Genomic DNA, 271,867 nt, shown 5'->3' with positions numbered 1-271,867 from the left:
TCATAGCAATACATATCATATGGCTTTAGATTTATAGTCCCTAAACAGGCCAGACTTCCCTTGTCTAGTTTCCCTGGGCGACCGCACGCCATATTACAGTCTCCATACACAGCCTCATATGTTGCAGACACTACACACACCAGCCCCCTCTGACTGGTTCTCGTGGGTGTCCTGCATCGCTGTATCACAGCCTCTTTACTCACACAGCCGTACACAGCCCAGGATATCCTCCGGATAGCAGCCGGGCACCATATCCACCTGTTTGCAATCGTTACACATGCTAGTCCTCTTTCGGGCACAGGACATCCACCTCCGGGCACAGGACTGTCCACATCCAACTCCTTCGGGCCCAGGACATCCACATCTGGGCACAGGACTGTCCACATCCGTCTCTTTCGGGCACAGGACATCCACCTCCAGTCACAGTACTGTCCACATCCAACTCCTTCGGACACAGGACATCCACCTTCGGGCACAGGACTGTCCACATCCGTCTCTTTCGGGCACAGGACTGTCCACATCCGAGACCAGTACCATGGACGACTTGCATCGCTGTGTACGCTGCGGATGCCAGGCTATTCATCTGCTCTGGGCACTGGCTCTGCTGGCCTGTGCCTTCATGCACTCAGCCAGCACTCTGCAGGCCTCTGCTCTGCACACCAGCACACACCAGACTGACACTGATGTGCACCTGACATATCCATACCTATTACTGCGGGGCTTTTAATACACACACAAACCTATGGCCTTCAGTCACATGGAAAACCCGGATCGGAAATCCGTGACTCCTATGCACACCTATGGACTTCATCCGTCTGCATGCACAACCTGGGGAGAACACCCCAGTGTCCCATAGTCCAACAGGTTGACCCCACCTCCCCGCTTTTCCCACCACCTAACCTACTGCCTACACCCAAATCTAGATTCTTATATACAAAATATACAGAAACGAACACTACAATAACCACAAATCACAAAGCCCAAGTTCGGCGCCTGCAGCCCTACATCACTGTATACCGATCAAACAAAGCAAAAATCTACATTGTCAGCAGCAGCCCACCACCAGGAAAGGAGATGATCAGACTAAGGCACACTAAAATAAAAGTCCCTCCAGAGGAGAGCAGCCCTATGTGTGCCCAGTATCCCATACTCCAGAGAGCGCCTTCACCAGGTCACCGAGTATGGTCCTGAACATATCGTCCACTGGGAGGATTTTCCGTTGCATCGATACTAAGCACCGTGCATTCCACGTGTGATACCTAACCACTGCGTTAACTAGAAATAGGGTGCAGCAGTCCCGACCACCAAGGTTTCTGCATGCCCCATAGGCCAATTCCGCATAGAGACCCGCCAGCCAAGACCAGCCAATGGAGGAACCCACCCTGTTGTACACCTCTGTGTTAAAGGGACAATGAAGCAGGAAGTGGTCCATGCTTTCCAGCACGGTACCACAATGCTCCTGAAGACAGTTCCTGTCCTCAGAGCTCCTACACTTCAGATTGTCCTTCACACACAGTTTCCCATGGAAGCAGTGCCAAGCCAAGTCCCAAAACTTCAAGGGGATCCTGATAGAATTCAAAAGTTGCAAACCCACCCCGACTTGAGCAATCCCTGAGTGCCAGAGGCCCCTGGAAATGAGTCAAAAGAACCCTATTGTCAAGGAGTTTTCTTGGCAGAGTCCTGATCTCCCACATTCCCAGACTCCACCAGCAAATTGCATTCAGAACCAAGGTAGCATAAGCAGGGAGATGTCCACGCGGTGTGCGAAGATCCTTCACTTGCCCTCCTGTCTCCCATTCCTGGAGAAAGGCTGAAACCATCCCCTACAGGAGAACACCCATGGAAGAGCCCTCTTTCCAGAGGTTTGCAATATTGATCTTAATGAAGGTATCCACAAGGAATACCACAGGGTTGACCAAACCCAACCCTTTTAGTCTCCTTGTACGGTAACCTCCCTCTTGACCAGGTTCAGTCTATTCCCCATAACAGTTTGAAGAACAAACTGTAGACCCAAGTCCAGAGAGGCTCCAGCAAGATGTACACAAGTTTTGATCAGGATCTCTTCCTCCCAGCCAGAGACTCTCACACCTATCCCAGTTGATCTTGGACCCGGATGGCTCCGAGTAGCGATTTACCTCTGACATCAGCCACCCTGCCTCTTCATGAGAGGAAACAAAAACAGTGACATCATCGGCATATGCCACCACCCTCAGAGTGGCTTCCGGTGATGCCCGGTCCATCCCGATCCCGGCCAACTGTCCATGCTCCACCCTCCTAAGAATTGGGTCAATTGCAAACATGTACAGCAGCGGGCTCAAGGGACAACCCTGGCAACACCGGACCCAACCTCAAAAGAGCTGCCAATCCAACCGTTCACAAGCGGGAAACTCTCTGCCCCACTGTACAAGGTCTTAAGCCAATCAACAAACCCCCCCCCCCCGCATTCCATATCTCAGAATATATCTCAGTAAGGGCAACGCTATCATAAGTCAGCTTGTCTCTGGAACCTCCTCTATCTCGGGGCCTTATGACAGTATTGAAGTCCCCTCCAAAGATGACCTGTCGACTTGTAAAAAGGTAGGGCTTGATCCTTAAAGAGACACTTCCGGTCCCACTTAGATTGGGGACCATAGATGTTAATGAGCCGGAGCTCTTGTCCCTTCATGAGGACATCTAAGATCAGGCACCTCCCCATTTCTAACTCAATAACCCGTTGGCATTCCACCGGTGCGGTAAAAAGGACCGCCACTCCGCTATACGGCTCGGCCGCAAGAGACCAATAGGAGGGCCCGAGTCTCCTCTCCCTCTTAGCTTTAAACATGTCAGCCCTGTTTGACAGCCTGGTCTCTTGCAAAAGAAAATGTCAGCTTCAACCCAGCTGAGAAAATCAAAGGCCGCAAATCAAGCTGTATTTGATTTTATGATGGTAACATTAATGGACGCCAGCGTCAACGGAGTGGGTACTGCCATCATTGATGATTGAGTTAAATGGCTTTCTTCTTCCTACTCCCCTTATCCTCTGCTTCAGAGCAGGAATCCGTTCCCCTCTTTAATGACATAGAGGTGTCCATTCCCACGTGTTTTTGCTTTTTATCATCCTCGTCTCCAGACTATGGGCCAGTCCCTCCCTCTAAGGACCTTACATTCCCAGAAGAAAGAGACTCGGTGCCCCCTGTAAGCCCCGCCGAAGCCAGAACCTCACACATGGCTCCCTCCTCAAATGAAGAGATGTTCTCAAGGGCTTGGAACCGGTAAGGGTACTTTCACACTTCCGTCGGTACGGGGCCGTCGCAAACCGTCGGCCCGAAGTACCGACGGACGTTGTGCTAAATTTAGCACAACGTGGGCAGCGAATGCAGTCTTACGACGCATCCGCTGTCCAGTGTGATGAGCGGGGAGGAGGTGGCAGAGTTCCGGCCGCGCATGCGCTGTCGGAAAAAGCGGAACCGACGGACAAATAAACGTTGCATGGAACGTGTGCCCATCCGTCGTGATCCGTCGCTTAGGGTACCGTCTCACAGTGGCACTTTGGTCGCTACGACGGCACGATCCGTGACGTTCCAGCGATATACATACGATCTCGCTGTGTCTGACACGCTACTGCGATCAGGGACCCCGCTGAGAATCGTACGTCGTAGCAGATCGTTTGAAACTTTCTTTCGTCGCTGGATCACCCGCTGTCATCGCTGGATCGGTGTGTGTGACACCGATCCAGCGATGCGTTCGCTTGTAACCAGGGTAAACATCGGGTTACTAAGCGCAGGGCCGCGCTTAGTAACCCGATGTTTCCCCTGGTTACAATTGTAAATGTAAAAAAAAAAACACTACATACTTACATTCCGGTGCCTGTCGCGTCCCTCGCCGGCGGCTTCCCGCACTGACTGTGAGCGCCGGCCGTAAAGTAAAAGCAGAGCACAGCGGTGACGTCACCGCTGTGCTGTGCTTTACGGCCGGCACTGACACAGTCAGTGCGGGAAGCAGACGGCGAGGGACCTGACGGACATCGGAATGTAAGTATGTAGTGTTTTTTTTTTACATTTACAATGGTAACCAGGGTAAACATCGAGTTACTAAGCGCGGCCCTGCGCTTAGTAACCCGATGTTTACCCTGGTTACCCAGGGACTTCGGCATCGTTGGTCGCTGGAGAGCTGTCTGTGTGACAGCTCTCCAGCGACCACACAACGACTTACCAACGATCACGGCCAGGTCGTATCGCTGGTCGTGATCGTTGGTAAATCGTTTAGTGTAACGGTACCCTTATTCAAGTCTATGGGCAAAAAACGCATCCTGCAAGCACATTTGCAGGATCCGTTTTTTGCCCATAACGACGAATTGCAACGGAGCAAAAAAGACGGAAGTGTGAAAGTACCCTTAGAAAGACCAACCAGAGGGGAGTCAGTTTTTCCTTCCTTAGGTACCTTGGTCAGAGCAGGAGAAGATGTTTTATCTCCATTCTTTCTCTTCTTTTTGGTGCCAAGTTTACGCTTGCACTCTAGCCACTGCCTATTATCCTCATCCATACTTTCATAATGGATCTTCCTGACCTCCTCATCTAACTTATCATCCCTCGGTGCCTCAGCAGCAAGACTGGCGTCCAGGGCAGGGGCCGCCCCAATAGCCCCTGGCTCGCCCAGCACCATATCCTGTCTGCGCTTGTTTAGATGCATCAGCTGGGCAGGCGTCTTTTTATTGCTTTTCCTCCTTGGCCCCTCAGCTCCCTCACCCTTGCTAGCCCCTTCCCCAACAGAATCAGCCTCACGACTTAATCCCATCAGGGTCACAACTGCATTAGCAAAGGAGCGAGGACAACGGCTGAATGGGTGACCTAACTCGCCACAGAGGTGTCAACTAATCGCCACACAAGATGCAGCAAGATGGCCGATATCCCCACACAATGCACATTTCTGCACAGTGCAGTTTGTACTGAAGTGTGTAGGGTCGCCGCACCTGTGACAGAGCTTCGGTTGCCCCTGGAAGAAGACCAGGATATGATCCCTACTCAGGAAGGCAGATGATGGTATGTGGGCAACCGTACCACCTGAACGCTTAAGCTTTACCATAAACGTCCAGGCCCCTGACCAGATAACAAACTCGTCATGGCTTTTCTTTGGCATCTCCACCACCTCTCCATATCTGCCAAGCCACGTCATGATGTTATAACAAGAACGCGACTCATTACAAGTGATCACGGTCACTTTCTTAACTTGGTTTTGGCGAGGCACCCTCTGAATGGCAAAATCGCGCCAGCTGAGCAAATTTTTTGCCAACTCATAATTCGACCAGAAGAGCTCAAGCTCCTCTGGCCGAACAAAGCTGACATCAAACTCGGGCATGGAATAGGGTTGTATCAAGGCATAGATGTCAATCGCCTTGAAGCCCATCCTCAGCAGGAGCTCCACAACCTTTGACCTTGGAGGACATGCATCACTGCCCCTCCACCGTAGACGGACCACATTCCTATGCACACTACCCAGCCCGGCTGTTGAGAGGGACCACACTGTACCCCCCTCTTTGCTCTCGGAAGGCCCCGAGACCATGCCTCTCTATCCAGAAGGATAGATCAACCTCTCGACCCTCTACCATTAGTGATCTCTCCCCCTTTAGAGCCTCCAGGTGACTCCGCTGCAACATGCCGTCCCCAGAGCCCGGAAACAAGGAGGACGCCCTATTTCCTCCATGACAGTGGCATGACGGGTTCTGCCACCAACGGGGGGCAACTTGTACAGTGACCACATCAACAGTATCACTATTACTCCCCTCCCTAACCCCTCACCCTCCACCAAACCAGCAAACACACCACTAGACAAAGTATTTTCCTCATCTATACCCCACCACCACATTCACTCCTGCTGGACCAGTGACAACAGGGGGTGACATTTTGACCTCTGCATCATCAGGCACCAGGGGCTCAGTCTCCTTAACAGAACTGGAGGCGACCTCACCCCTGGTCTTACGTGTGCCCTCCGCATCATCAGTTGGTAATTTCCATTGCTTCACTGTTGATACCAGATGCCGCTGATCTTTCACCACTGTGAGGCACCACTGATCCTTTATAACAGCATCTTGTTGACCTGCGGCACTAACACAGAATAGGATTTTGGTGGGAGGATCGGAACTTCCAGCCCCGACAAACCCCTTACACTACTGCTGCTCTTCAACTAAGTGATCAGCGGCAACAGCATTAAGGGGCACCGAGGCTACCGGAGCTGCCCTCTCCCACTGAGAAGCGCACCACAGTATCATGGGTCTGACCATTCACTCACTGTCCAGCCAATCGGCTGATGCACCTGCTGCTATGTCCCCGCTACAAGCAGAGACGGAGCTCTGCACCTCACTATGTTGCTTTGTAATCTCCCCGAGCCTTTGCACTGGATCCACAGCAGTACCCGGGCTGGGCTGGGCAATGGGGATTATACAGCAAGCTGACCATGTGGGGGGTATAGGGAGGGGGCATATACATAATTTACTAATTTACCACTTCCTGCAGCTTTGGCTTGGTGGTCGTCTTTGCCTTTTTCTTCTGGCCACCAGGTGCCTCCTCCAGTAAATCGTCACCAAGATGGCACCAAGTTCTGAAGGCACACTGGGGACTCCAGGAGCTTAAAGGGAACCTGTCACCCCCAAAATCGAAGATGAGCTAAGCCCACCAGCATCAGGGGCTTATCTACAGCATTCTGTAATGCCGTAGATAAACCCCGATGTATCCTGAAAGATGAGAAAAAGAGGTTAGATTATACTCACCCAGGGGGGGTCCCACTGCGGTCCGGTCCGATGGGCGTCACGGTCCAATATAGTGACCTCCACAGGGCCGGATTGCAAATATAGCGCCCGCCCCAATGCTGGACCCTAAATACAATGCCCACCATGGGACTAGAACCAAATACAGTGCCCACCATGGGACTAGATCCAAATACAGTGTCCACCACGAGACTAGACCCAAATACAGTATCCACCATGGGACTAGACCCAAATACAGTGTCCACCATGGGACTAGACCCAAATACAGTGCCCAGTATGGGACTAGACCCAAATAATGTGCCCACCAGGGGATTTGACCCAAAAACAGTGCCCACCGCAGGACTAGACCCAAATACAGTGTCCAACACGGGACTAGAGACAAATACAGTGCCCAGCATGGGACTAGACCCAAATAATGTGCCCACCAGGGGACTAGACCCAAAAACACTGCCCATCATGGGTCTAGACCCAAATACAGTGTCTAACATGGGAATAGAACCAAATACAGTGCCCACCATGGGACTAGAACCAAGTACAGTTCCCACTATGGGACTAGAACCAAATACAGTGCCCACCATGGGACTAGACCCCAAAAGTGTGCCCACCAGCTGACTAAACCCAAATATAGCGCCCACCAGCTGACTAAACCCAAATATAGTGCCAACCAAAGGAGAAGACCCCAAATACAGTGACGTTCACGGGCCACACAGCAAATACAGAACCCGGCCCAACGTCGAACCACAAATACAGTGCTCACCACTGGACTAGACCCCAAATACAGTGCCAGCTCCTATGTTGAACCTCAAACACTGTGCCCACCACTGGACCACACTCCAAATACAGTACCCACCACAGAACTAGACTACAAATACAATGCGGCACAGGTCAGGACCCCCAAAACAGTGATCACCACAGGACCAGAACCTAGATACAGTGCCTGCCAAAGGGTAGGCTTGCAAATACAGTGCTCAACCTAATGCAGGACCCCAAATATGGTGCCCACGATTCATCTGTCCACCATGAAAATGGAGCAAAGTAGCAGCTTTCCAGTATATGAACACCAATGCTGCACTAGTACAGGCATGCGGAGGCTATAGGTGGATATATAGGAAATACGAGGAAGTGTCCTTTAATATGTAAGAGACTTTACGCTACTCCACTTTCTGCTAGATGAGATGATGCCACCCTGGGACATTATGTGACATCATATCGGAAAAATATGTATTCTCCAGCTATAAGTGGGTTGGACGCGGTCCCCCAAGACAATGGGTAAATGCCAGTTGCTAATAACGGGCATTCTGAGCCCCCAGCTTAAGCCAGGAAACATTATATGGGGGGATTAGAGGCAGCTCAAGACACTCGGAGCAAGACAATGTCAAGCTCTGCTGTCCAGCAATCATATTTGGGAATTGTATTTTGAGCGACTACTTGCTTCTTCACAACTCAGCAAATCTGTTCCTATTAGGTAATTGCTATCTGAGTGACTGCACCAGCTTATAAATTCACTTTTCTTCAAAGTCAGGAAGCATTGTTATTACCTAGTCACAGACAAAAATAACACCCAGAAGACGTCTCCAGAAAAGGGAGAAGAGCTGTCACGTCAACCTCATTTAAGGGAAATGAGATAGAGATCAGACACTTCCATGTCCATTGAAGTAGGCACCTCCTGCGGTGACCAGATCATTACAACAGGGAGATTAGCTATGAAGAATACTAGTCTGAGACCTGTTCGTGCGTAGCCGCAGAATTGCAAGACTGCCGTCGTCTTAAGAATAGTGCTTCCTCCGATCAAAAATTCTTCTTAAGTCATTGTCTTCGGTGTCCAGATATGAATATTGGGGCTTGCATCGATCCGCTATTTATAGCAGATATACAGTGGGGGAAATAAGTATTTGATCCCTTGCTGATTTTGTAAGTTTGCCCACTGACAAAGACATGAACAGTCGGACTATAATTTTAAGGATGGGTAAATTTTAACATTGAGAGATAGAATATCAAAAATAAAGTCCAGAAAATCTCATTGTATAAATTTGCATTTTGCAGTGAGAAATAAGTATTTGATCCCTCTGGCAAACAAGACTTGGCGGCAAAACCCTTGTTGGCAAGCACAGCAGTCAGACGTTTTTTGTAGTTGATGATGAGGTTTGCGCGCACGTCAGGAGGAATTTTGGTCCATCTCGGAGCTTCATCTCACTCCATAAGTTTTCTATGGGATTAAGGTCTGGAGACTGGCTAGACCAGTCCATGATATTAATGTGCTTCTTTTTGAGCCACTCCTTTGTTGCCTTGGCTGTATATTTTGGGTCATTGTCTTGCTAGAAGACCCAGCCACGACCCATTTCTAATGTCCTGACGGAGGGAAGGAGGTTGTCACTCAGGATTTTACGGTACATGGCTCCATCCATTTTCCCATTGATGCAGTGAAGTAGTCCTGTGCCTTTAGCAGAGAAACACCCCTAAACATAATATTTCCACCTCCATGCTTGACAGTGGGGATGGTGTTCTTTGGGTCAAAGGCATTTCTCATCTGTGAGTTGAGTTAATGCCAAATCCCTCAATTTTTGTCTCACCTGACCACAGCACCTTCTCCCAATCACTCACAGAATCATCCAGGTGTTCACTGGTAAACTTCAGACAGGCCTGCGCATGTGCCTTCTTGAGCAGGAGGATCTTGCGGGCACTAGTAGATTTTAAATCTTTACTGCGTAATGTGCTACCAATTGTTTTCTTGGTGAGTGTGGTGCCAGCTGCCTTGAGATCAGTAACAAGTTCCCCACGTGGTTTTACGCTGATCTCTCACCTTCCTCTTGATCAAGGATACCCCACGAGGTGAGATTTTGCATGGTGCCCCAGATTGATGTCTATTGACAGTCATTTTGTATTTCTTCCATTTTCTTACTATTTCACCAACAGTTGTCTCCTTCTCACCCAGCGTCTTACTTATGGTTCTGTAGCCCATTCCAGCTTTGTGCAGGTCTATGATCTTGTCCCTGACATCCTTAGAAAGCTCTTTGGTCTTGCCCATGTTGTAGAATTTAGAGTCTGACTCATTAATTGAGTCTGTGGTCAGGAGCCTTTTATAAAGATGACTATGCACGACTGCTGTCTTTAATGCAGGTAACTAGTTGATTAGGAGCGTCTATCTGGTCAGTAGGAGCCTGAACGTTTAATGGTTGATAGGGGATCAAATACTTATTTCTCACTTCAAACTGCAAATACATTTATATAATTTATACAATGTGATTTTCTGGATTTTATTTTTGATATTCTATCTCTCAATGTTAAAATCAACCGACCCTTAAAATTATAGACTGTTCATGTCTTTGTCAGTGGGCAAACTTACAAAATCAGCAAGGGATCAAACACTTATTTCCCCACTGTATTTTAAATGCCATATCTAAGGAATGAACAGAAATCACTCACTCAAATCACCGTAAGGCCGACAGAACCCCTCCAACTAAATAACGACCGATAGATGATGCTATACATGCCATAATCTCTACCGAAAGGTAAAATCGCGATAGAAAACATGATGATGATGATATGTTCCACCTGGGACCCCCAGAGGTGAAGATATCCTATAAGTTGGGAATCTTATAAAATTCTGAAGGGATGAACACATTCCAAAAACAGCCCCAGCCCGGCTGATATCCGTAACACGGTTCCATTAAATGAAGGAATTGCCAGTTCAGCAGTTGTATTAAGTAATTATAAAGCAATCAGTTAGGAATTGGATGCATTTACAAAACAGAGGAGTTTGCAGTACTAAATGGAAGAATAAATTGTAGTTGCTATTTAAGCAGTTGTTTAGCTATTACTACTGTGGGAAATACTCAGCTGCTGGGGATAAGCCAGTCACATTCACAGTGAATATGATCCCGTCAGGTCGGGGGTTAAACAAACCAGCAACTTGGCAAGTACAGCACTATACACATGTAGCTCAGGTATACAGCCCGGCTCATCCCAGGCGTTGGGTTCTGTATCATACGATTGTTAATATTGACACATTAAACGGTGCAGACGCCGGATTATTAGCAGCTGTTGCTGTTAACGGTCTGAGGAAGCCGCGGTCCGGTCCATCCAAGATGTCCGATGAGTCATAAGCAGCAAATAAAGGAGACGTCTCCTTCACCCTGACTTTGACATAAGAAATCCCTGGGCCTTTTATAGAAGGAAGCTTCATTGTCGACTCCAGAGAATGCGGCAGATGTCCCACAAGAAAGAGGATCCGCAACCTAAAGACACAGCGGAGAATGGACTTCAAAGGGCAAAGGATTACAACCAGATGACACCGCACTCACAAGACCAGACCAGCACCAGACCGGCACACCCACACGTCCGGCTATCAATAGGAGGCAGCCGGAGAAGGGCTGAAAATGTAAAAATGTCATAAAAGAAGACCACAGTACAATGATACTGCCCCTATGTACAAGAATATATCTACTATAATACTGCTCCTATGTACAAGAATATAACTACTATAATACTGCCCCCTATGTACAAGAATATAACTACTATAATACTGCTCCTATGTACAAGAATATAACTACTATAATACTGCTCCTATGTACATGAATATAACTACTATAATACTGCCCCTATGTACAAGAATATAACTACTATAATACTGCTCCTATGTACAAGAATATAACTACTGTAATACTGCTCCTATGTACAAGAATATAACTACTATAATACTGCTCCTATGTACAAGAATATAACTACTATAATACTGCTCCCTATGTACAAGAATATAACTACTATAATACTGCTCCTATGTACAAGAATATAACTACTATAATACTGCTCCCTATGTACAAGAATATAACTACTATAATACTGCTCCTATGTACAAGAATATAACTACTATAATACTGCCCCTATGTACAAGAATATAACTACTATAATACTGCCCCTATGTACAAGAATATAACTACTATAATACTGCTCCTATGTACAAGAATATAACTACTATAAGGCCGGAGACACACTGGTGCGAGAGACGGCCGAGTCTCGCTGGTTAAAAGCAAGCTGTGGCACCTGCATTCCGGAGCTGAGCGTGCAGCTCCATGTATTGCTATGGAGCCGCACGCTCCGCTCCGGAGTGCAGGTGCCACAGCTTGCTTTTAACCAGCGAGACTCGGCCGTCTCTCGCACCAGTGTGTCTCCGGCCTAATACTGCTCCCTATGTACAAGAATATAACTACTATAATACTGCCCCCTATGTACAAGAATATAACTACTATAATACTGCCCCTATGTACAAGAATATAACTACTATAATACTGCTCCCTATGTACAAGAATATAACTACTATAATACTGCTCCTATGTACAAGAATATAACTACTATAATACTGCTCCCTATGTACAAGAATATAACTACTATAATACTGCTCCTATGTACAAGAATATAACTACTATAATACTGCTCCTATGTACAAGAATATAACTACTATAATACTGCTCCTATGTACAAGAATATAACTACTATAATACTGCTCCTATGTACAGGAATATAACTACAATAATACTGCTCCTATGTACAAGAATATAACTACTATAATACTGCTCCCTATGTACAAGAATATAACTACTATAATACTGCCCCTATGTACAAGAATATAACTACTATAATACTGCTCCCTATGTACAAGAATATAACTACTATAATACTGCCCCTATGTACAAGAATATAACTACTATAATACTGCCCCTATGTACAAGAATATAACTACTATAATACTGCTCCTATGTACAAGAATATAACTACTATAATACTGCTCCTATGTACAAGAATATAACTACTATAATACTGCTCCTATGTACAAGAATATAACTACTATAATACTGCTCCTATGTACAAGAATATAACTACTATAATACTGCTCCTATGTACAAGAATATAACTACTATAATACTGCTCCCTATGTACAAGAATATAACTACTATAATACTGCTCCCTATGCACAAGAATATAACTACTATAATACTGCCCCTATGTACAAGAATATAACTACTATAATACTGCTCCCTATGTACAAGAATATAACTACTATAATACTGCCCCTATGTACAAGAATATAACTACTATAATACTGCTCCCTATGTACAAGAATATAACTACTATAATACTGCTCCTATGTACAAGAATATAACTACTATAATACTGCCCCTATGTACAAGAATATAACTACTATAACACTGCCCTCTATGTACAAGTATATAACTGCTATAATACTGCCCCTATGTACAAGAATATAACTACTATAATACTGCCCCTATGTACAGGAATACAACTACTATAATACTGCCTCTATGTACAAGAATATAACCACTATAATACTGCTCCTATGTACAAGAATATAACTACTATAATACTGCTCCTATGTACAAGAATATAACTACTATAATACTGCCCCTATGTACAAGAATATAACTACTATAATACTGCTCCTATGTACAAGAATATAACTACTATAATACTGCTCCCTATGTACAAGAATATAACTACTATAATACTGCCCCTATGTACAGGAATACAACTACTATAATACTGCCTCTATGTACAAGAATATAACTACTATAATACTGCTCCCTATGTACAAGAATATAACTACTATAATACTGCCCCTATGTACAGGAATACAACTACTATAATACTGCCTCTATGTACAAGAATATAACTACTATAATACTGCTTCTATGTACAAGAATATAACTGCTATAATACTGCCCCTATGTACAAGAATATAACTACTATAATACTGCTCCTATGTACAAAAATATAACTACTATAATACTGCTCCTATATACAAGAATATAACTACTATAATACTGCCCCGATGTACAAGAATATAACTACCATAATACTGCCCCCTATGTGCAAGAATATAACTACTATAATACTGCCCCTATGTACAAGAAAATAACTACTATAATACTGCCCCTATGTACAAGAATATAACAATTATAATACTGCCCCTGATGTACAAGAATATAACTACCATAATACTGCCCCTATGTACAAGAATATAACTACTATAATACTGCTCCTATGTACAAGAATATACCTACTATAATACTGCCCCCTATGTACAAGAATATAACTACTATAATACTGCCCCCTATGTACAAGAATATAACTACTATAATACTGCCCCCTATGTACAAGAATATAACTACTATAATACTGCCCCTATGTACAAGAATATAACTACTATAATACTGCCCCTATGTACAAGAATATAACTACTATAATACTGCTCCTGTGTACAAGAATATAATTGGTATAATACTGCCCCTATGTACAAGAATATAACTACTATAATACTGCCCCCTATGTACAAGAATATAACTACTATAATACTGCCCCCTATGTACAGGAATGTAACTACTATAATACTGCCCCTATGTAGAAGAATATAACTACTATAATACTGCCCCTATGTACAAGAATATAACTACTATAATACTGCCCCTATGTACAAGAATATAACTACTATAATACTGCCCCTATGTACAAGAATATAACTACTATAATACTGCCCCTATGTACAAGAATATAACTACTATAATACTTCCCCGATGTACAAGAATATAACTACTATAATACTGCTCCTATGTACAAGAATATAACTACTATAATACTGCTCCTATATACAAGAATATAACTACTATAATACTGCTCCCTATGTACAGGAATGTAACTACTATAATACTGCCCCTATGTACAAGAATATAACTACTATAATACTGCCCTCTATGTACAAGAATATAACTACTATAATACTGCTCCTATGTACAAGAATATAACTACTATAATACTGCCCCTATGTACAAGAATATAACTACTATAATACTGCTCCTATGTACAAGAATATAATTGGTATAATACTGCCCCTATGTACAAGAATATAACTACTATAATACTGCCCCCTATATGCAAGAATATAACTATTATAATACTGCCCCCTATGTACAAGAATATAACTACTATAATACTGCTGCTATGTACAAGAATATAACTACTATAATACTGCTCCTATGCACAAGAATATAACTACTATAATACTGCTCCTATGTACAAGAATATAACTACTATAATACTGCCCCTATGTACAAGAATATAACTACTATAATACTGCCCCTATGTACAAGAATATAACTACTATAATACTGCTCCTATGTACAAGAATATAACTACTATAATACTGCTCCCTATGTACAAGAATATAACTACTATAATACTGCCTCTATGTACAGGAATATAACTACTATAATACTGCCCCTATGTACAAGAATATAACTACTATAATACTGCCCCTATGTACAAGAATATAACTACTATAACACTGCCCTCTATGTACAAGTATATAACTGCTATAATACTGCCCCTATGTACAAGACTATAACTACTATAATACTGCCCCTATGTACAGGAAAACAACTACTATAATACTGCCTCTATGTACAAGAATATAACCACTATAATACTGCTCCTATGTACAAGAATATAACTACTATAATACTGCTCCTATGTACAAGAATATAACTACTATAATACTGCCCCTATGTACAAGAATATAACTACTATAATACTGCTCCTATGTACAAGAATATAACTACTATAATACTGCTCCCTATGTACAAGAATATAACTACTATAATACTGCCCCTATGTACAGGAATACAACTACTATAATACTGCCTCTATGTACAAGAATATAACTACTATAATACTGCTCCCTATGTACAAGAATATAACTACTATAATACTGCCGCTATGTACAGGAATACAACTACTATAATACTGCCTCTATGTACAAGAATATAACTACTATAATACTGCTTCTATGTACAAGAATATAACTGCTATAATACTGCCCCTATGTACAAGAATATAACTACTATAATACTGCTCCTATGTACAAAAATATAACTACTATAATACTGCTCCTATATACAAGAATATAACTACTATAATACTGCCCCGATGTACAAGAATATAACTACCATAATACTGCCCCCTATGTGCAAGAATATAACTACTATAATACTGCCCCTATGTACAAGAAAATAACTACTATAATACTGCCCCTATGTACAAGAATATAACAATTATAATACTGCCCCTGATGTACAAGAATATAACTACCATAATACTGCCCCCTATGTACAAGAATATAACTACTATAATACTGCTCCTATGTACAAGAATATACCTACTATAATACTGCCCCCTATGTACAAGAATATAACTACTATAATACTGCCCCCTATGTACAAGAATTTAACTACTATAATACTGCCCCCTATGTACAAGAATATAACTACTATAATACTGCCCCTATGTACAAGAATATAACTACTATAATACTGCCCCTATGTACAAGAATATAACTACTATAATACTGCTCCTGTGTACAAGAATATAATTGGTATAATACTGCCCCTATGTACAAGAATATAACTACTATAATACTGCCCCCTATGTACAGGAATGTAACTACTATAATACTGCCCCTATGTAGAAGAATATAACTACTATAATACTGCCCCTATGTACAAGAATATAACTACTATAATACTGCCCCTATGTACAAGAATATAACTACTATAATACTGCCCCTATGTACAAGAATAACTACTATAATACTGCCCTCTATGTACAAGAATATAACTACTATAATACTGCTCCTATGTACAAGAATATAACTACTATAATACTGCCCCTATGTACAAGAATATAACTACTATAATACTGCTCCTATGTACAAGAATATAATTGGTATAATACTGCTCCTATGTACAAGAATATAACTACTATAATACTGCTCCTATGTACAAGAATATAACTACTATAATACTGCTCCTATGTACAAGAATATAACTACTATAATACTGCCCCTATGTACAAGAATATAACTACTATAATACTGCTCCTATGTACAAGAATATAATTGGTATAATACTGCTCCTATGTACAAGAATATAACTACTATAATACTGCTGCTATGTACAAGAATATAACTACTATAATACTGCTCCTATGCACAAGAATATAACTACTATAATACTGCTCCTATGTACAAGAATATAACTACTATAATACTGCCCCTATGTACAAGAATATAACTACTATAATACTGCCCCTATGTACAAGAATATAACTACTATAATACTGCTCCTATGTACAAGAATATAACTACTATAATACTGCTCCCTATGTACAAGAATATAACTACTATAATACTGCCTCTATGTACAAGAATATAACTACTATAATACTGCCCCTATGTACAAGAATATAACTACTATAATACTGCCCCTATGTACAAGAATATAACTACTATAATACTGCCCCCTATGTACAAGAATATAACTACTATAATACTGCCCCCTATGTGCAAGAATATAACTACTATAATACTGCTCCTATGTACAAGAATATAACTACTATAATACTACCCCTATGTACAAGAATATAACTACTATAATACTACCCCTATGTACAAGAATATAACTACTATAATACTGCCCCTATGTACAAGAATATAACAATTATAATACTGCCCCCGATGTACAAGAATATAACTACCATAATACTGCCCCCTATGTACAAGAATATAACTACTATAATACTGCCCCTATGTACAGGAATGTAACTACTATAATACTGCCCCTATGTACAAGAATATAACTACTATAATACTGCCCCGATGTACAAGAATATAACAACCATAATACTGCCCCCTATGTGCAAGAATATAACTACTATAATACTGCCCCTATGTACAGGAATGTAACTACTATAATACTGCCCCCTATGTACAAGAATATAACTACCATAATACTGCCCCTATGTACAAGAATATAACTACTATAATACTGCCCCCTATGTGCAAGAATATAACTACTATAATACTGCCCCCTATGTACAAGAATATAACTACTATAATACTGCCCCCTATGTACAAGAATATAACTACTATAATACTGCCCCTATGTACAAGAATATAACTACTATAATACTGCCCCTATGTACAAGAATATAACTATAATACTGCCCCCTATGTACAAGAATATAACTACTATAATACTGCTATGTACAAGAATATAGCTACTATAATACTGCCCCCTATGTGCAAGAATATAACTACTATAATACTGCTCCTATGTACAAGAATATAACTACTATAATACTGCCCCTATGTACAAGAATATAACTACTATAATACTGCTCCTATGTACAAGAATATAACTACTATAATACTGCTCCTATGTACAATATAACTACTATAATACTGCCCCTATATACAAGAATATAACTACTATAATACTGCTCCTATGTTCAAGAATATAACTACTATAATACTGCTCCTATGTTCAAGAATATAACTACTATAATACTGCTCCTATATACAAGAATATAACTACTATAATACTGCCCCTATGTACAAGAATATAACTACTATAATACTGCTCCTATGTACAATATAACTACTATAATACTGCCCCTATGTACAAGAATATAACTACTATAATACTGCCCCCTATGTATAAGAATATAACTACTATAATATTGCCCCCATGTACAAGAATATAACTACTATAATACTGCCCCTATGTACAAGACTATAACTACTATAATACTGCCCCCTATGTATAAGAATATAACTACTATAATACTGCCCCCTATGTACAAGAATATAACTACTATAATACTGCCCCTATGTACAAGAATATAACTACTATAATACTGTCCTCTATGTACAAGAATATAACTACTATACTATGTATAAAAATAAAACCCAGGACAAGTCTGTAGAAAAATCATTTAATCATATTTATAATTTACAATCATTTCTCGTAGCCGCGCATATATGTATAAAATATACAAAATGGAGAGTGTAAACTGGCAGTCGCCACCTTGGAAGGGGAAGATCTAGTCCACAGTAAACATGGAGGACGCGGTGGAGTTATCGCGCGTTCTGGAATCGCGTCATATGTAGAGCTATGGAGCCGGTGATTTCTGAACTTGTCTTGTTCTGTCCATAATAATCTACAAAGCCGCCATCTGGTCCCACGAGGTACATGACAATGGTATGGTCCACCTGCGGGGGAAGAGAGGATACGGTTACATGGTGGGTGGGAACATTTGATCTCATTGATAACAACGCCAAGACGAAAAGTCAGAGCCCCCACATGTAGTCCTGTCACCTCGAGAGATTTAGATGGGAGGCAAAATAAACATGATACTGTTGGTAAATTAAAGCGTTTTTGGTGGCAGCCAGCAGGGGGCAACCTTTGCTTTATACATTGTTGGGGGCATGGGACTATTTAAAGGAACAGTGCACAATTCCGTGCAGTGCTCGCTCTCGAAACGGTAGCTCAGATATCACATTCACTTTAATAGACACTGAGCTACAAAACCACTATGTCACAGTGTATTAATTAGCTGACAATGGGGGTGGCAGGTGTCGGACCCCCACAGATCTAATAGGTGATTTCAGTTGCCAAGCACGCCCCAGACATGGCCGCTCTACTCACAATGTAGTCGCTATCATCGTCCTTTGGTCCTGGGCTGAAGTACACCCGATACGCCTTGGCCACCTGTTCGATCTGCCCCACCGTGCCGGTCAGACCCACCAATTTTGGAGAGAACTCTGCACAGACAAAAAGTTATTGGGGGTGATATTCACCACGACTTCTCCAGGAGAATTAACCTCCATCATACCTTTAATATAACTGGCGACTGCGTCTTTATCGTCCCGTTCCGGATCAATGGTGATGAACACAGGGGTGAGGTTCGGAACTTTTTTAAGGGCTTCTGAAAGTGTAAGATGGGGGAAGGTCACTACTGACGAAATACTCACATACTTTCCCACTGTGCTCTCTCCCTGGGAAAGGTGAAAAAACAACAATATGGCCACCTCCACAAATCTGTCAGGTCGTGTAGGAGTCTGGGTAAGATGGGGGACAAGGAGAGAATCGAAGCAATTTACCGATCTCGTCCACGACCTGCACCATCTTCTCGATCTCTTCGGGGCAGATGTCTGGGCAGTGTGTGAACCCGAAGTACAGCAGGATCCACTGGCCCAGGAAGTGCTGGTCCGTCTTCGGGAGGCCGTTGTGATCGATTAAAGAGAAGGGTCCGCCAAGTAATGGCTTCCCCAGCGACCGGTTCTTTTCTTTCTCAATCTCTGAGTGAAGAAAAAAAATTAAAATATCCAACCACATGTTAAGAGAAGAAAAAAGTTTTGTCTTATAGGGCCGCCTCATGTCTGCCGACAGGCGTGATTGGCTGCCGACTTTTTTGCTTAGCTGTACGTTCCCCAGTACAACAACTGCAAACTCACTTTCCTCTTTCTCCTTCTTAACGTATTTCATGCCGGCCATCAGCGCTCCTCCTACCGCCACAGTGATCGCCAAGGACTTCCAGGACACCGGCTACTGGGACAGAAGACAGGAAGGGTCAGATGGCCACTTTATATGGAAAGGTCTGAAGGCAGGGGCAAAGTACACCGCCATAGAAGAGACGCGGGAAATGAGCATGCGCCCAAGACTCCCAATGGTGAAGGGGCAACAGAAAGACGTCCACCATCTTGTAGCCTTACCCCTGCTTTTGATTCTCTCTTTTTGTATCCTGGGGGGGGTGGGGGAAGGGTACTCAGCAACCGACCAGAACAGGCGCAGCTCCGCCATGTGTTACCCGGAATATAAATCTGTAGAAATCAACAGCAAAAACCTGTTTTGAATGGTGGCAATAAAGCAGGGGTGGGGTGTAGAATATACGATGGGGTCTTTGATGATGGGGTGTAGTGTTGTGGTGGAGGATATATTAACCCTTCCCGACATGCGCCGTACTAGTACTGTTCTGCGGGACCTGTGTTGCCGTAAACAGTAGTACTAGTATGGCGCACTGATCGCACGGCCTCACACTGAGAACTGCAGCGATTGGGTGCGAGAAATAGCTGTATGTGACAGCTGACACCCCGCAGCAACACCCACGATTGGTGCTAGTGGGCATTTAAACCCTCTAATGCCAGTCAGTAGAAGCCCACTCCCTGTGCACTTCCATCAGGACAACGCGATGCGATTGCGTTGTCCTGATCGCGATGTCCTGATGGTCTCCATGGAGACCCCCGGCCCCAAGATGGCTGTGGGGTCCTTCCGGGTCGTGCAAGGAAGGTGGCTTGTGAGCGTCTCCTTCCCTGCCAGTCAGATCCTGATCTGATGCTATGCAGTGCAGAATATCAGAGCAGCGACCTGATGCTACACAGTGATGTCCCCATCCTGAGACAATGTAAAAAAGTTAAAAAAAAAAAAAATTAAAGTGTAAAAATTGTTTTTTTTTTAAATCCCTAAAGAAAAACACATTTGTCCAATAAATACATTTATGTAAATACAAAACAATAAAAGTACACATATTTGGTATCAGTGTGTCCGGAATGGCCTGCCAGTTAACCCCTTCAGTGAACACCGTAAAAAAATAAAATAAATAAAAAACTAGTAAAAAAAAATGCTTTATCATACCGCCAAACAAAAAGAGCAATAAATGCAGTTATAGCTCTCAGAATAAAGCAATGCAAAAACACTTATTTTTTCTATAAAATAATTTTTATTGTGTAAAAGCGCCAAGACATAAAAAAATACATAACTGAGGTATCGCTGTAATCGTACTGACCCGAAGAATAAAACTGCTTTATCAATTTTCCCAAACGTGGAACGGTATAACAAAAAAACCAAAAAGCAATTCCTGAATTGCTGGATTTTGTTCATTCTGTCTCCCAAAAATCAGAATAGAAAGCGATGAAAAAATGTCATGTGCCCGAAAATGGTACCAATAAAAATTTCAGCTCATCCCGCAAAAAAACAAAACATCACATGACTCTGTGGGCCAAAATATGGAAAAATTATAGCTCTCAAATTGTGGTAATACAAAAACTAATTTTCCCAATAAAAAGCATCTTTTACTGCGTGACAGAGCCAAACATAAAAACCCGATATAAATCTGGTATCGCTGTAATCGCACCGACCCGAAGAATAAAGTCGCCTAATCACTTATACCGCATGAGGAACGGTGTAAAAAATAAATAAAACCAATACTTAACATGCTGTTGATTTTTTCATTCAGCCTCCCAAAGATCGCAGTAAGGCTCTGTGCACATTTATCCTGCCCTCTGCGCTGAGCGCTTACACGGGGGTTTCCTTGTAAATCTCTGAAATACGTGATTCAGACAGTACTCCCGTTGGAAGATTCCCTATAATGAGGGAGATGGAGGCACTGTGGACACCAAAGGACCTGCGATCTGGCGGTGTCCGTCTTTTTAGGATTGCATAAAAGTGCAGTCAGTCACAGTTTTGTGGACTTCTGACAAGAAGGACACCTCTGAACAGAGTCCAGATGGAGCCTGATAGTGAATGGATCCCTCAGGGGTTTCATCTGTCAGGTCTCTCAAGAGATTTAGATGGAAACCCCAAAGAAAGTGCTCAGCGTAGAGCGCAGGATAAGTGTGATCCCAAACGTTATGTAAAATGTTCCCAATAAAAGCTTCAACTCAATCCACAAAAAAAAGTCCCCACTCAGGTCTGTCATCTGTTAACGGAAAATATAGGGGGCTTCCACATTACTGGTAGCACAAAGGCTCTGGAAACGCTAAATGGCTATTCTCCCCCCAGAAGAAATTCAGCAAATTCTCCGTTCCCAAATCCAAATTTCCTCCTCCCTTCTGAGCCCCAGTGTGTCTAAACCACATTTAGAGTCCACATGTTTGGGATTTCTGTAGTGATGAGAGCCCGCCTAACTTACGGGTGCGTGTCTTCAGAAGCGTGAGCCGGGCATAATGTATTGGTGACTGCAACGTACTGGTCCCCGCAACAATTGCCAATTAGACACACAATACACAGGGTAAGCCTAGTTAAACCCTATGCTCATCGGGAGATATATACCTTATCGGTCTCTACAACGTACTGGTCACTACAGCGTGCTGGTCACTACAGCATTCTGGTGAGTACAACGTACTGGTGACTACAGCATACTGGTCACTACAGAGGCAGTTTGAAATTTTCACTCAGCAACATCCACTGCTGCTTGTTTCTGGAAAACACCCACTGAGTCAAAATCGTCACTACATCTGTAGATAAATGCCCATAGGGTTGTAATTTCCAAAATGGGGTCACTTGAGGGGGAATTCTGCTTTTCTATGGAATCCGCAAACTCTTCTAGGAAAATCTGCGCTCCAGGGGAAAATCTGCGCTCCAGGAGGCAAATAGTCCTCCGTGCTTCCCGAGTCTCTCCGTATCGCTAAGTAGCACTGTACTGCCACATATGGGGTATTTCTACATTCATCAGAAATTGTGGGACAAAATCTGGTGCCATTTTTACCCATTTCCCTGTGTGAAAATGTAAAATTTGCGGCAAACACCATCTTGGTGGTAAAAATGTAGAATTATTTTTTCTTCACTGCCCAATGGTATAAAAGTTTTTGAGGGGTGCAGGAGGGGGAGGGGTGTATTCTGGGGTGCAGTATACATTGGGAAGATGTGCAGTGTATATTGGGAGAGGGGTGAGGTATATATTGGGAAGATGTGCAGTATATGTTGGGAGAGGGGTGCGGTATATATTGGGGGTGGGTGTGTTCTGGGTGCAGTATATATTGGTGAAGGGGTGTAGGATATATTGGGGGAGGAGAGCGGTATATATATATATATATATATATATATATATATATATTGGGGGAGGAGTGTATTCTAGGTGCAGTATATATTGGGGGAGGGGTGCTGTATATATATATTGGGGGAGGGGTGTATTCTAGGTGCACTATATATTGGGGGAGAGGTGCAGTATATATATATTGGGGAGGGGTGTATTCTGGGTGCAGTATATATTGGGTGAGGGGTGATGTATATATATATATTGGGGAGGGGTGTATTCTAGGTGCAGTATATATTGGGGGAGGGGTGCTGTATATATACATTGGGGAGGGGTGTATTCTAGGTGCAGTATATATTGGGGGAGGGGTGCTGTATATATATATTGGGGAAGGGTGTATTCTGAGTGCAGTATATATTGGGGGAGGGGTGCAGTGTATATATATATTGGGGAGGGGTGTATTCTAGGTGCAGTATATGTTGGGAGAGGGGTGCGGTATATATTGGGGGTGGGTGTGTTCTGGGTGCAGTATATATTGGTGAAGGGGTGTAGGATATATTGGGGGAGGAGAGCGGTATATAAATAAATATATATATATATATATATATATATATATATATATATATATATATATTGGGGGAGGAGTGTATTCTAGGTGCAGTATATATTGGGGGAGGGGTGCTGTATATATATATTGGGGGAGGGGTGTATTCTAGGTGCACTATATATTGGGGGAGAGGTGCAGTATATATATATTGGGGAGGGGTGTATTCTGGGTGCAGTATATATTGGGTGAGGGGTGATGTATATATATATATTGGGGAGGGGTGTATTCTAGGTGCAGTATATATTGGGGGAGGGGTGCTGTATATATATATTGGGGAAGGGTGTATTCTGAGTGCAGTATATATTGGGGGAGGGGTGCAGTGTATATATATATTGGGGAGGGGTGTATTCTAGGTGCAGTATATATTGGGGGAGGGGTGCAGTATATGTATATACAGTGCCTACAAGTAGTATTCAACCCCCTGCAGATTTAGCAGGTTTACACATTTGGAATTAACTTGGCATTGTGACATTTGGACTGTAGATCAGCCTGGAAGTGTGAAATGCACTGCAGCAAAAAAGAATGTTATTTCTTTGTTTATTTATTTTTTTTAATTGTGAAAAACCCCCAGAATTCTGTTTGGTTCCCCTAAAGTATTAAGAAGTAGTTCAGGCACAAAGAACAATGAGCTTCACATGTTTGGATTAATTATCTCTTTATCCAGCCTTTTCTGACTATTTAAGACCCTCCCCAAACTTGTGAACAGCACTCATACATGGTCAACATGGGAACATGGGAAAGACAAAGGAGCATTCCAAGGCCATCAGAGACAAGATCGTGGAGGGTCACAAGGCTGGCAAGGGGTACAAAACCCTTTCCAAGGAGTTGGGCCTACCTGTCTCCACTGTTGGGAGCATCATCCGGAAGTGGAAGGCTTATGGAACTACTGTTAGCCTTCCATGGCCTGGACAGCCTTTGAAAGTTTCCTACCGTGCCGAGGCCAGGCTTGTCCGAAGAGTCAAGGCTAACCCAAGGACAACAAGGAAGGAGCTCCGGGAAGATCTCATGGCAGTGGGGACATTGGTTTCAGTCAATACCATAAGTAACATACTCCACCACAATGGTCTCCGTTCCAGACGAACCCGTAAGGTACCTTTACTTTCAAAGCGTCATGTCAAGGCTCGTCTACAGTTTGCTCATGATCACTTGGAGGACTCTGAGACTGACTGGTTCAAGGTTCCCTGGTCTGATGAGACCAAGATCGAGATCTTTGGTGCCAACCACACACGTGATGTTTGGAGACTGGATGGCACTGCATACGACCCCAAGAATACCATCCCTACAGTCAAGCATGGTGGTGGCAGCATCATGCTGTGGGGCTGTTTGTCAGCCAAGGGGCCTGGCCATCTGGTCCGCATCCATGGGAAGATGGATAGCACGGCCTACCTGGAGATTTTGGCCAAGAACCTCCGCTCCTCCATCAAGGATCTTAAGATGGGTCGTCATTTCATCTTCCAACAAGACAACGACCCAAAGCACACAGCCAAGAAAACCAAGGCCTGGTTCAAGAGGCAAAAAATCAAGGTGTTGCAGTGGCCTAGTCAGTCTCCTGACCTTAACCCAATTGAAAACTTGTGGAAGGAGCTCAAGATTAAAGTCCACATGAGACACCCAAAGAACCTAGATAACTTGGAGAAGATCTACATGGAGGAGTGGGCCAAGATAACTCCAGAGACCTGTGCCGGCCTGATCAGGTCTTATAAAAGACGATTATTAGCTGTAATTGCAAACAAAGGTTATTCCACTAAATATTAAACCTAGGGGTTGAATAATAATTGACCCACACTTTTATGTTTAAAATTTATAAAAATTTAACTGAGCAACAAAACTTTTTGGTTTGTAAGATTTATGCATCTGTTAATAAATCCTGCTCTTGTTTGAAGTTTGAAGGCTCTAACTTATTTGCATCTTATTAAACCTGCTAAATCTGCAGGGGGCTGAATACTACTTGTAGGCACTGTATATATATATATGGGCGAGGGGTGTATTCTGGGTGCAGTATATATTGGGGGAGGGGTCCAATATATATATATTGGGGAAGGGTGTATTCTAGGTGCACTATATATTGGGGGAGGGGTGCTGTATATATATATATACTAGACTGTGGCCCGATTCTAACGCATCGGGTATTCTAGAATATGCATCATGTCCCCGTAGTATATGGACAATGATGATTCCAGAATTCGCGGCAGACTGTGCCCGTCGCTGATTGGTCGAGGCAACCTTTATGACATCATCGTCGCCATGGCAACAATTATGACATCTATGTCGATATTGTGCCCGTCGCTGATTGGTCGAGGCCTGGCGGCCTCGACCAATCAGAGACGCGGGATTTCCAGGACAGACAGACAGACAGACAGACAGACAGAAAGACAGACAGACAGACAGACAGACGGAAAAACCCTTAGACAATTATATATATAGATATATTGGGGGAAGGGTGTATTCTAGGTGCATTATATATTGGGTGAGGGGTGCTGTATGTATATATATAGATATATATATACCGTATTTTCCGGCGTACAAGACGACTTTTTAACCCCTGAAAATCTTCTTAAAAGTCGGGGGTCGTCTTGTACGCCGGGAATCGCCTTGTACGCCGGGTGTATATGGTGGGTGGGGGGGGGAGTGATCCTGATGACGACGAGGGGGCGTCTCACAGAAAAGTGAGTATCCCCCATTACCTTATCATAGCGCTGCAGCGTGGGGTCTCTGTGCTGGGAGCGGCGGCGGCTGCTGTGCTGTGGCGGCTCCTCTTCTGCAGTGTGGGGCCTGTGGGGCGGTGGCGGCGGCGGCGTATCTTCATGCAGTGGGGGCTCCTCCGGCATCTCAGCCTGGAAGCCCCGCCGGCAACTCCATCGGTACAATGCGCTGGCCTCCGGGAAAATGGCCGCTGCTTAGATTCAGATCTCGTTGAGATCTGAATCTGAGCATGCGCAGCCCCCAGCGGCCGGGCCACCGCATCGCACCTATTGAGCTGCCTCCGGGAAAATGGCCACTGCTCAGATTCAGATCTCGTCTCCCGAGATCTCGGGACGAGATCTGAATCTGAGCAGCGGCCATTTTCCCGGAGGCCACCTGACCGCATTGTACCCATGGAGTTGCCGGCGGGGCTTCCAGTCTTTGAGATGCCGGAGGAGCCCCGACTGTATGAAGATACGCCGCCGCCACCGCCCCACAGCACCAGAGGCCCCACACTGCAGAAGAGGAGCCGCCACAGCACAGCACAGCACAGCACAGCACAGCACAGCAGCCGCCGCTCCCAGCACAGAGACCCCACGCTGCAGCGCTATGATAAGGTAATGGGGGATACTCACTTTCCTGTGAGACGCCCCCTCGTCCTCATCAGGATCACTCCCCCCCCCCAAAAGGCACATATTCACCGGCCCTATAAGACGACATAGGGTGTATAAGAAGACCCCCGACTTTTAAGAAGATTTTATTTTTTAACTGGTAAAGTTGGGGGGTCGTCTTATACGCCCAGTCGTCTTATACGCCGGAAAATACGGTATATATATACTAGATTGTGGCCCGATTCTAACGCATCGGGTATTCTAGAATATGCATGTCCCCGTTGTATATGGACAATGATGATTCCAGAATTCGTGGCAGACTGTGCTCGTCGCTGATTGGTTGAGGCAACCTTTATGACATCATCATCGTCATGCTGTGCCCGTCGCTGATTGGTCGAGGCCTGGCGGCAGACTGTGCCCGTCGCTGATTGGTCGAGGCAACCTTACATGACATCATCGTCGCCATGGGAACTATTATGACATCTACGTCGATACTGTGCCCGTCGCTGATTGGTCGAGGCCTGGCGGCCTCGACCAATTAGAGACGTGGGATTTCCATTATGACATCGTTGCCATGCTGTGCCGTCTCTGATTGGTCGAGGCCTGGCGGGATTTCCAGGACAGACAGACAGACAGACAGAAAGACAGACAGACAGACAGACGGAAAAACCCTTAGACAATTAGATATATAGATATATAGATATATATATATATATATATATATATATATATATATATATATTGGGGGAGGGGTGTATTCTGGGTGCAGTATATATTGGGGGAGGGGTCCAATATACGTATATATATGGGGGAGGGGTGTATTCTAGGTGCAGTATATATTGGGGGAGGGGTGCAGTATATGTATATACATATATATATGGGGGAGGGATGTATTCTGGGTGCAGTATATATTGGGGGAGGGGTGCTGTATATATATATTGGGGGAGGGGTGTATTCTGGGTGCACTATATATTGGGGGAGGGGTGCTGTATATATATATTGGGGGAAGGGTGTATTCTAGGTGCATTATATATTGGGGGAGGGGTGCTGTATATATATATTGGGGAAAAGGTGTATTCTGAGTGCAGTATATATTGGGGGAGGGGTGCTGTATATATATATATTGGGGGAAGGGTGTATTCTGGGTGCACTATATATTGGGGTAGGGGTGTATTCTAGGTGCACTATATATTGGGGGAGGGGTGTATTCTGAGTGCAGTATATATTGGGGGAGGGGTGTATTCTGGGTGTACTATATATTGGGGGAGGGGTGTATTGTGGGTGCACTATATATTGGGGGAGGGGTGTATTGTGGGTGCACTATATATTGGGGGAGGGGTGTATTCTGGGTGCACTATATATTGGGGGAGGGGTGTATTCTGGGTGCACTATATATTGGGGGAGGGGTGTATTCTGGGTGTAGTATATATTGGGGGAGGGGTGTATTCTGGGTGTACTATATATTGGGGGAGGGGTGTATTCTGGGTGTACTATATATTGGGGGAGGGGTGTATTCTGGGTGCACTATATATTGGGGGAGGGGTGTATTCTGGGTGTAGTATATATTGGGGGAGGGGTGTATTCTGGGTGCACTATATATTGGGGGAGGGGTGTATTCTGGGTGTAGTATATATTGGGGGAGGGGTGTATTCTGGGTGCACTATATATTGGGGGAGGGGTGTATTCTGGGTGCACTATATATTGGGGGAGGGGTGTATTCTGGGTGTAGTATATATTGGGGGAGGGTTGTATTCTGGGTGTACTATATATTGGGGGAGGGGTGTATTCTGGGTGCACTATATATTGGGGGAGGGGTGTATTCTGGGTGTACTATATATTGGGGGAGGGGTGTATTCTGGGTGCACTATATTTTGGGGGAGGGGTGTATTCTGGGTGCAGTATATATTGGGGGAGGGGTGTATTCTGGGTGCACTATATATTGGGGTAGGGGTGTATTCTGGGTGCACTATATATTGGGGGAGGGGTGTATTCTGGGTGCACTATATATTGGGGGAGGGGTGTATTCTGGGTGCACTATATATTGGGGGAGGGGTGCAGTATATATATATTGGGGAGGGGTGTATTCTGGGTGCACTATATATTGGGGGAGGGGTGTATTGTGGGTGCACTATATATTGGGGAGGGGTGTATTCTGGGTGTAGTATATATTGGGGGAGGGGTGTATTCTGGGTGTACTATATATTGGGGGAGGGGTGTATTGTGGGTGCACTATATATTGGGGGAGGGGTGTATTCTGGGTGCACTATATATTGGGGGAGGGGTGTATTGTGGGTGCACTATATATTGGGGGAGGGGTGTATTCTGGGTGCACTATATATTGGGGGAGGGGTGTATTGTGGGTGCACTATATATTGGGGGAGGGGTGTATTCTGGGTGTACTATATATTGGGGGAGGGGTGTATTGTGGGTGCACTATATATTGGGGGAGGGGTGTATTCTGGGTGTACTATATATTGGGGGAGGGGTGTATTCTGGGTGTACTATATATTGGGGGAGGGGTGTATTGTGGGTGCACTATATATTGGGGGAGGGGTGTATTCTGGGTGCACTATATATTGGGGGAGGGGTGTATTCTGGGTGCACTATATATTGGGGGAGGGGTGTATTCTGGGTGTAGTATATATTGGGGAGGGGTGTATTCTAGGTGCACTATACATTGGGGGAGGGGTGTATTCTGGGTGTACTATATATTGGGGGAGGGGTGTATTCTGGGTGTAGTATATATTGGGGGAGGGGTGTATTCTGGGTGTACTATACATTGGGGGAGGGGTGTATTCTGGGTGTACTATACATTGGGGGAGGGGTGTATTCTGGGTGTAGTATATATTGGGGGAGGGGTGTATTCTGGGTGTACTATATATTGGGGGAGGGGTGTATTCTGGGTGTACTATATATTGGGGGAGGGGTGTATTCTGGGTGTACTATATATTGGGGGAGGGGTGTATTCTGGGTGCACTATATATTGGGGGAGGGGTGTATTCTGGGTGTAGTATATATTGGGGGAGGGGTGTATTCTGGGTGTACTATATATTGGGGGAGGGGTGTATTGTGGGTGCACTATATATTGGGGGAGGGGTGTATTCTGGGTGTACTATATATTGGGGGAGGGGTGTATTCTGGGTGCACTATATATTGGGGAGGGGTGTATTGTGGGTGCACTATATATTGGGGGAGGGGTGTATTCTGGGTGTACTATATATTGGGGGAGGGGTGTATTGTGGGTGCACTATATATTGGGGGAGGGGTGTATTCTGGGTGCACTATATATTGGGGGAGGGGTGTATTCTGGGTGCACTATATATTGGGGGAGGGGTGTATTGTGGGTGCACTATATATTGGGGGAGGGGTGTATTCTGGGTGCACTATATATTGGGGGAGGGGTGTATTGTGGGTGTACTATATATTGGGGGAGGGGTGTATTCTGGGTGTACTATATATTGGGGGAGGGGTGTATTCTGGGTGTACTATATATTGGGGGAGGGGTGTATTCTGGGTGTACTATATATTGGGGGAGGGGTGTATTCTGGGTGCACTATATATTGGGGGAGGGGTGTATTCTGGGTGTAGTATATATTGGGGGAGGGGTGTATTCTGGGTGTACTATATATTGGGGGAGGGGTGTATTGTGGGTGCACTATATATTGGGGGAGGGGTGTATTGTGGGTGTAGTATATATTGGGGGAGGGGTGTATTCTGGGTGTACTATATATTGGGGGAGGGGTGTATTCTGGGTGTACTATATATTGGGGGAGGGGTGTATTGTGGGTGCACTATATATTGGGGGAGGGGTGTATTGTGGGTGCACTATATATTGGGGGAGGGGTGTATTCTGGGTGCACTATATATTGGGGGAGGGGTGTATTGTGGGTGCACTATATATTGGGGGAGGGGTGTATTCTGGGTGCACTATATATTGGGGGAGGGGTGTATTGTGGGTGCACTATATATTGGGGGAGGGGTGTATTCTGGGTGTAGTATATATTGGGGAGGGGTGTATTCTGGGTGTAGTATATATTGGGGGAGGGGTGTATTCTGGGTGCACTATATATTGGGGGAGGGGTGTATTCTGGGTGCACTATATATTGGGGGAGGGGTGTATTCTAGGTGCACTATACATTGGGGGAGGGGTGTATTCTGGGTGTACTATATATTGGGGGAGGGGTGTATTCTGGGTGTAGTATATATTGGGGGAGGGGTGTATTCTGGGTGTAGTATATATTGGGGGAGGGGTGTATTCTGGGTGTACTATATATTGGGGGAGGGGTGTATTGTGGGTGCACTATATATTGGGGGAGGGGTGTATTCTGGGTGTACTATATATTGGGGGAGGGGTGTATTGTGGGTGCACTATATATTGGGGGAGGGGTGTATTGTGGGTGCACTATATATTGGGGGAGGGGTGTATTCTGGGTGTAGTATATATTGGGGGAGGGGTGTATTCTGGGTGTACTATATATTGGGGGAGGGGTGTATTCTGGGTGTACTATATATTGGGGGAGGGGTGTATTGTGGGTGCACTATATATTGGGGAGGGGTGTATTCTGGGTGCACTATATATTGGGGGAGGGGTGCAGTATATATATATTGGGGAGGGGTGTATTCTGGGTGCAGTATATATTGGGGGAGGGGTGCAGTATATATATTGGGGAGGGGTGTATTCTGGGTGCACTATATATTGGGGGAGGGGTGCAGTATATATATATTGGGGAGGGGTGTATTCTGGGTGCACTATATATTGGGGGAGGGGTGTATTGTGGGTGTAGTATATATTGGGGGAGGGGTGTATTCTGGGTGTACTATATATTGGGGGAGGGGTGTATTGTGGGTGCACTATATATTGGGGGAGGGGGTGTATTCTGGGTGCACTATATATTGGGGGAGGGGTGTATTCTGGGTGTACTATATATTGGGGGAGGGGTGTATTCTGGGTGCACTATGTATTGGGGGAGGGGTGCAGTATGTATATATATATATATTGGGGGAGGGGTGTATTCTGGGTGCAGTATATATTGGGGGAGGGGTGCACTATATATTGGGGGAGGGGTGTATTCTGGGTGCAGTATATATTGGGGGAGGGGTGTATTCTGGGTGCAGTATATATTGGGGGAGGGGTGCACTATATATTGGGGGAGGGGTGTATTTTGGGTGCACTATGTATTGGGGGAGGGGTGTATTGTGGGTGCACTATATATTGGGGGAGGGGTGTATTCTGGGTGCACTATGTATTGGGGGAGGGGTGCAGTATGTATATATATATATATATTGGGGGAGGGGTGTATTCTGGGTGCAGTATATATTGGGGGAGGGGTGCACTATATATTGGGGGAGGGGTGTATTCTGGGTGCAGTATATATTGGGGGAGGGGTGCACTATATATTGGGGGAGGGGTGTATTCTGGGTGCAGTATATATTGGGGGAGGGGTGCACTATATATTGGGGGAGGGGTGTATTCTGGGTGCAGTATATATTGGGGGAGGGGTGCACTATATATTGGGGGAGGGGTGTATTCTGGGTGTAGTATATATTGGGGGAGGGGTGTATTGTGGGTGCACTATATATTGGGGGAGGGGTGTATTCTGGGTGCAGTATATATTGGGGGAGGGGTGTATTCTGGGTGCACTATATATTGGGGGAGGGGTGTATTCTGGGTGTACTATATATTGGGGGAGGGGTGTATTCTGGTTGTAGTATATATTGGGGGAGGGGTGTATTCTGGGTGTACTATATATTGGGGGAGGGGTGTATTCTGGGTGTAGTATATATTGGGGGAGGGGTGTATTCTGGGTGTACTATATATTGGGGGAGGGGTGTATTCTGGGTGCAGTATATATTGGGGGAGGGGTGCACTATATATTGGGGGAGGGGTGTATTCTGGGTGCAGTATATATTGGGGGAGGGGTGCACTATATATTGGGGGAGGGGTGTATTCTGGGTGTAGTATATATTGGGGGAGGGGTGTATTCTGGGTGTACTATATATTGGGGGAGGGGTGTATTCTGGGTGTACTATATATTGGGGGAGGGGTGTATTCTGGGTGCACTATGTATTGGGGGAGGGGTGCAGTATATATATTGGGGAGGGGTGTATTCTGGGTGCACTATATATTGGGGGAGGGGTGTATTCTGGGTGCACTATATATTGGGGGAGGGGTGCACTATGTATTGGGGGAGGGGTGTATTCTGGGTGCACTATGTATTGGGGGAGGGGTGCAGTATATATATTGGGGAGGGGTGTATTCTGGGTGCACTATATATTGGGGGAGGGGTGTATTGTGGGTGCACTATATATTGGGGGAGGGGTGTACTATATATTGGGGGAGGGGTGTATTCTGGGTGCACTATGTATTGGGGGAGGGGTGCAGTATATATATATTGGGGGAGGGTCAGCACTCACCCTGCAGCAGACCGGGAGACCCCACGTTATTCCTCTCGGGCTCAGCCGCGCACACAGCACCGCACACTGAGCCGCCATGACATCACTGACCTCCAGCCTCAGGGGACCAGCACTTCCGGTGTGCGCTCCTCTCCGTTCCGCCCTGACACAGCTCCTGTCATTATAGTTCCGGGCTCATAACAGCAAGGTGAAAAGTGATATTCTGCGAACTCCAGTAATGAGAGACGAGAGTCAGTGAGTCACCGCGCACATCTGCGATCATCTCCATAGAGCAGGAGAGCCGGGACATGCGGTGATGTCTCCCATACATCCGGCTATTACATAATGCAGCTGAGGAGCCATGGCGTCTGACATATCTGCCCCTCACAGATCTGGAAATAACTGCCCCTCACAGATCTGGAAATAACTGCCCCTCACAGATCTGGAAATAACTGCCCCACGTACTGTAGGGGACTGCGGCACAGAACATAAACAGGGAAATCCTCCTCATACATCTGGGGGCACCTGAAGCAAATACCCCTCATAGATCAGGTATTGGGGGATATGTGAGATAAATACCCCTCATAGATCAGGTATCTGGGGTATGTGAGGTAAATACCCCTCATAGATCAGGTATCGGGCGATATGTGAGGTAAATACCCCTCATAGATCAGGTATTGGGGGATTTGTGAGGTAAATACCCCTCATAGATCAGGTATCGGGGAATATGTGAGGTAAATACCCCTCATAGATCAGGTATTGGGGGATAGGTGAGGTAAAAACCCCTCATAGATCAGGTATCTGGGGGAAAGTGAGGTAAATACCCCTCATAGATCAGGTATCTGGGGTATGTGAGGTAAATACCCCTCATAGATCAGGTATTGGGGGATTTGTGAGGTAAATACCCCTCATAGATCAGGTATCTGGGGTATGTGAGGTAAATACCCCTCATAGATCAGGTATCTGGGGGTATGTGAGGTAAATACCCCTCATAGATCAGGTATTGGGGGATATGTGAGGTAAATACCCCTCATAGATCAGGTATTGGGGAATATGTGAGGTAAATACCCCTCATAGATCAGGTATTGGGGGATTTGTGAGGTAAATACCCCTCATAGATCAGGTATTGGGGGATATGTGAGGTAAATACCCCTCATAGATCAGGTACTGGGGGATATGTGAGGTAAATACCCCTCATAGATCAGGTATTGGGGAATATGTGAGGTAAATACCCCTCATAGATCAGGTATTGGGGAATATGTGAGGTAAATACCCCTCATAGATCAGGTATTGGGGGATAGGTGAGGTAAATACCCCTCATAGATCAGGTATTGGGGGATAGGTGAGGTAAATACCCCTCATAGATCAGGTATCTGGGGGAAAGTGAGGTAAAAACCCCTCATAGATCAGGTATTGGGGGATAGGTGAGGTAAATACCCCTCATAGATCAGGTATTGGGGGATAGGTGAGGTAAATACCCCTCATAGATCAGGTATCTGGGGTATGTGAGGTAAATACCCCTCATAGATCAGGTATTGGGGGATAGGTGAGGTAAATGCCCCTCATAGATCAGGTATCTGGGGGAAAGTGAGGTAAATACCCCTCATAGATCAGGTATTGGGGAATATGTGAGGTAAATACCCCTCATAGATCAGGTATTGGGGGATAGGTGAGGTAAATACCCCTCATAGATCAGGTATTGGGGAATATGTGAGGTAAATACCCCTCATAGATCAGGTATCGGGCGATATGTGAGGTAAATACCCCTCATAGATCAGGTATCGGGGGATATGTGAGGTAAATACCCCTCATAGATCAGGTATCGGGGGGTATGTGAGGTAAATACCCCTCATAGATCAGGTATCTGGGGTATGTGAGGTAAATACCCCTCATAGATCAGGTATCGGGCGATATGTGAGGTAAATACCCCTCATAGATCAGGTATCGGGCGATATGTGAGGTAAATACCCCTCATAGATCAGGTATCGGGCGATATGTGAGGTAAATACCCCTCATAGATCAGGTATCGGGGGATATGTGAGGTAAATACCCCTCATAGATCAGGTCTTGGGGGATTTGTGAGGTAAATACCCCTCATAGATCAGGTATTGGAGGATTTGTGAGGTAAATACCCCTCATAGATCAGGTATCTGGGGTATGTGAGGTAAATACCCCTCATAGATCAGGTATTGGGGGATTTGTGAGGTAAGTACCCCTCATAGATCAGGTATCTGGGGTATGTGAGGTAAATACCCCTCATAGATCAGGTATCTGGGGTATGTGAGGTAAATACCCCTCATAGATCAGGTCTTGGGGGATTTGTGAGGTAAATACCCCTCATAGATCAGGTCTTGGGGGATTTGTGAGGTAAATACCCCTCATAGATCAGGTATTGGGGGATTTGTGAGGTAAATACCCCTCATAGATCAGGTATCTGGGGTATGTGAGGTAAATACCCCTCATAGATCAGGTATTGGGGGATTTGTGAGGTAAGTACCCCTCATAGATCAGGTATCTGGGGTATGTGAGGTAAATACCCCTCATAGATCAGGTATCTGGGGGTATGTGAGGTAAATACCCCTCATAGATCAGGTATCTGGGGTATGTGAGGTAAATACCCCTCATAGATCAGGTATCTGGGGGTATGTGAGGTAAATACCCCTCATAGATCAGGTATCTGGGGTATGTGAGGTAAATACCCCTCATAGATCAGGTATCGGGCGATATGTGAGGTAAATACCCCTCATAGATCAGGTATTGGGGGATTTGTGAGGTAAATACCCCTCATAGATCAGGTATTGGGGGATATGTGAGGTAAATACCCCTCATAGATCAGGTATTGGGGGATATGTGAGGTAAATACCCCTCATAGATCAGGTATCTGGGGTATGTGAGGTAAATACCCCTCATAGATCAGGTATCGGGCGATATGTGAGGTAAATACCCCTCATAGATCAGGTATCGGGCGATATGTGAGGTAAATACCCCTCATAGATCAGGTATTGGGGGATATGTGAGGTAAATACCCCTCATAGATCAGGTATTGGGGGATATGTGAGGCAAATACCCCTCATAGATCAGGTATTGGGGGATATGTGAGGTAAATACCCCTCATAGATCAGGTATTGGGGGATATGTGAGGTAAATACCCCTCATAGATCAGATACTTCAAAAGAGAGCAAGAAATATCGCCTAGTAATATGGCATGCTTCAAAAACAGCACACATCCAATGTAGAGAAACAGAAGCATTTAGCCACGAATATATAAAAAGGATTTCCTTTATTTAAATATATCCTTCAAACAACATATACATTTTTCATTATTAATAAATTAAAAATGGGGTAAAGCTGCACAGAAAAAACCACCGCCAAATATCACAGAGATGACAAGTAAATGACATAGATGCCGAAAGTTATATTCCTAGGAGTAAATATAAATATTGTTCACCTAGTGTTGCACCTATTCCACAGTATGTCCTATAATATGGATTGCACAAATGCACTAGAAGCCTAGATCTTTATTCACTGCCTACATAACCTTTGTAGTATCAAAGTGATAAATATCAGATTTAGGGTTCAAGTGCCCTAAAGAAGTCTGACTTATAAGAGCATGGGAGTGCAAATATAAAGAGTCAATTACCTGCGAGAAGTGGCGGTGACTCAACCCGGACGCGCGTTTCGCCTGTGGCTTCGTCTGCGGGGAAAGTGTGTAGTGGCTTGGAGCGTGAGATTGCTTTAAATAGTGCCGGGTTTATTATGGGCGGCAGCAGCTGAATGGCGGCGCTTCCGCCGGTTACACCGCGTGACGCCGCCACAGATCAGCGTCATGTGATCGCGGGCCGCTTCCCCTCCTGACGCGTCAAGGAGGGGGGCGTGCCCGGGACCAGCTGAGACGCGTCTCCATGGAAACGCCTAAGCAGAGAACCGGCGCAAGCGCACACTGCATACCGGGAGTTGTTATCCCCTCATTAATGGCCTGAAAAGTTTGTGAGAAAGAAACTATACTGTGTCCTATACTGCGTTTCCCTATTGGCCAGAGACATTATATCAATCATTATAGTGCATGAGTGCAATTGTGCAAGAAATATTGATAATATAAATTAAATCATACGGGCTTTAAAAATATTGCATGCATCCCCGACATGATATTAAGGAAAAGCATAAACAATAAAGTGCATAGAAATTGATAATTATTCTGAACAAAAAATAAATATATAATATATCCTCCATAAAAATACAGAAACCTATAAATGTGAATCCCCAACATGATATTAAGAAAGTGCATAAACAATAAAGTGCATGTAATTAGTGAAAAGACAATTATTCCAAATAAAGAATAATTGTCCAGTATATATTTCAAAAAAATATACAAATCCCTGACATAATATTAAAAAAGTGCATAGGCAAAAAGGTGCATATAATTAATTACGAAAATCATTATTCCAAAAAGAGAACAATAAATATCCAATATATATATATAACATAAAAATACAAAAATTTTATTTTTTTTTTTTTTTTTTCTTTAAAAATATATATATATACAAAACATTATAAAAATACCTACTAATTCATATATAGTGATTTAAAAATTCATTATTCAGCCATATACAGGTTATACAAATTAATTACAGCAAGGTTTATTGTATAATTCGGCCTCACAAAGCGGATTTCAGTATGCAGAATAGTAGAATATACTTGTAGAAGATTGAATAGAGCCGCCATCCGATTGAAGCCTTATTAATTCATTCTGCAATAGAATAAGGTTGCTCCATACTAAAAGAATAAAAACATATTATTAAAACCAGACAGAACACAATTTAAAAGCATATACACAAATATTGCCATATATCTACAAAAAAGGGGCAAAGCTATTCTGCATACTGAAATCCGCTTTGTGAGGCCGAATAGGTAATTGTGAGGTAATTGACTCTTTATATTTGCACTCCCATGCTCTTATAAGTCAGACTTCTTTAGGGCACTTGAACCCTAAATCTGATATTTATCACTTTGATACCACAAAGGTTATGTAGGCAGTGAATAAAGATCTAGGCTTCTAGTGCATTTGTGCAATCCATATTATAGGACATACTGTGGAATAGGTGCAACACTAGGTGAACAATATTTATATTTACTCCTAGGAATATAACTTTCGGCATCTATGTCATTTACTTGTCATCTCTGTGATATTTGGCGGTGGTTTTTTCTGTGCAGCTTTACCCCATTTTTAATTTATTAATAATGAAAAATGTATATGTTGTTTGAAGGATATATTTAAATAAAGGAAATCCTTTTTATATATTCGTGGCTAAATGCTTCTGTTTCTCTACATTGGATGTGCCCTCATAGATCAGGTATCTGGGGTATGTGAGGTAAATACCCCTCATAGATCAGGTATCGGGCGATATGTGAGGTAAATACCCCTCATAGATCAGGTATCGGGCGATATGTGAGGTAAATACCCCTCATAGATCAGGTATTGGGGGATAGGTGAGGTAAATACCCCTCATAGATCAGGTATTGGGGGATATGTGAGGTAAATACCCCTCATAGATCAGGTATTGGGGGATATGTGAGGTAAATACCCCTCATAGATCAGGTATTGGGGGATTTGTGAGGTAAATACCCCTCATAGATCAGGTATCTGGGGGAAAGTGAGGTAAAAACCCCTCATAGATCAGGTCTTGGGGGGTATGTGAGGTAAATACCCCTCATAGATCAGGTATTGGGGGATATGTGAGGTAAATACCCCTCATAGATCAGGTATTGGGGGATATGTGAGGTAAATACCCCTCACAGATCAGGTATTGGGGGATATGTGAGGTAAATACCCCTCATAGATCAGGTATCTGGGGTATGTGAGGTAAATACCCCTCATAGATCAGGTATCGGGCGATATGTGAGGTAAATACCCCTCATAGATCAGGTATTGGGGGATAGGTGAGGTAAATACCCCTCATAGATCAGGTATTGGGGGATATGTGAGGTAAATACCCCTCATAGATCAGGTATTGGGGGATATGTGAGGTAAATACCCCTCATAGATCAGGTATTGGGGGATTTGTGAGGTAAATACCCCTCATAGATCAGGTATCTGGGGGAAAGTGAGGTAAAAACCCCTCATAGATCAGGTCTTGGGGGATAGGTGAGGTAAATACCCCTCATAGATCAGGTATTGGGGGGTATGTGAGGTAAATACCCCTCATAGATCAGGTATTGGGGGATATGTGAGGTAAATACCCCTCATAGATCAGGTATTGGGGGATATGTGAGATAAATACCCCTCATAGATCAGGTATCTGGGGGAAAGTGAGGTAAAAACCCCTCATAGATCAGGTCTTAGGGGATATGTGAGGTAAATACCCCTCATAGATCAGGTATTGGAGGATATGTGAGGTAAATACCCCTCATAGATCAGGTATTGGAGGATATGTGAGGTACATACCCCTCATACATCAGGTGTTGGGGGATATGTGAGGTAAATACCCCTCATAGATCAGGTATCTGGGGTATGTGAGGTAAATACCCCTCATAGATCAGGTATCGGGGGATATGTGAGGTAAATACCCCTCATAGATCAGGTCTTGGGGGATATGTGAGGTAAATACCCCTCATAGATCAGGTATTGGAGGATATGTGAGGTAAATACCCCTCATAGATCAGGTATTGGAGGATATGTGAGGTACATACCCCTCATACATCAGGTGTTGGGGGATATGTGAGGTAAATACCCCTCATAGATTAGGTATCTGGGGTATGTGAGGTAAATACCCCTCATAGATCAGGTATCTGGGGTATGTGAGGTAAACACCCTTCATAGATCAGGTATTGGGGGATTTGTGAGGTAAATACCCCTCATAGATCAGGTATTGGGGGATATGTGAGATAAATACCCCTCATAGATTAGGTATTGGGGGATATGTGAGGTAAATACCCTCATAGATCAGGCATCTGGGGCTATGTGAGGTAAATACCCCTCAGATCAGGTATCAGGAGATAGGTAAGGTAAATTACCCTCATAGATCAGGTATCTGGGGGTATGCAAGGTAAATACCCCTCATAAATCAGGTATGTTAAGTAAATACCCCTCATAGATCAGGTATCCTGGAGTATTTGAGGTAAATACCTCTCAAAAATCAGGTATCTGGGGTTATGTGTAGTAATGGGTGCCATAACTCTAAGAAAAGGGGAGGATTTAGCCTCTAAGTGAGGTCACCACAGGGGGAGTGCCTTAGTTTTAGGCTAGGAAATGAGTGAAGCAGCAGTCTTCAGGGGTCTTTTGTCCGGGGTCTAGCTGGCAGGCGGGTGTGATGCATCTGGATATATGCTCGCTCATCCCCCACAGCACACGGTTAGCCATGAAATGATATGACATAACGAAATGTAAGTGTTTTTCAACTTTAATCCCATTTTATTTGTAATTGTATTGTACATACGATAATTGTCTTTATAATATCTTTTTATACTTCTGTAAACACTGCTTACCTTTTTTGGAGTAAAATATAAAATTACTAGCTTGTCTCTCCTTGCTCTTTAATGAACTGTCACATCCTCTGAAGTGAATTACACTACTAATCTGGGTTGGCTCCGGACCCGTTAATAATTAAGAAATCGGATCTTGTGGCAGGGGATTTGTCCTGTGCTCTTGGGAGGCTTTGTAGCGACTTGCGGCGTTGATAATTATTGTTCCCGCCTGAGAGGAAGTAGTTATATCACCCTCGCTGCAGTGTGCCCATTAGCCAGTACAAAGTAAGGCAGCCTTTCTGGTGACTTATAATCCTAGGTGCAGTTCTGTGTCTGACCTGAGGGTAAGGTGGGCGCCAGAGAGCTGCAAGTTTCAAACCGGGACTGGGAATTGGGATATAGATAAATCTCCTTCAGAAAGAACCAGGGGCAACCAAACAACCCCGGTTCATGACAAATTGGTGTGAGTGGTGGGGATGATAAAGGTATCCTCCCCGTGAGCCGTGATACCCCCACAGATCAGGTGTCTGAGGATATGTGAGGTAAATACCCCTCATAGATCAGGTATCGGGGGATATGTGAGGTAAATGCCCCTCATAGATCAGGTATCTGAGGTGTGCGAGTTAAATACCCCTCATAGTCCTTCCTTGTGCAAAATCAGTAACAACTCCAAAATCAGCATGAGAAAAACAAAACACTTTTATTACATACAAAGAATTAGAGCGGAGGGTGTCTGGGAACTGCTGTGGAACTACAAGTCCCAGCATTGCCACCTGAGGAATGTAGAGCATTACTATAAGGTGATCCAAAGCTCACAAGTGTCTGATATGTTGTGGCTATTAGACGTCCGGTCCAGTTATTTGTTCGTAAAACGGAAAAGTTCTGCATCTTCTATTTTGTTCAGACCATTGCATGCTCGTCACCATCATTGGGCTTGTTGTAGACCATTCCACAAGTACTATGCTCCCCTGGCCTCCTACCTCACCGTGTCGTAATACACCCAACAGCAGGACTGGTGTACCATCGTTCACATTCACAAGCAGGGAGAAAGGAGAAGACCTTACTCTGCACATAACACATAACACTGGCCAACAGTGAAAATGTTTCTGAAATGAAAATAGCTGGTTTGTAATAATTTTAGCATCCTAAAAACGAATATGTTACTTAAAAATCATTATTAGCTCTTGTTGCTGAGATACAGGTCATTTAAGATTATTATGCAGGAAAATAGGGAAATTTTGAATTTTCAACAAATGTGTATTGGTAAACCTGATTACAGACCTGTTGAACCAATGTCAGCCATTTTATAAATTGTGTCTGCATAGTTTGTACTAATTGAAGTCTCTTTCTCTTGTTGCAGTAATTTTGTGGAGAGAATTTACACTTTGAAAATGCCTCGTAAATGTGCAAATATTGTTAACAATTTTTGTTACGTGTGTGGTTATGTGACATTTGCCAACCAAAGAAGACCAATTACTCCACTTGTGAAGACTGCTTACCATCATTACTTTGCTTATACGTGGCACTTAAATACGTGGCACTTATACGTGGCACTTAAATACGTGGCACTTATATACGTGGCATTTTGAGACCTATAATTTTTCCACATTTTGGTCCACAGAGTCATGTGAGGTCTTGTTTTTTGCGGGACGAGTTGACGTTTTTATTGGTAACATTTTCGGACACGTGACCATTTTTTATCACTTTTTATTCCGTTTTTTGTGAGGCAGAATAACCAAAAACCAGCTATTCATGAATTTCTTTATACCGTTCTGCGTTTGGTAAAATTGATAAAGCAGTTTTATTCGTCGGGTCAGTACGATTACAGCGATACCTCATTTATATCATTTTTTAATGTTTTGGCGCTTTTATACGATAAAAACTATTTTATAGAAAAAATAATTATTTTGGCATCGCTTTATTCTGAGGACTATAACTTTTTTATTTTTTTGCTGATGATGCTGTATGGCGGCTTGTTTTTTGCGGGACAAGATGACGTTTTCAGCGGTACCATGGTTATTTATATCCATCTTTTTGATCGCGTGTTATTCCACTTTTTGTTCGGCGGTATGGTAATAAAGCGTTGTTTTTTGCCTCGTTTTTTTTTTTTTTTTCTTACGGTGTTTACTGAAGGGGTTAACTAGTGGGACAGTTTTATAGGTTGGGTCGTTACGGACGCGGCGATACTAAATATGTGTACTGTACTGTGCAATTTATACTCTTGTAATGAATTCTTCTCGCTACCTACAGCACATACTTCCATGGCGTGTATCTAAAAAACGAGAGCTAATTAAACAATTCTGTGGGTATATTTGAGTTTCTCGACCCAAAATTAGTAATATTTGCCTATTTTCATCAAAGAAACATAAAAAAAGTTGTTTTTTGTTGGCCTGTGTAATCAGAAGGCTGGCTCGGCCCTTTCATTATCAAGCGTCGGGCCTCACCTCAGGCACCTCTCACGGCTACTTACATGGCTTATACACAGGCAGTGTTAGGCTGTTTCATGCTATACACTTTGTCTAACGCGTTTCTCATTTACACATTGCAGGACAGGAGAGAAGACGACGGTCTCATCCTCCCGTGATGCCACTCCTGGCCACTTCGTATATGAGGACTGTAACTCCTGGAAAACATATGATCACCGGAGTTAAATACGTATCCTGCACCCAGGTATACAGCATCTGACGTTCCGGATAGCCTGTTAATTCACCATGGCTGTGGAAACCCACCTTGTTTTCTGAAATAAAAGTTTTTAAAACCTTTAATTGATTTAATAAGCCATTCGCAGTTTCACTGTACCTTCCATGTGTACTTACACATGCATGGCTTAATCATATGCTATTGGCAGGATCAATCAGGTTGCTGCAAGCGAAAAAGATCTGAGTGTGAGCAAAATGGTGGAGTGTAGGCTACTAGACCTTCTATTGAGTGTACACTGCCCTCTTCACGATAAGCACTGCTGCCCCTATGTTTTAACTGGTGGGAGCTTTAGCACTTGGGGCCCAACAAAGTTTGCCATTGTTTTCTGGAGTGGAGGTATGTGCTATTGATTTTGATTTTTAGGCCATGCGATGTGGCATGAGATGCTTGACATTGTGGAAGACTAGTAATCAGAAGAGGCATTGGGGATATCGCAGGTTGGAGGCAGTTCGCAGTCCTCTAGTCTGGCATCATCGTGGCCACTGTTTCAGGGTCCTGTTTTTTTCTTTGCATTCTCACAGTAAAAAAAACTAGTAACTTGTTTCTCCAGGTCAGTACAATTATAGCTATACCAAATTTTTATATATGGGTGTATTTTGGGGGCACAAAGATGGAGGTGGCTCCTCAGAAGCCATGGTACCTGATCAGCATTCTGTGCACATGTAGTGGCAGCAGTATCTAAGTGTATAAACAGATTAGAGACAAGTGCCATCTGTATAATGCTGCCACATTATAAGTAGCAGATTCACCCTTCACAGGGAAGGGGTCAGTAGGACAGGCTCTGTACTGGATTATCAGCTATTTTGGATTACAGGAATTTCAGCATGAAGACGTTTTCTTACGTTTCTCGTAATATAAACGGGCAGATCTGACAATGTATGATTTAGTTACTATTCAGTATGAGATCGGTTTTAATTTTATATCAGAAATGTACCTAATAGTCCGGCACTTTATAACATCAGTGACAGATCTACAGAGTGCGGACAATTACCAGGATGTTCAGACGTTCTCTGTTGTCACGTTCCTCCATGTAAGCACAATGTCCTGGGAACACTGCTCGTTCTGTTGTTTGGCCAATTCAAGGAAAACCTGTGGACCCAGACAATTATTTTTATAATGGATTTTTTCAGCCATTCCCTATTGTTTGCCTCCAGAACTCTAGTAACATCCAAAGAGTCATTCTGCTGCTTTCCTATCTACTCTCAGGCTGCTGAGTTGTAATACTTTCCTGCTCTCTCTTGTGGTTCAGTGTCTGAACAGAGCATGTTCTGCTTATAATCAGTGCTGGAGTATGGAGGAAGACCGAGTTGACTAGAGGGAGGAGGATAGAAGGGTCTGGGGTAGGAAGGAAGACATCTGGGGAAGGACAGACAAGTCTCGAGGGAGGAGGACAGAGGGGTCTGGAGGGAGGAGGACAGAGGGGTCTAGAGGGAGGAGAACAGATGGGTGTTGGACAGAGGTCTGGAGGGAGGAGGACAGATGGGTGTGGGAAGGAGGAGAAAGGGGTCTGATGGGGAAGGAGAACAAAGGGTTCTGGGGAGCAGAAGGAGGACAGCGGGGTCTGGGGAAGGATGAGGACAGAGGGGTCTGTTAGGAGGACAGAGGGGTCTGTTAGGAGGACAGATGAGTCTGGAGGGAGAAGGACAGAGGGGTCTAGAGGGAAGAGCACAGATGGGTCTGGGACAAAGGACAGAGATCTGTGGGGGAGGACAGGTGGGTTTGCAACAAAGGAAGACTGAGGTCTGGAGGGAGGCCAAACGAGTCTGAGGTGGAAGAAGAACAGAGGGTTCTGGTGGAGAAGAAGGAGGACAGCCTTGTCTGGGGGATGAGGACAGAGGGCTGTAGGGAGGCGGATAATTGAGGGGTCTGGAGGTGAACAGAGGGGTCTGGAGGGAGGGCAGGCTGTCTGCCAGTGGACCCGAAGCCCAAACTGAAAATAATCTGGCACAAGTACAAGGTTCACACTAATAAAGGGAATCTGTAACTTCCAGAAACGCTATTTACCTACAGAGATTGGGGTAATCTGCACGTAAATGACATATAAACCCTGTGTAGCTTTCAACTGAAACAGCGGCTACAGGGAGAATATGAAGTTTTATTTTTCCTGTAACCGCCTACTCAGAATCACTACCTGGCACTTTGATTGACAGCTCCCTGTGCACACACATGCTGCCGAGCAGGCCGTCATTCATTGTGTACTGGAGTGCTTGCAGCCCCACTCACTGTGTAATGGCTGGTGACCAGAATTGCCCTTCAGTGCCCCAGTAACTCAGAGTGAGCAGTTACGGGGAGAACTAAGCTTCATTTCCCTCTGTAGCCAGTGCTCCAGTGATCTGTTCGGCTACACTGGATTTGCATGCTAGTTACCTGCAGATGCCCCGGACACCTGCATGTTAATAGAGGTCATCAGCAGAAACGTTTGCTTCCTGGCTCGTGTACACACTGGCATATTGTGATACCCGTCCATCACAATACTGAACTGGTGTACAGGCAGTACCTGCTCCAGGGTGGGCTGGGAGAAGCTGTACTCCTCAATGTCATGGACGCGCTTCGCTGCAAACAGGAGAAGAGACAATAATCAGAGACTTGAGAAAGTCTGAGTCCCTATGACTACACTTCCTGCTCTTACCTTCCTCCAGCTGAGAGAAAGCCTGAGATAAGGACTGCACATTGTCCATAGGGATCTTGTAGCACAGCAGCGAGGAGAACCTGTGGAGATGACATACACGTTGTCCTCCGCCATGATGTGATCCAGGAGGATGGCGTATGTAGGTCCCGTCATTACCTGTCCTGTCTGTCCGCCTGCGGGAAGATGCGTCTGATCTCCTGGTGAATCTCCTCCACCCGCTGGGAATCCTTCACCTTCATCTCCAGGAGGTAACCTTTACCAAACTTACTCTTCAGCTGCTGGATGGACCCGATGCATCTGGGGATCAGACAGCAGTGTAAAGAATGGGGGACATCCTCTAGCCGTACTAGGGATTGATTTATGGGACTGAGTTGTATTTATCAGTGCACTATTTTGGGGTACATAACTTTTATAAACGCTTTATGGGGAATATAGGAAAAAAAAGCAATTCTGTCAGTTTTTTATAGCAATTACAGGATGCAATAAAATAATAACGTTTTATATTACGGTGGGGACATAAAAGAAATGTGTCTCTTTTTTTGGCAGGGCTCATTCGGGAGGTATAGATCCATCATGGAGTGCTAATTTATCAACTATTCAGACATCTTATATCTTGAAAGGGTCAGTAAGACCCCAATCTAAAAGTGACCATATACAAGTGCTTCCCACAAAAAGTTAATTTATTTCAGTTCTTCAATACAAAAAGTGAAACTCCTATATTATATAGAGTCATTACAAACAGAGGGATCTATTTCACGTGTTTATTTCTCTTAATGATGATTATGGCTAACAGCCAATGAAAAACCAAAAGTCATTATCTCAGTAAATTAGAATAATTAACAAAACACCTGCAAAGGCTTCCTAAAGGTCCCTTAAGGTACCGTCACACTAAGCGACGCTGCAGCGATAGCGACAGCAATGCCGATCGCTGCAGCGTCGCTGTGTGGTCGCTGGAGAGCTGTCACACAGACCGCTCTCCAGCGACCAGCGATGCCGAGGTCCCCGGGTAACCAGGGTAAACATCGGGTTGCTAAGCGCAGGGCCGCGCTTAGTAACCCGATGTTTACCCTGGTTACCAGCGTAAAAGTTAAAAAAACAAACAGTACATGCTCACCTGCGCGTCCCCCAGCCTCTGCATCCTGACGCTGACTGAGCTCCGGCCTTAACAGCACAGCGGTGACGTCACCGCTGTTGCTTTCACTTTCAGTTTAGGGCCGGCGCTTTAGTGTCAGGAAGCAGAGGCTGGGGGACGCGCAGGTGAGCATGTACTGTTTGTTTTTTTAACTTTTACGCTGGTAACCAGGGTAAACATCGGGTTACTAAGCGCGGCCCTGCGCTTAGTAACCCGATGTTTACCCTGGTTACCAGTGTAAAATATCGCTGGTATCGTCGCTTTTGCTGTCAAACACGGCGATACACGGCGACCTAGCGACCAAATAATGTGCAGACCTTCTAGCAGCGACCAGCAATTTCACAGCGGGATCCAGATCGCTGCTGCGTGTCAAATACAGCGATATCGCCATCCAGGTCGCTGCAACGTCACGGATTGCTGGCGATATCGCCTAGTGTGACGGTACCTTTAGTCTGTTTTAGTAGGCTCCACAATCATGGGGAAGATTGCTTATGTGATAGATGTCCAGAAGGCCGTCATTGACACACTCCACAAGGAGGGGAAGCCACAAAAGGTTATTACTAAAGAAGCCGGCTGTTCACAGAGTTCTGTATGCAAGAATATTAATGAAAAGTGGAGTAGAAGGAAAAAGTGTGGTAGAAAAGGTGCTCATGCAACCGGGATAACCGCAGCCTGGAAAGGATTGTTAAGAAAAGGCCATTCAAGAATGTGGGAGAGATTCTCAAGGAGTGGACTGCTGCTGGAGTCATTGCTTCAAGAGCCACCACACACAGACGTATCCAGGACATGGGCTACAAGTGTCACATTCCTCGTGTCAGCCACTCATGACCAAAAGACAATGTCAGAAGCGTCTTACCTGGGCCAAGGGGAAAAAGAACTGGACTGTTGTCAGTGGCCCAAGGTGTTGTGTTCAAATGAAATAAATTTTGCATTTAATTTGGAAATCGAGGTCCCAGAGTCTGGAGGAAGAGTGGAGAGGCCACAATCCAAGCTGCTGGAGGTCTGGTGTGAAGTTTCCACAATCAGTGATGGTTTGGGGAGCCATGTCATCTGCTGGTGGAGGTCCACTGTGCTTTATCAAGACCAAAGTCAGCACAGCCGTCTACCAGGACATTATAGAGCACTTCATGCTTCCCTCTGCTGACAAGCTTTTTGGAGATGGAAATGTCATTCTCCAGCAGGACTTGGCCCCTGTCCACACTGCCAACAGTACCAATACCTGGTGTAAAAACAACAGTATCACTGGGCTTGATTGGCAGCAAACTCGCCTGACCTTAACCCCATAGAGAATCTATATGGTACTGTAAACAGGAAGATGAGACACCAGACCCAACAATGCAGACGAGCTGAATGCTGCTATCAAAGCAACCTGGGCTTCCATAACCCCTCAGCAGTGACACAGGCTGATTGCCTCCATGCCACACCGCATTGATGCAGGAGTTGATGCACAAGAATACCCGACCAAGTACTGAGTGCATTTACTGAACATACATTTCAGTAGGACAACATTTCGGATTTTAAAATCATTTTTAAAGCTGGTGTTATAAAGTATTCTAATTTACTGAGATAATGACTTTTGGTTTTTCATTGGCTGTAAGCCATAATCATCAACATTAACAGAAATAAACACGTAAAATAGATCACTGTGTGTAGTGACTATATAATATATGAGTTTCACTTTTTGTATTGAAGAACTGAAATAAATTCACTTTTTCATGCTATTCTAATTTAGTGAGAAGCACTTGTATTTCACTGGCTGCCAAATATATAAGCCAAAATCACCATTGAGAACCAAGGATGGGGCATGTTTAATCCAGATATGCCCAATCAAGGGAGAGTCAAGACACTGCCACACTTGGGAAAAATCCCCAGTCTTGCTAAATCAGTGGGCTCAGCTGAGATTTATAAGAGCACCCTGTGACCTACTGTGGACCCCGTTATAAGCCGCGGTCACCTGAGCTTCCCAGACACCATAATGGCGACGCGGTCACACACGGCCTCTGCCTCCTCCATGTAGTGCGTGGTCAGGATGGCGCCTCTCTCTTTGTTCCGGAAAGCTGCTCGGAGGGCTCTCCTGTAATAAATAAGAAGCGTCCACCACACGGAGACCGCGCTGGTTCTGCTTATATTCTTGGGTCGGTAGGTGCTGGACTATTGGACCTAGGGAGGTCTATGGGCCGTCCGGACCACTCACCACAGTCTCTGCTGCCCCTTAGGATCCAGACCGGTGGAAGGTTCATCCAGGAGGGCGATGGTCGGGTTACCCAGCATGCTGATGGCAAAGCAAACCTACCGGGCAATGAACAGGAAGATTTATTTCCATACTCCTCACCGCTGGCTGAGGCATGCATGGTACGGAACACGAGACACTGGAATGATGCACAAGATGTCTTCTCTACAGACTGGTGCAGGGACTTGCTTAATGTTATTGCAGTCCCCATGAGCTGTGCATCTTACATTAGTAGGGGCTTTTAGAGCCCCATTTCCATGATCACAGGGGGTTTCCAAGCAGTTGGGCCCCCCTGATTAAAAAAAGTTATGCTGCTGAGGTGCTAACTTTCAGTGTTGGAATTAACCCGTTAAGAGCCCAAGTATTGGTTTGGTCCCCACTAATCCCATGAGCAAACGTAAGATTTTTGGAGGCACTTACTTTTCTGGACACCCCAACAGACAACTTCTCGACAGGTTTATTAAGATGCTCTTTCAGTTCCAAGGCTTCTGACACCCTAAAAGAAGTGTCACAATATCAGTCTACTTTCAGCGTACGTAATCCGTATGCTGAAAGTTATATCATATGTGCAAAAATAGTCTTTTACCGCTTTATGGATTTCTCCACGTCATCTTTCTTCATGCCGCTCACTGCCGCATAGCTCTCCAGATGTTCGCTCACTGTGAGCTTGGGCCACAGAGGACTGGACTGTGGACAGTACCCCAAGGGTGCAGAGGAGATGTCGGCTGCACTACACAGAACAACCTGCAGGGGGCACACATGTATAGATCATGACAGCCATCACCCACAAACAAAATGCTTACATATCCAAAGTAAGTAGCAGCACGTCTCTCCTGTCCTGGATGCCTACCTCTCCGGCTGTTGGCTCCAGTTCACCAGCCAGCATCATAATACAAGTTGTTTTTCCGGCTCCATTGGGCCCCAATAATCCCAGAATTTCACCTGTACACAGAACAGTCACACAAGAATATAACTAACTATGTCGTGTTTGGAGAGATCCTGATGTGCGTAAACAGTAGAAACTGCCGACAAATGACACAATTTTGGAAACTAGACCCCTCAGCGAAATTATCTAAATGTGTGGTGAGCACATTGAAACCCCAGGTTCTTCACAGACATTTATAACATTGAGTTGTGAAAATAAAAAAAAAATCAAATTTTTCCTACAAAAATGTTTTTTAGGCCTAAATTTTGCATTTTCACAAGGGTAACATGAAAACTTACACTTTACAATTTGTTGTGCAATTTCTCCTGAGTACGCCGATACCCCATATGTGGAGGAAAACTACTGTTTAGGTGCAGAGCAGGAGGGTATGTGCACACGTTGCGGTTTTTGACGCTGCGGATCCGCAGCAGTTTTCCATGCGGTGTACAGTACAATGTTAAACTATGGAAAACAAAAACCGCTGTGCACATGCTGCGGAAAAAAACGTGCGGAAACGCTGCGGTTTTTTTCCGCAGCATGTCAATTCTTTGTGGGGAATCCGCAGAGGTTTGACACCTGCTCCATATTAAAAAACCGCAGGTGTAAAACCGCAGCAGAATCCGCGGTAAAACTGCGGTAAATCCGCTGTAAAACCGCAATAAATCCGCAGGAAAAACGCAGTGTTTTTGCCCTGCGGATTTATCAAAATCAGTGCGGATAAATCCGCACACCAGGACGCAACGTGTGCACATACCCTGAAAGGAAAGAGCGCCAATTGACTTTTTGAAAGCAAAATTTGCTGCAATAGTTTATGGGCGCCATGTCACGTTTGTAGAGCCCCTGATGTGCCTAAACAAAGGAAATCCCCCAAAAGTGAGCAGCTCATGCTTCTGGAGACGTCATGGGGGTGCTGATCGGAGGCCTTAGGGGACTCTTCCTCTGTCTGCCTTCTAAATGCTGCGATATCTCCTTTTTATCTGGCATACCACCTTGCTGGGGTGTGAGAAGCTAGTCCCACCCATCTTTTTGACTGCTTGTAAACCCGGCCCTGATACACTCTGAAAGGGAATCTGTTGAATTTTAACCCCTGTAAGATGGCTTCTAGGCAGGTCCTCGAGCGGAGATGTGTATCATCAAGGGTGGTAGCCGTGATGATATAAACAGGCTCCAGCACTATATGTCCGCTCGAGGACCTGCCTAGAAGCCACCTTACAGGGGTTAAAATTCAGCAGATTCCCTTTAAGTGACAATTATCTTTGGTGACACTAATGTGCTGAATTCCAATACCTACTGCTTCCATCTCTAATTTTTGGGCAAGATGGGTTGGATATTCTGATAAATGGTTTCCCGAGGCTTTCCTAGCGTAATAAAACTCTCGGCTCCAGAATAAAACTACTAACCATTTTTAACGAAGAATGAGACGTTTCTCACTCCAACTTGTTTCACACTGTTCTTTTTAAATACATTTCTGGATTTGACCTCATATTCTTGACGTAGGCTGTCGACGAGGATGGCTGGCTTCTAGAGAAATAAATGTAGAAATCTTTTGTAATTCTGACATCTGAACATTTATCCATAACTATTAGGAGAATGGACATTTCACCCTAAGTGTAAAGGATCTGTAATCCTGCACCCTGAAGGCCAGGGAGGCGCAGGATCATCACAAATCAGGGAGGTGCAGGATAGTCACAGACCAGCGAGATGCAGGATCATCACAGACCAGGGAGGTGCAGGATCATCACAGACCAGGGAGGTGCAGGATCGTCCCAGACCAGGGAGGTGCAGGATCGTCCCAGACCAGGGAGGTTCAGGATCGTCACAGACCAGCGAGGTACAGGATCGTCACAGACCAGGGAGGTGCAGGATCGTCACAGACCAGAAGGTTCAGGATAGTCTCAGACCAGGGAGGTGCAGGATTGTCATAAACCAGGGAGGCGCAGGATCGTGACAGAACAGGGAGGCACAGGATTGTCACAAACTAGCAAGGTGCAGAATCATCACAGAGTGTGAACTATTATAAATGCTGATGTTCCTGACTCACTGCCACATGCTCCCATCATGGAGGTCTACATTTTGACCCTTGTGGCTAGTTTCTGACAGACACCATCCAGTGGTATGGACCATAGTGAGCTGGAATACATTCAGATGCTGGTTTATTGTGCCTTTTTTTTACAATTGTATGGTGTAAAACCATAGGTGATATGCAAATTGCCTCTTCTGAGAAAAAGAGGACTTAACTCTATAGCGCCACCTGTTGGAAGTAGCGATCCTACAAGTCACAATCAACCCTTTAACGAGTTGTGCAATATGACTTAGGATAAAAGCCAAATCAGTATCTCAATTCGCAGACACGGTGTTTCGGGCTGTTGGCCCTCGTCAGTGCGAAGCATGAGAACTGATTTGGCTAGGGGAGAGGCTAGGTGAGATGGATTAATGGAATTACACTGTAGTATTACATATTATTATTATTATTATTTATTTATATAGCACCATTGATTCCATGGTGCTGTACATGAGAATCAATCTGTTCTTGCAGCACCGCCTGTTTAGAATTGGCCAGTTTTATTCCATAGCTGCTTAATAGCCAATAGTGATGAGCAAACGTGCTCGGATAAGGTGATATCTGAGCATACTCGTGTGCTAAGAGAGTGTCTTCAGTGTGCTCTAAATATATGTTTGACTCCCCATGGCTGCATGTCTTGCGGCTGTTCAACAGATACAACACATGCAGGGATTGTGTTATGTGCCATATGTGTCCTGTAATTTTCTAATTTTAACCTCCTCCTTGTTTGTTGCAGTCTTCAGTCGTTGGACTTTCTGTTTCTCGGCCAGAACATCTACGTCCCCACCTTTTAGCTCCTCAGGATTTTTTTTCACCATATATTTTCTTTCATCAAATCTGGAGAAATAATAATAGTTATTTATCGTAGACATTGTTGAACATGGGTATTTATTTGAGAGGCATAGTGCAATTCTTTAAAGGGGTTTCCCAAAATGCGATAAAAATCCCATATTTCAAGCTGCAATTCATTATTACTATTTATTATTATAGCGCCATTTATTCCATGGCGCTTTACATGTGAGGAGGGGTATACATAGTAAAAACAGGTACAATAATCTTGAACAATACAAGTCGCAACTGGTACAGGAGGAGAGAGGACCCTGCCCGCGAGGGCTCAGAATCTACAAGGGATGGGTGAGGATACAGTAGGAGAGGATAAAGCTGGTTGTGCAGCGGTTTGGTGGATCGGTGGTTACTGCAGATTGTAGGCTTGTCGGAAGAGGTGGGTCGTCAGGTTCTTTTAGTCGCGTGTCAGTACAGGTTGCAATTTGAAGAAACACTGTTCAAAACACGTGTCTCAACTGTCAGAGGAGCAGCATCATTAAGGAAAAATATACCTGATCTGCTCATGCTCACTCAGTCGAGGGCTGGAGAAAGAGGAACAAACTCCTCGGCTGACAGAACACAATGGGCTGATTTTTGTAGCTTCATTCTGCTCTGGGCTGATTTATAAGATTAATATATTTGTTCATGATAATGCTCCTCTGATAGTTGAGACACACATCTCGAGCAGTGTTTCTTCAGGTAGCAACTCATCCTGACACATGAATAGGACAGGTTGCTGCTCGAAATATGTGATGTCAGCCATTGTTATCACATTTCAGATAACTCCTTTAATGAATTCAGCTCTTCTAAAATTATGTAATGTATATTGTGTTTGTAGCAAGATGAGCAAATGCCCCCGATGCTGGGAGCCAGTGGATGCACCAAGTCACTGTCAGTTTTCTAGGCCTTAATCTTAATATTTACTGTAGTCAGTTATATGTGCTCTCTCTTGGGTTCCAGTTGTTCATCTTTTTGACACTCCAGATGTGAGAAGTAATACATTATTTCCTCCTAACACAAAACTTACTTGAATATTGGATCCATTTTCAGGCATCCTGCTCCATATTTCTTTTCCAAATACCCAAGGACAATCCAAAGCATGATGATTTGAATATACGGCTGCAGCAGAAACACAATGCAGTTAAATAAGGGAAGTCCTATATCCTTCCTGAGGAGCTACGGTCTCCTATAATGGGTCCAAATTATTTGCTAGTTCCCAGTTTATATACAGTTCGGCCATAGTCCCTGGCCCCTGAACTACAGGTTGTAATAGTCTCATTAGCCCCTACACCAGGTGCCCTACAATTCTCTGCTGTGATATAAGATGGTATGTATTCAGCCTTTATACTTGTTGCATCATACCATTGGGTCCATATATGTGGTACACTAGTGCTGAGCCCGTATATGCAGTGCACTGTAGCAGTGGGCCCACATACCCGGTAGACTGGAGCATCTAGTCTTATATGAGGTGTACTTAATTGTCCAATGCCTTTGCAAAACTTGGGTCACTAAACCACTAGACACATTTATAAAATGCACTTTAATTTCAGACTCTTATAAAAGTTGGCCCTGTTCCCCATGCTGCATGTTATGCAGTCCCAGACCTGTATACTAGGAGGTCACTATATGAAGCCTTCTATATTCCCTGCTCCTAATACAATGAGTCCTATAGTCCCTGGATACAGCACGTCATGTAGCCCTACGAGTGCTGTGTTTTTATTTTTTGCATATTTTGGACTACCGGTATTTATCTTCACTTTTAGATTCCATAAATCTGAGCAAGTTCTCTCCTGCGCAATACTTACAATTGTCAGGTTCGTAAAGATGCCGGTCCTTGGCTCATAGTCAATGATGTGATTAGTTTTACCCTGCACAGAAAGGAAAGAAGAAGTTTTATAGGATGACATGTAAGGACATATACTAAGGAGAGATGCTCTAATACATGCCAACAAAGAATGGACATCCTTACTGAGGACAGAAGCTAAGTAGAAATGGTCTACTGCATGCCATCAAAGCATGGACAGCTCTATTGAGAACATGAAACTAAGGAGAGATGGTGTGCTGCCCGCCAACAAAGTATGGAAATCTTTACTCAGGACAAAAAACTGGAGAGATGGTTTATGGCATGTCAACAAAGCATGGACATCTTTACTGAGGACATGAAAATGAGGAGAAATGGTCTATTGCATGTCAGCAAAGTATGGATATCTTTACTGAGGACATGAAACTAAGGAGAAATGGTCTACTGCATGCCATCAAAGCATGGACCTCTCTATTGAGAACATGAAACTAAGGAGAGATGGTGTGCTGCCCGCCAACAAAGTCTGGAAATCTTTACTCAGGACAAAAAACTGGAGAGATGGTCTATGGCACGTCAACAAAGCATGGACATCTTTACTGAGGACATGAAACTGAGGAGAAATAGTCTACTGCATGTCAGCAAAGTATGGACATCTTTACTGAGGACATGAAACTAAGGAGAAATGGTCTACTCCACACCTACAACTCGTGGACATCTTTATTGAGGACATGAAACTAAGAAGAAATGGTCTAATGTATGCCAACAAAGCATGGACATCTTTACCGAGGACATGAAACTAAGGAGAAATGGTCTACTGTATGTCAACAAAGCATGGACATCTTTACTGAGGACATGAAACTAAGGAGAGATGGTCTAATGCATGCCAACAAAGCATGGACATCTTTACTGAGGACATGAAACTAAGGAGAGATGGTCTAATGCATGCCAACAAAGCATGGACAGCTTTACTGAGGACATAGAACGAAGGAGAAATGGTCTAATCCATTCCAGCAAAGCATGGATGTCTTTATTGAGGACATGAAACTAAGGAGAAATGGTCTAATGCACGCCAATAAAGTGTGAAATCTTTACTGAGGACATGAAACTAAGTAGAAATGGTCAACTGCGCACCAATAAACATGGACATCTTTACTGATGACATGAAACTATGGACAGATAGTCTAATACATGCCATCCTCCAGTGGACATCTTTACTGAGCTTCATGTTACTGTTCCAACATCTACAGGGTGCTGGTATATGGCGTTCATCACAGAAGCCCATTTGACTACTACCATTGAGCAAGACGCCTTTATCCTACATCACATATCAGTTTATGGCAGCCTGACCGGGGCACGGGATCAGAATTCCTTTATTCTTACCAAATGCACTAGGAAAGCCAAGAAGTTACTGGGTGGAAGTAATGTCAAGAGGAAGATGTATAACATGACCGAGCTCCTCAGGAAAACTTCAACTAGGAGTGGAAGGATGGAAATCTGCAAGAACATGGCTGCAGTCATTAGATAACAGGAAGCTGTACCTACAAAATCTATTAATTGAGGGTGCTACAGAAGTATGGGAGATCAATAGTTCAGATAAGGAATCGACAATACATATCACAATGTGCACACCTACATAAAATATACATTTATATTATAGGCAAATACTACATAAATATATTATACCAGTATATCAGAAAATCTAAACAATAGTTCAAAATCTTAATTATTCTGGAATACAGGTGTTGATTGTTTTTAATCATGGAACGTCCATCGTTTGTTTACATTCTGTAATAAAATGGATATTATATTACACATATTGTAGAAAAATATAAGAATTTGAGAGTGCTCAGTGGTTGATGCCTTTTAATGGGGAACTGAGAAGATGCTAAGAAATAGAAGCTTTGGAGACTCCTCCGGTTTCTTCATCAGGCGACAGGTGTAACACAAAATATGAAGAGTCAAACATTTATACAAGACAGGAAAGAATTATCAATATGGGAAGGGGAAACACGATTGTGGCAGAAAATATTGATGCAGTCCAAAGATAAGGAGGGTGAAAATATTATTGTCCACTGATTGAGGTCTGGTCCAGGGTTGTGATGACCCCACAAGGTTTGGTCTGGGGATTGTGATTTCTCAACAAAGTCTCGTCTACGGTTGTGATTTCTCAACAACGTCTGGTCTGGGGTTGTGATCACCTTATGAGGTCTGGGTTTGTGATTTCCTCAAAAGGTCCGGTCCGGAGGTTCTTATGCCCCCATGAAGTCTGGTCTGAGGGTTGTAATTCCCCCACATAGTTTGGTCTAGGGTTGTGATGACCATATGAGGTCTGGTCTGGGAGTTGTCATTTCCCCACAAGGTCTGGTCCAGGGTTGTAATACCTCCAGGAGGTACAGTCCGGGGTCTTGATGCCCCCATTAGATCCAGACCAATCCTCATAGGGGCATCATAACCGCGGACCAAACTTCAATCAGTGGACAATAAAACTTTCACCCTCCTTATCTATGGACTGTACCAATATTTCTTGCTACAAATGTTTCTCAACTTCCCAAATAGTTGTGCTTCCCAACACCAGTCTCATAACTGAACTATTCTATCTTGTTGTGAATAATATGTGAATTCTCAGATATTATGTTCTACCTGATGAAGAGACTTAGCAGTTGTATGTATTCCTTGAGCTCAATGGCATGGATTTGACACTGTATGTGTTACACGTGGTTGTATGGCAATGACCTGGTACTGTATAAGTTGCAGGAGGAGATATGACAAGGACTATGCACTGGATGTATTATATGGGGGCTACATTGCATGGATTTTGCACTCTCTTGTCACTGATGGTTCTCAGACAATTGTCTTACACCAGGTGTGCCCTTCTTCTACTGGACATACCAGAAGGTGTGACCTGCACTTACCAGAATAAAGTTGACAGACCAGTGATCACTGTTACACATTCCTTTTTTATTTCTTACAAGAAGAAAGGTGATCACATAGACAAAGAAGACCATGGCAGCACCAAAACCAAGGATGTCCACTATCTGCAAGACAGTGATAACGAGGAGGAAGAAGCGACCACAATATCTACCATATAATGACGTACAATCACCACCCGACATACCAATAGTGCAATATGTTTGACAGACAAAACAATCGAGGAATTCAGGGCAAACAGTATGGCTACCATCACGAAAAGCAGCAGCCAGTACAGAGCCACGTCCACCAAGGCCTGTCCACACCAGTACGCAGACGGGAAGAGGCCGGCGAGCCGCAGCTGAGAACGAGCCTTGATCTGGACACCAAGAGAGAAATGGAAACTGGAAAGTAAGCGAATGTTCACGCGGTGTGGTGCCGAACGTCATATCAGTATATGACATACATGGTAGATGGAGCAGAGTCCACCACAGGGGTTCAACACTTTCATACATTCAGTATGTGCAGTCATAAATGCCACGTATACAGTGATTGCCACCCACCTCATAATCCTGAACACTGCTCATCGCGAAATAGGGGACAAAACCTGACCCAAATGCCATAAAAAGTAAGCTGACAAAGAACAGCGAGTAAGTAAACCGGTCCGAATCCTCCTGAAGAAAAAAAAATCAGAACATAAGCACCTTAAAATTATCTGCTAATTCTAACAGGGCTTGTCCCACGGACAAAGTACTTTTTTTTTAATAGATCTTGGAATAATAAGTTCTATAATTGGATATGTTAAAAAAATAGTCCTGTGATGAGATAATCTTATAAATGTGCCCCTGCAGTGTACTGTGTAATGGCTGTGTCTGACCATGCAGAGCTGCTCCAGTTCATGGTCGGCACATACTATGTCTCCTGGCCAGTGGAAGAAGCAAAAGTCATTCATGATAAGTAAGTATAGAGATGAAACAGCAGAATCTCGCAGCTTATACTTTCTGTGTTAACACATTTATCTTCCTGTTTTATCACAGGTCTGGTGGCACATGACTTGCACAACTGGTGACTTTACAGAGACACTCCTGTGATAAAACAGGCAGGGAAATGTATTACTCCAGAAAATAGCAACTGTGAGCCACTCCTGTGCTGTGTCTGTACACTCAAATATCATACGTGATTTACGCTCCCCCTCCCTCTGGCCAGTAGCTGTGTATGTTCAGACCATGTTCCTGCACAGACGCCACCATTACACAGTAGGGGCACATTTATAATATCTCAGCACAGAAACCATTATATATTTTTGTAAACGTATTTTGTTCGTGGGACAACCCGTTTAAGTTTCCCCTACTTTTGCCACTTACAGCCATGTAATATTGGATAATTTTCTTCAGTTTAATATTGTTGACTCATTTGTTTGCTTTGTTTCCCTTTATCTCCTCTTAGTCATTGTATGCAAATCTGATGTAGTTTTAGGTCAAATTTATTCAGAAAATTTCTGAAAGATTCACAAACTTTCAAGCTCCACTGTAAATATGTCATGTATTTTTTCATGATGTCGAGGAACCACTCATCACTGTCCCTGCCTTACGCCCCTCATCAGCAAGGTACAAACCAATACTAATTCTAACATAGAGTCGGAAATTTGGTCAGCTAGTGATTCGGGGGTATGAGTACAAAGGGTAAGATCACCACCATATGAAGCCCCTATAATCTAGACTTGGCACTCACAGGGTAGACAGGAGTATTCCAGATTTCTATGTTTTGTGTGGATCCGAAGCTCTTCAAGAAGGCATTACTGATAATATTCATCAGCACGGGCAGGCTGTTCTGTATTTGTGGGTTTCCAATGATTGTAAAGCTGTAGCTCTGAGAAAAAGAAAAGAACTTTATAATGAAATTTTGGTTGGGTGGAGAATTTTCTGTATTCTCCTACTTTCCGAATTGTCATCCAAAATCAGCCTCTGGCTTCTGGATTGATTTTACACTGACATTTCATCAGCAAGTCACATTGTTTCCTAATTTTACAAATGATTGTCCAGATAACCAGAATCTTTCCTTTCCATACTTTCAAGCCACTCCTGCCTCACCTGGTTCTGCAGCGACAGCTCGATGGCGCCGTTGTAGCCTGTGGTGTTTCTGTCGTACAGACCGTTCCTGACTTTTACCGAAATGTCTTGCGCCTTTATGCCATTGACGAACTCTTCGATGGACGAGCCTGTCAGAGAGAACGCAGCTGGTTAAGTATGTGTCAGCCATGCTTTAGTGAGGACAGGACTACATGTCTCACGACTGTTCGAAGAGCCGCCGCACATGCAGGTGTGGGGACTCGAATATATTTTTCGAGCTCTCCGTTAGCACACGAGCATTCTCTGAGAACACCTTATCTGAGCACCTTCGCTCATCACCAGAAGTAAGAGAACATATACTCACCTCTCCAATATCCACATTTTCCTACCTGTGTTGTTGTGGACCAGGAGGCTGGTGTAGTACTTGTGCTCCCGATGTCTTGGTCCTCGAAAATAAAGGTCCGGAGTGAGTTTCCAGTTGTACCACCTTTTTGAAGTGGTTGTGGTAAAATAGAGAAGGGAAGCAATGAAAACGGCCAGAAGAAGGACTCTGGAGAAGAAGTACAGAAGAACATCGATGATAAAACATAATCCCAATAATCGACTATCCCAATGGATGATGGCACATTAGGGACTCACATGGATCGAATGTTTATCATGGCTCTCTTCAACTTGAGGAAGCGGATCCGCGCCACCGTCAGCACCTGCTGTCTCCACAGGGCTAGTCCGTGAACAGTTATAGTGCCGGAGTCTGACAACAGTAGATCGGAGTCCTCCACCTCAGAGGACAGCTCTCTGCTCTCATCTTCACTTTGTTCACGGGCAAAAACACCATAATCTGATCATAAAAAAAGTCTGTCTGAGAGTCCCTACGATGGGGTCTAAAAAAACTTATTTATCCCTTCCCCGATATCCTTCATAAACGCTGATCGTATTGATCTCCGTCCACGGCCTGAAGAGGAGGGTAAACCTCCAAATTCAGCACCACCAGGGATATTGGCATTAAGCCCTTCACCAGCCTTCAATCCATCATCTCAGTGTTCTCTACAGAACTTGATCTGAAGAGGATCGTCAGGCAGTTCCACCAATGCAACACCAAGGACATCTTGTGATTAGGACCTGTTAGTGTCCAGTCTACTAATGCTGCTCTAATCCTCCAGTAATGTTACTATTAAATCTCGTTATAACTGTTTCATAACCCTAAACTAACAGGGATGTTATTATTAACCTCTTCATAAATCTTCAACTATCCTACAAGGATTTTCCATTAATCCCTTTGTTACTCTTTTACTACCCTAGACCATCACGGATGTTATTGCTAAACCATCTTCTACCCAAGACCACCAGAAATCTTATTAGCCCATCTACTACCCTAGACCACCAGGGTTGTTATCATTAACCCATCTACTATCCAATACCACCAGAAATGTTATTAGCCCATCTACTACCCTAGACCACCAGAGTTGTTATTGTTAACCCATCTAGTACCCAAGACCACCAGAAATGTTATTAACCCATCTACTACCCTAGACCACCAGGGTTGTTATCATTTACCCATCTACTACTTAAGACCACCAGAGTTGTTATCGTTAACCCATCTACTACCCAAGACCACCAGAGTTGTTATCGTTAGCCCAACTACTACCCTAGACCACCAGGGTTGTTATCATTAACCCATTCACTACCCAAGACCACCAGAAATGTTATTAGCCCATCTATTACCCTAGACCACCAGAGTTGTTATCGTTAGCCCATCTACTACCCTAGACCACCAGGGTTGTTATCATTAACCCATCCACTACCCAAGACCACCAGAAATGTTATTAGCCCATCTACTACCCTAGACCACCAAAGTTGTTATCGTTAGCCCATCTACTACCCTAGACCACCAAAGTTGTTATCGTTAACCCATCTACTACTCTAAACCACCAGAGTTGTTATTGTTAACCCATCTACTACCCAAGGCCACCAGAAATGTTATTAGCCCATCTACTACCCTAGACCACCGGGTATGTTATCATTAACCCATCCACTACTCTAGACCACCAGAGATATCATTAACCTATCTACTACCCTAAACCACTATGGATGTTATCATTAACCATTCTGCTACCCTAGACCACAGGGATGTTATCATTAATCCATCTACTACCCTAGACCACCAGGGATGTTATTATTAATTCATCTACTACCGTAGACCACCAGGGATGTTATCATTAACCCATATACTACCCTAGACCACTAGGGATGTTATCATTAACCCATCTACTACCCTAGTCCACCAGTGATGTTATTAATCTACTTACTACTCTAGACCACCAGGGATGTTATCATTAACCCATCTACTACCCTAAACCACCAGAGATGTTATTAATCCAACTAGTGATCCAGACCACCCCTTCTTAACTCATTTATAACTTATGGCCACCACTTATTCACTCTTCTCTTCCCTAGAAAGTCAAGGATGCTGACGTTGGCCCCCTTGATTTGCATATCAACAGGAAAACAACCATTAACCCTTTCACCACAACACCTCCAAAGATGTTCTTGTAATGTATCATGGACCACAATCCCAGTGATTGTTACAGACATCACACAAGTGTCATCACCATATTTACCTCCTTTTTCGATCTCCTCTCCCTCCAGTTTCAGGAAGACGTCGTCCAGCGTGGTGATGGACACCCCGTAACTCACGATGTCCGTTCCCACGTGCTCATCCAGGTGAGAGAACAGATCTGGGGGCATTATTTCACAAATTTTACGATCATGGTTGGGATCAGATCGGGGATAGATAATGAGCCGGCATTGTTAAAGAGTTCTTCACCGTACCTGGAAACGAGTCCATCTTATCGAAGGGCAGTGTAAAGGTGAGGTCCTCTACGTTCTGGGCGCTGAGTTTAGCACTGGAGACGTGTTCTTGTATGAGAGAGGTGATGGCGTCCAGGTTACAAGAAGGAGACACCTGCATCCTGTCCACAACGAAAGCCAAGAACAGCACTATGACTAAACCACCCAACGTCTCTCACCTTTGTGCCGACATAATGGGGTCAGTGAAGACCACACAGACTCCTAAAAGCTTCTACTGCCCAGCACTGCACCTACCGCAAGTGGTAGCCGATTCCCCATTTTCTTTTAAGAAACCAGGAGGAGCCGACGCATTTCACCATTCCTCTGGAGAGGACCACCTTGCGATCTGAAGGCAGAAACATATAACAAAAATGTTGCAGGTTGTGATAATATAGAAATGATCTGCTCTTCCCTGAGGGTACAACCCCACGTCGAGAGGTAGCCGAAAATTCTTAAAAAGAAGAAAAAAAATGCACATAGTAAATGGGTTCACGAGTGTGCAAAGAAGTTTTGTGGTCATCATTTGATGATTTTTGTTGGAGAGGTCTTCAGCCACATCAGAGGACTCTGCCTGTATATTTTACCACATTGACATAAGGTGAGCTGTTCTCACACTGCTATCAACCAAGATGGCCCAATCTCCTCTGAGATGATCTGCCCCGACACTGCCGTCAGGTGAGATGTTCGAACACTGCAGTCAGGAGAGATGTTCTAACACTGCAGTCAGGTGAGATGCTCTAACACTGCAGTCAGGACTCAGGAGAGATGCTCTAAAATTGCAGTCAGGAGAGATGCTCTAACATTGCAGTCAGGTGAGATGCTCTAACAATGCAGTCAGGTGAGATGCTCTAACAATGCAGTCAGGTGAGATGCTTTAACACTGCAGTCAGGTGAGATGCTCTAACACTGCAATCAGGTGAGATGCTCTAACATTGCAGTCAGGAGAGATGCTCTAACATTGCAGTCAGGTGAGATGCTCTAACAATGCAGTCAGGTGAGATGCTCTAACAATGCAGTCAGGTGAGATGCTTTAACACTGCAGTCAGGTGAGATGCTCTAACACTGCAATCAGGTGAGATGCTCTAACATTGCAGTCAGGAGAGATGCTCTATCATTGCAGTCAGGAGAGATGCTCTATCATTGCAGTCAGGTGAGATGCTCTAACACTGCAATCAGGTGAGATGCTCTAACATTGCAGTCAGGAGAGATGCTCTATCATTGCAGTGAGGAGAGATGCTCTAACACTGCAGTCAGGAGAGATGCTCTAACAATGCAGTCAGGAGAGATGCTCTAACATTGCAGTCAGGTGAGATGCTCTAACAATGCAGTCAGGAGAGATGCTCTAACATTGCAGTCAGGCGAGATGCTCTAACACTGCAGTCAGGTGAGATGTTCTAACACTGCAGTGAGGAGAGATGCTCTAACACTGCAATCAGGTGAGATGCTCTAACATTGCAGTCAGGAGAGATGCTCTAACATTGCAGTCAGGAGAGATGCTCTAACACTGCAGTCAGGTGACATGCTCTAACATTGCAGTCAGGAGAGATGCTCTAACACTGCAGTCAGGAGAGATGCTCTAACATTGCAGTCAGGTGAGATACTCTAACATTGCAGTCAGGAAAGATGCTCTAACAATGCAGTCAGGTGAGATGCTCTAACACTGCAGTCAGGTGAGATGCTCTAACACTGCAGTCAGGTGAGATGCTCTACCACTGCAGTCAGGTGACATGCTCTAACACTGCAGTCAGGAGAGATGCTCTAACACTGCAGTCAGGTGAGATGCTCTAACACTGCAGTCAGGTGACATGCTCTAACAATGCAGTCAGGTGAGATGCTCTAACACTGCGATCAGGTTGAAATGCTCTAACACTGAATGTCAGAAGAGATGCTCCGACACTGCCATCAACCAAAATGCCCAGACACTGCTGTCAGGTGAGCCTTCTCGACACTGCCGTCAGACGAGCTACCCCAACACTGCTGTCAGGTTAGATGCTCTAACACTTCTGTCAGGTGAACTGCTTAGTCTCTTCTGACAGTAGTCACACTGTCACGATAATATGAATATGCCATGTTTGGAGTATATACCTAACAGTCCCATGGCTTTTCAGACACACGCTGTGGGCCTTTCCGACCCCCCTCTTCTCAGTCTGCCTGTGTGTGTAATCCTATACCTCTTCCGCCCCTTAGGAATTTATATGGCTTTGTGCTGCGAAAGCCAGGGTCCTTAAACTCGTCATTCCCCCCTCCCGCCTAATACCAGCCAAAACTGGTACAGAAAATGCACGGGACTCTTTGTTCTTTTACAGTTATTTATAATGGCACCGATCAGGGCTAGAGATATAAGGATTATATATTCTGGATGTCCATCGAGAGAACTATAGCTCACTGAAATCACTAGGAGCTAAAACCAATGAGTGCAAGGAACTGCTGTCAGTAGAGTCGCACAGACACTGCCATCCACCAAAATGCTAGGACACTGAAATCATGTGAGCCATTTTGATAATGCAAACAGGCAAGTCGCCCCGATGCTGCCGTCAGGCGAGCCTTCCCACCACTGCCATAAGGCAAGCTGTTTTGGTATTTTTGCAATAGCTGCGTAATCTCCTACCAGCGAGGATATCCGCCTCATCCATGAATTGCGTGCTGAAGAGAGTGACCCGATTGGCTTTACGCTCCTGTAAGGTGGACCACACCTGATGTCTGGAAAATGGGTCAAGACCAGAGGTGGGTTCATCAAGTAGAAGAACCTAAGAAAGACAGAAAGTATTGCCCAAACGTTGACCACGAGGGTGGAAGGAAGAGATGCTGCTGCCTACCATGGTGGTCCGCAATTACAAGAAATCACAGGAAGAAATAAAAACATCTCCCAGGATGTTAATTTGAATGGGTTCTTATCAAGATATGGAGCACTGCAAGACGAATCTCCCATGAAACCTCTTTACCTCAGGATTTCCCAATAGTGCGATTGCAAGGGTTAACCTCCGCCTCTGGCCACCGCTGAGCTTGCTGGCTTCTGTGTCCTCAAAATTGTTCATATCCAGATCCGAGATGACCTTCCTCACCTAAAGCAGAAGAACAAGCCGAACTGTGAGACACTAGGAACCTGGTAGCCCAGACACTTCCCACCATATTGTACACATAGCGTCTACCTCCGACGTCACTTCTCGAGGAGCGATTCCCTTAATCCTGGAGAAAGTTTCCAGATTTTCTCTCACGGTTAAAAAATCAAACATCACATCAAACTGTGGACAAAATCCAATTATCTTCTGCATTTCCTCAAGGTCATGAGGGTTTGAGAGCTGATGGTTGTAGACGGAGACCGATCCTTTAAAACAGAGGAATAAAACAAGGAACATATCAGCTGTGTGAGGGTCTTGAACATATTTTTTGAGCACGCCGAAGGCACTCTGTTAGCACACAAACACACTTGGACAACACCTTATCTGAGGATGTGCACTCATCACTACTGGAGACGTAACTGGTCCACAAAGTTCACCAATTTCCAGAATTATGGATTTATTTCTATGGCTAGAAAAATCCTCATGGATAATGTTTCTAGCTCTTACTGAAAAGAATCCTTCTTGGGAAGGATTTTTGTGTTCTCCTGGTAGTGATCACACAAAGCTATAAGAAGCGGTTTATCTCACCAGCAGACGCTTTGCTCATCCCACTCAGTATATTCAGTAGTGTTGTCTTCCCGGCTCCGCTGTGACCGAGCAGCGCTGTAATATGTCCTTCATATACATCTAAATCCAGATCTGTAGTGGGAGAGAGATCAGAAATCTGATTACTGGCAATGTGTATATGATATAATCAATGGTGTATGTTCCAAGCACAGATCTGAAGGCATCTTCTGGAGATGAAGGTCAATTGTGCTTCCTCTGGGGTTGTTATGGTAGATCAGCTGCCCACTTAGATAAGTAGTAACTTAGTATGAGTCGTCATTGCTTAACAAGCCGCTCACCTCTTAAAGCTTCGGTCATCTGTTTTTTGTTCCCGAAAATTTTCTTAACTTTATTTAGCCTGCAGGAAGTGACAAGAAGACATTATCCAGTACACGTATCACTCAACCATGGAGGTTGATAATATGCCTTTACTTGCTTTGCAATTGTATCTTTATCAGAGTTGGCCAGCTCAGCACATACACTTAAGATACCCACTGAGGAAGCTACTATACTCGTAGAAACGCACACTGCTCTATCAATGGGAAATGGAGAAGCTAATCAAAGTTTGCAGTTTTGAGAAATTTTGAGATACCTGATGGCCTCTTTTCCTGACAATTCAACTGGAACCTTTTCAATATGATCTTCAGGTCTTGTTCCATCTCTGTCCATGGTGTCCAGTGGAATTGTGGTCATTTTCCCTTTGGACCAGTATGAGGGGCACAGAAAGAAGAGCGGTCCAAACTTCAGGCCATGTTTATCTGGAGGAATAAGAAACATCTTCATATCACGAGGACTCCTCCTCTTCATCCATAATAAATGCAACAAAACCCACCTGCATGCCCAACGTGGGCACAGACCTCAGAGAAAGTCTCATAGGCCGGATCAGCAGATTTTTTTAAGTTTTGGAATTTTTTGGTACCTTTGACCTTACCTGCCAGGATCTTATCAAAATACAAGGTGAGGAGGACATAGAGGATGGAGTCCAGCAGGAGGCCGATGTAACTGGTCAGTATATGGCAGGAGTCCCCCACAATGTCCGAGAAGAAGACGCCCTGGAAGTCGTTCTCCATATGGATGGTCTGAAATAAGATAGAAGCTGTATTTAGCTCATCCAGGTGCAACATGCTTTCCGCCATTTTGCTGATGAATACTTGCCACAAAAAGATGGTTCTTTAACATCTTCTGGGAGCATTAGGAGGATGCACTCACCTTTTCCCTTGACATGATGTGAAGACGAGATGTCAACACAACCCTACACTATGCCAGACACATTCCTCTTCCCCTCAGAAATAAGGGCAGAAACTGAGCACCAGTGAGTAGTGCCAGGCAGAGAACATCCAAAACTAGTGCCAGATGAGGACTTTCCCAGAAGGTACAGGTTCGGTGGTGGGACGTAAAAATCCCCAAAAATGTTGGCAACTATGTGAAGAGTGACACTATTAATTGTGACCCCAATGACGACGACCAGCTAAAAAGAAGCCATTTTTATATCTTGGGCCCCAGACTGAATCTTTAATAGGGCCCCTCCCACAGCACTTGAAATTTGTAGTACTAGCATTCATGCCACAAGAGGGTTGTAATGAAGGAGTAGATATAATTGTACCCTCTACATCCCCATAATAAAAGCACTTGTGAATGGCATTGGGAGCCACCCATGACTGATCAATCCTGCAGGACAGACTAATGTCTTTGGTGGAGCAATCAGTGCCGGGAGTCCTCCATTCCTGCTCTCTAAGGGCTGGTCACCCACCCTCAGTAGACAACAGAATGGCAAAACTGTGAAGATGCATAATGAGAATGATGAGGAGTCTGCAAAAACCAAGTGGGAGCTACACTGGAGGTCCTGGACTCCCTGCAGGTCTCTCTCTAGACCAGTGATGTCCAACTCAAATACAGAGAGGGCCAAAATAAAAAAATTGGACAAAGTCGCAAGCCAACCTTATTATCTATTAACAGCCCTCCATACAGTATAATGCACCCCACATAGTCCTCCATACAGTATAATAGGCTCTACATCGTCTTCCATTCAGTATAATGGGCCACACATATTCCTCCATACAGTATAATATGCCACAAATGCTGTAGTTCTCCATACAGTATAATGGGCTCCACATAGTCCTCCATATAGTATAATGGACTCCACATAGTCCTTCATACAGTGTAATGGGCCCCACATAATCCTCCATACAGTGTAATGGGCCCTACATAGTCCTTAATACAGTGTATTAGACCACACATTATCCTCCAAACAGTATAACAGGCCGCACATAGTCCTCCATACAGTATAATGGGCCACACATAGTCATCCATACAGTATAATATGCCACAAATACCATAATTCTCCATACAGTATAATGGGCTCCACATAGTCCTCCATACAGTGTAATGGGTCCCACATAACCCTCCATATAGTATAATGGGCCTCACAGTCATCCATACAGTATAATGGGCCCCACATAGTCCTCCATACAGTATAATCGACCCAACATAGTCCGCTATACAATTAAATAGGCACCACATAGTCCTCCATATAGTATAATGGACCCCACATAGTCCTTCATACAGTGTAATGGGCTCCACATAATCCTCCATACAGTGTAATGGGCCCTACATAGTCCTAATACAGTGTATTACACCACACATTATCCTCCAAACAGTATAATGGGCCGTACATAGTCCTCCTACAGTATAATGGACCACACATAGTCATCCATACAGTGTAATATGCCATAAATACCATAGTTCTCCATACAGTATAATGGGCTCCACATAGTCCTCCATACAGTGTAATGGGTCCCACATAACCCTCCATATAGTATAATGGGCCTCACAGTCATCCATACAGAATAATGGGCCCCACATAGTCCTCCATACAGTATAATCGACCCAACATAGTCCGCTATACAATTAAATAGGCACCACATAGTCCTCCATATAGTATAATGGACCCCACATAGTCCTTCATACAGTGTAATGGGCTCCACATAATCCTCCATACAGTGTAATGGGCCCTACATAGTCCTAATACAGTGTATTACACCACACATTATCCTCCAAACAGTATAATGGGCCGTACATAGTCCTCCATACAGTATAATGGACCACACATAGTCATCCATACAGTGTAATATGCCACAAATACCATAGTTCTCCATACAGTATAATGGGCTCCACATAGTCCTCCATACAGTGTAATGGGTCCCACATAACCCTCCATATAGTATAATGGGCCTCACAGTCATCCATACAGTATAATGGGCCCCACATAGTCCTCTGTTATGACCCCAATGGCGAGGGTCTCAGAGGAACGTGGAAGTCTGCAGAATACAAAAATCCAGCTCATAGGGCAGTGGTAACTGGGTTGACCATATATCTACTCCTAACGCCAACACTAGAAGTAGCCGGGGATCATTCCTACGTTGATTCTAGATGACACGCGCCAGCCGGAGAATCTAGCTACCCCTAGTAGAGGAAAACAAAGACCTTTCTTGCCTCCAGAGAAGGGGACCCCAAAGCTGGATAGAAGCCCCCCACAAATAATGACGGTGAGGTAAGAGGAAATGACAAACACAGAAATGAACCAGGTTTAGCACAGAGAGGCCCGCTTACTAATAGCAGAATAAAGAAAGGTAACTTATATGGTCAACAAAAACCCTATCAAAATCCACACTGGAAATTCAAGAACCCCCGAACCGTCTAACGGTCCGGGGGGAGAACACCAGCCCCCCTAGAGCTTCCAGCAAAGGTCAGGATATAGATTAGGAACAAGCTGGACAAAAATACAAAACCAAAACAAATAGCAAAAAGCAAAAGGCAGACTTAGCTGATATAACTGGAACCAGGATCAGTAGACAAGAGCACAGCAGACTAGCTCTGATAACTACGTTGCCAGGCATAGAACTGAAGGTCCAGGGAGCTTATATAGCAACACCCCTAACTAACGACCCAGGTGCGGATAAAAGGAATGACAGAAAAACCAGAGTCAAAAAACTAGTAACCACTAGAGGGAGCAAAAAGCAAATTCACAACAGTACCCCCCCCTTAGTGAGGGGTCACCGAACCCTCACCACGACCACCAGGGCGATCAGGATGAGCGGCATGAAAGGCACGAACTAAATCGGCCGCATGAACATCAGAGGCGACCACCCAGGAATTATCCTCCTGACCATAGCCCTTCCACTTGACCAGGTACTGAAGCCTCCGCCTGGAGAGGCGAGAATCCAAGATCTTCTCCACCACGTACTCCAACTCGCCCTCAACCAACACCGGAGCAGGAGGCTCAACAGAAGGAACTACAGGCACAATGTACCGCCGCAACAAGGACCTATGAAATACATTGTGAATAGCAAACGACACAGGAAGATCCAGACGAAAAGATACAGGATTAAGGATTTCCAATATCTTGTAAGGCCCAATAAAACGAGGTTTAAATTTGGGAGAGGAGACCTTCATAGGAACAAAGCGGGAAGAAAGCCATACCAAATCCCCAACGCGTAGTCGGGGACCCACACCGCGGCGGCGGTTGGCAAAGCGCTGAGCCTTCTCCTGTGACAACTTCAAGTTGTCCACCACATGATTCCAGATCTGCTGCAACCTATCCACCACAGAATCCACCCCAGGACAGTCAGAAGGCTCCACATGACCCGAAGAAAAACGAGGATGGAAACCAGAGTTGCAGAAAAAAGGCGAAACCAAGGTGGCGGAACTAGCCCGATTATTAAGGGCAAACTCAGCCAACGGCAAGAATGTCACCCAATCGTCCTGATCAGCAGAGACAAAACACCTCAAATAAGCCTCCAAAGTCTGATTAGTTCGCTCCGTCTGTCCATTAGTCTGAGGATGGAAAGCAGACGAAAACGACAAATCAATGCCCATCCTACTACAAAAGGATCGCCAGAACCTGGAAACGAACTGGGATCCTCTGTCTGACACAATATTCTCAGGGATGCCGTGCAAACGAACCACGTTCTGAAAAAACACAGGAACCAGATCGGAAGAGGAAGGCAGCTTAGGCAAAGGAACCAAATGGACCATCTTGGAAAAGCGATCACATATCACCCAGATAACGGACATGCCCTGAGATAGCGGAAGATCAGAAATGAAATCCATGGAGATATGTGTCCAAGGTCTCTTCGGGACAGGCAAGGGCAAGAGCAAACCGCTGGCACGAGAACAGCAAGGCTTAGCTCGAGCACAAGTCCCACAGGACTGCACAAATGACCGCACATCCTGTGACAAGGAAGGCCACCAAAAGGACCTGGCCACCAGATCTCTGGTGCCAAAAATTCCCGGGTGACCTGCCAACACCGAGGAATGAACCTCGGAAATGACTCTGCTGGTCCACTTATCCGGGACAAACAGTCTGTCAGGTGGACAAGACTCAGGCCTATCAGCCTGAAATCTCTGCAACACACGTCGCAGATCCGGAGAAATAGCTGACAAGATAACTCCATCTTTAAGAATACCAACAGGATCAGCGACTCCAGGAGCATCAGGCACAAAGCTCCTAGAAAGAGCATCGGCCTTCACATTCTTTGAACCTGGTAAATACGAGACAACAAAATCAAAGCGGGAGAAAAACAATGACCAGCGGGCCTGTCTCGGATTAAGGCGTTTAGCAGACTCGAGATACATCAGATTTTTGTGATCAGTCAAGACCACCACACGATGCTTAGCACCCTCGAGCCAATGACGCCACTCCTCAAATGCCCATTTCATGGCCAACAACTCCCGATTGCCCACATCATAATTTCGCTCGGCAGGCGAAAACTTCCTAGAGAAAAAGGCACAAGGTTTCATAACAGAGCAACCAGGGCCTCTCTGCGACAAAACGGCCCCTGCCCCAATCTCCGAAGCATCCACCTCAACCTGAAAGGGAAGTGAGACGTCAGGCTGGCACAAAACAGGCGCCGAAGTAAACCGGCGTTTCAACTCCTGGAAAGCCTCCACGGCAGCAGGAGCCCAGTTAGCTACATCGGAGCCCTTCTTGGTCATATCCGTCAAAGGTTTCACAATGCTAGAAAAATTAGCGATAAAACGACGGTAGAAGTTAGCGAAGCCCAAGAACTTCTGAAGACTCTTAACTGACGAGGGCTGAGTCCAATCAAGAATAGCTCGGACCTTGACTGGGTCCATCTCCACAGCAGAAGGGGAAAAAATGAACCCCAAAAAGGGAACCTTCTGTACACCAAAGAGACACTTTGAGCCCTTGACAAACAAAGAATTTTCACGCAAAATTTTAAAGACCAACCTGACCTGCTCCACATGCGAATCCCAATTATCAGAAAAAACCAAAATATCATCCAGATAAACAATCAAAAATTTATCCAGATACTTCCGGAAAATGTCATGCATAAAGGACTGAAAAACTGAAGGCGCATTGGAGAGCCCAAAAGGCATCACCAAGTACTCAAAATGACCTTCGGGCGTATTGAATGCGGTTTTCCATTCATCACCTTGCTTAATGCGCACAAGGTTGTACGCACCACGAAGGTCTATCTTGGTGAACCACTTGGCACCCTTAATCCGGGCAAACAAGTCAGACAACAGCGGTAAAGGATACTGAAACTTGACAGTGATCTTATTTAAAAGCCGATAATCAATACAAGGTCTCAAAGATCCGTCCTTTTTTGCCACAAAAAAGAATCCCGCACCAAGAGGGGAAGAAGACGGACGAATATGTCCTTTGTCCAGAGACTCCTTGATATATGAACGCATAGCGGTATGTTCAGGTACCGACAGATTAAACAGTCTTCCCTTAGGAAATTTACTGCCTGGGATCAAATCTATAGCACAGTCACAGTCCCTATGAGGAGGCAGTGCACTGGACTCAGACTCACTGAAGACATCCTGATAATCAGACAAATACTCCGGAACTTCCGAAGGCGTAGAAGAAGCAATAGACACAGGCAGGGAATCCCCATGAATACCACGACAGCCCCAACTTGAGACTGACATAGCCTTCCAGTCCAGGACTGGATTATGGGTCTGTAACCATGGCAGCCCTAAAACAACCAAATCATGCATTTTATGTAAAACCAGGAAACGTATCACCTCGCGGTGTTCAGGAGTCATGCACATGGTAACCTGTGTCCAATACTGCGGTTTATTTGCTGCCAATGGTGTAGCATCAATACCCCTAAGAGGAATAGGATTTTCTAATGGTTCAAGAGTAAAACCACAGCGCTTAGCAAATGACAGATCCATAAGACTCAGGGCAGCACCTGAATCTACAAACGCCATGACAGGAAAAGACGACAGTGAGCAAATCAAAGTTACAGACAGAATAAATTTAGGTTGCAAATTACCAACGGTGACAGGACTAACAACCTTAGCTATACGTTTAGAGCATGCTGAGATAACATGTGTAGAATCACCACAGTAGTAGCACAAGCCATTCCGGCGTCTATGAATTTTCCGCTCATTTCTAGTCAGGATTCTATCACATTGCATTAAATCAGGTGTCTGTTCAGACAACACCATGAGGGAATTTGCGGTTTTTCTATCACATTGCACCGAATTAGGTGTCTGTTCAGACAACACCATGAGGGAATTTGCGGTTTTGCGCTCCCGCAACCGCCGGTCAATTTGAATAGCCAGTGCCATAGTATCATTCAGACCTGTGGGAATGGGAAAACCCACCATAACATTCTTAATGGCTTCAGAAAGGCCATTTCTAAAATTAGCGGCCAGTGCACACTCGTTCCAATGTGTCAGCACGGACCATTTCCGAAATTTTTGGCAATACACTTCAGCCTCGTCCTGCCCCTGAGACATAGCCAGCAAGGCCTTTTCTGCCTGAATCTCAAGATTGGGTTCCTCATAAAGTAAACCGAGCGCCAGAAAAAACGCATCAAGATCAGCCAATGCCGGATCTCCTGGCGCCAGCGAAAAAGCCCAATCCTGAGGGTCGCCCCGTAAGAACGAAATAACAATTTTAACTTGCTGAGCAGAATCTCCAGATGAACAGGGTCTCAGGGACAAAAACAATTTACAATTATTCACGAAATTCCTAAACTTAAACCTGTCTCCGGAAAACAGTTCAGGAATCGGTATTTTAGGTTCTGACCTAGGATTTCTGATAACATAATCTTGTATGCCCTGCACACGAGTAGCCAGCTGGTCCACACTTGTAATCAAGGTCTGGACATTCATGTCTGCAGCAAGCATAGCCACTCTGAGGTAAAGGGGAAAAAGAGGAAAAAAAAAAAAAAAACTCAGAATCTTCATTCTTATAATCCCTCTTCTGCAATGCATTAAACATTTAATACTGGCCTGGCAAACTGTTATGACCCCAGTGGCGAGGGTCTCAGAGGAACGTGGAAGTCTGCAGAATACAAAAATCCAGCTCATAGGGCAGTGGTAACTGGGTTGACCATATATCTACTCCTAACGCCAACACTAGAAGTAGCCGGGGATCATTCCTACGTTGATTCTAGATGACACGCGCCAGCCGGAGAATCTAGCTACCCCTAGTAGAGGAAAACAAAGACCTTTCTTGCCTCCAGAGAAGGGGACCCCAAAGCTGGATAGAAGCCCCCCACAAATAATGACGGTGAGGTAAGAGGAAATGACAAACACAGAAATGAACCAGGTTTAGCACAGAGAGGCCCGCTTACTAATAGCAGAATAAAGAAAGGTAACTTATATGGTCAACAAAAACCCTATCAAAATCCACACTGGAAATTCAAGAACCCCCGAACCGTCTAACGGTCCGGGGGGAGAACACCAGCCCCCCTAGAGCTTCCAGCAAAGGTCAGGATATAGATTAGGAACAAGCTGGACAAAAATACAAAACCAAAACAAATAGCAAAAAGCAAAAGGCAGACTTAGCTGATATAACTGGAACCAGGATCAGTAGACAAGAGCACAGCAGACTAGCTCTGATAACTACGTTGCCAGGCATAGAACTGAAGGTCCAGGGAGCTTATATAGCAACACCCCTAACTAACGACCCAGGTGCGGATAAAAGGAATGACAGAAAAACCAGAGTCAAAAAACTAGTAACCACTAGAGGGAGCAAAAAGCAAATTCACAACAGTCCTCCATACAGTATAATCGACCCAACATAGTCCGCTATACAATTAAATAGGCACCACATAGTCCTCCATATAGTATAATGGACCCCACATAGTCCTTCATACAGTGTAATGGGCTCCACATAATCCTCCATACAGTGTAATGGGCCCTACATAGTCCTAATACAGTGTATTACACCACACATTATCCTCCAAACAGTATAATGGGCCGTACATAGTCCTCCATACAGTATAATGGACCACACATAGTCATCCATACAGTGTAATATGCCACAAATACCATAGTTCTCCATACAGTATAATGGGCCCCACATAGTTCTCCATACAGTGTAATGAACCCTACATAGTCCTCCATACAGTATAATCAACCCTACAAAGTCCTCCATACAGTTTAATGGGCCCCACATAGTCCTCCACATAGTATAATGGACCCCACATTGTCCTCCATACAGTATAATGGGTCCCACAGCCCTCCATACAGTATAATGGGCCCCACATAATCCTCCATACAGTATAATGGGCCTCACATAATCCTCCATACAGTGTAATGGGCCCTACATAGTTGTCAATACAGTGAATTAGACCCCACATAGTCCTCCAAACAGTATAATGGGCCACACATAGTCATCCATACAGTATAATATGCCACAAATACCATAATTCTCCATACAGAATAATGGGCTCCACATAGTCCTCCATACAGTGTAATGGGTCCCACATAACCCTCCATATAGTATAATGGGCCTCACAGTCATCCATACAGTATAATGGGCCCCACATAGTCCTCCATACAGTATAATCGACCCAACATAGTCCGCTATACAATAGGCACCACATAGTCCTCCATATAGTATAATGGACCCCACATAGTCCTTCATACAGTGTAATGGGCTCCACATAATCCTCCATACAGTGTAATGGGCCCTACATAGTCCTAATACAGTGTATTACACCACACATTATCCTCCAAACAGTATAATGGGCCGTACATAGTCCTCCATACAGTATAATGGACCACACATAGTCATCCATACAGTGTAATATGCCACAAATACCATAGTTCTCCATACAGTATAATGGGCCCCACATAGTTCTCCATACAGTGTAATGAACCCTACATAGTCCTCCATACAGTATAATCAACCCTACAAAGTCCTCCATACAGTTTAATGGGCCCCACATAGTCCTCCACATAGTATAATGGACCCCACATTGTCCTCCATACAGTATAATGGGTCCCACAGCCCTCCATACAGTATAATGGGCCCCACATAATCCTCCATACAGTATAATGGGCCTCACATAATCCTCCATACAGTGTAATGGGCCCTACATAGTTGTCAATACAGTGTATTAGACCCCACATAGTCCTCCAAACAGTATAATGGGCCACACATAGTCCTCCATACAGTATAATGGGCCACACATAGTCCTCCATACAGTATAATGGGCCACACATAGTCAGCCATACAGTATAATATGCCACAAATACCGTAATTCTCCAAACAGTATAATGGGCCCCACATAGTCCTCCATACAGTAAAATCGACCCCACATAGTCCAGTTTAATGGGCCCCACATAGTCCTCCATATAGTATAATCGACCCCACATAGTCCAGTTTAATGGGCCCCACATAGTCCTCCATATAGTATAATGGGCCACACATACAGTTATATGGAAAAGATTGGGCACCCCTATTAATCTTAAGCTTAATCTTTTATGAAAATTAGTTTTTTGCAACAGCTATTTCAGTTTCATATATCTAATAACTGTTGGACACAGTGATATTTCTGCCTTGAAATGAGGTTTATTGTACTAACAGAAAATGTGCAATCTGCATTCAAACAAAATTTGACAGGTGCATAAGTATGGGCACCTCACCATAAAAGTGACATTAATATTTAGTAGATCCTCCTTTTGCAAAAATAACAGCATCTAGTCGCTTCCTGTAGCTTTTAATGAGTTCCTGGATCCTGGATGAAGGTATTTTTGACCATTCCTCTTTACAAAACAATTCCAGTTCAGTTAAGTTTGATGGTCGCCGAGTATGGACAGCCCTCTTCAAATGATCCCACAGATGTTCAATTATATTCAGGTCTAGGGACTGGGATGGCCATTCCAGAACAGTGTAATTGTTCCTCTGCATGAATGCCTGAGTAGATTTGGAGCTGTGTTTTGGATCATTGTCTTGCTGAAAGATCCATCCCCTGCGTAACTTCAACTTTGTCACTGAGTCATGAACATTATTGTCAAGAATCTGCTGATACTGAGAGGAATGCATGTGCAGCGCCCCAGAGTCCTGGTCGTTGCAGTACTGTGGCTCCGCCGCTAAGGGGAGCTATGGTACGTCTGATGGCACTGAAGGAGTTCATCTGACCAGGTATCACAGACCCCAATACATTTCACAGTCGGGCCTCCAGGGGGAGCTAAGGGTTCTATTCACTAGGCCACTCCCCACCATTGTGGATAAACTGGGGGTCAGGCAGGAAGTTAGAGGAGAAAGCTGACTGGGTTGGAACCAGGCAACACCTTGTGGCAGAGGGTGTTGCGGGAGAAGATTCGGTAGGGTCTCTGTCAGGGGTGGGATCCTGACAGAGGCTTGGCAACTTGAGCGAACGTAACGGGACCGTGCCTGCTCAGGATAGCGGCGGTGCCCAAGGAAGGATCAGAAGCGAGATAGATTGTGCTGAGTGAGAAACGAGATCAAAGCAATAAGGAGAGTACCAGTAGGGGTCGTGCTGTAAGACCGAGGCAACATCCTACTGAGGCGCACAACCGGCGGCCGGAACGCCGAGGGAGTATTACAATATTCAGCTTCAAGCAATACTCTAAACAGTGGCAGGACAGTCAGTCTAAGGCGGGCTGTCTCACCTAAATCACCTATGCAGTCTTGGGGGGCAACTTGTGGAGAGGGGCGACTCTAGGGTCCCGGAAGAGCTCCGAGCCTACCCATCAAACGGGTGCCGTCCCAACCGTAACATCAGGGAGGGACGGAGGATTAGCAGAACATCATCTAATCGAGTTGTGAGGGAACTTAAGAAACGGACACAACAGTTGTGGGGACTTTCCGTAAGCACAGCAGGGAAGGACCGCAACACATAGCGCTAGAAGGAAGGCACAGATTTCCACCTGCTAAGAGAACTCTGGAGGTGCCATTGGACCGGTTGGACTTGCGCAGCCTGGTTATCCGGATTCCGGACTGAGGACCCAGAGATCTTCAGTAAAGAGGTAAAGAGACTGCATCATCATCAGAAGCCTCACCAGACATCTGTCGGCAGCCTCATCTGCTCCGAAGCTGGAAAGCAAGGCCCTGCCGGAAAGCGAGATGCTGCGAGCAGAGATGACAACGTCGCAGCACCAGGCCCCGCAGCCAGCGTTCCAGACCCCAGTGGAGACGGAGCAGACCGGCACCGGAGGGACCGCATCTGAAGCAGGTATGAAGGACGACCCTGCCCTGACGACCGACACCACTCCAGCGACTGCTAGTGCCACAGCTGCTGACTCCGTTCCAGTGACTGATCTTGCAGCAGCCGCTACCTCTGCTGCAGCAAATGATCCTATTCAAGCTGTGCAGACCTCCATCGCTGCGCATGATTTAACCGTACATGAGAGACGGATTAACGGCGTTTGTCCGACACTGGGTGTAACCCTGGACCTCACTTCTCCCAGGCTAAGAAGGGTTAAGTGCCAGGTGCAGCCCTGGAAGCCGTCCAACTAAACCTCGGAAACCTGAAAATGTAAATAGTTAACTGTTTGTTTCCCTGCTTTTGCTGCTCTAAAACCCGTCTAGGGTTATTCTTAAAGGGATCCCTTTGTTGACCCGGGATCCCTATTGCTTTTTGTTTGTTTTCTACTTTTGTCAAGTTATCAAAGAACTGCTGAATCATGAACAATGCATGATACAAACTCCTTGTATATAGTTTGCACCTTCTTAAAGGTGCTCCCTACTGGTTTTACTTAAAGAAGGACTCTTTGCGAAGATACCGCACCGGAGCCTTTGCTGAGTACGGACTGGTAGCTTGAGAAGATGTGCTACCTCATAGAGACTTGATCCCCTCTTAAAGGGGATGTTCACGTATTGCGCTGATGAACCGTATTGCCTTAAGACAGTTGGGTGGCAATAATGTCTTGAAAAGAGAAAGTAATAATGCTGATATGTAAGAGTTAAATGTAACTAACTAGTTAATTGTAAGAAAGGTTCAATAATGTTGAAAGAAAAATGAGGACAGAAAGTGAACCCGTACGGGGTTAATCAGTGAGTCCTCTTAGGAGCCATATAGAGATGGCTCAGTGATTTCAAACTGAAAGTAAATGTTATGTTCTATACTGTGTATAGTAGTTGAAAAGGCAGTAGGCCCGGGCTGAAAGGGGCGGTCCTGTAAGAAAGGAGAGGCAGTAGGTCTGGAGCCGTTAGGACAGGCGGTCCTGCAGATGTAAAGTAGGAGAATGTAGCACAGTTGCTCAAGCCTTATAATGTGTTATAAGAAGGTCTTTAGTGGATTTAGAGTGTACATCCTTAAAGGCAATGTTGAATTAATGTTAAAATTTTTTGCACTTAGTAGAATACCCGGTTGGGTAAGAAGAGTTATTTATAGAAAAGTTATTTAAAAGTATTTAACCATGTTTGTAACGTTCAAGTGTCCTCACCTCCCATAAAGGGAAGCTCTGTTCAAGTATGCTTATTGTTATTGCACTCACAAAAATTGTATGTCTTTTTGCTGACATGTATTGTTGTTTTCTTCCCAGTCCCGGAGTACTGGATTTAACCGGGGGGGAGTGCAGCGCCCCAGAGTCCTGGTCATTGCAGTACTGTGGCTCCGCCGCTAAGGGGAGCTATGGTACGTCTGATGGCACTGAAGGAGTTCATCTGACCAGGTATCACAGACACCAATACATTTCACAGTCGGGCCTCCAGGGGGAGCTAAGGGTTCTATTCACTAGGCCACTCCCCACCATTGTGGGTAAACTGGGGGTCAGGCAGGAAGTTAGAGGAGAAAGCTGACTGGGTTGGAACCAGGCAACACCTTGTGGCAGAGGGTGTTGCGGGAGAAGATTCGGTAGGGTCTCTGTCAGGGGTGGGATCCTGACAGAGGCTTGGCAACTTGAGCGAGAAACGGACACAACAGTTGTGGGGATTTTCCGTAAGCACAGCAGGGAAGGACCGCAACACATAGCGCTAGAAGGAAGGCACAGATTTCCACCTGCTAAGAGAACTCTGGAGGTGCCATTGGACCGGCCGGACTTGCGCAGCCTGGTTATCCAGATTCCGAACTGAGGACCCAGAGATCTTCAGTAAAGAGGTAAAGAGACTGCAACCTGGTGTCCTCGTTATTTACTGCACTGCATCACTACAGCATCACTACCCGCACCACCACCACCATCATCCATCATATCTATCACTGTACGCCCCTCAGCAGGGTCACGGACCGGGCCTAGCCACCGTGACAACCCCAGAGCAGAGACTCAGAGGCCCGGTACCGGGTACCCCTCGGCCCTGCGGCAGTGGGGGCGCTACACATGCATTTTTATAAAACATTAAGATTAAGATTAATAGGGGTGCCCAAACTTTTTCATATAACTGTAGTCCTCCATGCAGTGTAATGGGTCCCACATAACCCTCCATACAGTGTAATGGGCCCCACAGTCCTCCATACAGTATAGTGGGCCTCAAATAGTCCTCCATACAGTATAACGGGCCCCACAGTCCTCCATACAGTATAATGGGCCCCACAGCCCTCCATACAGTATAATGGGCCCCACATAGTCCTCCATACAGTATAATGGGCCTCGCAGTCCTCCATACAGTATAATGGGCCCCACATAATCCTACATACAGTGTCATTGGCCCTACATACTCCTCCGTACAGTGTAATAGACCCTACATAGTCCTCCATACAGTATAATTGACCCCACATAGTCCAGTTTAATGGGCCCCACATAGACCTCCATATAGTATAATGGGCAACACATAGTCCTCCATACAGTGTAATGGGTCCCACATAACCCTCCATACAGTGTAATGGGCCCCACAGTCCTCCACACAGTATAATGGGCCCCACAGCCCTCCATACAGTATAATGGGCCCCACATAGTCCTCCATACAGTATAATGGGCCTCACAGTCCTCCATACAGTATAATGGGCCCAACATAATCCTACATAAAGTGTAATTGGCCCTACATAGTCCTCCAGTGTAATAGACCCTACATAGTCCTCCATACAAATGAACACCAAAGGGATTGGCAAGACAATATGAATATCAATACATAGTCGTAGATAATACATCTGTGAAATTAGCAAGCAATATAGTATGATACTAAATATATAGGACCAATAATTGGTTAACATTAACACCTATTTACCAAAGCTCAAATAAGGAAGAAAAGGTGTAGATAACCACGTATAGTGAAATAAAAACAACTTTTATTAATATTTGATAAAATTACAAAGATATACAACTAGCCAATGTAGTGGCCCACAATCCAGAAAATCATAGTAACATGATGAAAAACAAAGTGTTAAAACATGATTAAATCATTGAGAAGTATATAGAGTGCTACAGGAGTAATAAATAGCATGATAAGTAGTAGGACACAAATAAAATGTATATAACATAATAGTTTATAATAATATATGGTCCCTGTAAGAACTCTCATAAATTAATAGTACATACAAACCAAATGATCTATCAGGTAGACATAAATGCAATAGATTTACCTATATTGTGGATATTGTGGAGCCAGGTACCCCTACCCACATTTTGGCATAATAGCCTTCTTCCGGGTAGAGTCAATATATATTATAGATATTTTTGTCTTACTACTTATCATGCTATTCATTGCTCCTGTAGCTCTCCATATACTTCTCAATGATTTAATAGTGTTTTAAGACTTTGTTTTTTATCATGTTAATATGATTTTCTGGATTGAGGCCACTACATTGGCTAGTTGTATGTCTTTGTAATTTTATCATATATTAATAAAAGTTGCTTTTATTTCACTATACATGGTTATCTACACATACTCCATATAGAATAATGGGCTCCACATAGTCCTCCATACAGTATAATGGGCATTACATAGTCCTCCATACAGAATAATGGCCCCACATAGTCCCACATTCAGCATAATGGGCATCACATAGTACTCCATACAAAATAATGACCCCACATAGTCCCCCATACAGTATGATGAGCCCCACATAGTTCCCCATATAGTATAATGGGCCTCACATAGTCGTCCATACAGTTTAATGAACCTCACATAGTCTTCCATACAGTATAGTGGGCCCCACATATTCCTCCATACAGTGTAATGGGCCCCACATAGTCTTGCATACAGTGTAAGGGGCCCTACATAGCCCTCCATACAGTATAATGGGACCCACATAGTGCTCCATACAGAATAATGGGCCCACCTAGTCCTTCATACAGTATAATGGGCATCACATAGTCCCCAATACAGTATAATGGGCATCACATAGTACTCCATACAGAATAATGGGCCCCACATAGTCCCACATTCAGCATAATGGGCATCACATAGTACTCCATACAAAATAATGAGCCCCACATAGTCTCCCATACAGTATAATGAGCCCCACATAGTTCCCCATATAGTATAATGGCCCCCACATAGTGGTCCATACAGTTTAATGGGCTCCAGATAGTGCCCCGTACAGAATAATGGGCCCCACATAGTCCTCCTTGCAGTATAATTAGCCCCCATATAGTATAATCGGCCCCATATAGTCATCCATACACGCCAAATTTTGCCTGCAGGCCAGAGTTTGACATGCGTACTCTAGACTACCCAGAAAGAGCCTTCAGCTGCTGAGCGTAGTTACCTCTGTGATCCCAAGAGAAAAGGCGAATGTAGGGAAGATGCAGAGAAGGATTTCCAGAGTTTTGGGTAACGCCTTCACCAGCGGTAGGAGGCTCAGGATGCTCATGATGAGCATGGAGAAGATGTCAACGGTAACTGTATGGTTAGGTGTTGGGAATAGGGCACACAACATGAACGTGAAGCTAATCTGCAAGAAAGACCCAAGAAGTAATAGGAAATGTTTGATTATGGGAAAGGGACCACACGGAAATTGCCCCCTATAGAGGTTGTATAGGGGAGCCGTACCCCGTCAGGGTTCCTGACAAGTAATGCAATATGGCATTATGTGAAGGAAGAAAGCTACATGATAGGATTCAGTAGGGTCATTGGGGTCCTGATGGGTGGAGTCTAGGGCCTTTTCTAGTAACACTGAAACCCATAACCTTTGTTATGAGCACTGGCTCGTTGCCATTTCTCTCCCATCTTGACGCACCATTAGTAGGACCCAAAGAGCCTGATTGTCACTGACCATGATCTCCGCGGGTTACAAACACTACAATTTGACCAGGAAAATGTAGTATTAGATGCCAGCCATCCAGAAAAAGGTTAAGCAAGGAAGGCTCGAGTCCGTCCTATTTTTATGGTCTGTCCTTGAGTTTATTGCTCACCCCTGGAATAGATGGTAGCTTCACCGATGCCCCTGTGAATGACAGCACCCATGTTATCCTACCATTGACATCCCATAGAAGAGGAACAGGAGCAGGATAACAGCGTAAGAACTCTCAACAAAGACAAATATCTTGACGATGAGAGTCATCACCGGCGCAATAATCACAAAGTAAACCACGTACAGCAATCCCCATGATAACCTGCAAAACAAGATGAGGGTTACTAGGACCTTTAAGAATAACCTGTGACCTCCAGAATCTTCTCCAGAAGGTCAGCCCACTGATAACTGAAATACTCTGTGCTGCTGGTGACCTGCTCATCTCACTATGTAGCTCACAGCCCATGACCTCCCAGTAGTCTCAGCCCTACCAGGTATTAGATTACTCACTGGTTTCTCCTGCCTGTACAAGACTCACCAGTAAGCCAAGTCTCGGAGCCCCATAATCCTCATAATTTCTCTTAGTTCCTTCCTCTCGTTGCTCATGGCTACCATCATGTTGTATAAGAGTGTAGCGTAACTTAGGCACATGGCGAGTACCAAGGATCCCATGGCCAAAAATTTTCTTGTTCGAGTGGCAGATTTCATCTGTACGACCACAGTGGAGACCATATTGTCCCGTACCGAATGATTAGTGGTCAGCTGCAAGAACAAAGATGGTGTGACTAGGAACAGCCAGGACCTCAACCCATTTAAATTCTGGTGGCCACAATTGAAGCCTATCCAACTTCTCCAGGAACTTGTCTGAAGCTTTGTCAAGATACACAACATACCTCCCTCTTTTCAGAGACATCTGGACTTACCTCCACAATGGCCGCGTCAATACTGGCCTGAAGAAGCAAAAACCCGTTCTTCCAGTACAATGATGGACGGCATGGCATGCGGTCATCTCTACAAGTTCCTGAAGAGATAGGATGACAGCTGAACCTTCAAAAGTGTCAGTGATGGACTGATATTCTAGGCAGGCCATAGATGTGACATGATAGTATGTGGAATCCCATCAATATTGTCCAATATCCTCCAACTTCGAGATATGTATGGGCTGTTGGGCTTGGGCAGAATATCTCACTTACCTACGTCCCTTAAGTCGCTTGGATTGGGAACATTCTTCGCCTTGTACCTGATAGTATATTGAAATTTACTATCAAAGATGACTCCTACTTCTGCCGATCCCGAAGTGTTCTGCAGAATCTGCTTCTCATCCAGAAATTCCTGAACTGTAAGTCCTAGAGGAGGAAATGTGATATTACAATTGTTCCATAAAACTCTTAACCGTAAAAACTGACCATCTCCCTGACATATGTGTGTCCTGCTCTAGATGCATCTCTATCTTTCTGGCTTGTTCTAGATGTACCAAGGCATGGATCTATTTATTTTCTAGAGGTCTCTTTGTCTTTCCCTATTCAGTTCAAGATGTGTCAATAATATCTGTCTCTTATGCTATTCTAACTGTATTAATATCTAGACTTATCCTGTTGCACAGACATCATGGCATCATGGACTTTCTTTGTCTTGTTCCCTACTGTTCTAGAGGCGATGCATCAGTACTATTATTGCCTGCTTGTATTCTGTTTTAAAAGGGACATTGCCTGTCTTTGTCTCTTTCTAAAGGTGTCATCGCTGGCCCGTGTCCTGTTCTAGAGGTGCCATTGCCCGGTTCTGTCTTGTTCTAGAAAATGCCATTTTCTGCATCAGTCTTGTTTTAGAGGCGACATTGCTTGCATCTGTCCTAATCCAGAGATGTCCAGTTCTAGAGAGGTAATTGCCTGCCTGTGTCCTGTTCTAGAGAGGCCATTGCCTGCCTGTGTCCTGTTCTAGAGAGGCCATTGCCTGCCTGTGTCCTTTTTAGAAAGGTCATTGCCTGCCTGTGTCCTGTTCTAGAGAGGCCATTGCCTGCCTGTGTCCTGTTCTAGAGAGGCCATTGCCTGCCTGTGTCCTTTTTAGTAAGGTCATTGCCTGCCACAGATGGCTTTCCCCTACTCTAAAGTAGGCCATGCAAGCCTCTGTCTTGTTCTACAGGACTCCACATATAACTAGATGAGGTGACAAGTCGTGGAGCTCAGTTGCTCGTCATAAATACACCATTTACCTATATTTTTCATGCTTTCGTTGACCTTCTGCATTATTTCCTGGACCGCTGGTGTGGATGGGACATAGCCAATTACAAAATCTCTTTTGTCAAATTGATCCAATCGTCCCAAATTCTCAGTTTCCTTGATCGTGTCTTTGCTTGAATTACGGTAAATGTAGGTCAAGGCAAACAACATCAGCGCCAACACCACAAAATTCATCCAGTCCTGAGAAAAGTCAACCACAACCATCACACATCATCAGTCGAAGCAAGAACGAGACATAATGAGGTGTCATGATCGGGAGAACATCAGATTCCAACACCAGTAAAAATAATCATGGGGGTTCCCCTGAGAGTGGAGAATGCCTGGGGCCCGATTCATCATTATTTATCTCCTGTTTGTCACGTTGTTAGTGTTTTGTAGGTTTTTTTGCACCATATTCATCTTACCATTTGTGCCTTTTTAAACAAAATTTTTCTGTGCTTTTCTGATGAATTGGGCTTGTAGTATTACCCCACGTGTGACCCAAATCTCATCATCTCATTATGGTTGAGCTAAAAACTTGCCTGGGCTGTCTGCCACTTCTTCCTCCATTGCAGTAGTACGTTCTTCTTCAGAAGAGCAAAGGTCTGATGCCACAGGCTGGGGTCCCTCCGCATCTCTCCAGACATCTATAAATAAGACATGATGAGATAATTTACATCATAACCCTGACAACCAGCCTATATGTGGTGTGAGGTTGTCAGACCCACCCCCTGTTGATGACATCAGACATGAGACCACACCCCTCATACTACAGCACCAGCTCCTCATTTATTGCTGATTGCAACCAGTTTGTATATAGTGAGAAGTTGTCACCATTCAGACAGGATACAGATCACACAGTACAGACAGGATACAGATCACACAGTACAGACAGGATACAGATCCCAACCTACAGGCAGGATACAGATCCCACCATAAAGACAAGATACAGATCCCACCATACAGATATGATACAGATCCCACCGTACAGACAGGATACAGATCCCACCGTACAGATATGATACAGATCACACAGTACAGACAGGATACAGATCCCAACCTACAGCCAGGATACAGATCACATAGTACAGACAGGATACAGATCCCACCGTACAGACAGGATATAGATCCCACAGTACAGGCAGGATATAGATCCCACCATACACACAGGATACAGATCCCAACCTATAGACAGGATACAGATCCCACAGTACAGACAGGATACAGATCCCAACCTATAGACAGGATACAGATCCCACCATACAGACAGGATACAGATCCCAACCTATAGACAGGATACAGATCCCACAGTACAGACAGGATACAGATCCCAACCTATAGACAGGATACAGATCCCACAGTACAGACAGGATACAGATCCCACCGTACAGATATGATACAGATCCCACCGTACAGACAGGATACAGATCCCACCGTACAGATATGATACAGATCCCACCGTACAGACAGGATACAGATCCCACAGTACAAACAGGATACAGATCCCAACCTACAGGCAGGATACAGATCACATAGTACAGACAGGATACAGATCCCACCATACAGACAGGATACAGATCTCACAGTACAGGCAGGATATAGATCCCACCATACACACAGGATACAGATCCCAACCTATAGACAGGATACAGATCCCACAGTACAGACAGGATACAGATCCCAACCTATAGACAGGATACAGATCCCACCATACAGACAGGATACAGATCCCAACCTATAGACAGGATACAGATCCCACAGTACAGACAGGATACAGATCCAACCGTACACACAGGATACAGATCCCATCTCACAGACAGGATACAGATCCCACCGTACAGATATGATACAGATCCCACAGTACAGGCAGGATACAGATCCCAACCTACAGCCAGGATACAGATCCCACCATACAGACAGGATACAGATCCCACAATAAAGGCAGGATACAGATCCCAACCTACAGCCAGGATACAGATCTCACCATACAGACAGGATACAGATCCCATCATACAGACAAGATACAGATCCCATCTCACAGACAGGATACAGATCTCACCATACTGACAGGATACAGATCCCATCATACAGACAAGATACAGATCCCATCTCACAGACAGGATACAGATCCCATCTCACAGACAGGATACAGATCTCACCATACAGACAGGATACAGATCCCACTGTACAGACAGGATACAGATCCCATCATACAGACAAGATACAGATCCCATCTCACAGACAGGATACAGATCCCACCGTAAAGAAATGATACAGATCCCATCATACAGACAGGATACAGATCCCACTGTACAGACAGGATACAGATCCAACCGTACACACAGGATACGGATCCCATCTCACAGACAGGATACAGATCCCACCGTAAAGAAATGATACAGATCCCATCATACAGACAGGATACAGATTCCCTTCATACAGACAGGATACAGATCCCACCGTACAGACAGGATACAGATCCCACCGTACAGACAGGATACAGATCCCACCGTACACACAGGGTACAGATCCCATCGTACAGACAGGATACAGATCCCACTGTACAGACACGATACAGATCCAACCGTACACACAGGATACGGATCCCATCTCACAGACAGGATACAGATCCCACCGTAAAGAAATGATACAGATCCCATCATACAGACAGGATACAGATTCCCTTCATACAGACAGGATACAGATCCCACCGTACAGACAGGATACAGATCCCACCGTACAGACAGGATACAGATCCCACCGTACACACAGGGTACAGATCCCATCGTACAGACAGGATACAGATCCCACTGTACAGACACGATACAGATCCCACCATACAAACAGGATACAGATCCCAACCTACAGACAGGATACAGATCCCACCGTACAGACAGGATACAGATCCCACCGTACACACAGGGTACAGATCCCATCGTACAGACAGGATACAGATCCCACTGTACAGACACGATACAGATCCCACCATACAGACAGGATACAGATCCCAACCTACAGGCAGGATACAGATCCCAACCTACAGGCAGGATACAGATCCCACCATACAGACAGGATGCAGATCCCACTGTACAGACACGATACAGATCCCAACCTACAGATAGGTTGCAGATCCCACCATACAGAAAGGATACAGATCCCACCCTACAGACATCCTGTCTGTATGGTGGGATCTGTATCGTGTCTGTACAGTGGGATCTGTATCCTGTCTGTATGGTCGGATCTGTATCCTGTCTGTACGGTCGGATCTGTATCCCACCGTACAGACAGGATACAGATCCGACCGTACAGTCAGGATACAGATCCCACTGTACAGACACGATACAGATCCCACCATACAGACAGGATACAGATCCCAACCTACAGGCAGGATACAGATCCCACCGTACAGACAGGATACAGATCCCACCCTACAGACAGGATACAGATCCGACCGTACAGACAGGATACAGATCCCACCATATAGACAGGACACAGATCCCACCTTACAGACAGGATACAGATCCCACCATATAGACAGGACACAGATCCCACCTTACAGACAGGATGCAGATCCCACCATATAGACAGGATACAGATCCCATCATATAGACAGGATACAGATCCCACCATATAGACAGGATACAGATCCCACCATATAGACAGGATACAGATCCCACCTTACAAACAGGATACAGATCCCACCTTACAGACATGCACTGTAGCCGGTGATGCACGGTATCGGTGCTGTAGTTGAGCATGCATGGTGTTGGTGCTGTAGTTGAGCATGCACGGTGTCGGTGCTGTAACTGAGCATGCAGGGTGTCGGTGCTATAACTGATCATGCACAGTGTCGGTGCTGTAGCTGAGCATGCATAGTATTGGTGCCATAGCTAAGCATGCATGATGTTGGTGCTGTAACTGAGCATGCAGGGTGTCGGTGCTGTAGGTGAGCATGCACGGTGTCGGTGCTGTAGCTGAGCATGCACGGTGTCGGTGCTGTAACTGAGCATGCGAAGTGTCGCTGCTGTAGCTGAGCATGCAGGGTGTCGGTGCTGTAGTTGAGCATGCGCGGTGTCAGTGCTGTAGTTGAGTATGCAAGGTGTCGGTGCTGTAGCTGAGCATGCACAGTATTGGTGCCATACCTGAGCATGCATGATGTCAGGGCTGTAGCTGAGCATGCACGGTGTCGGTGCTGTAACTGAGCATGCGAGGTGTCGCTGCTGTAGCTGAGCATGCATGGTGTCAGTGCTGTAGCTGAGCATGCACAGTGTTGGTGCTGTAGTTGAGCATGCAAGGTGTCGGTGCTGTAGCTGGGCATGCACGGTGTCGGTGCTGTAACTGAGCATGCGAGGTGTCGCTGCTGTAGCTGAGCATGCATGGTGCCAGTGCTGTAGCTGAGCATGCATAGTGTCAGTGCTGTAGCTGAGCATGCACAGTGTCGGTGCTGTAGTTGAGCATGCAAGGTGACGGTGCTGTAGCTGAGCATGCACGATGCCGCTGCTGTAGCTGAGCATGCAAGGTGATGGTGCTGTAACTGAGCATGCGAGGTGCCGTTGCTGTAACTGAGCATCCACAGTGTCGGTGCTGTAGTTGAGCATGCAAGGTGTTGGTGCTGTAGCTGAGCATGCACGGTGTTGGTGCTGTAACTGAGCATGCGAGGTGCCGTTGCTGTAACTGAGCATGCACAGTGTTGGTGCTGTAGTTGAGCATGCATGATGTCGGTGCTGTAGCTGAGCATGCACAGTGTCGGTGCTGTAGCTGAGCATGCACGGTGTCAGTGATGTAGCTGAACATGCACGGTGTCGGTGCTGTAGCTGAGCATGCACGGTGTTGGTGCTGTAGCTGAGCATGCGAGGTGCCATTGCTGTAGCTGAGCATGCACAGTGTTGGTGCTGTAGTTGAGCATGCATGATGTCTGTGCTGTAGCTGAGCATGGACGGTGTCGGTGCTGTAGCTGAGCATGCACAGTATTGGTGCCATAGCTGAGCATGCATGATGTCGGTGCTGTAGCTGAGCATGCACAGTGTCGGTGCTGTAGCTGAGCATGCACGGTGTCAGTGATGTAGCTGAACATGCATGGTGTCACTGATGTAGTTGAGCATGCACAGTATCTGTGCCATAGCTGAGCATACATGGCATGTTAGGGGTCGAGTTCCCACCTCTGCACAGGGGGAATCTCGAGCCATCTCCGCTGCGGTCTCCCATTCTTCTCCTGCCGCAGTGGAGTCTGCTCAGCGGAGACATTGGTCCCAGCGTCTAGCTCAGTCTGACTCCGTGCAAAGGGTTACTGCTGCCTTTCCAGCTTCTGCCATTGTAGCCAGTACTGGGCAGCGGCGAGCAGACATTTTTGGGACCTTCTGAGCATGCCCAGGGTAAGATCTCTCGTTGGAGATCAAGGGACCTCTAGGAAGGTCCTGAAGGTGCTCAACTTTTGTGGCAGCCTCTCATTGGTCCTCTGGAAAGGTCCTGTACTTGCTGCAGCTATAAAAGGTTCGCATGACCGCACGGCCATGCGCTAGTATCAATCCACGTTATGTGCTTTGTGCCAGTGTGGTTATGTGTGATTGTATTCAGGGACCCGGCTGAAATAAGCCCCTAGAATACCGGCACCTCCGGTGAGGAGATTGTGTGATTGTATTCAGGGACCCGGCTGAAATAAGCCCCTAGAATACCGGCACCTCCGGAGAGGAGATTGTGTGCTTGCATGACCACTGACTGCTATCAGTTCGGCAGTTAGCTTGTGCTCCTGTGAGTCTAACAGGGCACAGTGCTTTCCTTTCACGGCTACTCTGTGAAGTAACAGAGCTAGCCTATACCGCCAAATAGTGCCACCATTCACTAGCAGCAGGTTCCCCTGCACGGTGGACCCAGGGCTGCAAACGCACCAATAATAATAAACATCTATATTTACTCAGTGCGTTCCGCTAGCCCTAACATGGCGTTGGTGCTGTAGTTGAGCATGCACGGTGTCGGTGCTGTAACTGAGCATGCTTGGTGTCGGTGCTGTAGCGGAGCATGCACGGTGTCGGTGGTGTAGCTTAGCATGCACAGTATTGGTGCGGTAGCTGAACATGCATGGTGTCAGAGCCGTATCTCTGGCCCTCGCCTGTCTACACTGCAGTGTACAGGTGTCCACTCTTCTCCAGGCAGCTGCTTCCTGGCATCTTCAGCCTCCATGACTGCACTGCGAGATGCAACAAGTGATGGGCGTTGTCCAGGAGCTAAAGATGTCAGTAAGTGGCTGACAGTGGTGGACGCGGAGAGGCCAGGCCGGCTCACTGAGGACAAGTGAGAGCTGCAGTTGTGCGACCTTTTCTTTTTAACCCTTTCCCATCTATCAGAATCCAGCATATTGTCAGTCAGCTTCATTATTTGCTGGATTACGTTAAAAATTAAATCACTCAAAATTTGAATTTTTAATCCAAGAATTTTGGGAAATTCTAAACGATTAAAGACAGGTGTTTCCATTCACTGACAGCAAGCAGCACTGGACACTGTGCATGATATAAAGAAGAGCACACCCAATTTTGTTTGTAAATGTGATGGAGTCAAGGAAAACAGTAGATAACGACCTGGTGGTGGTCCCAGGTGGAGAACAGTAGATACTGACCTGGTGGTGGTCCCAGGTGGAGAACAGTAGATACCAATCTGGTGGTGGTCCCAGGTGGAGAACGGTAGATACCAACCTGTGGTGGTCCCTGGAGAACAGTAGATACCAACCTGGTGGTGGTCCCTGGAGAACAGTAGATAACGACCTGGTGGTGGTCCCAGGTGGAGAACAGTAGATACTGACCTGGTGGTGGTCCCAGGTGGAGAACAGTAGATACCAATCTGGTGGTGGTCCCAGGTGGAGAACGGTAGATACCAACCTGTGGTGGTCCCTGTAGGAGAACAGTAGATACTGACCTGGTGGGTGTCCCAAGTGGAGAAGAGAACAGTAGATACTGACCTGGAGTCGGTCACTTGTGCGGAGAGGATGACTGAGGCGTGGCGGGTACAGGTGCCGGCCGCTGATCACTGAGGGGACAATACTCAGCTTTATTTGGGTGTGGACGCTGTTGCTGTGGCCTGAGGAGATTCTGCGATTAGCCTGACATATCATATTCCCCCTCCTCTCACTCCTTTATTTATATACATGGCTCTGCCCACTGCTCAGTCCAATCACTGAACATCCACATTCACCAGGCAGCATCCTGTGCCAGCTCAGTCCCAGGGGCACCAGGCAGCTTTACCATGCCACAAAACAACTACTCATTCACAAGACGGTGAAAAGCCAGCTTTAACCACCATCTCTCCAGCACCCCTCTCTGACTCTGTCCTGTCCCCTCCCTGTCTCTGTCCAGCACCCCTCCGTGACTCTGTCTTGTACCTTCCCTGCCTCTATCCAGCACCCCTCCCCGACTATCCTCCATCCCTCCCTCCCTCTGTCCAGCACTCCTCCCCGACTCTGTCCTCCATCCCTCCCTCTGTCCAGCACCCTTCTTGACTCTGTCCTCCATCCCTCCCTGCCTCTGTCCAGCACTCCTCCCCGACTCTGTCTTCCATCACTCTCTGCCTCTGTCCAGCACCCCTCCCCGACTATCCTCCATCCCTCCCTCCCTCTGTCCAGCACCCCTCCCTGACTCTGTCTTGTACCTTCCCTGCCTCTATCCAGCACCCCTCCCCGACTATCCTCCATCCCTCCCTGCCTCTGTCCAGCACTCCTCCCCGACTCTGTCCTCCATCACTCTCTGCCTCTATCCAGCACCCCTCCCCGACTATCCTCCATCCCTCCCTGCCTCTGTCCAGCACCCTTCTTGACTCTGTCCTCCATCCCTCCCTCCCTCTGTCCAGCACTCCTCCCCGACTCTGTCCTCCATCACTCTCTGCCTCTGTCCAGCACCCCTCCCCGACTATCCTCCATCCCTCCCTCCCTCTGTCCAGCACTCCTCCCCGACTCTGTCTTCCATCACTCTCTGCCTCTGTCCAGCACCCCTCCCCGACTGTCCATCATCACATCCCGACTCTGTCCTGTTCCCTGACTCTGTCCAGCTATCCAGCATCCCTCCCTGCCTCTGTCCAGCACGCCTTAACCCCTTCACCCCCGGAGCTTTTTCCGTTTTTCCATTTTCGTTTTTCGCTACCCTCCTTCCCAGAGCCATAACTTTTTTATTTTTCCGTCAATTTGGCCATGTGAGGGCTTATTTTTTGCGGGACGAGTTGTACTTTTGAACGACATCATTGGTTTTAGCATGTCGTGTACTAGAAAACGGGAAAAAAATTCCAAGTGCAGTGAAATTGCAAAAAAAGTGCAATCCCACACTTGTTTTTTGCTTGCCTATTTTGCTAGGTTCACTAAATGCTAAAACTGACCTGCCATTATGATTCTCCAGGTCACTACGAGTTTATAGACACCTAACATGACTAGGTTATTTTTCACCTAAGTGGTGAAAAAAAATTCCAAACTTTGCAAAAAACAAAACAAAACAAAATTGCGCCATTTTCCGATACTCGTAGCGTCTCCATTTTTCGTGATCTGGGGTCAGGTGAGGGCTTATTTTTTGCGTGCCGAGCTGGCGTTTTTAATGATAGCATTTTGGTGTAGATACGTTCTTTTGATCGCCCGTTATTGCATTTTAATGCAATGTCGTGGCGACCAAAAAAACGTAAATCTGGCGTTTCGATTTTTTTTCTCATTACGCCATTTAGCGATCAGGTTAATGCTTTTTTTTTATTGATAGATCGGGTGATTCTGAACGCGGCAATACCAAATATGTGTAGGTTGGGTTTTTTTTTTATTGATTTATTTTGATTGGGGCGAAAGGGGGGTGATTTAAACTTTTATATTTTTTTTATTTTTTTCACATTTTTAAAAACTTTTTTTTTTTACTTTTGCCATGCTTCTATAGCCTCCATGGGAGGCTAGAAGCAGGCACAACCCGATCGGCTCTGCTATGCAGCAGTGATCATAAGATCGCTGCTACACAGCAGATTTGCAGGTGTGCTGTGAGCGCCGACCACAGGGGGGCGCTCACAGCCACCGGCAATCAGTAACCATAGAGGTCTCAAGGACCTCTATGGTTACCTTCCTGACACATCGCCGACCCCCGATCATGTGACGGGGGTCGGCGATGCGCTCATATCCGGCCGCACGGCCGGATGCGGTAGTTAAATGCCGCTGTCTGAGTTTGACAGCGGCATTTAACTAGTTAATAGCGGCGGGTGATCGCGATTTCACCCGCCGCTATTGCGCGCACATGTCAGCTGTAAAAAACAGCTGACATGTCGCGACTTTGATGTGCGCTCACCGCCGGAGCGCACATCAAAGCGGGGGTCCCGACATGTGACGTACTATACCGTCACATGTCGGGAAGGGGTTAATTTGCGCCATCTTGGGTATTTTGCAGGGACAGTTCTATGTGCTAATTGATTGCTTTGTGGTTCACTAAAGTATTGCCAAGCTGTTTTACCCTCACCCTGTGTTGTTTTAGTATTATTATGCCCATGGGAAAGAGAGCAGGCGTTCAGTGGGATGAGCCCTGGGCCATGCAGTCTTGGGCCTGTGGACGAGAGCACCCATTGATCCCTCGTCTCCACACTCTCCCTGCCTCTGTCCAGCACCCCTCCCTGCCTCTGTTCAAACCCCTTCTGGACTCTGTTCAGCACTCCTCCCTGCATGTGTCCAGCAGTCTTTCCTGCCTCTGTCCAGCACCCCTCACTGCATGTCCTGCACTCCTCCATGACTCTGTCCTGTCCCCTCCCTGCCTCTGTCCAGCACCCTTCCCTGCCTCTGTCCTGCATTTCTCACTGCCTCTGTCCTGTATTTCTCCCTGCCTCTGTCCTGCACCCCTCCCTGCCTCTGTTCAGCACCCCTACCCGACTCTCTCCTGTCCCCTCCCTGCCTCTGTCCTGCACCCCATTGTGCCTCAGTCTTGCACCCCTCCCTGCCTCTGACCTGCACCCTTCCCTGCCTCTGTGCTGCATTCCTTCCTGCCTCTGTCCTGCACCCCTATGTGCCTCAGTCTTGCACCCCTCCCTGCCTCTGACCTGCACCCTTCCCTGCCTCTGTCCTGCATTCCTTCCTGTCTCTGTCCTGCACCCCTCTGTGCCTCAGTCTTGCACCCCTCCCTGCCTCTGACCTGCACCCTTCCCTGCCTCTGTGCTGCATTCCTTCCTGCCTCTGTCCTGCACCCCTCTGTGCCTCAGTCTTGCACCCCTCCCTGCCTCTGACCTGCACCCTACCCTGCCTCTGTGCTGCATTCCTTCCTGCCTCTGTCCTGCACCCCTATGTGCCTCAGTCTTGCACTCCTCTCTGCCTCTGACCTGCACCCTTCCCTGCCTCTGTCATGCATTCCTTCCTGTCTCTGTCCTGCACCCCTCTGTGCCTCAGTCTTGCACCCCTCCCTGCCTCTGACCTGCACCCTACCCTGCCTCTTTGCTGCATTCCTTCCTGCCTCTGTCCTGCACCCCTATGTGCCTCAGTCTTGCACCCCTCTCTGCCTCTGACCTGCACCCTTCCCTGCCTCTGTCATGCATTCCTTCCTGTCTCTGTCCTGCACCCCTCTGTGCCTCAGTCTTGCACCCCTCTCTGCCTCTGACCTGCACCCTTCCCTGCCTCTGTGCTGCATTCCTTCCTGCCTCTGTCCTGCACCCCTCTGTACCTCAGTCTTGCACCCCTCCCTGCCTCTGACCTGCACCCTTCCCTGCCTCTGTGCTGCATTCCTTCCTGCCTCTGTCCTGCACCCCTCTGTGCCTCAGTCTTGCACCCCTCCCTGCCTCTGACCTGCACCCTTCCCTGCCTCTGTGCTGCATTCCTTCCTGCCTCTGTCCTGCACCCCTCTGTGCCTCAGTCTTGCACCCCTCCCTGCCTCTGACCTGCACCCTTCCCTGCCTCTGTCCTGCATTCCTTCCTGTCTCTGTCCTGCACCCCTCTGTGCCTCAGTCTTGCACCCCTCTCTGCCTCTGACCTGCACCCTTCCCTGCCTCTGTCCTGCATTCCTTCCTGTCTCTGTCCTGCACCCCTCTGTGCCTCAGTCTTGCACCCCTCTCTGCCTCTGACCTGCACCCTTCCCTGCCTCTGTCCTGCATTTCTCACTGCCTCTGTCCTGTATTTCTCCCTGCCTCTGTCCTGCACCCCTCCCTGCCTCTGTTCAGCACCCCTACCCGACTCTCTCCTGTCCCCTCCCTGCCTCTGTCCTGCACCCCATTGTGCCTCAGTCTTGCACCCCTCCCTGCCTCTGACCTGCACCCTTCCCTGCCTCTGTGCTGCATTCCTTCCTGCCTCTGTCCTGCACCCCTATGTGCCTCAGTCTTGCACCCCTCCCTGCCTCTGACCTGCACCCTACCCTGCCTCTGTGCTGCATTCCTTCCTGCCTCTGTCCTGCACCCCTATGTGCCTCAGTCTTGCACCCCTCCCTGCCTCTGACCTGCACCCTTCCCTGCCTCTGTCCTGCATTCCTTCCTGTCTCTGTCCTGCACCCCTATGTGCCTCAGTCTTGCACCCCTCTCTGCCTCTGACCTGCACCCTTCCCTGCCTCTGTGCTGCATTCCTTCCTGCCTCTGTCCTGCACCCCTCTGTGCCTCAGTCTTGCACCCCTCCCTGCCTCTGACCTGCACCCTTCCCTGCCTCTGTCCTGCATTCCTTCCTGTCTCTGTCCTGCACCCCTCTGTGCCTCAGTCTTGCACCCCTCTCTGCCTCTGACCTGCACCCTTCCCTGCCTCTGTCCTGCATTCCTTCCTGTCTCTGTCCTGCACCCCTCTGTGCCTCAGTCTTGCACCCCTCTCTGCCTCTGACCTGCACCCTTCCCTGCCTCTGTCCTGCATTCCTTCCTGTCTCTGTCCTGCACCCCTCTGTGCCTCAGTCTTGCACCCCTCTGTGCCTCTGACCTGCACCCTTCCCTGCCTCTGTGCTGCATTCCTTCCTGCCTCTGTCCTGCACCCCTCTGTGCCTCAGTCTTGCACCCCTCCCTGCCTCTGACCTGCACCCTTCCCTGCCTCTGTGCTGCATTCCTTCCTGCCTCTGTCCTGCACCCCTATGTGCCTCAGTCTTGCACCCCTCTCTGCCTCTGACCTGCACCCTTCCCTGCCTCTGTGCTGCACTCCTTCCTGCCTCTGTCCTGCACCCCTCTGTGCCTCAGTCTTGCACCCCTCCCTGCCTCTGACCTGCACCCTTCCCTGCCTCTGTGCTGCATTCCTTCCTGCCTCTGTCCTGCACCCCTATGTGCCTCAGTCTTGCACCCCTCTCTGCCTCTGACCTGCACCCTTCCCTGCCTCTGTGCTGCATTCCTTCCTGCCTCTGTCCTGCACCCCTCTGTGCCTCAGTCTTGCACCCCTCCCTGCCTCTGACCTGCACCCTTCCCTGCCTCTGTCCTGCATTCCTTCCTGTCTCTGTCCTGCACCCCTCTGTGCCTCAGTCTTGCACCCCTCTCTGCCTCTGACCTGCACCCTTCCCTGCCTCTGTCCTGCATTCCTTCCTGTCTCTGCCCTGCACCCCTCTGTGCCTCAGTCTTGCACCCCTCTCTGCCTCTGACCTGCACCCTTCCCTGCCTCTGTCCTGCATTCCTTCCTGTCTCTGTCCTGCACCCCTCTGTGCCTCAGTCTTGCACCCCTCTCTGCCTCTGACCTGCACCCTTCCCTGCCTCTGTCCTGCATTCCTTCCTGCCTCTGTCCTGCACCCCTATGTGCCTCAGTCTTGCACCCCTCCCTGCCTCTGACCTGCACCCTTCCCTGCCTCTGTGCTGCATTCCTTCCTGCCTCTGTCCTGCACCCCTCTGTGCCTCAGTCTTGCACCCCTCTCTGCCTCTGACCTGCACCCTTCCCTGCCTCTGTCCTGCATTCCTTCCTGTCTCTGTCCTGCACCCCTCTGTGCCTCAGTCTTGCACCCCTCTCTGCCTCTGACCTGCACCCTTCCCTGCCTCTGTCCTGCATTCCTTCCTGTCTCTGTCCTGCACCCCTCTGTGCCTCAGTCTTGCACCCCTCCCTGCCTCTGACCTGCACCCTTCCCTGCCTCTGTCCTGCATTCCTTCCTGTCTCTGTCCTGCACTCCTCTGTGCCTCAGTCTTGCACCCCTCTGTGCCTCTGACCTGCACCCTTCCCTGCCTCTGTCCTGCATTCCTTCCTGTCTCTGTCCTGCACTCCTCTGTGCCTCTGACCTGCACCCCTTCCTGCCTCTGTCTAGCACCCCTCCCTGCCTTTGTCCTGCTCCCCTTCTTACCTCTGTCAATCAATTGAGAGCAGAGATGCACTTCATTTATTAAAAGAGCAAGTCCACGTGAAAGAAAAGCAAATGTATGCTTTTTCATGGTTTGGGGCAGATTAGCAATGTAGCTGCAATTTCAATTGGAGCAAAATAAGAAAAAGTAGCAAATCTGATGACGCAGGAATTTGTTACATTTCAATAAAACAGGAAAGATACAGGGAAAAGATCGGTTTTAGGATCAAAAGAAAATAAGCAATAATTATTGTGGTAGATTGGCTCGCTCGGCTGCTCACAGAGGTAGGCACAGCAACGTTTCTTCCACTGGTTTATTAAACACTGCATAAACCAGTGTAGGATTTGACTAAATAAAAAAGGTCTTAAGGTTATGTGCACACGTAAGAAAAGAGGTGCAGAATTTTCTGCACAAAATCCGTATCTCCTGGCAGAATCCGCAGCTGCGGATTTGCAGCGGTTTTTATGCGGATTTTGTGCGGTTTTTATGCGGATTTTGTGTGGATTTTCTGCTGTTTTTGCCACTGCGGATTTTCATCATGGAGGGGTGCAGAAACGCTGCAGATCCGCACAAAAGAAGTGACATGCACTTTTTTGAAATCCGCAGCAATTCCGCAATGATTTTCCCGCACCTTCTGTACAGCTATTTTTTTTACCCCATTTATTTAAATTGTACTGTACATCACAGTGCGGATCTGCAGCGTTTCTGCGCGGAAAAATCCGCTGCGGATCCGCAGCAAATCTGCATCGTGTGCACATAGCCTTATGGCATAATGGCAAAACAAAAGACAACTTATAGAATTTTCCATATGCCTGCAGGATTCAGGTTTGATGCTTGTCTCCTGCTGCTGCTGCGTCAGGATCAGGTGTTTGATTATGTCTTCCATGCTGCTGGACGTCTCTCGCTGGCTGGCAGCCTTTACCCAGGACATACAACGTACTCTGTAGCAGCTTCCTGGCATGTTGCCCGCATTCTCCACCAACTGTGATAGATTGGCTCACTCAGCTGCTCTCAGAACTAGATGCAGGAACATTTCTTCTACTAGTTTATTAAACACCGCATAAACCCCTCTGATTAACCCCTCTCAGCACATAACTTCACATCACGGAAGATAGCAACATGTTCCCTGGGAAAACTAAAAAAGTTATGGCTCTGAGAAAAAGAGGACAGAAAGAAATTTTAAAAAAATGGCCGCATCTTAAAGCCAGAAAAAAAAAGTGAATTTTAGTAAATCTGCTCATTTCTGGCTTGATCGGATTACCGCCACATTCCTGAATGAGATAATGGGACGTCTGTGCTGCGTACAGCGACCAAGCGGTCAGCGGCCGGACCCTGTGAATAAAGGCTCTTGTTCTTCTAATAACTCATTAAGGAGTTTTACTCAATCTCCAGTAGTTTCTTAAATTAATTATATTTAGTACTGAAAAAAAAATGTTGCCATGAAATGGTGGGAAAAAAATGGAATTCAGTCATTGTTTGATTCCTAACTTTATGACTTTTTGAAAAATATTTTACAACATTTAAACAATAAAATTGCTGCTAATTTTTTTTTTGCAGGATTCGTTGAAATTTTTACAATATTTAGGTTACTTTTTAATTGCTTTTTGTTATATTTTTTTGGAGGAGATGAAGGGATGGTAATTGTGATTTGTTCAGATGTTAAACTTTTACAAAATGTTTATTCACAAGATGAGGATAGAAGCGATTGTAATATTTCTGTCTTGTAGTTCTTCGTGTTTTAGATTTTAGGGATGAGTTCCAAAACTTCATGGCTTGAACTCAGTCTCTTGGGGTCGGTCTTGTGCAACAACAGATGTAGGAAAAATGCAGAAAATAGGGGAAAGCAAACCTCACAGTCATTTCTTAAAGGAACACATTACACCCAGAACTTCATTGGTGGCCATTATATTCCAGACTACTATGCTTTGCATCCCATCTGTCATGATCCAGTCCGGGGTTTGTTTCTGATTATTCGTTCCCCAGGATGGTCATGCGGGGGTTAATCTTCCTTGTCTCATTTTGGGATCTGACTTCTTTGGCTTGTTTCTGACCACGTGTATTGCTGTGACCTCTGGTACTTCATTCCCTCTCTATTGCTGACCTAGCTTTTTTTCTGACTACTCTTTCACCACCTAGTGGCTCCTACATGCCTACATGCTGCTCTGTAATTTCACTGTGAGTATACCTGTTTTCCTTCACCTGAACCCCCTGGTGGAGGTTGTGTGCTACTGTGCTGCAGCAGGAATTACACCATCATCTTCCTGCGCTGGACGATCATTATTTTATTATTGGATAAATCACTCTTCTAGGAGAGGATAATATGGAAACCTTTGTAAGCAGACCATGCTTGTCACTTTTTAGCCCCTCTTCCTATTATCAATTCAGGTGTCCAAACCTCAATTTTGAGAAGCAAATGTGCAGGACGCGGTTTTAATTTCTGAAAAGTCCATTACAACAAGCACAGATCTTAATAGTGAATAAAAACACAGAGTTGACAAAGTTTTTATTATGTTTACAGAAGACTGTAAACTGTATACTGATCAGTATCAGAACACACAGGAAACCTGACATCCACGGTCATTCATTCTGCAAACTCAACATTAGATTTGAAACAAAGTAGAAAATAGCTGCAAAAAGTCTTCCTCAACAGCACATCCAACCACAAACGCCCTCCTCTACAGCACCTCCAACCACAGCACCCTCCTATACTGCACCTACAGCCACAGTGCCCTCCTCTATAGCATCTACAATGACAGCGCCCTCCTCTACAGCACCTACAACCAAAGTGCCCTTCTCTACTGCACCTACAATGTCAGCGTTCTCCTCTACTGCACCTACAAGCACAGTGCCTTCCTCTATAGCATCTATAACCACAGCGCTCTCCTCTACAGCACCTCCAACCACAGCACCCTCCTATACTGCACCTACAACCACAGTGCCCTCCTCTATAGCATCTACAACTACAGCGCCCTACTCTACATCACCTACAACTAAAGCACCCTCCTCTACAACCACAGCGCCCTCCGCTGCAGCAGCTACAAACACAGTGCCCTCTTCTATAGCATCTACAACCACAGCACCCTCCTATACTGCACCTACAACAACAGTGCCCTCCTCCACAGTACCTACAACCAAAGTGCCCCCTTCTCCTGCACCTACAACCACAGAGTTCTCATAAACTTTACATACAAGCACAGTGCCCTCCTCTATAGCATCTATAACCACATAGCCCTCCTCTACAGCACCCATCGCCAAAGAGACCTCCTCTACTACACCTACAACCACAACGTCCTCCTGTACTGCACCTATAACCACAGAGTCCTCCTCTACTGCACCTACAACCAGAGTGCCCTCCTCTACTGCAACTACAGCCACAGCGCCCTCCTCGACTGCACCTACAATGACAGCACCCTTCTCTACTGCACCTCCAACCACAGCTCCCTCCTCTACAGCACCTACATCCACTACTTCCTTTTCTACTGCACCTAATACCACAGCTTCCTTCTCTACTGCACCCCTGACTGCAGCTTCCTCCTGTACAGCACTGTCATGAATCGGGCACGTTTGGTTGCCCCGGTTCTTTGTTCAGTGATTTATTTATATCCCACTTCTCATTTTCCGGTTTGGAACTTGCAGCTCTCTGGTGCCACCCTTACCCTCAGGTCAGTCAGGGAACTATATCTAGGATAAGTAGTCACCAGAAAGGCTGCCAGTTCATGTACTGGCTATTGGGTGTGCTGCAGTGAGGGCGATATAACTATTCCCAGCTGCAGCTGGCAATACATTTATAAACACCTTTCTGTCACTGCCAGCTTTACCCAATAAGTTCAGTATGCTCCGCTGCCACTAGCTCCTATTACTATGATTAATAGCGGGTCAGGAGCCAACACAGTCAGTAGCAATGGCTTAGGTCAGAGGTTACGTTAGGGTACGTTTAGAGCAAGGAAAACGACACTAGTAAATATTATAGCTCTTACTCCAAAAAGATTCGGCAGTGTTTACACAGTATAAAAACGATATTACAAAATGAGGCAATTATAGTAGGTACAGACAATTACAAATAAAAAGGGATTAAAGTTGAAAAAACACTTGCAGTTATCTAATATCATGGCTGCCATGCGGTGAGGGGCAAGGGAGTGACATCCCAATGCATCAGGCTGGTTGCAGAGCCTCCTGTAGCAGGCTTCCTGAGCAAAACACTACTCCTAAAATAAGTTTCCATATTTTATACCCTCTTCTCGTGACATCACTGAGGGGCTGGATACGCCCCCTTGGAAAAGTATGGAAAAGCTTCTATTAAACATAACTTATGGTGGGAACCTTGTAGAAGGACGCCAAAACTATCATTCTCCTGAGCATGAGATGGGTGTTAATATGAGCCCAAACATAAAGTATCGGTATGACACGGTTAAGTAGTAATCCATTTCTCGGATTCTGCTGGTACGGGAATTTAGAAAACGCACTGGTGTGTAGCTCTATCATTGCACATTCCAAATATGTAACTTTCACACCTATATCACTACTTGGGGTTGAGTTATTTCACCTCTAACTGCAGTGTTCTTCCTCTAATGCACCTCTAAATGGTAAGGTCAGGAACACTGTTCTTACCTTGTAGGTGGGCATTTGCTGTACACAGTGGTGTAAGACTGCTGCGTGCTGTGTACAGGTATGCATTATAATATTCTATGGGTAATAATGAGAAGTTAAATCTTGCCGTGAGTTCAACCCAGAAGTTTGTCTAGTTTATTGCATGAACTCCTCTGCTCAGCAGTCAACTCCTACGATCCATCACTTGCACTTACATTCAGTGTCAATTACTGTAAGGTTTTCAGTGCTTCCCATGTGAACCTGGGCAAAGTGTTGAAATATTTCGGAATTAGTTTTCCATTCTTTTTTATCGCAGTCCCATATATGCCTACCTGACTTGATGTGTTCCCATTGTGCAGCCTTCATATTACTTTTTGTAAGAAATACAACTATCTAGATAAAGCTGCTCTTGCAATTAAGATAAGTTCTTACAGGGAATGTTAAATCCATACTAATTGATGTAAATTCCCAAGAAACTTTTACATTTCTACATAACTTACACATTGATGGCAACTTTTAATATCCAACCAAAAAGGATTCTTCTGTAATTAGCTGCAAAACAGATTTGGGGACAATTTCTGGGACATATTGGCAGCTCTTAGGAATCATTGTAAAATAGGATCCTGACTTACAATAGGCAGACATTTATCAAATATGTTCTTCATTTCATTCAACCCTGACCTGTAAGTTGTAGAGAACACATTATTATTATATTAACATAGCTGATCTATTTTTTCCTTCCACTTTTCTAATAGCTAAACATATAGCCCCATTGGGGTGTCCTCATTGTCTGAGCCTCGTTCACGCCCTGCATCCTAATTACCCTGATTGGAGCAATTCCTCTTAATTCCTATTATTTCACCTACTGGAATTGCAAGTTTAACATGTTTTGGTTGGCATGACGATTCATGCTGAACGGTGCTACTATAAACCAGTTTTCTATGAGTTGTAGTACTAACATACCCATAGTTTTGTTGACCAATATGTGAAAATCAAGAATTATATTAGTTCATAGTTCCGTTCCATAGTAAAACACAGATTAGCATTATTATTACAAAATCGCTAAATCTCTGGCACGACCATCACACAGCCTGACAATGATAATAATGTCATCGATGTAGCGGCCGTACCAGATCAAATGTTTTACAAGAGGAAAATGAGAATGAAAAATATAATTAACCCCTTAACAACCTATGATGTATAGCTAGGTCATGTATCCATCCCCACATGCCAGTAAAATCTGGTAAGATGTAGCATTTAGTGCACATGGGGAAAAAAAGTGTTGTAGTACACTATATGGTAAAATCAATGGTGTCATTCAAAAATACAACTTGTCCCTAAAAAAAACAAGCCCTGACATGGCCATATTGATGGAAAAATAAAAAGTTATGGGTCTGGGAAAAAGGGGAGCAAAAACGAAAGTGCAAAAATGGAAAATCCCAAGGTTGTGAAGGGGTTAAACTCAAGCCAAGCCATTAATATAATAGCTACTGTCAAGGACACCTCAAACTCATTGAGGCACCCATCTTCTGCAAATACAATTGTTGATCAAACATGACAAAATGAATAGCTAAAAATTCCAGGAAGATGATGATATATTCCTTCAGAATATCCATGAAATCATTGTAATGGGAGCCATTATATAGTGTGGAGAGGTGTAGGGCCATTATACTGCATGGAGGGCTGTTAAGGGGTGGGGTACAGTAGGGGGATCATACTGTACTTGTGGTGGGTATTTTGGGGAATATCACTATGGCGTATCTTAGTGTCTGTGAGCACTTTTGTTGACATCATACTTTATGAGTTCAATAAAAGGGGAATCTAGGGCTCCAGTAGGAGGAAAATTACATTGTAAAGGCTGCAAAGTTCTTAGATATGCTCTTATGTGGCCCCAGCCAAATATTTTTTTAATATTGGGTGTCTGTGTGTAGGGGGCCCAATTAGATCTACTGTAATGACAGGTCTAGGAAGAGGAGCACAGAGCAATGTAGAAGGTGGAGAAAAGGTCTAGGAGGAGGAGTACATAGTAATGTAGATGGTTCAGGACAGGTCTAGGAGGAGGAGCACAGAGTAATGTAGAAGGTTCAGGACAAGTCTAGGAGGAGGAGCACAGCGTAATGTAGAGGGCAGAGGACAGGTCTAGGAGGAGCACAGTGTAATGTAGAAGGTTCAGGACAGGTCTAGGAGGAGGAGCAAAGAGTAATGTAGAAGGTTCAGGACAGGTCTAGGAGAACAGAGTTATGTAGAAGGTTCAGGACAGGTCTAGGAAGAGGAGCACAGCGTAATGTAGAGGGCAGAGGACAGGTCTAGGAGAAGCACAGTGTAATGTAGAAGGTTCAGGACTGGTCTAGGAGGAGGAGCACAGAGTAATATAGAAGGTTCAGGACAGGTCTAGGAGGAGGAGCAAAGAGTAATGTAGAAGGTTCAGGACAGGTCTAGGAGAACAGAGTTATGTAGAAGGTTCAGGACAGGTCTAGGAGGAGGAGCACAGCGTAATGTAGAGGGCAGAGGACAGGTCTAGGAGTAGCACAGTGTAATGTAGAAGGTTCAGGACTGGTCTAGGAGGAGGAGCACAGAGTAATATAGAAGGTTCAGGACAGGTCTAGGAGAACAGAGTTATGTAGAAGGTTCAGGACAGGTCTAGGCGGAGGAGCACAGCGTAATGTAGAGGGAAGAGGACAGGTCTCAGAGGAGGAGCACAGAGTAATGTAAAATGTTCAGGACAGGTCTAGGAGGAAGAGCACAGAGTAATGTAGAAGGTTCAGGACAGGTCTAGGAGGAGGAGCACAGAGTAATGTAGGAGGAGGAGGTCGAGTCTAGGAAGAATAGCACAGAGTTTTGTAGGAAGAGGAAAAAAGGACCTAGGAGGAGAAGCAGAGAGTAATGTGGTGTTTGGATAGATATCAGATTATTAGTCTTTTGTTATGGTGTTTGTAAATTATTACAGATGTCATTGAGATTGGAGCCAAGTAAAACTCGTGTTGAATGAGAGGTATGTAGAAAGTTTAAGCTTGACCGATTCTTAGGGCCAAAACAAGACGGAATGATTGCTGAAGAAACAGGACAAGGGATGTTTTCTTACGGATGGGTGTGTTATCAGAATATTCAGAAGAAGAGGGGCAAATGCCAGTGGTTGGTGATCAGTTACTGAGGGGGGTTGGAATTGGGGGACATAGAGTAGCAAGGTTTGGGAAGAGATGGGACATTGCGGGGTTACAGTGATAAGGAGGGATGTGGAGATTAGTGATGGCCGATAAGCTGATTATTATGGAGAAGACTGGACCTCTGGTATAGAAGGGGCTGTGGGGTTAGAAGAGGACACATTCTGTTTTCTGTAATATTCGTGGTGAAGTCTGCAGCTGGGACAAGGGATGTGGGAGGGCACTGAGGGGAACGGAGAAGGGGTGGATGGTGCTGAGTAGCTGATGGAGCTGTGGGACAGAAGATATGAGATTGGTGAAGATTCCCTGTTTGGCAGAAATAAGAGATAAGTTCTTCCTCAGAGCCTCTGTTCTTCCATTGACGCTCTGCACCCCTTGGACTTCACCTCATTTTGTGGCCAGGTTGGTGTCAGGGCCGATTAGTGATCTGCTCAGTCCTGTTATGTGTGAGTTCAGCGACCACACTGGAGGTCACTGAGGGTTGGGTGTCGTGAAGCGAGGGGACAGCAGAGAGTGGTGTGAATGTCGCGATGTGTGAGGGTCCTGAAGGGGGGGAAATGAAGGAGAGTGTAATGTGGTCAAATGGGGGTGAAGGTCCATTAACCCCTTAAGGATGCAGTTTTAGTTTTGAATCACACCGTTCAATTTACCATAAAATGTACGGAAATAGAAAACGCAATTCGGACGCCCTTTTTATTTCCGTGACGTTCATTGAGCAATAAAAATGACTTGGATTCTCCGTGTGATTACGGTGACACCAAACCTAACTTTTTTTATTATTATTTTATTGCATGTATTACTTTTTTACTATCTTAGTGGTGAAAAAAAATTCCAAAGTTTGTAATTAAATATATATTTTTTTTATTTTCCATAATTTTTCGTAATGTATTCTTTTTCTGTGATTGGAGCTGTCAATTTGGGTTATATAGGACGTTTTCTTCATTTTCTCTTGCATTTTTTGGGAGGATGTCCTATGACACCCCCCCCCCCCCCCCCAAAAAAAAAGGGAAAAAAAAAATCATTTTTTTTGTGATTTTTTTTTACCTTACAGGTTTAATAATTTCCTATTTTCATAGGAGTCAGCAATATGAAATATATTTTTATTTCTTTATATAGAAGAGAAGTAGGGGGTGATTTTTTTTAATTTGTCATTTTTTTATATTTTTAAAACTTTTATTTTACACTTTTTAAAACTTTTCTTTTTATTTAATCACTTGTACTACTCTATATACTGCAATTGTCCATTATTGCACTTTATAGTGAAAATCATGATCTCCTATGAAGCTCAGTCTATAGTTGGACCATTTAGGAGTACCAAGATGGCGGTACTGGGCGTCTGATGGGTTCCTGAATTAATGCTCTGACATGCTTGTACATGAGATAGACAGTGATCACATGAATGGAGAGGTTATGCAGGCCCATGAGGTCTTCCCCCAAACAGTCTACATGTGAACAGGTCTTCAAATGAGCAATAGTTGAAGGCCACACAGTCCATAGCTTCTCATTGATGGCCCATGTAAATGGGCCTTTAGAAAAGGGGTGACCAAAAGGTCTCGTGGACGCTCATGTTTGTGGTGGGCTGAGGAGGACCATTGTGAGAGGTGAAAGGTAGAAGTGATTTGTGTTTTGTGTCAGCAGGGATGTGGATGGCGGCCATGACAATGGTGGGGTTGTCCATTGTATGGAGTTGCAATAAAAGTGGTAGTAAGGCTTGGTAGAGGCCGAGTAGGATGGATGGAGCAGTGATCTGAGAAGGGAAGACTGTCTCTACCACCATGTTGCCGGGACAGATAGTATGAGTATAATAGACAGCAGAGAAAGCCTTATCGGGGGACGTCAGACACGTTTCCATTAGAAGGTCCGGGACGTAAGATGCAGAGTGAAGTGGAGGCAAAGGAAATGGGCTAAAGATCTAAGGCATTTCTGATGAAAGGAGATATTACTTTGGGCCATTTAATACATTTGTGAAATTGCATCTATTAAATATGTATGCTCATCATGCTTGCCATTAGCAGATTCTAGAGTTTCCTCCTAATGACTCATCTCACCACTTCTCTACCCATACTCCCAATAGCACATATAAGATGTATCATGTGACATCCAACCTCACAACCGTAAAGTCCCCTCGTTATGATGAAGGCTCCCCCATGACTTCCAAGACTGAAGGAACATGGACCCCAGTAAGCTCCTGCATCTCCCTAGTCACAGAACCACTTTGAAGATCTAATTGGTTCAATATCACACAGATCGGCGCCATTTCCATAAAAATCTGGGTTCACTGAACGCCATCTCGCCTGGGCCGATGATTGGCAGAATGAGCGTTCACAGGAAAGGTCAGTGTCGATCTTCACCTGTACCCAAAGCGAAATAGATCTCAGGACAACAGCACCTGAAAATCATGGTTGTCACTCACCCTGTTGTCTCCCAGCTCCAGTATTGGCTGATCGGTGGCATGATTACATGGGTCGATGATAAGTATGTACATTTGTGAACTATTGGCCCTTGTAAATGAACATTTAGTCCACCACGGGTCCTCAGGGACCATCATCAGGCCACATCCATCCTGTAGTCAATTTTACTTTTTTTTGTACTGATTCTTTGCAGCCACACAATAAATACCGTCTTTGGTGTTCGTGAATGATGGCAGGACATCCTTCACATCTTCCCACAGGCCAGTGATTTTCTGCCCTATTAATGACCCTAAACAGATAATGTGGGGGAGGAGGAACGATCATGTTGAATGATGCACAAATGTTTTTCTATCTACTATATAATTGTCTAAGGGTCACTTCCGTCTTTCTGTCCTTCTGTCTGTCTGTCACGGATATTCATTGGTCGCGGCCTCTGTCTGTCATGGAAATCCAAGTCGCTGATTGGTCGCGTCAAAACGGCCACGACCAATCAGCGACGGGCACAGTCCGGCGGCAAAATGGCCGCTCCTTCCTCCCCGCAGTCAGTGCCCGCTCCATAATCCCCTCCAGTCAGCACTCACACAGGGTTAATGGCAGCGGTAATGGGCCGCGTTATGCTGTGGTGTAATGCACTCCGTTACCGCTGCTATTACCCCTGTGTGACCAACTCTTTACTATTGATGCTGCCTATGCAGCATCAATAGTAAAAAGATCTAATGTTAAAAATGATTAAAAAAATAAAAAATCGTTATATACTCACCGTCCGTCGGCCCCTAGGATCCAGAACCGGCCTTTCCCGCTCCTCGCGATGCTCCGGTGACCGCTCCATGCATTGCGGTCTCGCGAGATGATGACGTAGCGGTCTCGCAAGACTGCTACATCATCATCTGGCGAGACCGCGATGCACTTGGATCGCCCCCAGGCGCAGGGCAGTGGGGTACTCGGTACCGGGTCCCTCTGTCTCGGTTCTGGGGATGTCACGGTGGCCCGACCCGGTCCGTGGCCCTGCCAATTAAAAGGTGTAGTTTGTCAAGTGTTCGTGACGCCACCTGTGGTGTTCGATCAGTGGGACCGAAGCTGCTAGGGGTCCGCTGGGGTGATGGAATGGCAGCTAGATGTTATACCTTCCCACAGGTGAAGTATGTCCCCAGGGCTTCCCTTGAAGAGTAGGTGGTAATGGTGGATGTTGGATGACGCGATGAATAACGAGGACACAAAGGTTGCAGTCTCTTTACCTTTTACTGAAGACTTCGGGATCCACAATCCAGAGCACTGCTAACAGGGCTGGCTGAATCCAGCCGGTCCGAAGGCACATCCAGAGTTCCCTTTGCAGGTGGAAATCAGTAGCCTTCCTACTAGCGCCTGTGTGTTGTAGTACTTCCCTGCTGAGCACCACTGGATAGTCCTCACAACTGTCGTGTATGTTTCTAATATTCTCTCTCTACGTCCCCCAGATGATATGGATAGGACGACCCGTATGACGGGGTAGGCCTGGAGCTATTTTATAGGGACCCTATAGACGCCCCTCTCCCACAATTTGCCTCCGTTGTCTTCATTAGGTTAAAGGTTGGGCAGCCAACTTGGAATTAACTGTCCTGCCGTTGTTTGAAGTAATGCATAGAGCCTATTACTCCCTCGGTGTTCCGGCCACCGGCTACGCGCCTCAGAAGGATGTTGCCGATCTTAAGGCAGGACTCCTCCTGGTATTATCTCCTTGTGCTGTGATCTCGTTTCTCACTTCTCCACAATATACTTCGCTTCTTGTCCTTTCTTAGGATGCTGCTGCAATGAAGTGCAGGCGCAGCTCCGTAACGTTCTATCTCTTGCTAAGTCTCTGTCAGGATCCCACCCCTGACAGGGACCTCTGTCTGCAGCTCAGATGTTCCTCCTTCTCTCCCTGTCTGCCTGACAGGTTTTCTCTGGGTCTCACCCAGGCAGCTTCCACCTCTAACTTCCTATCCAACCCCCAGTTTTACCCGAGTGTGAGGAGTGGCCTAATAGATAGAACCTTTTGCTCCCCCTGGTGGCTGGAGTGTGAAGTGTAGTGTGTGACTGTGATACCTGGTCAGGTGAACTCTTTTAGTGCCATCAGACGTACCATCACTCCCCCTGGTGGGAGAGCGACATTACTGCAACGACCAGGACTCTGGGGCGCTGCACACTCTTGGGACCGGAGCGCACGAGGAGCGTCGGTAACCACTTCACCTGGATCCGGGGCCAACGGAAGGTGAGTATATAACTATTTTTTATTTTAATTCTTTTTTTTAACAGGAAGATGATGCCCACATTGCTATATACTACGTGGGCTGTGCAATATACTACGTGGGCTGTGCAATGTACTACGTGGGCTGTTATATACTGCGTGGGCTGCTATATACTACGTGAGCTGTGCAATATACTACGTGGGCTGTGAAATGTACTACGTGGGCTGTGCAATGTACTACGTGGGCTGTGCAATGTACTACGTGGGCTGTGCAATATACTATGTGGGCTGTGCTATATACTGCGTGGGCTGTGCTATATACTATGTGGGCTGTGCAATATAATACATGGGCTGTGCAATATAATATGTGGGCTGTGCAATGTACTACGTGGGCTGTGCAATATAATACGTGGGCTGTGCAATATACTACATGGGCTGTGCAATATAATACATGGGCTGTGCAATATACTACGTGAGCTGTACAATATACTACGTGGGCTGTGCAATGTACCACGTGGGCTGTGCAATATACTACGTGGGCTGTGCAATATACTACGTCGGCTGTGCAATATAACACGTGGGCTGTGCAATGTACTACGTGGGCTGTGTTATACACTACGTGGGCTGTGTTATACACTACGTGGGCTGTTATATACTGCGTGCTTGGGCTGTTATATACTACGTGAGCTGTGTTATATGCTACGTGGGCTGTTATAAATTACGTGGCTGTGTTATATGCTATGTGGGCTGTTATACACTCCACGGGATGTTCTATGTACTACGTGGCTGTGCTATATACTACGTGGCTGTGCTATATACTATGTGGCTGTGCTATGTATTACGTGGCTTTGCTATATATACTATGTGGCTGTGCTATATACTACGTGGCTGTGCTATATACTACGTGGCTGTGCTATATACTCCATGGGCTGTGTTATATACTCTGTGGGGAGTGCTATATACTCCGTGGGCTGTGTTATATACTCCGTAGGCTGTGCTATATACTACGCAGCTGTGCTATATACTACGTGGCTGTGCTATATACTACATGGCTGTGCAATATACTACGTGGCTGTGCAATATACTACGTGGCCTGTTATATACTACATGGCCGGCCGCGAACAATCAGCGACAGGCGCAGTCCGGCCGCGAATTGGCGCGGGATTTGAACCACGCTTCGCTAATTGGTTGCCGCCGGCCGAATCCTGTGTATTCAATGTATTATTCTAAAATCTTCATAAATAAACTACATACATAACTACATACATATTCTAGATTACCCGATGCGTTAGAATCGGGCTACCATCTAGTTGATCAATAAGTGGTGCCAGGAGGGGGCAGCGTGGCCTAGGGGAGGACAGCAGGGCCCGGAGGGGGATAGAGGGGTCTTGAGGGGGACACAGCCATCTGAAAGGGGAAGAGAGGGGTTTGTAAGATGAACACAGTGGTCACAAGGAGGACAGAAGAGTCTGGAAGATAACAGAGGAGCCTGGAGGAGAACAGAGGAGCCTGAAGGAGGACAGTGGGGTTTGGAGTGGACAGAAATATCAAAAGGGAAAAACAGAGTTAGTGTTTGGTAGATATAGTCTTGGAATGAGACAGAGGGTACTGAGTGCTGGAGGGGACAGAGGTCTGTAAGATGAACACAGTGGCCTGAAGGAGGACTGAGGAGCCTGGAGGAGAACAGAGGAGCCTGGAGGAGAACAGAGGAGCCTGGAGGAGAACAGAGGAACCTGGAAGGGGATAGAAGCATTTGGAGTAGGACAATGGGGTTTGGCATGGACAGAAATTTCTAAGGGACAGAGGAGTCTGAAAGGGAAAGAGAGAGGTCTGTAAGATGAACACAGTGGTCTGAAGGAGGACAGGGGAGTCTGGAGGAGAACAGAGGAGACTGGAAGGGGATAGAAGAATTTGGAGCAGGACAGCGGGGTTTGGAGTGGACAGAGTAAGTGCTATCAGAATGAGTGAGGACAGAGAGATCTAGAAAGGATGGAGGTATCCAAAGGAGTAAAAAAGGTGTCTGTAGAAAGACAGAATTGTCTAAACGGGGGCAGAGAAATCTACAGAAGGGCAGAGGACGCTGGAGGAGAAGAGAAGTGTTTAGAGGGCAACAGAATTGTTCACAGGGTACAGAGCAGTTTGGAGAGGAACAGAAGACTCCTGATGGAACAGAGGAGTCAGGAAGAGGACAGACGTGTCTAAAGAGGGATAGAGGAGTCTAGAGGAGGACAGAGAAGTCTGGAGGGGATAGAGGTATCTGAAAAAGGTGGTAAGTAGTCTGGAAGGGGGTGACAGAGGAGTCTGAAGGGGAACACAAAGGTTTCCGAGAGGACAGACGAGTCCAGAGGAGGATAGAGAAGTATAAAGGGGAAAGAGGTATCTGAAAGAGGAGGTCAGTAGTCTGGAAGAGGGTGACAGAGGAGTCTGGAGGGGAACACAGAGGTTTTCTGAGAGGACAGAGGAGTCCAGACTATGTGTGCACGGAGATAGTCAGGATAGATAGCTGTCGGCAGAGACCTGCACTCCCGAGCACTGAAATGATGGCACCAAGATGGAAAAGTGATGAATATAATAATAATAATCTTTATTTTTATATAGCGCTAACATATTACGCAGCGCTTTACAGTTTGCACACATTATCATTGCTGTCCCCATTGGGGCTCACAATCTAAATTCCCTATCAGTATGTCTTTGGAATATGGGAGGAAACCGGAGAACCCGGAGGAAACCCACGCAAACACGGAGAGAACATACAAACTCTTTGCAGATGTTGTCCAAGGTGGGATTAGAACCCAGGACTCCAGCGCTGCAAGGCTGCTGTGCTAACCACTGCGCCACTGTGCTGCCCTGGAAATCACAGGACTGAGACGCCACTGATATAGAAATGATTAAAAAATGAATGAAACAAGATGTTCAAAACCTCTGGCTTCCTTAAATCCTGAGATGCAATGGCCATAGGGCAGTCTTAGGCCAAGCAGATTCTCACAGTAGCACCAGCAACATGCAGCCTGGGGTTGTCATGGCGATGATTAGCCCCTGGACACTGGAAAAATGGCCGCACCATTGGTTCCACCACCAAATTAATGTAATACTGAGCTGTTAGTGACCGTAGTGAAGACTAGAGGAGACACCATAATACCAGGAATAGGACTGACCTCATTGCTCTACAAGGCTATTATGGTGCAGAGTAAGATGAAGTGGAGGTCTGTCCTCTTCAGCCACGAGTCCGTCTTTGGCCTTGGATGCATTGATAACCGGTGGTCTCTACTGATTGGATATTGCTGGAGACTAAGCTCCACATCCAGAGGTGGACAGGGGAATCGGAGACCACTATTCGGCAGGGTGCATATCATTCTACGTGCCATTAAATCTTTGTTATTCCTGATTCAGCTCCACAATTGTAATGTGAGAAGACCCCTTACTTCTATAACAGACCCCTTTATTGATGAAGTAGAGGGAGTCTCATAGCCAAAATCACCTCCCCCACTGTTCCTGGACTGGGGGCTCAGGATGGTGTGACCACTACTGTGGATTACTTCACCTTTGTGGTTAATACCAAATATGTCAAAAAAGAGGAGATGGAGACACGAACAGAGACCTTAACATCTGGGCCCTCCGGCAGATACGTAGACGATGTTTTGGGTGGGTCCAGGTCTACGTCTCCAGGAACCCAAACAGCTTAATCAGACTTGGGCAAAAAGTGTGAAATCTGAATAATAGGGGACAAGAGGGTCCAATGATAAATCAGGGGCCAAGACCACCCCAGGAAATGTTTCATATGGTCTTTTGTTTCTGCAGAGAAGAAGAGAAAGTGGAAGTCGGATCATCAACATCAGATGGGAAATCTGTGACTGCAGTGTAAGGTAATTATATCAGTGATGTCATCACCAGGGGTTGGGGCTGACAACCTCTCACACAGAATATATAGACCGGTTGTCAGCCTTAAAGGTGAAGCTCTGATATGAATTGTTGTGTTCCAGATGAGCCGAGCGATGCGGAGAGACCCCAGTCTGTGGCTTCAGACCGCTGCCCTGCTCTGGAAGAATCTTCTGCTAAAATGGAGGAGGAAGTGGCACTCTATCCTGGCAAGTTTCACATCTGATGGTTACGGAGCGCTTCTTGTCATTACAATCACATGATCGCCACATATTTATCTGATTAATCACTGCCACTTCAGTAATGTTCAGACCCGGTCTTATCTCCCTGCACAGGAGTGGCTCCAGCACTTGGCGTTTGTGCTGATCTTATTTTTCCTAACACTTGTTCTGTGGGATACAAGATTGAGTGGTCAGTCTCCCGCCTACGACCTGGGGCGCCTGGATCATCTGAACAGCTCCAATGTCATCATTGGCTACAGCCAGGAATCAGCTGCCGCAGCCATGGTGCGCAGAGTTCTGCAGAAAGTTCAAAAAAGCGACCAAATGTCAGGTAATAGGCGCCAGTTTTGTCAAGTATTATGGGTGGAGTTCCTCTTTAAGAACAGATAGTTATTCTGGTGATAAAAGTGCAGGAGGGCAGGTGGAGTAGACATTCCTATCCGCAGCGGAGGACCGTTTCAGTGTAACTGGGGTAAAAATCTGCATATTTACGGTGCAAAATGTGTGGAGCAAAGATTCACAGCAGAGCGCAGCAGCCAAATCTGGGTGGGGCAGATATGCTGCAGAAAAAAATAATGCACCAGAAAATGCAGAGTTCAACAGCATCTTTTTTTTTTTTATTTATTTTCTATAAATTGCTTATTTTCTCCACACTCATAGAAAAACTGCAGCAGGAATACATGCAGTGTGTGTGCTACAGAGGTCAAAAGGCTCTAAAAGGAGAGCTCCTAGAGCCTTTTGACCTCCGTAGCACACACTGCATTTATTTTGACTGCTTTTTTATGTGTTCGCAGAAATTCAGCGATTTCTGAAAAGCAAAGACACTTGTTGAACTCTGCATTATTTGGTGCATTTTTTTTTACTGTGCAGAAAGCCTAGAAAAAAATGCTTGTTAGAAAAAAAATAAAAAATTATTTTTGAAGTGGGTTATTCAAATTTAAAGGGAAGATACTGCGTTTGTAGATAAGTAATAAATCAATGTAATGTAGCATAACATGCTGTTATAACCAAGTTTTGATTGCATTTGAAACATATTGCGTGTGTTATAGGAGTTTAAAGAAGGCCCTGGGGGCTGACATCTTACATTCACTGTAGCAGCACGACACTTTCAGTGTCATAATACGGCAGCCCATGGTTATAGGAGATAACAGATGGACGCAGATCCGATCTATTATAATGGAGCAGTCACTGCTGTGAACTGGGCACGCCTCTGTGGGCTGCACAATTCACAGTAGCGGGAGTGTTCTGCTGCCATTTTCATGGAGCTCGACTGTCAACTGCGCTCGATTTGTCTCCTGTCATTAGGATCTGCTAGCAGAAGCAGTACTGCTTCAAGCAGAACAGATCCTAGATTGACAGGAGTAAAATGAAGGAGAAAAGCGCTGTCAGAGTAGCAGAGACTGCAAAGACATCAAGGAGGAACAGTGTACTGGAGCAGGAGCTGTGACTCATCCCTCAGTAAGATAAGATAAGAAGGAGCTGCAGGTCTTCAATGAATGGCCAGGCATTGTGGAGGGGGTGAGAAACATGTAGTCTGTCTGAGAGAGACATATGTAGTATGATGAGTGAGACACATATGGAGCGTGATGGGGAAAGAGATACACATGAAATAGCAGGGGTGAGACATGTGGAGTGTGATGGGGAGAGAGACATATGCAGTGTGATGGGGAGAGAGATACACATCGAATATTAGGGGGGAGAGCAGGACATGGAATATCAGGCATGAGAAACATGGAGTGTGATGGGGAGAGAGATACACTTGGAATAGCAGGGTTGAGACACATGGAGTCTGATGAGCGAGAGAGACAATTGGAATATGATGAAACATGATGACATTTTGAGGTGTAGACCCATGTGATATGTAGTGTGCTATTGTATCCCAGGAACAGAGGACTGCGATATGGACCTGGAGCAGCACAAAGTTTCTCTCTCCCCATCACACTCCATGTGTCTCACCCCTGCTATTCCATGTGTATCTCTCTCCCCATCACACTCCATATGTAATGCAATTGCAAGGTAGTTGCACGCAACCTCCACCAGAGGGCGCAGGTAAGGGGAAAAAGGTAGCACTCACTGTGTAGCACCACAGTGTAAAGCGAGGAGCCCCACCAGGAGGCGGTAGAGTAGTCAGACAGGCCGGTCAGCAACAAACAGGAAGGCAAAGCACCAGAGGCCACAACAGAGGTCAGAGACAAGCCCGAAATTGGAACAGACGGGAGCACGGGATCCAAAATGTTAGACAAAAGATGTAGTCAGGGTACGATCCAGAGAGTCAAAGCCAGACGGGAAACGTACTAACAGAGACGGAAAGAAGGAGGCAGGGTTCAAAATACAAGCCGAGTCATACACTGTAGGAAACCACCAAACACACAATAAGTCAAGGATGGGGTACGGGTCAGGCACAAAGTAATCAGAGGCAGAAGGATCACAAGGGTATATGGGTCAGCTGCTCAAGCCAGGGACTGGAACTATCACTGACAAATGCACCCAGGAGTGGCACCAATAAATAGCCACCCACAAACCAAAGAGAGGAAGGAAAGGTTAACCGTACTGTAACCAGGCCGGGAAAGGAGAAGCAAGAAACAAACCCCGACCTGGGTCATGGCACCATGTGTGTTTATCTCCTCATCACACTCCATATGTGTCTCACTCATCATACTGCATATGTCTCTCTCTCCCATCAGTCTCTCTCAGCCAGACTACATGTCTCTCTCACCCCCTCCACAATGCCTGGCCATTCACTGCAGACCTGCAGCTCCTTCTTATCTTAGCTTACTGAGGGATGAGTCACAGCTCCAGCTAAGATAATGCTCCATACACCCCAGATGTCTTCACTCTTCCTTTGGCCCAGGATGCTGCTGAGTCCACTGTCTTCTGCTCCTCTGAAAACAAGCTGTGCTTCCGATGCAGTAACAGCTGATGATAGCAGGTGACAGGGCAGTCACCCACAAAATGGCGCTGCCCTGTGATGCTGCTCTTCATTCTGCCCCAGGAATAATAGACCACCCGCAAGGGGAGAGAAATGTTGATGTCAACTGATTTCCAGCTAACAGTAAAATGCTCCCCCTAGTGGTATTTATATATATTTGTAAAAAAATATATAATATTTTTCATCTAGAAATATTTGCAAACTGTGCAAACATTGCATTAATACATTTTAATTACTATTTTAAGCTTAATTTCACAAAAAAAACAAGCTACAAGAACACTGGTGGCACTGTTGTGAATTTGGATTCTGGGCTCCCCCGGTGGCTACTGGTGGAATTGAACTGGTGTCTTCATCTTCCCTGTTCACCTGTTCCCATCAAGATGTGGGAGTCGCTATATAACCTTGCTGCTCTGTTAGTTGCTTGCCGGTCAACAATGTTATCAGAAGCCTCTCTGTGCTTGTTCCTGCTCCTAGACAACTACTAGATAAGTTGGACTCTTGTCCATGTTTGTTTTTGCATTTTGTTCCAGTTCACAGCTGTAGTTTCGTTACTGTGTCTGGAAAGCTCTTGTGAACGGGAATTGCCACTCTGGTGTTATGAGTTAATGCCAGAGTTTTAAAGTAATTTCTGGATGGTGTTTTTTGATAGGGTTTTCAGCTGACCATGAAAGTGTCCTTTCTGTCTTCTGCTATGTAGTAAGTGGACCTCAAATTTGCTAAACCTATTTTCATACTACGTTTGTTATTTCATCTCAACTCACCGCCAATACATGTGGGGGGCCTCTGTCTCCTTTCGGGGTATTTCTCTAGAGGTGAGCTAGGACTAATATTTTCCTCTGCTAGCTTTATTTAGTCCTCCGGCTGGGCTGGGCATCTAGAATCAACGTAGGCATGCTACCCGGCCACTGCTAGTTGTGCGTTAGGTTTAGTTCATGGTCAGCTCAGTTCCCATCTTCCAAGAGCTAGTTCCTATATATGCTTATGCTATGTTCTCTTGCCATTGAGATCATGACAGTTTGACCGGCCAGCAAAGTGTTAATTGTTTGGGCTAAGCAGGAGAAAAAGAAGTGTTGAAGGGAAATTTTTTTTTTTTTTTTTTTTTTTCCCCTCAGAGTTTTGCTGCCTAGCCCTTAATTGCTGTCTAGCTGCTTCTTACCTCCTCTTAACCCTTGAATGGCTCTGTGTCCACCTGTTTGTAATGGATCTTCAGAGTGTAACTGCAGGTTTGAATAATCTCGCCACGAAGGTACAAAATTTGCAAGATTTTGTTTGTCATGCACCTGTATCTGAGCCGAGAATTCCTTTGCCGGAATTTTTCTCGGGGAATAGATCCGGGTTTCAGAATTTTCGAAATAATTGCAAATTATTTTTGTCTCTGAAATCTCGCTCTGCCGGAGACCCTGCACAGCAGGTCAGGATTGTGATTTCCTTGCTCCGGGGCGACCCTCAAGACTGGGCTTTTTCATTGACACCAGGAGATCCTGCGTTGCTCAATGTGGATGCGTTTTTTCTGGCCTTGGGGTTGCTTTATGACGAACCTCATTTGGAGCTTCAGGCAGAAAAAACTTTGATGTCCCTATCTCAGGGGCAAGATGAAGCGGAAATTTACTGCCAAAGATTCCGTAAATGGTCTGTGCTTACTCAGTGGAATGAGTGCGCCCTGGCGGCGACTTTCAGAGAGGGTCTCTCTGATGCCATTAAGGATGTTATGGTGGGGTTCCCTGTGCCTGCGGGTCTGAATGAGTCCATGACAATGGCTATTCAGATCGATAGGCATTTGCGGGAGCGCAAACCAGTGCACCATCTGGCGGTGTCCACTGAGAAGTCGCCAGAGAGTATGCAGTGTGATAGAATTCTGTCCCGAAGCGAGCGGCAGAATTTTAGACGGAAAAATGGGTTGTGTTTCTATTGTGGTGATTCTACTCATGTTATATCAGCATGCTCTAAGCGCACTAAAAAGCTTGGTAAATCTGTTTCCATTTGCACCTTACCGTCTAAATTTATTCTATCTGTGACCCTGATTTGCTCTTTGTCATCTATTACCACGGACGCCTATGTCGACTCTGGCGCCGCTTTGAGTCTTATGGATTGGTCCTTTGCCAAACGCTGTGGGTATGATTTAGAGCCTTTGGAGACTCCTATTCCTCTGAAGGGGATTGACTCCACCCCATTGGCTAATAATAAACCACAATACTGGACACAAGTAACTATGCGTATTAATCCGGATCACCAGGAGATTATTCGCTTTCTGGTGCTGTATAATCTACATGATGATTTGGTGCTAGGATTGCCTTGGCTGCAATCTCACAACCCAGTCCTCGACTGGAGAGCTATGTCTGTGTTGAGCTGGGGATGTAAGGGGGCTCATGGGGATGTACCTGTGGTTTCCATTTCATCATCCATTCCCTCTGAAATTCCTGAGTTCCTGTCTGACTATCGTGACGTCTTTGAAGAATCCAAGCTTGGTTCGTTACCTCCGCACCGAGAGTGCGATTGTGCCATAGATTTAATCCCGGGTAGTAAATACCCAAAGGGTCGTTTATTTAATCTGTCTGTGCCTGAACATGCTGCTATGCGAGAATATATAAAGGAGTCCTTGGAAAAGGGACATATTCGTCCATCGTCATCTCCCTTAGGAGCCGGTTTTTTCTTTGTGTCAAAAAAAGACGGCTCTTTGAGACCATGTATTGATTATCGGCTTTTGAATAAAATCACTGTTAAATATCAATACCCATTGCCGTTGCTGACTGATTTGTTTGCTCGCATAAAGGGGGCCAAGTGGTTCTCTAAGATTGACCTTCGTGGGGCGTATAATTTGGTGCGAATCAGGCAGGGGGATGAGTGGAAAACCGCATTTAATACGCCCGAGGGCCACTTTGAGTATTTAGTGATGCCTTTTGGTCTTTCTAATGCTCCGTCAGTTTTCCAGTCCTTTATGCATGATATTTTTCGCGATTATTTGGATAAATTTATGATTGTGTATCTGGATGATATTCTGATTTTTTCGGATGACTGGGACTCTCATGTCCAGCAAGTCAGGAGGGTTTTTCAGGTTTTGCGGTCTAATTCTTTGTGTGTGAAGGGTTCTAAGTGTGTTTTTGGGGTACAGAGGATTTCCTTTTTGGGATATATTTTTTCCCCCTCTTCCATTGAAATGGATCCTGTCAAGGTTCAAGCTATTTGTGATTGGACGCAGCCCTCTTCTCTTAAGAGTCTTCAGAAATTTTTGGGCCTTGCTAACTTTTATCGTCGATTTATTGCTGGTTTTTCGGATATTGCTAAGCCATTGACCGATTTGACTAAGAAGGGTGCTGATGTTGCTGATTGGTCCCCTGATGCTGTGGAGGCCTTTCGGGAGCTTAAGCGCCGTTTTTCCTCTGCCCCTGTGTTGCGTCAGCCTGATGTTGCTCTACCTTTTCAGGTTGAGGTCGACGCTTCTGAGATCGGAGCTGGGGCAGTGTTGTCGCAGAAAAGTTCTGACTGCTCCGTGATGAGGCCTTGTGCCTTCTTTTCCCGTAAATTTTCGCCCGCTGAGCGGAATTATGATGTTGGGAATCGGGAGCTTTTGGCCATGAAGTGGGCTTTTGAGGAGTGGCGCCATTGGCTTGAGGGGGCCAGACATCAGGTGGTGGTATTGACTGACCACAAAAATTTGATTTATCTTGAGACCGCCAGGCGCCTGAATCCTAGACAGGCGCGCTGGTCATTATTTTTCTCTCGGTTTAATTTTGTGGTGTCATACCTACCGGGTTCTAAGAATGTTAAGGCGGATGCCCTTTCTAGGAGTTTTGAGCCTGACTCGCCTGGTAACTCTGAGCCCACAGGTATCCTTAAGGATGGAGTGGTATTGTCAGCCGTTTCTCCAGACCTGCGGCGGGCCTTGCAGGAGTTTCAGGCGGAGAGACCTGATCGTTGCCCACCTGATAAACTGTTTGTTCCTGATGATTGGACCAGTAGAGTCATCTCTGAGGTTCATTCTTCTGCGTTGGCAGGTCATCCTGGCATTTTTGGTACCAGGGATTTGGTGGCAAGGTCCTTCTGGTGGCCTTCCCTGTCACGAGATGTGCGAGGCTTTGTGCAGTCTTGTGACGTTTGTGCTCGGGCCAAGCCTTGTTGTTCTCGGGCTAGTGGATTATTGTTGCCCTTGCCTATTCCTAAGAGGCCTTGGACGCACATCTCGATGGATTTTATTTCAGATCTGCCTGTTTCTCAGAAGATGTCTGTCATCTGGGTGGTGTGTGACCGTTTTTCTAAGATGGTCCATTTGGTTCCTCTGCCCAAGTTACCTTCTTCTTCCGAGTTGGTTCCTCTGTTTTTTCAAAATGTTGTTCGTTTGCATGGTATTCCTGAGAATATCGTTTCTGACAGAGGGACCCAATTCGTGTCTAGATTTTGGCGGGCATTCTGTGCTAGGATGGGCATAGATTTATCTTTTTCGTCCGCTTTCCATCCTCAGACGAATGGCCAGACCGAGCGGATTAATCAGACCCTGGAGACATATCTGAGGTGTTTTGTGTCTGCTGACCAGGATGATTGGGTTGCTTTTTTGCCATTGGCGGAGTTCGCTCTCAATAATCGGGCCAGCTCTGCCACTTTGGTGTCCCCGTTTTTCTGTAATTCGGGGTTTCATCCTCGATTTTCCTCTGGTCAGGTGGAATCTTCGGATTGTCCTGGAGTGGATGCTGTGGTGGAGAGATTGCATCAGATCTGGGGGCAGGTGGTGGACAATTTGAGGTTGTCCCAGGAGAAGACTCAGCTTTTTGCCAACCGCCACCGTCGTGTTGGTCCTCGGCTTTCTGTTGGGGATTTGGTGTGGTTGTCTTCTCGTTTTGTCCCTATGAGGGTCTCTTCTCCTAAGTTTAAGCCTCGGTTTATCGGCCCGTATAAGATATTGGAGATTCTTAACCCTGTTTCCTTCCGTTTGGACCTCCCTGCATCCTTTTCTATTCATAACGTTTTTCATCGGTCATTATTGCGCAGGTATGAGGTACCGGTTGTGCCTTCCGTTGAGCCTCCTGCTCCGGTGTTGGTTGAGGGTGAGTTGGAGTACGTTGTGGAGAAAATCTTGGACTCTCGTGTTTCCAGACGGAGACTCCAGTATCTGGTCAAGTGGAAGGGATACGGCCAGGAGGATAATTCTTGGGTGAATGCATCTGATGTTCATGCCTCCGATCTGGTTCGTGCCTTTCATAGGGCCCATCCTGATCGCCCTGGTGGTTCTGGTGAGGGTTCGGTGCCCCCTCCTTGAGGGGGGGGTACTGTTGTGAATTTGGATTCTGGGCTCCCCCGGTGGCTACTGGTGGAATTGAACTGGTGTCTTCATCTTCCCTGTTCACCTGTTCCCATCAAGATGTGGGAGTCGCTATATAACCTTGCTGCTCTGTTAGTTGCTTGCCGGTCAACAATGTTATCAGAAGCCTCTCTGTGCTTGTTCCTGCTCCTAGACAACTACTAGATAAGTTGGACTCTTGTCCATGTTTGTTTTTGCATTTTGTTCCAGTTCACAGCTGTAGTTTCGTTACTGTGTCTGGAAAGCTCTTGTGAACGGGAATTGCCACTCTGGTGTTATGAGTTAATGCCAGAGTTTTAAAGTAATTTCTGGATGGTGTTTTTTGATAGGGTTTTCAGCTGACCATGAAAGTGTCCTTTCTGTCTTCTGCTATGTAGTAAGTGGACCTCAAATTTGCTAAACCTATTTTCATACTACGTTTGTTATTTCATCTCAACTCACCGCCAATACATGTGGGGGGCCTCTGTCTCCTTTCGGGGTATTTCTCTAGAGGTGAGCTAGGACTAATATTTTCCTCTGCTAGCTTTATTTAGTCCTCCGGCTGGGCTGGGCATCTAGAATCAACGTAGGCATGCTACCCGGCCACTGCTAGTTGTGCGTTAGGTTTAGTTCATGGTCAGCTCAGTTCCCATCTTCCAAGAGCTAGTTCCTATATATGCTTATGCTATGTTCTCTTGCAATTGAGATCATGACATGGCACCTTCCCTTTAAGGACATTATTTTCCTTAAAGGAAATCTGTCAGCATGGTTTGGCTCTTTAGCCTCAGAGCAGTATTGTGTAAGGTCAGAGACCCTGATTCCAGCGATGTGTCACTTGATCAGCAACTTTCTGTAGTTTCAGCACAATCAGTGTTTTATCAGCAGGTGATTATCTGCAGGATTAGGTCTCAGGTGCAGAGCAGTCAGGTTAATCTGTGTAACCCCGCCCCCACAATGCACAGTATACACAGAAAGCTGGCTCAGAAGAAATTTGTGTATGTTTTAAAATTATTTCTCCACTTTGAGGGGTGATTTGAACGTTTAATTTTATTTTTTTCAGATTTTGTAGAACTTTTTTTTAGCTTTTCACTGTATTTGTAAGTCCCCTTAGAGGCCTTGGATCTGTTCATATAAGCGCCGGTGTTATATACAGCAATGCCACAGCACTGGTCTCCTTCTCAGGAGTACCATGGTGACAGTCACAGGGGTCTTCATCAGGAATCTGAATTCCGTGAGGTGAGGAAGAGGGTGCACATTCACTTTACGCACAGTCTCCTTCCCCTGCTTCCTATAGAGGTGTCAGTCCGACTTCATTTCCCAGCGCTATCATGGCAGGGTAAGGAGACAGTGCACTAATCAGTGCATCCCTATGCACAGGGTGCACGTTGCTGATCCCTCCTTTCACCCATCCTAGGTCACAGTGCATGATGCCGATCCCTCCTACACCCGTACTGTGTCACAGTGCATGATGCCGATCCCTCCTACACCCGTCCTGGGTCACAGTGCATGATGCCGATCCCTCCTACACCTGTCTTGGGTCACATGTCTCTGCATTTCTTGCCTCCAGGTGTCACCATTAAAGAATTCCCCAGTGAGGAGGAGCTTCTGCGGGAGCTTCAGTACACAGATAGAATGGTCGCAGTGAAGTTCAGGGATGAGTTCACGTATCACCTCCAGTTCAATACTCATCAGGTGCCAGCGCCCAACGACTACCTGGTGAAGAGAGGTGAGTGTTTCATATGGATGCCATCAGATTCGGCCCCCCGAGCACTGGCTGCAGGGGGCTGTTTACCCAGTGATCCCTGTTATGTCCCTTCCCATTGCTATGTTTTTGGGTCACATCTGTCATCACAATGTGTCTCTACAGATTTCTGTTACACTTTGGAGTATTGCAGTCCAGTAAAGTACTGGAAATATGGATTCCTGATGCTACAGGCCAGCATTGACGCCGCCATCATCGAGGTGATGTATACTGTGACTGCTGAATGACATAATTGCAGAACCACTAACCAGAATCTTTGAAAAATCCTGGAGAACAGGGGAAGTCCCAGAAGATTGGAGAAGGGCAAATGTCCCTATCTTCAACAAAGGAATGAAGACGGAGATGACAGGCCAGTGAGCCTTACTTCTATTTCAGGAAATGACAGGCCAGTGAGCCTTACTTCTATACCAGAAAATATCTGTGAGCAAATTATTACACAGCATGTATGTACTGTAAGTACTTGGATAAGAATACAGTAATTAACCAGAGCCAGCATGGGTTTGTACCAAACAAGTCATGCAAGACTTATCTAATTTCCTTCAATGATGGAATCACTGACTGGGTGGATCAGGTAAATGCGGTAGATATAGTATATCTCGACTTCAGCAAAGCATTTGATAAAGTGTCTCATACTATCCTTATTTAAAAAATGACCACGTATGGGATTGACAAGGCTACGGTTAGTTGGATAAATTTATTTAAACATACTGACCAGATAGTTATTAGACTATACTGAGTCAAAAAAGTGTCTGTTTTTTTAAATTAAAAATACAACTTTATTTAAACATACATAAAAAACGTACATGAATTAAAATAGTGCCTCTAACCAAGTGCAAATATATATACGAGGCCAGCTAAAGCGTATGGATAAAAATTATCCTAATATACAGATACATTTTATAAACTCCCCTTTTACTCCTTAATAACGCAAAATTATGCAAATGCTGAGTGGGATATTCAGGATAAGATACACGTCAAATACTCTCCCAAGTCCTCAAAATTTATACCAAAAATTCACTTATGTGAGCTAAATTTAAAGTTTAAAGTGTGAAAAAATATTAATACCTCAATATCCAAATCGCATTATACGTGAAAGATTAATTATATAGGATAATCGACCATACCACATATAAGAGCATATGCCCAAAATACAGGTGCATGTTATACAAGTCTCAATTACTAACAGCTGAATCATGTGGAAAACATCCACAAAAATAAATATCACCACATCATTATCCATCATTGTCTTGGCCCTGGTGTTACAAGTGGGGTACCACAAGGCTCTGTCCTGGCCCCAGTGTTCCAAGTGGGGTTGCACAAGGCTCTGTCCTGCCCCAGTGTTACAAGTGGGGACAACAAGGCTCTGTCCTGGCCCCGGTGTTACAAGTGTGGTACCACAAGGCTCTGTCCTGGCCCCAGTGTTACAAGTGGGGTACCTCAAGGCTCTGTCCTGGTCCCAGTGGGGACCTCAAGGGAGAAATGCAAGATTTTACATCTGGGCAATAAAAATGAAAATTACATCTACAGAATGGGAGGAATAGAACTAAGCAACAGCATGTGTGAAAAAGACTTGAGTATACTAATAGATCACAGAGTGCACATGAGTCAACAGAGTGATGCAGCAGCAAAAAAGGCAAACACAGTTCTAGGATGTATTAAGAGAAGCATAAAGTCTAGATCACGGGAAGTAATTATCCCCCTCTACTCCTCCTTGGAGAAGAGCACAAATGTTCCAATTGGTTTGCCATGAGGGTGATGGGGATCCAAGACTTTGCTTTCTGGTAAGTGATGGCATTTTACAGCAGTGGAGAGTATACAGGAGAGGAGAGGACTGATCTTATAGGAGGTCACAGATTAAGAGCTGCAAAGTGGAAGGAGCAGGTCCTCAGCAGCACAGAGTATTTCTGAAGAGGAGTGATCTGAAGATCAGATTCAAAGAGAGGCAGGTTTGATTTTGACTTAGATTTTGCCCCCCATTGGTGGTGCTTAGGACAATGGAGTAGATGTGTAAGTCCTGCTTTGGATGTGATTGGAGTATAGTCCTGTATGTCACCCCTATTTTTTACCTTGCAGCTGACTACTAATCGTTCGGTCGGGGCCGCCATGATCTCCACTGCAGCTGTGAAGATGAGATCGGTCACGGGGCTATACACACCGATCCTGTACATCGGGGCTTACATCATGGCCATGTGCATGTGTTACATCTCCGTGTCCTACCTGTTGATGCTCTCCATTGCCAAAGAGAGGAAGGAGCATCGGGAGATCATGAGAATGATGGGGCTCCAGGACCTGGCTTTCTGGTGAGTGGCAGCACAGAGGCTTTCAGGATATAGTGGGGAGAAGCAGCTTTGTGTACTTTTCTTACCAGTACTTGGCCGTTCTTCCTTCTCGCCCGCTTTCCAGGTTATCTTGGGGATTGCTCTACGCCCTCTACGTCCTGATTATCGCTAATCTGTTGACACTGGTGACCACCAGTTATGTCTTTGTGGAGAGTTCCTACGGTGTCATCCTACTCCTGTTCTTCCTTTACGGGATATCGATGGTAGGATTCATATCACATCCAGAGATGCATTCACAATTCTGCAGTAATCACCATGCTCGGTCTCTTCGGCTGCTCGTGGTGTGCGGCTCGTCCTGTGCTGCGGTGTTCCCCTCCTGAGCTCTGCAGGAACGCTGCTCCTCTATAATAATGGGGGGCCTTATTCTGGGGGTGCCCTTGCTGTACGTTACAGTACTTTTTTCTGCCCACCGGTCAGTGAGCCAGATGCATAAGGCAGCTCGGTCGGTGCCATTTGCCGTAGTTGCCTATGCAGAGTGCAGCTGTTCAGATGTGTCGGCTGCTGCGCTCTGCATAGGCAGTGACTGAGATGACAAAAGCTACACTGCACTCCCTCGCAACTCCCCGTCTCACATCTCACTTCTTATTTTGTGAAAGGAGAGACAGGGAACGACTGCTAGGAAAGCCCACCCAAATATATAAAAAAGTGTCACCTTGAAAAGAAAAGAAAAACTACTAACGTTATAATAAAGTTTACATCTCTACATACTTTATCTAACTCTAACTAGGATTTTGGCTAGGCTTAGGTAAGGGATAGAACTAGGGTTAGGCTTAGGTAAGTTATAGAACTAGGGTTAGGCATAGGTAAGGGATAGAACTAGGGTTAGGCTTAGGTAAGGGATAGAACTATGGTTAGGCTTATGTAAGGGATAGAACTATGGTTAGGCTTATGTAAGGGATAGAACTATGGTTAGGCTTAGGTAAGTGATAGACCTAGGGTTTGGCATCTGTAAGGGATAGAACTAGGTTTAGGCTTAGGTAAGGGACAAACTAGGGTTAGGCTTAGGTAAGGGACAGAACTAGGGTTAGGCTTAGAAAAGGGATAGAACTAGGGTTAGGCTTAGGTAAGGAAAATAACTAGTTCTAGGCTTAGGTAAGGGATAGAACTAGGGTTAGGCTTAGGTAAGGGATAGAATTAGGGCTATGCCTAGGTAAGGGATAGAACTAGGGTTAGGTTTAGGTAAGGGATAGAACTAGGGTTAGGCTTAGGTAAGGGATGGAACTAGGGCTATGCCTAGGTAAGGGATAGAACTAGAGTTAGGTTCAGGTAAGGGATAGAACTAGGGTCTAAAGTTAGGGTTAGGGTTGGGGCTAAAGTTAGGGTTAGGGTTGGGACTAAAGTTAGCATATACTTAGAGAGAACACCTCATATATAAATTCAAAAGAAAAAAAACAAAAAAGGGGATAATACCTTCACATTCACATGTGTGCCAAAAGAGAGACAACAGAAGGAGTAAATCCCAATTAACAAATTTTATTTAGATCTAAAATAGTAATCACATGAAATACATATAATGTGAAAATAATCGCAAGAGATACAATTCAGATGGTACAACCATCTGTAACCGGTTGCAGCAGAAACAGAAAAACAACGGGACCAAAACACCTAGACCATGTCATCAGAGAACAGATTGCTCAGGATGCAATACCATAAGACAGGGCCTAAATGATCCTATTATGCGAAGTGCTAGCCAGGCAGTACAGATGAGTAAGCAAATAAACACTGGAAAAATCTAAGCCGGATCCCCAGAAAAGATAACCAACGAAATAATTGCACTATACCCTACGATTGCACATGACCCAATAGCCTCAAATAACATGAATAGTCCCAATGTAGTCCGGCTAATATGGTAGACACATAATACCTGCAGTCATGATGGCCTTAGTGTGGTCCCGTGGTACTGAACACCTTGGGACTACAGTTAGGGTTGGGGCTAAAGTTAGGGTTAGGATCAGGGCTAGAGATGGGGTTAGGGTTTGGATTATGTTTACGGTTGGGATTAAGGTTAGGATAAGGGTTAGGGGTGTGTCAGGGTTAGGGGTGTGATTAAGGTTATGGTTAGGGTTGGGATTAGGGTTAGGAGTGTGGTTAGGGTTATGGTTAGGGTTGGGATTAGGGTTAGGGGTGTGTACGGGATAGGGATTCAGTTAGAATTCGGGGGTTTCCACTGTTTAGGCACATCAGGGGCTCTCCAAGCGTGATATGGCATCCGATCTCAATTCTAGCCAATTCTGCGCTGAAAAAGTAAAACAGTGCTCCTTCCCTTCCGAGCTCTGCCGTGCGCCCAAACAGTTGTTTATCCCCACATATGGGGTATCAGCATACTCAGGACAAATTGGAAAAGAACTTTGGCAGTCTAATTTCTCCTGTTACCCTTGGGAAAATAAAAATTTGGGGGCTAAAAAATAATTTTTGTGGGGGAAAAAATGATTTTTTATTTTCACGGCTCTGCGTTATAAACTTTAGTGAAACACTTGGGGGTTCAAAGTTCTCACAACCCATCTAGATAAGTTCCTTGGGGGGTCTAGTTTCCAATATGGGGTCACTTGTGGGGGGTTTCCACTGTTTAGGTACATCAGAGGCTCTGCAAACGCAACATGATGCCCGCAGACCATTCCATCTAAGTCTGCATTCCAAACGGCGCTCCTTCCCTTCCGAGCTCTGCCATGCACCCAAACGGTGGTTCCCCCCCAAAATATGGGGTATCAGCGTACTCAGGACAAATTGGACAACAACTTTTGGGGTCCAATTTCTCTTGTTACCCTTGGGAAAATACAAAACTGGGGGCTAAAAAAATCACTTTTGTGGAAAAAAAGATTTTTTATTTTCACGGATCTACATTATAAACTTCTGTGAGGCACTTGGGGGTTCAAAGTACTCACCACACATCTAGATAAGTCAGCGTACTCAGGACAAATTGCACAACAACTTTTGGGGTCCAATTTCTTCTGTTACCCTTGGGAAAATAAAACATTGGGAGCAAAAGATAATTTTTGCAAAAAAAATATGATTTTTCATTTTTACGGCTCTACATTATAAACTTCTGGGAATTACTTGGGGGTCAAAGTGCTCACCACACATCTAGATAAGTTCCTTAGGGGGTCTACTTTCCAAAATGGTGTCACTTGTGGGGGGTTTCCACTGTTTTGGCAAATTGGGGGCTCTTCAAACGCGACGTGGCGTCCTATCTCAATTCCAGCCAATTTTGCATTGAAAAGTCAAATGGCGCTCCTTCCCTTACGAGCTCTCCCTTGCGCCCAAACAGTGGTTTACCCCACATATGGCGTATCTGCGTACTCAGGACAAACTGTACAACAACTGTTGGTGTCCAAATTCTCCTGTTAGCCTTGGTAAAATAAAACAAATTGGATCTGAAGTAAATTTTTTGTTAAAAAAAGTTAAATGTTCATTTTTTTTTTAAACATTCCAAAAATTCCTGTGAAGCACCTGAAGGATTAATAAACTTCTGGAATGTGGTTTTGAGCATCTTGAGGGGTGCAGTTTTTAGAATGGTGTCACTTTGGGGTATTTTCTATCATATAGACCCCTCAAAGTGACTTCAAATGTGATGTGGTCCCTAAAAAAAAATGGTGTTGTAAAAATGAGAAATCGCTGGTCAACTTTTAACCCTTATGACTTCCTAATAAAAAAAAATTTGGTTCCAAAATTGTGCTGCTGTAAAGTAGACATGTGGGAAATGTTACTTATTAAGTATTTTGTGTGACATATCTCTGTAATTTAAGGGCATGAAAATTCAAAGATAGAAAATTTTGAAATTTTCAAAATTTTTGCCAAATTTCTGCTTTTTTTCACAAATAAACGCAAGTAATATTGAGGAACTTTTACCACTAATGTGAAGTACAATATGTAATGAAAAAACAGTGTCAGAATCATCAGGATCCATGCAAGTGTTCCAGAGTTATAACCTCATAAAGGGACAGTGGTCAGAATTGTAAAAATTGGCCCGGTCATTAACATGCAAACCACCCTTGGGGGGTAAAGGGGTTAAGGTAGGTGCCTTATCTCGTTGCTTTCCTGGGAAAGGAAATAAGTGTGAACCTGTACCTATTCTTCAAAAATAGGGTGGTTATGGCGTCTATATGCTCCAGTCTGGAAAGAGAGTTTGTTGACGCTCAGGGGGACGCCCCTGCTGCCTGTCCACTTGGTAAACTGTTTGTCCTGGTAAATCTCCGTCTTACAGTCCTTAGCGAACATCACTATTCAGTATTGGCCAGACACCCTGGTAATAAAGCCACCGCTGATCTGCTCACTCAGCGTTTTTGGGGGCCAGGTGCTCATCAGGATGTTCGGGAGTATGTAGCCGCCTGCAATATCTGTGCACGTTCTAAGACCTCTCATACTTGGCCGTCAGGGGCTCTCCAACTGTTGGAGATTCCCAGCAGACCTTGGACTCATTTCTCAGTCGGTTTTATCACGGATCTTCCCATGTAGGAAGGGAACACTGTAATTCTGATGGAGGTAGACAGAAATGTCTCATTTTATCGCTTTACCGAACACCAAATCCTTGGCACAAGATTTCATCAGGGAAATAATTAGATTACATGGGATCCAGACCGATATTGTTTCTGATCGGGGGTGCAGTTTGTCTCCAAGCTTTGGATGGCATTTGAAATTTTCTTCTGCTTTTCACCCATAGTCTAATGGTCAGACTGAATGGGTTAACCAGAATCTAGAGAGTATCTCAGGTGTTTTGTATCTGAAAATCAGGAGGACTGGGTCACCTTTTTACCATTAGCTGAATTCTCTGTAAATAATAATCATTGTCAGGAATCGACCAGTAAGTTCCTGTTTTTCAGGGCATATGGGCTCCATCCTCAATTTAGTTCATTTAAAAGTAATCTCCCTTTTAGATTACCTGAAGAACAGTTTTCATCGTCTATTACGTCCGTGTGGCAGGGGGTTACTAATAATTTGAGGAAGATGGGATCCAAATATAAGAGTGTGGCTGATCGGAAACATTTGGAGGGTCCGGACCTGAGTGTTGGTGACTTGGTGTGGTTGTCCTGTAGGTACATTAAGCTGAAGGTTCCATCTTGGAAACTGGATCCCAGGTTTATCGGTCCTTAGAAGATCGTAGCCATCGTCATTCCTGTAGCATTTTACCTTGCTTTACCGCCTATCTTTAGGATCCATAATGTATTCCATCGACTTCTCCTCAAAAAATATGTTGCACCTTCAATACCATCACCTCTACCACCGTCTCCTGTCATTGTTGATGGAAACTTGGGAGTTTCAGATTGCAAAGATCTTGGATTCTCGTGTTGTTCATTGATCACTTCAGTGTCTGGTACATTGGAGGGGGTACGGTCCTGAGGAGTGGATGTGGGTACCAGCTTCTGATGTTCATGCGGCCAGACTGGTCCAGGCTATTTCACGTGGCACATCCAGATAGGCCTGGTCCTGAGTTTCCGGAGGTCCCTCATAGAAGAGGGGGTACTGTCACGGGGTTACCATGACCATGTGGAGCCAGAAGACCACAGCGTCTGATTGCTCCTACTCCAGTGTTGAGGAGAAGCACTTCTTCATTTTAAATGTGTTTATTTCTTCTGGCAGAACAAGGGTTAATGGGCCATATTGGAAATCCTTGTGTTCACAGCTTAGCTTGGTTAGCCACTCCCTTCCCTTATGTTGCTTGGTTTGTGTATGTGGTAATTCCTTATCCTTCTCTGTTTTGGTTTATTCCCCTACCATCACACCCAGGTGCATTCCTCTGTTATGTGTGAGTGAATATCTTGTATGCCTGGAGTTTTCTGTTAACTCTTGTTTGTGTTGCCTTGTTTGTCAGATTGGTGTACTATGGTGCACAGCAGCACCCCTCTTCCCTGGGTGGGGGAAGAGAAGATAAGGTAAGGGTGGAGGCCCCGACATCTTCACCTTCAGAAGAATCCTGGGGAGTAGGGCGAGCTAAGGTGCCCCCTTGTGTTAGGGACAGGGAAGGAGCCCGTGGTCCCAGGTCACCCTACAGCTGTGCCATGACAGCTAGACAGGTATGCTTAGGTAAAGGTAAGAACTAGGGTTAGGTCTAGACTTAGGCAAATAGAACTAGTATTAGGGTTCAGATTAGGGATAGGACTGGGTTTAGGACTATGGTGTGGGATAGTGGCTGGTCGAAGGCCAAGATAATAAAATAGATAAAAGAACAAAACTTTAGAAAAAAGAAACATAACAAAATATAACTTAAATATAAATTATGTATAAAACCAGGTGCTGGCAGCCGCTGATTTCCACATCACTGTATCTCCCTCCCTACAGATCTGCTTCACCTTCATGCTGTGCGCTCTGCTCCGGAAGCCTCGGCTTGTCGCCATCGCCGGATTCTTCGTCACCCTACTGCTCTCTGTCCTGGGCACTTTGCCCCTGGTGAAGATCTTGCCCGTCTTCCTAGAAGTCTTCCTTTGTGTTTTTCCACCATTTGCCTTTTCTATCGGGATCACAGAGGTAAGTGTCAGTTTGTGGCATCCTCCTCCACGTACAGGTCCACATTAGGACTTACCCGTAGTACCTGGCAAAGTCACAACCGTATGTGCAGTGCTGTGATGTGAGTCCAGCGTGTCCGTTCTATAATGTTTAGGGTAAAACTGCAGCAAATTTACAGGAAAATCAGCAACTAAAACAGGTACGACCCTAATAAAGGGCTCCAGGGTGGGAATATTGCATTGTTCATGGCTGTAAGACCCAAACAGACATGGCTGTCCTCTGATTTCAGAGCATCCATATGGAGAATGGCCTGCAGGGCGTCTTCTTCTCCGACATCCCAATCAACTCCTCTTATCTCCTGGCCAGTTACATCGGCCTCCTGCTGGACTCCGTCCTCTACATCCTCCTCACATTGTATTTTGATAAGATCCTGGCAGGTAAAGGTTATGGATATGACACCATATCTTCTGATGTGTCCTGATTAATCAGCACCAGTGTCCACTAGGGGGAGCTCCCTGTATCCAGAGATCCATGATAAGATCCTGTCTGCAGCCACCACTAGGGGGAGCTCCCTGTATACAGAGATACATGATAAGATCCTGTCTGCAGCCACCACTAGGGGGAGCTCCCTGTATACAGAGATACATGATAATATCCTGTCTGTAGTCACCACTAGGGGGAGCTCCCTGTATACAGAGATACATGATAAGATCCTGTCTGCAGTCACCACTAGGGGGAGCTCCCTGTATACAGAGATACATGATAAGATCCTGTCTGCCGTCACCACTAGGGGGAGCTCCCTGTATACAGACATTCATGATAATATTCTGTCTGCAGCCACCACTAGGGGGAGCTCCCTGTATACAGAGATACATGATAAGATCCTGTCTGCAGCCACCACTAGGGGGAGCTCCCTGTATACAGAGATACATGATAAGATCCTGTCTGCAGCCACCACTAGGGGAAGCTCCCTGTATACAGAGATACATGATAAGATCCTGTCTGCAGCCACCACTAAGGGGATGTCACGGGGTCCTTCTCCGATATCACACAATCAACAGAGCTAGAGTATAGTAAACAATTCCAAGACCTTTATTTCGGCAAAAATACGAAAGGTCCCTATACGATCCACCACACAAAGGATAAAATAGTCCAGAACACAAATGCAGTTCAGTAACACGATAAAAGTCCAACAATCCAGAAGAGGATAACATAGTCCATATACTCTTCATTCTCTCTGATGTGCTGCGAATCCATCATCATTCCACACAGGACTGATCTGTGTCTCACCTCCCTGATATTTACAAGTCCCCCTCCTCATTCACAGGTTAGGGGGGTGGGTTGCAGGGGCTCATTGTTTCAACAAGCTAGTTCAACATGTCATTAGCATATTAGCAAACAACATTATTCACTGACCCTGTGGAGAGATAACAGTACAGTGCCCTGGGGGGAATATCAGATGGCAAATAACAGCAATTCATCAATTGGCAAATAACAACTCATCCTTCAACAGAACACCATGATAATCAGTAAAATATAAATATACACAAAATGGTACCCACTTAACATATCCCACCATCACAACCTCTCCCCCCTCATAATAAGTGAGCACGCCATGAGGCCTACACAGACCTCTGGTCTGCTCACTTTAGTCCACTTTGCTCTACTGTTTATAGTTCCTTGTACAATGGCAGGGGTTGCAATAATCATGAGCACTTGTTGTCCTTCCATAAATTCCCGGGTCCTGGCTTTACGGTCATACCAGGTTTTTTGTCTGGACTGGGCCATTCGCTGATCTTCTTTAGCCAAGGTAGCTAGCTGGGCGAGACGGTCTCTGAACGGTACAACGTAGGGAATGATGGGTGTTCCGATGTCTGCGATATCTCCCTCTGATTGTTCTTACAGAACAGTGAGAGGCCCACGGACCTTCCGGCCAAACAGATTGCTCCCTGGTGAGGTCTGGATGCCGTGGTGCTTGAAGGGCCTGTAGTCGGCTGACTGCTCCCACAAAATGACACTGTAACTCCCCAATGTAATTTCCAAGGAGGATATCTGCAGGAAATCCTCCCATAACTCCAATCCAACACAGTTTTTCTCCAAAACCATAATCCAAACACACCAAAGCTCGCTGTATATATTTGTGGACACCCTCCACCAAGACAATGGGAATTCCTGGACCCTGGTAAATTGCCTCGGGTCAAACCACACGTGGGTCAGCGATAGTCAGGAATGCCCCCGTGTCTCTAAATCCCAACACTTTGTATCCATCAATTAAAATCCTGCAGGTGGCTTTGCCATTGCTCTGGGTAGCTAAAGGACAAAGGCCAGAGTCAATACACTCCAGGAGGGGTATCTATGGGGCCATGGTCGGTGGTCCTCTCAGGTGGGGGTGGTGGTAACTCTTCCTCAGGTGAGATGGACTGCCCAAAATGCACTGGACGAGTTGGGGTCCATTGCGGTCGGATAGTAAGGACTTCATCGGCCAGGGCTGCAGCTCTATCCATGGTGCACGGCGTGTGCTCCCGGACCCATTCCCGTACCTCTGCGGGTTACAGAGCAAGAGTATAGTAAACAATTCCAAGACCTTTATTTAGGCAAAAATACGAAAGGTCCATATACGATCCACCACACAAAGGATAAAATAGTCCAGAACCTGAATGCAGTTCAGTAACAGGATAAAAGTCCAACAATCCAGCAGACAGAGGATAGCATAGTCCATATACTCTTCTTTCTCTCTGAGATGCTGTGAACACATCATCATTCCACACAGGGTCTGATCTGTGTCTCACCTCACTGATATTTACAAGTCCCTCTCCTCATACACAGGTTAGGGGGGTGGGCGCAGGGGCTCATTGTTTTAACAAGCTAGGTCAACATGTCATTAGCATATTAGCAAACAACATTATTCACTGACCCTGTGGAGATATAACAGTACAGTGCTGTGGGGGGAATATCAGATGGCAAATAACAGCAATTCATCAATTGGCAAATAACAACTCATCCTACAAGAGAACACCATGATAATCAGTAAAATATAAATATACACAAAATGATACCCACGTAACATATCCCACCATCACAGGGGAGCTCCTTGAGACATTTCTCTCCTCCAGATAAACACGGCCTGAGGCACGAGCCCCTCTTCTTCCTAAGATCCTCATATTGGTCCAGAGGGAAGAAGACCCTGGTACCACCAGACCATGAGGATGGAGGACAGGCTGACATCGGGTATTACATAGAGAAGGCTCCGGCTGAATTACAAGGAAAAGAGGCCATCAGGTATTGTACCGCAGGTGTAGAAGACTTCCGTGCCTTCTCCACCACATCACGTCTGACGTCACCTTTCGTAGGATCAATAACATGAAGAAAATCTACAGCGGCAAAGACAAGAAGATGGAGGCGCTAAGAGGTGTGAGGCAGCAGCGGCAGTACAGTATAATGTAGTATTAACTCTCAGTTCCGATATTCCGGCACCTTATAGTCCAGAATTACAGATTACCAGTAATTTACCGGATACTCGATTGGTTTATCCCTAGGTCTGGACTTGGATGTGTACGAGGGACAGATCACAGCTCTCTTGGGTCACAGCGGGGCTGGGAAGACAACACTACTGAATATCCTGAGTGGGCTGAGCACATCAACCAGCGGTGAGAGACAGCGGCCACCGATACGGTGCGAGACGGCTGAGGTCATCAATACAACACGTGAAGACTGAGGTCACCGTTACCACACGTGACGGCTATGGTCACCGATACCACACGTGACAATTGAGGTTACCGATACCACACGTGACAACTGAAGTCACCGTTACCATACGTGACAGCTATGGTCACCGATACCACACGTGACGGCTGAGGTTACCGATACCACACGTGACAACTGAGGTCACCGTTACCATACGTGACGGCTATGGTCACCGATACCACACGTGACGGCTATGGTCACCGATACCACACATGATGACTGAGGTTACCGATACCACACGTGACACCTGATGTCACCGATACCATACGTGAAGGTTGAGGTCACTGATACCACACGTGATGGTTGAGGTCACTGATACCACACGTGACGACTGAGGTTACCAATACCACACGTGACGACTGAGGTTACTGATACCACACGTGATGACTGAGGTTACCAATACCACACATGACGACGGAGGTTACCAATACCACACGTGACGACTGAGTTTACTGATTCCACACATGACGGTTGAGGTCACCGATACCACACGTGACAGCTATGGTCACCAATACCACACGTGACAACTGAGGTTACCGATACCACACGTGGTGGTTGAGGTCACTGATACCACACATGACGACTGAGGTTACCGATACCACACGTGACGACTGAGTTTACTGATTCCACACGTGACGGTTGAGGTCACCGATACCACACGTGACAGCTGAGGTCACCGATACCACACATGATGGTTGAGGTCACCGATACCACACATGAAGGCTGAGGTCACCGATACCACACATGAGGTGCTGCAGCAGTCGCAGCATCCTGTGATCACCATCGTGACCATTATTCTCCCTGCGCTGTAGAGCAGCCGTCAGCATGGTGATGTCAGTACGTCTCCTGTTCTGTAGGGTCGGCTACCATCTACAACCATCGACTCTCCAACATTCAGGACCTGGAGGAAATACAGAGGAAAATCGGCTTCTGCCCACAGGCCGACGTCAAATTTGACCAGCTGACAGTGCGAGAAAACCTGGAGCTGTTCTCCAGGATAAAGGGGGTTGCTGCCCAAGACGTGGCGTCTGAGGTAACACATTTGTCCTCACTGTGTTGGCCACACTAAAAAAATGTATCACCAAGTGGTGAAAAACAAGTGGAAATTCCAGAAATCACACTTTTCAGTCACAATAAGTCCCCCAAAATTTCAATAATACGGTGGGGGAAATAAATACAGTATTTGATATCTTGCTGATTTTGTAAGTTTGCCCACTGACAAAGACATGGACAGTCTATAATTTTAAGGGTAGGTTATTTTTAACAATAAGAAATAGAATATCAAAAATAAAATCTAGAAAATCACATTGTATAAATTATAGAAATGTATTTGTATTTTGCAGTGAGAAATAAGTATTTGATCCCCTACCAACCATTAAGAGTTCTGGCTCCTACAGACCAGTTAGACTCCTAATCAACTCATTACCTGCATTAAAGACAGTTGCCTTACATAGTCTCCTTCATAAAAGACTCCTGTCCACAGACTCAATTAATCAGTCAGACCCTAACCTCTACAACATGGGCAAGACCAAAGAGCTTTCTAAGGATGTCAGGGACAAGATCATAGACCTGCACAAAGCTGGAATGGGTTACAAAACCATAAGTAAGACGCTGGGAGAGGAGGAGACAACTGTTGGTGCAATAGTAAAAAAATGGAAGAAATACAAAATGACTATCAATCGACATCGATCTGGGACACCATGCAAAATCTCACCTCGTGGGGTATCCTTGATCATGAGGAAGGTGAAAGATCAGCCTAAAACTACACAGGGGGAACTTGTTACTGATCTCAAGGCAGCTGGGACCACAGTCACCAAGAAAACCATTGGTAACAAATTACGTCGTAAAGGTTTAAATTCATGCAGTGCCCACAAGGTCCCCCTGCTCAAGAAGGCCCATGTGCAGACCCGTCTGAAGTTTACCAATGAACACCTGGATGATTCTGTGAGTGATTGGGAGGAGGTGCTGTGGTCAGATGAAACAAAAAGTGAGGTATTTGGCATTAACTCAACTCGCCGTGTTTGGAGGAAGAGAAATGCTCCCTGAGACCCAAAGAACACCGTCCCCACTGTCAAGCATGGAGGTGGAAACATTATATTTTGGGGGTGTTTCTCTGCTAAGGGCACAGGACTACTTCACCGCATCAATGGGAGAATGGATGGAGCCATGTAACGTAAAATCGTGAGTGACAACCTCCTTCCCTCCGCCAGGACATTAAAAATGGGTCGTGGCTGGGTCTTCCAGCAACACTATGACCCAAAACATACAGCAAAGGCAACAAAGAAGTGGCTCAAAAAGAAGCACATTAAGGTCATGGAGTGGCCTAGCCAGTCTCCAGACCTTAATCCCATAGAAAACTTATAGAGGGAGTTGATTTCCTAGTTGCCAAGCGACAGCTTCAAATCTTAATGATTTAGAGATGATCTGTGAAGAGGAGTGAAGCAAAATTCCTCCTGACCTGTGCGCAAACCTCATCATCAACTACATAAAACGTCTGACTGCTGAGCTTGCCAACAAGGGTTGTGTGTTGTGAAATTGGATTCTGGGCTCCCCCGGTGGCCACTTGTGGAATTGAACTTGTGTGCATCATCCCCTCTGTTCACCTGCTCCTATCAGGATGTGTGAGTCGCTATATAACCTTGCTCCTCTGTCAGTTTCTTGCCGGTCAACAATGTAATCAGAAGCCTTCTGTGCTTGTTCCTGCTACTAGACAACTCCCAGCTAAGTTGGACTTTTGTCCTTGTGTGTTTTTGCATTTTGTTCCTGTTCACAGCTGCTGTTTCGTTACTGTGTCTGGAAAGCTCTTGTGATCGGAAATTGCCACTCTGGTGTTATGAGTTAATGCTAGAGTCTTAAAGGAATTTCTGGATGGTGTTTTGATAGGGTTTTCTGCTGACCATGAAAGTGTCCTTTCTGTCTTCCTGCTATCTGGAAAGCGGACCTCGATTTTGCTAAACCTATTTTCATACTACGTTTGTCATTTCATCTAAAATCACCGCCGGTATATGTGGGGGCCTCTGTCTGCCTTTTGGGAAAATTTCTCTAGAGGTGAGCCAGGACTGTCTTTTCCTCTGCTGGGATTAGGTAGTTCTCCGGCTGGCGCTGGGCATCTAGGGTTAAAAAACGTAGGCATGCTACCCGGCCACTTCTAGTTGTGCGGCAGGTTTAGTTCATGGTCAGTATAGTTTCCATCTTCCAAGAGCTAGTTCTCATATATGCTGGGCTATGTTCTCTCGCCATTGAGAATCATGACAGTTGTGCCACCAAGTATTAAGTCTTGTTTGCCAGAGGGATCAAATACTTATATCTCACTGCAAAATGCAAATACATTTACAGTGCCTACAAGTAGTATTCAACCCCCTGCAGATTTAGCAGGTTTACACATTTGGAATTAACTTGGCATTGTGACATTTGGACTGTAGATCAGCCTGGAAGTGTGAAATGCACTGCAGCAAAAAAGAATGTTATTTCTTTGTTTATTTTTTTTTTAAATTGTGAAAAGTTTTTTCAGAGGGTCATTTATTATTCAACCCCTCAATCCACCAGAATTCTGTTTGGTTCCCCTAAAGTATTAAGAAGTAGTTCAGGCACAAAGAACAATGAGCTTCACATGTTCGGATTAATTATCTCTTTTTCCAGCCTTTTCTGACTATTTAAGACCTTCCCCAAACTTGTGAACAGCACTCATACATGGTCAACATGGGAAAGACAAAGGAGCATTCCAAGGCCATCAGAGACAAGATCGTGGAGGGTCACAAGGCTGGCAAGGGGTACAAAACCCTTTCCAAGGAGTTGGGCCTACCTGTCTCCACTGTTGGGAGCATCATCCGGAAGTGGAAGGCTTATGGAACTACTGTTAGCCTTCCACGGCCTGGACAGCCTTTGAAAGTTTCCTCCCGTGCCGAGGCCAGGCTTGTCCGAAGAGTCAAGGCTAACCCAAGGACAACAAGGCAGGAGCTCCGGGAAGATCTCATGGCAGTGGGGACACTGGTTTCAGTCAATACCATAAGTAACGTACTCCACCGCAATGGTCTCCGTTCCAGACGAGCCCGTAAGGTACCTTTACTTTCAAAGCGTCATGTCAAGGCTCGTCTACAGTTTGCTCATGATCACTTGGAGGACTCTGAGACTGACTGGTTCAAGGTTCTCTGTTCTGATGAGACCAAGATCGAGATCTTTGGTGCCAACCACACACGTGACGTTTGGAGACTGGATGGCACTGCATACGACCCCAAGAATACCATCCCTACAGTCAAGCATGGTGGTGGCAGCATCATGCTGTGGGGCTGTTTCTCAGCCAAGGGGCCTGGCCATCTGGTCCGCATCCATGGGAAGATGGATAGCACGGCCTTCCTGGAGATTTTGGCCAAGAACCTCCGCTCCTCCATCAAGGATCTTAAGATGGGTCGTCATTTCATCTTCCAACAAGACAACGACCCAAAGCACACAGCCATGAAAACCAAGGCCTGGTTCAAGAGGCAAAAAATCAAGGTGTTGCAGTGGCCTAGTCAGTCTCCTGACCTTAACCCAATTGAAAACTTGTGGAAGGAGCTCAAGATTAAAGTCCACATGAGACACCCAAAGAACCTAGATAACTTGGAGAAGATCTGCATGGAGGAGTGGGCCAAGATAACTCCAGAGACCTGTGCCGGCCTGATCAGGTCTTATAAAAGACGATTATTAGCTGTAATTGCAAACAAAGGTTATTCCACAAAATACTAAACCTAGGGGTTGAATAATAATTGACCCACACTTTTATGTTTAAAATTTATAAAAATTTAACTGAGCAACAAACTTTTTGGTTTGTAAGATTTATGCATCTGGTAATAAATCCTGCTCTTGTTTGAAGTTTGAAGGCTCTAACTTATTTGCATCTTATTAAACCTGCTAAATCTGCAGGGGGTTGAATACTACTTGTAGACATTGTATATAATTTATACAATGTGATTTTCTGGATTTTATTTTTGATATTCTATCTCTCAATGTTAAAATTAACCGACCCTTAAAATTATAGACTGTTCATATCTTCGTCAGTGGGCAAACTTACAAAATCAGCAAGGGATCAAATACTTATTTCCCCCATTGTAAATTCAGAAGTTTTTGTTAACCACTAAAATACCTAAAAAGCAACAAAGCCCCCAAACAATGGCGGAGGAGCGAGGCAGAGGTCTGAGATAAAAGCTCAAAACCTGAGAATTTGTCCGTTCCTTACGGGTTTAATAGATGCATTTTCGAGTTCATTCACACAGTCACAGTTTTTGCTGCAGATTTCTCCTGATGAGTCACAAAGGGTCCACAGCGAAAATCTGCAGAACAGGAATGAAAAGGCCGAACTCTGCTCCGCAGGGCGATGTCTGCTGCATCCCTCGGCCTCCTGCTCCCGAAATCCACCACCCCGTAATAAGCTCCTCTGTAATAAACTCCTCCATAGTAAACCCCTCCGTAATAAACCCCTCTGTAATAAACCCCTCCATAATAAGCTCCTCTCTAATAAGCCCCTCCATAATAAGCTCCTCTGTAAATAAACCCCTCCGTAATAAGCCCCTCTGCAATAAACCCCTCTGTAATAAGCTCCTCCATAATAAACTCCTCTGTAATAAACCCCTCCATAATAAGCCCCTCTGCAATAAACCCCTCTGTAATAAGCCCCTCGGTAATAAACCACTCCGTAATAAGCCCCTCCATAATAATCACCTCCATAATAAACCACTCCGTAATAAGCCCTTCTATAATAAGCCCTCTGCAATAAACCCTTCTGCAATAAACCCCTCCATAATAATCACCTCCATAATAAACCATTCCGTAATAAGCCCTTCCGTAATAAACCCCTCTGCAATAAACCCCTCTACAATAAACCGCTCTGCAATAAATCCCTCTGTAATAAACCCCTCCATAATAAACCCCTCTGTAATAAACCCCTCCATAATAAACCCCTCCATAATAAACCCCTCTGTAATAAACCCCTCTGTAATAAACCCCTCTGTAATAAACCCCTCCGTAATAAACCCCTCCATAATAAACCCCTCCGTAATAAACTCCTCTGTAATAAACCCCTCCGTAATAAACCCCTCCGTAATAAACCCCTCCGTAATAAACCCCTCCGTAATAAACCCCTCTGTAATAAACCCCTCTGTAATAAACCCCTCTGTAATAAACCCCTCCGTAATAAACCCCTCTGTAATAAACCCCTCTGTAATAAACCCCTCCATAATAAACCCCTCCGTAATAAACCCCTCCATAATAAACCCCTCTGTAATAAACCCCTCTGTAATAAACCCCTCTGTAATAAACCCCTCTGTAATAAACCCCTCCATAATAAACCCCTCCGTAATAAACCCCTCTGTAATAAACCCCTCTGTAATGAACCCCTCTGTAATAAACCCCTCCATAATAAACCCCTCCATCCATCACAGGTGGGGAATGTCCTCTCTGACCTGGACATGGCCGACATCCAGAATGTGGCCGCCAACAAACTCAGCGGCGGCCAGAGACGGAAGCTCACACTCGCCATCGCTCTGCTGGGAGATCCAGAGGTAAGTGGCTCCTGCTGAGGAAGAAGCCGGCTGCAAAGTGAGGCGACCGCAGAGGATCCCCATCATCCTGTGTGATCCCCATCATCCTCTGTGACCCCATCATCCTCTGTGACCCCATCATCCTCTGTGATCCTCATCATCCTGTGTGATCCCATTGGAGCGCCCCCAGACGCAGGGCCGCATAGTAATCGGTACCGGGCCTCTCTTTCTCGGTCTTGGGGTTGTCACGGTGGCTAGACCCAGTCCGTGACCCTGCTAAGGGGCGTCCAATTAAAGGTGGTGGTGCGTGGTGCGATGAAATAATGAGGACACAGGGTTGCAGTCTCTTTACCTCTTTACTGAAGGCTTCGGGATCCGCAATCCAGAGCACTGCTAACAGGGCAGGCTGAGACCGGCCGGTCCGAAGGCACCTCCAGACCTTCCTTTGCAGGTGGAAATCAGTGGCCTACCTACTAGCGCCTGGGTGTTGTAGTACTTCCCTGCTGAGCACCACGGGATAGTCCTCACAACTGTCGTGTATGTTTCTGTTCTTTCTCTCTGTCCCCCAGATGATATGGATAGGACGCACCCGTATGACGGGGTAGGCCTGGAGTTATTTTATAGGGACCCCAGAGACGCCCCTCTCCCACAATTGCCTCTGTTGTCTTCATTAGGTGATTTAGGTGAGACAGCCAACCTATAATTAACTGTCCTGCCGTTGGTTTGAAGTAATGCATAGAGCCCAATACTTCCTCGGCGTTCCGGCCACCGGCTACGCGCCTCAGTAGGATGTTGCCTCGATCTTAAGGCACGACTCCTACTGGTTCTATTCTCCTTTGTGCTGTGATCTCGTTTCTCACTTCTCCACAATAAACCTCGCTTCTTGTCCTTTCTTAAGATACCGCCGCAATGTAGTTCCGTAACGATCTGTCCTTTTCGCTAGGCCTCTGTCAGGATCCCCCCCTGACAGGGACCCCCCTGAATCTTCCCAAGCAACCTCTTCTCTCACTAGGTGTTGCCTGGGCAAAACCCAGTCAGCTTATCTCTAACTTCCTATCCAGCCCCCAGTTTTACCCAAGTGTGAGGAGTGGCCTAATACGTAGAACTCTTTTCTCCCCCTGGTGGCCGGAGTGTGAAGTGTAATGTGTGACTGTGATACCTGGTCAGGTGAACTCCTTTAGTGCAATCAGACGTACCATCACTCCCCTTAGTGGCAGAGCGACGTTACTGCAATGACCAGGTCTCTGGGGTGCTGCACCGTCATCCTCCGTGATCCCCATCATCCTCTGTGACCCCCATCATCCTCTGTGAACCCCATCATCCTGTGTGATCCCATCATCCTCTGTGATCCCCATCGTCCTCTGTGATCCCCATAATCCTCTGTGACCACCATCATCCTCTGTGACCCCCATCGTCCTCTGTGATCCCCATCATCCTCTGTGATCCCATCATCCTCTGTGATCCCCATCATCCTCTGTGCCCCGTGGATCACGGTTGTAATCTGCTGCTGTATTTTCTCCAGGTTCTTCTCCTCGATGAGCCCACGTCCGGCCTTGATCCGTTCTCCCGACACCATGTCTGGGCGATACTGAAGGAACGCAGAACTGATCGGGTCACACTCTTCAGCACTCAGTTCATGGACGAGGCCGACATCCTGGCAGGTGAGGAATTGTGGCACATTTACCTTCCATTACAACTCTTCACAGCAGCTCACCTGACTGTAATATCACAGTAGCTCTCCTGACTGTAATATCACAGCAACTCACCACCTGACTGTAATATCACAGTAGTTCTCCTGACTGTAATATCACAGCAGTTCTCCTGACTGTAATATCACAGCAGTTCTCTTGACTGCAATATCACAGCAGTTCTCCTGACTGTAATATCACAGCAACTCACCATCTGACGGTAATATCACAGCAGCTCTCCTGACTGTAATATCACAGCAGTTCTCTTGACTGCAATATCACAGCAGTTCTCCTGACTGTAATATCACAGCAGCTCTCTTGACAGTAATATCACAGCAGTTCTCCTGACTGTAATATCACAGTAGTTCTCTTGACTGTAATATCACAGCAGTTCTCCTGACAGTAATATCACAGCAGCTCTCCTGACTGTAATATCACAGCAGTTCTCCTGACTGTAATATCACAGCAGCTCTCTTGACTGTAATATCACAGCAGTTCTCCTGACAGTAATATCACAGCAGCTCTCCTGACTGTAATATCACAGCAGTTCTCCTGACTGTAATATCACAGCAGCTCTCCTGACTGTAATATCACAGCAGTTCTCCTGACAGTAATATCACAGCAGCTCTCCTGACTGTAATATCACAGCAGCTCTATCGACGGTAATATCACAACAGCTCTCTTGACTGTAATATCACAGCAGATCTCCTGACTGTAATATCACAGCAGTTCTCCTGACTGTAATATCACAGCAACTCTCCTGACTGTAATATCACAGCAGTTCTCCTGACTGTAATATCACAGCAGCTCTCCTTACTGTAATATCACAGCAGCTCTCCTGACTGTAATATCACAGAAATATCACAGCAGCTCTCCTGACTGTAATATCACAGCAGTTCTCCTGACTGTAATATCACAGCAGCTCCACTGACTGTAATATCACAGCAACTCTCCTGACTGTAATATCACAGCAGCTCTCCTGACTGTAATATCACAGCAGTTCTCCTGACTGTAATATCTGTTGTGAATTCTGCTTTTGGGCTCCCTCCGGTGGTTGTAGGTGGTAATGCAGTTGCCCCTGAGTTGCAGTCCTGGTCAGATGTATCTGGTGATTGCAGTTCTGACTGGTGTATTTAGGCGTGCAGGATTCATTAGTCCTTGCCAATTGTCAATTGTTGTTGGGAGGTTTAGGACCTCTGCCTGGTTCCTCCTGCCTTTCTGCCAAATCAGCAAAGATAAGTGTCTGGGTTTTTTTTCCTGTGGCACACATGTTGTGTGCTTCACAATTCAGTGCTATTCTTTGTGTTTTCTTGGCCAGCTTAGATTGTGTCAGTATTTTCTCAGTGTTGCTGGATTATCTGTAGTGGCAGATATACATTCCATGTCTTTAGTTAGATTGTGGAACTTTTTGTATTATCTGCTGTGGATATTTTTGGAAGGGTTTTAATACTGACCACCTAGTAATCTGTCCTATCCTTTCCTATTTAGCTAGAGTGGCCTCTTCTGCTAAATCTTGTTTTCTACCTGCGTGTGTTTATTCATCTCCTACTCACAGTCATTATTCGTGGGGGGCTGCCTATCCTTTGGGGGTCTGCTCTGAGGCAAGTTAGCATTCCTATTTCCATCTATAGGGGTATTTAGTCCTCCGGCTGTGTCGAGGTGTCTAGGGTATGTTAGGCACACCCCACGGCTACTTCTAGTTGCGGTGTTAGTTCAGGATTTGCGGTCAGTACAGGTTCCACCGACTCCAGAGAAAGTTTCATGCGGCTCCAAGGTCACCAGATCATAACAAATATCACAGCAGCTCTCCTGACTTTAATATCACAGAAGCTCTCCTGACTGTAATATCACAGCAGCTCTCCTGACTGTAATATCACAGCAGCTCTCCTGACTGTAATATCACAGCAGCTCTCCTGACTGTAATATCACAGCAGCTCTCCTGACTGTAATATCACAGCAACTCACCTGATGGTAATATCACAGCAGCTCTCCTGATGGTAATATCACAGCAACTCACCTGATGGTAATATCACAGTAGTTCTCTTAACTGTAATATCACAGTAGTTCTCTTGACTGTAATATCACAGCAACTTTCCTGACTGTAATATCAAAGCAACTCTACTGATGGTAATATCACAGCAGCTCTCCTGACAGTAATATCATAGTAGTTCTCCTGACTGTAATATCACAGCAACTCACCTGATGGTAATGTCACAGTAGTTCTCCTGACCGTAATATCACAGCAACTCACCTGATGGTAATATCACCGTAGTTCTCTTGACTGTAATATCACAGCAACTCTCCTGACTGTAATATCAAAGCAACTCTACTGATGGTAATATCACAGCAGCTCTCCTGACGGTAATATCATAGTAGTTCTCCTGACTGTAATATCACAGCAACTCACCTGATGGTAATGTCACAGTAGTTCTCCTGACCGTAATATCACAGCAACTCACCTGATGGTAATATCACCGTAGTTGTCTTGACTGTAACATCACAGTAGTTCTACTGACTGTAATATCACAGCAACTCTCCTGACTGTAATATCAAAGCAACTCACCTGATGGTAATATCACAGCAGCTCTCCTGACGGTAATATCATAGTAGTTCTCCTGACTGTAATATCACAGCAACTCACCTGATGGTAATATCACAGTAGTTCTCCTGACTGTAATATCACAGCAACTCACCTGATGGTAATATCACAGTAGTTCTCCTGACTGTAATATCACAGCAACTCACCTGATGGTAATATCACAGTAGTTCTCTTGACTGTAATATCACAGTAGTTCTCCGGACTGTAATATCACAGCAGCTCTCCTAACTGTAATATCACAGCAGTTCTCCTAACTGTAATATCACAGCAACTCTCCTGACTGTAATATCACAGTAGTTCTCCTGACTGTAATATCACAGCATCTCTCCTGACTGTAATATCACAGCAACTCACCTGACAGTAATATCACAGCTGCTCTCCTGACTGTAATATCACAGCAGCTCTCCTGACTGTAGTATCACAGCAACTCACCTGACGGTAATATCACAGCAGCTGTCATGACGGTAATATAACAGCAGCTCGCCTGATGGTAATTTCACAGCAGCTCGCATGATGGTAATGTCAAAACATATTCTTTTTTCTCCAAATTTCTCATTAACTCTTCGGTCTCCAGATCGGAAGGCGGTTCTCAGTAACGGACGTCTGAAATGTGTTGGCTCCTCCTTGTTTCTAAAAAGGAAGTGGGGTATCGGCTATCACTTGAGGTACGAGGGGTTTAGGTGGGGAGAGATCTTTCAGCTGCATCCCCATATCCACTCTCAGTAAAAATGACCTTAGAATCGGGCCAGTTTCTAATAATTGGGTCAATTACGTCAACAACCCCGTACAATCCTCTGTATCGCATACATTCAAACTAATTTCTTTAAGGGGGAAATGAAGTCAGCATGTCCATACCCTTACATTTCCCCTTTCTTTAATGATAGTCGTCCTCTACCATCCAGAACCTATAATACACAAAATGCCAGTACATTCTCCTGCACATTACTTAAGTTAATGAACATCTCTTTTCGTTTTGTATTAACTGGTCCTATCAGTTAGAACTTTTAAAACAAGTGTTCAAGTTTTATTAAAACTTCAACCCAGCCAGAACATCAGGCCATTCATCCCGCCTTCCCCCAACATTGGCCATTGTGGCAATAACACAGTCAATTGATCCCCCATAAGTCTGTGGGACGGGGACAGTCCTTTTAAGCTCACCCCTGACCATAACTCAGGCACACAGTACCTTAAAGGCATTCTTTTCTTACTGGTCAAGATCCAATCCTGGACTGAGGGTGTAGATGTCACGGCTTTACTGTGACAGAGAGGAGCCAGAAGACCGTGCGGTCTGATTTCTCGTATTCCTGCACTTATTAGAAGCACTTCACCTTCATATTAAGCAGTGCAGAGGTTAATCTGTTGAGTTGAGAGCTCCTGAAGCTTTCCTGCTTTGATGGTTTCAGCTGTTCAGTGTTGGCCACTCCCTGCTGCTATACATAATCGCCTCTGGCATGCAGGCATTGCCAGTGTTAGTTTCATGTTGCCTGGTGTGGAGTGGAGGTGTTGGTTGTTTGAGGAGGCACTTTGGAGTGTTGCTCTCGAGACTGTTGCGTGGATATTTGTCTGTGTGCATATCCTCATCCTTTCCTATTTTGTTTTTCCTCCCCATTGTCCTTACGTTTGCACCATTAATTTTATTCCTGGGACCAATCTTTTAAGGAGCAGACTATATAATATCTCTGGTCCAGAGAGGCAGGCCATGAAGGACTACATCACTAAAAGTCTGACAACGGGTCATATCAGGCATCCTTATCCTCCTTTGCTGTGGTGATTTTCTTTTGTAAAGAAAAAGCATGGGGGGTTATACACCTGCCTAGATTTCCATGAACACAATCAGATCACGGTCCAGCATCATTATCCTCTTCCTCTCATCACGGTCCTCTTTAACCAGATTGTAGGAGCAAGATGGTTTTGGAAACTGGATCTTGGTGGTAGGAGGTGGAAGTATAATCTTATTCATATTAAGGAGGGGCATGATTGAAAAACAGCCTTTAATACACCTGAGAGATACTATGAAAACCTTGTTAACTAATGCTCTCGCCGTCTTTCAGCACTTTGTAAATGACATTTTTAGTCACCTGGTAGGAAGATTTGTTGTAATCTACTGTATCTTTATGACATATTGATTTATTTGCCTGACCATGAGTCACAACAGGTACATGTCAGGCAAGTCTTACAGATACTCAGAGACAATAAATCATTTGTCAAACCAGAGAAATGTATGTTCTCGGTTCAGGAGATCCCTTTTCTGGGTAATTTCTTATAGTCCTCCTGTTTTCGTATGGATCTGGTAAAAGTCCAGGCCGCACTGGATTGGGATCGTACTGAGGACTTAAAGGTGCTACAAAGGTTTTTGGGTTTTGCCAACGACTACCATAGGTTCATCAAAAAGTTTTTGGTTGTGCCCAAACCTCTGACGAATATGACCAGGAAAGGGACAGACTTTTCCAAATGGTCCAGTCCGGCCAGGTAGGCATTTGATACTGCGAAAGAGTGTTTTGCCTCTGCGCTGATTATCATACAGCCTGACATCACTCAACCATTTATAGTAGAAATTGGCGCATCTGAAGTGGGGGAGTGGGCTGTATTTTCGCAGGGTGCGTCTCCTGGAAAATGGGGTCCATGTGCATACTTTTTTTAAAAAAAATGTCATCTACGAAGATAAATTATGACATTGATAACAGGGAACTCTTGGCAATCAAGTGGGCCTTTGAAGAGTGGCGTCATTTTTTGGAGTGGGCAGTTCATCTGGTTATGGTATTCAGGGATCATAAGAATCTTGTATATCTAGAGTCTGCGAAATGTCTAACGTCTCGACAGGCAAGATGAGCATTGTTCTTCACCAGGTTTAAATTTTTTCGTTACATATAGGCGGGGAACAAGAACATTAAGGTGGATGACTTATCTCGTTGGTTTCCTGGGGGTGGAGATAATTGTGAACTGGTTCCTATACTACAAAAAGGGATGGATATTGCGTCTATATGCTCCAATCTTGAGAACGAGGTTGTTGATGCTCAGGGGATGCCCCTGCTGCCTGTCCATTAGGATAACTGCTTGTTCCTGTGAATCTTCGACTGAGAGTCCTTAGTAAACATCATGATTTGGTCTTGGCCGGACATCCCGGTAACAGAGCCACCACAGATCTTTTTACTCAGCATTTTTGGTGGTCTATGGGACACGAGGATGTTTGGGAGTATGTAGCCGCCTGCAGTGCATTCTAAAACCTCTCATACTCGTCCGTCTGGGTCTCTCCAACCATCGGTGATTTACAGTAGACCTTGGACTCGTTTATCGGTTATCGGAATACTGTAATTTTGGTGGCAGTGGACAGATTCAGAAAGATGTCACATTTCATTGCGCTACCCTCTTTACCTAATGTCAAGACCTTGGCGCAAATTTTCATCATAGAGATCGTAAAATTACATGGGATCCCTACCGATATTGTTTCTGACCAGGGGGTGCCGTTTATTTCCAAAAATTTGAAAAGCATTTTGCACTCGTTTGGGGATCCACCTGTCATTCTCTTCAGCAGTTCACACGCAGTCTAATGGGCAAACTGAACGGGTTAGTCAGAATCTTGAGACTTATTGTCAGGAAATATGACGTAATGTCTTATTGTTTGATTGCACACTGAGCTCTGCTGCATCTTCCTGCCTTTGTAAGTGACATTCGGCCCAGACACACGCTGTGGGCTTTCTGACCCACCTCCTCACACTGCCTGTCAGCTCTGCGTAATTCTAAACCCCTCATTCCCCCCTCCCACCTGATACCAGCTAAAACTGGTAGGGCAACTTTCAAACTGCATGGGTACTTCTTTGTTCTTGAAAAGTTATGTATAATGGCACTGATTAGTGATAGAGATATAAAAGTTACATATTCCGGATGTCCACCGAGAGATCTATAACTCACTGAAATCTCTAGGATCAAAACCCAACGAAATCCAAGGAATGGATTTCTCTGTAAGCAGGTCATGTATACACTTCGTGTTTATCCTTAAATGAACCCCAATGTCATGCTGAGCATAATGATAATTGTGTCGTTCTTCTACGAGGTTCATATGGCGAGCTATGACTAGAGATGGTTTTTCATATCTTTAAGAAAGGGGCGTATTCAGCCACCCAGTGAGGTCACAACATGGGGAGTTCTTTGGTTTTGGGCAGAAGTATAAGATAGTGAGACCTTATTTTGCACTAGTCTTTATCCAGGGAACTAGCTGAGAGACACTCTGTAATGCACTTTGATGTATCGCCCCTCCCCCGCACCGCATGTTCTGCTGTGAAATAACTTAAGCAACTGTAACTGTTTTTCTTCCTTTAATCCCTTTTTATTTTGTAATTGTCTGTATATACATAATTGTCTCATTTTATAATATCCTTTTATACTTTTGTAAACACTGCCTACCTTTTGGAGTAAAATATATAAAATTACTAGCTTCGTTTCTCCTTGCTTTATAACATACTTTTACATCTTCTGAAGTAAATTATGCTACTAATTGGGTTGGCTCCTGACCCGTTATTAATTAAGAAATAGGAGCTGGTGGAAGCGAAAGTGTCCTGAGCCTTTGGGAAAACTAGCAGCAATGGATGGCATTGATAATTATGGTTCCCGCCTGAGTGGGAGTAGTTATATCGCTCTCGCTGCAGTGTACCCTATAGCCAGTACATAGCATTGCAGCCTTTCTGGCAACTAATTATCCTCGGTGCAGTTCCCTGTCTTACCTGAGGGTAAAGGGGCGCCAGAGAGCTGCAAGTTCCAAACCGGAACTGGGAAGTGGGATATAGATAAATCCCCTTCAGAAAAGAACCGGGGGAAACCAAACAACCCCGGTTCATGACACTTATCTTAGGTGTTTTGTGTCTGAGAATTAGGAGGATTGGGTTACCTACTTACCTCTAGCTAAATTTGTGGTGAATAACCGTTGTCATGAGCCTACTGGTTAGTCCACATTTTTCAGGGCCTACGGGTTTCATCCTCATTTCTGCCTTTGTTAATAGGAATTGCTTTTCAGGAATACATGAAGAATTATTTTCATCATCAATCACATCTGTGTGACAAGGGGTGTCACGATAATATAAATATGCCATATTCGGAGTATTGTTCTAGAAGGTTTCATGGCACACACACATGCTGTGGGCTCTCTGACCCCCCCTCTTCAGCTGCATAGGAAACTCTTCTTCTCACTACACACTAAAGGTACCTTCACATTAAGCGACGCTGCAGCGATAGCGACAACGACAGCTATGCAGCGTCGCTGTTTGATCGCTGGAGAGCTGTCACACAGACCGCTCTCCAGCGACCAACGATGCCGAGGTCCCTGGGTAACCAGGGTAAACATCGGGTTGCTAAGCGCAGGGCCGCGCTTAGTAACCCGATGTTTACCCTGGTTACCAGCGTAAAATGTAAAAAAAACAAACAGTACATACTCACATTCGCGTCCCCCGGCGTCCGCTTCCCTGCACTGACTGAGCGCCGGCAGTAGCAGGGCACAGCGGTGACGTCACCGCTGTGCTGTGCTTTCACTTTCACTTTGCGGCGCTCAGTCAGTGTGGGAAGCGGACGCCGGGGGACGCGAATGTAAGGATGTACTGTTTGTTTTTTTTACATTTTACACTGGTAACCAGGGTAAACATCGGGTTACTAAGCGCGGCCCTGCGCTTAGTAACCCGATGTTTACCCTGGTTACCAGTGTAAAATATCGCTGGTATCGTTGCTTTTGCTGTCAAACACAACGATACACGGCGATCGGACGACCAAATAAAGTTCTGAACTTTATTCAGCGACCAGCGACATCACAGCAGGATCCTGATCGCTGCTGCGTGTCAAGCTAAACGATATCGCTAGCCAGAACGCTGCAACGTCACGGATCGCTAGCGATATCGTTTAGTGTGAAGGTACCTTATGTGCAACTTGATACCAATGTGCAGCAGCCCCCCACTGAGTAGTTAATGGCTTTAAGCTGGCTAAAGGCAGCTGTAGTACCATGTGCTCTTTTGTCCATGAAAAAACTTAATAGTAAGGCATAACGTGATCCCAATTAGTGACAGAGATATGAAAGTTATATATTTGATATGTGCAACAATAGGGCTACACACCAGTGCGTTTTCTAAGCGCAGCGCCTAGCAGAAATGGAGAAATGGATTACTACTTAACAGGGGCTCATATCCACTTCATGTTTGGGCTCAAATTAGCACCCAGCTCATGACCGGAAGAATGGTAGGTCCATGGTCGCTATACGGGGTGCCATCCCTGAGCTACGATGGCTAAGAGCTTTCAGTACGCTTCAGTCCTTCTGAGAAAAGAGGAGTGTATTTCATAACTCATCCCACTCGGTGATGTCACAACCAGAGGTTATGTCTTAAAGCTGCTGAGTTATGAGTCAGTCTTTGCCCAGGAAGCTGAGAGACACATCTGTAATGCATCTTGATGTATCGCCCCTCCCCCGCACCGCATGGTCTGCTAAGAAATGATATGAAAGAACTGTAAGTGTTTTTTTTCAACTTTCATCCCTTTTTACTTGTAATCGTTCTGTACATATATAATTGTCTCATTTTATAATATCTTGTTCCACTTTTGTAAACACTGCCGACCTTTTGGAGTAAAATATATATAATTACTAGCTTCGCTTCTCCTTGCTCTATAACATACTGTCACGTCCTCTGAAGTAAATTATGCTACTAATTGGGTTGGCGTCTGACCCATTATTGATTTAGGAATAGGAGCTGGTAGCAGCGGACCGTACTGAGCTTGTTGGGTAAAGCTGGCAGTGACGGAATGGGGTTTATAAGTGTATTGCTCAGCTGCGGCTTGGAATAATTACATCACCGTCACTGCAGTGTGTGCCCAATAGCCAGTACATAGCAGGCAGTCTTTCTGGCGACTAATTATCCTAGGTGCAGTTCCCTGACTGACCTGAGGGTAAGGGGGCGCCAGAGAGCTGCGAGTTCCAAACCAGCAGTGGGAAGTGGGATATAGATAAATCCCCTTCAGAAAAGAACCGGGGCAGCCAAACAACCCCGGTTCATGACATATTGGTGTCAGCAGTGGGGAAGATCAAAATTTCCTCCCTGTGATTCATGACATATTGGTGGCAGCAGTGGGATGATAAAAATATTGGTGGCAGCAGTGGGATGATAAAAATATCCCCCCTGTGATTCATGACAAGGGATTTTGAACAATTTGAAAAAGATGGGGTCCAAATACAAGAGTGTGGCTGATCGGAGACGTTTGGTGAGTTTGGACCTGTGTGTGGTTGTCCTGCAGGAACATTAAGTTGAAGGTTCCTTCTTGGAAACTGGGACCCAGGTTTATCGGTCTTTATAAGTTTGTGGTCGTTGACAGTCCTGTAGCATTCTGCCTTGGTTTGCAACCCATCATTAGGATTCATGATATGCTTCACTGACCTCTACTCAAAAAATGCATTGTGAGTAGTGATGAGCGAGTATACTCGTTGCTCGGGTTTCCCAGAGCATGCTCGATTGGTATCAGAGTATTTTGTAGTGCTCGGACATTTAGTTTTCATCACCTCAGCTGCATGATTTACGGCTGCTAGCCAGGCTGAATACATGTGAGGAATACCTGTTTGTTAGGGAATCCCCTCATGTATTCAGCCTGTCTAGCAGCCACAAATCAAGCAACTGTGGTGGCGATGAAAACTAAATCTCCAAGCACTACAAAATGCTCGGAGACCACCCGAGCATGCTCTGGGAAACCCGAGTAAAGAGTATACTCGCTCATCACTAATTGTGAGCTCTTTACCATCACTGCTACCACTATCTCCAGTCATCGTTGATGGAAATTTGGAATTTCAGGTAGCTAAGATCGTTGATTCTCGCTTGGTTTGTCGGTCACTTCAGTACCTGGTAAACTGGAAGAGTTACAGTCCTGAAGAGAGAATGTGGGTACCAGCATCTGACATCCATGCAGTCAAGTTGATTTGGTCTTTTCACGGGGCACACCCTGATAGACCTGGCTCTGAGGTCCCGGCGGTCGTAGAAGAGGGGGACCTGTCATGGGTTTAAAGCAGAGAGGAGACAGAAGAACGTGCTGTCTGATTTCTCAAACTCCTGCACTGATTAGAAGCACTTCACTTTTATATTATACAGTGCAGCTTTCTGCTAGCAGTGCAGGGGTTAATCTGTTCAGTTGACAGCTCCTGGAAGCTTCCTGCTTTGATGATCTCAGCTGTTCAGTGTTGGTCACTCCCCTCTCCTGTATATGCTCACCTCTGGCAAGCCGGCATTGCCAGTGTTAGTTTTATACTGCATGGTTTGGGATCTGGAGGCATTGGTTGTTTGAAGAGACATTTTGGAGTGTTTTTCAGGGGACTGTTGCATAGTTATTTGTCTGTGTGCATATCCTCATCCTCTCCTATTTTGTTCTTCCTTCCTTTACTTCTCAGTGTTCCACTCTGTTGTTTGTGAGTGCATATTTTTGTATGATTTTTTTTTCATTTATCCCTGTACGTCTTTGCTTTTTAATCTGGTTTGTTTATTCATATAAGCCACAACTCCCCTCTTCCCTGGGTGTGGGAGGGAACAGATAGGGGCTGATTCAGGAGCTCGGTAAGGCATGTGACCCCGGTGTCTTCACCATCAGAAGTAATCCACCGAGCAGGGAAAGCTGGGTGTGAGCTACGAGGGAGAGACCATTTTGGATTTATTAATTCAGGCCCGATAGATTACCCAGAGATCTCCCTTCCTCCACTTTTGAAGTGGCCCCCACCATTGGGAGATTACACAAATCCACAAAAGAAATTAACTTTTGCCAAATGGCCAGATAGTTAGAGGCCACGTGTTAATGAAGGCAAGGAGGAGCAGAGTTAAGACCATTTGCTGTCTTTTGTGCAAGGCAGCCAGCATCAATTATACATCAAGGGAAAGCTCTAGACAGTTGGGCACTGACACCTAGAGATAAATTATGAGAGTACCATGCATCTCAGGGTTAAGTCCAATATACCACCAGAACCCTTGGAGCCCTCCACACGCACCCCTGTGTTTCATATCTCTCTAGCTGTCCCAGATACCAAACTATTGAGACTGGCTCTCCTGTTGTGAATTTGGATTTTGGGCTCCCCCGGTGGCTACTGGTGGAATTGAACTGGTGTCTTCATCTTCTCTGTTCACCTGTTCCCATCAAGATGTGGGAGTCGCTATATAACCTTGCTGCTCTGTTAGTTGCTTGCCGGTCATCAATGTTATCAGAAGCCTCTCTGTGCTTGTTCCTGCTCCTAGACAACTACTAGATAAGTTGGACTCTTGTCCATGTTTGTTTTTGCATTTTGTTCCAGTTCACAGCTGTAGTTTCGTTACTGTGTCTGGAAAGCTCTTGTGAACGGGAATTGCCACTCTGGTGTTATGAGTTAATGCCAGAGTTTTAAAGTAATTTCTGGATGGTGTTTTTTGATAGGGTTTTCAGCTGACCATGAAAGTGTCCTTTCTGTCTTCTGCTATGTAGTAAGTGGACCTCAAATTTGCTAAACCTATTTTCATACTACGTTTGTTATTTCATCTCAACTCACCGCCAATACATGTGGGGGGCCTCTGTCTCCTTTCGGGGTATTTCTCTAGAGGTGAGCTAGGACTAATATTTTCCTCTGCTAGCTTTATTTAGTCCTCCGGCTGGGCTGGGCATCTAGAATCAACGTAGGCATGCTACCCGGCCACTGCTAGTTGTGCGTTAGGTTTAGTTCATGGTCAGCTCAGTTCCCATCTTCCAAGAGCTAGTTCCTATATATGCTTATGCCATGTTCTCTTGCCATTGAGATCATGACACTCTCCAGAACCTTTTAGCCGACCCAAATTTGGACTCTCCTTATCGGTCCAGCCCCAACAAACCCGTTGAGACGTCAGTCGTTTCGTTTGGACCTCCCGCTAGGAAGTTATGACCCATTCTAGATATTGGGAATTATTTCAGGTAGGAGGTCAAGGGAGAATTCAGTCCAACCCAGAGGGGCGGTGACAAATATGGGAGGGTGCGAGCTAGGTGTTAAAAGCAAGCTACACACCTTTAGCTTTTGTCTTTATTCTGCAATGGAAGCCACGTGGAGACGGACCAGGAACTAAGAAGGTGCCTGTGGATACGAGAGCTTCCCTTCATACACAAGTGATAAGGAATGGTAACGTGACACATACAGCTATCTGCAATCCCAACCTGTACCCTTCTTTTATCTGTACTTCTGGCTGTAATATCTGTATATTACTCTGTATATATTTGCATTATCTAGTGCGCCTTTCGGCAATAAAAATATCAATTAATTTTGGGCTGCTCTTTTATCTCAAAGCCCGATTTCCCACGCCTGTGAGTCCGGCTAGTACTTATACGCTACCTGGGGTTGGTTTCTGACTCGATATAAGCTTGTTAAGAGACCGGTCATATATCTAACGAGGAACTGGTGGCAGCACACCATTCTGGTGTTATTGGGGGATCCTGGCAGTGACGGATCAGAGGTTTATATATACATATTTATATATATATATATATATATATATATATATATATATATATTCCCTGCCTGTGACTGGTGATACAGTATATATACTGCCCTCATTGCAGAGTGCCCCGATAACCAGTACGTGACAGGGCAGCCTCTCCGGCGACTACTTATCCTAGGTGCAGTTCCCTGACTGGCCAGAGGGTACGTGGGGGCACCAGAGATCTGTGACTGTGTAAGCTTTGTCACAGATTGGTGACGGCGGGGGGATATCCGTATCCCCCTGCTTTCCTCTCCTGTGTTTATCCTTACACTAGGGCACACATAGCTTTAGGGATGGGCAAGGAACCCTGGGATATCTTGCTTCTGCACCATGACAGTAGGACATTGACTACAGTGTCTACAGTGTCCCAGCAATCCAGCAAGGGAATGCGCAATGGGCGCAACAAAACTAGGAAGAGAGAAAAAACTCCCTGGGCCACATATACCACAGTTGTATTGGCTGCTACCTCTGACAGTCCTGTGCTCTTGTTAAAGACATAATGAGACTCAATGCAGTCACCCCACTGTGGTTCTTTGCTCTAGCCCACAGGGGTGTGACGCCACCTCCTGGCGAGGTTGAATGGCTCTCCTTTTTCCTCTGTGCTGTCCATAAAAACGGCGATTGTGAACCAGCTCCGAGGTACTTCCTCCTCCATGAACTGATTGAGTTTGCCTTCTTACAGGCTAGGCATTGTCATAGACCTTATGCCTCGTCCTCTCATGCATGACAATGCCAAAGCCCCGCCCACGGTCATAATACATTACAATGCTCAGGGTCATATGTAGGGTGAGTTCCTCTCCGTGGAGGCTGCACAGGTGGGTCTGGATCCACTGCTCCCTCTTCTTCTTTATCTGGGCCAACCCCGCAATACACTTCACCTGGGTGGCAAGAGGTGTGTATCCCGAGTTTGGGTTCAAATCTGGGCTGGGTGGAGGAGCCTTCTGCATCGGAGGGTTACCCTCCAGCATCTGAGAGCCCCCAGAGTCTCCATTATCTCACATTACTGCTCACTCTCTGACTTAAAACCCACAAATGGTGCCGTCTCTTCTGCCTCCTGAGGCTCATCATGGCCTTTTGTTGGGTGGCGTCTTCTCTGACTCACCATTCCGTTTCACAGTCGTCTCTGCCCATTTAATTGGGACACACCTTACCAGGCATATCTTTTCATTTCATTTTCCAACAACAGTCATTCTTTGTTGTGGGCTGGTACTCTTGGCTCCGACACTCCCGCCTGTAGACGCGACCTCTGAAGGGATTGACAAAGTTTCGTGCCATTTTGATCACTCTATGCCCCTTATGGGTGGAACCTCCTTGCTGTTTCACGCCACTCACCACCATTTTGCATTCCTTGTTCGGCGCCATCTTACACATTACATTCAAATTAATTTCTTCAAAGAGAAACAGTCAGCATGTCCATACCCTTACAGATACACGCCATATTATCTCCTCCTAGGATGCAGGTGTCTCCATCTTGTAATCCGGAAGCCATCACCTCTCTTGTACAAGAACACGTTTCCAGCGCCAAACTCAGCACCCAGAACGTAGAGGACCTCACCTTCACCCTGCCCTTCCACAAGATGGACTTGTTTCCAGGTACTCGCTCTTCTCTATCCTAAAAGTGAACCTACAAATCTCCAGTGCAGACTAACAGCTGCCGAGTGACAGCCATGATGGGATCACATGTAACATATTATCACAAAATATCCTACTTATTCCCCCAGCTCTGTTCTCTCACCTGGATGAGCACGTGGGCGCGGACATCGTGAGTTACGGGGTGTCCATCACCACATTGGACGACGTCTTCCTGAAACTGGAGGGAGATGAGGAGATCGAAAAAGGAGGTAAATGGCAGAAAGAAGACATGGGAGGGGGGGCAGTTCATTCAGATGCCCGCACCTCTCATTAGATTGGGTGGATCTTTGGATGTCCAAGCACCATAATCTGAGATCTACTCCATGTCGTAAATGATGGTAAATCTACCGGTGACAGTTGCACTATTATTTGCACCGTTCTTTTACGCTCTTGATTAATTTCCAATCTGATCTACAATGCCTTTATGTTTTCCCTTCACTAGCGGTGATTTTATATATTTCTTTCTTTTGATCAGATTATGGCGTTTTTGCTCCCTCTGAAGATGAGAGCAGAGAGATGTCCTCGGAGGTGGAGGACTCCGCACTGCTCATGTCAGACTCTGGCACTATCACTCTTCGCGGACTGGCTCTATGGAGGCAGCAGGTGCTGACGGTGGCGCGGATCCGCTTCCTGAAGCTAAAGCATGACATGAAAGGCATCCGATCCATGTGAGTCCTTAAAGGTTTTCTCAGCTTTGACTAATCCCTACCATTGTAAGGTCTCCCTATCTGTCAGGGTCTTTCTAGGCCATCTACCCTTCCCAATGCACTGTCCACCACATCCCAGTGAGAAGTTCCCTCTTGTGACACCAAAAGCAAAAGGGTCAGTCACCTGTATGCCTTGGCCAAAGTTTCGTTCTAATGCCCCCTCTCAAGGGGATGAGGATGAGAATGATTGTCACCTGGGAACCAGTGTGGCTGTCTCCTGGAAACCAGTGCATCTGTGAATTTGGACGCTGTCACTTGGGAATCTGGACGCCTTCACTTGAGACATTCTTATCACTACAGTCCTGGAGATTCCACAGATTCAGTCTCCTGTTCACTTCACTACAATTTAGTGTCCAGGATTACCCAAAGTACTTCCTCACCACTCAGACTTTCTTGACGTGGAGGCCACCATTATACTTCTCTCTGAGGATCTCCTGTTGACAGCAGCCTTTACCCATGTCCTCCTGCGTCCCCCCATGCTCTCTTTCTTTATGGGGCGCACTGGGTGATTACCCTTTTCTTGTGTTTCAGATTGCTCCTTCTGTTCCTGTACATTCTGCCCCTGATTGTTACGACGGTATTACTAAATGCTCTGCCATCCTTTCATAACTGGAAACTCACTCCGGACCTTTATTTCCGAGGACCGGGACACCGGGAGCACAAGTATTTCACCAGCCTCCTTGTCCATAACAACACAGGTAGGAAAGAGCAGTTATTCCCCACTAGGTCCTTACCCCAGTGCTGGAGGCTGGCGCCCCTGTTCTCTGCATCGTAAATCTATCTTTGACTTTTTGATTTGTTTTCAATGGTAATGCTGGTGACATTGCTCCATCGATGCCCAACGGTTGGTCCATGTCCCAGTAATGCCGGTGATGTAGCTTCAAGGATGCTCAGCGGTTGGTCCACTGCCTGGTAATGCCAGTGACATAGCTCCATGGATGTCCAGTGGTTTGTTTCTGTCTGAGAAATGCAGGTGACATAGCTCCATGGATGTCCAGCGGTTGGTCTGTGTGCCAGTAATGCCGCTGACATAGCTCCATGGATGTCCAGCGGTTGGACTGTGTGCCAGTAATGCTGCTGACGTAGCTCCATGGATGTCCAGTGGTAAGTCTGTTTCCTGGTAATGCTGGTGACATTGCTCCATGGATGCCCAATGGTTGGTCCATGTCCCAGTAATACCGGTGATGTAGCTTCCTGGATGCCCAGCGGTTGGTCCGCTGCCTGGTTATGCTGGTGATGTAGTTCCATGGATGTCCAGCGGTTGGTCTGTTTCCCGGTAATGCTGGTGACATACCTCCATGGATGTCCAGTAGTTGATCTGTGTCCCGGTAATGCCAGTGACGTAGCTCCATGGATGTCCAGCAGTTGATCTGTGTCCCGGTAATGCCAGTGACGTAGCTCCATGGATGTCCAGCAGTTGATCTGTGTCCCGGTAATGCCAGTGATGTAGCTCCATGGATGTCCAGCAGTTGATCTGTGTCCCGGTAATGCCAGTCACGTAGCTTCATGGATGTCCAGCAGTTGATCTGTGTCCCGGTAATAACCAGTGCATGGAGCGATGCTGCACATGTGCGGCTATGGCCTGATTCCATCACGACACTTCAGAGCCAGATTCTGGGAATCGGTGCAAGTCTGGGGCCTCCAGAGATCAGAAATTATCACTGATCCTACCACATTGGGACATTTTTGTGCTTTCTTTGTTGCTCCTCACACTTCCAAGAGCCATCAGTTTTGTTTTTTTTTCCGTCACCATCGCCGTATCGGGGCTCGTTTTCTGTCAGTGACAATAACCAAACTTCTGGAAAACGGAAAAAAATTACCAGTGAAAAATTCACAATTCTGGCATAATCCCCGCAACCAGCTGTGTTCTCTCTGACAGGCGCGGCCATCGAGGAGTTCGTCAACGGCATCAAGGCGCAAGACATCTCCGTGAAAGTCATGGACGGTCCGTACAACAGAGACACTACAGACTACAACGGCGCCATCGAGCTGTCACTGCAGAACCAGGTGATAGCAAAATAATATTGAAGCAAGCATATTTAAATGAATGATTGTAAGTTACCAGTGCATCATCACAGGGCTAAAAGTGAACAAATATGCATCAAGGACCAATGGGGACCAGCTGCCAAAACATATCAAGGAAAAGGAAACAAAGAGCAAACAGCCATAGAGGTCCCATAAAAAGTAGATTTTATTAATACAAATAATTAAAATCACCAGACAGAAAAGGCAGTATGGCACAAGGAAAAAGGGCACACATTAAACACGGCCAAACAAAACCGGGCCAGGACACCAACCCATAGCCAGATCACTTGCAGAGGTGAGATGTATTGGAGCAAATATCCATGTTGATTAAAAACAATACAATAGAGCAGTGCCTAAACATGGGAACATTATGAATAACATTGCAGTATAATTACCATATCAGCATATTTCACATACCTAACACATGCAGGATCAGCAAATAGGATGGGCGGATGGACCCGACCCCGACACGCGTTTCGGAGCAAGCTGCTCCTTCATCAGGGGGTGAGTATACTATCTATAAGGTGTGCATTATATACCGCCATATGCGGTAGTATGTGAGCTGCAGCGCCCCAGAGTCCTGGTCGTTGCAGTACTGACGCTCTGCCACTAAGGGGAGTGATGGTACGTCTGATGGCACTTAAGGAGTTCACCTGACCAGGTATCACAGACACCAATACATTTCACAGTCTGGCCTCCAGGGGGAGCAAAGGGTACTATGTATTAGGCCACTCCTCACAATCTGGTAAAACTGGGGGTTGGATAGGAAGTTAGTTAGAAGCTGACTGGGTTGGAACCAGGCAACATCCTGTGGCAGGGGGTGTTGCAGGGGAAAGATTCAGTGGTGTCCCTGTCAGGGGTGGGATCCTGACCGAGGCCTAGCGAACAAGACAGAGCGTTAAGGAACCGCGCCTGCACTACATTGCGGCGGTATCTCAAGAAAGGACAAGAAGCGAGGTTTATTGTGGAGAGTGAGAAACGAGATCACAGCAAAAAGGAGATAACACCAGTAGGAGTCGTTCCGTAAGATCGAGGCAGCATCCTACTGAGGCGCGTAGACGGTGGCCGGAACGCCGAGGAAGTATTGGGCTCCAAGCATTACTTCAAACCAACGGCAGGACAGTTAATTATAGGTTGGCTGTCTCACCTAAATCACCTAAGCAGACATAGGGGGCAACTGTGGGAGAGAGCCGTCACTAGGGTCCCGGAAGAACTCCAGGCCTACCCGTCATACGGGTGCGTCCTAGCCATATCATCTGGGGGACGGAGAAGAACATCAGAACAGATATAAGTTGTGAGAAAGAACATCAGAAACAGACACAACAGTTGTGAGGACTATCCCGTGGTGCTCAGCAGGGAAGTACTACAACACACAGGCGCTAGAAGGTAGGCACAGATTTCCACCTGCAAAGGGAACTCTGGAGGTGCCTTCGGACCGGCCGGTCTCAGCCAGCCCTGTTAGCAGTACTCTGGATTGAGGATCCTGAAGCCTTCAGTAAAGAGGTAAAGAGACTGCAACCCTGTGCCCTCGTTATTCATTGCGACCTGCACCACGCACCATTATCTCATCTTTCATTGGACGCCCCTTAGCAGGGTCACAGACCGGGTCTAGCCACCGTGACGACCCCAGAACTGAGACAGAGAGGCCCTTAAGCCTGAAGAATCAGGTCATGTGTGCCTTGAAACTGTGTCTGAATTGTGCTTGAACTGTGATTGTGATTTATTGCAAAGACTGTGGATTGCCACTTGCCGCCAAAAGTTCCCGCCAAAATCTCCGCCATTGCAGCGTCACTGGGAGCGCAGAGGAAGAAGAAGGGCGTGCCATGGGAGGAGACTATCAAAGCGGCGCCAAAAGTGGCGACCGCCCCCTCAGACTACTGCTGCGAGATGACGACCTGCCAAGAAGCAGAGGAGAACCGCCCCCTGATTTGCAACGGCGGGAACGAGACGAAGGAGGAGCTACGCCCTCAGAAAATGGAGGGGCAACGTGCATGTGCCACCGAAGATCCCGGAGCAGGGATGGCGACCAACGAGTCCCAGAGTGATCCCGGCCTGTCCTCGCCCACCTGAGACGGACCCGAATCCACCACCGCTGGAGGATCCGGACTTCTCGGAGCTACTGGTGGCGGGGCCGAGCCAGCCTATCCCGAATATGGAGCCAGCCGATGCGAAGCAATGGAAGTCGGAGCGGTGCCAGAAGGCCGCCCTGGAGGAACCGCGGTCCGGGCTGCACCCGATTCCAGTGTCCTTGTCAACGGAACAGATCGACATCGGTGGAATCACATCAGACGCAGGTATGGAAAGCGTCCCTGCTCCCCCGACCGATCCTGCTCTCCCGACCGACCCTACTCCCGTGACCGCTCCCCAGCCCGACAATAGCCGAGTTTTCACCGCTGAGCTGGTAGTGCTGACCCCAGGCACCATGGAGAAGCTGGTGCCTCCGTTACCAACAACGATGGGGAAACCGCTAGATGTGAGCTCAGAGGGGGTGGTCTTCCAGTGGGACACCCCACGGGTCGGGCCGGATGGGGCCAGGCAGGAGGGCCTCAGCATTGCTGCGCTCACCTGGGAACAGTATAAGCAATGCTTAATTCTACAATGGCAAAACCAAAAGGAGACAGAACTAAATGACCCACCAAGAGTACAAAGACCAAAGACTGAACACCATAAGAGGAACTCGGTAAGGCAGGGGACTGTACTAGCCTTTCACCCGAAGCGGGGTTGGGGCTCCATACAAGAACCGGGACTGCCGACTGAAATCTTCTTTACCAGCTACAATGTGAAGACCTCGTCCCGTAATAGATATGACAATCAGCTACCATGTAAGGGGGACCAGGTGACCTACACTCGCCACCGGAGTGCGCAAGGGTGGTGTGCTCGAGACGTCCAACGATGCGAGCCGGCAGTAGCGCCACCTGTTGTCCCGACTACGACTAACCCGGATTTGACAAGCGCTAATACTGTTGCTACGGTGTGTATTATCGCCGCTACTGAACTTGCAACCACAGCTGACATTCGAATCCAGACACCGGGTGATCTGACCACGTCTGGGAGACCAACCAATAATACCAATCCTGCATCCGCCGAGGACAGAGGACCGCAGCCTTACCGGCCGGCGAGTGTCCGTCACCAGTTGATGCAGTGTAACCTTCTGTGAGGATAAACCTAGGAACCGCGAGTATGTACATAGTTAACTGCTTATTTCCCTGCTTTTTGCTGCTAATACCCGACCAGGGTTATTCTTAAAGGGATCCCTTAGTTTACCCGGGAACCCTATTGCTTTTTATTTTTGCTTTTATTTTCCTTTTTGTTCCTTGTACACCCCTGTTATAAAGACTGCCGAATCATGGACGGTGAATGGTTCACAAACTGCATTGTAAATAGTTTGCACCCTCTTAAGGTTGCCCCCTACTGGTTTTACAAGAAAAAGGGACTCTTTTCGAAGAAACGGTTCCTGGAAACAGTACAGGAGTTCCTGCTGTACACGGACTTGCGACTTGAGAAGTTGCGCTACCTCAAGGAGACTTGGTTCCCTCTTAAAGGGAAGGTTCACCAGTTGCACTTAATGTATAATGTTGCCTTAAAAGAAAGTGAATAGTAATGATGTTTTACATAGGAGTATTATGTAGTTAGCTAGACAGTTATAGAAAATGTTCGATAATGTTGTTAAAGATTGAGGACAGGAAGTAAACCCGTAGGGGTTAGTGGGTGAGTCCTCCTAGGAGCCATAGAGAGATGGCTCAGTGATCCTGTACTAAGAGAAGAGGCAGTAGGCCTGGGCAGATAGACAGGCGGTCCTGCATATGAAAAATCAGAGAATGGAAAAAGAGACTGCAACCCTGTGTCCTCGTTATTCATTGCACCCTGCACCATTATCAAATCTTTCATTGGACGCCCCTTAGCAGGGTCACGGACCGGGTCTAGCCACCGTGACGACCCCAGAACTGAGACAGAGAGGCCTGGTACCGAGTACCCCGCGGCCCTCCGTCTGGGGGCGCTCCAGAGCCATCAAGACACCGCACCTGAATGCCGGACAGCACGAGCGACATCCAAGATGGCTGCCAGCACCGGAAACACACAGGGCCCCAGGTGATCCCATGCCGGACGGCAAGAAGGAGCGCTCACAAGGCCAAGCACGCAGGCGCACGCGCACTCGGCTAGAAAATAGCATCCACGCCATATTGAAACAGGGCAATGATAAGGGAACATTAAAGAAGGTACAAAAAAGGGGGAACAAGACCAACAATGCCGTAAAAAGGGGTACAAGAAGTAATGGCAACATCCTACAATCACCAATGTATAACTATAATTCTAACATTCATTAATATTATTAACATATAGTGATCAGATAGAGAAAATACAGTACTATATTACAGCATCACGGGGACTATGCCTATAATAATCAATACAAGCATTGAATACAGGTATCACACAAAAAACATTAAGTAGTAACCCATATTAAATATATTGTACCCAATATAGTAAACACCGCTAATCATGCAAATAAAACAAATACATATAAATAACAACACTAGGGACAACATATATACATATATAAATAGCCGACTGAAGATGTTGACACGCAGAAGCACTTGATAGAAGAATTATCCCGGATACATAGAAACTTCAATATTCAGGATATCCAAGTGCTGAATAATACAAATTGAATAAAATGAACACACAAACGACACACATAATATAATAAAAACCAGGCCGTGAATCACGCTACCCACGTGACACGCAACAAAAAGTGGATCACAAGAATGGGGCGAATGAAATATTCTCATTCAACCCATCCGGGTGGATGGTGCGTAAGGTCCCTATCCACCTTGTCTCCAATTGAGCGAGGCGTTTGGACAGTGCACCCCCCCCCTAATGTTAATATTAAGGAGATCTCTACCCCTTAGCCTCAGCAGTGCTGCATCGCAGAAGTGGAAGTCCCTAAAATGTCTGGGCAATGTTTTAAGCGTAGTAACATCCTTACATTCCACTGCTGCCCGTATACCCAGCACGTGCTCCCTAACTCTAACTTTGAGTTGCCTTGTGGTCAAACCAACATATATAAGACCACAAGGACAGGTGGTATAATATATCACGTACCTAGAGGTACATGACATACCGTATATTTTTTAATGATATAATTCTTAGTGCCATCTGAGTTAGAGGAAGAGGAGCAACGCTCAATATTCGGGCACATTTGCCACAAGGTGTACATCCACTCCGCACAGCAGCACTGCTGAGGAATGTGGTCACTGGCTGGCTAACATAATGGCTATGTGTAAGCTGGTCCCTAAGGTTTCTAGCCCTCTGGAACGTGAGTAACGGATAGGCCGGAAGAAACTTTTTTAGAATTGGGTCAGCCGGTAAGATTGGCCATGCTGTCTTCATCGCTGCCCGCATATTCATATGTTGGGGATGAAATGATGTAATAAACCTGCTCTATTGTATTGTTTTTAATCAACATGGATATTTGCTCCAATACATCTCACCTCTGCAAGTGATCTGGCTATGGGTTGGTGTCCTGGCCCGGTTTTGTTTGGCCGTGTTTAATGTGTGCCCTTTTTCCCTGTGCCATACTGCCTTTTCTGTCTGGTGGTTTTAATTATTTGTATTAATAAAATCTACTTTTTATGGGACCTCTATGGCTGTTTGCTCTTTGTTTCCTTTTCCTAGAACCAGGTGATGTATGGCATCCACTGCAACTTCTTACAGTCGGGTCTGTATCACCCAGACATAGGAAACACTATACTGCATGCAGTGTAATGAATGGAGGGTTTTTATTCTACCTGTCATGCACTGGAGGATTTTACATTGCTGACTCCTTCACTGGCTGCTGGTACCGGCACATTGTATGGAAAGAAGTGTGTCCCCCCTTCCACATCCTCCTCCAGGGGCTTCTCTGTGTCTTACACCACTTCCTCCGATGCTGAGCATTGTGCTTGGTGATGTACGGCTGCATGAGGCAGCTCGGTTAGCAGTAGGGGGGCACTCCTAACAGGAGAATAGAGAATTATAACATTCAGTTCTTCTTTTTCCAGACTTACAACTTCACGATCATCTGGAACCCTCGAGTGCAGAACGGCCTGCCCGTGCTGATGAATATTATCAGTAACGCCTTCCTAAAGAGCTTCCAATCCACAGAACACATAGAAATCTGGACTACGCCCGTCTATACTGTGAGTCCTGAGCTGCACCGTGCATAGCATACAGCGCCACTCCAAGGTCAGGTCACAAATCTACCTGGATGATACATAAGCTGGGGCATGGAGATGCTGGGCCTCGACCAGGCGGCCATATTGGCTGTCATGCAGTTGAGGTCCACCATGGATGTCCTGACTACTGGCATAAGTATTAACCACTTCCCGTCACTCCATACCTATTCACAAGTACTGTAGTATATGTCTCTTCGCATAAGGAAGGCAGCGCTCCCTCCATCTAACAGCACTCCCTGCCGCTAGCACAGCACCATCAGACTACTCACTGATCACATTAACACCTTACCTGCTACCGTTAAAAGCGACCACAGCAGATAAGAGGTTTGACAGAGGAAGATTGCTGCCTCTGTCACACCCGTTGGCTTCCTGCAACGCGATCATTATTTGCCTGATGAAATCGACATAAAAAGAATACTCCAAAATTGCCACTTCAGACCTTCCCACCTTACATAAAATCAAATACAAATTGACCAAACAGTCTTTTGTGTCAATGAAAACTAAAGCTTGTTTCTCAAAAACAAGCCCAGACGCAGCTTTATTAATAAGAACAATATATATAAAAGTTTAGGCTTTTGGTTTATTATGTAAAAATAAATTGATAGTGAATTTATTGTGCAAAAGCAGAAAGTTCTAATGTGGGTATTACTGTAACCTCATCGACTCCACTATATACTAGATGGTGGCCCGATTCTAACGCATCGGGTATTCTAGTATATGTATGCTCACGTAGTATATTGGTCAGACATGTAGTATATTGCCAAGCCACGTAGTATATTGCTGAGTGACGTAGTATATTGCCCAGCCACGTAGTATATTGCTGAGTGACGTAGTATATTGCCCAGTGACGTAGTATATTGCCCAGCCACGTAGTATATTGCTGAGTGACGTAGTATATTGCCCAGCCACGTAGTATATTGCTGAGTGACGTAGTATATTGCCCAGTGACGTAGTATATTGCCCAGCCACGTAGTATATTGCTGAGTGACGTAGTATATTGCCCAGCCACGTAGTATATTGCTGAGTGACGTAGTATATTGCCCAGTGACGTATATATTGCCAAGCCACGTAGTATATTGCTGAGTGACGTAGTATATTGCCCAGCCACGTAGTATATTGCTGAGTGACGTAGTATATTTCCCAGTGACGTAGTATATTGCCCAGCCACGTAGTATATTGCTCAGTGACGTAGTATATTGCCCAGCCACGTAGTATATTGCTCAGTGACGTAGTATATTGCCCAGCCACGTAGTATATTGCTCAGTGACGTAGTATATTGCCCAGTGACGTAGTATATTGCACAGAGCCACGTAGTATATTGCTGAGTGACGTAGTATATTGCCCAGCCACGTAGTATATTGCCCAGTGACGTAGTATATTGCCCAGCCACGTAGTATATTGCTGAGTGACGTAGTATATTGCAAAGTGATGTAGTATATTGCCCAGCCACGTAGTATATTGCCCAGTGACGTAGTATATTGCCCAGCCACGTAGTATATTGCCCAGTCACGTAGTATATTGCACAGCCACGTAGTATATTGCTGAGTGACGTAGTATATTGCCCAGTGATGTAGTATATTGCCCAGCCACGTAGTATATTGCCCAGTGACGTAGTATATTGCCCAGCCACGTAGTATATTGCCCAGTGACGTAGTATATTGCCCAGCCACGTAGTATATTGCTCAGTGACGTAGTATATTGCCCAGTGACATAGTATATTGCTGAGTGACGTAATATATTGCCCAGTGACTTAGTATATTGCCCAGCCACGTAGTATATTGCCCAGTGACGTAGTATATTGCTGAGTGACGTAGTATATTGCTGAGTGACGTAGTATATTGCCCAGCCACGTAGTATATTGCTCAGTGACATAGTATATTGCCCAGTGACGTAGTATATTGCTGAGTGACGTAGTATATTGCCCAGCCACGTAGTATATTGCTCAGTGACGTAGTATATTGCCCAGCCACGTAGTATATTGCCCAGCCACATAGTATATTGCCCAGTGACGTAGTATATTGCTGAGTGACGTAGTATATTGCTCAGTTACGTAGTATATTGCCCAGTGACTTAGTAGCCCAGTGACGTAATATATTGCCCAGTGACGTGGCCCAGCGACGTAGTATACAGCACAGAGCCACTTAGTATATTGCCCAGTGACATAGTATATTGCCCTGCGACGTAGTATATAACCCAGCCATGTAGTAGATTGCCCAGCCACGTGACAGGTTAAAAAATAAAAAATAAACATACTCACCTTCCGATCCGAAGTCCCCTTGTAGTGTGTACATACTCACCATACTTGTAGTTCTGTGTCCTGTCCGCGGAACAGGCTGCAGCTTCCAGTCCCTGGGTGTGCTGACGCCGCGGTCACATGACCGTGACATCATGGCAGGTCCTGTTCGCGCAGGCGCACAGGGCCTGTGATGACGCCGCGGTCACATGACCGTGACGTCATGGCAGGTCCTTCTGCCATGCGCTAAGTGGTACCGGATCCCACTGCTTGCACAGAGCGGTTACCGGAGGGTGGCGAGGAGTGGGAAAGGCATCGGAAGGTGAGTATGTAATGATTTTTTTTTAACATTAGATCCTTTTACTATTGACGCTGCATAGGCAGCGTCAACAGTAAATCTTGGTCACACAGGGTTAATAGCGGCGGCAACGGAGTGCGTTACCCGTGGCATAACGCGGTCCGTTACCGCCGGCATTTACCCTGTGTGAGCGGAGGGGTGTATGCGGGCGGCGGGCAGTGAGTGCGGGGAGTAGGGAGCGGCCATTTTTTTCCGGACTGTGCGCGTCGCTGATTGGTCGTGGCAGGAATGACAGGCAGCTGCCGAGATCAATCAGCGAACGAATAACGGTGACAGAAGGACAGACGGAAGTACCCCTTAGACAATTATATAGTAGATATATATATACCGTATATATATATATACACATCTCTGCTAAGCCTGCTGTTAGCTATTTCCCTGCTGAAAGTTTCTGATTGTGTATATGTCTGTGATAATCTAATGATTAACAGTTTATCTGCTGCAAATTCCTGATTGCATATACATCTCTGCTAATCCTGTGGCTAAACATATATCTGTTGTAAATTCCTGGAGGCATATACTTATCTACTAATCCTACAGTTAACCATATTGCTGCTGCAGTTTTCTGATTGCATAGATGTCTCTGCTAATCTTGTGGTTATCCATATCTTTGCTGCAAGTTTCTTATTGCATGTATGTATCTGTTAATCCAGTGGTTAACCATATCAATGCTGCAAGTTCCTGATTGCATAAATGTTTTTGCCAATTCTGAACTTGGCTGCATTCCTTTTGCAAGTTCCTGATTGCACATAAATCTCTACTGATCTTATGGTTTGTGACGGGGTGTACGGCAGAGCAAGAAGGGACAACAGGCCAAGGGATGATTCCACAGATTTATTATCCAGAACGCTGGAACAACACATGCAGGTAGATCTACAGAGTCCACAATTAGTCCAACGGAACAGGTTCGGGGGCACCTCCCGATAATCCTTGTGCCAGCTAACAAAACAATAGTCCACACGAGTCCAAGGGATCTCAAAACAATCCCACGAACGACGAGATATGTCCTCAACTCAAGTCTCGCCCTGTTCGCTTCCACAGTCCCAGATGGAAATGGGGTCTTGCCTCAGCTAAGAATCCCCACTCCTTCTCTTCCAGTCTCCAACACACAACTGAGCTAGAAGCTCCAGACAGACTATAACCCCAGCACCCACCATGAGGGAACTTCCCAGAGTGTCCCGCAAAGACTTCAAGCCGTTTAATGAGGCTGCAGGCGACATTGAGAGCTTCTTCCAGGACTTTGAGCATCAGTGTCGATTAATGGAAGTCCCGGACAGGGAGCGAGTCCGACATCTGGTGGGGCTCTTAGAGGGTGGAGCTGCCGCAGCCTATAGAGCTATGGGCCCTCGAGAGAACTGTGAGTATGCGGAGATTAAACTGACTATTCTAGAACATTATGCTGTGAGTCTGACGCCAGACACTTACAGGACTCAGTTCCGTACTTTAGCCTGCGATGAGGAAGTGTCTTTCAAGATGTATGCCCACAGACTCAAACAAATATGTAATCGCTGGCTGGAAGCAGAGGAGGCCTTAACCTGGGAGACCTTTCTCCAGGTTATCCTAAAAGAGCAGTTTTACTTCAAGTGCCCTGCTGAGATCCGGGAATGGGTGCGTGAGAGGAGACCAGCCACTGTGGAGGAAGCTGCAGCTCTAGCTGATGAGGTTCTCACCATCATACCTCAGTGGAGGGTTCTGTTAGAGGATCGAGAGAGGCCTACCAGCCCCACAACCCCGGTGGCCCCCAGTTCTTCTGTCCCCATTGTTCCCCGTTCCTCTAAGCCACCACCTCATGCTGATACCCGTGTAAATGTCCCTCCAGTTGCTTCTACTGCGTCTTCTGGAATACGACGAGGAGAGGAAGTAGCAGAGCGCAGGTGTTATGGCTGTGGGCATCCGGGGCATCTGCAGGCCTCATGCCCAGCCAGCTCATGGAGGAGTCGTCCTCAAACCCCTACAGCACCTTCAGGTGGGGGCCGGCCTCCAGGTTCCCTTACCCCTCACCCAAGAGGACGCCTTGGATGGAGTGAGACCCAGCACAGATGCTATCGATGTGGGCAGCCGGGGCATCTGCAAGCCTCCTGCCCAGCTGTTCAAATGAGGATTGATCCTGTACCCAGTCGTATTATTAATTATGTACAGACAAGTGCCATGGAGGAAGACGTGTCACCACTACGTGAGGACTGGCCTAGTGCCTCACCCACCCATGTTGCACCACTAGGAGTTTATGGTGTGCGACCTGCAGCTATGATGACGTCTGCTCATCGAGGTAAGCACTTGCAGGAGGTCGTGCTGGATGGACAGAGACTTATTGGATTTTGTGACTCGGGGGCTTTCCTCACACTGGCTGATCCCCGAGTGGTTCGGCCTGAGGCAATCCATAGAGGACCTGGGATTGTTATTGAACTGGCTGGTGGACATTGGAGGACTATTCCCACAGCCACTGTGGATCTGAACTTTGGTTTTGGGGTCAGGCGATGTGTGGTTGGGGTGATGGGTGGTCTGCCTGCAGATGTTCTCCTGGGCAATGATGTGGGAGAGCTACGATGCCAATTCGTGGCTGCATGAAGCCACATGTAAGTTACGCTCTGCCTGTGTGTACTTAACCAGTGACCTGTAGAGGTCCCTAGTACGTACACAAATTGGGAGGGGAAGGGATTGTCATGATATGTACTTTTACCCTGTCCTGTATTTGAATAATATGCCATTTGATGTATGTAACTGTTCTCTGGTTTCTATTAGCTGTAATATATGTATTTTCTTGTGCTTTGAGTTAATCTGTAACAAAATGTCTCCTTCCCCCAATACTTGCAGCCCTAAGCTATAATGTAATTAAGCTTTGTCAACTAGTGAAGGAATAGCCATTCTTCCTCACAGCAGGTGGCTAGTCAAATGTACATACTACGGAGCCGACTAGTCTGGAATCTTCTGGTGGACTCAGCCATTGAATAGAAGGTGTGACCCCTACCCCCTTCAGGGGCGGGTCCCAGGAGCCCAGACAATCCATTCTTATTTTGAGTTCAGTTGTGTGTTGGAGACTGGAAGAGAAGGAGTGGGGATTCTTAGCTGAAGCAAGACCCCATGTCCATCTGGGACTGTGGAAGCGAACGGGGCGAGACTTGAGTTGAGGACATATCTCGTCGTTCGTGGGATTGTTTTGAGATCCCTTGGACTCGTGTGGACTATTGTTTTGTTAGCTGGCACAAGGATTATCGGGAGGTGCCCCCGAACCTGTTCCGTTGGACTAATTGTGGACTCTGTAGATCTACCTGCATGTGTTGTTCCAGCGTTCTGGATAATAAATCTGTGGAATCATCCCTTGGCCTGTTGTCCCTTCTTGCTCTGCCGTACACCCCTAACCATTTTCCTGCTGCAAGTTCCTGATTGTATATACGCCTCTTCTAATCCTGCAGTTAACCATGTCCCTGCTACAAATTCCTGCTTACATATGTACTCTCTTCAATCCTGTGGTTACTATATTCCATATGTCTTTTGTTAGTCCACTTGTTAACAATTTATCTACTGCAAGATCCAGATAGCATATACGCCTCTGCTAATCCTGTGCTTAACCAAATGATCTCAGAACCTTGGCTTCAGCAGCCATTCAAGATGACTGACGTAAAGATGTGTTTGGAAAGAAGGTTTTGATGAGGCAAAAGAGGTCATGGAGCGACTGAATAGGGATGGAGTCAGGGGCGGACACAGACAGCTTGGGGCCCCTGTGCAGGAAATGTGTCTGGGCCCCCTCCTTTTAAGGCGACAAAGCTACATACAGTATATATATATATATATATATATATATATATATATATATATATATATACTGCTCAAAAAAAAAAGGGAACACTTAAACAACAGAATATAACACCAAGTAAATCAAACCTCTGTTAAATCAAACTGTCCACTTGGGAAGCAAGACGGATTGACAATCAATTTCACATGCTGTTTTGCAAATGGAATATAGTACAACAGATGGAAATTATTGGCAATTATGAAGACACCCACAATAAAGGAGTGGTTCTGTAGGTGGGGACCACAGACCACATCTCAGTACCTATGCTTTCTGGCTGATATTTTGGTCACTTTTGAATGTTGGTTGTGCTTTCACACTCATGGTAGCATGAAACGGACTCTACAACCCACACACATTGCTCAGGTAGTGCAGCTCATCCAGGATGGCACATCAATGCGAGCTGTGGCAAGAAGGTTTGCTGTGTCTGTGTTGTGAATTTGCTTTTTGCTCCCTCTAGTGGTTACTAGTTTTTTGACTCTGGTTTTTCTGTCATTCCTTTTATCCGCACCTGGGTCGTTAGTTAGGGGTGTTGCTATATAAGCTCCCTGGACCTTCAGTTCTATGCCTGGCAACGTAGTTATCAGAGCTAGTCTGCTGTTCTCTTGTCTACTGATCCTGGTTCCAGTTATATCAGCTAAGTCTGCCTTTTGCTTTTTGCTATTTGTTTTGGTTTTGTATTTTTGTCCAGCTTGTTCCAAATCTATATCCTGACCTGTGCTGGAAGCTCTAGGGGGGCTGGTGTTCTCCCCCCGGACCGTTAGACGGTTCGGGGGTTCTTGAATTTCCAGTGTGAATTTTGATAGGGTTTTTGTTGACCATATAAGTTACCTTTCTTTATTCTGCTATCAGTAAGCGGGCCTCTCTGTGCTAAACCTGGTTCATTTCTGTGTTTGTCATTTCCTCTTACCTCACCGTCATTATTTGTGGGGGGCTTCTATCCAGCTTTGGGGTCCCCTTCTCTGGAGGCAAGAAAGGTCTTTGTTTTCCTCTACTAGGGGTAGCTAGATTCTCCGGCTGGCGCGTGTCATCTAGAATCAACGTAGGAATGATCCCCGGCTACTTCTAGTGTTGGTGTTAGGAGTAGATATATGGTCAACCCAGTTACCACTGCCCTATGAGCTGGATTTTGTATTCTGCAGACTTCCACGTTCCTCTGAGACCCTCGCCATTGGGGTCATAACAGTTTGCCAGGCCAGTATTAAATGTTTAATGCATTGCAGAAGAGGGATTATAAGAAAGAAGATTCTGAGTTTTTTTTTTTTTTTTCTTCTTCCCCTTTACCTCAGAGTGGCTATGCTTGCTGCAGACATGAATGTCCAGACCTTGATTACAAGTGTGGACCAGCTGGCTACTCGTGTGCAGGGCATACAAGACTATGTTATCAGAAATCCTAGGTCAGAACCTAAAATACCGATTCCTGAACTGTTTTCCGGAGACAGGTTTAAGTTTAGGAATTTCGTGAATAATTGTAAATTGTTTCTGTCCCTGAGACCCTGTTCATCTGGAGATTCTGCTCAGCAAGTAAAAATTGTTATTTCGTTCTTACGGGGCGACCCTCAGGATTGGGCTTTTTCGCTGGCGCCAGGAGATCCGGCATTGGCTGATCTTGATGCGTTTTTTCTGGCGCTCGGTTTACTTTATGAGGAACCCAATCTTGAGATTCAGGCAGAAAAGGCCTTGCTGGCTATGTCTCAGGGGCAGGACGAGGCTGAAGTGTATTGCCAAAAATTTCGGAAATGGTCCGTGCTGACACATTGGAACGAGTGTGCACTGGCCGCTAATTTTAGAAATGGCCTTTCTGAAGCCATTAAGAATGTTATGGTGGGTTTTCCCATTCCCACAGGTCTGAATGATACTATGGCACTGGCTATTCAAATTGACCGGCGGTTGCGGGAGCGCAAAACCGCAAATTCCCTCATGGTGTTGTCTGAACAGACACCTAATTCGGTGCAATGTGATAGAAAAACCGCAAATTCCCTCATGGTGTTGTCTGAACAGACACCTGATTTAATGCAATGTGATAGAATCCTGACTAGAAATGAGCGGAAAATTCATAGACGCCGGAATGGCTTGTGCTACTACTGTGGTGATTCTACACATGTTATCTCAGCATGCTCTAAACGTATAGCTAAGGTTGTTAGTCCTGTCACCGTTGGTAATTTGCAACCTAAATTTATTCTGTCTGTAACTTTGATTTGCTCACTGTCATCTTATCCTGTCATGGCGTTTGTAGATTCAGGTGCTGCCCTGAGTCTCATGGATCTCTCATTTGCTAAGCGCTGTGGTTTTACTCTTGAACCATTAGAAAATCCTATTCCTCTTAGGGGTATTGATGCTACACCATTGGCAGCAAATAAACCGCAGTATTGGACACAGGTTACCATGTGCATGACTCCTGAACACCGCGAGGTGATACGTTTCCTGGTTTTACATAAAATGCATGATTTGGTCGTTTTAGGGCTGCCATGGTTACAGACCCATAATCCAGTCCTGGACTGGAAGGCTATGTCAGTCTCAAGTTGGGGCTGTCGTGGTATTCATGAGGATTCCCTGCCTGTGTCTATTGCTTCTTCTACGCCTTCGGAAGTTCCGGAGTATTTGTCTGATTATCAGGATGTCTTCAGTGAGTCTGAGTCCAGTGCACTGCCTCCTCATAGGGACTGTGACTGTGCTATAGATTTGATCCCGGGCAGTAAATTTCCTAAGGGAAGACTGTTTAATCTGTCGGTACCTGAACATACCGCTATGCATTCATATATCAAGGAGTCTCTGGAGAAAGGACATATTCGTCCGTCTTCTTCCCCTCTTGGTGCGGGATTCTTTTTTGTGGCAAAAAAGGACGGATCTTTGAGACCTTGTATTGATTATCGGCTTTTGAATAAGATCACTGTCAAATTTCAGTATCCTTTACCGCTGTTGTCTGACTTGTTTGCCCGGATTAAGGGTGCCAAGTGGTTCACCAAGATAGACCTTCGTGGTGCGTACAACCTTGTGCGCATTAAGCAAGGTGATGAATGGAAAACCGCATTCAATACGCCCGAAGGTCATTTTGAGTACTTAGTGATGCCTTTTGGGCTCTCCAATGCGCCTTCAGTTTTTCAGTCCTTTATGCATGACATTTTCCGGAAGTATCTGGATAAATTTTTGATTGTTTATCTGGATGATATTTTGGTTTTTTCTGATAATTGGGATTCGCATGTGGAGCAGGTCAGGTTGGTCTTTAAAATTTTGCGTGAAAATTCTTTGTTTGTCAAGGGCTCAAAGTGTCTCTTTGGTGTACAGAAGGTTCCCTTTTTGGGGTTCATTTTTTCCCCTTCTGCTGTGGAGATGGACCCAGTCAAGGTCCGAGCTATTCTTGATTGGACTCAGCCTTCGTCAGTTAAGAGTCTTCAGAAGTTCTTGGGCTTCGCTAACTTCTACCGTCGTTTTATCGCTAATTTTTCTAGCATTGTGAAACCTTTGACGGATATGACCAAGAAGGGCTCCGATGTAGCTAACTGGGCTCCTGCTGCCGTGGAGGCTTTCCAGGAGTTGAAACGCCGGTTTACTTCGGCGCCTGTTTTGTGCCAGCCTGACGTCTCACTTCCCTTTCAGGTTGAGGTGGATGCTTCGGAGATTGGGGCAGGGGCCGTTTTGTCGCAGAGAGGCCCTGGTTGCTCTGTTATGAAACCTTGTGCCTTTTTCTCTAGGAAGTTTTCGCCTGCCGAGCGAAATTATGATGTGGGCAATCGGGAGTTGTTGGCCATGAAATGGGCATTTGAGGAGTGGCGTCATTGGCTCGAGGGTGCTAAGCATCGTGTGGTGGTCTTGACTGATCACAAAAATCTGATGTATCTCGAGTCTGCTAAACGCCTTAATCCGAGACAGGCCCGCTGGTCATTGTTTTTCTCCCGCTTTGATTTTGTTGTCTCGTATTTACCAGGTTCAAAGAATGTGAAGGCCGATGCTCTTTCTAGGAGCTTTGTGCCTGATGCTCCTGGAGTCACTGATCCTGTTGGTATTCTTAAAGATGGAGTTATCTTGTCAGCTATTTCTCCGGATCTGCGACGTGTGTTGCAGAGATTTCAGGCTGATAGGCCTGAGTCTTGTCCACCTGACAGACTGCTTGTCCCGGATAAGTGGACCAGCAGAGTCATTTCCGAGGTTCATTCCTCGGTGTTGGCAGGTCACCCGGGAATTTTTGGCACCAGAGATCTGGTGGCCAGGTCCTTTTGGTGGCCTTCCTTGTCAAGGGATGTGCGGTCATTTGTGCAGTCCTGTGGGACTTGTGCTCGAGCTAAGCCTTGCTGTTCTCGTGCCAGCGGTTTGCTCTTGCCCTTGCCTGTCCCGAAGAGACCTTGGACACATATCTCCATGGATTTCATTTCTGATCTTCCGCTATCTCAGGGCATGTCCGTTATCTGGGTGATATGTGATCGCTTCTCCAAGATGGTCCATTTGGTTCCTTTGCCTAAGCTGCCTTCCTCTTCCGATCTGGTTCCTGTGTTTTTCCAGAACGTGGTTCGTTTGCACGGCATCCCTGAGAATATTGTGTCAGACAGAGGATCCCAGTTCGTTTCCAGGTTCTGGCGATCCTTTTGTAGTAGGATGGGCATTGATTTGTCGTTTTCGTCTGCTTTCCATCCTCAGACTAATGGACAGACGGAGCGAACCAATCAGACTTTGGAGGCTTATTTGAGGTGTTTTGTCTCTGCTGATCAGGACGATTGGGTGACATTCTTGCCGTTGGCTGAGTTTGCCCTTAATAATCGGGCTAGTTCCGCCACCTTGGTTTCGCCTTTTTTCTGCAACTCTGGTTTCCATCCTCGCTTTTCTTCGGGTCATGTGGAGCCTTCTGACTGTCCTGGGGTGGATTCTGTGGTGGATAGGTTGCAGCAGATCTGGAATCATGTGGTGGACAACTTGAAGTTGTCACAGGAGAAGGCTCAGCGCTTTGCCAACCGCCGTCGCGGTGTGGGTCCCCGACTACGCGTTGGGGATTTGGTATGGCTTTCTTCCCGCTTTGTTCCTATGAAGGTCTCCTCTCCCAAATTTAAACCTCGTTTTATTGGGCCTTACAAGATATTGGAAATCCTTAATCCTGTATCTTTTCGTCTGGATCTTCCTGTGTCGTTTGCTATTCACAATGTATTTCATAGGTCCTTGTTGCGGCGGTACATTGTGCCTGTAGTTCCTTCTGCTGAGCCTCCTGCTCCGGTGTTGGTTGAGGGTGAGTTGGAGTACGTGGTGGAGAAGATCTTGGATTCTCGCCTCTCCAGGCGGAGGCTTCAGTACCTGGTCAAGTGGAAGGGCTATGGTCAGGAGGATAATTCCTGGGTGGTCGCCTCTGATGTTCATGCGGCCGATTTAGTTCGTGCCTTTCATGCCGCTCATCCTGATCGCCCTGGTGGTCGTGGTGAGGGTTCGGTGACCCCTCACTAAGGGGGGGGTACTGTTGTGAATTTGCTTTTTGCTCCCTCTAGTGGTTACTAGTTTTTTGACTCTGGTTTTTCTGTCATTCCTTTTATCCGCACCTGGGTCGTTAGTTAGGGGTGTTGCTATATAAGCTCCCTGGACCTTCAGTTCTATGCCTGGCAACGTAGTTATCAGAGCTAGTCTGCTGTTCTCTTGTCTACTGATCCTGGTTCCAGTTATATCAGCTAAGTCTGCCTTTTGCTTTTTGCTATTTGTTTTGGTTTTGTATTTTTGTCCAGCTTGTTCCAAATCTATATCCTGACCTGTGCTGGAAGCTCTAGGGGGGCTGGTGTTCTCCCCCCGGACCGTTAGACGGTTCGGGGGTTCTTGAATTTCCAGTGTGGATTTTGATAGGGTTTTTGTTGACCATATAAGTTACCTTTCTTTATTCTGCTATCAGTAAGCGGGCCTCTCTGTGCTAAACCTGGTTCATTTCTGTGTTTGTCATTTCCTCTTACCTCACCGTCATTATTTGTGGGGGGCTTCTATCCAGCTTTGGGGTCCCCTTCTCTGGAGGCAAGAAAGGTCTTTGTTTTCCTCTACTAGGGGTAGCTAGATTCTCCGGCTGGCGCGTGTCATCTAGAATCAACGTAGGAATGATCCCCGGCTACTTCTAGTGTTGGCGTTAGGAGTAGATATATGGTCAACCCAGTTACCACTGCCCTATGAGCTGGATTTTGTATTCTGCAGACTTCCACGTTCCTCTGAGACCCTCGCCATTGGGGTCATAACAGTCTGTCAGCGTAGTATCCTGAGGCTGGAGTCGCTACCAGGAGACAGGCCAGTACACCAGGAGACGTGGAGGGGGCCATAGGAGGGCAACAACCCAGCCGCAGGACCGCTACCTCCGCCTTTGTGCAAGGAGGAACAGTGTTGTGAATTTGCTTTTTGCTCCCTCTAGTGGTTACTAGTTTTTTGACTCTGGTTTTTCTGTCATTCCTTTTATCCGCACCTGGGTCGTTAGTTAGGGGTGTTGCTATATAAGCTCCCTGGACCTTCAGTTCTATGCCTGGCAACGTAGTTATCAGAGCTAGTCTGCTGTGCTCTTGTCTACTGATCCTGGTTCCAGTTATATCAGCTAAGTCTGCCTTTTGCTTTTTGCTATTTGTTTTGGTTTTGTATTTTTGTCCAGCTTGTTCCAAATCTATATCCTGACCTTTGCTGGAAGCTTTAGGGGGCTGGTGTTCTCCCCCCGGACCGTTAGACGGTTCGGGGGTTCTTGAATTTCCAGTGTGGATTTTGATAGGGTTTTTGTTGACCATATAAGTTACCTTTCTTTATTCTGCTATCAGTAAGCGGGCCTCTCTGTGCTAAACCTGGTTCATTTCTGTGTTTGTCATTTCCTCTTACCTCACCGTCATTATTTGTGGGGGGCTTCTATCCAGCTTTGGGGTCCCCTTCTCTGGAGGCAAGAAAGGTCTTTGTTTTCCTCTACTAGGGGTAGCTAGATTCTCCGGCTGGCGCGTGTCATCTAGAATCAACGTAGGAATGATCCCCGGCTACTTCTAGTGTTGGCGTTAGGAGTAGATATATGGTCAACCCAGTTACCACTGCCCTATGAGCTGGATTTTTGTATTCTGCAGACTTCCACGTTCCTCTGAGACCCTCGCCATTGGGGTCATAACAGTTTGCCAGGCCAGTATTAAATGTTTAATGCATTGCAGAAGAGGGATTATAAGAAAGAAGATTCTGAGTTTTTTTTTTTTTTTTTTTTCTCTTTCTTCTTCCCCTTTACCTCAGAGTGGCTATGCTTGCTGCAGACATGAATGTCCAGACCTTGATTACAAGTGTGGACCAGCTGGCTACTCGTGTGCAGGGCATACAAGACTATGTTATCAGAAATCCTAGGTCAGAACCTAAAATACCGATTCCTGAACTGTTTTCCGGAGACAGGTTTAAGTTTAGGAATTTCGTGAATAATTGTAAATTGTTTTTGTCCCTGAGACCCTGTTCATCTGGAGATTCTGCTCAGCAAGTAAAAATTGTTATTTCGTTCTTACGGGGCGACCCTCAGGATTGGGCTTTTTCGCTGGCGCCAGGAGATCCGGCATTGGCTGATCTTGATGCGTTTTTTCTGGCGCTCGGTTTACTTTATGAGGAACCCAATCTTGAGATTCAGGCAGAAAAGGCCTTGCTGGCTATGTCTCAGGGGCAGGACGAGGCTGAAGTGTATTGCCAAAAATTTCGGAAATGGTCCGTGCTGACACATTGGAACGAGTGTGCACTGGCCGCTAATTTTAGAAATGGCCTTTCTGAAGCCATTAAGAATGTTATGGTGGGTTTTCCCATTCCCATAGGTCTGAATGATACTATGGCACTGGCTATTCAAATTTAAACCTCGTTTTATTGGGCCTTACAAGATATTGGAAATCCTTAATCCTGTATCTTTTCGTCTGGATCTTCCTGTGTCGTTTGCTATTCACAATGTATTTCATAGGTCCTTGTTGCGGCGGTACATTGTGCCTGTAGTTCCTTCTGCTGAGCCTCCTGCTCCGGTGTTGGTTGAGGGCGAGTTGGAGTACGTGGTGGAGAAGATCTTGGATTCTCGCCTCTCCAGGCGGAGGCTTCAGTACCTGGTCAAGTGGAAGGGCTATGGTCAGGAGGATAATTCCTGGGTGGTCGCCTCTGATGTTCATGCGGCCGATTTAGTTCGTGCCTTTCATGCCGCTCATCCTGATCGCCCTGGTGGTCGTGGTGAGGGTTCGGTGACCCCTCACTAAGGGGGGGGTACTGTTGTGAATTTGCTTTTTGCTCCCTCTAGTGGTTACTAGTTTTTTGACTCTGGTTTTTCTGTCATTCCTTTTATCCGCACCTGGGTCGTTAGTTAGGGGTGTTGCTATATAAGCTCCCTGGACCTTCAGTTCTATGCCTGGCAACGTAGTTATCAGAGCTAGTCTGCTGTGCTCTTGTCTACTGATCCTGGTTCCAGTTATATCAGCTAAGTCTGCCTTTTGCTTTTTGCTATTTGTTTTGGTTTTGTAGTTTTGTCCAGCTTGTTCCAAATCTATATCCTGACCTTTGCTGGAAGCTTTAGGGGGCTGGTGTTCTCCCCCCGGACCGTTAGACGGTTCGGGGGTTCTTGAATTTCCAGTGTGGATTTTGATAGGGTTTTTGTTGACCATATAAGTTACCTTTCTTTATTCTGCTATCAGTAAGCGGGCCTCTCTGTGCTAAACCTGGTTCATTTCTGTGTTTGTCATTTCCTCTTACCTCACCGTCATTATTTGTGGGGGGCTTCTATCCAGCTTTGGGGTCCCCTTCTCTGGAGGCAAGAAAGGTCTTTGTTTTCCTCTACTAGGGGTAGCTAGATTCTCCGGCTGGCGCGTGTCATCTAGAATCAACGTAGGAATGATCCCCGGCTACTTCTAGTGTTGGCGTTAGGAGTAGATATATGGTCAACCCAGTTACCACTGCCCTATGAGCTGGATTTTTGTATTCTGCAGACTTCCACGTTCCTCTGAGACCCTCGCCATTGGGGTCATAACAGAACAGGAGGAGCACTGCCAGAGCCCTGCAAAATGACCTCCAGCAGGCCACAAATGTGCATGTGTCTGCACAAATGGTTAGAAACCGACTCCATGAGGATGGTCTGAGTGCCCGATTTCCACACATGGGGGTTGTGCTCACAGCCCAACACCATGCAGGACGCTTGGCATTTGCCACAGAACACCAGGATTGACAAATTCGCCACTGGTGCCCTGTGCTCTTCACAGATGAAAGCAGGTTCACACTGAGCACATGGGACAGACATGACAGACTCTGGAGATGTCGTGGAGAGCGATCTGCTGCCTGCAACATCCTTCAGCATGACTGGTTTGGCAGTGGATCAGTAATGATGTGGGGTGGCATTTCTTTGGAGGGCCGCACAGCCCTCCATGTGCTCACCAGAGGTAGCCTGACTGCCATTAGGTACCGAGATGAGATCCTCAGACCCCTTGTGAGACCATATGCTCGTGCGGTTGGCCCTGGGTTCCTCCTAATGCAGGACAATGCCAGACCTCATGTGGCTGGAGTGTGTCAGCAGTTCCTGCAAGATGAAGGCATTGAAGCTATGGACTGGCCCGCCCGTTCCCCAGACGTGAATCTGATTGAACACATCTGGGACATTATGTCTCACACCATCCACCAACGTCACATTGCACCACAGACTGTCCAGGAGTTGGCAGATGCTTTAGTCCAGGTATGGGACCATCCACTGCCTCATCAGGAACATGCCCAGGAACTGTAGGGAGGTCATACAGGCACGTGGAGGCCACACACACTACTGAGCATCATTTCCTTGTCGAGGAATTTCCAGTGAAGTCGGATCAGCCTGTAACTTCATTTTCCACTTTGATTTTGAGCATCACTCCAACTCCAGACCTTGGTGGGATATTAGTTATGATTTACGTTGATAATTTTTAGGTTTTATTGTTCTCGGCACATTCCACTATGTAATGAATAAAGATTTAAAACTGGAATATTTCATTTAGTGATCTAGGATGTGGGATTTTAGTGTTCTCTTTATCTCTTTATTTTTTTGAGCATTATATATATATATATATATATATATATATATATATATACCGTATATATACACTAAGGGATTGTGCTATACATGAGTGCACTTTATACTAAGGGACTGTGTTAGACATAATAGTCAATAATAACGTCTTCCTCCACCTCCCCCGTTCCTAAATCCATTATAAATCCCCCTTCCTCCCATCCCAATCCCCCACACCCATCATTGTCTCCCCACCGCATCCCATTATTGCCCTCTCCCCCACCCCCATGATTGCCCTCTTCACCACCTCCATCATTGCCTCCTCCCCACTACCCCCATCATTGTCCTTTCCACTGCCACCATCATTGCCTTCTCCCCCCACCACCCCATCATTACACATTCTACCACCTCCATCATTTCCTCCTCCCCCACCACCCCCATTATTGTCCTTTCAACCGCCATCATCATTGTCTTCACCCCCACCACCCCATCATTACCCATTCCATGACATCCATCATTGCCTCCTCCCCACTACCCCATCATTGTCCTTTCCACTGCCATCATCATTGTCTTCTCCCCCATCATTACCCATTTCACGATCTCCATCATTTCCTCCTCCCTCACCATCCCCATCATTGCCCTTTCCAAAATCACAATCATTGTCTTTTCCACCACCACCCCCATCATTTCCCATTACACAGCCTCCATCATTTCCTCCTCCCCCACCACCCCCATCATTGCCCTCTCCGTCAACCCAATCATTGCCTTCTGCCCCATCACCCCCATCATTGCCCTCTCTGTCAACCCAATCATTGCCTTCTGCCCCATCACCCCCATCATTGCCCACTCCTGCACACATAGCACCATTCACCTCTCTGCACACACACACACACACAGCACCATTCACCTCTCTGCACACACACACACCTACACACACCTCACCTCTGTGCATGGTATCCTGAAGCCGCACCATCGCTGGCAGATTCCTGTTTCGCACAGCCGCGGCACTGAATGATGATGTCATTCAGCCGCTGCTCTATGAGACAGGAAATGCGGGCAGGAAGAAGGATGGATCCATTCCCTACAGCTCCACTACGCTGCCATTCTCTCTTGCAGGCAGCGGAGCTGCAGGCATTGCTCCTTGCCTGCCGCATATAAGGGCAATCTGGCAAGGGCCCTCCAGAGCCTCAGGGCCGGATAAACTGGTCAGATTGCCCTCATTATTAGCCGCCCTGCAGGGGCTCCCCGGAGCCTCCGGGCCCTGGAGAAGCCGCACTGATTGAGCCGGCCGTATGTCCGCCCATGGATGAAGTACCGTGCCTGGCGAGGCCAGCCTGCAGCAATGAGGAGCAACAAAATGCTCCCTGACTTCACTCTCTAGAGAACACAGGAAAGAGGAGGGGGGAGATAAAGTAGTTACCTTCTGGTTTTGGAAACTGGTGACAAAGTCCACATCTCGATATCCCAGCAAAGACAGAGCTGGCTGAAGGCCTCTGGGAGGAAAGTCTATTTTCCAAGACATGGCTTGATGGTTAGGAAAGTTGTCCTGATGTTATGGAGAGAGTGGTGGGGACCACTGTGACCGCCAAAGGCCCCCCTAAACTTTTGCAAAAAGTACCAAAGACTTGAAAATAGCCGCATAGAGGCTGCAAGAAAAGTGCAAAAACAAATCAGCCAAAGGGCCTGTGAACAGAAATCCAGATGGAAGAACGGCTCAGGGCATAAAGTGGAAGAATAACCCGAAGAAAAAGATTCCAACCAGAACCCATGAATTATACTCGCCTATCCGATGCTTTTAGATGTTCGCAGGGTTACAACTTTGAGGCTATGTGCCCACGTTGCGGATTAGGCTTAGGAATTTTTGGTGCGGATTCTGCATCTCTTGGCAGAAAACGCAGGTGCGGATTTGACGCGGATTTTGTGCGGATTTGCTGCGGATTTACTTTGTTTTTTTACCCCTGCGGATTTCTATAATGGAGTGGGTACAAAAACGCTGCAGATCCGCAAAAAAAGAAGTGACATGCTACTTCTTTTAATCCGCAGTGTTTCCGCACGGACTTTTCTGCACCATTAGCACAGCATTTTTTTTTCCCTATTGATTTACATTGTACTATAAATCACTTGCGGATCTGCAGCATTTCTGCACTGCAAAAAACGCTGCGGATCCGCAGGAAATCTACAACGTGTGCACATACCATTATGGTTTTGCACAAATCATGAGGATACCGGCACTATATTGCGATGTCTGAGGGACATGCTGTCCAATAGGAGGTTTACTACTGTGGGCTACATGGTATACCCTGTGGCGGTTAACATAAAGTGAGGGATATCTCCCCCACATGGAAAAATGAAAAGTAAATTGAAAAGAAAAGACTGAAAAGGAAAAGTAAAGAAAAACAGTTTGTGTCTGCATACGATGGAGACTAGGCTAAAACTGAGTTTTCTGGTGTCTAATGGGAGGGTGCAACAGACCTGAGCCTCCTGGAGGAAGGGTGTAGAAGGGAGCTTCCTTGTGTCTGATGTGATGTTGTAGCCCACCTGACAGAGCCTCCTGGAGAATGGGTATAAAATTGAGCTCCCTGGCGTCTGATGTGATGGTGCAGCCCACCTGGCGGTGCCTCCTGAAGGCCAGGTGTAAAACTGAGTTTCCTGGTGTCTCATGGGAGGGTGCAACCCAACTGGCGGGGCATCCTGGAGGACGGGTGTTAGACTGAGCTTCCTGGTGTCTGATGTGATGGTGCAGCCCACCTGGAGGAGCCTCCTGGTTGACGGGTGTAAGGGTATATACACACATTGTGGATTTGGCTGCGGATCCGCAGCAGATTTGGCCCTGAGGATCCGCAGAAGTTTTCCATGCGTTGTACAGTACCATGTAAACCTATGGAAAACCAAATCCGCAGTGCACCTGCTGCGGAAAATTTAGCGCGGAAACGCTGCGGTTTATTTTCCAAGGTATGTCAATTCTTTGTGCGGATTCCGTAGCGTTTTACACCTATTCCATAATAGGAATCCGCAGGTGTAAAAACGCTGTCAAAATCAGCATAAAAAAACGCAGATAATCCGCAGGTAATACGCAGGGCGTTCTGAAGAATCCGCGCAAAAAAATTCGCAATTGAATCCGCAACATGGGCACAAACCCTAAAACTGAGCTTCCAGGTTTCTGAAGTGATGGTGCAGCCCACCAGGTGGTGCCTCCTGGAGGACCAGTGCAAAACTGAGCTTCCTGGCGTGTGATATGAGGGTGCAGCCCACCTGACAGAGGCTCCTGGAGGGCGAGTGTAAAACTGAGCTTCCTGGTGTCTGTTGTGAGAGTGCAGCCCACTTGCCGGAGCCTCCTGGAGGATGGGTGTAAAACGGAGCTTCCTGGTGTCTGATGGGAGGGTACAGCACACCTGGCGAAACCTCCTAATGGCCGGGTGTAAAACTGAGGTTCCTGGTGTCTGATGTGAGGGTGCAGCCCACCTGGCGAAACCTCCTAATGGCCGGGTGTAAAACTGAGGTTCCTGGTGTCTGATGGGAGGGTGCAGCCTACTTGTGAGGCCTCCTGGAGGACGGGTGTAAAGCTGAGGTTCCTGGTGTCTGATGTAAGGGTGCAGCCCACCAGTTGAAACCTCCTAATTGCCGTGTGTAAAACTGAGGTTCCTGGTGTCTGATGTGAGGGTGCAGCCCACCTGGCGAAACCTCCTAATGGCCAGGTGTAACAATGAGGCTCCTGGTGTCTGATGGGAGGGTGCAGCTCACTTGGCGGAGCCTCTTAGAGGATGGGTGTAAAACAAAGCTTCCTGATGTCTGATGTGAGGATGCAGCCCATCTGGCGGAGCCTCATGGAGGCCGGGTGTAACAATGAGCTTCCTGGTGTCTGATGTGAGGGTGCAGCCCACTTAGTGGAGCCTCCTTGAGGATGGGTGTAAAACTGTCTGATCTTCCTGGTGTCTGATGTGAGGGTTCAAGCCACCTAGCGGAGCCTCCAGGAGGAAGGGTGTAAAACTGAGCTTCCTGGTGTCCGATGTGATGGTGCAGCCCACCTGGAAGAGCCTCCTGGAGGATGGGTGTAAAACTGAGCTTCCTAGTGTCTGATGGGAGGGTGCAGCCCAACTGGCGAAGCCTCCTGGAGAACAGGTGTAAAACTGAGCTTCCTTGTGTCTGGTGTGAGGGTGAAGCCCACCTGGCGGAGCCTCCTGGAGGCCATGTGTAACAATGAGCTTCCTGGTATCTGATGTGAGGGTACAGCCCACCTGGAGGAGCCTCTTGGAGGACGGGTGTAAAACTGAGCTTCCTAGTGTCTGATTTAAGGGTGCAGCCCACCTGGCGGAGCTTCCTGATGGGCGGGTGTAGCAATGAGCGTCCTGGTGTCTGATGGGAGGGTGCAGACTGCCTGGCGGAGCCCTTTGGAGGCTGGATGAAACAATGAGCTCCCCGGTGTCTGATGGGAGGGTGCAGCCCACCTGGCAGAGCCTCCTGGAGGCCAGGTGTAAAACTGAGCTTCCTGGTGTCTGATGTGAGGGTGCAGCCCACCTGGCAGAGCCTCCTGGAGGCCAGGTGTAAAACTGAGCTTCCTGGTGTCTGATGTGAGGGTGCAGCCCACCTGGCAGAGCCTTCTGGAGGCCAGGTGTAAAACTGAGCTTCCTGGTGTCTGATGGGAGGGTGCAGCCCACCTGGCAGAGCCTCCTGGAGGCCAGGTGTAAAACTGAGCTTCCTGGTGTCTGATGGGAGGGTGCAGCCCACCTGGCAGAGCCTCCTGGAGGCCAGGTGTAAAACTGAGCTTCCTGGTGTCTGATGGGAGGGTGCAGCCCACCTGGCAGAGCCTTCTGGAGGCCAGGTGTAAAACTGAGCTTCCTGGTGTCTGATGGGAGGGTGCAGCCCACCTGGCAGAGCCTCCTGGAGGCCAAACCATGCCCTTGTGTCCCACGTTGATAGTAACGATAAAAGTATACAATTTAAAACATCAGAAAACAGAAGCAGAATCACTGATTTTTTATTTATTTCTTCCCATGAAGAGTTGAGAAAGGTTACATAATAAGTTATAAGTAGCCCAAAATGTGACCCTAACAAATAGAAAGCATCCCACCAAAAGTATAAATGTCATGGCTGTGTGAACATTAAGGACACGTTTTCCTTAATTTATGTTTTCCTTTCTCCTTAGGTAGAGTGGTTTAACTCAGATTTCATAACTTTCATGGTCAGCGTGTCATTCATGTTTTTCGCTTGTGGTTTTGCCCCCCACTTTGCGATGAGCAGCGTTGAGGACTATAAGGTGGGTGTGAAGAGCTTTACATCCAGAGCTGTATTCATACTTCTACTGATTCATATAGGTCTGTTAGAGTTATAACTATGTTTAGGGTTAGGGCTATTACAGAGCTAGGTTTAAGGTTAGATCTATGATTAGGGTTAGGGCTATTGCAGGGCTAGGATTAGTGTTAGAGCTAGTATAAGGATTATGGTTAGAATTCATGCAAGGACTAGGGGTAAGAGCAGTACAAGGGCTATTATTAAAGTTAATACAAGGGATAGGGTTAGGGATAGAACTATGATTACGGTTAGGGTTAGTACAAGGGCTAGAGTTAGGGTCAGTACACAGGATAGGGTAAGAGTTCATGCAAAGGCTAGGGTTAAGACTAGTACAAGGGGTACGGTTAGAATGCATACAAGGGTTAGGGCTAGTATAAAGGATGAGGTTTGAACTATGATTAGAGCTAGGGTTAGTATAAGGATTATGGTTAGAATTCATGCAAGGGCTAGGGTTAAGACCATTACAAGGGATAGGGTTAGAACTGAGATTAGGGTTAGGGCTAGTATAATGGCTAGGGTTAGGGCTAGTACAGAGGATAGGGTAAGAGTTCATACAAAGGTGAGGGTTAAGACTAGTACAAGGGGTATTGTTACAACTCATACAAGGTTTAGGGCTAGTATAAAGGATAGGGTTGGAACTATGATTAGGGTAGGGCTAGTACAAGGTCTAGGATTAGAGGTCATACAAGGGTTAGAGTTAGGACTATGGTTTGGGTTAGAATTCATGCAAAGGTTAGGGTAAGGACTCTGGTTAGGGCTAGGGTTAGTACACAGGATAAGGATAGAGTTCATACAAGGACTATGGTTAAAGCAAGTGCAAGAGCTAGGGTTAGAGTCATTGCAAGGGTTAGGGCTAGTGCAAGGGATAGTGTTTGAACTATGATTAGGGTTAGGACTAGTACAAAAGCTAGTGTTAGAGTTCATATAAAGACTAGGGTTAAGGCTAGTACAAGGGTTAGAGTTCATACAAGGGTTAGGCTTAGAACTATGATTTGGGTAGGGGTTAGTAGAAGTGTTAGCATCAGAGTTGATACAAGGGCTAGGTTTAGGACTAGAAGAAGGGTTAGGGTTAGGAATATGGTTTGGGTTATAGTTTATGCAAGGGTTAGGGTTACGAATATGGTTAAGGTCAGTACAAGGGAAAAGGCTAGTACAAGAGTGAGGGTTGTAATAAAGTGTAACTTTTTATTTTTGCCAAAGGACACAATCTAATTCCATCCGTATGTTGTTATAATACAATCCATGTGCTTGGGGAATTAGGGGCTCCATACTGGTGGAAGGGGCTTGGAGTGATAACTGCCTATTGGATCGGAGGCACAAAATATCAGCCTTGCCCCAGGCATTGGCACCCACGTCACGCTAGTGTCTGACGGACATGTTGAGGGTGCAGCAATGTCACTTCCCAGGCAATCTGAATTTGCTTTCCTTTCCGTTGGGATTATATTCTCACACATCATGTAGAGGGTCACTGCTCGTCCTTCTCTCCAGCACTCAGAACAGATTGATAATACCGTCCTCTTCTTACAGATCAAGGCTCGTTCTCAGCTGCGGATCTCCGGCCTCTTCCCGTCTGCGTACTGGTGCGGACAGGCCTTGCTGGACGTCACCCTCTATTGGCTGCTGCTTTTCCTGATAATGGCCATATTGTTTGCATTCAATTACAGAAACCCATTTCCTTTTAGCATTGTGGCACTAATGGTAACTCTCCATGATTCTGTAGTGTGGCCCTACTGGATGTAACAGCAGCGGCATGAGGTGTCACCGAAAGGAAACTTGGCTCATACCAATTGTTTTGCCAGAAGGGTCTATGCCGACATCGATTGTACTCTGCTGACAGCTCCTGTCTTCTGCTGATACCTCCAGTCCTCTGCTAACATGTCCTGTCCTCTGATGACTTGTCCTGTCCTCTGCTGACTCATCCTGTCCCCTGCTGATACATCCTGTCGTCTGCTGACACGTCCTGTCCTCTGTTGACACATCCGGTCCTCTGCTGACTTGTCCTGTCCTCTGTTGACACATCCGGTCCTCTGCTGACTTGTCCTGTCCTCTGCTGACTTGTCCTGTCCTCTGCTGACACGTCCTGTCCTCTGCTGACACGTCCTGTCCTCTGTTGACACATCCGGTCCTCTGCTGACTTGTCCTGTCCTCTGCTGACACGTCCTGTTCTCTGTTGACACATCCGGTCCTCTGCTGACTTGTCCTGTCCTCTGCTGACATGTCCTGTCCTCTGCTGACACATCCGGTCCTCTGCTGACTGGTCCTGTCCTCTGCTGACACGTCTTGTCTGTCCTGCTGACAGAAATTGTACTCTGCTGACACGTCCTGACCTCTGCTGACACGTCCTATTCTCTGGTGACACATCCTGTCCTCTGCTGACTTGTCGTCTCCTCTTCTGACACGTCTTGTCCATCCTGCTGACATCGATTGTATTGTGCTGACACTCCTGTTCTCTGTGGACATCGATTGTACTTTGCTTGCACTGCTGTTGTGAATTTACCTTTTGGCTCCCTCTAGTGGCTACTAGTGTTTTTACTCTGGGTATGTCTATCATCCCTTGTATGCTCACCTGGGTCGTTAGGTCAGGGGTGTTGCTATATTAGCTCCCTGGACCTTCAGTTCAATGCCTGGCAACGTTGATATCAGAGCTAATCTGTAGTGCTCTTGTCTACTGATCCTGGTTCCTGCTTGATTAAGCTAAGTCTGCTTTCTTGCTTTTTGCGATTGTTTTTGTTTTGCATTTTTGTCCAGCTTGTACATAATCTGTATCCTATCCTTGCTGGAAGCTCTAGGGAGGCTGGAGTTCTCCCCCCGGGCCGTTAGACGGTTCGGGGGTTCTTGAATCTCCAGTGTGGATTTTTGTTAGGGTTTTTGTTGACCATATAAGTTATCTTACTACATTCTGCTATTAGTGAGTGGGCCTCTCTTTGCTAAACCTAGTTCATCTCTGTGTTTGTCATTTCCTCTTACCTCACCGTTATTATTTGTGGGGGGCTTGTATCCAACTTTTGGGGTCTATTCTCTGGAGGCAAGAGAGGTCTTTGTTTTCCTCTTCTAGGGGTAGTTAGTCCTCCGGCTGGCGCGAGACATCTAGCGACCAACGTAGGCATGTTCCCCGGCTACTTCTAGTGTTGGCGTTAGGAGTAGATATATGGTCAACCCAGTTACCACTGCCCTATGAGCTGGATTTTTGTACTTCGCAGACTTGCTGATATCTCTGAGACCCTCGCCATTGGGGTCATAACAGTTTGCCAGGCCAGTATTAAATGTTAAATGCATTGCAGAAGCGGGATTATAAGAAAGAAAGTTCTGAGTTTTTTTTTCTCTCTCTCATTTTTTTTTCTTTTCCCCTTTACCTCTGAGTGGCTTGTGATTGCTGCAGACATGAATGTCCAGACCTTGATTACGGGTGTGGACCAGCTTGCTGCTCGTGTGCAGGGCATACAAGATTATGTTACCAGAAATCCTATGTCAGAACCTAAGATACCGATTCCTGAACTGTTTTCCGGAGACCGATTTAAGTTTAGAAATTTCAGGAATAATTGTAAATTGTTTTTGTCCCTGAGACCCTGTTCCTCTGGAGACTTCGCTCAGCAAGTGAAAATTGTTATTTCTTTTTTACGGGGCGACCCTCAGGATTGGGCTTTCTCGCTGGCGCCAGGAGATCCGGCATTGGCTGATCTTGATGCGTTTTTTCTGGCGCTCGGTTTGCTTTATGAGGAACCCAATCTTGAGATTCAGGCAGAAAAAGCCTTGCTGGCTATGTCTCAGGGCCAGGACGAGGCTGAAGTGTATTGCCAAAAATTTCGGAAATGGTCCGTGCTGACCCAGTGGAACGAGTGTGCATTGGCTGCAAATTTTAGAAATGGTCTTTCTGAAGCCATTAAGAATGTGATGGTGGGTTTTCCCATTCCCACAGGTCTGAATGATTCTATGGCCCTGGCTATTCAAATCGACCGGCGGTTGCGGGAGCGCAAAACCGCAAATTCCCTCATGGTGTTGTCTGAACAGGCACCTGAATTAATGCAATGTGATAGAATCCTGACTAGAAATGAGCGGAAAATTCATAGACGCCAGAATGGCTTGTGTTACTACTGTGGTGATTCTACACATGTTATATCAGCATGCTCTAAACGTCTTACTAAGGTTGTTAGTCCGGTCGTCATTGGTAATTTGCAACCTAAATTTATTCTATCTGTAACTTTGATTTGCTCACTGTCATCGTATCCTGTCATGGCGTTTGTGGACTCAGGTGCGGCTCTGAGCCTTATGGATCTGTCATTTGCCAAGCGCTGCGGATTTGTTCTTGAGCCATTGGAAAATCCTATCCCTCTTAGGGGTATTGATTCTACGCCATTGGCAAAAAATAAACCGCAGTTTTGGACACAGGTTACCATGTGCATGACTCCCGAACATCGGGAGGTAATACGTTTTCTTGTTCTGCATAAAATGCATGATTTGGTTGTTTTGGGTTTGCTATGGTTACAGACCCATAATCCAGTCCTGGACTGGAAGGCTATGTCAGTGTCAAGTTGGGGCTGCCATGGAATTCATGGAGATTCCCTGCCCTTGTCTATTGCTTCTTCTACGCCTTCGGAAGTTACGGCATATTTGTCTGATTATCAGGATGTCTTCAGCGAGTCTAAGTCCAGTGCACTGCCTCCTCATAGGGAATGTGACTGTGCAATAGATTTGATCCCTGGCAGTAAGTTTCCTAAGGGGAGACTGTTTAATCTGTCGGTACCTGAACATACCGCGATGCGATTATATATCAAGGAGTCTCTTGAGAAGGGGCATATCCGTCCTTCTTCTTCCCCTCTTGGTGCGGGATTCTTTTTTGTGGCCAAAAAGGACGGATCTTTGAGGCCTTGTATTGACTATCGGCTTTTAAATAAGATCACTGTCAAATTTCAGTATCCTTTGCCGTTGTTGTCAGATTTGTTTGCCCGGATTAAAGGTGCCAAGTGGTTCATCAAGATAGACCTTCGTGGTGCGTACAACCTTGTGCGCATTAGGCAGGGCGATGAATGGAAAACCGCATTCAATACGCCCGAAGGTCATTTTGAGTACTTGGTGATGCCATTTGGGCTCTCTAATGCTCCCTCAGTGTTTCAGTCCTTTATGCATGATATTTTCCGGAAGTATCTGGATAAATTTTTGATTGTTTATCTGGATGATATTCTGTTTTTTTCTGATGATTGGGACTCGCATGTGGAGCAGGTCAGGATGGTTTTTGAGATTTTGCGTGAAAATTCTTTGTTTGTAAAAGGCTCAAAGTGTCTCTTTGGTGTACAGAAGGTTCCCTTTTTGGGGTTCATTTTTTCCCCTTCTGCTGTGGAGATGGATCCAGTCAAGGTCCGAGCTATTCATGATTGGACTCAACCCTCGTCAGTTAAGAGTCTTCAGAAGTTCTTGGGTTTTGCTAACTTCTACCGTCGTTTTATCGCAAATTTCTCTAGCGTTGTTAAACCGCTGACGGATATGACCAAGAAAGGCTCTGATGTAGCTAACTGGGCTCCTGCAGCCGTGGAGGCTTTCCAGGAGTTGAAACGCCGGTTTACTTCGGCGCCTGTTTTGTGCCAGCCTGACGTCTCACTTCCCTTTCAGGTTGAGGTGGATGCTTCGGAGATTGGGGCAGGGGCCGTATTGTCGCAGAGAGGCCCTGGTTGCTCTACTATGAGACCTTGTGCCTTTTTCTCTAGGAAGTTTCCGCCGGCAGAGCGAAATTATGATGTGGGCAATCGGGAGTTATTGGCCATGAAGTGGGCATTTGAGGAGTGGCGTCATTGGCTCAAGGGTGCTAAGCATCGGGTGGTGGTCTTGACTGATCACAAAAATTTGATGTATCTCGAGTCTGCTAAACGCCTGAATCCTAGACAGGCCCGCTGGTCATTGTTTTTCTCCCGTTTTGACTTTGTGGTCTCGTATTTACCAGGTTCTAAGAATGTGAAGGCCGATGCTCTGTCTAGGAGCTTTGTGCCTGATGCTCCTGGAGTCGCTGAACCTGAGGGTATTCTTAAGGAAGGAGTTATCTTGTCAGCGATTTCTCCAGATCTGCGACGTGTGTTGCAGAGATTTCAGGCTGGTAGGCCTGACTCTTGTCCACCTGACAGATTGTTTGTGCCTGCTAAATGGACCAGCAGAGTCATTTCCGAGGTTCATTCCTCAGTGTTGGCAGGGCACCCGGGAATTTTTGGCACCAGAGATCTGGTGGCCAGGTCCTTTTGGTGGCCTTCCTTGTCAAGGGATGTGCGGTCATTTGTGCAGTCCTGCGGTACTTGTGCTCGAGCTAAGCCTTGCTGTTCTCGTGCCAGCGGGTTGCTCTTGCCCTTGCCTGTCCCGAAGAGACCTTGGACACACATCTCTATGGATTTCATTTCGGACCTCCCGGTGTCTAAAGGCATGTCTGTCATCTGGGTGATATGTGATCGTTTCTCCAAGATGGTCCATCTGGTTCCTTTGCCTAAGCTGCCTTCCTCTGCTGATCTGGTTCCTGTGTTCTTCCAGAACGTGGTTCGTTTGCACGGCATTCCTGAGAATATTGTGTCGGACAGAGGATCCCAGTTTGTTTCCAGGTTCTGGCGATCCTTTTGTGGTAGGATGGGCATTGATTTGTCGTTTTCGTCCGCTTTTCATCCACAGACTAACGGACAAACGGAACGAACTAATCAGACTCTGGAGGCGTATTTGAGGTGTTTTGTCTCTTCTGATCAGGATGATTGGGTGACCTTCTTGCCGTTGGCTGAATTTGCCCTTAATAATCGGGCTAGTTCTGCCACCTTGGTTTCGCCATTTTTCTGCAACTCCGGTTTCCATCCTCGTTTTTCCTCGGGACATGTGGAGCCTTCTGACTGTCCTGGAGTGGATTCTGTGGTGGATAGGTTGCAGCGGATCTGGAATCATGTGGTGGACAACTTGAAGTTGTCACAGGAGAAGGCTCAGCGTTTTGCCAATCGCCGCCGCGGTGTGGGTCCCCGACTTCGTGTTGGGGATTTGGTATGGCTGTCTTCTCGATTTGTTCCTATGAAGGTCTCCTCTCCCAAATTTAAGCCTCGATTCATTGGTCCTTACAAGATATTGGAGATCCTTAATCCTGTATCCTTTCGCCTGGATCTTCCGGTGTCGTTTGCCATTCACAACGTGTTTCATAGGTCCTTGTTGCGGCGGTACGTTGTGCCTGTGGTTCCTTCTGCTGAGCCTCCTGCTCCGGTGTTGGTTGAGGGCGAGTTGGAGTACGTGGTGGAGAAGATCTTAGATTCTCGTCTCTCCAGGCGGAGGCTTCAGTACCTGGTCAAGTGGAAGGGCTATGGTCAGGAGGATAATTCCTGGGTGGTCGCCTCTGATGTGCATGCGGCCGATTTAGTTCGCGCCTTTCACGCCGCTCATCCTGATCGCCCTGGTGGTCTTGGTGAGGGTTCGGTGACCCCTCACTAAGGGGGGGGTACTGTTGTGAATTTACCTTTTGGCTCCCTCTAGTGGCTACTAGTGTTTTTACTCTGGGTATGTCTATCATCCCTTGTATACTCACCTGGGTCGTTAGGTCAGGGGTGTTGCTATATTAGCTCCCTGGACCTTCAGTTCAATGCCTGGCAACGTTGATATCAGAGCTAATCTGTAGTGCTCTTGTCTACTGATCCTGGTTCCTGCTTGATTAAGCTAAGTCTGCTTTCTTGCTTTTTGCGATTGTTTTTGTTTTGCATTTTTGTCCAGCTTGTACATAATCTGTATCCTATCCTTGCTGGAAGCTCTAGGGAGGCTGGAGTTCTCCCCCCGGGCCGTTAGACGGTTCGGGGGTTCTTGAATCTCCAGTGTGGATTTTTGTTAGGGTTTTTGTTGACCATATAAGTTATCTTACTACATTCTGCTATTAGTGAGTGGGCCTCTCTTTGCTAAACCTAGTTCATCTCTGTGTTTGTCATTTCCTCTTACCTCACCGTTATTATTTGTGGGGGGCTTGTATCCAACTTTTGGGGTCTATTCTCTGGAGGCAAGAGAGGTCTTTGTTTTCCTCTTCTAGGGGTAGTTAGTCCTCCGGCTGGCGCGAGACATCTAGCGACCAACGTAGGCATGTTCCCCGGCTACTTCTAGTGTTGGCATTAGGAGTAGATATATGGTCAACCCAGTTACCACTGCCCTATGAGCTGGATTTTTGTACTTCGCAGACTTGCTGATATCTCTGAGACCCTCGCCATTGGGGTCATAACACACTGCCCACTGATGACATGTTCTGTCCTCTGCTGACACGTCCTGCCCTCTGCTTAATGTCCTGCCCTCTGCTGACATGTCCTGCCCTCTGCTGACATGTCCTGCCCTCTACTAACATGTCCTGTCCTCTGCTGACATGTCCTGTCCTCTGATGTTACCCCCTGTTCTATGCTCCCATCTCTTGTTTTATTCTCCCACCTCCTGTCTGCTGACATTGCTGAAATCCTGTCACATCTTCTGTCCTCTATTGACAACTCCAATATTCTACTGACACTTCCTGTCATCTACTGACACCTCCTGTCCTTTGCTGACACCTCCTGTCCTCTACTGACATCTCCTGTCCTCTACTGACATCTCCTGTCCTCTACTGACACTTCCTGTCCTCTACTGACACCTCCTGTTCTCTGCTGACACTTCCTGTCATCTACTGACATCTCCTGTCCTCTGCTGACACATCCTATCTTCTGTAGATGTCTCTTATCTGCTGCTGACACATCCTATCTGCTGACCCCTCTTACATTTTACTGACACCTCCTGTCCTCTACTGACACCTCCTGTCCTCTGCTGACACCTCCTGTCCTCTGCTGACACATCCTATCTTCTGCTGACATCTCTTATGTTCTGCTGACAAATGAGGTGCTCTGCTGACACCTCCTGTCCTCTGCTGACACCTCCTGTCCTCTGCTGACACATCCTATCTTCTGCTGACATCTCTTATGTTCTGCTGACACATGCAGTGCTCTGCTGACACCTCCTGTCCTCTGATGACACCTTCTGTCCTTTACTGATGCATCCTGTCTACTGCTGCCACCTCCTGTCCTCTGTTGACACCTCCTGTCCTCTGCTGCCACCTCCTGTCCTCTGCTGACACATCCTATATTCTCTTGACATCTCTTATCTTCTGCTGACATCTCTTATCTTCTGCTGACACCTCCTGTCCTCTGCTGACACCTTCTGTCCTTTACTGATGCATCCTGTCTTCTGCTGACACCTCCTGTCCTCTGCTGACACCTCTCTTCTGCTGACACCTGCTGTCCTCTGCTCCTGACCTTCTCTCACTTGGTTACACCCTCCTGTCTTTCAGATCCTGAACCTCCTCTTCTTCAGTGCGGACATGGTCCTTTTTGTTTATGTAATCGCCTTCATTTTTAGAAAAGGAAAACTTCATCCAGATCGGTGGTCCTTCCTCTTCGTCATGCTGGGAGTAAGAGACATCCTGTGGCGTCCTATAGGGTCCATGCACAGGTTTGGGGTACAGGTTGGGAGTATTTGGGATACACAGCCACAGCGTTTACCTCTTGAAATGCCCGGCATAGAGATATTACTCAGTTAACCCTTTAATAACCGCTGATACCAGTTAAAGCGGTGGCCGTTAAGTGGCCTTATTCCATCATTGCCGATCGAGAATAAGGGTATCGCGCCCTCCAGCGTTGGAAAATCTCCAAGGTTTCAGCTACCAGAGGTAGATACCACCCAGGAGAACACGGTCAGGGACATTTTTTCTGGTCCCCAATCACGGGAAAAAATACGCGTGCCCTAGGGTGCCAAGGAAAAATGAAATTTGCAAATTGGTAAGTCTTACCCCTCAAATTTGTTCCTTTTGGCATAAGGATTCACCATGTAAAATATGTTGACATTAAATTTAGATTTACCACTTGCTCAAGGTATATGTATATATATCTATACACATTTGGTATCGTCGCGTTCAGAAACACCCGATCTATCAAAATATAAAATCAATTAATCTGATTGGTAAAGGGCATAACCTACCATACATAACGCGGGATATGCATGACGATAAATACTAAACAAATATTTAAACCTGCAATATGAGGTGCCGTTGAGCATGTGACGGGGTGTACGGCAGAGCAGGAAGGGACAACAGGCCGAGGGACGATCCAACGAGATTTATTAAAGCAGGGAGCATACAACATCAAATATCCATAATGTCCTTCAAGTTCATGAGAAGTCCACAATAAGTCCAAGTAAAGAAACAGATCTGGAGGTGCTTTCCAGTAATCCCGCACCCGATAAACAAAACAATAGTCCTTCCACGAGTCCCACAGAACAGATCCCAAAACAATCTCACGAATGACGAGATATGTCCTCAGCTCAAGTCTCGCCCCGTTCGCTTCCGCAGTCACAGATGGACGTGGGGTCTTGCCTCAGCTAAGAATCCCCACTCCTTGTCCTTTTAGGATCATCTCACATCTGATCTCAAAAATAAGAATGGATTGTCTGAGCTCCTGGGATCCGCCCATGAAGGGGGTAGGGGTCACACCTTCTGTTCAATGGTTGGATCCACCAGAAGATTCTATGCTGGTCGGTTCCGCTTAGTCTACGTAGTATGTACATTTGACTAGCCACCTGCTGTGAGGAAGAATGGCTATTCCTTCACTAGTTGACAAAGCTTAATTACATTAAAGCTTAGGGCTGCAAGTATTGGGGGAAGGAGACATTGTTACAGGTGACTCACAGCACAAGAAAATACATAAATTACTGCTAAAAGAAACCAGAGAACAGTTACATACATCAAATGGCATATTATTCAAATACAGGACAGGGTAAAAGTACATATCATGACAATCCCTTCCCCTCCCAATTTGTGTACGTACTAGGAACCTCTACAGGTCGCTGGTTAAGTACACACAAGCAGAGCGTAACTTACATGTGGCTTCATGCAGCCACGAATTGGCATCGTAGCTCTCCCACATCATTGCCCAGGAGAACATCTGCAGGCAGACCACCCATCACCCCAACCACACATCGCCTGACCCCAAAACCAAAGTTCAGATCCACAGTGGCTGTGGGAATAGTCCTCCATTGCCCACCAGCCAGTCTAATGACAATCCCAGGTCCTCTATGAACTGCCTCAGGCCGAACCACTCGGGGATCAGCCAGTGTGAGGAAAGCCCCCGAGTCACAAAATCCAATAAGTCTCTGTCCATCCAGCACGACCTCCTGCAAGTGCTTACCTCGATGAGCAGAAGTCGTCATAGCTGCAGGTCGCACACCATAAACTCCTAGTGGTGCAACATGGGTGGGTGAGGCACTAGGCCAGTCCTCACGTAGTGGTGACACGTCTTCCTCCATGGCACTTGGCTGTACATAATTAATAATATGACTGGGTACAGGATCAATCCTCATTTGAACAGCTGGGCAGGAGGCTTGCAGATGCCCCGGCTGCCCACATCGATAGCATCTGTGCTGGGTCTCACTCCATCCAAGGCGTCCTCTTGGGCGAGGGGTAAGGGAACCTGGAGGCCGGCTCCCACCTGAAGGTGCTGTAGGGGTTTGAGGATGACTCCTCCATGGGCTTGCTGGGCATGAGGCCTGCAGATGCCCCTGATGCCCACAACCATAACACCTGTGCTCTGCTACTTCCTCTCCTCGTCGTATTCCAGAAAATGCAGTAGAAGCAACTGGAGGCACATTTACACGGGTATCAGCATGAGGTGGTGGCTTAGAGGAACAGGGAACAATGGGGACAGAAGAACTGGGGGCCACCGATGTTGTGGAGCTGGTAGGCCTCTCTCGATCCTCTAACAGAACCCTCCACTGAGGCTTGATGGTGAGAGCCTCATCAGCGAGAGATGCAGCTTCTTCCACTGTCGCTGGTCTCCTCTCACGCACCCATTCCCGGATCTCAGCAGGGCACTTGAAGTAAAACTGCTCTTTTAGGATAACCTGGAGGAAGGTCTCCCAGGTTAAGGCCTCCTCTGCCTCCAGCCAGCGATGACATATTTGTTTGAGTCTATGAGCATATATCTTAAAAGACACTTCCCCATCACAGGCTAAAGTACGGAACTGAGTCCTGTAAGTGTCTGGCGTCACAGCATAATGTTCTAGAATAGTCTGTTTAATCTCCACATACTCATGGTTCCCCCGAGGGTCCATAGCTCTATAGGCTTCGGCAGCTCCACCCTCTAAGAGCCCCACCAGATGTCGGACTCGCTCCCTTTCCGGGACTTCCATTAATCGACACTGATGCTCAAAGTCCTGGAAGAAGCCCTCAATGTCACCTGCAGCCTCATTAAAGGGCTTGAAGTCTTTGCGGGACACTCTGGGGAGTTCCCTCATGGTGGGTGCTGGGGTTACAGTCTGTCTGGAGCTTCTAGCTGCTTCCAAAGCGATCTGCCTCTCCAGCAATGCCATCTCCTGAGCTCTGTCCTCGGCTCTGTGAATGGCCTCCCTCTCCCTCTCCTCGGCTCTGTGAATGGCCTCCCTCTCCCTCTCCTGGGCTCTGTGAATGGCCTCTCTTATCGTCTATGGTGGCCTCCTTTCCCAGCAATGCCAACTCCTCCTCGTACCACACAACCCACTGACTTTTTTGGGTATTTACCTCCGGCTGCAGTCTTTCCTCCATTTGCTGTGAGGATCCTTCCTCAGTGTCATCTTGCAGGCAAACTCCTTCCAAAGCCTCAATTAGCTGCTCCCTGGAGAGTCCTTTAAAACAGACTCCTACTTCACGGGCCTTTGATTGTAGGCTCCCCAAAGTCCAGTTCTTGTACTCTGCGGTGCTGGTTCCCGATGTTGGGCCATTGTCCTCCATTCCTTCTGCTCTGATCCCGCTGCTTGCCACCAGTTTGTGACGGGGTGTACGGCAGAGCAGGAAGGGACAACAGGCCGAGAGACGATCCAACGAGATTTATTAAAGCAGGGAGCATACAACATCAAATATCCATAATGTCCTTCAAGTTCACGAGAAGTCCACAATAAGTCCAAGTAAAGAAACAGATCTGGAGGTGCTTTCCAGTAATCCCGCACCCGATAAACGAAACAATAGTCCTTCCACGAGTCCCACAGAACAGATCCCAAAACAATCTCACGAATGACTAGATATGTCCTCAGCTCAAGTCTCGCCCCGTTCGCTTCCGCAGTCACAGATGGACGTGGGGTCTTGCCTCAGCTAAGAATCCCCACTCCTTGTCCTTTTAGGATCAACTCACATCTGATCTCAAAAATAAGAATGGTTTGTCTGAGCTCCTGGGACCCGCCCATGAAGGGGGTAGGGGTCACACCTTCTGTTCAATGGTTGGATCCACCAGAAGATTCTATGCTGGTCGGCTCCGCTTAGTCTACGTAGTATGTACATTTGACTAGCCACCTGCTGTGAGGAAGAATGGCTATTCCTTCACTAGTTGACAAAGCTTAATTACATTAAAGCTTAGGGCTGCAAGTATTGGGGGAAGGAGAGATTGTTACAGGTGATTCCCAGCACAAGAAAATACATAAATTACAGCTAATAGAAACCAGAGAACAGTTACATACATCAAATGGCATATTATTCAAATACAGGACAGGGTAAAAGTACATATCATGACAGAGCAACCAGCAAATGATAACTAGTCCTAAAAAAGAAAATTATGACCAAAAAGGAACAAAATTAGGAGGTAAGACCTTCAAAAACTTGCTACTTAATTTTTACCATGCATTTCCTTGGCACCCTAGTGTGCCCCCTATTAAAAACATCTCTCTTCTGACATGATGTCACAAGACAGAGAAGTGAGGTCCCCAAGCCCCCGTGTTACCTCCACCATTCCCCGATCCCTAGTGATGACCTGTGATGACCTGTGATGACCTGTGATGACCTGTGATGATCTGTGATGATCTGTGATAATTTGTGATAATCTGTGATGAATCTGTGATGACCTGTGATGATTTGTGATGATCTGTGATGATTCTGTGATGATCTGTGTTGATCTGTGATGCTTCTGTGATGACCTGTGATGACCTGTGATGATCTCTGATGATTCTGTGATGATTCTGTGATGACCTGTGATGATCTGTGTTGATCTGTGATGATTCTGTGATGATTCTGTGATGACCTGTGATGATCTCTGATGACCTGTGATGATTCTGTGATGATTTGTGATGACCTGTGATGATCTCTGATGATCCTGTGACGATCTGTGACGATCTGTGATGATTCTGTGATGACCTGTGATGATTCTGTGATGACCTGTGATGACCTCTGATGATTCTGTGATGACCTGTGATGATTCTGTGATGACCTGTGATGACCTGTGATGATTCTATGATGATCTGTGATGACCTGTGATGACCTGTGATGATCTGTGATGATCTGTGATGACCTGTGATGATTCTGTGATGACCTGTGATGATTCTGTGATGACCTGTGATGATCTGTGATGATTCTGTGATGACCTGTGATGATTCTGTGACGACCTGTGATGACCTGTGATGATCTGTGATGACCTGTGATGATTCTGTGATGACCTGTGATGATTCTGTGATGACCTGTGATGATTCTGTGATGACCTGTGATGATTCTCTGATGATCTGTGATGATCTGTGATGACCTGTGATGATCTGTGATGACCTGTGATGACCTGTGATGATCTGTGATGATCTGTGATGATTCTGTGATGATTCTGTGATGACCTGTGATGATTCTGTGATGACCTGTGATGATTCTCTGATGATCTGTGATGATCTGTGATGACCTGTGATGATCTGTGATGACCTGTGATGACCTGTGATGATTCTGTGATGACCTGTGATGACCTGTGATGATCTGTGATGATTCTGTGATGATCTGTGATGACCTGTGATGATCTGTGATGACCTGTGATGATTCTGTGATGACCTGTGATGATCTGTGATGATTCTGTGATGATCTGTGATGATCTGTGATGATCTGTGATGATCTGTGATAACCTGTGATGATCTGTGATGACCTATTATGACCTGTGATGACCTGTGATGATTCTGTGATGATTCTGTGATGATTCTGTGATGACCTGTGATGATCTGTGATGACCTGTGATGATTCTGTGATGACCTGTGATGATCTGTGATGACCTGTGATGATTCTGTGATGACCTTTGATGATCTGTGATGACCTGTGATGATTCTGTGATGATCTGTTATGACCTGTGATGATTCTGTGATGATTCTGTAATGACTTGTTATGACCTGTGATGACCTGTGATGACCTGTGATGATTCTGTGATGATCTGTTATGACCTGTGATGATTCTGTGATGATATGTGATGACCTGTGATGACCTGTGATGACCTGTGATGATCTGTGATGACCTGTGATGATTCTGTAATGACTTGTTATGACGTGTGATGACCTGTGATGATTCTGTGATGATCTGTTATGACCTGTGATGATCTGTGATGACCTGTGATGATCTGTGATGATTCTGTGATGACCTGTGATGATTCTGTGATGACCTGTGATGATCTGTGATGACCTGTGATGATTCTGTGATGACCTGTGATGATTCTGTGAAAATCTGTGATGACCTGTGATGATCTGTGATGACCTGTGATGATTCTGTGATGACCTGTGATGATTCTGTGATGATCTGTGATGACCTGTGATGATCTGTGATGATCTGTGATGACCTGTGATGATTCTGTGATGACCTGTGATGATTCTGTGATGACCTGTGATGACCTGTGACGACCTGTGATGATCTGTGATGACCTGTGATGATTCTGTGATGACCTGTGATGATTCTGTGATGACCTGTGATGATTCTGTGATGATCTGTGATGACCTGTGATGATCTGTGATGACCTGTGATGATTCTGTGATGACCTGTGATGATCTGTGATGGCCTGTGATGATTCTGTGATGAGCTGTGATGACCTGTGATGATTCTATGATGATCTGTGATGACCTGTGATGACCTGTGATGACCTGTGATGATCTGTGATGATCTGTGATGACCTGTGATGATTCTGTGATGACCTGTGATGATTCTGTGATGACCTGTGATGATCTGTGATGATTCTGTGATGACCTGTGATGATTCTGTGACGAACTGTGATGACCTGTGATGATCTGTGATGACCTGTGATGATTCTGTGATGACCTGTGATGATTCTGTGATGACCTGTGATGATTCTGTGATGACCTGTGATGATTCTCTGATGATCTGTGATGATCTGTGATGACCTGTGATGATCTGTGATGACCTGTGATGACCTGTGATGATCTGTGATGATCTGTGATGATTCTGTGATGACCTGTGATGATTCTGTGATGACCTGTGATGATTCTCTGATGATCTGTGATGACCTGTGATGACCTGTGATGACCTGTGATGATTCTGTGATGACCTGTGATGATTCTCTGATGATCTGTGATGATCTGTGATGACCTGTGATGATCTGTGATGACCTGTGATGACCTGTGATGATTCTGTGATGACCTGTGATGACCTGTGATGATCTGTGATGATTCTGTGATGATCTGTGATGATCTGTGATAACCTGTGATGATCTGTGATGACCTGTGATGATTCTGTGATGACCTGTGATGATCTGTGATGATTCTGTGATGATCTGTGATGATCTGTGATAACCTGTGATGATCTGTGATGACCTATTATGACCTGTGATGACCTGTGATGATTCTGTGATGATTCTGTGATGATTCTGTGATGACCTGTGATGATCTGTGATGACCTGTGATGATTCTGTGATGACCTGTGATGATCTGTGATGACCTGTGATGATTCTGTGATGACCTTTGATGATCTGTGATGACCTGTGATGACCTGTGATGATCTGTGATGACCTATTATGACCTGTGATGATCTGTGATGAATCTGTGATGATTCTGTGATGATCTGTGATGACCTGTGATGACCTGTGATGATCTGTGATGATTTTTTGATGACCTGTGATGACCTGTGATGATCTGTGATGACTTGTGATGATCTGTGATGATTCTGTGATGATCTGTGATGATCTGTGATGATTCTGTGATGACCTGTGATGATTCTGTGATGATTCTGTGATGACCTGTGATGATCTGTGATGATCTGTGAAGATTCTGTGATGACCTGTGATGATTCTGTGATGACCTGTGATGATTCTGTGATGACCTGTGATGACCTGTGATGACCTGTGATGACTTGTGATGATCTGTGATGATTCTGTGATGACCTGTGATGATCTGTGATGATTCTGTGATGACCTGTGATGATTCTGTGATGATTCTGTGATGACCTGTGATGATCTGTGATGATCTGTGAAGATTCTGTGATGACCTGTGATGATTCTGTGATGACCTGTGATGATTCTGTGATGACCTGTGATGACCTGTGATGATTCTGTGATGATCTGTGATGACCTGTGATGATCTGTGATGATTCTGTGATGACCTGTGATGACCTGTGATGATTCTGTGATGATCTGTGATGACCTGTGATGATCAGTGATGACCTGTGATGATCTGTGATGATCTGTGACGATTCTGTGATGACCTATGATGATCTGTAATGACCTGTGATGATCTGTGATGAATCTGTGATAATTCTGTGATGGCCTGTGATGATCTGTGATGATCTGTGATGATCTGTGTTGATCTGTGATGATTCTGTGATGATCTGTGATGACCTGTGATGACCTGTGATGATCTGTGATGACTTGTGATGATCTGTGATGATTCTGTGATGATTCTGTGATGATCTGTGATCACTTGTGATGATCTGTGAGGATTCTGTGATGACCTGTGATGACCTTTGATGATCTGTGATGATTCTGTGATGACCTATTATGACCTGTGATGACCTGTGATGATTCTGTGATGATTCTGTGATGACCTGTGATGATCTGTGATGATCTGTGATGATTCTGTGATGACCTATGATGATCTGTGATGATCTGTGATGATTCTGTGATGATCTGTGATGACCTGTGATGATCTGTGATGACCTGTGATGATTCTGTGATGACCTGTGATGATTCTGTGATGATCTGTGATGACCTATGATGACCTGTGATGATTCTCTGATGATATGTGATGACCTGTGATGATCTGTGATGACCTGTGATGATTCTGTGATGATCTGTGATGACCTGTGATGATCTGTGATGATTCTGTGATGACCTGTGATGATTCTGTGATGATCTGTGATGACCTGTGATGATCTGTGATGACCTGTGATGATTCTGTGATGACCTGTGATGATTCTGTGATGATCTGTGATGATCTGTGAAGATTCTGTGATGATCTGTGATGATCTGTGATGATTCTGTGATGATCTGTGATGACCTGTGATGACCTGTGATGACCTGTGATGATCTGTGATGATTCTGTGATGATATGTGATGACCTGTGATGATATGTGATGACCTGTGATGATTCTGTGATGATCTGTGATGACCTGTGATGATCTGTGATGATTCTGTGATGACCTGTGATGATTCTGTGATGACCTGTGATGACCTGTGATGACCTGTGATGATCTGTGATGACCTGTGATGATTCTGTGATGATCTGTGATGACCTGTGATGATCTGTGATGACCTGTGATGATTCTGTGATGACCTGTGATGATTCTGTGATGACCTGTGATGATTCTGTGATGATCTGTGATGACCTGTGATGATCTGTGATGATATGTGATGACCTGTGATGATCTGTGATGATCTGTGATGACCTGTGATGATTCTGTGATGACCTGTGATGATTCTGTGATGATCTGTGATGACCTGTGATGATCTGTGATGACCTGTGATGATTCTGTGATGACCTGTGATGATTTTGTGATGACCTGTGATGATTCTGTGATGATCTGTGATGACCTGTGATGATTCTGTGATGACCTGTGATGATTCTGTGATGACCTGTGATGATTCTGTGATGACCTGTGATGATTCTGTGACGATCTGTGATGACCTGTGATGATCTGTGATGACCTGTGATGATTCTGTGATGACCTGTGATGATTCTGTGATGACCTGTGATGATTCTGTGATGATCTGTGATGACCTGTGATGATTCTGTGATGACCTGTGATGATTCTGTGATGATCTGTGATGATTCTGTGATGACACGTGATGATTCTGTGATGATCTGTGATGATCTGTGATGACCTGTGATGACCTGTGATGATCTGTGACGATCTGTGATGACCTGTGATGATTCTGTGATGACCTGTGATGATTCTGTGATGACCTGTGATGACCTGTGACGACCTGTGATGATTCTGTGATGATCTGTGATGACCTGTGATGATCTGTGATGACCTGTGATGATTCTGTGATGACCTGTGATGATTCTGTGATGACCTGTGATGATTCTGTGATGATCTGTGATGACCTGTGATGATCTGTGATGACCTGTGATGATTCTGTGATGACCTGCGATGATTCTGTGATGATCTGTGATGACCTGTGATGATCTGTCATGATCTGTGATGACCTGTGATGACCTCTGATGATTCTGTGATGATCTGTGATGACCTGTGATGATCTGTGATGACCTGTGATGATTCTGTGATGACCTGTGATGATTCTGTGATGACCTGTGATGACCTGTGATGATTCTGTGATGACCTGTGATGATTCTGTGATGATCTGTGATGACCTGTGATGATCTGTGATGATCTGTGATGACCTGTGATGACCTGTGATGACCTGTGATGATTCTGTGATGATCTGTGATGACCTGTGATGATCTGTGATGATTCTGTGATGACCTGTGATGATTCTGTGATGATCTGTGATGACCTGTGATGACCTGTGATGACCTGTGATGATCTGTGATGACCTGTGATGATCTGTGATGACCTGTGATGACCTGTGATGATCTGTGATGATCTGTGATGACCTGTGATGATTCTGTGATGATCTGTGATGACCTGTGATGACGTGTGATGATTCTGTGATGACCTGTGATGATTCTGTGATGATCTGTGATGACCTGTGATGACCTGTGATGACCTGTGATGATCTGTGATGACCTGTGATGATCTGTGATGAACTGTGATGACCTGTGATGATTCTGTGATGACCTGTGATGATTCTGTGATGACCTGTGATGACCTGTGATGATTCTGTGATGATCTGTGATGATCTGTGATGACCTGTGATGACCTGTGATGATTCTGTGATGACCTGTGATAATCTGTGATGACCTGTGATGATTCTGTGATGACCTGTGATGATTCTGTGATGACCTGTGATGATTCTCTGATGATCTGTGATGATCTGTGATGACCTGTGATGATCTGTGATGACCTGTGATGACCTGTGATGATCTGTGATGATCTGTGATGATTCTGTGATGACCTGTGATGATTCTGTGATGACCTGTGATGATTCTGTGATGACCTGTGATGATTCTCTGATGATCTGTGATGATCTGTGATGACCTGTGATGATCTGTGATGACCTGTGATGACCTGTGATGATTCTGTGATGACCTGTGATGACCTGTGATGATCTGTGATGATTCTGTGATGATCTGTGATGACCTGTGATGATCTGTGATGACCTGTGATGATTCTGTGATGACCTGTGATGATCTGTGATGATTCTGTGATGATCTGTGATGATCTGTGATAACCTGTGATGATCTGTGATGACCTATTATGACCTGTGATGACCTGTGATGATTCTGTGATGATTCTGTGATGATTCTGTGATGACCTGTGATGATCTGTGATGACCTGTGATGATTCTGTGATGACCTGTGATGATCTGTGATGACCTGTGATGATTCTGTGATGACCTTTGATGATCTGTGATGACCTGTGATGACCTGTGATGATCTGTGATGACCTATTATGACCTGTGATGATCTGTGATGAATCTGTGATGATTCTGTGATGATCTGTGATGACCTGTGATGACCTGTGATGATCTGTGATGATTTTTTGATGACCTGTGATGACCTGTGATGATCTGTGATGACTTGTGATGATCTGTGATGATTCTGTGATGACCTGTGATGACCTGTGATGACTTGTGATGATCTGTGATGATTCTGTGATGACCTGTGATGATCTGTGATGATTCTGTGATGACCTGTGATGATTCTGTGATGATTCTGTGATGACCTGTAATGATCTGTGATGATCTGTGAAGATTCTGTGATGACCTGTGATGATTCTGTGATGATCTGTGATGATTCTGTGATGATCTGTGATGACCTGTGATGATCTGTGATGATTCTGTGATGACCTGTGATGACCTGTGATGACCTGTGATGATCAGTGATGACCTGTGATGATCTGTGATGATCTGTGACGATTCTGTGATGACCTATGATGATCTGTAATGACCTATTATGACCTGTGATGATCTGTGATGAATCTGTGATGATTCTGTGATGGCCTGTGATGATCTGTGATGATCTGTGACGATTCTGTGATGACCTATGATGATCTGTAATGACCTATTATGACCTGTGATGATCTGTGATGAATCTGTGATGATTCTGTGATGGCCTGTGATGATCTGTGATGATCTGTGAAGATTCTGTGATGACCTGTGATGATTCTGTGATGACCTGTGATGATCTGTGATGACCTGTGATGATTCTGTGATGACCTGCGATGATTCTGTGATGACCTGTGATGACCTGTGATGATTCTGTGATGACCTGCGATGATTCTGTGATGATCTGTGATGACCTGTGATGATCTGTCATGATCTGTGATGACCTGTGATGACCTCTGATGATTCTGTGATGATCTGTGATGACCTGTGATGATCTGTGATGACCTGTGATGATTCTGTGATGACCTGTGATGATTCTGTGATGACCTGTGATGACCTGTGATGACCTGTGATGATTCTGTGATGACCTGTGATGATTCTGTGATGATCTGTGATGACCTGTGATGATCTGTGATGATCTGTGATGACCTGTGATGACCTGTGATGACCTGTGATGATTCTGTGATGATCTGTGATGACCTGTGATGATCTGTGATGACCTGTGATGATTCTGTGATGATCTGTGATGATCTGTGATGATCTGTGATGACCTGTGATGATTCTGTGATGACCTGTGATGATTCTGTGATGATCTGTGATGACCTGTGATGACGTGTGATGATTCTGTGATGACCTGTGATGATTCTGTGATGATCTGTGATGACCTGTGATGACCTGTGATGATCTGTGATGACCTGTGATGACCTGTGATGATCTGTGATGACCTGTGATGACCTGTGATGATCTGTGATGAACTGTGATGACCTGTGATGACCTGTGATGATTCTGTGATGACCTGTGATGATTCTGTGATGACCTGTGATGACCTGTGATGAATCTGTGATGATCTGTGATGACCTGTGATGACCTGTGATGATTCTGTGATGACCTGTGATAATCTGTGATGATCTGTGATGATTCTGTGATGACCTGTGATGATTCTGTGATGACCTGTGATGATTCTCTGATGATCTGTGATGACCTGTGATGATTCTCTGATGATCTGTGATGATCTGTGATGACCTGTGATGATCTGTGATGACCTGTGATGATTCTGTGATGACCTGTGATGATTCTGTGATGACCTGTGATGATTCTCTGATGATCTGTGATGATTCTGTGATGACCTATTATGGCCTGTGATGACCTGTGATGATTCTGTGATGACCTGTGATGATTCTGTGATGATCTGTGATGACCTTTGATGATCTGTGATGACCTGTGATGATTCTGTGATGACCTGTGATGATTCTGTGATGACATGTGATGATTCTGTGATGATCTGTGATGACCTGTGATGATCTGTGATGACCTGTGATGATTCTGTGATGACCTGTGATGATTCTGTGATGACCTGTGATGACCTCTGATGATTCTGTGATGACCTGTGATGATTCTGTGATGACCTGTGATGATCTGTGATGGCCTGTGATGATTCTGTGATGACCTGTGATGACCTGTGATGATTCTATGATGATCTGTGATGACCTGTGATGACCTGTGATGATCTGTGATGATCTGTGATGACCTGTGATGATTCTGTGATGACCTGTGATGATCTGTGATGACCTGTGATGATTCTGTGACGACCTGTGATGACCTGTGATGATCTGTGATGACCTGTGATGATCTGTGATGACCTGTGATGATTCTGTGATGACCTGTGATGATTCTGTGATGACCTGTGATGATTCTGTGATGACCTGTGATGATTCTCTGATGATCTGTGATGATCTGTGATGACCTGTGATGATCTGTGATGACCTGTGATGACCTGTGATGATCTGTGATGATCTGTGATGATTCTGTGATGACCTGTGATGATTCTGTGATGACCTGTGATGATTCTGTGATGACCTGTGATGATTCTCTGATGATCTGTGATGATCTGTGATGACCTGTGATGATCTGTGATGACCTGTGATGACCTGTGATGATTCTGTGATGACCTGTGATGACCTGTGATGATCTGTGATGATTCTGTGATGATCTGTGATGATCTGTGATGACCTGTGATGATCTGTGATGACCTGTGATGATTCTGTGATGACCTGTGATGATCTGTGATGATTCTGTGATGATCTGTGATGATCTGTGATAACCTGTGATGATCTGTGATGACCTATTATGACCTGTGATGACCTGTGATGATTCTGTGATGATTCTGTGATGATTCTGTGATGACCTGTGATGATCTGTGATGACCTGTGATGATTCTGTGATGACCTGTGATGATCTGTGATGACCTGTGATGATTCTGTGATGACCTTTGATGATCTGTGATGACCTGTGATGACCTGTGATGATCTGTGATGACCTATTATGACCTGTGATGATCTGTGATGAATCTGTGATGATTCTGTGATGATCTGTGATGACCTGTGATGACCTGTGATGATCTGTGATGATTTTTTGATGACCTGTGATGACCTGTGATGATCTGTGATGACTTGTGATGATCTGTGATGATTCTGTGATGACCTGTGATGACCTGTGATGACTTGTGATGATCTGTGATGATTCTGTGATGACCTGTGATGATCTGTGATGATTCTGTGATGACCTGTGATGATTCTGTGATGATTCTGTGATGACCTGTGATGATCTGTGATGATCTGTGAAGATTCTGTGATGACCTGTGATGATTCTGTGATGACCTGTGATGATTCTGTGATGACCTGTGATGACCTGTGATGATTCTGTGATGATCTGTGATGACCTGTGATGATCTGTGATGATTCTGTGATGACCTGTGATGACCTGTGATGATTCTGTGATGATCTGTGATGACCTGTGATGACCTGTGATGATCTGTGATGACTTGTGATGATCTGTGATGATTCTGTGATGACCTGTGATGATCTGTGATGATCTGTGAGGATTCTGTGATGACCTGTGATGATCTGTTTCGATCTGTGATGACTTGTGATGATCTGTGATGATTCTGTGATGATTCTGTGATGATCTGTGATCACTTGTGATGATCTGTGATGATTCTGTGATGACCTGTGATGATCTGTGATGATCTGTGAGGATTCTGTGATGACCTGTGATGACCTGTGATGACCTTTGATGATCTGTGATGATTCTGTGATGACCTATTATGACCTGTGATGACCTGTGATGATTCTGTGATGATTCTGTGATGACCTGTGATGATCTGTGATGATCTGTGATGATTCTGTGATGACCTGTGATGATCTGTGATGATCTGTGATGATTCTGTGATGATCTGTGATGACCTGTGATGATCTGTGATGACCTGTGATGATTCTGTGATGACCTGTGATGATTCTGTGATGATCTTTGATGACCTATGATGACCTGTGATGATTCTGTGATGATATGTGATGACCTGTGATGATCTGTGATGACCTGTGATGATTCTGTGATGATCTGTGATGACCTGTGATGATCTGTGATGATTCTGTGATGACCTGTGATGATTCTGTGATGATCTGTGATGACCTGTGATGATTCTGTGATGACCTGTGATGATTCTGTGATGATCTGTGATGATCTGTGATGATTCTGTGATGATCTGTGATGATCTGTGATGATCTGTGATGATTCTGTGATGATTCTGTGATGACCTGTGATGATTCTGTGATGACCTGTGATGATCTGTGATGACCTGTGATGACCTGTGATGATTCTGTGATGACCTGTGATGATTCTGTGATGATCTGTGATGACCTATGATGACATGTGATGATTCTGTGATGATATGTGATGACCTGTGATGATATGTGATGATCTGTGATGATATGTGATGACCTGTGATGATTCTGTGATGACCTGTGATGACCTGTGATGACCTGTGATGATCTGTGATGACCTGTGATGATTCTGTGATGATCTGTGATGACCTGTGATGATCTGTGATGACCTGTGATGATTCTGTGATGACCTGTGATGATTCTGTGATGATCTGTGATGACCTGTGATGATCTGTGATGATATTTGATGACCTGTGATGATCTGTGATGATCTGTGATGACCTGTGATGATTCTGTGATGACCTGTGATGATTCTGTGATGACCTGTGATGATTCTGTGATGACCTGTGACGACCTGTGATGATTCTGTGATGATCTGTGATGACCTGTGATGATCTGTGATGACCTATTATGGCCTGTGATGACCTGTGATGATTCTGTGATGACCTGTGATGATTCTGTGATGATCTGTGATGATCTGTGATGATCTGTGATGACCTGTGATGATTCTGTGATGACCTGTGATGATTCTGTGATGATCTGTGATGACCTGTGATGATCTGTGATGACCTGTGATGATTCTGTGATGACCTGTGACGACCTGTGATGATTCTGTGATGATCTGTGATGACCTGTGATGATCTGTGATGACCTATTATGGCCTGTGATGACCTGTGATGATTCTGTGATGACCTGTGATGATTCTGTGATGATCTGTGATGATCTGTGATGATCTGTGATGACCTGTGATGATTCTGTGATGACCTGTGATGATTCTGTGATGACCTGTGATGATTCTGTGATGATCTGTGATGACTTGTGATGATTCTGTGATGACCTGTGATGATTCTGTGATGACCTGTGATGATTCTGTGATGATCTGTGATGACCTGTGATGATCTGTGATGACCTGTGATGATTCTGTGATGACCTGTGATGATTCTGTGATGACCTGTGATGATTCTGTGATGATCTGTGATGATTCTGTGATGATCAGTGATGACCTGTGATGATTCTGTGATGACCTGTGATGATTCTGTGATGACCTGTGATGATTCTGTGATGATCTGTGATGATCTGTGATGACCTGTGATGACCTGTGATGATCTGTGATGATCTCTGATGACCTGTGATGATTCTGTGATGACCTGTGATGATTCTGTGATGACCTGTGATGACCTGTGACGACCTGTGATGATTCTGTGATGATCTGTGATGACCTGTGATGATTCTGTGATGACCTGTGATGATCTGTGATGATTCTGTGATGATCTGTGATGATCTGTGATAACCTGTGATGATCTGTGATGACCTATTATGACCTGTGATGACCTGTGATGATTCTGTGATGATTCTGTGATGATTCTGTGATGACCTGTGATGATCTGTGATGACCTGTGATGATTCTGTGATGACCTGTGATGATCTGTGATGACCTGTGATGATTCTGTGATGACCTTTGATGATCTGTGATGACCTGTGATGACCTGTGATGATCTGTGATGACCTATTATGACCTGTGATGATCTGTGATGAATCTGTGATGATTCTGTGATGATCTGTGATGACCTGTGCTGACCTGTGATGATCTGTGATGATTTTTTGATGACCTGTGATGACTTGTGATGATCTGTGATGACTTGTGATGATCTGTGATGATTCTGTGATGACCTGTGATGACCTGTGATGACTTGTGATGATCTGTGATGATTCTGTGATGACCTGTGATGATCTGTGATGATTCTGTGATGACCTGTGATGATTCTGTGATGATTCTGTGATGACCTGTGATGACCTGTGATGATTCTGTGATGATCTGTGATGACCTGTGATGATTCTGTGATGACCTGTGATGACCTGTGATGATTCTGTGATGATCTGTGATGACCTGTGATGATCAGTGATGACCTTTGATGATCTGTGATGATCTGTGACGATTCTGTGATGACCTATGATGATCTGTAATGACCTATTATGACCTGTGATGATCTGTGATGAATCTGTGATGATTCTGTGATGGCCTGTGATGATCTGTGATGATCTGTGATGATCTGTGTTGATCTGTGATGATTCTGTGATGATCTGTGATGACCTGTGATGACCTGTGATGATCTGTGATGACTTGTGATGATCTGTGATGATTCTGTGATGACCTGTGATGATCTGTGATGATCTGTGAGGATTCTGTGATGACCTGTGATGATCTGTTTCGATCTGTGATGACTTGTGATGATCTGTGATGATTCTGTGATGATTCTGTGATGATCTGTGATCACTTGTGATGATCTGTGATGATTCTGTGATGACCTGTGATGATCTGTGATGATCTGTGAGGATTCTGTGATGACCTGTGATGACCTGTGATGACCTTTGATGATCTGTGATGATTCTGTGATGACCTATTATGACCTGTGATGACCTGTGATGATTCTGTGATGATTCTGTGATGACCTGTGATGATCTGTGATGATCTGTGATGATTCTGTGATGACCTGTGATGATCTGTGATGATCTGTGATGATTCTGTGATGATCTGTGATGACCTGTGATGATCTGTGATGACCTGTGATGATTCTGTGATGACCTGTGATGATTCTGTGATGATCTGTGATGACCTATGATGACCTGTGATGATTCTGTGATGATATGTGATGACCTGTGATGATCTGTGATGACCTGTGATGATTCTGTGATGATCTGTGATGACCTGTGATGATCTGTGATGATTCTGTGATGACCTGTGATGATTCTGTGATGATCTGTGATGACCTGTGATGATTATGTGATGACCTGTGATGATTCTGTGATGATCTGTGATGATCTGTGATGATTCTGTGATGATCTGTGATGATCTGTGATGATTCTGTGATGATCTGTGATGATCTGTGATGATCTGTGATGATTCTGTGATGATTCTGTGATGACCTGTGATGATTCTGTGATGACCTGTGATGATCTGTGATGACCTGTGATGACCTGTGATGATTCTGTGATGACCTGTGATGATTCTGTGATGATCTGTGATGACCTATGATGACATGTGATGATTCTGTGATGATATGTGATGACCTGTGATGATATGTGATGACCTGTGATGATTCTGTGATGACCTGTGATGACCTGTGATGACCTGTGATGATCTGTGATGACCTGTGATGATTCTGTGATGATCTGTGATGACCTGTGATGATCTGTGATGACCTGTGATGATTCTGTGATGACCTGTGATGATTCTGTGATGACCTGTGATGATTCTGTGGTGACCTGTGACGACCTGTGATGATTCTGTGATGATCTGTGATGACCTGTGATGATCTGTGATGACCTATTATGGCCTGTGATGATTCTGTGATGACCTGTGATGATTCTGTGATGATCTGTGATGATCTGTGATGATCTGTGATGACCTGTGATGATTCTGTGATGACCTGTGATGATTCTGTGATGACCTGTGATGATTCTGTGATGATCTGTGATGACCTGTGATGATTCTGTGATGACCTGTGATGACCTGTGATGATCTGTGATGATCTGTGATGACCTGTGATGATTCTGTGATGATCTGTGATGACCTGTGATGATCTGTGATGACCTGTGATGATTCTGTGATGACCTGTGATGATTCTGTGATGATCTGTGATGACCTGTGATGATCTGTGATGACCTGTGATGATTCTGTGATGACCTGTGACGACCTGTGATGATTCTGTGATGATCTGTGATGACCTGTGATGATCTGTGATGACCTATTATGGCCTGTGATGACCTGTGATGATTCTGTGATGACCTGTGATGATTCTGTGATGATCTGTGATGATCTGTGATGATCTGTGATGACCTGTGATGATTCTGTGATGACCTGTGATGATTCTGTGATGACCTGTGATGATTCTGTGATGATCTGTGATGACCTGTGATGATTCTGTGATGACCTGTGATGATTCTGTGATGACCTGTGATGATCTGTGATGACCTGTGATGATCTGTGATGACCTGTGATGATTCTGTGATGACCTGTGATGATTCTGTGATGACCTGTGATGATTCTGTGATGATCTGTGATGATTCTGTGATGATCAGTGATGACCTGTGATGATTCTGTGATGATCTGTGATGATTCTGTGATGATCAGTGATGACCTGTGATGATTCTGTGATGACCTGTGATGATTCTGTGATGACCTGTGATGATTCTGTGATGACCTGTGATGATTCTGTGATGATCTGTGATGATCTGTGATGACCTGTGATGACCTGTGATGATCTGTGATGATCTCTGATGACCTGTGATGATTCTGTGATGACCTGTGATGATTCTGTGATGACCTGTGATGACCTGTGACGACCTGTGATGATTCTGTGATGATCTGTGATGACCTGTGATGATCTGTGATGACCTGTGATGATTCTGTGATGACCTGTGATGATTCTGTGATGACCTGTGATGATTCTGTGATGATCTGTGATGACCTGTGATGATTCTGTGATGACCTGTGATGATTCTGTGATGACCTGTGATGATTCTGTGATGACCTGTGATGATTCTGTGATGATCTGTGATGACCTGTGATGATCTGTGATGACCTGTGATGATTCTGTGATGACCTGTGATGATTCTGTGATGATCTGTGATGATCTGTGATGATCTGTGATGATTCTGTGATGATTCTGTGATGACCTGTGATGATTCTGTGATGACCTGTGATGATCTGTGATGACCTGTGATGACCTGTGATGATTCTGTGATGACCTGTGATGATTCTGTGATGATCTGTGATGACCTATGATGACATGTGATGATTCTGTGATGATATGTGATGACCTGTGATGATATGTGATGACCTGTGATGATTCTGTGATGACCTGTGATGACCTGTGATGACCTGTGATGATCTGTGATGACCTGTGATGATTCTGTGATGATCTGTGATGACCTGTGATGATCTGTGATGACCTGTGATGATTCTGTGATGACCTGTGATGATTCTGTGATGACCTGTGATGATTCTGTGATGATCTGTGATGACCTGTGATGATCTGTGATGATATTTGATGACCTGTGATGATCTGTGATGATCTGTGATGACCTGTGATGATTCTGTGATGACCTGTGATGATTCTGTGATGACCTGTGATGATTCTGTGATGACCTGTGACGACCTGTGATGATTCTGTGATGATCTGTGATGACCTGTGATGATCTGTGATGACCTATTATGGCCTGTGATGATTCTGTGATGACCTGTGATGATTCTGTGATGATCTGTGATGATCTGTGATGATCTGTGATGACCTGTGATGATTCTGTGATGACCTGTGATGATTCTGTGATGACCTGTGATGATTCTGTGATGATCTGTGATGACCTGTGATGATTCTGTGATGACCTGTGATGACCTGTGATGATCTGTGATGATCTGTGATGACCTGTGATGATTCTGTGATGATCTGTGATGACCTGTGATGATCTGTGATGACCTGTGATGATTCTGTGATGACCTGTGATGATTCTGTGATGATCTGTGATGATTCTGTGATGACCTGTGATGACCTGTGATGATTCTGTGATGATCTGTGATGACCTGTGATGATCTGTGATGACCTATTATGGCCTGTGATGACCTGTGATGATTCTGTGATGACCTGTGATGATTCTGTGATGATCTGTGATGATCTGTGATGATCTGTGATGACCTGTGATGATTCTGTGATGACCTGTGATGATTCTGTGATGACCTGTGATGATTCTGTGATGATCTGTGATGACCTGTGATGATTCTGTGATGACCTGTGATGATTCTGTGATGACCTGTGATGATCTGTGATGACCTGTGATGATCTGTGATGACCTGTGATGATTCTGTGATGACATGTGATGATTCTGTGATGACCTGTGATGATTCTGTGATGATCTGTGATGATTCTGTGATGATCAGTGATGACCTGTGATGATTCTGTGATGATCTGTGATGATTCTGTGATGATCAGTGATGACCTGTGATGATTCTGTGATGACCTGTGATGATTCTGTGATGACCTGTGATGATTCTGTGATGACCTGTGATGATTCTGTGATGATCTGTGATGATCTGTGATGACCTGTGATGACCTGTGATGATCTGTGATGATCTCTGATGACCTGTGATGATTCTGTGATGACCTGTGATGATCTGTGATGACCTGTGATGATCTGTGATGACCTGTGATGATTCTGTGATGACCTGTGATGATTCTGTGATGACCTGTGATGATTCTGTGATGATCTGTGATGACCTGTGATGATTCTGTGATGACCTGTGATGATTCTGTGATGACCTGTGATGATTCTGTGATGACCTGTGATGATTCTGTGATGATCTGTGATGACCTGTGATGATCTGTGATGACCTGTGATGATTCTGTGATGACCTGTGATGATTCTGTGATGACCTGTGATGATTCTGTGATGATCTGTGATGACCTGTGATGATTCTGTGATGACCTGTGATGATTCTGTGATGACCTGTGATGATTCTGTGATGACCTGTGATGATTCTGTGATGATCTGTGATGATCTGTGATGACCTGTGATGACCTGTGATGATCTGTGATGATCTGTGATGACCTGTGATGATTCTGTGATGACCTGTGATGATTCTGTGATGACCTGTGACGACCTGTGATGATTCTGTGATGATCTGTGACGACCTATGATGATTCTGTGATGATCTGTGATGACCTGTGATGATCTGTGATGACCTGTGATGATCTGTGATGACCTGTGATGACCTGTGATGATCTGTGATGATCTGTGATGATCTGTGATGACCTGTGATGACCTGTGATGATCTGTGATGATCTGTGATGACCTGTGATGACCTGTGATGACCTGTGATGACCTGTGATGAGCTGTGATGATCTGTGACGATCTGTGATGACCTGTGATGATCTGTGATGACCTGTGATGACCTATGATGATTCTGTGATGATCTGTGATGACCTGTGATGATCTGTGATGATTCTGTGATGACCTGTGATGACCTGTGATGATTCTGTGATGATCTGTGATGACCTGTGATGATCAGTGATGACCTTTGATGATCTGTGATGATCTGTGACGATTCTGTGATGACCTATGATGATCTGTAATGACCTATTATGACCTGTGATGATCTGTGATGAATCTGTGATGATTCTGTGATGGCCTGTGATGATCTGTGATGATCTGTGATGATCTGTGTTGATCTGTGATGATTCTGTGATGATCTGTGATGACCTGTGATGACCTGTGATGATCTGTGATGACTTGTGATGATCTGTGATGATTCTGTGATGACCTGTGATGATCTGTGATGATCTGTGAGGATTCTGTGATGACCTGTGATGATCTGTTTCAATCTGTGATGACTTGTGATGATCTGTGATGATTCTGTGATGATTCTGTGATGACCTGTGATGACCTGTGATGATCTGTGATGATCTGTGAGGATTCTGTGATGACCTGTGATGATCTGTTTCGATCTGTGATGACTTGTGATGATCTGTGATGATTCTGTGATGATTCTGTGATGATTCTGTGATGACTTGTGATGATCTGTGATGATTCTGTGATGACCTGTGATGATCTGTGATGATCTGTGAGGATTCTGTGATGACCTGTGATGACCTGTGATGACCTTTGATGATCTGTGATGATTCTGTGATGACCTATTATGACCTGTGATGACCTGTGATGATTCTGTGATGATTCTGTGATGACCTGTGATGATCTGTGATGATCTGTGATGATTCTGTGATGACCTGTGATGATCTGTGATGATCTGTGATGATTCTGTGATGATCTGTGATGACCTGTGATGATCTGTGATGACCTGTGATGATTCTGTGATGACCTGTGATGATTCTGTGATGATCTTTGATGACCTATGATGACCTGTGATGATTCTGTGATGATATGTGATGACCTGTGATGATCTGTGATGACCTGTGATGATTCTGTGATGATCTGTGATGACCTGTGATGATCTGTGATGATTCTGTGATGACCTGTGATGATTCTGTGATGATCTGTGATGACCTGTGATGATTCTGTGATGACCTGTGATGATTCTGTGATGATCTGTGATGATCTGTGATGATTCTGTGATGATCTGTGATGATCTGTGATGATTCTGTGATGATCTGTGATGATCTGTGATGATCTGTGATGATTCTGTGATGATTCTGTGATGACCTGTGATGATTCTGTGATGACCTGTGATGATCTGTGATGACCTGTGATGACCTGTGATGATTCTGTGATGACCTGTGATGATTCTGTGATGACATGTGATGATTCTGTGATGATATGTGATGACCTGTGATGATATGTGATGACCTGTGATGATTCTGTGATGACCTGTGATGACCTGTGATGACCTGTGATGATCTGTGATGACCTGTGATGATTCTGTGATGATCTGTGATGACCTGTGATGATCTGTGATGACCTGTGATGATTCTGTGATGACCTGTGATGATTCTGTGATGATCTGTGATGACCTGTGATGATCTGTGATGATATTTGATGACCTGTGATGATCTGTGATGATCTGTGATGACCTGTGATGATTCTGTGATGACCTGTGATGATTCTGTGATGACCTGTGATGATTCTGTGATGACCTGTGACGACCTGTGATGATTCTGTGATGATCTGTGATGACCTGTGATGATCTGTGATGACCTATTATGGCCTGTGATGACCTGTGATGATTCTGTGATGACCTGTGATGATTCTGTGATGATCTGTGATGATCTGTGATGATCTGTGATGACCTGTGATGATTCTGTGATGACCTGTGATGATTCTGTGATGATCTGTGATGACCTGTGATGATCTGTGATGACCTGTGATGATTCTGTGATGACCTGTGACGACCTGTGATGATTCTGTGATGATCTGTGATGACCTGTGATGATCTGTGATGACCTATTATGGCCTGTGATGACCTGTGATGATTCTGTGATGACCTGTGATGATTCTGTGATGATCTGTGATGATCTGTGATGATCTGTGATGACCTGTGATGATTCTGTGATGACCTGTGATGATTCTGTGATGACCTGTGATGATTCTGTGATGATCTGTGATGACCTGTGATGATTCTGTGATGACCTGTGATGATTCTGTGATGACCTGTGATGATTCTGTGATGATCTGTGATGACCTGTGATGATCTGTGATGACCTGTGATGATTCTGTGATGACCTGTGATGATTCTGTGATGACCTGTGATGATTCTGTGATGATCTGTGATGATTCTGTGATGATCAGTGATGACCTGTGATGATTCTGTGATGACCTGTGATGATTCTGTGATGACCTGTGATGATTCTGTGATGATCTGTGATGATCTGTGATGACCTGTGATGACCTGTGATGATCTGTGATGATCTCTGATGACCTGTGATGATTCTGTGATGACCTGTGATGATTCTGTGATGACCTGTGATGACCTGTGACGACCTGTGATGATTCTGTGATGATCTGTGATGACCTGTGATGATTCTGTGATGACCTATTATGACCTGTGATGACCTGTGATGATTCTGTGATGATTCTGTGATGATTCTGTGATGACCTGTGATGATCTGTGATGACCTGTGATGATTCTGTGATGACCTGTGATGATCTGTGATGACCTGTGATGATTCTGTGATGACCTTTGATGATCTGTGATGACCTGTGATGACCTGTGATGATCTGTGATGACCTATTATGACCTGTGATGATCTGTGATGAATCTGTGATGATTCTGTGATGATCTGTGATGACCTGTGATGACCTGTGATGATCTGTGATGATTTTTTGATGACCTGTGATGACTTGTGATGATCTGTGATGACTTGTGATGATCTGTGATGATTCTGTGATGACCTGTGATGACCTGTGATGACTTGTGATGATCTGTGATGATTCTGTGATGACCTGTGATGATCTGTGATGATTCTGTGATGACCTGTGATGATTCTGTGATGATTCTGTGATGACCTGTGATGATCTGTGATGATCTGTGAAGATTCTGTGATGACCTGTGATGATTCTGTGATGACCTGTGATGATTCTGTGATGACCTGTGATGACCTGTGATGATTCTGTGATGATCTGTGATGACCTGTGATGATTCTGTGATGACCTGTGATGACCTGTGATGATTCTGTGATGATCTGTGATGACCTGTGATGATCAGTGATGACCTTTGATGATCTGTGATGATCTGTGACGATTCTGTGATGACCTATGATGATCTGTAATGACCTATTATGACCTGTGATGATCTGTGATGAATCTGTGATGATTCTGTGATGGCCTGTGATGATCTGTGATGATCTGTGATGATCTGTGTTGATCTGTGATGATTCTGTGATGATCTGTGATGACCTGTGATGACCTGTGATGATCTGTGATGACTTGTGATGATCTGTGATGATTCTGTGATGACCTGTGATGATCTGTGATGATCTGTGAGGATTCTGTGATGACCTGTGATGATCTGTTTCGATCTGTGATGACTTGTGATGATCTGTGATGATTCTGTGATGATCTGTGATCACTTGTGATGATCTGTGATGATTCTGTGATGACCTGTGATGATCTGTGATGATCTGTGAGGATTCTGTGATGACCTGTGATGACCTGTGATGACCTTTGATGATCTGTGATGATTCTGTGATGACCTATTATGACCTGTGATGACCTGTGATGATTCTGTGATGATTCTGTGATGACCTGTGATGATCTGTGATGATCTGTGATGATTCTGTGATGACCTGTGATGATCTGTGATGATCTGTGATGATTCTGTGATGATCTGTGATGACCTGTGATGATCTGTGATGACCTGTGATGATTCTGTGATGACCTGTGATGATTCTGTGATGATCTGTGATGACCTATGATGACCTGTGATGATTCTGTGATGATATGTGATGACCTGTGATGATCTGTGATGACCTGTGATGATTCTGTGATGATCTGTGATGACCTGTGATGATCTGTGATGATTCTGTGATGACCTGTGATGATTCTGTGATGATCTGTGATGACCTGTGATGATTCTGTGATGACCTGTGATGATTCTGTGATGATCTGTGATGATCTGTGATGATTCTGTGATGATCTGTGATGATCTGTGATGATTCTGTGATGATCTGTGATGATCTGTGATGATCTGTGATGATTCTGTGATGATTCTGTGATGACCTGTGATGATTCTGTGATGACCTGTGATGATCTGTGATGACCTGTGATGACCTGTGATGATTCTGTGATGACCTGTGATGATTCTGTGATGATCTGTGATGACCTATGATGACATGTGATGATTCTGTGATGATATGTGATGACCTGTGACGACCTGTGATGACCTGTGATGATCTGTGATGACCTGTGATGACCTGTGACGACCTGTGATGACCTGTGATGATCTGTGATGACCTGTGATGATTCTGTGATGACCTGTGATGACCTGTGATGACCTGTGATGATCTGTGATGACCTGTGATGATTCTGTGATGATCTGTGATGACCTGTGATGATATGTGATGACCTGTGATGATTCTGTGATGACCTGTGATGATTCTGTGATGACCTGTGATGATTCTGTGATGATCTGTGATGACCTGTGATGATCTGTGATGATATTTGATGACCTGTGATGATCTGTGATGATCTGTGATGACCTGTGATGATTCTGTGATGACCTGTGATGATTCTGTGATGACCTGTGATGATTCTGTGATGACCTGTGACGACCTGTGATGATTCTGTGATGATCTGTGATGACCTGTGATGATCTGTGATGACCTATTATGGCCTGTGATGATTCTGTGATGACCTGTGATGATTCTGTGATGATCTGTGATGATCTGTGATGATCTGTGATGACCTGTGATGATTCTGTGATGACCTGTGATGATTCTGTGATGACCTGTGATGATTCTGTGATGATTCTGTGATGACCTGTGATGATTCTGTGATGACCTGTGATGACCTGTGATGATCTGTGATGATCTGTGATGACCTGTGATGATTCTGTGATGATCTGTGATGACCTGTGATGATCTGTGATGACCTGTGATGATTCTGTGATGACCTGTGATGATTCTGTGATGATCTGTGATGACCTGTGATGATCTGTGATGACCTGTGATGATTCTGTGATGACCTGTGACGACCTGTGATGATTCTGTGATGATCTGTGATGACCTGTGATGATCTGTGATGACCTATTATGGCCTGTGATGACCTGTGATGATTCTGTGATGACCTGTGATGATTCTGTGATGATCTGTGATGATCTGTGATGATCTGTGATGACCTGTGATGATTCTGTGATGACCTGTGATGATTCTGTGATGACCTGTGATGATTCTGTGATGATCTGTGATGACCTGTGATGATTCTGTGATGACCTGTGATGATTCTGTGATGACCTGTGATGATCTGTGATGACCTGTGATGATCTGTGATGACCTGTGATGATTCTGTGATGACCTGTGATGATTCTGTGATGACCTGTGATGATTCTGTGATGATCTGTGATGATTCTGTGATGATCAGTGATGACCTGTGATGATTCTGTGATGATCTGTGATGATTCTGTGATGATCAGTGATGACCTGTGATGATTCTGTGATGACCTGTGATGATTCTGTGATGACCTGTGATGATTCTGTGATGATCTGTGATGATCTGTGATGACCTGTGATGACCTGTGATGATCTGTGATGATCTCTGATGACCTGTGATGATTCTGTGATGACCTGTGATGATTCTGTGATGACCTGTGATGACCTGTGACGACCTGTGATGATTCTGTGATGATCTGTGATGACCTGTGATGATCTGTGATGACCTGTGATGATTCTGTGATGACCTGTGATGATTCTGTGATGACCTGTGATGATTCTGTGATGATCTGTGATGACCTGTGATGATTCTGTGATGACCTGTGATGATTCTGTGATGACCTGTGATGATTCTGTGATGACCTGTGATGATTCTGTGATGATCTGTGATGACCTGTGATGATCTGTGATGACCTGTGATGATTCTGTGATGACCTGTGATGATTCTGTGATGATCTGTGATGATCTGTGATGATCTGTGATGATTCTGTGATGATTCTGTGATGACCTGTGATGATTCTGTGATGACCTGTGATGATCTGTGATGACCTGTGATGACCTGTGATGATTCTGTGATGACCTGTGATGATTCTGTGATGATCTGTGATGACCTATGATGACATGTGATGATTCTGTGATGATATGTGATGACCTGTGATGATCTGTGATGACCTGTGATGACCTGTGATGATTCTGTGATGACCTGTGATGATTCTGTGATGATCTGTGATGACCTATGATGACATGTGATGATTCTGTGATGATATGTGATGACCTGTGATGATTCTGTGATGATTCTGTGATGACCTGTGATGATTCTGTGATGACCTGTGATGATTCTGTGATGACCTGTGATGACCTGTGATGATCTGTGATGATATTTGATGACCTGTGATGATCTGTGATGATCTGTGATGACCTGTGATGATTCTGTGATGACCTGTGATGATTCTGTGATGACCTGTGATGATTCTGTGATGACCTGTGACGACCTGTGATGATTCTGTGATGATCTGTGATGACCTGTGATGATCTGTGATGACCTATTATGGCCTGTGATGATTCTGTGATGACCTGTGATGATTCTGTGATGATCTGTGATGATCTGTGATGATCTGTGATGACCTGTGATGATTCTGTGATGACCTGTGATGATTCTGTGATGATCTGTGATGACCTATTATGGCCTGTGATGACCTGTGATGATTCTGTGATGACCTGTGATGATTCTGTGATGATCTGTGATGATCTGTGATGATCTGTGATGACCTGTGATGATTCTGTGATGACCTGTGATGATTCTGTGATGACCTATTATGGCCTGTGATGATTCTGTGATGACCTGTGATGATTCTGTGATGATCTGTGATGATCTGTGATGATCTGTGATGACCTGTGATGATTCTGTGATGACCTGTGATGATTCTGTGATGATCTGTGATGACCTATTATGGCCTGTGATGACCTGTGATGATTCTGTGATGACCTGTGATGATTCTGTGATGATCTGTGATGATCTGTGATGACCTGTGATGATTCTGTGATGACCTGTGATGATTCTGTGATGACCTGTGATGATTCTGTGATGATCTGTGATGACCTGTGATGATTCTGTGATGACCTGTGATGATTCTGTGATGACCTGTGATGATTCTGTGATGATCTGTGATGACCTGTGATGATCTGTGATGACCTGTGATGATTCTGTGATGACCTGTGATGATTCTGTGATGACCTGTGATGATCTGTGATGACCTGTGATGATTCTGTGATGACCTGTGATGATTCTGTGATGACCTGTGATGATTCTGTGATGACCTGTGACGACCTGTGATGATTCTGTGATGATCTGTGATGACCTGTGATGATCTGTGATGACCTATTATGGCCTGTGATGATTCTGTGATGACCTGTGATGATTCTGTGATGATCTGTGATGATCTGTGATGATCTGTGATGACCTGTGATGATTCTGTGATGACCTGTGATGATTCTGTGATGACCTGTGATGATTCTGTGATGATCTGTGATGACCTGTGATGATTCTGTGATGACCTGTGATGACCTGTGATGATCTGTGATGATCTGTGATGACCTGTGATGATTCTGTGATGATCTGTGATGACCTGTGATGATCTGTGATGACCTGTGATGATTCTGTGATGACCTGTGATGATTCTGTGATGATCTGTGATGACCTGTGATGATCTGTGATGACCTGTGATGATTCTGTGATGACCTGTGACGACCTGTGATGATTCTGTGATGATCTGTGATGACCTGTGATGATCTGTGATGACCTATTATGGCCTGTGATGACCTGTGATGATTCTGTGATGACCTGTGATGATTCTGTGATGATCTGTGATGATCTGTGATGATCTGTGATGACCTGTGATGATTCTGTGATGACCTGTGATGATTCTGTGATGACCTGTGATGATTCTGTGATGATCTGTGATGACCTGTGATGATTCTGTGATGACCTGTGATGATTCTGTGATGACCTGTGATGATCTGTGATGACCTGTGATGATCTGTGATGACCTGTGATGATTCTGTGATGACCTGTGATGATTCTGTGATGACCTATGATGATTCTGTGATGATCTGTGATGATTCTGTGATGATCAGTGATGACCTGTGATGATTCTGTGATGATCTGTGATGATTCTGTGATGATCAGTGATGACCTGTGATGATTCTGTGATGACCTGTGATGATTCTGTGATGACCTGTGATGATTCTGTGATGACCTGTGATGATTCTGTGATGATCTGTGATGATCTGTGATGACCTGTGATGACCTGTGATGATCTGTGATGATCTCTGATGACCTGTGATGATTCTGTGATGACCTGTGATGATTCTGTGATGACCTGTGATGACCTGTGACGACCTGTGATGATTCTGTGATGATCTGTGATGACCTGTGATGATTCTGTGATGACCTGTGATGATTCTGTGATGACCTGTGATGATTCTGTGATGACCTGTGATGATTCTGTGATGATCTGTGATGACCTGTGATGATCTGTGATGACCTGTGATGATTCTGTGATGACCTGTGATGATTCTGTGATGACCTGTGATGATTCTGTGATGACCTGTGATGATTCTGTGATGATCTGTGATGATCTGTGATGACCTGTGATGACCTGTGATGATCTGTGATGATCTGTGATGACCTGTGATGATTCTGTGATGACCTGTGATGATTCTGTGATGACCTGTGACGACCTGTGATGATTCTGTGATGATCTGTGACGACCTGTGATGATTCTGTGATGATCTGTGATGACCTGTGATGATCTGTGATGACCTGTGATGATCTGTGATGACCTGTGATGACCTGTGATGATCTGTGATGATCTGTGATGATCTGTGATGACCTGTGATGACCTGTGATGATCTGTGATGATCTGTGATGACCTGTGATGACCTGTGATGACCTGTGATGATTCTGTGATGATCTGTGATGATCTGTGATGACCTGTGATGAGCTGTGATGATCTGTGACGATCTGTGACGATCTGTGACGACCTGTGATGATCTGTGATGATCTGTGATGACCTGTGATGACCTGTGATGATTCTGTGATGATCTGTGATGACCTGTGATGATCTGTGATGATCTGTGATGAATCTGTGATGATCTGTGATGATCTGTGATGATCTGTGATGACCTGTGATGACCTGTGATGATCTGTGATGATTCTGTGATGATCTGTGATGTGATGATCTGTGATGATCTGTGATGATCTGTGATGACCTGTGATGACCTGTGATGATCTGTGATGATCTGTGATGACCTGTGATGATTCTGTGATGATCTGTGATGATCTGTGATGACCTGTGATGATCTGTGATGACCTGTGATGATTCTGTGATGATCTGTGATGACCTATGATGATCTGTGATGATCTGTGATGATTCTGTGATGATCTGTGATGATCTGTGATGACCTGTGATGATCTGTGATGATCTTTGATGTTACTCTCTGGTTTCTTCTTGCAGTTTGTATTCAATTCGCTGTACACTGGATTACATTTTAGTGGTTTCAGTGTCGTATACAATATCTGCCTCTTCTTAATTCCACACGGGAACCTGACCTCATTACTGACGTATCTGGTAAGAGCAGTATATAGTACTATCTGATCCCTATATAACACTATCTGACACCTATATAAGAGTACCTGACCTCTATATAACAGTATCTGACCTCTATATAACAGTGTCTGACCTCTATATAACAGTGACTGACCTCTATATAATAGTATGTGACTTCTATATAACAGTGTCTGACCTCTAAATAACAATATCTGACCTTTATATAACAGTATGTGACCTCTATATAACAGTACCTGACCTCTATATAACAGTGTCTGACCTCTATATAACAGGATCTGACCTCTATATAACACTATCTGACCTCTATTTAACAGTATCTGACCTCTATATAACAGTATCTGACCTCTATATAACAGTACCTGACCTCTATATAACAGTGTCTGACCTCTATATAACAGTATCTGACCTCTATATAACAGTACCTGACCTCTATATAACAGTGTCTGACCTCTATATAACACTATCTGACCTCTATATAACAGTGTCTGACCTCTATATAACAGTATCTGACCTCTATATAACAGTATCTGACCTCTGTATAACAGTGTCTGACCTGTATGTAACAGTATCTGACCTCTATATAACAGTATGTGACTTCTATATAACACTGTCTGACCTCTATATAACAGTGTCTGACCTCTATATAACAGTATCTGACCTCTATATAACAGTATGTGACTTCTATATAACAGTATCTGACCTCTATATAACAGTATCTGACCTCTATATAACAGTATCTGACCTCTATATAACCGTGTCTGACCTCTATATAACAATATCTGACCTTTATATAAGTTTCTGACCTCTATATAACAGTATCTGACCTTTATATAACAGTGTCTGACTTCTATATAACAACATCTGACCTTTATATAATAGTATGTGACCTCTATATAACAGTACCTGACCTCTATATAACAGGATCTGACCTCTATATAACAGTGTCTGACCTCTATATAACAGTGTCTGACCTCTATATAACAGTGTCTGACCTCTATATAACAGTATCTGACCTCTATATAACAGTATGTGACCTCTATATAACAGTACCTGACCTCTATATAACAGTATGTGACCTCTATATATCAGTATGTGACCTCTATATAACAGTACCTGACCTCTATATAACACTATCTGACCTCTATATAACAGTGTCTGACCTCTATATAACAGTATGTGACCTCTATATAACACTATCTGACCTCTATATAACAGGATCTGATCTTTATATAACAGTATCTGACCTCTATATAACAGTATCTGACCTCTGTATAACAGTATGTGACCTCTATATAACAGTATGTGACCTCTATATAACAGTATCTGACCTCTATATAACACTATCTGACCTCTATATAACACTATCTGACCTCTATATATAAACGGTATCTGACCTCTATGTAACAGTATCTGACCTTTATATAACAGTATCTGACCTCTATATAACAGTATGCGACCTCTATATAACAGTATGTGACCTCTATATAACAGTATGTGACCTCTATATAACAGTATCTGACCTCTATATAACACTATCTGACCTCTATATAACAGTATGTGACCTCTATATAACAGTACCTGACCTCTACATAACAGTATCTGACCTCTACATAACAGTATCTGACCTCTATATAACAGTGTCTGACCTCTATATAACACTATCTGACCTCTATATAACAGTATGTGACCTCTATATAACAGTACCTGACCTCTATATAACAGTATCTGACCTCTATATAACAGTATCTGACCTCTATATAACAGTATGTGACCTCTATATAACAGTATCTGACCTCTATATAACAGTATGTGACCTCTATATAACAGTACCTGACCTCTATATAACAGTATCTGACCTCTATATAACAGTATCTGACCTCTATATAACAGTACCTGACCTCTATATAACAGTATCTGACCTCTATATAACAGTATCTGACCTCTACATAACAGTATGTGACCTCTATATTGTCAGGAGACCTCCAGTTATTGTTAGCAGAACTCCGGTTATTGTCAGGAGACCTCACCTCCAGTTATTGTCAGGAGACCCTGGTTATTGTCAGGAGACCCCGGTTATTGTCAGGAGACCTCACCTCCAGTTATTGTCAGGAGACCTCAAGTTATTGTCAGGAGACCTCCGGTTATTATCAGGAGACCTCCGGTTATTGTCGGGAGACCTCCAGTTATTGTCAGGAGACCCCGGTTATTGTCAGGAGACCTCCAGTTATTGTCAGGAGACCTCCGGTTATTGTCAGGAGACCTCCGGTTATTGTCGGGAGACCTCCAGTTATTGTCAGGAGACCCCGGTTATTGTCAGGAGACCTCCAGTTATTGTCAGGAGACCTCTGGTTATTGTCAGGAGACCTCCAGATATTGTTAGACCTCTGGTTATTGTCAGGAGACCTCACCTCCAGTTATTGTTAGGAGACCTCCGGTTATTGTCAGGAGACCTCCAGTTATTGTTAGCAGAACTCCGGTTATTGTCAGGGGACCCGGTTATTGTCAGGAGACCCCGGTTATTGTCAGGAGACCCCAGTTATTGTCAGAAGACCCTGGTTATTGTCAGGAGACCTCTGGTTATTGTCAGGAGACCTCAGGTTATTGATTGTTTCCTTCTCTCTGGTTTCTGCAGATCTTTGGGTTCTTCCTCTTCCCCGATGAAGATGGGAATAATTTATACTTATATCTGATGATGGTAAGTATTAGAGGGACGGATTCATAGATTCTACATATGATGGTGGGAGCGGCACTAATCGCATTCTGCTACCTCCAGAGCTGCACTTCATCACTCACTGCTATATGGCTAAAACTTTGCAGTAATAAATTGTGGGAGATGTAGAGTTTTCATCAAGTGCTGAGTGATTAGTGAGTGCAGCTCTGGGGTATAATACAGGATGTAACTCAGGATCAGTAATGTAATGTATGTACACAGTGACTGCACCAGCAGAATAGTGAGTGCAGCTCTGGGGTATAATACAGGAGGTAACTCAGGATCAGTAATGTAATGTATGTACACAGTGACTGCACCAGCAGAATAGTGAGTGCAGCTCTGGGGTATAATGCAGGATGTAACTCAGGATCAGTAATGTAATGTATGTACACAGTGACTGCACCAGCAGAATAGTGAGTGCAGCTCTGGGGTATAATACAGGATGTAACTCAGGATTAGGCTGGAGACACACTGGTGCGAGATACGGCCGAGTCTCGCTGGTTAAAAGCAAGCTGTGGCGCCGGCACTCCAGAGCGGAGCTGTGCAGCTCCATGTATTGCTATGCAGCTGCACGCTCCGCTCCGGAGTGCAGGTGCCACAGCTTGCTTTTAACCAGCGAGACTCGGCCGTATCTCGCACCAGTGTGTCTCCGGCCTAAGTAATGTAATGTATGTACACAGTGACTGCACCAGCAGAATAGTGAGTGCAGCTCTGGGGTATAATACAGGATGTAACTCAGGATCAGTAATGTAATGTATGTACACAGTGACTGCACCAGCAGAATAGTGAGTGCAGCTCTGGGGTATAATACAGGATGTAACTCAGGATCAGTAATGTAATGTATGTACACAGTGACTGCACCAGCAGAATAGTGAGAGCAGCTCTGGAGTATAATAAAGGATGTAACTCAGGATCAGTAATGTAATGTATGTACACAGTGACTGCACCAGCAGAATAGTGAGTGCAGCTCTGGGGTATAATACAGGGTGTAACTCAGGATCAGTAATGTAATGTATGTACACAGTGACTGCGCCAGCAGAATAGTGAGCACAGCTCTGGGGTATAATACAGGATGTAACTCAGGATCAGTAATGTAATGTATGCACACAGTGACTGCACCAGCAGAATAGTGAGTGCAGCTCTGGGGTATAATACAGGATGTAACTCAGGATCAGTAATGTAATGTATGTACACAGTGACTGCACCAGCAGAATAGTGAGTGCAGCTCTGGAGTATAGTACAGGATGTAACTCAGGATCAGTAATGTAATGTATGTGCACAGTGACTGCTCCAGCAGAATAGTGGGTGCAGCTCTGCTCAGCTGCTGCTCACTGTGCTGATTGTGGGTGTGGTCGCTGCTGAACCTGCTGTGTGCTCCTGAGCTCCTGGGAACCACCACCTCTCCACCCGGGGACCTGCTCTCTCTCTTACCCAGGGAGTGAGTGGGTTTCCTGGGATGAATGAGGGGGCCAAGTCCCAGGCTTCTGCTTCCCGGACCAGGCTGGCGGGGGGCAGAAGGAACCAGCAACCAGCCTGCACATCAGAAGATTCGGGGGTGAGACGATCCACCAGGAGTCGCAGCAATGTGGCTCCTACTCCCCCCAGGTCTGCAGAGACCCAGAGAAGCCGCAAGGCTTCCATGGAGGAGAAGCCTGCTAGCGTGCAGGATGGCGGCCCTTCCGGAGGAAAGCTGAGTGCTCACGGAGGTGAGGCCGACCTCACTGAGGAGGGTTGGGCGCTGCAGAGACCCCGGGAGTCTGTGTCCACCTATGCCTCCCGGGTCATGAGCCACCTTCGTGAGTATGAAGAAGCAAGCAAGAGATTGAGAAGGCTCCGGGAGGAGCTGCGCTGCACAAGCGCAAAAGCTGCAGGCGCCTCCAGACCCAGGAAGACGCAATTCCAGGCGGAGGTAAAGAGGCTGAAGCATGAAATTAATGACCTGGAGGTAAGAAAAGCCTTTATCCAAGAAAAAAGTGGACCATTTAAAGAAAAATTGCAAAATGAAGACCGATTCAGAGAAATGGCTGATAACAGAGAGCAAAGGCAGATAGGGCTGCAGCCTGGGAGCCAGGTGGATGATGATGATGATGATGATAAGAAGGAGGATGACCAGCAGAAAGCCCCACCTGGCGGCCTGCTCAGTCACTCACAGGCCACGTGCAGCGAGCTCCCTGCTGGACAGGCGACAATGACATCTCGTCGCAGTTCTGCTGGCTCTGGGGAAGACAGTGACATCGACCAGGGAGGGGCACTAATGGCCGAGATCAAGCTCCTGGAGTCCCCAGTGTGCCTTCAGAACTTCCATCTTGGTGATGATTTGCCAGAGGAGGCACCTGGGGGCCAGAAAAAAAAGGTGAAGAAGATCAAACCTAAGCTGCAGGAAGCGGTAAGCTATGTGTATGCCCCCCTCCCTGTACCCCCCTGAGTCGGCTGCAGGGTCAGCTCGCTCTATAAGCCCCGTTGCCCAGCCCAGCCCGGGTTCTGCTGTGGATCCGGTGCAAAGGCGCGGGGAGACTACAAAGCAATGTAGTGAGGCGCAGAGCTCCGTTTCTGCTTGTAGTAGCGGGGACGTAGCAGCAGGTGCATAAGCCGAGAGGTTGGACAGTGAGGGCGGCCCGGCGGCGGGTGAAAAATCAGGCCACGATACTGTGGTGCTCTCCCCAGTGGGAGGGGGGAGCAGCCCGGTGTCAGGGGCAGCTCCGGTAGCCTCGGTGCCCCTGAATGCTGTTGCCGCTGATCACTTAGTTGAGAAGCGGCGGCAGTGTGAGGGGGTTACCGGGGCTGGGCGTTCCGGTCCTCCCACCAAAGTCCTGTTCTGTGTTGGCGCCGCTGGTCAACAAGATCCTGATGCTAAGGATCAGCGGTGCCTCACAACAGCGAAAGATCAGCAGCGCCTGGTAGCAACCATGAAGCAGCGGAAAATATCAACTGATGATGCGGAGGGCACACATAAAACCAGGGGTGAGGTCACCTCCAGTTCTGTGGAGGAGACTCAGCCCCTTGTGCCTGATGATGCGGAGGCCAAAATGTCACCCCCTGTTGTCACTGGTCCAGCAGGAGTGAATGTGGTGGTGGGTATGGATGAGGAAAACTCTTTGTCTAGTGGTGTGGTTGCTGGTTTGGTGGAGGGTGAGGAGGTTATGGAGGTGGGTAATGGTGATGCTGTTGGTGTGGATGTGGTCACTGGTCCGGTTGCCCCCCCGATTGTGGCAGCACCTATCAGGAGTAGTGTTGAGCATTCCGATACTGCAAGTATCGGGTATCGGCCGATACTTGCTGTATCGGAATTTCCGATACCGAGATCCGATACTTTTGTGGTATCGGGTATCGGGTATCGCAACAACATTAATGTAATAATGTGTAAAAAAGAGAATTAAAATAAAAAATATCGCTATACTCACCTGTCCGACGCAGCCGGGACCTCAGCGAGGGAACCGGCAGCGTTGTTTGTTTAAATTTCGCGCTTTTACTTGGTTACGTGAAGTCCCGGCTTGTGATTGGTCAGGGCGGCCATGTTGCCGGGACGCGGACCAATCACAGCAAGCCGTGACGAAATTACGTCACGGCTTGCTGTGATTGGTCCGCGTCCCGGCAACATGGCCGCCATTAACCAATCACAAGCCGTGACGTCACGGGAGGCTGGACATGCGCGTATTTTGAAAAGCGCGCGTGTCCAGCCTCCAGTGACGTCCCGGCAACATGGCCGCCATTAACCAATCACAAGCCGTGACGTCACGGGAGGCTGGACATGCGCGTATTTTGAAAAGCGCGCGTGTTCAGCCTCCAGTGACGTCCCGGTAACATGGCCGCCATTAACCAATCACAAGCCGGGACGTCACTGGAGGCTGGACACGCGCGCTTTTCAAAATACGCGCATGTCCAGCCTCCCGTGACGTCACGGCTTGTGATTGGTTAATGGCGGCCATGTTGCCGGGACGCGGACCAATCACAGCAAGCCGTGACGTAATTTCGTCACGGCTTACTGTGATTGGTCCGCGTCCCGGCAACATGGCCGCCCTGACCAATCACAAGCCGGGACCTCACGTAACCAAGTAAAAGCGCGAATTTTAAACAAACAACGCTGCCGGTTCCCTCGCTGAGGTCCCGGCTGCGTCGGACAGGTGAGTATAGCAATATTTTTTATTTTAATTCTTTCTTTTACACATTAATATGGTTCCCAGGGCCTGAAGGAGAGTTTCCTCTCCTTCAGACCCTGGGAACCATCAGGAATACCGTCCGATACCTGAGTCCCATTGACTTGTATTGGTATCGGGTATCGGTATCGGATTGGATCCGATACTTTGCCGGTATCGGCCGATACTTTCCAATACCGATACTTTCAAGTATCGGACGGTATCGCTCAACACTAATCAGGAGCTTTGCCGCTGTCACATAGGGCGTCCTCCTCGTCTCTGGGCTCTGGGGACGGCATGTTGCAACGGCGTCTCCTGGAGGCTCTAAAGAAGGGAGAGAGATCACTAATGGTAGAGGGTCGAGAGGTTGATCTATCCTTCTGGATAGAGAGGCATGGCCTCGGGGCCTTCCGAGAGCAAAGAGGGGGGGATACAGTGTGGTCCCTCCCAACAGCCGGGCCGGGTAGTGTGCGTAGGAATGTGGTCCGTCTTCGGTGGAGGGGCAGTGATGCATGTCCTCCAAGGTCAAAGGTTGTGGAGCTCCTGCTGAGGATGGGCTTCAAGGCGATTGACATCTACGCCTTGATACATCCTTATTCCACACCTGAGTTTGATGTCAGCTTTGTTCGGCCGGAGGGGCTTGAACTTTTCTGGTCGAACTATGAGTTGGCAAAAAATGAGCCCGGCTGGCGAGACTTTGCCGTTCAGGCGGTGTCTCGCCAAAATCAAGTCAAGAAAGTGACCGTGATGACATGTAACGAGTCGCTTTCTTGTTATGACATCATGACGTGGCTTGGCCGGTATGGAGAGGTAGTGGAGATGCCAAAGAAAAACCGTGACGAGTTTGGTATCTGGTCAGGGGCCTGGACATTTATGGTAAAACTTAAGCGTTCAGGTGGTACGGTTGCCCACATACCATCATCTGCCTTCCTGGGTAGGGATCGTATCCTGGTCTTCTACCAGGGGCAACCGAAGCTCTGTAACAGGTGCGGCGACCCCACACACTTCAGCGCAAACTGCACTGTGCAGAAGTGTGCATTGTGTGGGGATGTCGGCCATCTTGCTGCATTTTGTGTGGAGATTAGGTGCCACCTGTGTGGTGAGTTAGGTCACCCATTCAGCCGTTGTCCTCGCTCCTTTGCTAACGCAGTCGTGACCCCGGTGGGAGAAAGCCTTGAGGCTGATTCTGCTGGGGAAGGGACTAGCAAGGGTGAGGGAGCTGAGGGGCCAAGGAAGAAAAGCAATAAAAAGACGCCTGCCCAGCTAAGGCGTCTAGACAAGCGCAGACAGGATAGGGAGCTGGGCGAGCCTCGGGCTACTGGGGCGGCCCCTGTCCTGGATGCCAGTTTTGCTGCTGAGGCCCCAAGGGATGATGAGTTGGATGAGGAGGTCAGGAGGATCCACAGGGAGGAGAGTGCCACTGCCTCAGAGTCCTCCCATTATGAAAGTATGGATGAGGATAATAGGCAGTGGCTAGAGGACAAGCGTAAGCTCGGCACCAAAAAGAAGAGAAAGAAGGGAGGAAAAAAATCTTCTCTCACTCTGACCAAGGTACCTAAGGAAGGAAAAACCGACTCCCCTCTGGTTGGTCTTTCTAACCGGTTCCAAGCCCTTGAAAACATCTCTTCCTCTGAGGAGGAAGCTGAGGGTGAGGTTCTGGCTTCGGCGGGGCTCACAGGGGGCGCCGAGTCTCCTCCTTCTGGGAGCATAAGATCTTTGGAGGGAGGGACTGGCCCAGAGTCCGGAGACGAGGACGAAAAAAATAAAAAACGCGTGGAAATGGATACCTCCATGTCATTAAAGAGGGGGAAGGATTCCTCCTCTGAGGCAACGGATAAGGGGAGTGGGAAAAAGAAAGCCATCTAACTCAATCACCAATGATGGCGGAACCCACTCCGTTGACGCTGGCGTCCATTAATGTCGCCAGCTTAAAGTCAAATACAGCTAGATTTGCGTCCTTTGATTTTCTCAGTCGGGTTGAAGCTGACATTTTCTTTTTGCAAGAGACCAGGCTGCCAAACATGGCAGATGTGTTTAAAGCTTAGAGGGAGTGGAGACTCGGGCCCTCCTATTGGTCTCTTGCGGCCGAGCCGTATAGCGGAGTGGCGGTCCTTTTTACCGCACCGGTGGAATGCCGACGGGTTATTGAGTTAGAAATGGGGAGGTGCCTGATCTTAGATGTCCTCATGAAGGGACAAGAGCTCCGGCTCATTAACATCTATGGTCCCCAATCTAAGTGGGACCGGAAGTGTCTCTTTATGAGGATCAAGCCCTACCTTTTTACAAGTCGGCAGGTTGTCTTTGGAGGGGACTTCAATGCTGTCACGAGGCCCCGAGATAGAGGAGGTTCCAGAGACAAGCTGACTTATGATAGCGTCGCCCTTAATAGTATAGCTAGTGAGGCTCGCCTGGTGGATGTCCACATTCGGCACACCCCAGGCCACGAGGGGTTCACCTATCATAGAGGTAACTGTAGGTCCAAAATAGATAGGTTTTATTTAAAGGAGGAAGCTGTCTCTTCAGCAGTGTCTGTTGTTGAGGTGGAGTTCTCCGACCACTGTTTAATTTTGTTTTCTCTGAATGTTACAGAGAATCTCCGGATGGGAAGAGGCTTTTGGAGGCTCAATTTGTCTCTCTTGGAAGAAGCGGAGATAAGACAGTCCTTTGAGGATTTTCTTCAGAGCCAGGTACCCTTACTGGATCTTTGTAGTAGTAGGTCAGAGTGGTGGGAGATGTTCAAGGAAAGGGTGGCGAGATTCTTCCGCCAGCTCTCGAGCCTCAGGAGTCTGAGCAGGTACCGCCTGTATCAGGGTCTGAGGAGGAAACTCGAGCATCTTGTCTCAACTGGAGGTAGCCGCGAGGAGATCTCCAGAGTGAAATCTTTGCTTATGAGGTGTCAGTACGATAGACACGCATCTTTGGTTTTTGAGAGGGATTACGGGAAGTACCGCTCGCCCGACCCTTACAGAAACTGCAAGATGTCAGTGAATAGTAAAGTGGTTACAGGACTGGTCGACACTACGGGGTCCTTGAGGCGTTCTAGATCAGGGATCCTGGAGGTTGTCAGATCCTTCTACTCGCACCTCTTGGGGCAGAGGGATCTTGATTGGGATGAGATGTCGGCTTTCCTGGCAGAAGCTGTCCCCGAACCAGGGGTAGACCCCTCTCTTGACGTTTTGACAGAAATGATCAGGGAAGAGGAAGTTCAGTTGGCGATTGAAGGGCTTGCCCCCAAAAAATCGCCTGGTCCAGATGGCTTAACATCTGAATTCTATAAGACCTTTAAGGACGTTTTGGTTCCCCTATTGACTGAGTTATTCAATGAGTGTCTTTTCTCGGGCACTCTGCCGAAGTCAATGAGGAGGTCTGCTCTGATCATCTTGTCAAAGGGTAAGGACCCATCTTGCATTGAGAATTGGCGTCCCATAGCGCTTCTCAATGCAGACAGGAAGGTTCTGGCAAAGGTGCCGTTTAATCGGCTGGTGAAATTTGCACCCCGACTCCTTTCGGGGGCCCAGCATTGCTCTGTTCCAGGCCGCAGCACATTTAGTGCTGTGCTCTGTGTCCGAGAGGCAGTGGAGCAGGGTAGGGCTGGTCACTGGAAGGGGTACATGCTGTCACTGGACCAGGCAAAAGCGTTTGATCGGGTTAATCACGAGTACCTCTGGTCCGTCCTTCTGAGATATGGCCTGCCGGGGGGGTTTGTTGATTGGCTTAAGACCTTGTACAGTGGGGCAGAGAGTTTCCCGCTTGTGAATGGTTGGATTGGCAGCTCTTTTGAGGTTGGGTCCGGTGTTCGCCAGGGTTGTCCCTTGAGACCACTGCTGTACGTGTTTGCTATTGACCCTCTTCTTAGGAGGGTGGAGCGTGGACCGTTGGCCGGGATCGGGATGGATCAGGCAGCACCGGAAGCCACTCTGAGGGTGGTGGCGTATGCCGATGATGTCACTGTGTTTGCTTCCTCTCACGCATGAGGAGGCAGGGTGGCTTATGTCAGAGGTAGATCGCTACTCGGAGGCATCCGGGTCCAAGATCAACCGGGATAAGTGTGAGAGTCTCTGGCTGGGAGGAGGAGATCCTGGTTTTGAGCTCCCGGACACCCTTCCAGGACCCAAAGTCTCTGCAAAAGTCCTTGGCATCGAATTTGGCCAGGGGGATTACCCCAAACAAAATTGGGACAGCAGGCTAGAGATCGCCACTCAGAAGGTGAACCAATGGAAGGGTTGGTCTTTGACCCTAAGGGAAAGGGTAAACCTGATCAAAACTTACCTGCTCCCTTTACTGATTTATCTGGGCAGTGTATGCATCTTGCCGGAATCTCTCTGGACTCGGGTCTACAGTTTGTTCTTCCAACTGTTATGGGGAAATAGACTGAACCTGGTCAAGAGGGAGGCTACTTACCGTACGAGGAGACTAGGAGGGTTGGGTATGGTCAACCCTGTGGTATTCCTTTTGGATACCTTCATTAAGATCAATATCGCAAACCTCTGGAAAGAGAGGGCTCCTCCGTGGGTATTCTCCTGTAGGGGATGGTTTCAGCCTTTCTTTCAGGATTGGGAGACAGGAGGGCAAGTGAAGGATCTTCGCACACCGCATGGACATCTTCCGGCTTACGCTACCTTGGTTCTGAAGGTAATTCGTCGGTGGGGTCTGGGGATGTGGGAGATCAGGACTCTGCCAAGGAAACTACTTGACAGTAGGGTTCTGTTGACCCATTTCCAGAGGCCTCTGGTGCTCAGGGACTGCCCAAGTCGGGATCTTGGGGTGGGTTTGCATCTTTTGAATTCTATTAGGATCCCCTCAAAGTTTTGGGACTTGGCTTGGCGCTGCTTCCATGGGAAACTGTGTGTGAGGGACAATCTGAAGTGTAGGAGCTCTGAGGACAGGAATTGTCCTCGGGAGCATTGTGGTACCTTGCTGGAAAGCATGGACCACTTCCTGCTTCATTGTCCCTTCAACACAGAGGTGTACAACAGGGTGGGCGCCTTCATTGGCTGGTCTTGGCTGGCCGGTCTCTCCTATGCGGAATGGGCCTATGGAGCATTCGGAGACCTGGGTGGTCGGGACCGCTGCACCTTATTTCTAGTTAGCGCAGTGGTTAGGTATCACACGTGGAACGCACGGTGCTTAGTATTGACGCAACGAAAAATCCTCCCAGTGGACGATGTGTTTAGGACCATACTCGGTGACCTGGTGAAGGTGCGCTCTCTGGAGTATGGGAGACTGGGCGCACGGAGGGCCGCGCTCCTCTGGAGGGGCTTTTCTTTTAGTGTGCCCTAGTCTGGTCATCTCCTTTCCTGGTGGTGGGCTGCTGCTGACACTGTAGATTTTTGTTTTGTTTGATCATTATACAGTGATGTAGGGCTGCAGGCGCCGAACTTGGGCTTCGTGTTTTGTAATTATTGTGGTGTGTGCTGCTGTATATATTGTATATATTGTATATGGGGATATAGATTTGGGTGTAGGTCTTAGGTTGGGTGGTGGGAAAGGGGGGGAGGTGGGTTTATCTTGTGGGACTATGGGACACTGGGTTGTTTGGGGGAAAACTGGCACTGCCTGATCTGGCCTATGGACGTTGGACATGGACTGAGGCATGAGACGCAGGACCAGCTCTCAGGTCAGTGCGGGGGGTTGGGAATGGAGGATAGCTTGTAGTATTGTATATATTTGTAGTTATTTTATTTAAAACTAAAAAAAAAAAAAAAAAAAAAAAAAAAAAAAGTTCATGTATATAGTCTGTTTGCCATTGTTTATTTTGTTTGTTATTATTTTGTTTGGTGACCGGACCTGAAAATCAAAGTAGTTATTGTTCTGTATATACTGTATAATATGTGGGAGAGGAGAGAATGAGCGGCTGGACCAGTGTTCAGTATACTGATTATTTTCTGGCTAATATTTTTGTTATGTTTTCTGCTATTATTGTTGTTATGTTTTTCATTTTTATAATAAAAGATCTACAGGATGTAACTCAGGATCAGTAATGTAATGTATGTACACAGTGACTGCACCAGCAGAATAGTGAGTGCAGCTCTGGAGTGTAATACAGGAGGTAATTCAGGATCAGTAATGTCATGTATGTGCACAGTGACTGCACCAGCAGAATAGTGAGTGCAGCTCTGGGGTATAATACAGGATGTAACTCAGGATCAGTAATGGAATGTATGTACACAGTGACTGCACCAGCAGAACAGTGAGTGCAGCTCTGGAGTATAATACAGGATGTAACTCAGGATCAGTAATGTAATGTATGTACACAGTGACTGCACCAGCAGAATAGTGAGTGCAGCTCTGGAGTGTAATACAGGAGGTAATTCAGGATCAGTAATGTCATGTATGTGCACAGTGACTGCACCAGCAGAATAGTGAGTGCAGCTCTGGAGTATAATACAGGATGTATTGGAAGTGCATTTGAACAGCAAGGTGGCTTGTTGTTGAAGGGAAAGAGAAAAAAAAAACTATAAATCTTCAGCATAGCGAGTGTGAGCGAGCTGAGTGTGACCTGAGCGTAAGTGTGGACGGCGGTAAGTGTGACTTGTGATTCAGTGACTTTGGAATCAGGGCGTTTCCAAGGGAGGAATTGCGGTCTGTTTTTAATTAATACTTGTATTTATTTTTTATTTAACGTTTCTGTGTGGTGCAATCCCCATTAGGAAATGTGCTCCACTATTGTTAATGCCATCCAGTGCACATCTTGCCACATGTATGCAGTCCTTGATCAGCCGGTCGAGGGTGCACACTGCTGTGCGAGATGTGAGCACGTTGTGCATTTGGAATCCCAGATTCTGGATCTAAATGTGCAGCTGGCAACACTGAGATCCATAGACAATATGGAGAGGAGTCTTCTGCTCACTGAGCAGACGCTCAATGGGATAGATGAGGAGGGGGATGGTAGGATGGAGCCGCAGGACAGTGAAGTAGGTAGCTGGGTGACATTCAGAAAGCGGGGTAGAGGGAAGAGTGCCAGGGAGGCTAGTCCTGATCTTTCACACCCCAATAAGTTTGCTAAGTTGGCAGATGAGGGGGGTGCCAGTACAGGGGTAGCACTGCTGCAGCCAGGCATGTCCTCTGAAAGCCGGAGGAGTGACTGCTCCAGTAAGGAGGGAAATAGGAGAGCAGGACAGGCCAGACAGGTACTGGTAGTGGGGGACTCAATTATTAGGGGAACAGATAGGGCAATCTGTCACAAAGACAGGGATCGTCGGACGGTGTGCTGCCTACCTGGCGCTCGAGTCCGACACATCGCTGATCGGGTGGACGGATTACTGGGAGGGGCTGGTGAGGACCCAGCGGTCATTGTGCACATTGGCACAAATGACAAAGTTAGAGGTAGGTGGAAGGTCCTTAAAGATGATTTCAGGGAATTAGGCTGCAAGCTGAAAGCAAGGACCTCCAACGTGGTATTTTCCGAAATACTGCCTGTACCACGTGCCACGCCAGAGAGGCAACGGGAGATTAGGGAGGTTAATAAGTGGCTCAAGAATTGGTGTAGGAAGGAGGGGTTTGGGTTCCTGCAGAACTGGGCCGACTTCTCAGTTGGCTACAGGCTCTACGCTAGGGACGGGCTGCACCTCAATGGGGAAGGTGCAGCTGTGCTGGGGGAGAAAATGGCTAGAAGGTTGGAGGAGTGTTTAAACTAGGGATTGGGGGGGAGGGTATTCATTTTATAGGAGGGGAAGATAGTTCAGATAGAGACCTGGGCACAAATAAGGAAGTTGGGGGTGGCGGTGGCATGGGGGGTGGGGTTAGAACAGTTAGTAATTTAAGAAAGAATAGAGGTACAGAGAGTAACATCAAGTGCATGTATACTAATGCCAGAAGCCTCGCCAACTAGATGGATGAATTAGAACTAATGTTGTTGGAGCATAATTATGACATGGTGGGGATATCTGAGACGTGGCTGGATGAGAGCCATGACTGGGCTGTTAACTTGCAGGGCTATAGCCTGTTCAGAAATGACCGTACAGATAAGCGAGGGGGTGGGGTGTGTCTGTATGTAAAATCGACCTTAAAACCCATCCTGCGTGATAATATAAGTGAATCTAATGAAAATATAGAGTCCCTGTGGGTGGAGATAAGGGGAGGGGGAAAAAATAATAAATTACTGATAGGGGTTTGTTATAAATCTCCAAAAATAATGGAAGCAATGGAGAATATCCTCGTAAAGCAAATAGATGAAGCTGCGACTCAAGGGGAAGTCATTATTATGGGGGACTTCAACTACCCTAAAATAGATTGGGGAACAGAAACCTGCAGTTCCAGTAAAGGTAATCGGTTTTTGACAACTATGAGAGACAATTACCTTTCACAACTGGTTCAGGACCCAACAAGGAGGGGGGCACTGCTAGACCTAATATTAACCAACAGGCCAGACCGCATATCAAATATAAGGGTTGGGGGTCACTTGGGGAATAGTGATCACAAAATAATAAGTTTTCATGTCTCCTTTAATAAGATGTGTAGTAGGGGGGTGACAAGGACACTAAACTTCAGGAGGGCAAATTTCCAACGGATGAGAGAGGATCTTGGTGCAATTAACTGGGACGATATCCTGAGACATAAAAGTACACAAAGAAAATGGGAGACGTTTATTAGCATCCTGGATAGGACCTGTGCACAGTATATACCGTATGGGAATAAACATACTAGAAATAGGAGGAAACCAATATGGCTAAATAGAGCTGTAAGGGGCGCAATAAGGGACAAAAAGAAAGAATATAGAGAATTAAAGGAAGTAGGCAGTGATGAGGCATTAAATACAGAAAATTAAATAAATTCTGTAAAAAGCAAATCAAGGCAGCAAAGATTGAGACAGAGAGACTCATTGCCAGAGAGAGCAAAAATAATCCCAAAATATTCTTTAACTACATAAATAGTAAGAAACTAAAAAATGATAGTGTTGGCCCCCTTAAAAATAGTCTGGGTGAAATGGTGGATGAGGATGAGGAAAAAGCCAATATGCTAAATGACTTTTTTTCATCAGTATTTACACAAGAAAATCCCATGGCAGCCAATATGACTAGTGATAAAAATTCCCAATTAAAGGTTACCTGCTTAACCCAGCAGGAAGTACAGCGGCGTCTAAAAATAACTAAAATTGATAAATCTCCAGGCCCGGATGGGATACACCCCCGAGTACTGCAGGAACTAAGTACAGTCATTGATAGACCATTATTTTTAATCTTTAAAGACTCCATAATAACAGGGTCTGTACCACAGGACTGGCGTATAGCAAATGTGGTGCCAATATTCAAAAAGGGGACAAAAACTGAACTCAGAAATTATAGGCCAGTAAGCTTAACCTCTACTGTGGGTAAAATCCTGGAGGGCATTCTAAGGGATGCTATACTGGAGTATCTGAAGAGGAATAACCTCATGACCCAGTATCAGCACGGGTTTACTAGGGACCGGTCATGTCAGACTAATTTGTTCAGCTTCTATGAAGAGGTAAGTTCCGGACTGGACCAAGGGAACCCAGTACATGTAGTGTATATGGACTTTTCAAAAGCTTTTGATACGGTGCCACACAAAAGGTTGTTACATAAAATGAGAGTAATGGGGATAGGGGAAAATATGTGTAAGTGGGTTGAGAGCTGGCTCAGGGATAGGAAACAAAGGGTGGTTATTAATGGAGCACACTCGGACTGGGTCGCGGTTAGCAGTGGGGTACCACAGGGGTCAGTATTGGGCCCTCTTCTTTTTAACATATTTATTAATGACCTTGTAGGGGGCATTCAGAGTAGAATTTCAATATTTGCAGATGACACTAAACTCTGCAGGGTAATCAATACAGAGGAGGACAATTTTATATTACAGGATGATTTATGTAAACTAGAAGCTTGGGCTGATAAATGGCAAATGAGCTTTAATGGGGATAAATGTAAAGTCATGCACTTGGGTAGAAGTAATAAGATGTATAACTATGTGCTTAATTCTAAAACTCTAGGCAAAACAGTCAATGAAAAAGACCTGGGTGTATGGGTGGATGACAAACTCATATTCAGTGGCCAGTGTCAGGCAGCTGCTACAAAGGCAAATAAAATAACGGGATGCATTAAAAGAGGCATAGATGCTCATGAGGAGAACATAATTTTACCTCTATACAAGTCACTAGTTCGACCACACTTAGAATACTGTGCACAGTTCTGGTCTCCGGTGTATAAGAAAGACATAGCTGAACTGGAGCGGGTGCAGAGAAGAGCGACCAAGGTTATTAGAGGACTGGGGGGTCTGCCATACCAAGATAGGTTATTACACTTGGGGCTATTTAGTTTGGAAAAACGAAGGCTAAGGGGTGATCTTATGTTAATGTATAAATATATGAGGGGACAGTACAAAGACCTTTCTGATGATCTTTTTAATCATAGACCTGAGACAGGGACAAGGGGGCATCCTCTACGTCTGGAGGAAAGAAGGTTTAAGCATAATAACAGACGCGGATTCTTTACTGTAAGAGCAGTGAGACTATGGAACTCTCTGCCGTATGATGTTGTAATGAGTGATTCATTAATTAAATTTAAGAGGGGACTGGATACCTTTCTGGAAAAGTATAATGTTACAGGGTATATACACTAGATTCCTTGATAAGGCGTTGATCCAGGGAACTAGTCTGATTGCCGTATGTGGGGTCGGGAAGGAATTTTTTTCCCCATGGTGGAGCTTACTCTTACCACATGGGGTTTTTTTGCCTTCCCCTGGATCAATATGTTAGGGCATGTTAGGTTAGGCTATGGGTTGAACTAGATGGACTTAAAGTCTTCCTTCAACCTTAATAACTATGTATCTATGTAACTCAGGATCAGTAATGTAATGTATGTACACAGTGACTGCACCAGCAGAATAGTGAGTGCAGCTCTGGGGTATAATACAGGATGTAACTCAGGATCAGTAATGTAATGTATGTACACAGTGACTGCACCAGCAGAAAAGTGAGTGCAGCTCTGGAGTACAATACAGGATGTAACTCAGGATCAGTAATGTAATGTATGTACACAGTGACTGCACCAGCAGAATAGTGAGTGCAGCTCTGGGGTGTAATACAGGATGTAACTCAGGATCAGTAATGTAATGTATGTACACAGTGACTGCACCAGCAAAATAGTGCAGCTCTGGGGTGTAATACACGATGTAACTCAGGATCAGTAATGTAATGTATGTACACAGTGACTGCACAGCAGGAAGAGGTGGAGCCTGCTTGCCGTGTGCTCTGTGTGCTGCATAGAGAGAGCTCCTGGGAAGGGAGGTAAACTTTTTCATCCAGGACTTTTTTGTCTGCCCCCTTCCCAGGAAAGAAGGCTCATTTTGGGACTGGCCTCCGGGGCTGGGCCCCCGGCTCCCGCCTCCCGGTCCAAGCCGGCGGGGGGTGGGAGGACTCCAACTCCGGCTAGGGCCACAAGATCTGGCCAAGGATCAGGCAAGGGATCCAGTATGAAGACCCGTAGGACCCCTGAGGCCGCGGCGGCTCCTTCCCCCGGAGGTAGGCCGAGTACGAGCAGGGGTGCTGCAGCGGTGCCCCTTGGTTGGGGTACTAAGGCGGCTAGAGAATCCGCCGTGGGCTATGGTTCACGCATCCATGCGCACCTCTGCGAGTATGAGGACGCCTCAAGGAAGCTAAAATCCCTCTGGGGGGAGTTGAGGGTAGCTAAGGACAGGTCTGACAGGGCCTCCGGCAATAGGAAGGCCGAGCTATCCGCCGCGGTCAAGAAGATCAAACAATCCATACAAGACCTGGAAAGCCGGAGGTGTGAGATCCTGGATGGCAGCGGGCCCTTCCGTGAAAAGCTGGAGAACGATGACCGGTTCAGAGCCATGACCGGTGGGGCTCCGGAGGGGTCACGGAGCTCCGGCCAGGTGGTGGAGGAGGATGATGAGGAATGCGAGGAGGAGGTCGCGCCCTACCCACCGCCTGGTGGCCTGGTAAGAGATCTCCAGGCGTCGCATAGCGGGATAGCCCCCGAGCAGGTGGCTCTCCCGTCAGATTCTGGCCCTTCAGGGGACAGCGGGAGCGAGGGGGAGGATGAGGATGGTGGTAGTAGCAGCGAGGGGGGCTGCCTCGTCATGCAGCAGATCCGGCAGATCGAGTCCCCGGTCCGTTTTAACCAGCTGAGGTTCGGGGATGAGATCTGTGAGGACGAGGCAACCAGGAGGGGGATGAAGAGAAAGGCAAAGAAAAGTAAGAAGAAAACATCTACTGTGGAGAAATATGTGTATGTCCCCCTCTCTGGGGCCCCCCGATCCCGCTGTGCGGCACCCGCTACCCACCCCGGCTCGGACTCTGTTGTGGGTCCGCAGCGGGGGAGCGGGGAGATTACAGGCCATGACACGCAGGGCGCTGCCTCTGTTTGTGGTAACGGAGGGGGTAGTGATGTGTCTGATATGGAGCATGGTGTGGAATGTGGCCCAGCGGTGGGCAAGAGAGTGGCAGCCGGGACCGCATCTCCGGCGGTGAGCGCTGGGGTGTCCGGGTCCCCCACTTACGGATCCGCTAAATCTGGATCGCTTCTGGGGTCCCAGGCACCTAGTAAAGTAAAGGGGGAGGGGCCTGCGGCTTCGGCATTACAGGCTCATAAAAAGAAAATGGTGGGGCCTCCCCTGGCGGGGTCTGCGGTGAAGTCGGGGTCTCCTGCATTGGGGGCACCGCCGCTGGTGGATGATGAGGGGGAGTGGCCTAGCCTGGGGCCAGCCGCTGGAGTTGCTGTGGCCAGGCTGTTTGTGGCCCAGGGTGTGGTGGTGGGGGGTGCTGTGCCTCAGGGGACTGGTACCGCTGGGGGGATTCCTGGGGGTGGATCCAGCTCTGGGTCGGCTCTGGGGGTCCCGCTGCGGCCGGTCTCAGGGGGCGTGGCCTCCTCGGCACCCGCTGCCCATGTAGGAGCAGCTTTGGAAAGCTCTGCTGTGCGGCTGAAGGCTGGGGGCGTGGCTTCCCAAAGAAAAGAAAAAAAAAGGTCTTAGCCAGCAATGGAGCAGGGACTGCAGCAGATAGCAGCAAGGGCGCCTGCCTGGTGGGGTCCCCTGAGTCTGGGGGCTTACCTGTGGTGGGGGCTCCGGTGACAAGGCAGGATGGAGCTGGAGGCGGGTCTGCTCCTGGCTTCCTACCTGCCAGTGAGGGAGGAGACTCTGTGCCTGCTATGGTGGAAAGTCACGCTGTGCTGCATAAGTCCTATGGCAGCAGGACTCTTAAAGAGACAGCAGCGCTGTGTGTGTCAAGCCCCCCAGCAGGGAAGATGCCACCAGTAGGTGGCGGTAGCAGTGAACCTGGAAATACCCAAAAGGTGAGGCAAAATAAGACTGACCCCAGTGTGCATGTGAGTGAGAGTGGGGTGACTGATGGAGTGGATGAGGAGGGTGCGGGTATGGAAGTGTCTATGGTTGAGGATACGAGTGGCAGTGCGTCTAAGGTGGCAAGTGTGAGTACGGTGTCTGATGGTAGTGGGAGAAGGGGGGAGGGGGCCGGTCCATCTGCCTCCCCAGCCACAGGTTCTCGGAGTTATTCAGGGGTGGTGGCTGGAGCCTCGGGGTCTAGTCAGGGGGTTTCCTCGCCTCTGGACCTCAGGGATAGCGTCTTGCGGCGCCGTTTCCTGGAGGCCCTCAAAAAGGGAGAACGGACGATCGAAGTAGAGGGAAGAGTGGTGGACTTGGCCTTTTGGCTGGATAGACACGGCCAGGCTGCCTTCCAAGATAAAAGGGAAGGGGAAACGGTTTGGTCCCTCCCGACAGCCGGGCAGGGGGTGGCCAGGCGGAATGTGGTCCGTCTTCGGTGGAGGGGCAGTGAAGCGTGCCCGCCAAGGGCGAGGGTTGTGGAGCTCCTTCTGAAGATGGACTTCAGGGCGACGGACATCTTTGCCCTGATTCATCCGTTTGGCACCTCCTTCTTCGATGTCAGTTTTGTTCGGCCAGAGGGCTTGGAGCTTTTCTGGTCGAATTTCGAACTGGCAAAGGGGGAGCCCGGCTGGCGAGACTTTGCCGTGCAGGCGGTGTCTCGCCAAAATAGTGTAAAGAGGGTGACCGTTCTGACAAGTAACGAGTCACTCTCTGGGGTCGACATAATGACGTGGCTTTCCCGTTATGGGGAAGTCACCGAGGTCCCTAAAAAAAATAGGGACGAGTTTGGCATTTGGTCAGGGGGCTGGACCTTCATGGTAAAGTTGAAGGTTTCAGGAGGTACGGTCACCCACATCCCTTCCTCAGCATTTCTGGGGAGGGACAGAATCCAGATCTTCTACCAGGGGCAACCGAAGGTCTGCCACAGGTGCGGTGATCCCCGCCACTTCAGCGCAGGCTGCAAGGTACAGAAATGTGCCTTGTGTGGCGGGGTAGGCCATCTTGCCGCGGCCTGTGGTGACATTAGGTGTCACCTGTGTGGTGACCTTGGTCACCCGTATAGCCGCTGCCCCCGTTCCTTTTCCAGCACCATCTCTGGCCCGGCAGGGGGGAGCCAAGGGGGGGTCCCCGGTGGTGCAACTTCTGCTGTGGCTGAGGGTGGAGGCATGAGGGGAGCTGAGGGGTCGGTGAGGAAAGGCGAGGCTGGTACATCTGCCCACCAGTGGCAACAGGTGAGGAGCCGTAAGGGCAGGGGGCAGGATAAGCCTCAGGCAACTGGGGTGATGACTGCCCCCACCCTGGAGACGGCAGCCGAAGCCTCTGAGGCCCTGGGGGAGAAGGCGGTGAGCGAGGAGATCCGGAGGATGGAGAGGGAGGAGTTGGCTGCTTCTGATAACTCTTCCCAGTATGAAAGTCTGGATGAAGAGGTGGTGGAGCAGCCTAAAAAAACGGGTGACAATCGTACCAGTAAGAGTCGGAAGAAGAGGAAGAACAAGGCTAAAAAATCTAAGCCCCCCCCCCTGGCCACTGGGGTGCCTACGGAAGGGCTCGCTGACTCCCCTCTGATCCCCCTCTCCAATCGGTTCCAAGCCCTCGATGACTCTGCTGTGTCGGAGGTCGGGGGTGAGGGGCCGGTCGCAACATCTGGGGTGCCTTCGGGGAGTGGTGAGGTCTGTCCTCCGGGGGATTCACACTCCTCTGGAGGGGGGACTACCTCGGGGTCCAGGGGCAAGGAATCTATTTCTGGGAAATCCAGTGCTATAAAGGAGGATATGGACACCTCGGTATCTTTAAAGAGGAGGGGTGAGTCGGGCTCTTCCTCAGAAGGGGAGAGGAAAACAGGGGGTACGGTTAAAAAACAGGCCATCTAACTCAATCACCCATGATGGCGGAACCTACCCCGTTGACTCTGGCGTCGATTAATGTCGCCAGCATAAAGTCAGATACGGCTAGATTTACGGCCTTTGATTTTTTCACCCGGGTTGAGGCTGATATTTTATTTTTGCAGGAGACCAGACTAACGGACCTGGGGTCCATCTACAAAGCAAAGAGGGAATGGAGGAGTGGGCCCTCATACTGGTCTCTTGCGGCCGAGCCGTATAGCGGGGTAGCGGTCCTTTTTAAGACCGTGGAGGTGGAATGCAGACGGGTGATCGAGGTAGAAATGGGGAGATGTTTGGTCCTTGACGTCTTCATGAGGGGACAGGAGCTTCGGCTCATCAATATCTATGGCCCACAATCCAAGTGGGACCGTAAATGTCTCTTCCTGAGGATCAAGCCCTATCTTTTTACGAGCCGGCAGGTGGTCTTCGGTGGGGATTTTAATACTGTAACCAGACTCCGTGATAGGGGAGGCCCTGGAGACCGGCTGGCTTATGATAGCGTAGCCTTGAATAGCATAGTAAGCGAAGCTCGCCTGGTGGATGTCCACATCCGGCACACCCCAGGTCACGAGGGTTTCACCTTTTTTAGGGGAAGCAGTAGGTCTAGGATAGATAGGTTTTTTTTAAAGGAGGAAGCCGTCTCTTCTGCAGTGTCCGCTGTTGAGGTGGAGTTCTCCGATCACTGTTTCATTTTCTTTACTTTGAATGTTACAGAGACCCCCCGGATGGGGAGAGGCCTATGGAAGCTGAATTCGTCCCTTCTGGAAGAGGCGGAAGTAAGACAGTCCTTTGAGGAATTTCTTCAGAGCCAGGTACCTCTCTTGGGTCTTTGTAGCAGTAAGTCTGAGTGGTGGGAGATCTTCAAAAGAAGGGTCGCAGGGTTCTTCCGTCAGCTCTCGAGCCTCAGAGGCCTGAACAGGTACCGCCTGTATCGGGAGCTGGGGAGGAAACTCGAGCAGCTCGTCTCGACTGGAGGGGACCGAGAGGAAATCTCCAGGGTGAAGACCTTGCTCAAGGGGTGCCAGTATGATAGGCACACATCCTTGATTTTTGAGAGGGATTTCGGGAGGTACCGCTCGCCCGACCCTTACAGAAACTGCAGGTTGTCAGTGAATTGTAAGATGGTGAGAGGACTGATTGACAGTACGGGGTCCCTGAACAGATCCAAATCAGGGATCCTGGAGGTGGTCAGATCCTTCTACTTGCACCTCTTGGGGAGGAGGGATCCTGATCGGGATGAGATGTCGGCTTTCCTGACTGAAACCATCCCTGAGCCAGGGGATGACCCCTCTCTTCATGTTTTGGCAGAAGCAATCAGGGAAGAGGAAGTGAGACGGGCGATTGATGGGCTCCGGCCCAAAAAGTCGCCCGGTCCGGATGGCTTAACATCCGAGTTCTACAAGACTTTTAGGGACTCTTTGGTCCCCCTCTTGACTGAGGTTTTTAATGAGTGCCTCTCCTCGGGCATTCTACCCAGTTCAATGAGGAAGTCAGCCCTGATTATCCTGTCAAAGGGTAAAGACTCGTCCCGTATTGAGAATTGGCGTCCCATAGCGCTTCTCAATACGGACCGAAAGGTTCTGGCAAAGGTGCTTTTTAATCGGCTGGTGCAGTTTGCGCCCCGGCTCCTTTCGGGGGCCCAGCACTGCTCTGTTCCAGGCCGCAGTACATTTAGTGCTGTGCTCGGTGTCCGGGAGGCAGTGGAGCAGGGCAGGGCAGGTCACTGGAAGGGGTACTTGCTGTCCTTAGACCAGGCGAAGGCCTTTGACCGGGTTAACCATGAGTACCTCTGGTCCGTCCTTCTGAGGTATGGTCTGCCTGGGAGGTTTGTTGATTGGTTGAGAGTTTTATACAATGGGGCAGAGACTTTTCCGCTCGTGAACGGTTGGGTCGGACACCCTTTTGAGGTGAGGTCTGGTGTCCGCCAGGGCTGTCCTCTGAGCCCGCTGTTATACGTGTTTGCGATCGACCCCCTTTTAAGGAGGGTGGAGCGTGGACCGTTGGTGGGAGTCAGGATGGACCAGGCGGAGCCAGAGGCCGCCTTGAGGGTAGTGGCGTACGCTGATGATGTTTCCCTTTTTGTATCCTCGAGAGAGGAGGCAGATTGGGTGATGTCTGAGGTTGAACGCTACTCGGTGGCATCCGGTTCCATGATCAACCGGGACAAGTGTGAGAGTCTCTGGCTGGGAGGGGGAGATCCAAGTTTTGATCTCCCGGACACCCTTCCAGGGCCTCAGGCCACAGCAAAAATATTAGGCATCAGTTTCGGCCCGGGGGACTATCCCCAGCAAAACTGGGAGGGCAGACTTAAGATTGCCGCCCAGAAGGTGGATCAGTGGAAGGGTTGGTCTTTGACCCTAAGGGAAAGGGTTAGTCTTGCCAAGGGCTATTTGCTTCCTTTGCTAATATATTTGGGCAGCGTCTGCATCTTGCCAGAGCCTCTTTGGACACGGGTCTACAGCCTGTTTTTCCAATTGTTATGGGGAAATAGGCTGAACCTAATCAAGAGGGAGGTCACGTACCGCACGAGGAGACTAGGAGGGTTGGGTATGGTCAACCCAGTGGTGTTTCTAGTAAACACCTTTCTTAAGGCAAACATCGCCAACCTCTGGTCAGAGAGGGCTCCTCTGTGGGTATTCTCCTGTAGGGGGTGGTTTCGGCCTTTCTTCCAGGAATGGGAGACAGGAGGGCAGGTAAAGGACCTTCGAACACCTCATGGGCATCTTCCGGCTTATGCTACCCCGGTTCTGAAGGTGATCCGTCGGTGGGGTCTGGGAGTGTGGGAGATCAGGACCATGTCGAGAAGGTTACTTGACAATAGGGTCCTGTTGACCCACTTTCAGAAGCCCCTGGCGCTCAGGGATTGCCCAAGCTGGGATCTGGAGGTAGGGCTCGGGTTATTGAACTCTAAGCGGATCCCCTTGAAGTTTTGGGACTTGGCTTGGCGCTGCTTCCATGGGAAGCTGTATGTGAGGGACAACCTGAAGTGCAGATGCTCTGATGACCGGGATTGTCCCCGCGAAGAGTGTGGCGGTATGCTTGAAAGCATGGAGCATTTCCTGCTTCGGTGTCCCTTTAATACAGAGGTCTACAGCAGGGTGGGTGCTTCCATTGGCTGGCCTAGGCTGGCAGGCCTTTCCTATGCGGAGTGGGCCTATGGGGCATTCAGGTCCCTTGGTGGCCGAGATCGGGGCACTGTTTTCTTAGTTAGTTTAGTAACTAGGTTCCACACGTGGAATGCACGGTGTCTAGTGTCTACTCAGCGGAAAGTCCTCCCCAGGGAAGAGGTGATTAGGAACATCCTGGGTGACCTGGCAAAAGTGCGCTTGCTGGAGTTTGAGAGGCTGGGTGCAGGGAGGGCCTCTCTTCTTTGGAGGGGTTTCTCCTTTAATGTGCCCTAGGGAGAGTTAGGTTCTGTGTGCCTGTGATAGGGTTGAGTTAGTCTTTTTTATCTTTTTATCTTTATTTTGTAGGGTCAGATAGATGTGTAGGGACAGGGAGGGACAGATAGGGACAGTCTTTAGGGACAGGTAGTTAGTATTAGGTTGGTAGTGAGGGTCAGTGAGGGACAGGTAGGGGCAGGTAGGGAGAGATTAGTAGGGCTATAGGGACAGGATTTTCTCTTTTGTGTTGTTAGGGAGGGTCAGGGGGATGTGCGGTAGATTAGGGTGAGAGCCTCTATGGTCTCCAGTTCCTGGTGGTGGGCTGTAACCCTCACTTATAGATTTTTGTTTTGTAATTGGTAACCCGGGTATAGGGCTTGCAAGCATTGAACTTGGGCCTGTTCTTTGGTCATGGTTAAGGTGTGTATTGGTTATTATTATGTTATTATTGATTATATGTTATTATAAGGTTGTATATATGTTACATGTGTACTATGATGCGTGTAGGGGGGATTTAGTTTAGGTGGGGTGGGGGGTTTCTTGGGGGGTGGGGGGATGGGTTTTGGAGAATGGACGTCCGGCGGGATGCCAAGAAGAGGAAAAAAGGGCCATAAACTTCTGTGGACCTTGTTGTATAGTGAAGGCCACAAACTTTCGTGGGACCTTGTGTGATAGGCCACAAACTCTCGTGGGACCTTGTGTGATAGGCCACAAACTCTCGTGGGACCTGGTGTGATAGGCCACAAACTTTCGTGGGACCTTTGGGGGAATGGTGGTGGTTTAGTTTAGGAGGTAAAAAAAAAAAAAAAAAAAAAAAAAATAAAAAAAAAATAAAAATAAAAAATAAAAATAATAAAAAAAAAATAATATATGATTAAGTTTTGGCCAGGTGGCCTATTTGCTTTCTTTAGGGCAGTTGGCCGACTTTTGTTTATTTTTCTAGGGATGAATGCATGGGTATGTGTGTATGAGGGAAAAAGGTACAAGGGGAGAGAAAAAAGGATATAGGTTGAGGTCTCTTCCCTTGCTGGGGGTATTAATGAAATGGAGGAACATTTTGTTTGTATAAATATGCTGGACATTGGACTTTTGGGGACTGTGAATAATTTGTTTTGTTATTGAGTTTGTCTGTAAGCTTTGCCTGTAAGTTTTGTTTTGTACTTTTATAATAAAAAAGAGATACAGGATGTAACTCAGGATCAGTAATGTAATGTATGTACACAGTGACTGCACCAGCAGAATAGTGAGTGCAGCTCTGGGGTATAATACAGGATGTAACTCAGGATCAGTAATGTAATGTATGTACACAGTGACTGCACCAGCAAAATAGTGCAGCTCTGGGGTGTAATACACGATGTAACTCAGGATCAGTAATGTAATGTATGTACACAGTGACTGCACCAGCAGAATAGTGAGTGCAGCTCTGGAGTATAATACAGGATGTAACTCAGGATCAGTAATGTAATGTATGTACACAGTGACTGCACCAGCAGAAAAGTGAGTGCAGCTCTGGAGTACAATACAGGATGTAACTCAGGATCAGTAATGTAATGTATGTACACAGTGACTGCACCAGCAGAATAGTGAGTGCAGCTCTGGGGTATAATACAGGATGTAACTCAGGATCAGTAATGTAATGTATGTACACAGTGACTGCACCAGCAAAATAGTGCAGCTCTGGAGTATAATACAGATGTAACTCAGGATCAGTAATGTAATGTATGTACACAGTGACTGCACCAGCAGAATAGTGAGTGCAGCCCTGGGGTATAATACAGGATGTAACCCAGGATCTGTAATGTAATGTATGTACAGAGTGACTGCACCAGCAGAATAGTGAGTGCAGCCCTGGGGTATAATACAGGATGTAACTCGGGATCAGTAATGTAATGTATGTACACAGTGACTGCACAAGCAGAATAGTGAGTGCAGCTCTGGAGTATAGTACAGGAGGTAACTCAGGATCAGTAATGTCTGTCTGTACACAGTGACTGCACCAGCAGAATAGTGAGTGCAGCTCTGGAGTATAGTACATGATATGTAATATAATATATGTAGATATTTCCAGACTGCTCTTTGCAGTGCTGGTTACATAGGTTTTTTTCTGTCTCCATTACCCTGGTTTGTTCTCTGGTTTCAGCCATGCGTTCACATCATCTTATTTTGGGGCGTCCTCTGGCTTTTGGAGTGGAGATTTGGAACAAGATGCCTGAGAACAGATCCCGTCTATAGGTCAGAAAATGAAAGAATCCTTCATTTGCAGATTTGTGGCACCGTCTCCTGTGCTGATTGGTGCAATGTTTTAGACCCCTGCCAGTCGCCTATTAATTATAGAGTTCTCCTCTTGTCTCTATTACCCCCCTCTCGGGGCCGATGTGTTGCCCCCACATTGGATATTACAGTATAAAGCTTGTTTTTTAGATTTTCTCAAAGAAAACATAAATTTAAGGAGAATCCGGAAGACCTGGAGGAGGCGGATGAGGAAGTGCTGGCCGAGCGGGAAAGGGTTAAATACCTGAAGGGCACGACAGATGACGAAGAGGTGAGTTTGTATCCAGGGCATTAATCTCTTGTTTTCCATTCTCCATTTGCTTTCTGCTCCTCTTCTTCCGGGGTTTTTCTCTTTTTCTGTCCTCGCAGCCGTATGAGGACGAAATTCAGTTTTTAATGATGTCATTTATGGAAATACAGGAAAAAATTCCAGGAGGGGTGAAATGTGACCCCACTACTGTTCTTCAGGTTTTGTTTTCAGTGTTCATTTTGGGGCAAAAGTGATGATAGGAGTTTGGTGACACCCGAGTCCAACTGATTATTTTTTATTTCAGTGGTAACAAAAAAAAAGCCATTTTTAAAAAATCAAATAAATAAAACTTTTGTGTCACCATTTTCCAAGCCCGGTTACATTTCCCTGTGGATGGAGCCACGTCAGGACTCGTTCTCCTCGATGCTGCTGACAGTTTTATCACTTCCAATGTAGGGAACGTTCGGCGTCTCGATCGCTCATGTTTAAAGGGGTGGCTGAAATCCACAATTTTTGTGATTTGATTTTTTTTCTCTTTTTTTTTTGTACCATATGGGTTAATTAATTTTAGATTTTGGTCGTCAGGAGTTTTACAATCACGATGTTAAAGAACATTCAGACTTATTATTTTATTTTTGTTCTTTATTTTCAATGGGGAAAAAGTTCACATATTTATAGATATAACAGTACCGACCACAGAGATATATAACAGCACTGATCACACACAGATATATAACAGCACTGATCACACACACATATATAACAGCAATGACTGAATCCAGATTGACATTACTTTTTTTTCCTCAGAAGCCGACCATCATCGTTGACAGTCTACGCAAAGAGTTTAAGGACAAATCAGGAACTTTCACCTGTAGGAAAAGAAGGAGGAAAGCAGCTGCCCGACACTTGTCCTTCTGTGTGAAAAAAGGTGCGTGTAAATGTGGACCAGCAGTGAAGAGTGAGCCTGAGGGGAAGACTCAGTAGCAGATGATCCGCTCTGAGGGGAGGACTCGGTATTGGATGATCCGCTCTGAGAGGAGAACTCGGTATTGGATGATCCGCTCTGAGAGGAGGTCTCGGTGCCTGATGATCCACTTTGAGGGGAGGACTCAGAACCGGACGATTCGCTCTGAGGGCAGGACTCAGTACCGGACGATCCACTCTGAGGGGAAGATTCGGTTCCTGATGATCCACACTGAGGGGAGGACTCAGTACTCTGAGGAGGGGACTTGGTACCAGACGATCCGCTCTGAGTGGAGGACTCAGTACCAGATGATCCGCTCTGAGGGAAGGACTCGGTACCAGATGATCCGCTCTGAGGGGAGGACTCAGTACCGGACGATCCGCTTTAAGGGGAGAACTCGGTACTGGATGATCCACTCAGAGTGTTTGTACATCTCTACAGGTGAAGTTCTGGGATTACTGGGGCCTAACGGAGCTGGGAAAACCACTTCTGTATTAGTGTTGGCCGGAGAACTGACACCTACAGCCGGGGAGGTAAGGACAGTCCTACTGCTCTGCTGTCAGCTCTCAGGATCTCACCTCTGCTGCTCTGTGACTGCGGGAGATGGAGGACTTATAAGGGAATGTTGCTTGTGCATTGTGCCCCCTACAGGTGGTCCTGGGCAGTGCAGCCGATGACAGCGCTGCCTTCATGGGCTACTGCCCGCAGTTTAGCCCTCTGTGGCCGACTCTCACGGTGAAGGAGCATCTGGAGGTCTACGCCGCGGTGAAGGGCATGAAGAAAAATGATGCAAATGAAGCAGTAAAGCGGTAAATAGTCGAGTGCTGCAAAATAATGAAACACGTTAGCGCCGTCGTTACTACAGGTTCGGAGTTTATTTTCATGATACTTTTTATTTTGTCTTTCATCCTCAGGGTGTCGGACGCCCTAGAACTGAGGAAACATTTAAATATGCCGGCCAAAAAGTTGTCTGCTGGGGTGTCCAGAAAAGTATGTGCCCCCCTGAAAATGAGCCTGGCAGCACCAGATTGTCAGATTCATCAATGATGATATATTAGGGGTCTCTGCTGGATTATCAGGGACCATACAGTAATGGAGTAACGCCCCATCTTCTGTATTCTCCCCGTAGGTTTGCTTTGCCATCAGCATGCTGGGTAACCCGACCATCGCCCTCCTGGATGAACCTTCCACCGGTCTGGATCCTAAGGGGCAGCAGAGACTGTGGTGAGTGGTCCGGACGGCCCATAGAACTCCCTAGGTCCAATAGTCCAGCACCTCCCGACCCCACAATATAAGCAGAACCAGCGCGGTCTCCGTTTGGTGGACGCTTCTTATTTATTACAGGAGAGCCCTCCGAGCAGCTTTCCGGAACAAGGAGAGAGGCGCCATCCTGACCACGCACTACATGGAGGAGGCAGAGGCCGTGTGTGACCGCGTCGCCATTATGGTGTCTGGGAAGCTCAGGTGACCACCGCTTATAACAGGGGTCCACAGTAGGTCACAGGGTTGGTCTTATAAATCTCCGCTTGAGCCCACTGATTTAGCAAGACCTCAGTGTGGCGGTGTCTTGATTGGACATATCTGGACATATCTGGATTCAACATGCCCCATCCTTGGTTGTCAATGGTGATTTTGGCTCTGCCCCATAAATCAATCCCTAGTACGGCTAGAGGATGTCCCCCATTCTTTACACTGCTGTCTGATCCCCAGATGCATCGGGTCCATCCAGCAGCTGAAGAGTAAGTTTGGTAAAGGTTACCTCCTGGAGATGAAGGTGAAGGATTCCCAGCAGGTGGAGGAGATTCACCAGGAGATCAGACGCATCTTCCCGCAGGCGGACAGACAGGACAGGTAATGACGGGACCCACACACGACACCCTCCTAGATCACATCAGGGCGGAGGACAACGAGTATGTCATCTCCACAGGTTCTCCTCGCTGCTGTGCTACAAGATCCCTATGGACAATGTGCAGTCCTTATCGCAGGCTTTCTCTCAGCTGGAGGAAGGTAAGAGCAGGAAGTGTAGTCATAGGGACTCAGACTTTCTCAAGTCTATAACTGATTATTTTCTTTTTTCCTGCTTGCAGCAAAGCGCGTCCACGACATTGAGGAGTACAGCTTCTCCCAGCCTACCCTGGAGCAGGTACTGCCTGTACACCTTTACTGCCCATTCTATGGGATTTGTCTATTGTGCCCACATTCTGCGCACTACAGGAGCCTCACAGGTTTGATATATCAGTAAACCTGATGAGAAGACCCCCATCTTCCATTATCTTTACATGCCCTTATAGCACACAAAGTGGACAACCCCTTTAAGGAGGTCCCGTCACATGACATAAATGTGTGATTTCTTTATCTGCTGTAAATGCCGCTGTTCTCCTGAATCCGGCGCTGTTTTCCTTTTGCTCCTGCTCCTCTCCATTGCTGAGATATGGCCTCCTCTTTCCTGTATGTAAATCTGATCTTATTGACAAAGTGGGCGTGTCTTCAAGAGCCTGCCCACAGGGGCCACGCCCACAGTGCTAGCAAGACTAGATTTATATCCAGGGAAAAAGAGGCCATATCTCAGGAACGGAGAGGAGCAGGAACAAAAGACAAACAGCTCCGGACTCAGCAGAAAAGTGGCATTTACACCACACAAGAAAACTACATATTTCTGGCAAGTGACAGCTCCCCTTTAAGTTAGAGGTCATTGTCATCATATTTGCCTCCCTGTTTTCTTAGGTTTTCCTGGACTTGGCCAAAGAGCAGGAGAGGGACGACTTCGACCAAGACGCCATGTTCAAATGGAGACCCCTGAAGTCTGAGAGCGTTTAACAAGATGTTAGGGCATGCTGGGACTTCTAGTGTCACCACAGCCCAATGTTCTCAGGGTGGAGGAGGGGTCAACTGAGCCATAAATACCACGAGGGGCAGTGAAGGGTTAACCCGAGAAGGTGTTACCCATCCGCTCATCCAAGGAATGTGATATTCTATATAGCAGATAATGTGTATCACTGATTGTTACATTGTATCTTCCCATTAACCCTTCATATATACGACAATACGAGCCCAGACGCCGCTCACGTCAGTGTTTGGGCTAAACTCACTTTTTATGATTTTTTTATTATGATTTTGTTTACTTTCTATATTAAAAAATAATGAAATGGTTTATATCCAGAGACTGAAATCCTGTCCTTCTTTACAGCTGAGGGGTTGTTACAATGTATTAGTGTCAGTGTGCTTGCTGTCAGTAAATACATATGTGTGATGTTTGTATCAAATTGGAAACTTATTATTATTATTTATTATTATAGCGCCATTTATTCCATGGCGCTTTACATGTGAAACTCATCTGGACCTCACACTGCTCGCACATCAAAGGGTTTGTTACAGTGTGTCAGCATCAAACGTTCAGGGATCATTGTGATATGGGTCCCAGTGCATCGTCTGGGCATCGATGCCCCACCAACTTGTTGCTTGGAAGCTTTGGGGCCACTGGTGTCTAGATAATAGCTTCATTCTGTTACTTTTGAAACCAAGGGCGGTCACTGACCACTCCTGCCGGCGACGCTGCTGCTTCACATAGCACCTCTTTCTTTTCCAGACTGCTCTGACAGAGTGTAACTGCCAACGTCATGCTGATTGACAGCTGATTCGCCCTCAATAGAGCAGAGTGGTAGGGAAGCAGCTGCTCTATCGACAGGAAGCAGTAGAATCGCCGGCAGGAGCTCTCCGTGACCACTCTCATCACACAGGCCTTAACAGGAGCTGATTATACCACACGCTAGGCCGCAAGTCTCAGATTGGTGAGTTACATGGTACACTTGTCACACTGGCAGCCTTCGTTTCCTGAACCACGGCCCCAGTCTCCTCTTTGTACTGTATGTCTACATTGAAAGCGACAGCTCACATGAACATCCCTCTACTGCGGCCTAGTCGTTTCTCTCTCGGCTCTGACTGCTCACTTGGCTCAGCTCTTCTGGCCTTGGCCTCTCTCAGGCCTTCACTCAGGTCTGGTCTCTCTTGAGTCTTCACTCAGGTCTGGTCTCTCTCGGGTCTTCACTCAGGTCTGGTTTCTCTCTGGTCTTCACTCACATCTGGTCTTTCTCAGGTCTTCCCTCAGTTCTGGTCTCTCTCAGGTCTTCACTCAGGTCTGATCTCTCTCGGGTCTTCACTTGGGTCAGGTCTCTCGGCTCCTTTACTCTGATCTGGTCTCTCAACTCCTTTAGTCAGATCTGGCTCCTTGACTTCTTTACTCGGGCCTGGTCTCTTTTCAGTCTTCACTTGGATCTGGTCTCTCTCAGGTCTTCACTCAGGTCTGGTCTCTCTCAGTCCTTCACTCAGGTCTGGTCTGTCTCGGGTCTTTAATCACATCTGGTCTCTCTCAGGTCTTCACTCAGGTCTAGTATTACTTAGGTCTTCACTCAGGTCTAGTATTACTTAGGTCTTCACTCAGGTCTGGTCTCTCTCAGGTCTTCACTCAGATCTAGTATTACTTGGGTCTTCACACCGGTCTGGTCTCTCTAGGGTTTTCACACAAACAGGGGAAGATGGACAGGGGCCCCCAAAGACTGAAGGTAATGGATCCCAGGTGCACTGCTGGACAGGAAGGGAGATCCCTGGGGCTTACAGAGCCAGTGGGTAGAAGGTATGGTAAAGGAGGAACGAATGGTATGGCTGAAGATGTGTTGTGCTAAGAAAGTCAGGAATATGAAGTGCTTTGCCCTGTCTCATGTGTTACCACTTGATGAACTTTGACTGACCAGTAAACATTTGCTTGTTGCAATGAACTTAGTGTCTCCTGAGTTATTTGTGAATGTGTAGGCCTGGAGACAGCAGAGGCTTGCAGCCCACAAGTGAGTGTCATGCACCCCACATCCTACAGCACACTGGGACTGGGACACTGTTTTCCTGTCAAGCACCAGAACGTAACTGGACAGCAGCTCGGTCATGACTACCGCTCTTGCCCACTGTACATTTGGTGTTCTTGGCAGGATTGGTCCACGCATCAAGAAAACTTGACAGAAGCGGTAAGGATTCAGTGAAAGCAAAGATGGCATCAAGCACCGATTGTAAGATCGCGGTGAGCGAAATGGCGAGACGGAAGAAGCGAAAGAGCTTAAAAACCCATCCAGTCTGGGAGGTGGCTTGTCCAGAGAGGCAAGCCGGCGACATTGTTAGCGAAAGGAATTGAAAGCGAGCATGACCCAATGGAACAGTTCTACAGCACTACAGAGTGGGCCTGGACAGGCCGAATGGCAGAGAACGGTGAAGCCAATGGAGCTGGAAATGCACCTGGGAGGATTATGGCCATTGGAGGATCTACCCTCGGCCAAGATTCACTATCCGGAACAAGACCACAAGACCAAGTTTCCCTGGCCGATCCCGGAACCCAAATGTGACAACCAGACAAAAACGGCCATGTCGGATAGCTGCAGCCTTGCGGCCGGGCAGCACAGCTGAAAGCGATGGTGGCAGTCCCCACAGTAAGTACACCTCAGCCGCCTGGAGAGGTCCCAGCCCAGAGAACAGCTCCTGCCCTCTTTCCCTCATGTATATAGAGCAGCCCCCGGTCCCAGATGAGGCTAAGTTGGTGGCGACAGTTGTCCAGAGGAAGAAAGAGAGGGAGAAGTGGGTGTTGGCCCAATTGAAGTCTCCCGGAAGCGGCGAGGTCTGCAACCAGATGACGCAAAAAATCGTGAGGCACTTTGACTCTGTGAGTGGGTATGGATTCATTCAGGAGGCGATCACTGGCGACAAAGTATACGTCAACTCCGGTTCCTTACTGTATTGGCCCTACATGCTGCAGCAAGGAGACTGTCTCAGTTTCATTAAAGAAGATGTACCGTGAGGGTGGTATGCGGTGGTGGCCCTACTACCAGAAGGAGAACAATCTGCACAACCAGAAAAGGTGACTCTACAGGCCGGTTTAGGCCCACAGCATGAGGGAACCATGGTCAGGGCTCCACCACCTCCCAGTCTTGCGTTTTCCAGCTCCACAGAATGGACCCGGAAGAACAGTGGAGAAACGGGATCCAGCACCTCATCCTCCACCGTCATTGCAAAGGACTCAGGCATGACTGAAGTGGCCAGTACTCCAATCATAGCACTTGGGCCCCCACTCAACCACCTATGTTGGGCAGTCTGGAGCAAAGGAGACCTGGGTTTGAAGGTAACTGCAGCATCCAACATGGTGGCCCGAAAACAAAAGGTCTATTCTGACCAAGTTAAAATTGTGCTTGCTGCATGAAAGAGAAAAGGAAAGTGAGAAGGGAACTGTTCCTGTTCCTGTGGGCTGGTGACCCTGAATGTGCCGGGAACTCCCCCGGGTGTTGGCCAAGACAGCCAAAGTTTTGTTGTTCCCCCTCCCAGTTGTTTTACGCAAGTTAAGAATCCCCCTGCTGGATTAAGAAACTGTGAACCACTGTCACAATAATGTGAATATGCATGTTTGAGTATCTACCTAAAGGTTCCATGGCTTTGCAGACACACGCTGTGGGCCTTTCCGACCCCCCTCTTCTCCCTCTGCCTGTGTGTGAAATCCTATACTTCTTCCCCCCTCAAGAATTGATATGGCTTTACGCTGCGCAGTCAGACTCTGTGAAAATCCCTCATTCCCCCCTCCCACCTGGTACTGTTTAAAACTGGTACAGAAAGCCTGAGATTCTATTGTTCTCTGAAGGTTATGTATATTGGCACCAATCAGGGCTAGAGATATAAGAATTATGTATTCCGGATGTCCATTGAGGGATCTATAACTCCCTGAAATCACTAGAAGCTAAACCCAACAAGACCCATAAGCGGGTCATGTAATTACAACGTGTTTACACTTAGAAGAATCTCCCCGACATGGTGCACCTCCTGATCATTGTGGCTTTCATATACGAGATTCATACAGCGAGCTAGGCATAAAAATGGTTACCATAACTCTAAGTAAAGGGGAGGTTTCAGCCTCTAAGTGAGGTTACCACAGGGGGAGCGCCTGGGTTTTAGGCTAGGAAATAAGGAATGAAGCAGCAGTCTTCACGTGTCTTTGTCCGGGGTCTAGCTGATATACAGATGCGTGCTATGCATCTAGATGTGTACCCTCCTCCACAGCACACGGACGACCATGAGATAAGATGACATAACGAAATGTAACTGATTTTCTCAACGTTAATCCTATTTTATTTGTAATTGTATTGTACATATGATATTTGTCTTTATAATATGTTTTTATACTTCTGTAAACACTGCCTACCTTTTTTGGAATAAAATATAAAATTACTAGCTTGTCTCTCCTTGCTCTATAACGTACGGCCACGTCCTCTGAAGTGAAATATGCAACTAATCTGGGTTGGCTTCAGACCCGTTAATAATTAAGAAATCGGAGCTGGTGGCAGCAAAATTTGTCCTGGGCAAATGTGAGGCTTTATAGCGACTGGCGGCGTTGATAATTATTGTTCCCGCCTGAGTGGGAGTAGTTATATCGCCCTCGCTGTAGTGTGCCCAATAGCCAGTACATAGTAGGCAGCCTTTCTGGCGACTAATTACCCTAGGTGCAGTACCCTGACTGACCTGAGAGTAAGGGGGCGCCAGAGAGCTGCAAGTTCCAAACTGGAACGGCGAAGTGGGATATAGATAAATCCACTTCAGAAAGAACAAGGGGCAACCAAACAACCCCGGTTCATGACAAATTGGTGTGAGTGGTGAGGATGATAAAGGTATCCTCCCCGTGAACCATGACCTATTGGTGGCAGCACGGTGGGATTTCTGACAACCACTTAAGGGTCTCAAACCCTGTCTGCACTTATGGACTGTGCACATGCCCCATGGACTCTGTCCCATCTCCCCAAGAACTCTACCTCTTGTTTTCCATGAATTTTGCCCACAGGGACTGCAAATCTGACACAAGGGCAGCATTGTGAAAGTTATTGTGCAGGTTATAGGGACTGCTGTTCACAAAAGGGGGAGAGGAACAAATGGATGACACGGTGGTCAACCCAGGTCAAGACTGCGAGAACTGTACCTTGTGTTAAAGGACTGATGAAGGACTGTATGGACTGTTCTCCTGGACTGCTGGAGCAATTGATGTGTTGACCCACAAGCCTTTAGTTACAAAGACCCCGAGTCTCTAAACTAGTGAGATCGGGGTCATTTGGACCCATGGAGACAAATGTAAAACCCAATGTTCCTACCAGGTTGAAGAAAGTGGTCTATGCCCATGAACTGATGAGCAACTGTTGTGTTGGCATAAGGACCATTGTTTAACAGGAAACATGGACTAAGATGGACATTAGTCTGTGGTTCTAACCAAGAACACCACCTAATTAAAGTGTTGTGCATGAGGAGAACTTGGTAAGCGCCCAAGGACTGCAGGGCTGTTATGTTGGCCTACGGGCCCAAGAACTTGAGCTCTTTTACTGTGGGGTCAAGTGGCTCTACGGCAATAGACACTCTATACCCTGAGAAGAGGAGACTACTGGTTTTATGTGAATTTTATATGCTGCGTGTTGTCTTACAAGTTCCGGAATGGTCGAGGACGACCATATTTAAAAAGGGTAGGAATGTAATATTGATTGACTGTTCTGCTGCTTTCCTACCCCTGAAGACAACAATGGAGCTATGTCTACAGTGTTATGTGGTTTTAAACATAATATGAGTAGTGATGTGAGTCTTGAACCTGGAGTTGTGTGCAGTGGCTCCTGAGGATGGAGGCAGGGAGGTGAGTGTGATGCACCCCACACCATACAGCACCCTAGGACTGGGACTGGGACACCCATTGTCTGTAAAGTGCCAGAGCAAAACTGGACAGCAGCTCGGTCATGACTACCACTCTCGTGCACTTTACCTACGGACCGGTGTGATGTCACCACTGTGTATGATAAATGCAGCTGGAGACAATAGTCTGCAGAGCACAAAGCATCCATTAGA

At 46.1% G+C, this 271,867-nt stretch overlaps 3 protein-coding genes across 8 annotated transcripts; 1 reads left to right on the top strand and 2 right to left on the bottom strand.

Annotated features, from left to right (window-relative positions):
• Positions 1–18,561: 18,561 nt before the first annotated feature.
• SCO1 (synthesis of cytochrome C oxidase 1) lies at positions 18,562–33,967 on the bottom strand. 2 transcript variants are annotated; one of them, XM_077254735.1, is made up of 7 exons: positions 33,710–33,967; positions 20,358–20,465; positions 20,100–20,190; positions 19,746–19,943; positions 19,478–19,570; positions 19,291–19,406; positions 18,562–18,854 (listed from the first exon to the last, which is right to left on the bottom strand). In XM_077254735.1, the coding sequence occupies exons 1-7, from the start codon at positions 33,785–33,787 to the stop codon at positions 18,720–18,722; spliced, it is 819 nt and encodes a 272-aa protein (XP_077110850.1). In that variant the 5' UTR covers positions 33,788–33,967; the 3' UTR covers positions 18,562–18,719. The 2 variants fall into 2 exon arrangements, with proteins under 2 accessions (XP_077110850.1, XP_077110851.1); XM_077254736.1 differs by having other exon boundaries at positions 20,100–20,193; positions 33,710–33,796.
• A 9,049-nt stretch (positions 33,968–43,016) lies between these two features.
• LOC143766778 (ATP-binding cassette sub-family A member 9-like) lies at positions 43,017–93,970 on the bottom strand. Of its 5 annotated transcripts, none has more exons than XM_077254731.1 (40): positions 93,515–93,970; positions 87,108–87,212; positions 86,559–86,766; positions 85,543–85,695; positions 85,273–85,370; positions 84,888–85,111; positions 84,533–84,671; positions 83,825–84,010; positions 67,873–68,020; positions 67,534–67,699; positions 67,241–67,299; positions 66,924–67,034; positions 66,426–66,601; positions 66,219–66,338; positions 65,885–66,023; positions 63,532–63,622; positions 63,259–63,398; positions 63,048–63,164; positions 61,069–61,267; positions 60,819–60,979; positions 60,451–60,578; positions 60,092–60,229; positions 58,924–59,034; positions 58,569–58,739; positions 58,366–58,488; positions 56,834–56,947; positions 55,458–55,520; positions 54,680–54,771; positions 53,544–53,664; positions 52,166–52,286; positions 50,691–50,782; positions 50,427–50,584; positions 50,261–50,336; positions 49,805–49,899; positions 49,565–49,684; positions 46,635–46,775; positions 46,479–46,558; positions 46,347–46,402; positions 44,841–44,938; positions 43,017–43,886 (listed from the first exon to the last, which is right to left on the bottom strand). In XM_077254731.1, exons 1-39 carry the CDS (start codon positions 93,665–93,667, stop codon positions 44,849–44,851), a joined length of 4,983 nt encoding a protein of 1,660 aa, XP_077110846.1. In that variant the 5' UTR covers positions 93,668–93,970; the 3' UTR covers positions 43,017–43,886; positions 44,841–44,848. The 5 variants fall into 5 exon arrangements, with proteins under 5 accessions (XP_077110846.1, XP_077110849.1, XP_077110845.1 ...); XM_077254734.1 differs by lacking the exon at positions 93,515–93,970 and adding an exon at positions 93,176–93,442 and having other exon boundaries at positions 43,019–43,772; XM_077254730.1 differs by having other exon boundaries at positions 43,020–43,772.
• Positions 93,971–107,767: 13,797 nt separating this feature from the next.
• LOC143766774 (ABC-type organic anion transporter ABCA8-like) lies at positions 107,768–266,133 on the top strand. Its single transcript, XM_077254726.1, has 40 exons — positions 107,768–107,905; positions 115,916–115,980; positions 116,098–116,202; positions 116,329–116,545; positions 125,980–126,138; positions 126,280–126,374; positions 128,248–128,474; positions 128,578–128,716; positions 134,787–134,972; positions 135,241–135,388; positions 138,065–138,230; positions 138,302–138,360; positions 138,488–138,598; positions 139,553–139,728; positions 145,109–145,228; positions 146,730–146,868; positions 150,069–150,159; positions 161,420–161,559; positions 161,688–161,807; positions 162,074–162,266; positions 162,837–163,003; positions 164,185–164,312; positions 170,369–170,506; positions 192,004–192,114; positions 193,677–193,847; positions 201,436–201,555; positions 233,951–234,064; positions 236,697–236,759; positions 261,628–261,719; positions 261,909–262,029; positions 262,816–262,936; positions 263,414–263,505; positions 263,624–263,781; positions 263,887–263,962; positions 264,102–264,196; positions 264,317–264,436; positions 264,683–264,823; positions 264,900–264,979; positions 265,060–265,115; positions 265,697–266,133. The coding sequence occupies exons 3-40, from the start codon at positions 116,098–116,100 to the stop codon at positions 265,787–265,789; spliced, it is 4,848 nt and encodes a 1,615-aa protein (XP_077110841.1). The 5' UTR covers positions 107,768–107,905; positions 115,916–115,980; the 3' UTR covers positions 265,790–266,133.
• The last annotated feature ends 5,734 nt before the right edge of the window (positions 266,134–271,867 follow it).

Source organism: Ranitomeya variabilis, chromosome 4 (genome assembly GCF_051348905.1).
Source record: "Ranitomeya variabilis isolate aRanVar5 chromosome 4, aRanVar5.hap1, whole genome shotgun sequence".
Classification (NCBI taxonomy): domain Eukaryota; kingdom Metazoa; phylum Chordata; class Amphibia; order Anura; family Dendrobatidae; genus Ranitomeya; species Ranitomeya variabilis.
This window is presented reverse-complemented; position numbering and strand designations above follow the sequence as displayed.

Bases quoted from the DNA above. Each gene is read 5' to 3' on its own strand.
- SCO1 (XM_077254735.1), bottom strand. From the start codon at position 33,787: ATGGCGGCTCAGTGTGCGGTGCTGTGTGCGCGGCTGAGCCCGAGAGGA. The intron at 20,466-33,709 runs GTGAGTGCTGAC...TGATTTCTACAG, and splicing joins GTCTCCCGGTCTGCTGCAGG to ATTTATATTCCGGGTAACAC. The intron at 19,407-19,477 runs GTATGATGGAGG...TTGTCTGTGCAG, and splicing joins AGTCGCCAGTTATATTAAAG to AGTTCTCTCCAAAATTGGTG.
- LOC143766774 (XM_077254726.1), top strand. From the start codon at position 116,098: ATGAGCCGAGCGATGCGGAGAGACCCCAGTCTGTGGCTTCAGACCGCT. The intron at 128,717-134,786 runs GTAGGATTCATA...CCCTCCCTACAG, and splicing joins TCCTTTACGGGATATCGATG to ATCTGCTTCACCTTCATGCT. The intron at 164,313-170,368 runs GTGATAGCAAAA...TTCTTTTTCCAG, and splicing joins AGCTGTCACTGCAGAACCAG to ACTTACAACTTCACGATCAT.
- LOC143766778 (XM_077254731.1), bottom strand. From the start codon at position 93,667: ATGATATGTCAGGCTAATCGCAGAATCTCCTCAGGCCACAGCAACAGC. The intron at 85,112-85,272 runs GTAAGTCCAGAT...TTGTTCTTGCAG, and splicing joins TTGACGCGGCCATTGTGGAG to CTGACCACTAATCATTCGGT. The intron at 46,403-46,478 runs GTAAGAGCAGGA...TCCTGTTTGCAG, and splicing joins TTTCTCTCAGCTGGAGGAAG to CGAAGCGCGTCCATGACATT.